The 283,466-nt window shown below is 43.8% G+C and overlaps 5 protein-coding genes and 1 long non-coding RNA gene across 39 annotated transcripts; 2 read left to right on the forward strand and 4 right to left on the reverse strand.

The window, feature by feature from the left end:
- Positions 1 to 16,953: 16,953 nt before the first annotated feature.
- On the reverse strand, positions 16,954 to 47,680 carry ZHX1 (zinc fingers and homeoboxes 1). 21 transcript variants are annotated; one of them, XR_010598989.1, is made up of 7 exons: positions 47,150 to 47,551; positions 45,882 to 46,012; positions 41,430 to 41,674; positions 30,941 to 31,088; positions 29,015 to 29,510; positions 24,795 to 28,169; positions 16,954 to 19,186 (listed from the first exon to the last, which is right to left on the reverse strand). XR_010598989.1 is itself a non-coding variant. In XM_065586093.1 (6 exons), the coding sequence occupies exon 5, from the start codon at positions 27,947 to 27,949 to the stop codon at positions 25,334 to 25,336; it is 2,616 nt and encodes an 871-aa protein (XP_065442165.1). In that variant the 5' UTR covers positions 27,950 to 28,169; positions 30,941 to 31,088; positions 41,430 to 41,674; positions 45,882 to 46,012; positions 47,150 to 47,551; the 3' UTR covers positions 16,954 to 19,186; positions 25,331 to 25,333. The 21 variants fall into 21 exon arrangements, 5 of the variants coding, with proteins under 5 accessions (XP_065442165.1, XP_065442166.1, XP_065442164.1 ...); XR_010598998.1 differs by lacking the exon at positions 30,941 to 31,088 and adding an exon at positions 44,521 to 44,633; XR_010598994.1 differs by lacking the exon at positions 29,015 to 29,510 and adding an exon at positions 44,521 to 44,633.
- A 4,174-nt stretch (positions 47,681 to 51,854) lies between these two features.
- Positions 51,855 to 152,895, reverse strand: ATAD2 (ATPase family AAA domain containing 2). Of its 6 annotated transcripts, none has more exons than XM_065586089.1 (28): positions 152,763 to 152,895; positions 141,535 to 141,677; positions 140,316 to 140,365; positions 139,040 to 139,202; positions 131,847 to 131,949; positions 130,693 to 130,780; positions 124,823 to 124,936; positions 123,959 to 124,076; positions 120,776 to 120,886; positions 119,647 to 119,755; positions 119,019 to 119,134; positions 112,940 to 113,114; positions 111,945 to 112,033; positions 109,805 to 109,964; positions 106,028 to 106,118; positions 105,160 to 105,474; positions 95,409 to 95,535; positions 94,081 to 94,267; positions 89,731 to 89,916; positions 87,696 to 87,831; positions 87,365 to 87,561; positions 83,391 to 83,550; positions 82,904 to 83,026; positions 82,657 to 82,809; positions 73,825 to 74,259; positions 63,639 to 63,772; positions 55,940 to 56,068; positions 51,855 to 52,035 (listed from the first exon to the last, which is right to left on the reverse strand). In XM_065586089.1, the coding sequence occupies exons 2-28, from the start codon at positions 141,624 to 141,626 to the stop codon at positions 51,982 to 51,984; spliced, it is 3,915 nt and encodes a 1,304-aa protein (XP_065442161.1). In that variant the 5' UTR covers positions 141,627 to 141,677; positions 152,763 to 152,895; the 3' UTR covers positions 51,855 to 51,981. The 6 variants fall into 6 exon arrangements, with proteins under 6 accessions (XP_065442161.1, XP_065442162.1, XP_005288828.2 ...); XM_065586090.1 differs by lacking the exon at positions 152,763 to 152,895 and adding an exon at positions 150,269 to 150,383; XM_005288771.4 differs by lacking the exon at positions 152,763 to 152,895 and adding an exon at positions 149,746 to 150,247 and having other exon boundaries at positions 139,040 to 139,193.
- LOC135981815 (uncharacterized) lies at positions 135,209 to 137,464 on the reverse strand. Its single transcript, XM_065586097.1, has 2 exons — positions 136,781 to 137,464; positions 135,209 to 135,835 (listed from the first exon to the last, which is right to left on the reverse strand). Exons 1-2 carry the CDS (start codon positions 137,328 to 137,330, stop codon positions 135,237 to 135,239), a joined length of 1,149 nt encoding a protein of 382 aa, XP_065442169.1. The 5' UTR covers positions 137,331 to 137,464; the 3' UTR covers positions 135,209 to 135,236.
- On the forward strand, positions 149,409 to 171,942 carry NTAQ1 (N-terminal glutamine amidase 1). Of its 8 annotated transcripts, none has more exons than XM_065586104.1 (6): positions 149,409 to 149,537; positions 154,525 to 154,624; positions 155,079 to 155,129; positions 159,177 to 159,325; positions 159,697 to 159,821; positions 171,646 to 171,942. In XM_065586104.1, exons 2-6 carry the CDS (start codon positions 154,622 to 154,624, stop codon positions 171,750 to 171,752), a joined length of 435 nt encoding a protein of 144 aa, XP_065442176.1. In that variant the 5' UTR covers positions 149,409 to 149,537; positions 154,525 to 154,621; the 3' UTR covers positions 171,753 to 171,942. The 8 variants fall into 8 exon arrangements, with proteins under 8 accessions (XP_065442176.1, XP_042716949.1, XP_005288829.1 ...); XM_042861015.2 differs by lacking the exon at positions 149,409 to 149,537 and adding an exon at positions 152,812 to 153,014; XM_005288772.3 differs by lacking the exon at positions 149,409 to 149,537 and adding an exon at positions 152,863 to 152,996.
- Positions 171,943 to 198,969: 27,027 nt separating this feature from the next.
- On the reverse strand, positions 198,970 to 232,548 carry FBXO32 (F-box protein 32). Of its 2 annotated transcripts, XM_005288774.5 has the most exons (9): positions 232,230 to 232,548; positions 226,008 to 226,120; positions 224,100 to 224,149; positions 223,271 to 223,363; positions 214,884 to 214,977; positions 211,510 to 211,694; positions 207,098 to 207,280; positions 205,697 to 205,840; positions 198,970 to 204,266 (listed from the first exon to the last, which is right to left on the reverse strand). In XM_005288774.5, exons 1-9 carry the CDS (start codon positions 232,343 to 232,345, stop codon positions 204,177 to 204,179), a joined length of 1,068 nt encoding a protein of 355 aa, XP_005288831.1. In that variant the 5' UTR covers positions 232,346 to 232,548; the 3' UTR covers positions 198,970 to 204,176. The 2 variants fall into 2 exon arrangements, with proteins under 2 accessions (XP_005288831.1, XP_042716946.1); XM_042861012.2 differs by lacking the exon at positions 205,697 to 205,840 and having other exon boundaries at positions 232,230 to 232,530.
- Positions 232,549 to 232,683: 135 nt separating this feature from the next.
- On the forward strand, positions 232,684 to 234,925 carry LOC135981814 (uncharacterized). The gene is made up of 2 exons (XR_010598985.1): positions 232,684 to 232,826; positions 233,617 to 234,925. It is a non-coding gene; the product is annotated as an uncharacterized LOC135981814 (long non-coding RNA).
- Positions 234,926 to 283,466: the final 48,541 nt, after the last annotated feature.

Consider the following 283,466-nt stretch of genomic DNA (forward strand, 5'->3'; position numbering starts at 1 on the left):
ATTCTCCAAAGCACTTGCAACCCCTCCCAGCTTGGTATCATCCACAAACTTTATAAGTGTACTCTCTTAATCTAAGTATCTAAATCACTGATGAAGATATTGAACAGAACTGGACCCAGAACTGATCCCTGTGGGACCCCACTCATTATGTCTTTCCAGCAGGACTGTGAACCACTGAGAACTACTTTCTGGTAGTTGGCTCTGATGCACTTTAGATGCCCTGTGATAAATGAAGGGGGGCGGGGTGTAGCCCCTGTTTATGAACACCCAGCCAGCCAGTTAGCTGTAAAATCCCTCTTGGAGTCTGCTCTCTTCTCTCTTTACCTGTAAAGGGATAACAAGCCCACAGGTAAAAGAAAAGAAGGAGTGGGCCCCTGACCAAAAGAGCCAATGGGAAGGCTAGAACTTTTAAATTTGTAAAAGAAACTTTCCCTTTGTCTGTTGTTCTCCATCGAAGGAGACACGGAGCAGCAATGCTGCATAAGGCTTGAACCAGGTATGAAAATTAATCTTCCATACCTAGAAGAAATTGTTTGGATAGGGAATGTTTAGTTAGACACAATCAGGTTTATTTTTTATTTTGGCTTGTGGATCTCCTCTGTGCTAACCCTAGATGTTTTTGTTTGCTTGTAACCTTTAAGCTGAACCCCCAAGCAAGCTATTTTGGGTGCTTGATTTTTGGAATTGCTCTTTTAAAATCTAGCAAAAGCCTAAATTTCAGATGTATTTTCTTTCTTTTTCTTTTTAATAAAATTGACCTTTTTAAGAACAGGATTGGATTTTTGGTGTCCTAAGAGCTTTATGCCTACGTTGTTTAATTAGCTGGTGGCCACAGCTAATTTCCTTTTTTTTTTTTTTCTCAGATCTTCCCTGGAGGGGGGAGAAGGGGGAGAGTGAAAGGGCTTGAGGGTACTCCACAGGGAGGAATTCCCAAGTTCCCAGTCCTTCCTGGGTTCAAAGGGGGTTGTTTGCATTTGGGTGGTGGCAGCATTTACCAAGCCAAGGTCAGAGAAAAGCTGTAACCTTGGGAGTTTAATACAAGCCTGGAGTGTCAAGTATTAATTTTTAGAATCCTTGCGGGCCCCCACCTTCTGCACTTGGAGTGACAGAGGGGGGATTCAGCCTTGACATGCCCAATGCCCTTCTGAAACAAGTGCATATCTAGATAGAATCTCTTTCAGCTGCTGTTGTGAGCTAGCACACTGATGAATTTGAAGACCCTTGATGGATCACCAGTCCAAGTGAATCCTCTTCAGCCAACTTCATCCAAACAATGCTGGTGCTCCCGTTTTTACAACACAGAGGTCCAAGTCCTGGTGCTGACCATTGCACTGTACATTTACTGTGTGTATTCCTAAGAGGGTGAGTTTCCCTCCTGTGGATGTCTCCAACATAATGTCAGTCCTTTCCAATGTGCTGTTGATGAAGTTTTCCAGGAATTCTTTGTGTGGAATCAGATGCAGCTGAAACCGAGTCCAGCTCAATCTTAAGGGGTTTCCCAGTTACCACAGGTGTCACCCAGATGGCTTCTTTGCCGTTGTCTTGCATGCAATACTTAACTTGGCTAAGTCATCCTTGCTGCTGTTGTCAGTTGACTTGCGTGTGTGCGTGTTCTTTCAGTGTTCTGTCTGGCTCTGTGCAGATAGCTGGTTCAGCAGACCTCGATAGTAATACCCACTATTGTTAAGTGCTGAAGGCTAGAATGTCATTACTTCAGTAATGCTGTTTAGGCTGCTCAGTGCTTTTTATCCTTGAAGATAGTGCAGCATGTTAATTCAGCAGACCTCAATGTTACTCAAAGAAAGACCACAGGCACAGTTTGGTGACAAAGGTGCTTGGCCAGGTTTGTCAACAGAGCACGTTTACAGGTACACTAACACACATATGCCTGTTACAATGGACTCAGCTCAGTCAGCGGCAGGACTTTCCGTTGCCCCTTCTGCTGGACAAAGAATTAAAGTGAAGTGCCCTGACATTTATAGGCTAAGACAAACAACTAAAATAAACAACTTATACACCATCTTATGTATTTCATGACATCTCTTTGTTACCTCCCCTTGTTCCTGATATCTTGAACAAAACATCCCTATTCATTATTTTGTCAAACCATCTTGTACTAGGTTGGGGTGTATCTGTACTAGCTGGAATAATGCCTAGTAACAATCAGCAACAACTTTGCCAAGTTCATGTGCAGGACAGTGAATTTGTAAACATCTGCTCTAATACATGGCCTGACTTTGGTTCACAGCCTCTGGTTCAGGCCTTAGATCTTGTACCAGGCCTAGTGCTCCAGGCTCTCTCTATCTCTACTACAGCTGCTATAATCCTCAGCTTGCAAAAGTGTACCTTGTGGTGTTTTTCTGGTGTTGTCTTCTTGGCATTTGTTCTTTCTTCTACAGACCCTTTTTGCCACAGTCCTGGCAGTCCTCTTGTCAGAAACAGCAATTATTTGCACTGTGTCCACCCTTACCACAGCAACAATAATTTCCCTGTGACTCTGTCCTGTTTTTTCACTTGGGAATTTAATGTAATTAGTATGTAGAGTGTTCTCTGTTACTCATTGATTGACGCTATATAACTCGGGTTGCAGCCTGCGTAGAGATAGCGCTCTCCATAGTGCTCTTGCATGTGAGAGTGGTTGTTGTCAGGAGACTTTTCTGAGTTGCTTCATACCAGCTGATCCCTCAGGGCAGCTTGCGGGATATCTTCAAAACTGCAGCATTACGCTAATCTTTGTAGTGCAGCTCCATACGTAGTTATGGTTTCACCTCCCTGTTGATTGTGTTTATGGAAGCTAAAGCACTCAGCTATCTCCAAGGGTTTTGGTGCACAATCCTTCTGTAATATTGTCCCCAACTCATCAAAAGTCTAGCTGTACGGCTTGTCTGGAGAACTCAGACTGCCAAGTAGGTGGTATGTCTTGCCACCCATATAATTCAGCACTTTCTTCATTCAATGTACTTGGGCCAGTCTGCAACTGTGCTGTCAAATGTTGCTATATATTCGTTTTCAGACCCCATGACGTCATAGCCCACAAAATTGTGTTTTCACTATCAGCTGTTAAACCGACGGTGCCTCTTTACATCTTCGTGGGGCTGTTGAGGCCACCTCACCATGTCATGCTATTGGGATACTGCATGATCCCTTCCTTTCCTCAGTAAGGTGTGCTGCTGGGGAACAGTATTCTGCACCAGGCCTGTATCAGCTCCCACCCCCATTCTCAGCATGGCCACACTTGCTTACAGGCTCCTGGTGCTGGAGGACAGTTAAACCAGCAGCCGCGTATGAGCCCTCCCACTTCGTCGCCATTGTTGGATCTGTTATGTCTGGACCCAGGAACCTGCCAATTAAGACACAGACAGAGAGCTAAGTAACCTTTTTTATTCAACTGATGCATTGCTTCTTGCTCCACCACACGCTGCTACTCCACTATTGGGGATCTTGATACATAAAGATACCCTCTAGTGGTTAGCAAGGAATATGCACAATTACATTACAGACCTCACAGGAAGCAGCAGGTGTGCTCCTCCAACTGGAATTTTTTTTAGTTACAAACTCCAAAAATATGTGAGTTCATGTTGTCTGCAAAGACTAAGGTCACATTTAGGCCCTGATCTTGTCCTGTGTCCATGCAGAGCCCTACTGAAATCCGAGGCGGCACCCTTTAAAAAAAATGTAAGCATGAATGAGCCTCTGCACTGCAGGAAAGGACAGAGGGCACTGGGAAACAACATACTTGGTGGTATACCTGGAATCAGCCTGTGGCTGCTGTAAAACAGAGGTGCTGTATCCACAGTACATTAGTACAGTTGGAGGGTGTGCAGCTTCTTGTATCTTATGGAACATGCACACTCAGTCCTTACTCACTTTCTGGACTGCCAGTCCCACTGCAGCTCAGCCCACAAGCAAAGCACCAGAGTCCAGCAAGTCCATTCAGAGCAAACAACAGAAGGAAACTGAGTAATCAAAATGGAATGTGGAGCTAGCCCAAACTACAATATGAAGTGTGAGACACTCCCAGGAGCTACTCCAAGGGCAGCCAGTTGGCCAACAGCTTGGATTGCAGTAAGTTCAGGGTTTCAGCCATTACTGTCTCCAAGGATACCAGCGTGGGCTGCAAAGTATCCATTCTGGAATGCAGAAATTCCATCAGTTCATAGATGGTTCCTTTGTCTGGCAAATGATAGTACAGAAGTAATTCCTGAGCACCATGCAGGGTGCCAGGCAGCTTCCTGGACTGTTGGAGCCTGGAAGTTATAAGTCAAACACAGAGTAGCATTTCCCCTCTCCTCCCTTAGGCATTTTAAAGGCTCCTAGAGTATTAGTTACAGCTTAAGAGGGTTCATAAGCCTTGTCAGCACTGGAGATTCTTCAATTTCAGCCATCTGGGGCCAGCCACCAATGCAGCTGTACCAGTACAAACCCCTCCTGTAGACAAACAAAGCTGGTATACACCATGATGGTGCAGCTGACCCTGATTTCAAGCAGGGATAAAGCGGTACCCATACAAACCGTGCCTTTGCCTGTCTACAGCAGAGACTTTGGTGTAGTGCAGCTGTAACCCACACACCTCCTGGGTGTGGTGTTCTGTCCCATCTAGTGGTACCGAGACCACTTAGAGAGAGAGATTAATGAGTCTGCTCTACAGCCTTAGCTAAGAGTCATATGGCTTTTAGCTCATGCAGTAGAGACTCATGCATTAAGCTTCAGAGGTTCCAGGTTCGATACCGCCTGCTGACGATTGGGGTCTGTCAGTGTTACACAGCTACTCCACTGGCTGGCCATCAATGGGTAAAATCCCATGTTGTTGACAAGGCCTTAGCAGGTGAAAATGAACAACTGAAAAGCCTCAACAGCAAGCTGACTCCTTTAGTGGCCAGGTTCTTCTTTCAGTAGCAACCTGATTTTCAGAGTTGCTGAGGGAACCACAGCGGAAGTCTGAAATCAGGCCATAAAATAGATTGACTTGAATAGCAGATAGGTTCCATTCCTCTTATAACAGAGTTCTCATGGACTGTCACTGTGCCAAGAGGTGGCCTTACTTTTGACATGTTTGAACTGTCACAACTGTAGTAGGGGGAAAAGAGACATTATGATGTAACAGACCAAGAGTGGCCAAAGATCTGCCTCTCAAAACCTGACCCTGCTTCTCTCAACCTTCAGATGAACCACAAGGCAAAATTAATTCAGAATGTCAGAGAAGGTGCCAGTTCTTGCCCAAGGATAATTACAGTATTATTATTTGTATTGTGGTGGCACCTTGTTGGACGTGGCAAACAGGTCTATAAGGGGAGTTCCCCCACTGTTGGAAAATGTCCCTCATGATTGGATGGAATGATGGAAAGCGCAATGCAGAGCAATGAGCAATGCAGATTGCTTCCTGACATGTGGGAAGAATGCGTGCCACCATACCAGTTTGTGTAGAACATAGCCATCGGAGTGACCATGAGAATCGAAACAGTCCTGCCTGCCGTGTGAGGAAGAAATGCCTGGCACTCTGAGCTCCCTGACATTGATGTGAAGGGAGAGCTCTTCCTGGGATCAAAGGCCCTGGGTTCTGAAGGACCTTAGGTGGGCTCCGCAGCTGAGGGCTGATGCATCAGATACTAGGAACAAGGATAGTTGAGGTCCTAAAGGTGGGGCAGTTGCCTGGGGTGAGGAATAAAAGGAGAAACTATCTAACTGCACTACACTAGAAAAATACTAAAATAAACTCTTTACAGGCCTGACACAATAGACAGGAGCTGAGTACACTGAAGAGTTCAACTCAGCCCATGCGGCAGTAAGAAGGAACTGGAGAGGCATCAACCTGCACCCTCCTTTATGCCATCAGTTAAGAGCACGAGAAGAACTACGGAGCATGTGCAGACCAACAGACTGAGCTTACAAGAAAATTCCAGACTCAGGCGCATGGTGCGCATGCATATCCGACGCGTGGAATACACGTAGGGACCGTCACTCGAAGAACCACAGCAGTAGCCAGGGATCTAGGAGCCATGGTGGTGAGATTGAGAGCAGCTTGCAGGGAGCCTTTCCCAATCCACTGACTCTCAGAGTGAAGGGATTTAAATTGGTGCTTTTGGTTTTGTGGCAGATGTTCAATAAAGTTTGTGAACTTTAAATAATTGGCTGATGGGGGAAACGTCCTTGAATCTGTAGCTCTTGCTCTTCTAGTGCCTCTCCCCGTCCCAGGGCGGCATGCAGCCCTGGAGGATGGTCTATTGATGTCTGTGAATGAGGAGGTACGGAGTGAGCACTGGGGTTTCTTTCAAGCTGGTATCCCATAAAATTGTTCAGTAAGCCCTCTGAGGAGAGGGACAGAGGAAAGGTCCCCAAAGATATTCATATCCTTGAGGTCTAGGGCACCGGGTAGGCTCCAGAACATCCTCTTCTGTAACAGACTCACAGTGTACCTCTAGACTGAAATAAAAGACCCACGGCACGGCCACAGCTGGGCTGGGTCAGCTGACTTGGGCTAGCAGGGCTCAGGCTGCAGGGCTAATAATTGCAGTGTAGATGTTTGGACTCTGGCTGGAGCCCAGGCTCTGGCACCCTTCCCCCTGGTGGGAACCCCAGAACTTGGGCTCCAGCCCAAGCCCAAACATCTACACAGCAATTTTTAGCCCTGCAGCTTGTCAGCTGGCCTGGGCCAGCCATGGGTGTTTAATTGCTGCACAGACGTACCCAGAGGGGTGTGATGGTGCGGAAGTGAGGTAGAGCTCTGTATTGAGACCTGAGAGTCAGAAGTACCATCCCCTAGGCTAAGGGGGGGGGGGGCACCGTAGGTATTGGTGCTGGTACTGAGGGTTTTAAGTACAACTGAGATTCAGGTGGTGCTGGGCAGGGGGTTCTGGTAGAGCTTCTGAGTAGGGGAGATTCCAGTTCATTCAAAATGAGAAGGTTCTCCAGGGAAAAGAAACTGGTGGGTGGTGGAGGACTATGATAGCCTATAGTCATACCCTGAGTTGGTGCCAGAGCCGGGAACATGGCTTGGCACCAAGGAGGAGGTGGTGTGCATGGCACCAGAGAGGCCAGTGGGGCAGCTACTCTGACCTTGGAGTTGCATAAAGATGGTACCAGAGTGCAGGGAAAAGCCCCTGTACAACCTCAGAGGGTACAGAGGTAGGAGCTGTTGTATTAATTTCAAGGGCCAAAAGAGTTAAGGTTATAAACTCTTTCACTATCTAACATCAAAACAGTGGTACAAAGTGGTCCAGGCTTTTTTTTTTTTTTTCCTAGGGAGACCTTGATTAGTCGATTTCTTGGCAAACACCCAGAAGCATTCATTCTAAAGTTGAAAGTTATTGATCAAAAAGACAAGAACAAGAAATTAAAACAAGCATTTATTTTGCAACTGAAACGGAGTGATTATGCAAAACAATGAAAATCTTGAAAGTCTCTCTCCTTTCAGAGGCAAAATATCAGCCTCTTATTTTCAAAATAACCTTCCTCCGATGAAAAGGAAAGGGTTCATTTAACTTTCAGTCCTGATGTGTAAAGGGTATTCACTTCTCCTGTTTCTAACAGACAGAAGGTGGAGGAGAGAGAGAAAAGGTGGGGGAAAATACGGCTTTTGTTGATGTCTTTGGAACACTGGATAGCAGGTCAGTCAGGAATGGATGCTTTGGCTGGCAGATCAACCACGGCACCTGTCACTTGGACACGCATGCACATTCTGGTCAGGGATGTCACGTGGTGGGGGTCTCTCTAGACAGGGCAGGCTTGGGTTGATGCAGTTTGGATTCGATGAAAAGCAGCGAGAGAGGGAACAGGAGGAAAGAAATAGTAGGACAGAAAGTAACATAACAGGGAAGGGAGGCACAACAGGATCTTGCATGTCTCTGCAATGCTGGCAATGAGGTAACCCCCTGATGGGATGAAGACTGGATGTCATGGTATGAGGATTTGCTGCACTCACAGGTGAAAAGACGGTTACTCACCGTTGTAACTGTTGTTCTTCGAGATGTGTTGCTCATATCCATTCCAATTAGGTGTGCGCGCGCCGCGTGCACGATCGTCGGAGAATTTTCTACCCTAGCAACACCGGCGGGTCGGCTGTGGAGCCCCCTAGAGTGGTGCCTTCATGGCGCTGGATATATACCCCAGCCGACCCGGCGCCCCCTCAGTTCCTTCTTGCCGGCTACTCCGACAGTGGGGAAGGGGGGCGGGTTTGGAATGGATATGAGCAACACATCTCGAAGAACAACAGTTACAACAGTGAGTAACCGTCTTTTCTTCTTCGAGTGCTTGCTCATATCGATTCCAATTAGGTGACTCCCAAGCCCAACTTAGGTGGTGGGGTCGGAGTGAGACATTGCTGTGTGCAAAACCGCTGATCCGAATGCAGCATCGTCCCTGGACTGCTGCACTAGTGCATAGTGAGCTGTAAATGTGTGGACTGATGACCAAACTGCAGCTCTACAAATGTCCTGGATCGGAACTTGCGCCAGGAAAGCAGTCGAGGAAGCTTGGGCCCTCGTGGAGTGAGCGGTGAGGTGCGGTGTTGAGACACCTGCCAGGTCATAGCAAGTCCGGATGCAAGACGTAATCCAGGAGGATAGGCGTTGTGAGGAGACCGGTAAGCCTTTCATTCGGTCGGCCACTGCAACAAAGAGTTGCGTCGTCTTTCTAAAGTGTCTTGTGTGGTCAATATAGAAAGCTAGGGCCCTGCGTACATCCAGAGAATGCAAATGCTGGTCATGGCGAGTAGCATGTGGTTTAGGATGGAAGACTGGGAGAAATATATCCTGATTGATGTGAAACGGAGAGACCACCTTAGGAAGAAAGGCAGGATGTGGACGAAGCTGCACTTTATCCTTATGGAAAACTGTGTAAGGGGGCTCGGATGTAAGCGCCCTGAGTTCAGAAACGCGCCTTGCTGAGGTGATGGCTACGAGGAAGGCTGTCTTCCAGGATAGGTACAGAAGTGAACAGGTGGCCAGTGGCTCGAATGGAGGACCTGTGAGCTTGGAGAGAACCAGGTTGAGATCCCACATCGGAACGGGTTGACGCTGTTGTGGGTACATCCGGTCCAAGTTCTTGAGGAACCTAACGACCATCGGGTTAGAGAATACCGAGGACGCGAGTTCCCCTGGGTGAAAAGCCGATATGGTGGCCAGGTGAACTCTAATTGAAGATATCGCCAACCCCTGCTGTTTTAGGGAGAGGAGATATTCCAATATGAGAGGAATAGGTGCCTGTAACGGGGACATGGCTCGTTGTTCGCACCAACAGGAGAACCGCTTCCACTTGGCCAAGTACGTGGTTCGTGTTGAAGGCTTCCTACTGCTCAGCAGAATCTGTTGGACAGAGTGCGAGCATTGTTGCTCTGCCTGGGTGAACCATGGAGCAACCACGCCGTGAGGTGGAGCGATTGCAGGTCGGGGTGACGCAGTCGGCCGTGGTCCTGAGAGATGAGATCTGGACATAATGGGAGCGGGATCGGTGTCTGAACCGAGAGCTCTAACAGTGTGGTGTACCAGTGTTGTCTCGGCCACGCTGGAGCGACCAGAATTACTTGTGCCTGGTCTCTGCGTAATTTGAGCAGCACCTTGTGGACCAGAGGAAATGGAGGGAAGGCATAAAACAGGTGGTCTTTCCAGGGGAGGAGAAACGCATCCGAGAGAGAGCCCGGAGCTCGCCCTTGTAGGGAGCAGAACACGTGGCACTTCCTGTTGGCTCGAGATGCAAACAGGTCTACCTGGGGAAACCCCCACCTCTGGAAAACGGAATATATGATGTCTGGACGGATAGACCACTCGTGCGTCTGAAAGGACCTGCTGAGTCGGTCCGCTAAAGTGTTCTGGACTCCAGGGAGGAACGATGCCGTGAGATGGATTGAGTGGGCGATGCAGAAGTCCCATAGGCGAATCGCTTCTTGGCATAGTCGACGAACGTGCTCCTCCTTGCCTGTTGATGTAAAACATGGCCGTGGTGTTGTCGATGAGAACTAACACACAGCGGCCACGTAGGAGATTGAGAAATGCTTGGCACGCCAAGCGTACCACCATCAATTCCCGAACATTGATGTGCAGGGACAGCTGGGGTGCAGTCCACAGGCCCTGGGTATGGTGTTCGTTGAGATGGGCACCCCAACCCAGCGATGATGCGTCTGTGACCAGGTGCAGAGAGGGTTGTGGGGCGTGAAATGGCATCCCCTCGCAAACCACATTGTGATCTAGCCACCAGGTGAGGGAGGTCAGGATCGAGTTCGGGACCGTGACCACCATGTTCAGGCTGTCCCGATGTGGGCGGTATACCGATGACACCCAGGTCTGGAGTGGGCGAAGCCGAAGTCTGGCATGCCTGGTTACGTACGTGCAAGAAGCCATGTGACCCAGCAGGGTAAGGCATGACCTCACTGTGGTAGTTGGGAAGGCCCTGAGCCCTTGAATAAGGCACGTGATGGTATGAAAGCGATTGTCTGGTAGGATAGCTTGTGCGCGTCCGGAGTCCAGGACTGCGCCGATAAATTCTATTCTCTGGGTAGGCTCTAGAGTGGATTTGTCCTTGTTGAGTAGGATGCCCAACTCGTTGAATGTGTGCACTATTATGTGGACGTGAGCTCGAACTTGCTCTTTGGTGCGACCGCGTACCAACCAGTCGTCTAGGTACGGGAACACCTGAATCCCTTGTCGGCGGAGGTATGCTGCCACGACAGCCATACATTTCGTAAACACTCTTGGGGCCGAGGATAGGCCGAAGGGAAGGACTGCAAATTGATAGTGAACCTTGCTTACCACGAATCGCAGGAAGCGTCTGTGAGGCGGGTAAATTGCAATATGAAAGTATGCGTCTTTCATGTCGAGGGCGGCGAACCAGTCTCCAGGATCGAGGGAAGGGATAATGGCCCCCAAAGAGACCATGCGGAACTTCAACTTTACTACGAATTTGTTGAGTCCGCGCAAGTCCAAGATGGGTCGCAGACCCCCTTTGGACTTGGGGATCAGGAAGTAGCAGGAATAAAATCCCCTGCCCCTTAACTCTAATGGAACCTCCTCTATGGCCCCCATAGATAGGAGCGTAGAAACCTCCTGTATAAGAAGTTGCTCGTGAGAAGGGTCCCTGAAGAGGGACGGGGAGGGGGGATGGGAGGGGGGGGATAAAGAAAACTGGATAGCGTATCCCCTCTCCACCGTGCGAAGGACCCAACGGTCCGAGATTATAAGGGACCAAGCACGGTGGAAGTGGGAGAGGCGATCCCGAAAGGAGGGGGCTGGATCCTGGGGGATGACTGGGGCGTCGTCCTCGACCGCACCTTCAAAAGTTCTGCCTGGGGCCTGAGGGTGGCCTTGGTGGCCCCTGGTTCTGACCGGGTTGAGGGCCGGTCCACCTTCTTCTACCACCTCACCCCTGCCTCCTGGCAGAGTCCTGTCTCTGACGAGGTGGGGGGGGTAGAAACGCTGAGGCTGGGGCCTAAATGGTCTGCGCTGGGGACCCGCAACATGCATCCCCAGGGAGCGCATGATTGTTCTGGAGTCCTTGAGGCTCTGCAGACGAGAGTCCGTCTTATCGGAGAACAACCCATGTCCCTCAAAGGGCAAATCCTGCAGGGTTTGCTGCAGTTCAGGAGGCAAACCCGAAACTTGGAGCCAGGAGATCCTCCGCATAGCGATACCTGACGCCAGGGTTCTCGCAGCCGAGTCTGCTATGTCCAAGGAGGCCTGTAAGGAGGTCCGAGCCACCTTCTTACCTTCCTCGACTAAGGCCCCAAACTCTTCCCTGGAGTCTTGGGGGACCAATTCCTTGAACTTCCCCATAGAGTTCCAGGAGTTAAAGCTATAACGGCTCAGGAGCGCCTGCTGGTTAGCCGCTCTGAGTTGTAACCCTCCGGCTGAGTAAACTTTACGGCCAAACAAATCGAGGCGCTTAGCTTCCTTCGATTTAAGCGCTGCGGCCTGTTGGCCGTGGCGCTCCCTTGCATTCACCGATGACACCACCAGTGAACACGGCTGGGGATGAGTATACAAGTACTCATAATCCTTTGAGGGGACGAAGTATTTTCTTTCCACCCCTCTGGCAGTGGGTGGAATAGAGGCAGGAGTTTGCCATATGGTATTGGCGTTAGCCTGGATCGTACGGATCAGGGATAACGCCACTCTGGATGGGGCATCCGCCGAGAGGATGTTTACAATGGGGTCCTGCACCTCCACTATCTCCTCCGCTTGCAGGTCCATATTACGCGCCACCCTACGTAATAGGTCCTGGTGCGCACAAAGATCTATAGGGGGTGGACCTGTGCTCGACGTGCCCGCCACTGCCTCATCTGGGGAGGATGAGGAAGATGCCTCAGGTGGTAAGGGATCCAAGGGTGGGTCCTGGTCCACTGGTTCCTGGAGCGGAGCATCACCTGCCCCTGGGTCCAGGACGCCAGGTGGTGTGGGCACGGAAGCCTCCATGCCCCCTGGAGGAGGGCGAGAAATGGTGGACTCTGGGGCCCTTCTCTCAGAGTGCCCCGAGCGAGCGGCTGAAGGTGGTGGAGCCCCTTGAGACTGGTGGTACGCCCATGGGGTCCAGAATGACCAGTGAGAAGGACCGTGAGCAGGGTCCTCCGCTATCTCCTGCCAGTGGCCCATGTCCTGTTCCTCGGCCTGCCCCTGAGGGGGGTATGCCGATCTCGATGCCCCATCGGAGGAGCGAGACACCGATCTCGAAGGCCATGGCGGTGCCGACCGTGCCGAGATGAGCTCTGGGGGATACGGTGCCGCACGGTGCCGGTCTGGAGACGTTCTGTCTCTACGCGGTGCCGGTGACCGGTGCCGAGATCGTGATCGGTGCCGATGACCGCGTCGGTGCCGAGAGTCGGACCTGGACCTGGATGGCGATCTCGAGTAGGCCCGGTGCCAAGAGCGGCCCCTCGACGTCGAGCGTCGCTCGTAACGGTGCCGAGAACTACATCTCGATGTCGAACGGTACCGACGATCATAGCGGTGCCGGGACGTAGAACGGTGCCGCGACGATCTTAGCCGCGAGTACGACCGGTGCCGAGGTGATATTCGGCGCCGGGACTGCGAGCGGCGTGGGGACCTGCTTCGGGACCTGGAACGGTGCCGTGGTTCCAGCCCTTGCGATGGAGGGCGCATCAAGGCAGGTTTCCCCCTGGATTGCACAGGACGAGGGCCCAACTGTGTTGACGGTGCCGGTGGTTGAGGCGGTGCCGGCTCCGTGAGAGCAATCAAGTCTCTCGCCGTCGCGAAGGTCTCTGGGGTCGACGGGAGGCACGGTACCAACGCTGGTCGTGGTGGTGATCCTGTCTGCACCGGACTCAACGGCCTCGGAGCCGGAGTCGACGGTGCGGAGGCACCTGTTTTTGGTGCTCCGTCGGCGGACGCGGCTCTACCCCCGGCACCGGGGGGGGGCCGGCGTCTTAGGGACGGCAGTCTCCTGCGCCTTACGGGATTTCTTATGTCCCGGCGATAACGATCGGCGCCGAGGCACTTGCGGTGGGTGCGGTGCCGAAGGGTCCCGGTGCCGTGGAGGCTTGTCCGACGCCACTCGCGGTGCCGGGATAGTCGGTGCCACCGGGGCACTGCGCACCGAGACGCTTGGCGCTGGGGCTTGACGCGCCGATGGAGCGTCCAGGCTAAGTGCCCGCCTCCATAAGGAGTTGCCGAAGCCGAAAGTCCTGCTCCTTCTTGGTTCTCGGTCTGAAGGCCTTACAGATCTTACACTTATTTGTTTGATGGGACTCTCTCAGGCACTTCAGACACGAGTCGTGTGGGTCACTTGTGGGCATAGGCTTAGCGCAGGACGCGCACTGCTTAAAGCCGGGAGCCTTGGGCATGAGCCCGGCTACGCGCCGGGGGAAAAAGGGGGAGAACAACCCCCTTAATCCCCTTTAACTATACAACAACTGTAAATAAAGTAATTTAAACAACTATCTAACTATATACAACTAGAACTATAACTATAACTATCTATAAACGGAATAAGCTAGGGAGAGTGGAGAACAGCTATGCCGCGCTCCACAGTTCCAACGACCGTCAGGGGCGGTAAGAAGGAACTGAGGGGGCGCCGGGTCGGCTGGGGTATATATCCAGCGCCATGAAGGCGCCACTCTAGGGGGCTCCACAGCCGACCCGCCGGTTGTTGCTAGGGTAGAAAATTCTCCGACGATCGTGCACGCGGCGCACGCACACCTAATTGGAATCGATATGAGCAAGCACTCGAAGAAGAAAATAAAGTTACTTAAACAAAAGCACGGCCAGCAGGCCTTCCTCCTGGAGAAGGAGTGCTCCTTCTTTCTTGAGGTCAGGAAAGATGAGATGTGACAAGACCAGATGAACTGGGATGCAAGATGAGAGAAATGAAAATGCTTTCCCCCCCCCAATTTTTTTTTTATATAAGGAACCCAAAAAGGGGAGAAATGGTTCATCCCCTCCTCCTTATTTTGTCCACGAAGTAGGCCTAATATCTGTCACACCAATTTCAGTCCATTGACTTCCGATTCCACCAAACATGATTGCAACAGTTCTTGAATCATATTAGCAGGTCCTTTCTGTTTGGACTAATCCAGCTTCTTTGTCTGGTTCTCTTGGACTTGATTATAAAATTCATTTATTGAAAACAACTCAGCCTATTTTTATTGGTTAATTTCCAAGTAGGCAAAAATTATAGGTTATTGTAACATCTTATGAACTTTCTCTCACTTCTTATATTTGAGCTTACAACAGGGGAAAGACATTTTTTTAGGCCCAATAGTCAAACAGACCACCCTGTGGCACAGAAGACTTCCTTGCACACTAAGTCCATTGATGGGTATTAGCCAGGATGGGTAAGGAATGATGTCCCTAGCCTCTGTTTGTCAGAGGGTGGCGATGGATGGCAGGAGAGAGATCACTTGATCATTACCTGTTTGGTTCACTCCCTCTGAGGGCATCTGGCATTGGCCACTGTCAGTAGACAGGATACTGGGCTGGATGGACCTTTGGTCTGACCCAATATGGCCATTCTTATATACTTCCTATGCAGTACCTGTGCCTCAGGACCAATTTCAGTCGGCCCTTCAGTGGTGCTCCTTGAAGAATGTGAAGTCTCCCAGGAGTGATATTTATGGGGTGACCTACCTCTCCTCTTTGTTTCCCTTAGTACGAGAGGGAGGTTTCTTCTTAGAAGTCTCAGCCTCTGGAGCTGCTGCTGGGGCACCAGCTGTCACCAGAGGAATCCGAGATATTGAGGCTCATCTACCAGGGGTGATGGGAGAAGCAGACCCCGCTGGAGCTAGAGAGGGTTCCATTAAGAGGAACTTCAAACTAGCCTATTTTTTCTAGATCTGCCTTTAAACTCAAAGCAGGCATTGCACTTTGACAGGACATGTGTCTCTGAGTCACCTAGAATGCCTGTCGCTATGGAAAAAAGACCTGTGCATCTGGCAGGGCTTAACCTCCAGTGTCTTTGGCTGGTGTGCCGAAACACTAAACCAACCGTTAAAAAGGGCGGAGGACCCCTGGCAAAAGCACAAATGTGCTGAAATTAAATACAAATAAGAAAAATTCACAGTGAGAAAGGATGGGAAGCTGTAGAACAGCTGGATACCATGTGTTCCATCTGGGGCTGCAGGCAGTTGAGACCGAGTAGCTGCAGGTCCAGACCTTCCTATATGCCCTCATATGGGAGCATGAGGAGCTGCTCTGTGCAGGTGCAGACCCTGCTTTACATTCTGCAGTTCAGAGTGCACAGACATGCGCATATGCTATGGTGGAGCACCTGTAGGGACATCTACTCAAAGAACTGCTATGGCATAAGGACTACCTAGCAAGGACACAGAGTCCAGTGGAAACCCTCCTCTGAAAACATGCTGACTGCTGTAACAGGGCAAAGGATCTGCCTCTAAACAAGTGCGACTAGATCTCTGCTCCTTCGGGGCCTGATCAAGCCAATTGATCAGACCTGCAGTGAAGAAACTCTTGTCTTAAACTTAGAAGACCAGGAAAGTTCTTCAAAAAGCATCACAGGAACTTGAATGAACCCACATACTAAGCCTGTATTGAATGGGAGTCTTTGTATGGGCACTTTACTTTAAAGGTCTGTTCCCGTCCTGCAGAAAAAAAACTCTTCCAGAACTCTTTTGTGAGCCTTTGCAGCCAGAAGTGGACCAGGAGTGCCCCTGGGTAGCAGCTCAGAGCTTCGCCCCTTTCTTATATAAAACTTTTTCTGGGTACTGGTAGCCATATTTAGTTGCTTAGAAGTTGTAACTGCATCTATTAAACTGAACTGCCCTTCTACAACCTTGTCTCAGTTTCTGGTCTTAAAGCGACACCTTCAGACAAGCTAGACAATTTAAAAGTAGTTCCATACACTATACCTACCCAAATCACCCTGTCAATATTTTTGCTTTTACAGTCAGATTTTCCTTTCTTTTTTGTTTTGTTTGTTTCTTCTCTCTCCTCTCGTGTGAAGAGACCACAGGGGAAACTCACTATACAGAGGCAACAATTAAACTAATGATATATCTGTATGATCCGATTCTCCACTGCCTTGCACAGTAATTTACTCCTAGCAATTTACACTTGCTTTGCCTAACAACTCAGAATGACAGTGTTTTACACTCACTCCGCACGGGTGTAAGTGACTACACAAGGCAAGTGGAAAATGGGGCCCAAAGTACTGCCATCAAATGCACAAACATAATATAGCTATAGCGCCTCTTCCTGCCCTTTGTTGTTGTGCAGACGGATAGCTGTGCCCATGCTGAGCCTCATTAAAATCAGCGGGATTCCACATGGGCGCAGCAGTCTGCTGCATGCAACAAATTGCAAGGTCAGGGTCTTGTTAGGCAACATTCCATCTTAAAAGTATCTTTAAAGGCTTCAAATACCACATGACCGCACTTTGATTAGAGACCATCTCTGTTAAGCAACCCATTTTTGTTTATCCCTTAAGAGAGGCGTCACTAATTCTTTTTATAACTATTTGATTTTCATTTAAGAAAATGGAAAATCACTAAAAAGAAAATTACTACTGAATGCTGACCTTTATTATGCACTCAAAAACACAAATCAACTGGGTGAGACAGATTTTTTTTTTTTCCTTCTTCTCTGTCAAATAAATATTGTAAGCTAGCAAACATCAGATCAGCATTAAGCCTGTAAGGAAACACACTGGGAAGAATTATTTACAACTATAGATGGTTAAACATTATTGCAGTGAAAACAGATAATATAAATATATTCAAAGGCTTCATTTTACAATACCTGAAGCACAACAAATCTGTTCAACAGCTGAAAATGTTAAGAAACTACTGTCAAATGGATCAAAGACCACAATCAGCAATGCTGAAAAAAAGAACAAACAAACAAAACAAAAAATACCCCAAACAGCAATTTAACATTATACTTCTGAGTGCTCTATGGAGTAAAAAAGAAAAATAAAAGTAGCGCACAACATTTCTGCATATTTTACATTATTAAAAAAATAGTAGTTGACAGAGCTGGTCTGTTGCGAAAATATCAACTAAATCGCAGTATTTTGGAATTACTAATAAAGCTGTAGTTAAAAAAGGTAACCATTTATAAAAATGAAAGCAGCATGCATATTCAAGGCTCCTCTGTAGCTCTTTTGTTAGCTGACAAATGCTTCAGTAAAAAACATTCTTTACGATGTATCATTCTATGAGTTGTGTAGAACAGATTGCGCAGAGTTGGGAGCTAATAATTCCTGGGCCTGTCTATAGTTTTTGGACTGGTATAACTATCAATAATTGGGTTGATTTTACACCGGTGTAGCTTATTCCTCTTCCTGTATGGGAATAGCTATACCAGTGTAAACCACCCTTACATAGGTATTCGTGTATCCACGCTAGGGAGTTGTTCCGCTTAAAGTATACTAGTATAGTCAAAATATTACGATTTGTGCATGTAGACAAGCCCTTAGTCTTATTCATGCAAAGCTCACATACTGGCTCCAACTGGGAGTTTGTGTGAATGAAGGCGAGCAGGATTTTCTCTGCAGTTATTTGTACATGAGCTGGGCTTTAAATGGAACATGCTCATTTCAAAAAAATTTCTCTGAAGAAAAAGCACATTTAAAAAATGGTCCTGTAGCCACAAATGGAGATTTTTCAAAAGGCACAAAGGGGATTTAGGTGCTCAGCTCCCAATGACTTTCAGGGGGAATTGGGTGCCTAATCCCCTTTGTCATCTTTAAAAATATCCTCCCAAAATTATTTTAAAAATATGAATGAAGAGCATCTGCCTTAACAGAAAGAGTTTACATGAATGTTCAGGCCTCCTGACATGGCAACGTTGTTAACAATGAACAGAGAGAATGATGCTAGAAAAGCTCTGGACTGCTAAATATTTGAACAAAGACAGTTCCTAGTTTCTGCATAATCCTTATAAACACACACACTCACTCAGTATGGACATAGTACATTATTTCTGTTTTCAAATTTTTGGTACAAAGTTTATGTTCAGTGGTTCCCTCAGTATTCATTCTTCTGACAGCTTCTTTTTATTTTCTCTCTCTCGTTATTTTCTTCAGGTGTTAAAGCAAAATAGGCCTCTATTGAAAGTAGGAATGGAAATATTACAAATATTTAACAGCGGCACTCATTCATATATCTTAAAAAAAAAAAAAAGAACTCCAAAGACAAGATCCATAATGATCCATAATGCCACAAAGGCTTAGTTTTGTAATATTGAGAAGAATCCCATGCATTCCCAATTGTATGTGTAAGTTGTACAAGTGCATGCACAACTTTCAAAGTTTGTGCAGAGCCTGATAAATAAGACACAAATATCAGTTACGTTTACTTTTTCTAAGAACTTTTACTCTGTAAAATGTTTGGTCACTCAAAGCTATAAGCTTAATCACATATCAAAGAACACAGGCAATAAAGCCCATCTTACTAGAACGTACAGTATTAAGCTGGACAAAATAGAGGACAAAATCTAGTGGTCACTGAAGCCCCTTCAAAAAAAGGTCTAAAACAGAAAGTTTCCATCATGTATCAGAATAAAAATGTACTGTATTAAAATTTGTTTTACAAGTAGTCTTTTAATCAGTCTTCTATTTACAGTGCAGAACTTCTGCCAGCTGCAGTAGTTTAACTTTGGCACAACACTAAGTTCCAATCCTTTTGAGTATTCAATCCTGTGTGTGTCTCAACATTTTCTTGGTTTCACGAAAGATTAGGCCCATTCACAGTAAACCAGATATCTTGCTTCCCCTTCACCACTTTGGGCAGCTACAAAGGAAAGACACTGTAAGCTACTGAATCATTCAAGAGAAACACTTCTTTCTAAAATGCCACGATGGCTTCCTTTAACATGATTACATACACCAGACATAGATCATACAGCTTGCTACTTGCTGGTCACCTCCCAGAACCTTGCTGGTCATTAGTCAATCACTTTTCTTGTACTTTAAAAACCCTACAAAGTATTAACTTAATTGCATTTCACATGTGAAACAAGACAAATATACTGCAGTTACTGAAAACTGCAGAGCACGATCATTTACGTAAACCAAATAGATTCCTGTTAACTCTCCTGTGCACATGAAGAGTGGAATCCAGTGCAACATTTTCTAGAAATAAAGCCTTCCCAAAGAGGACAACTAATTTTTAATATTGGTATTATACAAACTGCAAATATGCCCAGATCAGACTACTTGACATATCTAGAAACATTTTCAGAAGCTGGGACTAGGGAAGAAAGCTACTTGGAAGTCATAACGTAGCAGGAATTCCTGTGGTTTGTCTTGTCAGAACACAGCTGATGGCTTTGCAACTCATGCTTTCATATTATGTTATCTGATAATTTAGGGAAAGTACCATGGAATATTTTTGATCCGAAGAGGTATATGGAACACTTTACTCAATCGAAGGCAAATAATATCGCAACTTAATTTGCTGTGCTGTGATAAATAAAACCCGAGATGTCTATAGCACTTTTCACCTCCAAATGTGCTACATTGAAATAAGCGCCAGACTATTAGATCCAGGCACCATTTCATCCACAGCTATAGTGCTGCCACCTCTGGGGTAAAATGTGGTGGTAGCATGGGGGGGGGGGGGGGGGGGGGGGGGGTGGGTGGGCACGGGAGAGGGGGGGGTGGGGGGGGGGGGGGGGGAAGACACACCACCAGACAACAGTTTAGGAGAGCAGAGGAAGGCAAGTACCGTATCTAACAAACTGCAGAGAGAATTTAGGTAGACAGAATGCAATGATCAAAGCTGGAACTTGGCTAGGACACAAGTTAATCCATACTCCTGTGAAGAGTGCCACAAAATTATTAATGTTAGCTCTTGACCGTGGGAATATTGCTTAAGCCAAAATTTTCAAATTTTAGTACTCGCATTCAAGGAGCTAAAAAACTGCCCTGAGTTTTCAGAGGTGCCAAGTACCCCAAGAGTTCACTGAAATCAGTCACACGTACAGGAACTCAATACCTGGGAAATATCAGGCCATAAAGTTTAAGAATATAGGCCTTAATCCTTCTAAGCCTTAGTTTTCCCATTTTAAAATGGGGATAATACTCACACACCTCTGTAAATTGGTTTGAGATAGTGGGATGAAAAATGCTATATAAAGTGCAAAGAACTTAATTTTTTTCTGCTTTAACTGTCCTCATATTCTCTCCATAATATTAATACAGTACAAAAGCTCCAAAGGAACTTGACCCAAGAAGCCCCTGCCATGCTATTTGCTGTCTGTTTATTCTATGACAGGCAAGGTATTTAAAACCTAGACAGAGCAGGAAACAACCCAGCATTGCATTGGGAGGGAATGGAATCTGTTATAGAGCTTTTCCATCTGTAGTTTATACGATTCTACCAGTTTGAACAATTTTCAATATATTTATTGATCTCTTGATCACTAATATTCATGTCTCTTCATTAGTATGTAATGTTTTTAAGCCCTATTGCCAAGCAAAGCCCAATTAAATCCCTGACAGTCAATATTATTTCACTGCATGCCCAGTTTTCAAGCTTCCAGGTTAGGGTTTGCTTCTCCATTTCCCTTCTCAAAGGGCCTATATCTGGCTGGTTCTCATCCATGTTGTCTTAGAAGGCTGGCTTTGACTCCCTCTACAGCCAGCCAACAGCACTTCTGGAACCCTAGGAGAGGATCACTTGAAAGATATCAAACATCCCTCTTCCTTAAGAGCGAAGTGAGCTGGTTGCACAGTGCTTGAGGGATTTTCCGAGGAGGCAGCATACCGTGGTAACACTGGACCATGAGCCCGCCCAGGCACCAGTTTCTTTTACTTCATGTCTGTCTGCATTCTGGCATGGAAACTTCTTTATTCTTCCATCAGCTAAGATTCAAAGGCAGCAGCAATTACATAATCAGATCAGATATTCTTGGTAGAAACATCAGAGCAAAAGGAAGGAGAAAATTTTAGTTCTGTATTTGTTCTCAGCCAGCCACATCCAACAGGTGTGTTCTAAAAGGTTCTTAATCTTTTTTGTTCAATTCTGCCATTTACCTAGGGCTAAGACTTGAGCTCTCCCAGGTAGTTCCCCATCTCCACTCAATAGTACATGCTTTAATGCCATCACAGAGCACCTAGGCTACTTCTGATCCTGACAGTCCAAGCTTTACAGAAACAGAGAGAGCATATTAAAGGCTTTTCTACATTTGGAAATTTCCCAAAATAGCTATTCCCAAATAATTATTAGAATTAGTTATTTCAGTATAAGCCTCTGTATGGACACTCTTATTCCAGAATAAGAGTGCCTTTCTCTGATTTAGCTTAATCCAAGTGATGATTATTCCAGAATAGTTTATTTCAGTCAATTTCCAAGCAGAGACAAACCCTCAGAGGCAGGCAAGCATCAGCAGCGCATCTCAGGGCTAAGCAACGAGACTTTGGAGCCACTGTTGTCAAGTACATTTTGCTTCTTACCTGCCATTGCTACAATTACAGAAAACAGACAATCCTGCAGTCTGCCACATAGACAGTACTTTTTAGTGATTCATTTTCATGTCAGTTGTGGGGAGATGACAGAAGCATCCATAAGAAGGAACCCCCTCCTCTCCACAGAAAGGTATAAATGCTAATTATTTCTTGTAAGGGTCTGTTAATAGGGCCAGATTATGAGCAGTGCTGAGCGCACACAACTCCTAGGAACTTCACTGGTTAATCTAAATCAGCATTTTATCATCACGCTCAGGCTTGGAAGGCTCAGAACACTCATTTGTCTTTAATAAGGGTGGTGGATGCTCAGTGCTTCCCATGAGCAGGCCCCTAGTGTTTGTTTTGTTTTACACCTTCCCGAATTCAAAGAGGTAGTGGTCCAGATCCTCAGCTCCTGTAAATCACGGTAACTCCATCGGAGTCAATGGAGCTATATCATTTATACCAGTTGAGAATCTGTCCCAGTATATGTTAAAAGTAATGCTCAGAGTATTTTACTGAAAGACTTTCATCCCAGGAGTATCAAAATAAATACTTAAATCTATTATCCCTTCATGTCTTTCTCATCTCAAATGTGGTGATATTTAAGAGACCACAACCAAAATGATCTGGAGATCTTCCCAATTAGATCATACCACATTTAAAAAAAAAGTTCAGTTCAATATTAGCCTAAAAACAATCTCTTAAGAGAACAAGAACAAGTTTATTTTAACATAATGTTAAAAGAAAAATCTAAACTTCTGGTCACCCCTAAATATTAAGGCAAGTCCAGACTTTGCTTATTAGAGACACAGTGCTAAGGAGTTTCAGGGTTTATTTTAATATTCTTGGAAGTTTAAAAATAGCGTTTCTTTCCCTACTGGTTTTAGTGTTTCCCATTTGGCAAACACTGATTTTTGACCCTACATTCGCAATGGAGCTTGAAATTAACATGGCTTTTTTTTAAAAAAAAGGTTATCTTTCTAGCTTGTGCAACAGCCTCATCTAGATCAGCATCAGCCTAACAAGGGTATTTGTTAATCACTGGGACACTTTTAGAAGCTGAAGCCCAAAAAGAATAGGCCAGATACTGATTTGTGTCAAACTAGCATATATCCAGTGTCATGAGCTCCCCTGGAAACATCAGTGTGCTTCCCCCCAAGTTGTAACTGGTAATTACATTTATCAATATTCCAGTTCAGATTGGAGGGGTTATAATTCATCCTCACAATGATAGGTACCAACAAAAGATCAATCACATTGCTGGACTTTTGGTGCTCTGTTCTGGTCCCTCAAGCCCCCTGATACTTCCAAAGTTGAATCCTGCAACATCTGCCCAAATGCATACGGGCTTAACATTTGTCTGACTGAACAGACAAGGAGAACACACTCAATCACATGCTTTGGAATTTCAGATAGAATATCCTCCTGCAGACATGAGATTACAGAGGTAGCTGCAGATATATCTGGAGAAGGAGCACAAGTTAAACACAAGTAGTCAGCTGCAAGATGTTTTTTTTCGAGAAAGCATATTTTGCCCTTCCTTTTTGTTTCATCTGGGTGTCAGCCATAATCAGAGAAACAGGGAGAGAGAGAGAGCGTGTGCGCTTTGTAAGAGCTACTGCTACTAAGGTTTCCATAGCTTCAGAAGCTCATGGTCAGAGGGAAAGTGATTGCTCTTTTGTCACCACTTATCTCTGTGAGGAAGAAGAGAGCCCCAGGAGTTCTGAACTTGGGTACTGAAGGTGCAGAAACACTGGGCTAGATTTGACTCAGGTTTACGCTGCCTTCTACAGGCCCCTGGAAGCAGGGTGCCCACTGGGGAGAAGGCACAAAAGGAGAATGTACCTGATAATAGGATGTTTTTGTAGGGGGCTAATACCACCCAAAAAGTAGACATCACTGGCCAGGGGACCAGGAATGTTGTTTCAGCATCTCCTCTCCATGGTGGAATTAAAAGACCCAGTGAAATTTTAAGTTGCGTCTCCTTCCAGCAGGATATAAGGGAAGATGGCAGTAGAAATACTGACTGCCTATCCTTAGTGTGAGGCACCTTCCTGAGCTGTGTTTAGTGAATCTAGACCATTGTTTTACAGTGGTCTGCTCAAGCACTGGAAATTATTTTTTCTTGGGACCAACTGGTTGATTTTTAGAGAAACTAATATTTAAGATTCAGAAGACATTCCCTATCAAATTCAAACAATTCTGGAGTTCAGTCCGGGTAAGTCAAACTTTGAGTTTAAACCAGAATATTTGACCATGTAGTTTTATTGCCCTGCACATTCATAGAAGTAATTATCACACTGATGGGCTGAATCCATTAGGATGAAGTTTGGTTAAACTTGCATGCAAATCGTTCAGCTGGGCTGCCACTAGAGATGAACAATGAGACGTGTGTACATATAGTTTGTTACACCCAAAGACTAAGAGGCAATAGCAGTCATGTTTTAATTTTCTATAGGAATTAAAGAACGGGGCTCTTTAGCTACTTTTAAAAGGTGAAGTGTTTTTCCTAACATTCAGTGAATTTGCAAATATTTTTCATCTCTGCCCTGTCTTTTCATGTCTTTGTTTCTAAACAAAGCAGCTGATTCTGAACAGTTTTTAAAGCAACTTTCCTAACTCGTCTGCATATTGACCTTTTTCAGAATACAGCATTTGATTTCCAAGGACTTTTATGTTACCATTTTCCAACATAAGAGCAAATGCATAAGCAAAAAATGAATGCTGATATGGATCACATCAGGACTACCATGCATTTAAATTACATGGAAGTAGAATGGATTTCTGGATATGCTGATTAAGTTTAATGAACAGCATCTTATAGCCCTACATTTAAACTGACTCAGCTCATGATAACAGACATTTTCAGCACAAGTTCCGTAAACCCGAAACACTTTGAAAAACACGACAATCATTTCACCTAGTTTCTAAAACCAAGTAATTCTCACCCCTGTGGTTATTGATTCCTTTGTCATACTTTTCCCCTTCTTTTCTGTTTTTGAATTCTTTCCTTTAAAAAAAACAAACACCCCAAGTTCTGAAGCCTTAGGAGGTAAAGCGAGGTTTGCAAAAAGACATATTAGGTTTTTGTATTTTCCTCCTCCAAGAGCGGGTAATGTTCTCCTATAACAATGAAAAATGCAGCTGTGTTTTTTTGGAATTAAACACAAGGCAATTAAATATTTATAAATAGTCACTTAAATGATGAGCCCTCAGCAGTGATGTGGAGGAGGAGGAGGAGCAGGAGCAGAATTTGGGTTGGATTTATAGTTCCAAACCCTGGGCTAACCCAGAGCATGTCCATCACTGCTAGCCAGGAAGCAAATATTTGGTGGCTGCACAGGTAGTATCTTGTCCACTCTCAGGTGGAGGGAACGTGCTAGGAAGGTGTTCACTAAAACGGAAAGCCTTTAAAAACTATTTGGCTCCTCACAATAATGTCAAATATAATTTACGGGTTTTTTGCCCCAAGCCCCAAACTTACATGTCAATCTGATTTCGAGAGTTTACGCTTAACATGTCGGGGGGGTTCCCAAGTGTCACTATCATCCGTTTCTTCCTCCTCTTCCTGATCATCCAGCATTTCTTCTTCATCCTCATTCTCCTCAAACAGCTCTATGCCTAGTTCTGATCTTCTTTGCCTTTCTGCAAACCACTCTCTGACCTGCTCATATCCCATGTGAGATCTGGCTACAAGTTCATCAAGGTCTTGCTCATTGAGGAATTTGTGCTTCATATAATAATCCTTAAGGATTGCTGTTCCAGTTTTGAATTTGATGACGGAGGATCCTCTGTCCCAGTTGTTTATCCTTTTGCTTCCCCGAGGCCGCCCACGAGGCCTTCCTCTTCCCCTTCCTTTCGGTCTCCCTCTCCCCCTCCTTCTGACAAAGGCTTGACCATTCATACAATTCCCACTGGAACCCTGGTAGTAATAGTACCATTTCAAACCACCATTTTTCCAGGCATAGCGAGTATCTCCAAACCAGCTAACAATGTCCGATCTCGGAAGGCCAGTTTCTTCTGCCAGTTTGTCGTATTCTTGTGGGGATGGCCACTGAGTACGGACAAATGAACTTTTAAGCATATGTAACTGCTCTGGTGACTTTTTACCCACCTTGCTTGCAGAACCCCCTGATCTTAGCCATACAGATCCCTCTCCCTGAGAAGTTTCTCCAGCCTCATCTTTTGAGCCGCTTGCATTGCTCTCTTTTAACTCAGCTTCTTCTTCCTTTAAAGCATTTGTTTTCTTTCTCTCTGTAAACCAGGCATTGATCTCTCTTCTGGTCAGTTTAGTCTGTGCCCTTAACCTATTCAGTTCTTCGTCTGTCAGGACAGGGTTATTGAGAAAACTTGCTTGGAGGTTGTGCAACTGTTCAGCAGTCTTTTCTTTGAATTTCTGTGGGGTGAAATCAGGGAAAGCATTCCACGACTGCTTATGCTGTGGCGTGACTACTGTTGGGGACTCATTTGTTTCATCACTTGAATCAATAATAATGGTGGTGGAAGAATCGTTGTTGAGATGAATGCCATGATTATTTTTTGAGTTTCTCTGGTTGTATCGTGTATCACTGAACCACTTTTTGATTTCTCCTTTGGTCAGGCCCGTTATTTTCATGAGCCTAATAATCTCTGAATCATGAGGGAACTGATTTTTAAGGTAGCTGACTTTTAATTCTGCCAACTGTTCTTTCGTCTTCTTTGCACGGATGCCGAATGAATCCGGATTTACTAATGTGGTTTCGTGTTTGATAAGCTGAGGGGCTGGAATGGCAGCTACTTGCTTGGTTTCTGCAACAGGCTGGGTGGTATGGATCTGGCTCTTCTGTAACTGTGTCTGATTTGGGACTCCTGCTACTGTCAGAGCTATAGGGGCTGTTACTGGCAAAGTGTTTGTACCTGCGACTTGAGTGAGGACAAGACCTGGTTGACCTACTATTTGGCATGTCTGCAAGATGGATGGCAAACCATTGCCAGCTGCTGAAATGTGTGCTGGAATAACCGTAATTGTCTGTGGTACAGTATGCACAGTGCCATTAAATTGCTTCCTCCTCGCTTCTTCCACTTCCTCTGGCGTCCAGCTCACACCATGTTTCAGACGTTGGGCAGAAAACCATATTTTAATCTGTTCCTCAGTATATTTAGCTTGAGCAGAGAGAACGGTGATTTCTGACATAGTTGGATAGGGAAATTTTTTATAGGTGTTGAGCAGAAGAGGATTGTTATCCAAAGAAGTGTTGTAGGTTGGAATGCTGTTTACAGGTATTAAGACTTTTGGAATCAAGTTAGAGTTCTGTGGAGCTGTGACAGTAGTTATTACCTGTGCCACCCCAGGTTGAATCACTGGCGCTGGAGTCATTACAGTGCTAGTTGTATCTGCTGCACTGCAAGCAGCTGGATTGTTCATTTTGGACTCGGAAACTGCTGATTGTGGGGTTTCAACTACTTCCTCACAGTCTGGCTCATTTTCAGTTTCCTTTTCTTCACCAGGAATGTCTTCAGCTACATTGTGGAAAACAGCAATTCGTTTAGTCTCAGTTTTGTTTTTCATTTTCATAATAGGGGTTTTGCTAATTGAGATTCCTGATGAGGGGATCTCTGAGATGTTGGATTGCTCAGCATTCTCCTCTTTCACAAAACTCCCATCAAAAGTGAGATCGTTCACTGTTTGCTCAAAGATTGTCTGATTATTACGTTTCACCATGGTCAGTTTAAAATTCTCTTCTCCGGGGTGGTACTTCAGATTGTGCTCTGAAAGAGCATCATACCTTTTGGTAAGAAAATTGCATTCCACGCAGACATAGGATGAATTTAATACTACATTAGGGTGTTCTGAATCAACATGAAAAGTAAACATATTTAGATCTGGTGTCTGAAATGTACAGTATTTACATTCATAGCCACCTTCAACTTTTTTATTTTGCTGATTGTCTGAATCCATATATTCTTGAACGTCTTCATCACTTGATATACTCTCAGCTGTAGCATTCTCTGCTGGTGTAAGTAGAGGAGGTCCTTCATCCAAATCTGATATCATTTCTAAATCTGGATCCTGCTCGCTTGCTAGGACCATGCATGGGGTAGTTGATTTTCGTTTACTTGCCATTCTGTTGTTGTGAGGAAATAATATTGACTGAATGATACTGATGTAGGTTCAAGCTCTTCTTGATTTTCAACGATGGCTTTTGGTACTTCAAGTCAATTCTTGAAACTTGTCAGCATTTATCCCATTAGCAGCTTTTTTGTAGTGCAATCAGATTAAAAAAAACGTTGTAGTTCAAGGATGAAATGTTGAGTCACAGCTTCTTAAAGTCCATTTCCACCACCTGCAGTAAAGGAGAGAAATCATCATTATATAAGTTACAAATGAGTAATTTATATTCATTAGCCAGAAAAATATTCTGTGACTAGAATTAATTTAACACTGTTATAGTGGTTGATTCCGCCACTTTTACTCCCTCCGAAGTGGACCCACTAAAATTAATAGGACTAATCAAGGAGCAAGGTACTACTCAACAGAAGTAAGTGTGACAAGGTCAGGCTCTTTATGTTAACAGTGTCAAAGATTTCTAATATACATCAACGCAGATGAAGGACATCAAACATGGAATGGCATCAGAACAGTGACTTTCCAATTGTTTCCTTTTCTTTAAATGCTGGGTGCAATTCTGAGATCAGAAGCGTTAAGCCATGTTTGCACCTTCTTAATCCCAGGGTGCTCTGTTGAAATTACTGAAGCCTTGCCAGGGGGTTCTGTGGGCCATAGCACTGCCTGCTATGGCCCCTCTCTTGACACAACCCTCTTGACCAACTTTGCCTGGCACACCTCCCATATGCCAGGGCTTCTGAGGAGGGGCCGCAGAAAACAGCCTTATGGTGGTTTTCCACAGTATCTATGCTGGGGCCATCTTCCCCCGGTGTGAATATGGGACTTTTAGAGACCTTTTTAATGGCACTCTGGCAGAGCGGGGTAAGGACCTCATCCTCTGTCCCCCAAATATCACTGAAATTCAGGATTTGAAAATTCTATTCCAAACTAGTTTAAGTTAATTGCTACACAGGCTGGTTAATTAAAGTGTGCCTGCATGCATCACTGTGTGCACTACTGAGAACATGGTTGGTTGAATTATACCAGAACAAACATGGGCTGAAACAACGAAGGGACACTAACCAAAATTATGCACTTCAGACACAGAGATCCCTGTCTATTTCTCAGACGAGAAAGAATGAACAGATACAAAATATATCTACAATTAAAAATATACCAAATTATGCAGATTTACACAAATTATGCAGATTTACATAGATTTAAGGAAGAGAGCAATTTCATATACTGTATTCCTAAAAGGTGCCAAAGGATTGAGTTTCATCCTGTGGGCACAGTGCATAGGAAAGTGTCCCACAAACTTCTGCAGAGAGTTGTAATCTCTTTAATTGTTTTCTCCTTGAAATATAGTTAAATGTTAGCTTCTACACAAGAAAATCCTCAGAGACACGAGTTTACAGCCAGAGGATTAGAGTCTGACTCTTGAATGTGGTCCTTAGCTTCCAAGGTGGCAGAGTACTCAGAGAGGAACACGGAGCAACAATCCATCTTGGCTGTTTCAGATAGCATTACAAAGGGAATAGTATTTAGCAGACCTCAACTGGAAGGACAATGTCTTCAGCTTTAGAGGAAAGAGAGAAAGAAGAGTGTAAATGGAAGAAAGGAATGGAAACTGAAAAAATGAGAAAGGGAATTAAATATTTGTTATACATAGTATAGTCACTTATCCCCCATTTTGAAAAAAAGTAATTATCCTTAGCTTCAAATTTTTCTTCAATGCAAAGGAGAAACAAGTGATTATACTTAGCTGCACATCGTGCTGTACAACACACTCAGTTTTTGAAAGTGTACAACACTATCACACTGGTAGCAGCCTGCGGGGAATCAGTTCACCTAATCATCAGCATCCAGTTATGCACTGCGATTGCTAGCGAGAAGTACTGTCCCCTAGTGCTGCATAATACAGCACATGAAATCATAGAGTATAAAGAAAAAAGCTGGCAAAGACACAGTTTGATAAAGTTTATCTTAAGTCTGTTGCTTGTGAACACAGAATGTATTGCTGTTTTTAGAAGAACCTCTCCTGCTTGAAATGTAAATCTGAGCATATCCTGTCTTTTCAAGGAGTGAACAAAGTCGGTCTCTGTTTAAAGTATGAAATGTACAGATGTTTACAAATTCTTTTGTTTACTGATTAAGGTCCTAATTCAGGAAAGTACATAAGCATATGCTTAAAACGCTTTCCTGAACAGAGGTCTAAATCAAATGCCTTCTTTTACGGAATCACAACTCCACACGTGTACCTTCTTTGGAATATTTTTCTGTACACATACCTTTTTCCTCGGTTCAAAAAAATAGATTTAACATTCGAGAAATCTCTGCTAATGTAATCTTTACATAAGACCCTTCAAAAGAGATGCCAGTATATCCCTGTAGTGTACATTATATATTATATTCAGAGAATTCCTTTCATCAGAATGTTAATTTAAAAAATGCATTTGAGCATATCCGGCATTAGCTTATTTACTTGGATTGCAAAAAAGAATGAAATAGTTAGACTAAAAAATAAATAAAAAAAATAAAATGTTAACAGAACATTACAAAATCATATTCCAAAATGATTTCCCCACTAAATTTAGAACCAAGAGATAAAATATAAAATATTTTAAAACACAGTTTACATTTAGGAAAAAAAAAGAGATGGCAATATTGCAAAGTACTTTAATTTGTATTTAAGAGTTTATGGGTAAAATTGTCAAAAACACTCAACCAATGGCCTACCTCCACTCCCACCGAAGTCAATAGTAAAACTATTGACTTCAATGGGATCAGTTAGGTTAACTGCATGATTCTGAAACTTCCATCCTACATGTCAAATTTGAGTTCACCCTACTCCCAAAATTTTAGGATAGCCTTTGCCTCAACTCTTAATATCAAGCAACTGACTTTCAATGAGACTTAGGATCACTTTTGAAAATGTTACTCTCTTCTAGATCATATAACATAACTGTTCTTTTACACAGGGCTGCCATAGCGAAGTAAGAGTCTTACCAACATACCGACCAATTCTCAAGTGGTAGATGGTGTCAGTGAGTGCAGAAGTTCTATTTTGATTTGTGGTGCCTAAATTTAAAACATACTATGCCATCCCTCTAGCCTTTTCACCAGGAAAGCAACATGCTTCTTTGTGCAAGCAGTTCTATGAAAGGAGATAAAGTAATTTTAGAAAATCGTATTTATTTTGACACAATGCAGCTAACAGCAAATTAAATTTACTAAAGTCAGATTTCTAAACATAACTGGGCGCCTATCTCCCACTGATTTAAATAGGAGTTAGGTGCTTAAATACCTTAAAATAAATATATATATCAGGCTTTTTAATCCCTTAAGGTTTACTAATTGCTAAAAACTCCTTACTTTTGTAATTTTACCTTGAACTTTCAGGTTTGAGCCACAATCCTGGAAAGATTTACACCTGTGCTTAATTTTATGTACTATGAATAATCCCACTGACTTCAAAGTTACAGCATACGAAAAATCTGTGCAGGTTCACATCCTTCAACCTTAACTTTTAAAGCTGAAGGGGAAACTGCTGAGAACAATGATGTTCAGAAAACTGGAAAAAAAAAAAAAAAAAAAAGGTTCACATGGTTCACATTACCAGTTAACCTTTTCCTATTATTTTAAGTCTCAAAAAGTGCTCAGTTAATGTCAAAAGTTGGGTGAACCATGAAGCTGCATATAAATATTTTTGAAACAGACAGAAGCCTGCTGCCTCCTACAGGTAAGAAGTTGAGGGAGAAAGAAAATGGGAATTACAGAGGAAAAATATTTAAAGGGGGAAAAAAAAAGTCACATTTCTATCTTAATTTTTATCTTGTAATACGACAAGAAACAGCTTACACTGTAAGAAGTGAAAGATTTTTTTCTTCCCTGTGTTCATACAGTTTACTTTGTGAATAGTCATTTCTCCCTGTTTGTATAGAACTTTCACCTAGTATGGGCCGAGAGAATTAAAAAAAAAAAGAACAAAAACAAACAAACCCAAAACGTGATTGTAAAAATAGAAATATTAGCATGTGACTCAGGAGAAGCTGAAGCACTTGAAACGACTTTTCACTTTTTGTTTTAATTGACCAGTTGTCAAGCTGCCTATAACATTTCACCTTGTCAGTCCGGAGTAGTAGGATGCCTTACGCTTTCTGTATTTTCCATGGTTTAATAGCATCAACGATCACCCAGGCTGGTCATCTTTTATCAATTATTGATTGGCTGAATTAATTGTCTTTAGTTTTGTCTTATATAATCAATTCCTCCAGGTGTTCACTGACTGCCTGGCTCTGAAGGCACTATTGCTTAAAGATGAAGTGCAAAGTAAAACTGAAAACTGAATTAAGGACCAGAAATTTTCACAAAATTCCCCTCCTAACTGAGCTCTGGCCCTGATTCAACAAGCTGCTTAAGCACATGAATTGACTTCAGTGGGACTACTCATGCTTGAAGTTAGCCATGTGCTCAAGTTTCTTGCTGAATTAGGAGGCCTCTAGGGGCCTCTCACACTTACAGCATAAATTCTTAAAAGTTAGAATGTTTTTTCTGTGCTGAATGCCAGTTAGTGGGGCACTCTGCACATATTTCTGAGTTTATTGCAATTTTCATTTTCCCCCTCTCCATTAATAGACACTTTACCTAAATTTAAATCTTCATGAAATGTAAGAGAAGTTGCACCAATTAAGAAGTGAAAATAACCTTTCGTTTCATAAGCTGCAGTATTAGACAATCAGCAGTGTGGTGTCATTTCAGATAAGGAGTTTATTTTTAGGAGACTTGTCAATGACATCTTGAATCTCAAATTTGAACATGTGACAAGAAATCACAACAGTCCCATATTTAAAAAATAAACAAAAAACCCCCCAAAAGCGCATTCCCCTTCCTTCCCCCCCAAAAAATGCAAAGAAAAACATTTTAAGTAAAAAAAGCTAAGCCCAGATTCACAAACTTCTGTATTTTGTAACGAACAGACGTTTGTGCTCTTTAAGCATGGCTGCAGGATTCATAGAGCTGCAGAGCCTTTACTCACACCATTAGAAACATACATAGCTAGGTATGCATTGACCCGGAGAACCACAGGGGACTTTTCTGCCTGGTGTGAAGGTTGCAGATCTGAGACATCTAGACAGCCTTATGTGTAGTGCTGGGGAGGAGCCAGTGGTCGTGGCACATGAGGTACCAATGACATAGGGAAGGATAGGAGAGAGGTTCTGAAGGCCAAATTTAGGCTGCTAGGTAAGAGATTGAAGTCCAGGACCTCCATGGTAGCATTTTCTGAAATGTTTCCAGTTCCACATGCAGGGCCAGTTAGACAGGCAGAACTGCAGGGTCTCAATGTGGGTGAGATGATGGTGTAGGGAAGAGGGGTTTAGATTTATTAGGTACTGGGGAAACTTTTGGGAAAGGGGGAGCCTATACAGGAAGGATGGGCTCCATCTAAACCAAAATGGAACCAGTTTGCTGGCGCTTAAAATTAAAAATGTTGTAGAGCAGTTTTTAAACTAAGGGCTGGGGGGAAAGCCAACAGGTACAGAGGAGCACGTAATTCGGACAGCGACATCCTTTAGGGGAGGATCTATAAATGGAGATTCCCTATGTCCTAATAAAGAGGAGAGGTTGGAAGATGATAAAATACAGGTAGGATCTGATGAGAAACAGTCAAAAGAAAAAAAATCCCATTCAATTACATCATGTAATGGCAGACAGTTAAAAAGTGACAAGTTTTTAAAGTGCTTATATACCAATGCTAGAAGTCTAAATAATAAGATGGGTGAACTAGACTGCCTCGTATTAAATGAGGCTATTGATATAATAGACATCGCAGAAACTTGGTGGAATGAGGATAATCAATGGGACACAGTAATACCAGAGTACAAAATATATCGGAAGGACAGGTCGTGCTAGTGGGGGAGTGGCACTATATGTGAAGGAAAGCATAGAATCAAATGAAGTAAAAATCTTAAATGAACCAAACTGTGCCACAGAATCTCAATGGATAGTAATTTCATGTTTGAATAAGAAGAATATATATAGATATTACAGACCACCTGACGAGGATGGTGATAGTGACTGAAATGCTCAGGGAGATTAGAGAGGCTATTAAAATAAAAAACTCAATAATAATGGGGGATTTCAACTATCCCTATATTGACTGGGTACATATCACCTCAGGAAGGGATGCAGAGATAAAGTTTCTTGACACCTTAAATGACTGCTTCGAGCTTAGAGCAGCTAGTCCTGGAACCCACAAGAGAGGCAATTCTTGATTTAGTCCTAAGTGGAGCACAGGATCTGGTCCAAGAGGTGAATATTACTGCTTGGTAATACTGACCATTATATAATCAAATTTAACATCCCTGTGGCGGGGGAAACACCACAGCAGCCCAACAATGTAGCATTTAATTTCAGAAAGGGGAACTACATAAAAATGAGGTTAGTTAAACAGAAATTAAAAGGTACAGCACCAAAAGTAAAATCCCTGCAAGCTGCATAGAACTTTTTAAAGACACCATAATAGAGGCTCAACTTAAATATATACCCCAAATTAAAAAACATAGTAAGAGAACCAAAAAAGAGCCACCATGGCTAAACAACAAAGTAAAAGAAGCAGTGAGAGGCAAAAAGGCATCCTTTAAAAAGTGGAAGTTAAATCCTAGTGAGGAAAATAGAAAGGAGCATGAACTCTGGCAAATGAAGTGTAGAAATATAATTAGAAGGCTAAAAAAAATTTGAAGAACAGCTAGCCAAAGACTCAAAGTAATGGCAAAAAAATTTTTAAGTAGATCAAAAGCAGAAAGCTTGCTAAACAACCAGTGGGGCCACTGGACAATCGAGATGCCAAAGGAGCACTCAAGGACGATAAGGCCATGGCAGAGAAACTAAATGAATTCTTTGCATTGGTCTTCACGGTGGAGGATGTGAGGGAGATTCTCAAACCTGAGCCATTCTTTTTAGGTGACAAATCTGAGGAACTGTCCCAGATGGAGGTGTCAGAGGAGATTTTGGAACAAATTGATAAACTAAACAGTAATAAGTCACCAGCACCAGATGGTATTCACCCAAGAGTTCTGAAGGAATTCAAATGTGAAATTGCAGGACTACTAACTGTTGTCTGTCATTTATCATTTAAATCAGCTTCTGTACCAAATGACTGGACGATAGGTAATGTGATGCCAATTTTTAAAAAGGGCTCCAGAGGTGACCCCGACAATTACAGCCAGTAAGCCTGACTTCAGTACCGGGCAAACTGGTTGAAACTATAGTAAAGAACAAAATTGTCAGATACATAGATGAACATAATTTGTTGGGGAAGAGTCAACATAGTTTTTTATAAGGGGAAATCATGCCTCACCAATCTACAAGAATTCTTTGAGGTGGTCAGCAAGCACGTGGACAAGGGGGATCCAGTGGATACAGTGTATTTAGATTTTCAGAAAGCTTTTGTCAAGGTCCCTCACCAAAGGCTCTTAAGCAAAGTAACCAGTCATGGGATAAGACGGAAGGTTCTTTCATGGATTGGTAACTGGTTAAAAGATAGGAAACAAAGGGTAGGAATAAATGGTCAGTTTTCAGAATGGAGAGAGGTAAATAGTGGTGTCCCCCAGGGGTCTGTACTGGGCCCAGTCCTATTCAACATAGTCATAAATGATCTGGAAAAAGGGGTAAACAGTGGAGGTGGCAAATTTGCAGATGATATAAAACTACTCAAGATAATGAAGTCCCAGGCAGACTGCGAAGAGCTACAAAAGGATCTCACAAAACTGGGTGACTGGGCAACAAAATGGCTGATGAAAGTCAATGTTGATAAATGCAAAGTAATGAACATTGGAAAACATAATCCCAACTATACATATAAAATGAATAAAGTGTCTAAATTAGCTGTTACCAGTCAAGAAATAGATCTTGGAGTCATTCTGGATAGTTCTCTGAAAACATCCACTCAATGTGCAGCGGCAGTCAAAAAAGTGAACAGAATGTTTGGAATCATTAAGAAAGGGATAGATAATAAAAGAGAAAATATCATATTGCCTCTATATAAATCCATGGTATGCCCACATCTTGAATACTGCGTGCAGATGTGGTTGCCCCATCTCAAAAAAGACATATTGGAGTTGGAAAAGGATCAGAAAAGGGCAACAAAAAGGATCAGGGGTATGGAATGGCTGCCATATGAAGAGAGATTAATAAGACTGGGACTTTTCAGCTTGGAAAAGAGACAACTGAGGGGGGATATGATAGAGGTCTAATAAAATCATGACTGGTGTGGAAAAATTAAATAAGGAAGTGTTATTTACTCCTTCTCATAACACAAGAACTAGGGACCACCAAATGAAATTAATAGGCAGCAGGTTTAAAACAAACAAAAGGAAGTACTTTTTTACACAATGCAGAGTCAACCTGTGGAATTCCTTGCCAGAGGACGTTGTGAAGGCCAAGACTATAACAGGGTTCAAAAAAGAACTAGATAAATTCATGGAGGATAGGTCCATCAATGGCTATTAGCCAGGATGAGCAGGGATGGTGTCCCACACCTCTGTTTGCCAGAAGCTGGGAATGGGCGACAGGGGATGGATCACTTGATTTACCTGTTCTGTTAATTCCCTCTGGGGCACTTGGCATTGGCCACTGTCAGAAGACAGGATACTGGGCTAGATGGGCCTTTGGTTTGACCCAGTATGGCCGTTCTTATGTTTTTAGCACAAGCAGTAAGGGATGATTGCCAAGCCACCACCTGAACTGTGATGAGATTGGGGGCTAGGAGCCTAATAGATAAAGCCCTGTGGAGGCAATGGAAAGACTCCTATTAATTTTAATGGTCAGGCTCCATAAGAGCAGCTTTTCTTTGTTTTGTTTTGTTTTCCTTCCCACAGAGTTTAAGGCCAGAAGGGATAATTACATCATCCAGTCTGTATTTTTTTAAAAGAAAAATGAATAGAAGGAAGTCCTTCATATGCAACTATATTCTAGACAGCAGTAGAATGTGGACATCAGGATTGTTGGGGTCCATTCCTGGCTTTGGTAAGGGATTGCACTGTAGTGGTTAGAACAAGGGATTCATAGTTAGGACTACTGAGGGTTTTTTTTTTTTTTTAAACAATACTTTGTGCATTTACACTGTATTTATTCATCTGTTGATCTCAATGCACTTTGAGAAGTGGGCATACAGAAGTAGCTTCATTTTACAAACAGCATAGCTAAGCACAGATCTCCCATTTTTTCTGAGAGCCAGTGTGGCTAACTGAATGAGAGGTGCCTGCTATATTGGAAATGGACTCGGACAGCAGTGACCTTCTGCAACCTGTGTTGGTCTATGTACTGATATTTGCCTTCTCCTAGAGCAGTAGTGTGAAACCTAGCTCAATAATAATAGTTTTGTAGACTTTTCAACCCTTAACACTGGTCAGTGGAATAGGTGTGACAAGAACTCATGGACTCCTGGCTCCCAAGCTGGTGCTCCTCCTTCTATAAAAAATGGCATTTGCAGGTACATAAGCAGCATCGTTTCAGATACCACAGTGATAGTTGCCAATATAAGAATCAAGACAGATGAAGGAAGAGGACCCATTTTGCCTGCACCACAAATAGAGCTATAGCTGCATGACATCACTTGGGAATAATAATGAAGTCTTTAGAGCAGTCTGGAAGCATATTCAGTGTAATGTAACAACAGTTTATAATGGAAAGCAATAGGCAACCTTAATAGGCACCACTACATGCTTCACTACAGCTACAAGTGTATAAATGTCACACATCCGATACTCTCCACTTAAACTTTTCAACAATCACAAAACACATTATAGATGCTGAATTACTAAGTCTCAGTACCTCTATGAGAGAATTCATCAGCCCCTTTTCACAGATTGGAAAATGTAGGCACTTAGGCCCTCTCTTGACAGGCAAAAAGGAAGTTTTTCAATTGTGTTAGCTAATGTGGAATTAGCTCAATATGATTGAAAAGTCCTCTTAATGCTTGCTAAAATGCAGGCTAACATTTTTGAACGCATACTGGCCAGGCTACAAACACAATCGGTTAACATGATTGGCCCTGTTTTGATGGACTGAGAGGTCAAATGACTTGCACAAGATCCTAGAGGTCAGAGCAGGGTAGACCGCTCTGATCCCCCTACCTACTACACCTCAAGACTAGTCTCCCCACTTTCTATGATGCAGAAAATAGAGATTGTGATTTGATCTTTGATTTTTAAGAAGTCAACACAAAAATATTTTCTATACTGAATCGTTAACAGACTACACATGTAGCCTTAAAGTTACAAACAGAATCATAGAAATTAGAGATGGAGAAGAGCTAACAAATCATCTAGTTCACCTCCATGCTAGAGCAGGACTGTACCCTATCTATGGGGAAGAGACAGATAGAGTCTGTCCACACTACAAGTACAATGGTGTTTTCAGATCCAGTCTGGGATACACTCCTCTGACCTCATAAAGAAAACATGATCCACACAGCAGCTTTTTTCAGAACACATCCTCATGTCAATTAAGTTTGTCTCTCCATGTTAGTTCTCTAACAGAGTATCTACATATGCGCTCTAGGAAAATCTGGGCAGGTATCACAGTGTCTCAGTACAGGATAGAACAGGGGTTGGCAACTTTTGAGAAGTGGTGTGCCAAGTCTTCATTTATTTACTGTAATTTAAGGTTTCGTGTGCCAGTAATACATTTTACATTTACAGAGGCCGGCGGATGGAATCCCAGACTGGCAGCGGGCTGAGCAGGGCCAGCGGACAGAACCCCAGACCAGCAGCAGACTGAACCGCTGAGCCTGCTGCCAGTCTGGGGTTCTGTCCGCTGGCCTCTGACAGCCGGGGTCCCGGCCACCAGCCCTGTTCAGCCTGCTGCTGGCCCGGGGTTCCGTCCATCCAGGCCGGCAGCAGGCTGAGCGAGGCCCCGCCAGCCCCGCTCAGCCCGCTACCAGCCTGGGGTCCCGTTCATTCAGGCAGGCAGCGGACTGAACGGGGCTGGCGGCCGGGACCCCGGCTGGCAGCAGAGTGCCACTAAAAATCAGCTTGCGTGCCGCCTTTGGCATGCATGCTGCAGGTTGCTGACCCCTGGGATAGAATGTCAGGGGAAAATGCAACAGAGCAGCATCAACAGCACAAGTGGCAGTGCATTCTGGGATGCCCTGTCTCAGAGAGATCTTATTGGGATCCAGGAAGTGGGTGGGCAGAAGAAGATGGAAGAAAGAAGGATTTACCAAAACTGGCTGCATAGGCAGGGGGTCCCCCTCCACTCAGAAAAAAAAAGTTACTACAAGACAACCACATGCCAATCTAAACTCTGCCTTAAGCAAAACACAATTAGTTGCCATAGCACCTGAGGGCCAGATTCTGCCACCTTACACCATGAGTACTCCCATTGATTTCAATTGGACTTCTTGAAGAATAATGGGCTACTCAATATGTGACAGAACCTGGCATTGAGTATTATTTGCATTGAGTATGGCTATACACCATGTTTAGAGCCAATCATGTTAGTAACAAATTTGTTTTTCGATAGTAGTGTAGATGGTTGTAATGTAGACAGGGCCACAGCATTCCACTGTGGTCTTGTCTACATGAAAAAGTTGCCTGATTTAGTTAAACCAATTTAGTTAAATCAGTGCAAAGCCCTGTGTGGACATGCTTATTTCAGTTTTGCTTAAGTCAATTGGGAACAGGTTTAAACTAAATATTTAAAGTTTTCCCAACATAACATTGTTGTCAAGGGGTATGTGATTTTTGCTAATGTAGTTATACCCATAAAAGCCTTAGTGTAGATACAGTTATATTGGTATAAGATGCTTTATTCCAATATAGCTTATTTCAAGTCATAAATTAGAATTATATCGATATAAGCACTTTTATACTCATACAACTGCATCTCATATGGTTTTTGCAGCTGCAACTATACTGTCACAGATAAAATGGAAAAACTTCTAAAGTGTAGACAAGGCCTTAAACTGAAATGAGAGTATCCATATAGGACACCAGTTTAACTAAATCAGTTTAAATTAAACCGATACGGCTCCCATGTAAACAACGCCTCTGAAGAAAAAAAATTTCTTATCTGGAAAAAAGTATCTGAATTTAAACATTGACAGTTAATATATTTTTAAGTTTAGCTATATTCAATACAACATAGATCCATTTTAACAAGGCAACAGAGTACTTGCCAAGACCTGAGTTCAGGATTCCATGTTTTTCAGAAAAGAGTTGGTGACATCATTAACATTCAGGCAATACAGGGGGCTGCATCCTTTTTCTAAAGCAGAGTAGCTGTTGTTCATGTGACCAACTCTTGTAGGAGAACAAGAGAACCCTGCTCTTAGCTCCTAGCAGGAAAGTAAAAGAGGAAATCCCTTTTAACCCGATGCTATAATTTTTCTAAAATAAGGAAGTTATAATTTTTGAAAAACTATTACCCAAGTTTTTAGCAACACAGCAGAATAGTAAAACTGAAAAAAAAATAGTTTTATTTTAATCATCTATGTGGCTTACTTTTTGCTTACTTTACTTACTTTCATTTACTTTTTTTTTGTTACACTGAATAAACAAAATAGACTAATGACTCTGGTTCTCATGCACTAGCATAATGCTGCAAAATTTGCACAGGAAAGGTGATGTGAAAAAAAATCTTTGTTGTTGTTAATTTTATGCAAACATTTTAATTAAAATTAGATCTGTGTTCTTTTTAAATAAAAAATTTTAGATACCTAATAGCATCCCTTTTAAAGATTAGATTTAAATTGCCAATATATTTTAAAACATTTGTGCAGCCTGCTCATGCTTTTAAGGCCCAATCCTGCTCCCACTGGAGTTAAAGGGAATTTACCATTGACTTAAACAGGAGCAGGCCCCTAGAATGTTATAAACAGATTCTGTATTTACTTTAAAACCATTGCAGTTCACGTTTAAAAAGCAACAGAAAAGAACTCAGAAAATGCAAGCTGCCCAAGGAAATCAGAGTCCACTCTTATTTCAAAAACCCAAATGACATAATGCTGAGGGGTGGCGAAGAAGAAGAGTGTCTAAACCTAAAATTGTATCTTCTATTATCTGACATTAAAATAATCAAATCAGTTTTAATAAAAATTACCTTGTTAATGTTGATGTTATACTCGCCTTCCAAACAGAATACACACTAAAAACATTCCATTAAATTACATATTACAGTGTTGCTCCATATGTCAACATTAAAACTACTATTGTCAGTAACATAATTGAGGATTATTTTAGAATAGATGAAGCATCATTCCTATATTGAACAGGTAAATAATAATCTTAGAGTAGAGGGACAGCGTGTTTAAATCAGGGTGGATAAAAATAAAAATTAAATAAGTAAATTTATTTTTAACTTTCAAATTGTTTTTTTTCCTTAAAAGTAAACCTATTTAAAATTAAATGAGATTAAAGTAAAGTTTAGGACTTAACATAAATTGTTATAATCTATTAAAATAATTTAAATGAAGTAAAAAATATGCAAGCAGTACCTGTTTGCTGGTGAAATTTTGAAGTCAAACCACTGCACTGGTGGAAGTCACTGGCTAAGCACTTGTGACTGGTGTTCGAAGTGCTAAACCAGCTTTTGACAGGAGTAGCCTCTTCTGCAGGCACAGAATGAACATTTTCTTCATTTCAGTTTATTCAAGTAGTTCAGTTCAATGACTAGGTGATTCAAAGTTGAGAAACCAATTGGGAATCGAAAAAGCAGAAAAGCTCATTTTCCTCTTACAATCTATTAAAAAAAAGAAAGAAAGAAAGAAAGAAAAAGGAGGAGATCTACTAGTTCTAAAATCTTGAAGGACACAGTGACAAAACTATCAGTTCAATTCATTAACTACAGATAATACTTCATTTGTTTAATACATCAATACAAACAATGCAGGACAAAGGTAAACTTTTAAGATCAACTCTGTTCTCCCCCACACGTTCACAGGGGTAATAAAAATTAGTAGTAAAATGACTTTGTAATTCCCAAGACTTCCACTTGTGAAATTAAATCCAATTTTGCAAAAACCCGGCTCTATTGGATTCCAGTGAGAAGTGTCAGATCCATCAGTGGAAACTATGAATCCTACATTTTCATTTTAATACAGTTGAAGGGGGTATTTCTAAATAAAATGTTTGAGTAAACAATATTTTCTTGTTTTATGTGGAAATTACTGAACATCTCCATGCAAAAACAGCACAGAGAAGTTACTCCAGGCTAGAGTGGTCTTCAGCCCCGATCTGCTAATAAGATCAACACCGATGCAATGGTCCGTCTTCATGAAGCTCATTGCAGTATTGGGACTTAAGTGCTTATAGGTGACAAGACAGATGGTCCCCAAAATCAGTACAGTCCATTCACTAACCCATGAGTAAAAACCAGTAAGCACCTACACTTCCCCTCTGCACCAGGTCACAGATAATTTCAGCTGGATCAAACCCATAGATATTAAAATATCTGAAAAGCTTTACAGGTGACTGACAAAGGGGGGGGGGGGGGAAGGAGAAGATTCCTCTTTGCATCCTTCTGATGTGTGAAAAAAGTCTGAAAAAGGGTATGGGTTTAATTTTTTTAAAGGCAAAAAAAAAAAAAAAAAAAAAAATTAATCAGGTCTTATCTTCCTTGTTTTTGCTGGAGGACTTTGAGAACCAGAAAACTGGGGAGCAGTTTATCAAGATTCTGGATTAAATTTAACGCTTGTTAACTAAAAAATATAAATCCCTAAAGTTTTGAACTGCAAATCTCTTCCCCCATTAAATTGCTCAGGTTTTGATTTCTTGTGATGCTTTATTTTCACTAGTTCTCTAGTCACCCGTAGACTCCTCCAGCAAAAACAAGATATGCAAGTTATCCTACGTAAAGACAAGTGGAAGTTAAAAATAAATATCCAGACCTCCTTTATACATCAAACAAACAAGTGCATATTTTAGCCTTTGTAGGTCCCCTTAGGCCTATATATATAGGGGACCTATATATATAGGGGACCTACAAAGGCTTAGAAAATGTACTTGTTTATTTATGATGTATAAAGGTCTGGATATTTATTTTTAACTTCCACTTGTTTTTACAGATCTATTCCAAGCAGATATATGTTATAGGCACCAAACCTGCAAACTGTTCTATGCATGAAGATCCGGATGCTGCACCCACGTGGAATACCCAGACTTCTGTGTGGGTGAACCTGTGTGTCCATGCAGAGTTCCACTGAGCAATTTGCAGGATCAGGGCATAGATAAATATCCAATCCTACTACTAATAGTTACTGGTGGGTTTAATGCAGAGCGTTTTTGAAAATCTCACCCATAGTATTTAACAAGTTATTAGTGGATGCTAATGTAATCAGTGGGCTGAGACCACTGTTGGGAGTCAGGAACTCCAGAGTTTTGATTGTGGCTTCACCTAATTAAGGCCAGGTCTACACTACAAAATTATATTGACCTGACTGTGGTGTCTGTATGCCAACTTAAGTTATTACATCACTTGTGTGTCTGCACACTTGGCTCAGTGTGTCAGAGTCCTTACCAGAAGCACTTGTATCGATTGTATTGTCAGTGTGGGGTGGCTCCTGAAAGCTAGTAATAGTCCACATAAGCAACAGTGTCTACTACATTGACATTGCATCAACTTAATTACATCAACTATGACTTGATGCCATTCAGGCAGGTAGTGTTACTACATCGGTGTAGAGAGGCACTTACATTGGCAGGAGCCAAATTTAAGTGAAGACACTTCCACAGCGAGGTTGACACAAGGCAACTTTCGTCAGCCTAACCCTGTAGTATAGGCCAGACCTCACTCTGATCTCTGCCCAGACATTTAACCAGCGTGCTGATCCACCTTGGGAGGTGAAAAGCACCCTCAACTCAGCACCATGCATCATCAGGCCTCCCCCTTGCTTGACTTTCCTCCTATTTGAACAGGAAATAGTTTCATACCTTGTAGGTATTTTAAGGATTAACTGGTAATTTGTACAGGTCTTTGAAGATGTATACTGCTGTAGCAAGTCTAAACACAGTACAATCTTATTAATATACTATAGGCCCTTCCCTACCCCTATTCTCTCCCCACAAACCTGATTCATTATATAGAACATTATTAGGCCCCATTCCTGCAAGGTGATCCCTTATGCCCATGCATGAGCCCCTGGGAACAGAGCCTTAGTTAAAAAGCTCTTTGGGGTACAGACTGTCTCTATTAGTTCTGTGAATCTGCGCACTTTTGGAAGCTTTAACAATAAAATAATGATGAGGGTATACACAAATAGCAAAAATAAGAACATAAGGATTCAAGTTCAGGTTAATTTTTAAATTTACAGGAAACAAAAGTGTTCTTAATTTTCAGGTTTTAGTCAAAAACTACCATTATTGACCTTTAATAACATCTAGGTAAGGTTTGTAACATGCTTTGATGATTTAGAGTGCTATGCAACTGCCAAGTATTTTTATTTCTATTATTTTGGAAGGTGTCTGAATGTGTGTTCAAAAGCCTGTTTCTACTATTCCACGAACTGTGTTAATATAGTGCTCATGACACTTGCAGAGCAATGCTGGCTGGACCAAAGAAAGAAGACAATGCTATGCATGCTGTCTCACTCAGTTCTGTCCATCCATATTGACAGACATTACTTCCAGTCATCCATGTCCCATGACTCTCCTGAACAGTGACTACGAACTGTGAATTTGATCGGCAGCTTGTTCAACTCCCACTGAAATCAATACATATGGAGAGTGATCAGCAGGTTACAAGACTGGATCCTGCATGATGCAATTTTATAATATGAACATGAAACTAAGTTAAGACCCAAGTACTTTAACTGAAGATCTTAAACAAAATTTGAATTTAGTTCTTTTGAGAGAAACAGTAATGTGGTACTTCATCACTACTCTTAACCATGGCACTTATTAAATAAACTAAACACTGGTTAACTCACAGGTAGGGTGGATCATGACGCATAATTAGCTGAATGAGCTCACACAAAAAAGGCTAATGTGATGTATAAACAGGAATATCAAGTAGGGCGAGGGAGGTTATTTTACTTCTGTATTTGGCACTGGGGTGATCACTATTGGATTATCATATCCACTTTGGGTATCTACAATTAAAGAAGGATGTTAATAAATTGGAGAGGATTCAGAAGATCCATGAACATTTTTAAATGATTGTAAAACATGACTTCTAGTGAAAGACTCAAGGAGCTCAAGATGTTCAGTTTATCAAAGAAAAGATTAAGGGGTGATTTAAGTTAGGTCACAGTCTACAAGTATCTACAAGGATCTAATAGAAGGACCCTTCACTCTATAGACAAAGGTATAACAAAGTCCAATGGCTAGAAGTTGAAACTAGACAAATTCAGACTAGAAGACAGACACATTTTTAAACAGTGATGGTAATTAACCATTGGAATGATTTACCAAGAGTTATGGTGGATTCTCCATCATTTGCAATTTTTATATCAAAACTTGGATTTTTTTTTTTTTAAAGATATGCTCTCATTCAAAAAGAAATTAATTCAGAGAAGTACTGTGGTCTGTGTTGTACAGGAGTATCATAGTGGTCCCTTCTGGCTTAGATCATCTATGAATCTACTTTAAAAAATTATTTTTTTGCCATATTCGATTTTGTAAAATTCTTGTAAACAAAACAAATTTTTGGTCTAAACTGACTGTGGTTTTAACTCCTCTTCATCACGGTGCCTTTAAAAGAAGATTTAGATTGCACTTCATAGCTTTTGTCATGAAATTCGTGTTTCTGAATAACTCCAACATGCTCCCTGAGTCCTGGTGCTATTATTTTTAAAATAAGGGCTATTTATTTCTGGTTGCAAATCCATTTACATCCCAGTTTCTTATGTTTTAAATGACAAACAGAGAAAGGTAAACTGCTCTATCATTGGTATGACTAATTGTCCTCCCAGAAAGATTAAAGTGCTCAGAGGTAAAGCATAGGTACCTACCAGTTAGTGTTCACTACTGCAGGTGTTCCAACCCCTTTCAGAGGCCCAGCACCTTTTCAAAGTACGTGGTTTATTGACGCTGCTTTGGATCTCTATTACTGTGCATCCTGATCTGGGGAAGAGTTGAAAATCTATATATCCCAGAAAACAAAAGTAAAAATGACATATCACAAGCTTTGCATGAAAACACTATATGTTCCATCTTTTCAAACTCAAACTCGTTTTACATTTTAAGATGATTAAAGAAAGCTAGAACTAGAACTGTCTGATCTGAGCCCATAACCACAATTAGTTAAATAAAAGACCCACATGGGTAAATACTGGCATATTAAAACAAACACATACTGGGACCCTCAAATTTATGAAAATTTAAAGTTCATTACGCTGCTTTTCATCTGACTTGTCCAATTTTCCTCCACCATTTGTGAAAAACAAAAACATACACAAGATCCTCTCTGCACAGCTGCCAAACTCTCATATTTGGACGTGGGAGGGAGAAGTGGGGAAAGAAGAAAATCTCCCTGGTTCTTCAGCAATTTTACAGCAGTTTAAAACAAAACAAAACCTAACATTACTTCACGATGAAGAATTTTACAGCGAATTCCCAGGAGATTAAAAAATCTCATTTGACTGGGAGAGATCATCAGGTTTGTACATTTCAAAACTGTAATTAGTTTTTAGGTACTGCTTCCGCCCGCCCCCCCAACACAGAGCCTTCAACTCTCCCAAAAAGCTGCCCCCAACAGTATTTAGGGCCTCCTCTAAATCACCATAGGGAGAATGCACAACATAGGTCTCATCAGCTGCAGACAAACAATAGGGAGGCGAAGGGTGGGGAGAAAAACACACTCAACCCCTCCCACTGCAAAAATCTTAAAAGTATCCAAACATCTCCATGAAGACACCCCCCCTTTCCTGTCTTTGGCAGTTAGGAATAAACCATAGGGGAGTTTTCTCCTTGCTTCTGGCTAAACCTTGGGGAGACGTCTCTTTCTTGTAACATTTCCCCACACTAATCCAGGGTGTGAGGAATTTGTTGATCCCAACACCCTTCTCCCATATTATAAGTAATTGAGAACTGAAGGGGGGGAAATCCCTCACAAATTTCAGTTACAGAAGCAATGGCTGGAGATATGTGTGAATGTGTATGTGAGAGAGAAATACCTCCCAGCTTCCACTAGAGAGATTTCACTCAGTCTTTCTTTCACACACTCCAATCAGCCCCTGCACCCCCCAGCTGAGAAAGCAACGAATGCTAAAATCCCTACCTTGAAGTGCTGCTCTCTGCCTCTCTCCCACTCAGCCTGTGTCAGTACCTCCTCCTCTTACTGCCTCGTCGCCATCTTGCATTTAAAAAACTACTGCACTTTTTTTGGGGAGGGGTGGGTAACTGAACTGTGAACTTTGAACTCACAGAGCACTTTAAACCCACCCACCCTAAGCACACAGACCCTGATTTTATCCCTTAATTAAAACTGCATTTCCCCCTGGACTCTATCTATGCTATGATCTGAGTGTGGGAAAAGAATGTAGCAATAGGCAGTGTCTCTCTCTCTCTCTCACTCACTCACTCACTCACTCACCCAATCATACATGCATGCAGAGAGCAGGAGCAGCAGAGAGGGGAGGAGCTGCTCCAGCAGTGATACAATCTCCTCTCCTCTGCGTGTGAAGCTGGGGAGTGGTAGCTGCCACCATTTATAAAGCTGGCACAACAGAAGGCTGCCCTATGATTGGTTCCAGTAAGGTTCCATTCCAGCCATAGGGATCAAGGCAAGAGATTGCACAAGAAGGCTAGTGATCACATGGATGACTTCCACACATCTCACCCACGGAGCTGCTAAGCTAAGACCCAAGAGGCAAAGCCTATCCGGTCCCAAGGCTGTGTGTGTGTGTGTGTGTATGTATGTGTGTTTCTCTCTCTCCTAGCTCTTCTCAGGTTACAATGTAGTTGTGTTAACTAAAGCAGCAGATTATTATAACTTTTTTTGTCTAATTTCCTTTTCACTATTTGTAAGTGTCTGAAATGAATAAATGCAGTCAAGCCAATTGGATAGTTTCATTTTCGAGTTTACACATTAGTAGGGTGCTGCAATGTCTGGGTTTCAAACATTTTTTTCTTTCTGTCTTGGAAACACTAAAAAGAGTGGGCACTGCGGGTGACCTTCAAGGAGGAAAAAGAATGGATCTGTGCTCTTTTTGTTTCTTTATCAGTAGAGCTGGAGCAACAACTATAGTGAAGTGACTTACCACTTTTCCATTATAAGACTGTTTTCAGTTACTTAGAACTTTACCACATTTCAGCTGGTTGGGCAGAAATGTCATATGCCCGGCATCTGCCTCAGAGTGATTTTTTTGTTGTTGTTAACATTTCAGAAAAACGGGTTCAATCTTTCTCAGAATGAGGGGAGTGATAATTGTTTTTTTCACCTTCTTTCCTAATTCATCACAAATGGGTAATGCCTGTCAACTGTGGAATTCAGAGGTGGGCCAGTAGTATTGCTGGAGGCTCCAGGACTCAGCCAGGGAATGTTTCTATGAACAGGTACTGAGTGTGATCTTGTCCATGGATGGCTTTAGATTCATTACTTGCAACCTAAACCTTGCTGTCTTCTAATAGCCATTTAAGACTTTGGGTGCAGCAGGTAGAAAAAAAAGGCAGTCTTGCAATTGTAATTTTTTTGGAATTGTAAGCTCTGATAGACACTCATTTTGCCTGGTCATATTGAGGATTGTGTTAGTTTGGGAAGAAAATGCATCAAGATTTCCTTGGAGATCCAGCTCCAGATTTTTTCTTTTGTTAGGGGATTAGTCCCTTCTTGAATACCATTGATGTTGAGAGAGACCAACGGATTGCTATGCTGGTTTTGACAGTGAGGGATGAGGTCTCTTTGTATTCTCCACTACTAATTTCTCTGATGTTTCCCCAAACATCCTCAGACCTGTGTATTTGGATGCACATATGATGACTGGTTGCTACTGATTTAACACAGCTTTCTTGTAGCCTCTGAGGTAGAAGCCATCCCCCACTGCCCATTACAAAAAAGATTTTACCACAATATGAACCTGAGGCCTGTCATATTCAAAGCAAGGATATATCCCTAAATGATAAGCCACTTGTTTACCACCAAGTAGGTTTTCCTTACTAAGGCCATGTTTACCCTACAATCTGTGGTGGTCAGTTATGTCAGCAGATGGCTGCCAAAATTTGTGCTTTCTTCAGCACTGCAAGTACTCACCAGGAATGCTTGGGTAAATACAAAGTTGATGCACCACAGGTAGTTATCCCAGTGTGCCATGCACTGCTGCTTCTATACCTTTGGGGATAGAAATGACTTGCCTAGGAATGTCCAGGGAGTAAGGGGTCAAGTTCCCAGAATGCAACTTTCTCCATCCCATAATGCCACCCATATATCATAATTACTGTGCCTTTAAAAAAAATCCACATGGCACTTTTTGGTATAGGGAGCTATACCTATCTCATAGAATTAGAAGGGACCCTGAAAGATCATTGAGTCCAGACCCCTGCCTTCACTAGCAGGACCAAGTACTGATTTTGCCCCAGACCCTTAAGTGGCCTCCTCAAGGACTGAAATCACAACCCTGGGCCAATTAGCAGGCCAATATTCAAACCACTGAGCTATCCCTCCCCTGCCATCTTTGCCAGAAGCAAGGAGCCAACAGAGATCTGCACTATCATCATGAATGTTGCAAATACAGGATGCACAATGCTCTTGTATTTACAGACTTGCAGGAAGTACTGCAACAACAGGGGTATGCCAATTTCTTCTAGGACAGCTTGCTAAGGGACATAGCGAAAACAATACAAGGCTGGTGGTGGCATTCATGGAGCACTTGCAGATGGTGGTGCACCATTTGTGGGTTTGAGAAATGAGCACTGACTGGTGGGATCACAACGTAATGCAGGTTTGGGATGACAGGTGGTGGCTGCCGAACTTTCCAATGTGGAAGGCCATATTCCTGGATCTGTGTTCAGAGCTTGCACCAGCCCTCCAGTGCAAGGACACCAGAATAAGAGCAGCATTGACAGAGGAGTGGTGATCACACTCTGGAAACTTGCAACACTGGACTGCTATTGGTCAGTGGGAAATCATTTTACAGTTTGAAAAGCCACAGTGGGGGCCATTGTCATGCAAATATGTATGGCCATTAATCTTCTCCTGCTACACAGGACAGGCAGTGTGAAGGACATAGTGGATGGATTGTAGCAATGGGGTTCCCAAACTGTGGTAGAGTGACTGACAGCATGCATATACCTACTTTGGCATCAGCCCACTTTGCCACAGAGCACATCAACCGAAAGGGCTACTTTTCCATGGTTATGCAAGGGTTGGTGGATTGGGGAGATTCACTGATATCAATGTGGACTGATCAGGGAAGATGGATGAAACTCCTATGTTTAAGAACAAAGGACTGTTCAGAAAGTTGAAAGCAGAACATTCTTTCCTGACTGGCAGATTACCATTGGTATTGAAATACCAACAGTGATTCTGGGGGACCTAGTCTACCACTTCCTCATGAAGTTGTACACTGGCTACCTCGACAGCATCAAGGGAAGAGTCAGCTACCAGCTTAGCACGTGCAGAATGACCATTGAATGTGTTTTTGAAAGACTAAAGGAATGCTGTCAACGTTTACTCACACTATTGGATCTTGGTGAGAAAAACATCCCAATGGTTATAGTTGTTGTTGCGTCCTGTGTAATATCGGTCATGCAAAGGGGGAAAGCTGCTGCTCGGGTGGAGGTAGAGGGGCTTTGAGCAGCCAGACACAAGGGCCATTGCAAGAGCCCGATGTGGAGCTATGCAGTTGACGAAGGCTTTGAAAGAGCACTTTTAACAGTCACCTCACTAGTGTTCTCTGCTGGACTGTTCTCTGGGCCTGAAGCTTTGGGTGCTGTTAGTAATTGAGCATTTATAAATATTAGACCGTTTTACTGAAGCTCTGAAGCTTGCTGTACATGGTCAGTTGCACATAACAAAGGAGAGCTCCTAGGTGCACTCAACAAGGTGGAAAATCAGGAAAAAGGATTTCAAAAATATGCAGGGGACTTGGGGAAATGGCTTCCAATCTCCGTGACCCCTGGGCAGTGGAGTTTAAAATTGTGACCAGAGTGGTCACTGTCGCAGGGAACGGGGGCATTGTGGGACTGCTGCTACAGGCTCAACACAGGTCATGCACTGTCTACATTTGCACAGAGTTGACCTCAGTAGGTCAACCATAGCTCTATGTCATTAGGGAAGGTGGTTTTACTTTGTCACCATCATGGGGTGCTTATGCTAGCCAGAGACAAATTTTAGCGCACAAGTAGGTTGATGCAAGGCGACTTCCGTTGAGCCAACTTTAGGGTGTAGACCAGGCCTAACTGTAGAAAATGTCTATAGTTGAGGCTTTGAAATTTCTGGGGGTGGGGGTGGGGTGTGGGTGTCTTCACTTTATGTGGCCTATAGGATCTTTGGAAAAGAAATCCTTTTCGGAAGGTGTGAGGTCTTTCACTCGTACAGCTACTGCTGCACCAAACTTAGGTTTCCAAAACCTAGGAATTTTTGTTGGTTTTATGTAATGCTTTTAATATTTGGTTTTATCCAGAAATCTCTATTTAGATCTTATAACATCCTCAAAGGAGGTGCTACGTCAATTTGCAAGCAAATCTGCGACTGGCCCTTTCTGCTTGTGCATTACACAACTCCTTAGTTACATAATCAAATATTTCTCAATTTTTTTTTTTTTACAATTTTAAATACATTTTTTCATGTTTTTGTTGCCATAATTGTACAGTATATCTTAATTGACTTATGCAGCTCTTTGAGTGAACACATGTGGGAGGGGACTGCTGGGCAGACTGATCTCAATAGACCAAAAGCCCTCCTGCTCTTCCAGTTTACTATTTATCATACTAAAGGTAGCATAAAAAACCCCCACAATTAGATATAAGCAATGTAAAGCCTTTACTTGATCTTGTCTCAATATATTTTAATATATTTATACATGTATATGCACTCTGATATTGAACTATGCACAGGTAACAAAGGAGCATAAAATTAAAGTAAAAGGTTAGAAAAGTAGAAATCAGTTAATTTTAGATATTATGATCTTCAGTTTGCTTGAAGACTGCAATTTCTTTTTTCATTTCCTGAAAGAGAACAAAAAGCAACAAGCATAAGTGTAAACTGTTGGAAATCCTATTTTATATATATATATTTTTAAAAAGATTTGTAAATATAACTAACTGTTGTATATATTTGACAGATTCAGCTAAAATAACTATAAGGAAAAAAAAGTTACTCACCAGTAACTGCTTTCTCCAAATGTATTGCTTTTGCATATCTACACTGTAGAGTTAATGTGCCCTCCACATGAGAGAGACAGTCCTTTCTGGACACATTCACATTCAGGATTCTAGAATCAATGGCATAAAAGCCACCTAACTGTCCTTTCCTCTCTAGCTTCAGACACATCCTTACATATCCAAAATAAAGGGAAAGATGGAGAGTCAAGGGTTGATCTGCAGAGGCAATACTTTCAGTGACCATGCAAGCAACCAGTTATAGGTAGGACACAACCAGAGCTGAAGGAATTATTCTATTCAGATAGTATTATTCCCAGACATTCTGCCTCTTGACACAAGAATAAGACAGAGCTTTCCCCTTGCCTGTTCAACCACCACGTTTTCCCAAATAACACTAGGGCAATCTGCACTGCCTTTCCTTCTTTGGATTAGAGGAAAACATAAAACAACCCCCGATAGCCCTAAACTCCAAAAGGTTTGTGCATTCTGCATTCCTTGAGCCCAATGCTCGAAACATATCACTATGGATGGATTCTGGGTTGAGAATGGCATCCATTTCAGGACATTGTTTGGATCCAAGGAAGCCACCTGCATTGTTGCACAATCAGAACAGAGGATCTTTTCTGATCATCAGATGCGGAAGACTGGATTCTGGATGACCAGTGTGTGGAGAAGAAAATCTTTCTTTTAAGAGATGTAGAAGGATCAGCAGAGCAACTGGAGCCATTCATAGATGAACAGCTCAAACACTAGGACAAACATCCATGTATTTTGGCTCTAAAGACTAGATTTCAGACCACTTAAGAGTCTCAATGTTGGAATTGCCTGATGAGCAGAAATCTTCAGGAGGCATCAAAAGTCCACAAGTCTGGCTGAACATGAAGTCTCTTCATGAGAAAGAGTTTGAGAATCATGCTCTCTGTGTAGTTACTGTAAATCTGCACAGGCAGAAAACAGTCTTTAAGAAAGACATTAAAGATGTTCAAGCATTGGACAAGTTAGCCCAAAATTTTGAGAGCGAGTGAGATCGTTTAGTGGAAAAATGGTTACCTACCTTTCGTAACTGTTGTTCTTTGAGATGTGTTGCTCATGTCCATGCCAAGTAGGTGTGTGCGCGCTGCATGCATGATTATTGGAAGGTTTTTCCCTAGCGGTACCTGTTGGGTCAGCTGTGGAGCCCCCTGGAGTGGCGCCTTCACGGCAGTGTATATAGGTCTCTGCCAACCTGCCACCTCTTCAGTTCCTTCTTGCCGGATACTCAGAGAAGGGAGGCAGGTGCGTCTTGGAAAGGACATGAGCAACATGTCTTGAAGAACAGTTACGAAAGGTAGGTAACCATTTTTTCTTCGAGTGATTGCTCATGTCAGTTCCAAGTAGGTGACTTCCAAACAGTCCCCTGGAGGAGGGGTCGGAGTTCACTGAGTTGCAGACTGCAGCAGTGCTCTACTAAATGTGGCATTGTCTCTAGCCTGCTGTGTGATGGTGAAGTGAGACGTAAAGGTGTGAATAGATGACCACGTTGCTGCCCTGCAGGTATCCTGAATGGGGACCTACGCTAGGAACGCTGCAGATGAAGTTTGCACTCTCGTGAAGTGCACCGTCAATGTTGGGGTTGGTATCTTTGCCAGGTCATAGCACGTCCTGATACAGGCCGTGATCCAAGAAGAGATTTGTTGGGATGAGACTGGCAGTCCTTTAATTTCATAGAGTATCAGGATTAGAAGGGACCTCAGGAAGTCATCTAGTCCAACCCCCTGCTCAAAGCAGAACCAATCCCCAGACAGATTTTTACCCCATATCCCTAAATGGCTCCCTCAAGGATTGAACTCATAACCCTAAGTTTAGCAAGGCCAATGCTCAAACCACTGAGCTATCCTGCCCCCGCGTCGGCAATGGTGATGAGGAGTTGCATTGGACTTCCTAAACAGCTTTGTCTGCTCAATGTAAAAAGCCAGTGCCAGTCTAACATGTAGGGAATGGAGCATGAGTTCCCTGTCATTAGCAGATAGCTTTGGGAAGAACACTGGTAGAAAAATATCCTGATTTGCATGAAATTGTGCGACAACTTTAGGGAAAAAGGCCAGGTGCGGCCACAACTGCACCTTGTCCTTATAAAACACTGTGTAAGGGGGCTTAGACATTAAAACTTTGAGCTCAGACACTCTTCTGGCTGAAGTTATAGCCCTAAGAAACACCACTTTCAAAGAGAGAGAAAGCAGAGAACAAGTTGCTAGAGGTTCAAAAGGGGGCACCCCATGAGCCTTGAGAGGACCAGGTTAAGGTCCCATGGAGGGGCCGATTGCTGCACCTGTGGGTACAACCTGTCTAGCCCTTTAAGGAAGCATCCAACCATGAGGTTAGAAATACTGACTGCCCCACTGCACCAGGTGAAATAGCAGCCAGGTGCACCTTGATTGATGAGACTGCCAGCCCTAGATGCTTTAGGTAGAGTAAGTAGTCCAGTATAAAGGGGACTGAGGACTGCAGCAGAGGAGTACCCTTCTGTGAGGACCAAAGAGAACCTTTTCCACTTGGCCAAACAAGTGGCGCTAGTGGAGGACTTTCTACTGCCAAGGAGAACCTCCCTAACCACATTGGAGCACTGGAGCTCTAACAATTTAATCATGGAGTTTCCACATGATGAGGTGGAGAGACTCCAGGTTGTGGTGCTGAAGACGGCCAGGGTCTTGCGTGATGAGGTCTGGAATCATGGGCAAGGTCATGGGAGTGTCCACCGAAAGGTCCAACAGCATGGAAAACCAGTCTTGGCGGGACCACGCCGGGGCTACGAGAACAGTGATGCCTTGTCCTGCCAGACCCTGAGGAGGACCTTGTGGATGAGAGGAAATGGTGGGAACGTGTACAGCAGGCGCCCTGTCCACGAGAGGAGAAAGGCGTCCGCGATCAAGCTGGGGCTATGATTCAGGAAGGAGCAGAACTGCTGGCACTTCCTGTTGCTTCATGTCGTGAACAGGTATACCTGGGGAGATCCTCACCTCAAAGATATTGCTGACAACATCCGGTTGGAGAGACCATTCGTGGCCGTGAAAGGATCTGATAAGGCAATCAGCCAGTTCGTTTTCTGTACCCAGCAGATACGATGCCTCCAACTGTATCGGGTGCTAGGGGAAAACCTTTCGACGATCGTGCTTGCGGTGCATGCACACCTACTTGGAATTGACATGAGCAATCACTCAAAGAGCAAGAGAAACACCCCTTTCTGCTCCATGTCTAATAAAGTAGATGAATCCTTCATGAACACAAACCTAAACACTACCCACAAAAAACAAGCTTAAATGACTATACTTGCAAAATAATAAAAGATTAATCTGCCACAGGGACAAGCTGGATTTTGTGCCTGCACAGGCAGGCGAAAAGAGAGGAAATAACAGAGTGGGGGCCCTTTTTGTATACTTTTTGTTCCAAAATGCTGGCTCTGAAGAGTACATATGTGGTTTAATGTTTTGAAAAAAATTGTGTGGGTGAGACTGTCTCCATGTTCAATTTTTTTGTCTGCTGAATCTGCCAACAATTGTGCCAAATACGATGGTGGTTTTGTGATATGGATACATGTCCGTTAGACTGAGATCAATAATTTATTTCAGACAGGCTAAGATGCGGAGAGATTAGTGAAAATGAAACAAGATAATCTTTACATCAGGAATACTCAAATATCAGTTTTATAAGTAGAATGCAGTTGATTATTTAACATTTAAACAAGAGTGATTTAATATTTAAATATGTTTACCTGTATTAATTTGGTCTTGTCATAGTCTTTGCGATGTCGATAAATACATTGGCTGAGTATTGCATAAAGTTTTTCCAAGTGAAATATATTGTAGTCTCTACTTTTTTCGGTGACAATCTTTAACAGTTTCTGGGGGGGAGAAATGTATACATTTAAAATTGTGTTAAAAATCTGCATAGGCTTTTGACAATTTGAACATATATAATAAAGACAGGACATTTCAATGGCAAAATAACTGGGGACTTTTGTATCATTAACAAAAAAGTAATACACAAGAGAATAGTTTTCAGAAAGAATTGAGCTATGCCTGTTAGTGTTAAGCAAAAATAGTTATTTTTTTATACTTCAGAGAAAAAGGAAGCTGAAAATTCTGAGCCAGACCAGCAATAGCACAACACTGTCATGTGAGAGATTACTGTTACAAGTTAACTCTTCTCCCAGAACAGCAGGAAGTGACTCTTAAATGACTAAGCCATTCCAGCAGTAACTACATCTTGCCTCACTTGACAAGAGGAATGGATGTTGAAATGCAGTGCCTTCAGGAGTGGCTGTCAGGCCATAAGATGCCCTTAAGTTTCATTCACCCCAAGGAAATATAGCCAGATAACCCAGAGAATCAGTGGGTTGGGAGACAAAAAAGAACGAGGAGTACTTGTGGCACCCTTAGAGACTAACAAATTTATTTGAGCATAAGTTTTTGTGGGCTAAAACCCACTTCATTGGATGTATGCAGTGGAAAATACAATAGGAAGATATACACACACACACACACACACACACACACACAAAACATGAAAAAATGGGTGTTGCCATACTAACAATAATGAGAGTAATCAATTAAGGTGGGCTATTATCAGCAGGAGAAAAAAAACTGTTGTAGTGATAATCAGGATGACCCATTTCCAACAGCTGACAAGGTGGTGAGAGTAACAGTAGGGGAAAAAGGGAAAAAACATTAGCATGGGGAAATAGGTTTTACTTTGTGTAGTGACCCATCCGCTCCCAGTCTTTATTCAAGCCTAATTTAATGGTGTCCAGTTTGCAAATTAATTCCAATTCTGCAGTTTCTCATTGGAGTCGGTTTTTGAAGTTTTTTTTGTTGGGAGTATTGCGACTTTGAGGTCTGTAACTGAATGGCCAAGGAGGCTGAAGTGTTCTAACTGGTTTTTGAATGTTAAAATTCTTGACATCTGATTTGTGTCCATTTATTCTTTTGCATGGAGACTGTCCGGTTTGGCCAACGTACATGGCAGAGGGGCATTGCTGGCACATGATGGCATATATCACATTGGTAGATGTGCAGGTGAACGAGCCTCTGATAGTGTGGCTGATGTTATTAGATCCTATGATGGTGTCCCCTGAATAGATATGTGGACAGAGTTGGCAATGGGCTTTGTTGCAAGGATAGGTTCCTGGGCTAGTGTTTTTGTTGTGTGGTTGCTGGTGAGTATTTGCTTCAGGTTGGGGGGCAGTCTGTAAGTGAGGACTGGCCTGTTTCCAAAGATCTGTGAGAGTGAGGGATCGTCCTTCAGGATAGGTTGTAGATCCTTGATGATGTGCTGGAGAGGTTTTAGTTGGGGGCTGAAGGTGACGGCTAGTGGCGTTCTGTTACTTTCTTTATTGGGCCTGTCCTGTAGTAGGTGACTTCTGGGTATTCTTCTGGCTCTGTCAATCTGTTTCTTCACTTCAGCAGGTGAGTATTGTAGTTGTAAGAATGCTTGATAGAGATCTTGTAGGTGTTTGTCTCTGTCTGAGGGGTTGGAGCAAATGCGGTTGTATCTTAAGAGCTTGGCTGTAGACAATGGATCGTGTGGTGTGGTCTGGATGAAAGCTGGAGGCATGCAGGTAAGTATAGCCACAGACTTTTCCAGGGGAAAGGGGCTGAGACTCTTCAACTTGCCCCATTTGGTCTGCTCTACTGTGGAACAGGAGATGACTGAACAAACAGAAGCAGCTCAGTTAGGTGGCGTTCCCATTCAGGGCTGAAAAGCCCCAGCAATTTTGGTCCCTCGAAGAGGAGCAGAAGGAGGAAATAATTTTCTCACTGCTGCATCACCCCCAAAAAAGCTTTAGAAGCTGGGATAGCAGTGGTAAGGCTGTGAAAATGTGCGCATGGTCGTCTGGGTGGCTCGTACTGTGTCCTCGAATGAGGAAGCCCTAAGGAAGCAGTCATCCAAATATGGGTAGATAACAATACCCAGTGTTTGCAGGCATGCCACTATGACAGAGAGAACCTTGGAGAATACCCTGGGCGCGGACGAGAGGCTGAATAGGAGCACTCTGTACTGATAATGATCCTGGACAGTGATGCTGTAGGAGACAGTCTGGCAGACTCTCAAGAGACACTATATGCCCGCCCAAGGATCCCAATACAGCCATTGGTGGAGGGAAGGGGAAGGACATAGGTGGTGGAGGTGCCCAAAGAGGCCTGTACCTTGACTGCAGGTCAGCTCGATGGAACTGATGGCCTCGGTGCTGGCATCTGCACCAGTCTCTGTGCCGAGGTCCGAACCCGCCGCAGTGCCACGTGGTGGGAGAAGGTCCCTGGGCAGTGGAGGAGCACGCACTTCCGAGGCGACGGACCGGGGCCCTCTGGAGTAGGGACAATGGGCCTGATGGCACGCCCGCACGGTCCAGAATGGCCACTTTGCCGACCGCAGCACCACAGGGGGGGCTTGACCTGTCTCCTGCATATAGCAGCACTGTTCTGACCAATGTCGGCTGCACCTCAATAGTAGGACTCCACCTCTGAGTCCAATGACAGACTCCAAGCATGGAGACCATGGCAGTGCCCAGTGGGACGGTGTCGGGGAATGGTGCCAAGGGGAAGGGGACAGTGCCGCGCTCACTTGAGGTGCTGGAGGTCTGTCTCGCCTGGCAGAGGACTGCCGTGCAGTCATAGCAATCAGGTCCCTAGCCACCTTGAATGTGTCTGGAGTGGAAGGGAGCTCCAACTCCTCCACTTGACACACTAACAGGGGAAGCCATTGGCACTGGACTCAATGGACACCTGTGCTGGCTCAAAGTCACCAGTGCCACCTCCTGAGAGATAAGCACCAGGTGCTCCTGCATGGGACGTACATCGTTAGCGGTTTGTCCCAGCTGCTCTAATCGTGGGCGAGCGCCCTCTATAAGTCTTCTTGTGTCTCTTGTGAGGCACCAGTGAGTGCAAGCATACTGTGCTGCTGCTGAAGATGCGGACTTCGATGCCGGGGAGGGACAGTGTTGAGGGTTTCTATGCATAGAGTTTCCTCGGTGCCGTAGCCTCTCTAACCAAGGCCGCTGCACTCCAGATGTGCAGAGTGCTGGGTCTAGCTGGCCCGGGGCCGGTTGGGGAATGAAGGGCTGCCTCCATGAGGAGTTGCTTAAGCCTGAAGTCCCTTTTCTTGTTTCTGGGGTGGAATCCCTTGCAAGTCTTGCACTGATCTGTTTGATGGGATTCCCCCAGGCACTTCAAGCAGGTGTTGGGAAAATAGCCCTTTGGCATCAGTTTGTGGCAGGTCCCGCACAGTTTAAAACCTTGGGATCGAGGCATGCCCTGAACTCTAAGAGGGGGAAACAAATGTGGGGGAGGGCCCCAAACACTAACTAACTAACTGAACTACAACTAGTACCATCTAACTATTTACAGGCTGGAAGAATAAAAACCACTAGGGGAACACTTGCCGAAGCAAGAGAAGAGACACTCAGCTCCAATGACCATCACTGGCGGTAAAATGGAACTGAGGAGGCGGTAGGTTGGCAGGGCCCTATATGCGGCACCATGAAGGTACGACTCCAGGGGGCACCTAAACTGACCTGACAGCTACGGCTAGGGGAAAAACCCTTCTAACAACTGTGCACATGGCACGCACACACCTACTTGGAATGGACATGAGCAATTACTCAAAGAAGAACTGAAGGTTAAAACAGACCACTCTGATTAGCCCAGAGAAGCTGTAATGAACCTCATTGTTCAAGCTGTGCATGTCTCCATCTGACCTGCTTGGCCAGATTCCAGATGAGAGCCCCGACTCCTTCCAGCAGCCAACTCTTATCCCCCACTTCTCCAGTCCTTTGTTCTTGAGCTGATGAATGTTGCTTAGCTCCTCTGCAGAAAGGTGTGGAAATCTATATCCCCACCTATGTCTCTTAGCCTGAGCATAAGAACGGCCGTACTGGGTCAGACCAAAGGTCCATCCAGCCCAGTATCCTGCCTACCGACAGTGGCCAATGCCAGGTGCCCCAGAGGGAGTGAACCTAACAGGTAATGATCAAGTGATCTTTCTCCTGCTGTCCATCACCACCCTCTGACAAACAGAGGCTAGGGACACCATTCCTTACCCATCCTGGCTAATAGCCATTAATGGACTTAACCTCCATGAATGTATCCAGTTCTCTTTTAAACGCTGTTATAGTCCTAGCCTTCACAACCTCCTCAAGCAAGGAGTTCCACAAGTTGACTGTGCGCTGTGTGAAGAACTTCCTTGTATTGGTTTTAAACCTGCTGCCCATTAATTTCATTTGGTGGCCCCTAGTTCATATATTATGGGAACAAGTAAATAACTTTTCCTTATTCACTTTCTCCACATCACTCATGATTTTATATACCTCTATCATATCCCCCCTTAGTCTCCTCTTTTCCAAGCTGAAGAGACCTAGCCTCTTTAATCTCTCCTCATATGGGACCCGTTCCAAACCCCTAATCATTTTAGTTGCCCTTCTCTGTACCTTTTCTAATGCCAGTATATCTTTTTTGAGATGAGACCACATTTGTATGCAGTATTCAAGATGAGGGTGTACCATGGATTTATACAAGGGCAATAATATATTCTCCACCCCCTTTTTAATGATTCCTAACATCCTGTTTGCTTTTTTGACTACTGCTGCACACATCTCTGAAGAAGTCTTCAGAGAACTATCCACAATGACTCCAAGATCTTTTTCCTGATTAGTTGTAGCTAAATTAGTCCCCTTCATATTGTATGTATAGTTGGGGTTATTTTTCCCAATGTGCATTATTTTACATTTATCCACATGAAATTTCATTTGCCATTTTGTTGCCCAATCACTTAGTTTTGTGAGATCTTTTTGAAGTACTTCACAGTCTGCTTTGGTCTTAACTATCTTGAGCAGTTAAGTATCATCTGCAAACTTTGCCCCATCGCTTTTTACCCCTTTCTCCAGATCATTTATGAATAAGTTGAATAGGATTGGTCCTAGGACTGACCTTTGGGGAACACCATTAGTTACCCATCCATTCTGAAAATGTACCATTTATTCCTACTCTTTGTTCCCTGTCTTTTAACCAGTTCTCAATCCATGAAAAGATTTTCCCTCTTATCCCATGACAACTTAATTTACGTAAGAGCCTTGGTGAGGGACCTTATCAAAAGGCTTCCTGGAAATCTAAGTTCACTATGTCCACTGGATCCCCCTTGTCCACAAGCTTGCTGAGAGAAAACAGTCCTTTCCTCCCTTTTAATGGGTAACAATGCAGCATATCGGGGAAACTGAGGCACACACAAATATTATAGAAAATTTCCACTTCGTCACACTTGGCATTATTGGTAAAATCACATTTAGCTAGAAGAATCCGATAGTTTCAGATCCTGAAATGGAGGGAGATGGAAGAGAAGACTTCTTCCTAGGAGGTTGAGCTGTTTGTGTCCCTTATTAAACAGAATAGCCTTTGGGTGTTGCTGCCTTGTTCTCTTGGTAGCTGCTTGTATCACCAAAGAGTTAGGTAGTGGGTGCGAGAATAAAACGAAGTGGATGGAACAAAGTAATGCTTCTTGGCCTTCTTTGCAGTGGGAGCACAAGAAGCAGAAGTGTGCCACAGAAGCTTTGCTGGGTCCCTGATGGCCTTGTTGACTTGGAGGGTCATCCAGCTGGGAGTGAAAGGCTGCACAATGTCCAGCAATTGTGCTGAGGCTCCTGAACTTCCACAAGCTGAATCTGGAGCTCGGACACCACCCTGTGCAGGAGCACCTCCTACTGTCTGAAGATGAACTAACTGCCTCATCCAGTGAAAACGATGAAATTGTCCGCAGAGCTAGCTTGCTTTCATCTTCTAAATACTCCAACGGGCTGGTTGGTGTTGGCCAGGCAATGGTAAATAGGGCTCATGTATTGATCCTGGGTGTCTAGGAAAGGGCTCCCATGGCCCTCAGCAGTGCCAGTACGAGAGATCAACTGGCATGGGAGAAGGACCCCATAGCACAAGGTACTACCTGTCCCTTGCCAATCATGTCTGGCCCAAGGCCCAGACCCAGATCTTCTAAGGGCTTAGGTGCAGGGCCGCCTCTACCTGCTGCTACAGAGATGCCTGAGGCACTTCCGACTCATGGGAAGAAAAGGTTGGATCCTGGATTACTGGTGGGACAGAGTAGCAATGTCTGCATACCGAGACTGGCAGGTGGGATGTGAGAACAACTGCATCCTTGGGATAGCCTCTTCCTTTGGAGTAACAATGACCCGGAACAGAGATGGTTCCAATAGGAGAGATGAATGAGGACAGGGAGAACAAAAATGTTCTCTGGGAGACATAGGCCTGAGGCTGTGCTGGGATGAAGGGAGAGTCCATTGGTGGACCGTCGGATCCGAAGCTTCTTTGGTCAGAGTAGAAGTCGGATCCATCTGGGGCCACATTATAGGCACCACGTTGACTCTAGATATGGAAGGGAGCACCAGAGGCTGTTTGTCCTTAGCTACTGGAACTAGTGCTGAACTGACAGATCTGTATCCTTGAATGCCACTTTCTCCTGCTAAAAAGATTTATTTGTGCCTAAGTCCCTAGTGCCCACGTGCGCAGGCTCTCCTGACTTTGACATGGCCAGGAAGAGATCCTCTTTCTTCTGGGCAGTCTTTGAAGACTGTTTATCCCTATGCCTATGAACGTGCCCCTTAATCTTATGGGAAGCCTCCTTTTTAGGCTTAACAGTCTTAGCCGCCGTCCCTGCACTTGTGCTTAAAGGGGCACTGACTGCTTGATAGGATTAATGTACCAGGGATTGGGGGTGGGGGGGAGGAGAGGCAGCCCTGGCCCCGATCTGACTGGGATCGCATTGCTTTCTCCATCAAGTAATTAAGCCTTGGTTCCTGACTCTCTCAAATTCTGGAGAGGCATCAGGCCGCCTTTTATGCGCTCAGTTTGGAGTACGAGGACAGCTATGGTGCATGTATGGACCAACGGCCACCGCTTACCAAAAATTCAAGACTCAGGAGCATGGTGCACATGCATACCCAAGTATGAAATAAACATAGGGACCATCACTCAAAGAAAAGTTGTAACATCATGTTTTGAAATAAATCAATTAAGTACATATTACCACCTTATCCAAACAAACTTGGTGAGAGAGAGAACTGGAGCCTGAAGCTAATTTACTATGTTTTGAATGCATTCCTACCAGAAATAAGATCTTTATATTAGGAACCTAAGTTTAAAAAGTTTCATGATCATAGTAAACAAACACTACTAAAAGCTTTTAAATATGTGGTTCCAAAATTTAACAAGTCCTTTTATGAATTAAAATCTGGACTGTAACTGATCTTTTCTAGGATTTAGTGGAAGGCAGAAATAGAAGGCCACCACCATTTTCATCAGGGAAAAAGTAAGAGCTATAATTATCTCAATCTTCAATTAACCAATGACAGTTATAGCAAGTTATTAGCTTATTTAACCCTACTTCAGTGTTCAGAAAATAGAAAGTATACATACTTTAAGATCTTCGTAGTCCACAATAAGAGGGGAAGCTGGCTCAGTGAGGATCTCTATGGCTTTCTCAGCACTGATGAGCTGCTGCTGTTCTACTTGAGAACGTCTACAACGGGTCATACGAAGTACACACACATCTAGGATGAAAAATTAAACTTTAAAAATCAGGATTTCTATCAAATTATCTGGATTAATTCATAGACCAAAGATCCAACAGTTCTGTTGAACTAGACTAGGATGTCCTCTCTCTCTGGAGTGCCAAAGGCAGGGCTTCAAAATGGAAATTGCACTGCCCAGTGATTTCCTGTTATTGGCATTTCCCAGTTTGAGATGTTTGGTTTGTGCTTCTTTTCCAGTACACACAAGAGGCAGTGCAGACTTCACCATGCCATGTCCCAAAAAACCCTCTCTAGATGAAAGCATCTAAAGCTGTAATGAAATGCTAAAATCTTATTAGCTGATTAAGCATAAATTCTTAACTGTATACATGGATTTCAAAGTGGCTAATGTAAAAATCACTCAAATGGTTTCTCAAATGGGAAAGACTGGGGAGAAAATCATAATTAGGTAACATTTATAGGCACACACAAATTACTATACTGAATCAGATCCACAGTCCATCTAGTCCAGTATCCAACACTGGATACTTCAGAGGAAGGTGCAAAAAAACTTACATGAGGCAGATGTGGGATAAATCACACCCTCCCCCCCAATTAATCCCTAGCAGTTAAACGATTTAAATACTGGAGCATAAGGCTTAATATCTCTTCCAAGAATTGTTTGCATTAACTATAACACCTCTGGATATTCCTATTATCCATAAGAGAGTGTCCAATCTCTTTTTGAATCTAGCTAAATTTTTGGCCCCAACAACATCCTGTGACAATGAGTTCTACAGTTTAATTGCATACTGTTTGAAAAAGTATATTCTTTCAAGATAAACAATCCCAGTCTCTACAATTTCTCTTTATATAAGAATTTTTCTATGCCCTTAATCATTTTTATCGCCTTTTTCAGAACCCTATAATTTTTTTTTTTTTAAGATGGCGTGATCACCACTGCACACAATATTCTAGAGCAGTGTTTCTCAACCTTTTTGATTCCAGGGACCTGCTTGCTGCTTTTCTAAACTGGGTCAGTGAAATCTCAGGGACCAGCGCTGGTCTACAGACCAGTCGTTGAGAAACACTATTCTAGAGGAGACTGCACTGTTGAGTTATACAATATTTTCCATATTATTCTCCACCCCATTCCTAATGCATCCTAATATCTTGTTTGCTTTTCTGACTGCAGCTATACATTGAGCAGAGGTCTTCACTGAGCTGTCCACAATGACACCCAGGTCCCTTCCCAAGTTGACACAATTAATTTAGAAAACTATAAGGTATACGAGTAGTTAAAAGTTCTGATGTGTCTCAATTTGCACTTGGCAAAATACGGTTACTCACCTTCTCCTAACTCGTGTTCTTCGAGATGTGTTGTTCATGTCCATTCCAACCAGGTGTGTGCGCGCCGCGTGCATGCCAGCCGGAATATTTTTCCCTTAGCAGCGTCCGTAGGGTCAGCCTGTGCGCCTCCTGGAGTCGCGCCATCATGGTGCCCAATATAGGGCCCTGATGACCCTTCACCCCCTCAGTTCCTTCTTGCCGGCTACTCCGACAGAGGGGTAGGAGGGTGGGTATTGGAATGGTCACGAATAACACATCTCGAAGAACAACAGTTACGAGGTGAGTAACCGTTTTTTCTTCAATTGTTCATGTCCATTCCAACCAGGTGACTCACAAGCCAAAGTTCAGGAGGTGGGGTTGGAGTCATCTACTGATTGGAGCACAGCTCGTCCAAGGCTGCATCATCTCCAGCCTGTTGTGTGATCGCATAGTGTGTCGTAAATGTGGACCACATTTTCACTCTGCAGATTTCCTGGGTGGGGACCTGCGCCAGGAATGCAGCTGAGGTGACCTGAGCCCTGGTGGAGTGAACAGTGATCGGCGGGGCGGTCACCTTCACCAGGTCATAACACTCCCAAATGCAGGATGTGATCCACGACGAGATGCGCTGGGATAAGACAAGAGGCCCTTCATTCTGTCCGCCACTGCTACAAAAAGCTGGATGAACTTCCGGAACGGCTTAGTCCTCTATGTCAGGGGTGGGCAAACTTTTTGGCCTGAGGGTCACATCGGAGTTGCGAAACGGTATGGAGGGCCAGGCAGGGAAGGCTGTGCCTCCCCAAATAGCCTGGACCCTGCCCACTATCCACCCCTCCCACTTCCCGTGGCCCTCAGAGCCCCCAACCCATCCAACCCCCCCTGCTCCTTGTCCCCTGATCATCCCCTACCCCCCACTCCCTGTCCCCTGACAGCCCCGATCCCTATCCACCCCCCCGCCTCTGACAGGCCCCCCGGGACTCCCATGCCTATTCAACCTCCCTGTTCCCCATCCCCTGACCCCGCCCCCCAACCACCCCCTGTTCCCTGTCCCCTGACTGCCCCTCAGGACCCCCTACCCCATATCTAACTCCACCACTCCCCGCCTCCTTACCATGCTGCTCAGAGTGGCAGGACTGGCTTATTGGAAAGTCTGGAAGGTGGGCGGGCGCAAGCCGCGCAGCCTGGCAGGCCGGAGCGCTCCCCACACAGCAGCATGGCTGCGGGGGAGGGGCTGGGAGCTAGCCTCCCTGGCCGGGAGCTCAGGGGCCGGGCAGGATGGTCCTGTGGGCCGTAGTTTGCCCACCTCTGCTCTATATAGAAGGCCAGCACCCTGCGTACATCCAATGAGTGATGCCTACACTCCCTATCGCAGGAGTGTGGCTTGGGGTAAAACACTGGGAGGAAGAGGTCTTGGCTCATGTGGAACTGGGAGACAACTTTAGGGAGAAAGGCCGGATGAGGCCTGAGCTGGATCTTATCCCTATAAAAAACTGAAAGGGGGCTCAGATCTAAGGGCCCTAAGCGCCGACGCTCTCCTAGCTGAGGTTATTGCCACGAGGAATGCCGCCTTCTAAGAGAGAGAGAGCAGGGAGCACATTGCCAGCGGCTCAAATGGAGAGCCTGTAAGCCTGGTGAGGACCAGGTTAAGGTCCCAAGCCGGGACAGACTGATGTGTTTACGGGAAGAGTCTGTTGAGGCCTTTGAGGAAACGGCTGACGATAGGGTTTGCGAAGACAGAGAAGCCATCTGCGCCCGGATGGAAGGCGGAGATGGCAGCCAAGTGGACTCGATGACAAGGAGAGGTCCTGTTGTTTAAGGTGAAGGAGGTAGTCCAGTATGAACGGTATCGGGGCGAGCATTGGTGACTGAGTGCGTTGCTCCGACCAGAGAGAGAACCTCTTCCACTTGGCAAGGTACATTGCCCTCGTAGAGGACTTCCTACTGCCAAGGAGAACTTGCTTGACTTGATACGAGCAGGTCAGTTCCGCAGTATTTAGCCATGGAGCATCCAGGCCACGAGGTGGAGCGACTCTAGGTTCGGGCACTGGGACCAATGGCAAGGTGAGCGGGGTCGCCATGGACATTTCCAGGAGTGATGTAAACCAGTGCTGGCGTGGCCATGGTGGACCTATCAGTATGACCCAAGCCCGGTCCCTGCGGATCTTGAGGAGTACCTTGTGGACCAGCAGTATCGGTGGGAACGCGTAAAGCAGGTGGTCCCCCCACGGGAGAAGGAAGGCATTCGTGATGGCCCCTGGGCTGTGATTCATGAAGGAGCAGAACAGTTGAAATTTCCTGTTGCCGCATGTGGTGAACAGGTCTACCTGGGGAGAACCTCAGAGATGGAAAATTGAGCTCACTACGTCTGGCTGGAGGGACCACTTGTGGCTGTGAAAAGTTCATCTGAGACTGTCCACCAACTTGTTCTGTACTCCGGGGATGTATGAAGCCTGCAGGTGTATTGAATGCTCTACGGAGAAGTCCCACAGTGCGAGGACTTCCCAGCACAGGGGAGAGGAGCGTGCACCCCCGTTTGCTGATATAAAACATCGCCGTGGTGTTGTTCGGGAAGACTTCAGCCATGTGTCCCAGCAGTTTCAGGCAGTTCCTTGCTGTGGTCGTGGGGAACTGCCTGAGGCCCCGTATAATGTCCCCTAGTGACCGGAACCTGGCTTCTGGGAATTATGCCCTGGCTTGGGTCTAGTCCAGTACTGCACCTATGAATTCTACCCTCTGCACAGGGGACATAGTGGATTTGGCCTCAAACTAGGTCTCCTTTTCAACGAGGAAGGGCCTTCTTATGAAGTCGACCTGATCCTCCACCTGGGCTCTGGAGCAGCCTTTGATCAGCCCGTCGTCAAAGTATGGGAAAACTTGTATCTGGCGGTTGCACAGGAACACCGTGATGACAGCCATGCATTTGGTGAAAACTCGAGGGGCTGCTGACAGGCCGAAAGGGAGGACGGCAAACTGATAGTGGCCGTTGCTCACCACAAATCTGAGGTAACCTCTGCGTTGTGGAACTATTGCTATTAGGAAATACGTGTCCTTCAAGTAGAGGGCGGCGTACCAGTCTCCTGAATCCAATGAGGAGATAATGGAGGTTAGCGAGACCATGTGGAACTTGAGCCTTTTTACAAACTTGTTGAGCTGCTGCAGGTCCAGGAAAAGTCTGAGGCCCCCCCCTTGGCTTTCGGTATTAGGAAATACCGAGAGTAGAAGCCCTTGCCCCTTAGCTCCTGAGGAACCTCCTCCACTGCCCCCACCGAGAGGAGGGACTGCACTTCCTGAATTAGAAGTTGCTCATGAGAGAGGTCCCTGAAGAGGGGCGGGGAAGGGGAGTGGAGGAGCGGGAGGGCACAGAATTGGATGGAATATCCCCTCTCTACTGTGCGGAGCACCCAACGGTGTGAGGTGATACGGGACCAGGCACGGTAGAAAGGGGATAGATGGGATGAGAAGGTAAGAGGGGATGGATCCAGAGTCCAAACTGGTGAGCTGTCCTCGATCGCACCTTCAAAAGGGGGGTTTAGGCCCAGGCGGAGGCTTGGGCTGACCAGAGTTCTGCCCTGAGGAGGGATGCTGCCTCCTCCTCCTACCACTCTTGCTTCGCCTACGAGGAGCATCCTGGTGGTTCTGCGGCTGGTAGGCTCGCGGAGCAGGCTGAGGGCTAAAATGCCTGCATTGGATAGCAGGCGTGTGAAGCCCCAGAGTCCTTCAAAACTGTGAAGTCTCTTATCAGTTGTTTCAGAGAAGAGGGACGAGCCCTCAAAGGGGAGGTTCTGTATAGCCTGTTGGACCTCGTGTGGCAGCCCAGAGACCTGCAACCAGGAACCCCGCCTCATCACCACCCCCATAGCCAGAGTATGCAAGGCTGCGTCCGCCATGTCTAAAGCCGCTTGTAGGGAGACCCAGGAGACCAACTTCCCTTCCCCCACCAGTGTGGAGAACTCCACACAAGAGTCTTGTGGCAGGAGTTCTGGAAACTTGGCCATCGCAGAGCAGGTATTTTGCCCATGTCTGCCTACAATGGCCTGCTGGTCAGCTATGCGGAATTGCAGGCCCCCTGTCAAATACGCCTTCCTACCAAACAGGTCCAGTCTTTTCGCCTCCCTATCTTTTGGGGTGGAGCCTTGGAAACCCTAGCGCTCCCTCTGATTGGCCGCATCGACCAAAGAGTCTGGGGAGGGTGGATATAGAGATGTTCGTACCCTTTAGATGGTAAGAAATAGCGCCGTTTGGTTCTCTTGGCCATAGGGCCAGAGAAGAGGGGGTCTGCCACAGAGATTTTATTGAGTCCACTACTGTTTTTAATCAGTGGCAGGGCAACCCTTGTGGACATCCTCGCTCCCTCGGATCCATCAACAGGGTTCGACTCCTCTGCCACCTCCTCTGCCTGTATCCTCAGGCCTTTGGCAGCCTGTTGCAGAAGCTGCTGGAGAACTCAATTGTCCTCGAGAGCTGGGGCCGCCGATGTCCCCACGACCACTTCATCCGGTGAGGATGAGGAGAAGACTGGCAATGGACCTTGCTCACTACCCTCAGCACCCTTTGGGTCTCTCAGCACACGGTATTCGAAAGGCTACGGTGCCGGTGGTGGGGGACTCGGTACCGTGGCCGGTGCAGGGGTTGCTAGTTCTGGTGGTGCTGAGCTTGTCGGTGCCGGAGCTAGAGCCCTTGGCAGTGCCGTTGACTGGAGGGTCGGTGCCAGAGCTGGTTGTAACAGCGGGGCTGTCACTTCAGTCGACGGTACCGGTGTCGGCAGTGCTTGCAGGAAAAAGGATGCCGAAGACACAGACGCTGACTGGGATCTTGGACCGTGGGCCTGACCCTGGCTCTGGTGGTATGCCCAGGGTGTCCAAAAAGGCCATTGGGAGGATGGTTGCCAGTGCTATGGCCATGGTGCCAGGTAGGGTTGGTGGCTCCGGCATGACCTGGACCTCCTGCTCCTCGATCTGCTGGAGCGATAAGAGTCCGCCTCCGACTCTGAGGTCTCCAAGTAGGAGGACCATGGAGGAGCAGTACCCTGAGTCACCGGTGAGTGGTGCCAAGGGGCCGAGGATTGGTGCAGTTCCTCTGTCTGTGCGAGCCATGCTGGAGATGGAGAATGGTAGGCCATCATTGCCCGTTTGCCCCTAGAGTGAAGGGAGCGGGCACGCAGTCACCAGCGACTTGTCCCTCCTTTCAGGGGAGGATGGCACCGGGAGGTGCATCAGGTCTCGGGCAGCCTCGAACGCCTTCGGCATCGATGGTAGCTGCAGGTGGTCGTCTTGGAGATCTGGGGACCGAGGAGGGTTCTGACTCGACTGGACCCTGGCTGGGGCAGGAGTCAACGATACCCTGGAAGGCTGCAGGGAAGAGGCAGTCTGTCCCAAGTCACTCACGGACACCGCTGACCCCTGGGGTTTCAATTGAGGGGACCAACCCCTCTTCTGCCTCTTCTTCTTTAACAGCACCGGGGATTGAGAGCGGTGCCACACCGAGGCCGGCTTCTTATGGCCTGAGCCGTGGCAGTGCTGAGGGGCCTTAGAGTCCTTGGTTGATGCCAATTCGCACACCGTCAGCGCCAGAGCACTCCACACCGATGAAGATGTACTGGGTGCTGGTTCGGCGGGTCCTGGGCTGGAGTGTGGCCGTAGCGCTGCCTCCATTAACAGAATGTTAAGTCTCTGTTGCCAGTCTTTGAGGGTTCTGGAATGGAAACCCTTACAGATTTGGCACTTTTCTTTCTGGTGACTCTCTCCGAGGTACCGCAGACAGGATGAGTGAGGGTCACTCTTAGACATAAACTTGCCGCAGTCCTCACAGAGCTTAAACCCTGGAGACCCAGGCATACCGTAGAAGGGGAAACGTTGTTGGGGGGGACGGGACCCCCCAAACAAACTAACTACTACTATTAAAGAAATAACTATTAACTAAGAAAACTATTTACACGGTATGCTGTAAGACACTGCTAAAGTGCTTGCTTCCAGCTAGCTGTCACTGGCAGTAAGGCGGAACTGAGGGGGTGGAGGGTCGGCAGGGCTCTATACTGGGTGCCATGAAGGCATGACTCCAGGGGGCGCCCAGGCCGACCCTATAGACGCTGCTAAGGGAAAAATCTTCCGGCTGGCGTACATGTAGCGCACACACCCCTGCTTGGAATGGACATGAACAATCACTCGAAGAAGAATGAAGAATTTCATTTGCCATCCTGTTGCCTACTCTCCTAGTTTGATAAGGTCTCTCTGAAGTTCCTCATAATCTATTCTCAACTTGACTAACCTAAATAATTTGTCTTATGTGCAAGTTTTGCTATCTCACTGCACACAAAACATTAATAAATATATTAAATAATATGGGACTTAGGATGGAACCAGGATGCACCCTACAATTAACCTTTTACCATGATGAAAACTGACCCTTTATTCCTATTCTTTGTTTCTGGTCTCTTAAGCAGTTTTTGATCTATGACCATACTTTCCCTCCAACACCCTCACTATTTAGTTTCTTCAGTAGACTTCTGTGCAATACATCAACTGGTTCCACTTTATCCACTACTTTATTGACACTATTTTTTTCAAATTATTTTTTCAACCAATATACCACCTATAGATCTAAGACTTACTGGTCCGAATTCCCCAGATCACTGCTTGTGCCTCTTCAATATAGACAACATTTGCTACCATTCAGTTTGCTAGTGCAGTAGCTGTTTTTGAGAGAGAGAGAGAGAGAGAGAGAGAGAGAGAGAGAGAGAGACAGACAGACAGACAGACAGACAGACAAACGCATTTTTGTTAGCAGCTCAGTCACTTCACACTTCTACTCTGGATTTTGACCAGACAGACATCTGGGATATAGCAACCAGTTATGGACAAGAAAGGGAAGGAAAAATAAGAAAGAGGGGAAAAAAAAAACTAAATGTCCCCTCCACTTCTTCCTAAAAATTAGTGCCACTGAAACTATCATTTGGAACATTGTATTTCCAAAGGATACTTCTGATGAGAACTGCATGCTGAATCTGTCATTTTATAAAGATGTTGGTACTGGATATATAAGAAAAATAAGGGAGGAAATAACGTACGTGGATTTTAATTAAGCATTTAATTGAAATCTCTCAATACCATCACTTGCCTGGATATGAGCTATACTGGATAAATTGGAATCTGGCTGAAGAACTACACACAAAGGGCTATTACAAATGACCAGTTATCGAGATGACAGAAATGTTTCTAAATAGATACTGAAAAGGGATCTAGGCAGGAGGATAAACAGGTTACTAATAAAATATATTAATTTGGGAAGAGACGCAAACATTTTTGAAGGCCAATAAAGATAAAGGAATCTAGGAGAAATTAATAAAGTGGATAGGAAAACAAAGTGAGATTTCAACTTGAAGAAATACATGTAAATACATCTGAAGATGCTAATCTGACGGTAAAAAATTAAGCCGCAGCAATAGAAGAAGAAAAAAATAAATCCGGATGCCTCATGAAGAGGCAAATTAGACACAAGTCTAGAAAACAGTAATGTCATAAGAGGCAGGGTAAGAATGGGTGGCTAATTAGACACGAGTTTGCACAGTGATATGGCAGCATAAGAAAGGCAAGGCAAGTTTGAAAAGAATACAAAGGCATCACATCACAGGACAGAGAGATAACAGTCCTATCTCTGGTACAACTCCACCTGGGATATCTGATTTAATTCTGGGCACCGTGTTATCAGGAAAATACTAATATAGTAAAAGGAACTGAGTGAAGAGCAACAGATGATTAGGCGCAGTTAGGAGGACTGATTTAAGAGTAAAGACTTTAAAATTAAACAAAGTTAAACGTAGGGCTTGGCTATACTTGTGAGTTACAGCGCATTAAAGGAACCCCAGGCGCACTAGCTCACTACCCGTCCACATTGGCAAGGCACGTAGAGCACTCGGACTCCACAGCTAGAGCGCTCCTGGTACTCCACCTCGGCGAGTAGAACAACATTTGATGCTCCCCTGCTGGAGCACCCCAGTGTCAGTGTGAACGAGGTGTTGCATTACTGTGCTCTAATCAGCCTCTGGAAACGTCCCATAATCCCCTTAAGTCAAGTGGCCACTCGTCATTGTTTTGGATATGCCCTTTGAAAGGTCCGTTTGACAGCCGGCATGCTTATCTACTCCGAGACAAAGCAACCATTACTGTGGAATGCTGTGAGTGTGAGAGAGAGAGAGAGAGAGAGAGAGAGAGAGAGAGAGGGGCAGGCGGGGGGAGGAAGGTCTGTTGCTGTCTGAACTTACAAGACAGCATGCTGACATGCTCTCAGCCCCCCAAACCTACTCTCTCTCCCCCCATACACACAACACACTCCCTGTCACACTCCACCCCACCCCCCCATTTGAAAAGCACGTCGCAGCCATTTGTATACTGGGATAGCTACCACTGCTCTCTCTGGCCATTGCAAGAGCTGTTAATGTGGCCACGCCAGTGCGCTGTCAGTGTGGACAGACTACAGCTCTTTCCCTATTGTGCTCTACGAAGGCTGGTTTAACTCAAAGCGCTCTACATCTGCAAGTGTAGCCATGCCCATATGGTTGGAACATTTATAAAAATATCTGAAGGATATCAACATTAAGAATGGAAAAGCATTATTTAGAATAATAAAAATATAAAGTAAAATAGGATGAAATTGAGAAGTTTAAAATTAATAAATGTACAATAGGAAACAATATTTCATTAATAAGAAGAGGGAATCAATGAGCTATTAGGTCTTTTCATCTCTAGATTCTGTGATTGTTCACTTACCATTACAATCTCTCTCTTCAGAGTTTTCTATTATTTGAGAATTGGGAATTTCTCCATTACATCCTTCACTTTCCCTTCTCAGTTCTAAAAGTACAGGAGTCTTATTGGTTTCCTTTTCAGATCCATGCTTAGCATTGTCCCAGATGGCTCTCTCTTTCCCACCTTCTGCCTCAGATTTGTTTTCACAACCATTTGTCTGCCGTTCCTGAAGAGCAGTTTCCCCTTCTTCCACTGAAGAATCACGTGTGACCTCAGCTTCAGTCTGATCCACACTGGAATCATGATTTTCCAGCAACACTTCTCCATCACTCTCAATTTCATCCTGCTCTTCCTCTGGAATTTTGTTCTCTTTATTGAACTGAAAAATCTTCCTCCTCTTTTTTATACTACCCAAGGACCACCTATTCTTTCTGCGAGGTTTTTTCTTTGATAAAGCTACAAGAGAGTTAAAAAAAACGAAAACAAACCACAAGAGTAACCCAAAAATATTTGTCAAAATCATTTTTCAATATTGATATCTACATCCCAAGTCTTTCTTACTTGATGAGCAAGAAAAATGACCAAAGAGAAGGTTACTCACCACGTGCAGTAACGGAGGTTCTTCGAGATGTCTCCCCCTATGGGTGGCTCCACTGAAGGTGCGGCAGTGTCCCCTGTGCCTGGGATCAGAGATCTTCGGTAGCAATGCCCATTGGGCTGCACACGTGCTCCTCCCCATCTCACGCTGGAGATGGTATCTATATATAGCGCTGTGCAGTCCAATTGCCCTCTATTCCTTCTCTACCACAAAACTTATCTTTGAGCTCTGTAGCAGAGGGGAAGAGGGCAGGTAGTGGTGCACCCATAGGGACACACATCTCGAAGAATTTCAGTTACTACACAGAGTGGGTAACTTTCTCTTATTCTTCAAGTAATGTCCCTATGCGTGTTCCACTGTGTGACTGGGGCTGGGGCTTCAGAGTGGTGTCCAATAAGAACAGCATCAGATGCCCTAGTGGGGCATCTGATGCTGCATCATGGGTAAATGTCTAAAAGTGTCTGCGCATGCCCAGGTGGCCGCTTTGCAAACATCAGTGATCAGCACATTGTTGAGAAGGGCAATCTAGGTGAAGAGAGAGTGAGTGGAATGCGCTCGAGTTCCGGGTGGAGGTAGCTGGTTGTGCAGTTGATAACAAAAAAAGGTATATGCACTAAGAAATCCACTCGGAAAGACGTTGTTGAGATACAGCAGCTGCCTTTGATTGTTCGGTGGTTGAGAGGAATAAGCATGGCGTTTGTCTGAAAGATTTTGTTCTATCAATGTAAAAGGCTAATGCTCGCCTAACGTCCAAGGCGTGTAGCGTTGCTTCAGGTTGATTGGTATGTGGCTTCGAGAAGAAGCAGGGATGGTGGATAGGTTGGTTCAAATGGAAGGACGACAGCACCTTACGTAGGAATTTTGGATGTGTGCATAACATGACCTTATCCTTATGAAAAATTGTGTATGGGGGTATGCCACGAGAGCACCTATTCCTCCTATTCGTCAGGCAGACGTGATGGCTGTGAGAAATGCTGTTTTCATGGAAGGATGAACGTAGGTGCACATTGCCATGGGCTCAAACAGTGGTCTGGGGAGACAGCGCAAGACAAGGCTGGGATCCCAGGGTGGAGAGGGATGTCGTACGTGAGGGTAAAGGTTCAAAAGGCCTTTAAGGATTCTCTTCATGAGCTGAGGGTGAATACAGAATAGCCATCTATCTTGTGGTAGAATGCTGTGATGGTGGCCAAGTACACACAAATGGAGCTTGTGGATAGGCACAATCTTTTAAGATCTGGAATATAATCTAGAATGAGAGGTAACGGGGAGTTCATCACCGAGACATGAGTGGCTATGCACCAGGATAGGAGTATTTCCCATTTTTGGAGATAAGTATGGCGAGTCGTGTCATGTGTGCTATTTAAGATAATTTCTTTTACTCTCTGAACAGGTCATATCTGAATTCCAAAACTATGAAGGAGCCATGCCTTTAGATGAAGGAGACATAGATTGGGATGGAGGATTCAGCCCATGTCCTGCAGGAGGATGTGTGGAATCAGTTGCAGGGTTATCGGAGAACATACCGTCATACGTAGGAGGTAAGGATACCAAATTTGTTGTGGCCATGAGTATGACTCCGGCTCATTCCACTTGTATTTTGTGAAGTACCTGGAACAAGAGGGGGAAAAAGGTGGAAAGGTGTAGAGTAGTTGAGCATCCCACGTAACAAGAAAGGCGTCTCCCAGAGACCCATGGTCTAGACCTGCCTGTATGCAGAATTGAGGGCATTTGGTGTTCTCTGTTGTGGCAAAGAGATCTATGTGGGGAAATCCCCAGCAGTTGAATATGTGCTGAAGAACTCTTGTCTCTAGGTCTCACTTGTGGTCTTGTGATAATTGTCTGTTTAGCGAGTCTGCCATGGTGTTCTGGTGTCCAGGCAGATATGTGGCTGAAATGTTGATGTCGTGGTGGATACACCAGTTCCACAATTTTAGGGCTTCCGAGAATAGCAAGCGTGACCTCACTCCGCCTTGTCTGTGGATGTAGAACATGCAGGTGATATTGTCTGTCATTACTTTTATGGCCCGAAGTCAGATTAGTGGTAGGAAACGTCGGCACACATTGTGAACAGCTCGGAGTTCTAGAATCATAGAATCATAGAATATCAGAGTTGGAAGGGACCTCAAGAGGTCATCTAGTCCAACCCCCTGCTCAAGGCAGGACCAATTCCCAGCTAAATCATCCCAGCCAGGGCTTTGTCAAGCCGGGCCTTAAAAACCTCCAAGGAAGGAGACTCCACCACCTCCCTAGGTAACGCATTCCAGTGTTTCACCACCCTCCTAGTGAAATAGTTTTTCCTGATATCCAACCTGGACCTCCCCCACGGCAACTTGAGACCATTGCTCCTTGTTCTGTCATCTGCCACCACTGAGAACAGCCGAGCTCCATCCTCTTTGGAACCCCCCTTCAGGTAGTTGAAGGCTGCTATCAAATCCCCCCTCATTCTTCTCTTCTGGAGACTAAACAATCCCAGTTCTCTCAGCCTCTCCTCATAAGTCATGTGCTCCAGACCCCTAATCATTTTTGTTGCCCTCCGCTGGACTCTTTTCAATTTTTCCACATCCTTCTTGTAGTGTGGGGCCCAAAACTGGACACAGTATTCCAGATGAGGCCTCACCAATGTCGAATAAAGGGGAACGATCACGTTCCTCGATCTGCTGGCAATGCCCCTACTTATACAGCCCAAAATGCCGTTAGCCTTCTTGGCAACAAGAGCACATTGTTGACTCGTATCCAGCTTCTCGTCCACTGTGACCCCTAGGTCCTTTTCAGCAGAACTGCTACCTAGCCATTCGGTCCCTAGTCTGTAGCAGTGCATGGGATTCTTCCGTCCTAAGTGCAGGACTCTGCACTTGTCCTTGTTGAACCTCATCAGGTTTTTTTCTGCCCAATCCTCTAATTTGTCTAGGTCCCTCTGTATCCGATCCCTACCCTCTAGTGTATCTACCACGCCTCCTAGTTTAGTGTCATCTGCAAACTTGCTGAGAGTGCAGTCCACACCATCCTCCAGATCATTAATAAAGATATTAAACAAAACCGGCCCCAGGACCGACCCTTGGGGCACTCCACTTGAAACCGGTTGAAACTAGAAGGTTAATGTGCATGGAGGATTCTGCCGGAGACCACCTTTCCTGCATTGTGTGGGTCTGAAGGTGTGCTCCCCAACCAATTAGGGAGGCATGGGTTGTTAGAATCAGGGATGGTGCAGGTTGGAGAAAAGGGACCCCTGTTCAGACGTTCTGGGGTTGTGTCCAGTGTAGAGTCCTTGGTCTTGATAAGCATGGTTAGGAGTTTGTGAAGACTGCGTCTGTGAGGTACGTACACTGTGTAGCCGCACCTGGAGACAACACATGTGCAACCCGGCGAGTTTTACCCTGAACGTGGCTGCTGCCAAATGGCTGAGCAGCTGGAGGCATGTCTTGGCTGAGATCGGTGGGCTGTTTCTCACAGTGGATACGAGGTTGACTATTGTAGAAATCTGTGAGCTGAAAGGAAGGCTCTGGCCTGTATTGCATCCCGGTGTGCCACAATAAACTCCAGATGTTGTACTGGTGACTGTCAATTTTTGTATGTTTATTTGAAGGCTGAGGTTTGAGAAAAGGTCCATTATCTTTCATATGGCATGAATTGCATTGGATTCGGATGAGCCTTGACAAGACAGTCACTAAGTATGGGAATATGCCTTATTTGCATAGGTAGGCTGCACTGTGAGGACTGTGGAGAATACTCGGGGGGCTGTAGAGAGTCCAAAGGATAGTACAGTAGAACCTCAGTTACAAACAGCTCAGGAAGGGAGATTGTTAGTGAACAAAAACGTTATGGTTGTTCTTTCAAAAGTTTACAATTGAACATTGACTTAATACAGCTTTGAAACTTTACTATGAAGAAAAATGCTGCCCCCCCCGCCCTTTTTAAAAGTAGTTTACTTTTAACACAATACTATTCTGTATTTCTTTTATCTTTTTCGGTCTCTGCTGCTGCCTGATTGTGTATTTCCAGTTCCAAATGAGGCATGTGGTTGACTGGTCAGTTTGTAACTCTGGTGTTCATAACTCGGAGATTCTACTGTACCTTGAATTGGAAATGATCAGTCTCCAGGATGAATCTGAGGAATATAGTCTGTGAGCAAGGTGTACAATGATGTGAAAATACATATCTTGGCGGTCAAAGGCTGAGAATCAGTCCCCCTGTTCCAGTGCTGGGATAATGGTTGATAGTGTAACCATCTTGAAGCATTGCAGTTTAATGAACTTGTTGAGATTTTGTAAGATTAGGATTGGTCTTCATCCTCTGGATTTCTTTTTGATCAGAAAACAGTGGGAATAAAAACCTTTCCCACTGTGTTGGGGGATTAGACCAGTTCTATGGCTCCCAGTCACAGAAGGTGATTTATTTCTTCTCGAAGAAGGTGTTTGTTAGAAGAGTCCCTGAAGAGGGATGCAGAGGAGTGGTGGGAGGGATTGGAATGGATTACACTTCGTTGATTATTTCCAGGACTCACTTGTCCGAAGTGATTTGACCCCATGATGGATAAAAGGGGGCTAAATGGTCACCAAACTGGTGGGTTGTTAAAGATGGCTGCAGCAACTGGAACGGGGGAGGCTTCTCGGGGCCTCAACCAAACTTTCAAAATTGTTGTTTAGAGAGTTGCATGAGCGGTAGGTCCTTGAGGCGGCATTTGTCTGTGCTTCAGTGAGGGTCTCTGTCATCTTCGTTGCATGTCATACTGACGATCAGGGGTGAAAGGTGGAGGTCGGGATCTCTAGGTATGCTGGTATTTCACCCGACATCTCTTCGGCACTGGTGTATATATGCCGAGAAAGCAGAGAGTCACTCTGGAGCCCTTTCGAGAATGTAGGGACTCATTCTTGCATTCGGCATATAGCTTGGAACCCTCAAGGGTAGCTCTTCAACTGCACTCTGAACCTCTTTAGGGAATCCAAAGAGGTGAAGCCATGACACTCTTCTCATTACCATGGCTGTTGCGATGGAGCGAGCAGCCTTGTATGCAGAATCCAGGGAAGTTTGTAGTGCCATGCGGGCCAGAAGATGTCCTTCAGACAGGAATGCCTGGAATTGCTCCTTCTTATCATCTGGCAGATGTAGACAGAAGTCCTGTATTTCAGAATAGTTAATTTTATTGTATTTGGCCATGAGAGCCTCATAATGGGTGATACAAACCTGGAGTATCGCAGAAGAACATGCTTTGTGACCGAACAAGTCTAGTTGCGTCCAGACCCTGTTGCGGGGGTGTTGTCCTGGGGTGGTGTTGGACTCCTTTCTTGTGTACTGCATTGATGGCCAGGGAGTTTGGAATAGGATAGGGAAAAAATTTCTAGATCCTAACGGGGACATGGTATTTTTTGTCCACTCGCTTGCAGGTTGGTGGATGGACAATGGAGTCTGCCAGAGGACCCTGACAGGGTCTAACAGAGCCTCATTAATAGGGAGGGCTATCTTTGCCAATGTGGAGACGTGTAGAATATTGAGCAGCCTGTGTTTTTGCTTTCGACTTCCCCAGTGGGATCTGGAAAAATTCTGCAATTCTGTGGAATAGTTCTTGAAAGTGTCTGAAATCTACTGATGTAGGAGATGGTAGCATGATGGTCCTCATTAAGGGAAGAGGAGAAGTGAAGTGGTGGTGTAAGTTCTTCCTCCGTTTCTTCCTGTTCCTCCATTGGTACTGGATCGACATCACGTGGTCAAGAGATGGATGAGAATGGCGATCATGTGTGTTTCTGGCTCTGCTCTATGGGTGTTTTGGGAAACTGCGTCCTGTACATAACCCATGGATCCCAGTAGCGCCAATGTGGAAGAATTGGCATGTGGGGTTGCATCCATGGGGGACTCTACCAGGGTCCTGGTTTGGTTCCAGGCTCTGGATAACGTGGACGAGCAGAGGATTGTCTGTGTAGGTGTTCTGGAAATGTGGGTAGAATGGAGTACTCTTCATCTTCTTCCTCCTCGCTGGGGAAGGGTGGAACGGTTTTCGGTGGTGAAGGGGAGTAGTGTTGTGACTCCGGGGAAGAAGCATGAGCTATCAGGAGCTTGCTACAGAGAAGCGGAGACTCAGGTGTATCAGAGATGACCAAGTCCCATGGATATCTGTACTCCTGTGGAGCAGACAGGAGCATCAATTGGCACCGGTGGTTGTCTGGAAAGTGAAGGAACTATCAGTGCCAAGGGTGGGGTGTATTCCTTTGAGCGGCCAGTAGATGGTATAGATTGTTTGCCTGGTGCTGAGAGCCTCATTGGTGCCAAGGATTTGGTCGGGCTGAAGCACCCAAGGTTGTCTTGGATGAGGCACTTGGTACCATTTCAGAAGCTCTTGCACTGTGGTTCTTGGTCCCGAGAGACACTGTGTCCATCTGTGGTCCTGCTCATTTAGGATCCTTGGACTTCTGTTTATCTCCAGTACCATATGTACCCAGATAGTCATGGGAGCTAAGTTTCACCTCTGATGATGTTGAGGCTACTGACCTCGTAAGAGATGGCTCTCTCTGATGCAGCTCCTTGGAAGGCGATGTAGTGGCCTGTTTCTTCCCGTCTGAGCAGGAAAGAGGATTTCTGAGTGGGGTTCAGCTGATGACCAAGCCAAACGTGAGAGCTGCGCTGGAGAGGTATCAGGGCTGGGGTCTGAAGCTGGCCACAGAGAACTTTCCATGAGAAGAAGTTTCAGTCTGAGTTCACAGTCCTTTCGGACCCAGGTGGTCAAGCTGATGCAGCAGGTGCACTTCTATGCACCGTGGCCCTCACTGAGGCAGTGGATGCACCGTGAGTTAAACTTCGCTCTGGGAAAGATTTCCCGAAAAGAGAGGCAACTCTTGAACCTGAGGGATCCCAGCACAGTCCCAAGAGGGGTGGGGGAGAGCTCTCATTTTGGGAGGATGGGAAACACAGAAGCATAAGGTAACGGGGAGGGACGAGTAATTGAAATATATATATATTTTTTTAAAAGGGGAGAAAATTAATGGAAATGGCTAATAACTACTAATGTAAGGTAAGTTAATGCGAGTATCTCTAAAAGTTAAGGAGGTAGCTCCTGATTTGTCCCAGACCAAAGGCTGTTGAGAAGGAACTGAGGGTGGTTGGACCGCACAGTGCTATATATTGATGCCACCCACGGTGCAAGACAGGGCCCAATGGGCACTGCTATCAAAGATCTCCAATCTCAGGCACAGAAGGTGCTGCTGCACCTACAGCGGAGCACCCATAGGGACACTACTCAAAGAAGAATTTAAGTATTTTAATGCTAGACCTGTCTTGACAAGTCACAGGTTTGCTATTCGATTTAAAAGCATTAAAAGTTAATTATGCAATAGCATTCACAAAATGTTATCAGTATGTGGGGAGAATTTTTATATGTTATCATAAAATTATGTTGGGAGAATTCTTATACGTTATTAAATTATATGTAGTGACAAACAAAATAAGCACTTTACAAAAACACTGAATAAGACCCATTGTTTTGCACAAACAGTTTATGCCACTGTCAAGACAAAAAATTGGGACCACTATTCAGGTAAGCGCAGATGTAGATAGATCGTTAATAAGACAACCAAAATCAGAACATCTCATGGAGTAGGTGGTTTTATGGGCTGATTTGAAGAAGTGACTGCAACTGTACAAGGTTTAGGAGTCCTTCTACTGGACACTTTCCAGATTGTATATGAAACTCTACCCAGAGTTACTTAACTTACATGGAATGGAGTTTGCTTATGTCTTCCATAATGGAAGGACCCTTTGTCTTGATTGAGTGCAATACCAAAGAACATAAGTGAAATCCTGTTCCCAGTTAAATGAATGGGAGTTTTGCCATTGGACTTCAGTGGGCCCAGGATTTCACAATATATCGTCTAATCTGGTTTACACCTAAATTGAACTGGAAGCTAAAAACTTATTTGTGCTTCAAGTCCTTTTCACAGTGTAGGGAAAAGGTGGTGAACATGAAACTGTTTTCCCTTCAGACATCTACAGCTTATGCTCCCACATTCATTTGCTTATTTTGCAGCTGTTTAGTCATTCTTGTTTGGGGTACAGTAAAAAGCAGAGACTTGCATTACAAGGAGTATTATGGCTCATGCTTGGGGGAGGAGAGGAGGGAAAGGTCATGGCAGGGAAGAAAAGGATTAAGGCTGTCTCCAACTGAAAGAAAGATTTGAGAAGTCTTCAGAAACTGTTAAAATGGAAAATTTTGTTTTAAGTATGGACATGCTTGGTCAAGTTGTGAAAACTCTTATTAAGAGACTACTTGCCATTAGAAAGGAAAGGTGAGCTGGAATCCACAGGCATAGCAGGTATCTTCATTTTTTCACTACACTCAAGATCCAATTTCTTACATTCAGATATGGAGCTCTGCTTTGGCATCACATAATAGTAAGATGGAGCATATTTTGAAGAGCTGCAACCTTGAAATGAAAAACAGTTATACAGTAAAGGATTGTCTGTTTCTTGATACAGATATTTAGACAAACTTTATTATCCCTGGCATTAAACACACACCTCTTTTCTTGCGAGACTCCTGAATTTCTTCACACAGTTGTTCAAAGTCTTCATCCATTTCTTCCTTGACTATTGCATATGCTGTATCTCTCAGAGTACAGGCTCTATGTCTGATGAGACGATCTGAAAGTTATGGACAGAACTAAATACTTTCCAACAATGCTCTTTGCTTTTATCACAGACAAAAGTCCAGCTCTTCGCTATTAATTACATTTGTGTTTTGAAAAGATTGTTTCAGTTTATAATTTTAGCATAACATATGTAATAGGATAGCAAAAATTAAACCAGAAGAAAATGCTAAATATCAGTTTAAATTAGCATCAGATAATTCAGGCCCAAAGTTTAATACAACAATACTTAAAATCTAGTGAGCAATGTTCCCCAGTGGACATTTAAGTTATTTAATCCACAGTATTAAAGCTACAGTATTGTTACCCTATACATTTTTAAAGGTTGTTTACAGTAATGGAATAAAATGAATCCTCACCTCCTGGGTCTCTATCTGGATTGTACTCTAAAGCATTGCTACAGATTAGATCAATATCTCTCAGATAGTCTCTTGCAGTCAGATATTGGTGCAGGTCAATTTTACAGATAACGGTTGAAAGATCCATTGGCTGTTTGATAACTGTGACATAATCGGGTACCTACAAATAAAATATAAAAATGTGTTCAAAAGCTTTGTAATTAAACTTTCTTCACAGCTGACAAATTAAGGATCATACACCCTCAGTTAAATGAGTTGCCCCAAACAATGCTGAGTATATATGCTGTTTGTCTGCAGAAGTTATTCAGATTTACTATGAGGTTTCTTGAAAATGGAAATTATATACAGTTTCCAAGTTCTTATTTACACTGAAGATGAAATCTGGTGTTATTTTACCATATATTTTTGTTGTATTGTAATGGTTTCATCGTTACTTATTTCTAAATAACTTATAGTTGGCATCTAATTGAGATGCAGCATATTTAATCTGACATTTTCTTTATCAGACATTCAAAGTTTTAACCCTTCTCTCCCTCTAACTATATTTCTAAGTTCAATTTTCTTCTTTCAAGAGTTGCAAGTGGTTCCCATCATTTCATAAAGTAAAAAACCCAAAAAAACTAAACCAATTACCTTCATCGCCCTTGAGGGAAACTAGATATTGTACTACCTAGCTCAGCAATGAGATTCTCCTCAGCTTCTCTCATAGACTAAGGCCAGAAAGGACCATAACGATCATTTAGGCGGACCTCCTGCACAAAACCTTACCCATCCACTCTTGTAATAGAGGACTCAGAACTTCTGGTTAAGTTACTGAAGTCCTCAATCTTTATTTGAAGGTTTCAAGTTACTGAGAATCCACAACTTACTCTAGTTTAAGCCAGCAAATGACCCAGGCCCTACTCACAGAGGAAGGTGAACCCCCCCAAGGTTTCTGCCAATCTGACCTGGGGGAAATTCATTCCTGACCCCAAATATGGTAATCAGTTAGACTCTGAGCATATGAGCAGGACCTACTATACACCTGGGAAAGAATACTCTGTACTAACTCAGAGCCCTCCCCATCTAATGTCTCATCTCCAGCCATTGGGGATGGGGATATTTGCTAACAGCAGTGACAGATAGGCCATATGCTATTGTAGACATCTCATCATACTATCTCCTCCATAAACTCATTAAGCAGTCTTGAAACAAAGTTGTTTTTTGCTCCCAATACTCCCCTTGGAAGGCTGTTTCAGAACTTCACTCTTCTGATAGTTAGAAATCTTAATCTAGTTTCAAGCCTAAACTTATTAATGGCCAGTGTATATCCATTTGTTCTTGTGCCAACATTGGTCCTTAACTTAAATAACTCCTCTCCCTCCCTGGTATTTATCTCATGTATTTATAGATAGCAACCACATCTCTCCCGTCAGCTTTCATTTGTCGTCTTATAAGGTAGGTTCTGTATTCCTCTGATCAATCTAGTAGCCCTTTTCTGAACCTGTTTGAAGTTTGAATTAATCTTTTTTTAAACATGGGAGACCAGAGCTGCACACAGTATTCCAGATGAGATATCACCAGTGTCTTGTAATACTTCCTTATCTCTACTGGAAATATCTCATCTGATGCATCCTAGGATTCCATCAGCCCTTTTCACATCCGCATCACACTGGAAGCTCATAGTTATTCTGTAATTAACTAATATACCCATGTCTTTCTCCTCTTTTGCTTCCAACTGATACATCCCCAGCTTATAGTACAAATCCTTGTTGTGAGTCTCTAACTGCATATCCCATCTGGAACATGTTCCTGGGGGAATTCTGCGCCATTGTGCAATGCAGAAATTAATGTTATGTGCAGAATTTCCTTTTCCTCCTGCAGAAATGGGCTGCAGAGCTCCTGGTTGCCACTAGGGGACACTGGACCAGGCAGAGACAACACTGCTGGGGGCAGGGGGAGGTACCCGCAGGGTTGCCTGCAGCTGCAGTACTCCAGCACACCCTTAAGGAAGGGGGCAGCGTGCAGGAAACTCCCTACAAGCCTAGGACCCAGGATCAGGCTGTTTCTCCTTCTGGATCCTGAGATTGGGATGGGGGGGTTGGTTTGCAGGTGTCTGGGCTGGGGGGGGGCAGGTTGGCTCTGGGGAGGCAGGTTGGCTCTGGGGAGGTGGGCAGTTCAGGTGTCTGGGCTGGGGAGCACCCCACAGCTGGGCTCTGGAGGAATAGGGTGTGTGGGTGTCTGGTCCCCCTGCTGGGCTCTGAGAGGGAGGGGGCAGAGAAACAGGAACTAGGTTGTCGTAAGGGTTTCCTTAACTCTATACTCCTGGGGGAATTTTTTTCGTCTCTGTGTTGTTACAGGCATAACTGCTGATAGGTATTTTTGAAATAAATTACAAAATAATTGAAACTAGTGTGATTACAGTGTTATTTTGAGAAATAAAACATGCATAATTTTAAAATATTGTGCACAGAATTCCCCCAGGGGTAGGAAGTGTATCAAACACCTTACTGAAATCCAGGTAGATTAGATATATTGCATTTTCTTCGTCTAGAAAATAGATTATCTTCTCAAAGAAAGATCAGGTGGTCTGACATGACCTACCTTTTGTAAAATCATGTTGTATTTTATCCTAGTTACCATTTACCTCTATGTTCTTAGCTACTTTCTCTTTCAAAATTTGTTCCAAGACCTTGCATACAACTCAGGTCAAACTAATGAGCCTGTAGTTTCCCACATAACCCCACGCCCCTTTCTTAAATGTAGGTACTATATTTGCAATTCTCCAGTCCTAGGGTACAACTCTTGAGTTTACAGACTCATTAAAAATCCTTGCTACTAGGCTTGCAATTTCACATGCCAGTTCCTTTAATATTCTTGGATGCAGATTATCTGGGCCACCCAATTTGGTCCCATTAAACTGTTTGAGCTTGACTTCCACCTCAGATATGGTGATTTCTACCTCTATATCCTCAGTCCCATTAGCCACCCTGCCATTGTCCCCATGCATTATTCTTATTAAAAACTAAGGCCAAATATTTGTTTAGCTGTTGAGCCATGCCGAGGTTATCTTTAATCTCTACCCCCCTCTGTGCATAGCAGTCACACTTCTTCCTGGTTTTCTTTTTATTTAGAAGGCTAAAGAATCTTTTACTATAGGTTTTAATTTCCTTTGCAAGGTCCAACTCTGTTTGGCTTTTAGCAATTCTCATTTTCCCCCTACATTTTCTGATCTCCAAGTAGTAGCCTTCCTTTCTCTCCTACTTCCTCCATTAGAGTGGGAGCATTACTGATGTTCTTCATGGTGCTCAGTAGTCCTTAAACTACGCTCCTCTCTCCCTGAAGCATGTACATATCTGAAGACTGCTAAGCCATTTGTAGTCCATCTTCCAGGGAAAAAAGGTAATAAGGTCAACTTGTGTCCTCAGTGAGACCAAAATAGCCACAACTTGTCATTTATTACCTGCTGAATTTTGGTCCAGAGCAACTCTGGAATTCTGTGTCCACTGTTCTCTTATGTAATATTGCACTCTCTTTCTTAGGCAAAGATCTGGATATATTAGACCCACATAGAACTTTGAAGAATGCAACGTTTGCCCCTAGTATCAGAAAGTTACTATTTGGACTCTATTCAGTCCTTAAAATCACAGTTGCCATTTGAAAACACTGCACTTACTGCTGAACTTTGAACATGCTAAAACAGATAGTGTAGTCTTAACACTTCTGTTGACTGCTGGTTCCACTCTTGTTCCCACAGAAATGACTTATGGCCTACTAAAAGTAAGGAAAGCTTTAAGTTTTCTTTTTAACTAAGAACAGTATTAACAACTCTCTTCTAAATAAAGAAAGCTATATTCTTTTTACTGCTGTTACATACATGCCTACATCAAAACCTTTCTGCTGATCAAACCATGGTGGCAACCAATTTGAGTTTCAAAAAGGCAAGGAAGGGTCTTTTACTGAATGCTAAATGTTTAGCTCAACCTTAACTTTACCTCATCTAGGTCAACGGGTTTTGTAAATGCTCTGAAACGTTTGTCAATGGCAAGTCTGTGTGTAACATTCCTCAAGAAAATCCTAAGTTCACGTAATGTATCCTCCTCTTGCTCCTCAAGCCGTTTCACCTCCTCGACTGTCAACTGTCGTGGCTCAGGCGGTGGTGCTACTGGAAGGACTTCCAAGGCCTGCAAAACTTAAGTCAAACAGAGGATTTAAGCCAATTTACAGGGTTTAGTTTTTCAATCAATGCATTCTACAACACTCCAATATTTATTTTAGTGATGGTAGAGCACAGCTGGTAAAATGATATTTGTAGCACATCCTAACCTGCTTTCTTTTTTGATACAGGAGGCTTAGCAGCTTGATTCAGAATTAAATCTTCAAAAAATTTCCTTCTTTCTTCATTGTTAGGCAATTGGACATTGAAAACTTCTCCATAATCATCAACAAATAATTCCTGCACCTAAGGGGGGAAAAAGATTATTTATAAAATACAAGTCACAGGATTCCTGTGATATCACAAAAAAAGTGCATTTTATGTGCGTTTTTATACTAAATTGAAGGACAAACTGAAGGGCACAATACAGAAGCATCAGTGATAAAAGAATTAGCTTCTTGGCTCTAGAAGGCTAGATTTCCTTAATGACTTAAAATTAGGCCTTCATTGAAGCGGCCACATGTGGAATATGAAATAAATTCATTTCACTTGGCCCCCCAAACTGAAGACTGTTGTATTAGAGTGTGTCACTGAACTGCAGACTGCACTACACCAACAGTTAAGTAGGAAACAACTGGGGGTTCTGCACTAAGGTAGATTTTTTTTTTAAGTTAGTTTTTTTTTAAATCATAAATTGATCTTTTTAATTACACGTTACTAATTTTTACTTTTTCTCCATGTCATAGAGAAATTAAATGGCTAATGTGGACATTTTGTACCTGTTTCTTTAGATTCCTAATCTGTAGAAATTCAGATTCTACATAAAGATATTTTGTCTACTAAAGAGAGAATTCTAAGTATGAAACACTTTCGCTGAAAGACAAATCCAGGGCATCATCATCTGTGAGATCACCACAAACTCAAAAAGACAACATTGATAAGCAAATGGCCTGTACTATATTTGTAACCTACACCACATTCTACAAGTCAAGAAAGCTGAAATATTTCAACAAGGTTGTAGTCTTCCATCAGGGTTTGCTGTAATAAGTAATACAATTTTTGGCCATGATATTGACAACACATATACACATGCTTAACTTTAAGCACATAAGTAGTCCTCTTGAAGTTGATACAATTGTTTATGTGAGTAATGTTCCATACCTATCTGAGTGATTTCAGGGTCAGGGTCTTAATTTTCAATATTTTGGTTGTCTCTCCTATAGCAGCAGTTTTATAAAATTCAAGTAGGCTACCCTACCAGTAGGGGCATTAAAACAAAAGCAGCATTTCTAATTCTGTCCCTTAAAAAATTTAAATTGAAAGTTGCAATAGCACAAGTTTTCAAATTAGTTTTCACAAAACCTCAACATGATTTAAATCAATGACAGAAGAACTACAAGTGATTTAAAGCTTCTTGACTTAAGTCACTGTACCCTGTTTGGTATTCAAGATTTGGTAGGCTCCTTGGAATTTTGTTCTCCACAAGACATTTGGGTCTTTTAGTACTGGGAAGGGGATGCATTTCCTTTGAGTAGGGCAGATGCAACTTTACGTTCAGCGAATGTCTGAAAAAAGTTATCTTTGCCTCCTCACTAATCCCAGACAGCAATTAGCTTCCCAATTCACTTTGTCCAATATATACCACTATAGCACATCCAAGAACAATAGATAAGCACATTAGTATGATGATTCTGGTAAAACCTGTACTGGAATAGTTTATACTGATATTTTTAAACTGTCATTAGACTTCAATGCTAACACTACATTGTGATGAATGGGAGGACTTTACTTCTCTGAGAGATACTGTTTCAGAGTATCTACAGGCTCAGTCAGACTTAATTACATTTGTTAACATTCGGGAGTTTTTCCTTCTCAGCTTTTAAAAACACTGATTCTGGAACACAAACATGGGGCTGCATAATCATATTGTTTATAGGAGTCCTGCAATTATGGAATAAAAATTTTTTTTGAAGTGTAAACACTCAAGTTCACTTACATAACTTCTCTCCTGATATCTACTGTGAAACAGTATTTTTCTACAAATGAAATCTACCGTAAGCAAGGATATTTGTATCTGCTTCTGCTAGGTTTGCCCAAAAGATCACAATCTTGACAGATTTATAAACCACCGGAACTAGATTAATATGAAAAAGTTATTTGAATTGAAGAGATGAAGATTATATTAAATGCACTGGCAAACAGTACCTCTTCTGGTAGAGCTGCATGATGTACATCTGATGTTGCAAGCAGCAGAACTGGAGCAAATGATGGAATATTCTGTAATAATGTTGTAAATGTAGCTTTCAAAGTGAATCCAACAGTCTCCCACCATAAGTGGACATGTGGAATGTATAATATACTTGGTGCTGTTCTTTTGGCTTCATGGATCAACTAGTAAAAGAAAAGTATTGATTTGGGAATACTGAGAAACATGTGAATAGGTCACTAATAAATAATTAAAGATCAACTAGTCACTCCTATTTCACAGTTGATATACTAAGTAAGCAACAACTGGGAAAGAACAATTCTTAATACTGAGGCAAGCTTCTACCTTGCATCAACTATGAAACAAACCCAGTCATAAATTACAGGTGATTTTGTATAATTTTATTGAAATTAATAATGTCTTGCCTAGAGTAGAGGGAAAAACAACAACAAAAAAAACCCAGGATTGAAACCTATTTGAATATTACTATAGGCATGACTCTTCCAGAGAGAGATAGAAACATTAAGAAAATGTGCATTGATGTATGTCAAGGAATTTTAACACAACACTTTGCTCTGGGATTTTCATTACCTTCTTATTGCGCACAGTTTACCAGTGCAGACACCAAGAAAGTGGTATGGGGGAAAAGAATTAATTTTGATGGAATGAGGATAATCATTGTTAGCCTGACAGCATGGATTCTAATGAAAGATCAACGTGTACTTTGGAAAACAGTCTCCTACCTTCCTTCTGGAAAGATGAAAAACTGGGAGCAAGAAAAGATTAATCATTTTAAGATGAGAACCTATGCTGCCGGAGATCAGACAGGGAGGAAGGATGGCCAGCCCAGTGGTTAGAGAGCTGGCTTGGTCCATGGAATACCTAGGTTCAATTCCCTGGTCTGCCACAAACATCCTGTGTGACCCTGGGCAAGTAACTTAGTCTCTCTAGGTCTCAAGTCCGCATCTGTGAAATTAAGATAATAGTGCTTCCCTACAGAGGTAGATTAAAGATACAAGGCACTCGGATATTACTGTGATGGGGGGCCACTTAAGTGAAAAACAGACATAACCACAGATTCAGTCAGCAAAAATCATGGTTTCAGATTTCTGAAAGGGGCACTTTTATAACTATACTAATAGAATTGTTGGGGAACAGCTAAATACAGTCCTACCTGAATAAGTCCCTTAAAATGCAACAGGTGAAATTGCTGACAAGGCTTGCTAAATTTTGAGCAAAAAGTCCCCTGAAAACCCACATTTGGAAAAGATAAAAACATGCTGACATTAGCTTATGAGAGTTAGGAAAGTTATGGAAAACACCATGCCCTGCTTAAATAAAGGTTATGTTAACGAATAATTTAAGATGTTACATATGTACTGAACTATGATATTAAAAGATAGAAAATTGCTGAATGGTTTAAAAGGAAAAAAGAAGCAAAGAAAACCCCGTTACGAACCTTCCGTAACTGCCATTCTTCGAGATGTATTTCTTATGTCCACTCCAAAGTAGATGTGTGCTTGCCCCAAGCACCGCTGGCCAGAAAGTTTTCCCCTCAGTGGTATCTGTCAGGTTGGCTCTGGTGCCTTGTGGGGTTGTATACTCACAGCACCAGTATAAAGGGTTCCACCAACCTGCATCCCCCTCACTTCCTTCTTAATGGCTAACTCCAATAGAGGGGTAAGGAGAGTGGCTTTTGGAATGGTCATCAGCAACACATCTCGACGAACAACAGTTATGGAAGGTTAGTAACCATTTTTTCTTCTTCACATGCTTGCGCATGTCCATTCCAAAGTAGGTGACTCCCAAGAAGCTGTGCAGGTGGAGGGTTGAGTGTTCATTGGCATGCTGATTGTAATACTGCTCGGTCGAAACCTGTGTCATCTCTCCTGCTGGTTGATGGCATAATGAGATGCAAAGGTGTGGACTTACAACCACGTTGCCGCTCTACAAATGTCCTCTGAACTACAAACACTACTGGAGATGCTTGAGACCTTGTGTAACGCGCCGCCAGGGCAGGAGGAGCGGGGACCTTCACCAGGTCATAGCATGTGCGGATACAGGAAGCAATCCATGAAGAAATTCTCTAAGCAGAGACTGAAAGGCCTTTAATTTTGTCTGAAAAGGCTACAAAAACCTGAGTAGATTTCCGAAATGACTTAGTCCTTTCTATTGTGATAAAGTTCCTCCTCTATCACGGTGGGTCCTGCGCTCATTGGCGGATTTTCTTGCCTCAGAGATTCACCATGTGGGTTGGGGAACAGCCCAGAGACCTTTCCCTCTGGAAGAACCCACAGTCCAGGTCAATTAGGAGTTTTGGGGGGGGAACCCGAGCCTGCCCTCTACTCCGGGTTCCAGCCCAGGGCCCTGTGGACTGCAGCTGTCTATAGTGTCTCCTGTAACAGCTGCATGACAGCTACAACTCCCTGGGCTACTTCCCCATGGTCTCCTCCAAACACCTTCCTTATTCCCACCACAGGACCTGGTGTCTGGTAATGCTTGTGCTCATCAGTCCTCCAGCAGCACACCCTCTCACTCTCAGCTCCTTGCGCCTCTTGCTCCCAGCTCCTCACACTTGCACCACAAACTGAAGTGAGCTCCTTTTAAAACCCAGGTGCCCTGATTAGCCTGCCTTAATTGAGTCTAGCAGCTTCTTAATTGGCTCCAGGTGTCCTAATTAGCCTGCCTGCCTTAACTGGTTCTAGCAGGTTCCTGATTACTCTAGTGCAGTCCCTGCTCTGGTCACTCAGGGAACAGAAAACTACTCATCCAGTGACCAGTATATTTGCCCTCTACCAGACTCCTGTACCCCACTGGTCTGGGTCTGTCACACTATGTAGAAGGCTAGTGCACGTCTGAAGCCACATGCCAACAGTCTCGAGTGCAGTCTCTGTTCCTATCTGTTGGCATGTGGCTTCAGATAGAAAACAGGTAGGAAGATATTCTGGTTACTATGGAATTGCGAGACTACCTTTGGAAGGAAGGCCAATTGTGGCCACATCCGAACCTTGTTCTTGAAGCAGACTGTATAAGGTGCTTCTGACATAAGGGCTTGGATCTCCGAGATCCTTCTAGCAGAAGTAATGGCCACCAGGAAGGCCACTTTCCAGGATAGTTAGAGCAGAGAGCATGTTGCCAGTGGTTTAAATGGAAGACCTGTTAGCCTTGCCAACACGAATTTGAGGTACCAGGGAGGGAGTGGCTGCGGTACCTGGGGGGTACAATCTCTAGGCCCTTAAGGAAATGACTACAGACAATTTGAGAGAACAGAACAGCCATTCACCCTTGGATGGAAAGCTGAAACTGCCGCCAGATGAACCCTAATAGATGACAATGCTAGGACTTCTTGTTTCAAGTGGAGCAAGTAATCTAAAATGAAAGATAGTGTCAACTGTGTAAGTGAGACCCCTTCTGCACAGACTAGATGAAGAATCTTTTCCACTTTGCCAGGTAGGTGGCTCTAGTGGATGGTTTTCTGCTCCCTAAAAGCACTTCCCCGAACCAGTCCAGAGCATCCTAGCTCTGCAGTGTTGATCCACGGAGCATCCAGGCTGTGAGATGAAGGGACTTGAGGTTCGGATGACAGAGACTGTCATGGTCGTGGGAGAGCAAGTCTGTTTGGGAGTTTTAAACAACAACTTATCAGTACAAGAGGGCTTCTTTCAAATACATGGTTAGAACATGTCAAAACATGAGGTGTTTTATGTGTATTAAGGAGGAGGAGAAGCCTTTTCTTTGGTAAATTAGAATATGTCCTCAAAACTGTTCTCAATAATGGGGGCAGGGGGAGAAGAGAGACAGAGGGAAGGGGAGAGGATTGAGAGAAAGGCGTTGCTATGATGGCTGATTAAAAGAAGGAACTGAGAGGGCGCTGGGTCGGCAGGGGCATATATCTGGCACCATAAGGACGCCACTCCAGGGGGCACCTCAGCCAACCCACTGAGTGTTGCTAGGGTAAAAATCTTCCGATGATTGTGTACGTGGCGCACACCTAATTGGAATGGATATGAGCAAGCACTCTAAGAAGAAAATCCTTACTGTTCTTTTATAAACAACATCTTCATTGCAGAAGGCTAAAAAGGACAATGTCCCATTTTATCTGTATGATCATTACCCAAAGAAAGGAGTGGCCTTTCAGACTGAGATTAAACAGGACACACAGACAGACACAAAAACCCACAAAAATTTTTTAAGACACCGTTAAAACTGAACCACAAGTCATAGTTTTGCTAGCCTCGCTTGAATCATTTTGCTCCAAAACCACTCTGGAAAACAGAATTTATTATTCCTACCAGATTAAAAAAAATACACACACACACACACACACACACACATATATATATATATACCTGTGCACATGTTTCTTCGGGTGATGTGGTACTGATTCCAAACAGAACTGAGAGATCCAATGTGTACACCGTGAACTTTTCCAAAGCATGTATTACTGCTGGTGCCAAATGAGAGCCCTGTCCAAACCCGGGCTCTCCAACTATCAAGAGCCTTGGTCTGTAAGATGTTGGCTGACGATAAGCACTTCTAAAACAAGAATTGTGAAATCAGGAAGTTTTAAATAATTAAAAAAACCCAAGAACTAAAAACAAACAAAAAAAATGCCATCAATGTATGAAAGCATAGGTGTTGAGTCTCTCTCTACTCTACCATAATTTTAGAATACAAATAAATAAATAAATCTGTACTGTCAACAATTCTGCTTATTTTCTTACATAAGGCATCAGATATACCAGAAAAAAATAGTAAAGCTGCAATAGTATAGGTTATGGATTACAGTAAATACATATACTTACTGTACTTCTATCACAGATTTGTTTTTATTTCATTCATTCCACTTATTCAGTCTTTCCACATAGTTTGGTCATTAATCTAATATAGTCAGCAAAGTCTTTCCAGTTCCTTAATTGTTTTGTTCTTATGAACCATGTTTCTGAGTGTAGAATTGGTTTTTGCAACCACACTATTGATGCACTTAATGGCTAGAATCTTTGACATGAAATAGGTGTATGTCTTTAAGTTCCGTAAATTAGAACATCTCCTCAACCACCATAGTAATAGGAATTTGGCAGTATCTCTCTCTGAAATGACTGGTGGTCCAACCCAAACTAAGACTCCAAAAAAATATGTCTTTTCAAAAAAGTTTTTGATGATTCTCATAATAAATCAGTAAAATTGATTATATTTTTTTAAAAGATTAGCACAGCCGATGTCAAATTAAATAGCAAATTACATAACAGAAAGGGGGGGGGAATCTGTTAGTTACAATGGAATATATAAACTTGGAAACTAAAAGTATAAAGGCATCAAAAATGTCTAAGAAAACTACCAATGTGATTTAGAGACAGGCCAAACTACATACTTTAGATCTCAAATCATGTAAGGTGCTCCAAGGGGCGATTGGGATGAATCTCCAAATCTCTGTGCCCCAAGCTTGAGAATCTCCTTGAAGGATTAGGGGCCTTTTCCCCTAAATTTGGTCAGTTCTAATCAGATGATACTTTACAACAATTTTATCGGCTTGTTCCTATGTTTATTTCTGGCAAAGACTGGTGCAAGAAAGCAAAACCCTTCCCCCACCCAAAAAAGGAAACAAAACCCAGAACATCTCCCTTGCACCAAAGGATTCAGCAGCCTAAATCAATTTGAAGATCAAAAGGACAAGTACCTGTTAAAATTAAGGACATTTGCTTTCTGCTTATTAGGTGTTTTCTGGGAAAGCGGATTTTCAAACACTGAAGGCACTTCCTCATCACTGTACATTAAGTCACTTTCTAAAATAGGACTTGCAACATCTGAAAAACAAAGAATTTCATTAACTCTCTTGGGAACTTTGTATCACCAACTTGCAAAGAAAAAAGTTTTATTCACAATTCAAGTCTGTGGTGGTTTATTCAATCCAAAGACGACAATTTTAAAACACTTTAGAGAAACAGCCATTAGTCTGGTAGCACATGTAATTCTGTGAGCAAGTTAATGATAGAAAGAAAGTGGTGTCATTTCATTAGTAAAATTCTACAGAAAAAATTTCAATGGTATCACCCTCTGCAGCATGGCGGGGGAGAGAGGGGGAACTTGCTGCCCCCCGGCTTACCCCTCCAGGTCCTCTGGTCGGTGGTAATGGGTCAAGTTTAGTATCATGCGAAAGCCCTTTCTACATAAACACAATGGTACCAAACATGACAAACCTAGAAAAAAAGTGATTTTTTTAATCAGGTAAGTTCTGAGCATTAGCTGATAACACAGTACTGTCAGTCAAGGGCCACATTTTAACTTTGTGAGGGCTACATGTTTGACAGGCTTGTATTAAAGTATAATTTTAATGTTACAGAATACTATAAATGGAAAGAGTGCTTCAAGTAGGGAAGTCAGGCGCTTAAAAAACATAATTGCAATTCATCATGCTGTTAATATTAGAATACCATTTATTTAAATTTTGAGATGTTTTCTACATTTTCAAATATATTGATTTCAGTTACAACACAATACAAAGTGTACAGTGGTCACTTTATTTTTTATTACAAATATTTGCACTATAAAAAACAGTATTTTTCAATTCACCTAATACAATTACTGTAGTGCAATCTCTTTATCATGAACATTGAATTTACAAAATGTAGAATTATGTACAATAGCTGCATTAAAAAAAATAAAACAAAGTCCACTCAGTCCTATTTCTTGTTCAGACACTCACTCAGACAAGTTGATTTACATTTGCAGGAGAGCATGCTGCCTGCTTCTTGTTCACAATATCACCTGAAAGTGAGAACAGGCCGTCGCATGGCACTGTTGTAGCTGGCATCACAAGATATTTACGTGTCAGATACTCTAAAGATTCATATGTCCCTTCTTGCTTCATCCATCATTCCAGAGGGCATGCGTTCATGCTAATGACAGGTTCTGCTCGATAGCAATCCAAAACAGTGTGAACCGACGCATGTTCATATTCACAATCTGAGTCAGATGCCACCAGCAGAAGGTTGATTTTCTTTTTTTGGTGGTTCGGGTTCTGTAGTTTCCACATCGGAGTGTTGCTCTTTAAAAAGACTTCTGAAAGCATGCTCCACACCTCGTCCCTCTCAGATTCTTGAAGGCACTTCAGATTCTTAAACCTTGGGTCGAGTGACGTAGCTATCTTTAGAAATCTCACATTGGTACCTTCTTTGCGTTTTGTCAAATCTGCAGTGAAAGTGTTCTTAAAATGAACAACCGGTGCTGAGTCATCATCTGAGACTACTATAAATATGAAATATATGGCAGAATGCGAGTAAAACAGAGCCGAAGACATACAATTCTCCCCCAAGAAGTTCAGTCACAAATTTAATTAACGCTTTTTTTTTTTTTTAAATGATCATCAGCATGGAAGTATGTCCTCTGGAATGGTGGCTGAAGCATGAAGGGGCATACGAATGTTTAGCATATCTGGCACATAAATACCTTGCAATGCCAACTACAAAAGTCCCATGCGAACGCCTGTTCTCACTGGTGACATTGTAAATAAGAAGTGGGCAGCATTATCTCCCGTAAATGTAAACAAAGTTGTGTGTCTTACCGATTGGCTGAACAAGAAGTAGGAATGAGTGGACTTGTAGGCTCTAAAGTTTTGCATGGTTTTGAGTGCAGTTATGTAATAAAAAAAATCATTTGTAAGTTGTATTTTCACAATAAAGAGATTGCACTACAGTACTTGTATGAGGTGAACTGAAAAATACTATTTCCTTTATCAATTTCACAGTGCAAATATTTGTCATCAAAAATAATACTATAAAGTGAGCAGTGTACACTTTGTATTCTGTGTTGTAACTGAAATCAATATATTTGAAAAAGTAGAAAAAACATTTAAAATATTTAATAAATTTCAATTGGTATTCTATTGTTTAACAGTGTGATTAAAACTGCGATTAATCACGATTAATTTGAGTTAATCACGTAAATTAATGGCGATTAATCGACAGCCCTACTTTAAGGTGATTTGCCATCAAGGAGAAAAAAAGAAGTGATTCAGTAGTATTGCTTATGATCTTTATTAGGTCAAGAGTTGTGATGAGGCACTGGTTAAGACATTAGCATCCAGCCAGAAATTACTGGAATCCACCCACAAATGGTATGCACATAGTTACATAACAAACAATTAATTACAATCCCAAAGAAAATTTATAACAAAACCCTTGTTTTTGCTTTGGTCTTGATCATTTTTAGGCATCAACAGGGAGACAAAGAATACTGACTGGTAGCTGAATCTCTGGAGAATACTACCAGAGGGGACCTGATTAAACACAATGCTCATGGCACCTTACGTGGTATAAAATGTACACCCATAAGCTGAATTTGGCAAGGTTGTAAAGGAAGTACAATCGAACATCACTCCAGGACAAGTACCAGCTGTGGGCAAGACTCCATTCTATGTGTTTTGAGAAGAAAACCTGCTTCTTCTGCAGTACGCTGGAAGCCCAAAGGCATCCATTAAACATAGTTTCAACATGTGAGACAGTAAGAAATTGTATGAAGCAGTGACTTTCAGGTGAGAGCATTCCACAGAAAGTAGAGTTAAGTGTGTGCATTGACCCAAAGACACCTATGAATATGACATTGCGTATCACATTGAGTGCTACACCAAGAACATACGTAACGTGTTGCATGAAAAGGTAAAAGCAACAGAAAAATACTGATTTTATTACTGCAAACTGTGCAACTCAGATGGAGTTTATAAACTGCATTTCAGAGGTTCTAATGGATAGGAAAGTAGTAGCAATGGCCAATGCAGAGGCTAAGTACAGAGAAATACGTGCTTTGAATGGCACTGAAGAGGAACAAATGGTTAGCAGAAATGCTCTTAAAGCACTTATTGAAAATGAGCTGTGGGATATGGATGTAGTTTTTAGTAATCCTATCTGCAACAATGAATCACAGTACATATCCTTAAAAGCCCCAAAAGCCATGGTAGTGAAAGTGCTGATGTCAATAGTAATACATCATTTTTTTCCTGACAAGATAAGACTCTGTTTGCAGCTACCAAATGTTTTATGGAAAAGCATTTTGTCCTGCAGTTTGTGGGAGTTTTAGGAATCCATACCCGATGCCAAACCTGAAAAAAAAAAATACGTGTGACCTGTACTGCAACAGGTCTGTCGCATCTTACGCGCATTTAACATGCGCAATTTCAGCTTTACCTGGTCGGCAAAAACAACAACAAAAAAGGAAAAGAAAAAACAATTTTAATACTGTACCTGTAGTGTGGGCGATTCCGCCCACCATTACACTCGATGTAATTTTGACTATATGCGATTTTCACTTTACGCGCTGACTGCGGAATGTAACCCCAGCACAAGATGCGACAGACCTGTACTTTAAATGGTGCATTGGTGGTTGCAATGACTTCAGCACCAGCAAAACATGACAGTAAGCAAGTGGAGTACAAGGGTTTCATTTTATCACAAAGCCTCATGCACGAGTGCTTGAGCAAAAGACAGGTTTCCAATACACACACACACACTGAGGCATATGCATAATCTACCACTACAAGTGGCCATTGGTTTAACAATTAATTCCAAACCTATAATAAATTCCTTGTGCAGTTTATGCACAGCATTGCTGTAGTCTGTGGAGGAACCAAAGTACTCTGTTTGGAGATGACAATTGCAAACAAGGTTTTTTGCCACATGGAATTCAATGACTGGTTGTACATTCCTCTAGACCTCATCAAGGGTAGTTTTATATTTTGTCCTGTCAATTACTTAGACTTCCTTGATAGCAAAGGTACCCTCCCATGCTACTGTTATGGTCTGCTATCAGGAGCATATTAATGAGGATCAGTCCCTCAATTTCTCTCTGAACCAGCAAAGAACCGTTCCTTGAAGTAGCTTCCTGACTTTATGACTCACTTTCCTATCAAGGTCCAATAATTCTGAAACCAGTAAGTCCAGTTTTCAATGAAGCAGTAGCTAAATTGACTACAGTAGAGCTTTCTACATTCACTAACCTTGTTAGCCTTCCCAGAGTTATTGTGAATGTTAGTGGGAGTGTATCCCACTAACATTCACAATAACTTTGTTATTGTGCAGAAATGGGATGCACTCCAGAGGCAAAAAATTACCAAGTATGGCTTCAGCTGAAGAGATAGAAGATGTACCCTCAAATGTTCCAGACACCCAGGCCATACCATACTACATCATTTCAGGAGAAAGGTATATTCCACTATGGTCAGCCTTTAACTCAGCAATCCACGAGGTGCCGTAGCAAATGACTGTGTATGTATCCTGCCAATGATACCGGCTAGCCCCACTGATCACTCAGTTCAGTTAACATTCCTTATGCATATGGAATGCATGAACAAATACAACTGCTACTCCTGGGGGAATTCTGAGCCACTGCGCGCATACAGAATTCATGTCCCATGCAGAATTTTTTTTTCTCCACAGAAAATACGTACTGCTGGAGAAGTGCTACACTTACACCTTTTGCCCACCAGGAGTTGCTGTGGCACTAGAACAGGCGGGAGCAGTCCCAGCTGCAGATAGGGAAGAGAAAAGGCTGCATTCCTCATAGCATCTTGCCCATGGGGCCAGTCAGGAGGCACAGGACATGGGAGGACTGGACAACATAGGACACATGGTAGAGGGGAGGGGGAAAAAGAGACAGACTGGGTGGGAACACTTCATTCAGGGGCTACAGAGAAAATACTGGACTGTGAAGAAGTCAACCTCATGTTTGATATGTATGCAGAGGAATCAATTAAAAATATCACTGGAAAGAAGAAGTGACTCCATGGTATTGCATCTGTCCAATACAAAAATCAATGACTCCATGAACATCTCCAATGTCACAGTGAAGAAGCTAGTGTCTCATACTTGCATGAAGGACGAGTTAAATCACATACCTTGCAAGAAAAATGCTCCAACATATGAAGAATTGCTTGACAAAATTTGTCGTCACATGGCATAATGAAGCTGCTGACTTGTGCTGTTCAGTGGAGTTTCTTTGTTGGTTCCCATGAGGAGGCTGACACTAAAATTTTCTTGACTGCCTTCAATGCCACAGAGAGGTGTGCTACTAAACTCCAGATTTTTGCACAAGACACAGATGTTCTAGTGCTCTCTGAGAGACACTACCCAAGACTTCCGCAAGATTCTGTTTTTGTGCTGCTGGGGAACGGAATTGCTGTATATCCCTCAGATATGTGTTCCTAGCACTATGACCATTGAAAGCCGTTCTTTCAGGATACAAGACTACTGGAAGGCTGTCTGGAAAGACCAAATTATCTTGCAGGAAAGCATTTGATTCAGCCTCTGAAGAGACTCTCCTCACTCTAAAGGTGCTTGTAATGGCAGAGACCGTCAAATGCACTGGAGGAGTTCATATGTTGAGTTTACCATTTGAAGACCAACATTATGACACATGCAGAGCTACATTGGTGGATGTTTTCTAAGAAGCAGACAAACAGAGAAAAATTGCCCCCAACAAGGGAAGCATTTATACCTGCTGTCAAGAGGGCAAATCATCAAGCAATGGAATGGCTCCGGGATGACTCAGAGCATCCAAAACTATCCTCCTTTATCAGGCATGGATATGTCTGATCACACCAATTGTGTGTGAAATACCACCTACTCCTGGAATTAATTCTGCAGCTACTCAAATGCTTGTGTGCAAAGAACAGATGCTCACCATCCTGCAAATGTTTAGTTAGCAGCCTGCCTCGTACAGAGATATAGAATCATAGAACTGGAAGACCTTGAGAGGTCATCTAGTCCAGTCCCCTGCACTCAAGGCAGGACTAAGTATTATACCATCCCTGACAGGTGTTTGTCCAACCTGCTCTTAAAAATCTCCAATGATGGAGATTCCACAACCTCCCCAGGCAATTTATTCCAGTGCTTAACCACTGACAGTTAGGAAGTTTTTCCTAAAGTCCAACCTAAACCTCCTTGCTGCAATTTGAGCCCATTGGTTCTTGTCCTATCCTCAGAGGTTAAGAACAACAATTTTTCTCTCTCCTTCTTGTAACAACCTTTTAATGTCTTCTCTGTCGTCTCTTCTCCAGACTAAACAAACCCAATTTTTTCCATCTTCCCTCATTCATGTTTTTTAGACCTTTAATCATTTTTGTTGCTCTTCTCTGGACTTTCTCCAATTTGTCCACATCCTTCCTGAAATGTGGCGCCCAGACTGGACACAATTCTCCAGTTGAGGCTTAATCAGCGCGGAGTATAGTGGAAGAATTACTTCTCATGTCTTGCTTACAGTACTCCTGCTAATACATCCCAGAATTATGTTTGTTTAAAAAAAAAAAAAAAAAAAAAAACCCACTACACACACTGTTGACTCATTTAACTTGTGGTCCACTATGACCCTCAGATCCCTTTCTGCAGTACTCCTTCCTAGGCAGTCATTTCCTATTTTGTATGTGTGCAACTGATTGTTCCTTCTTAAGTGGAGAACTTTGCATTTGTCCTTATTGAATTTCATCCTATTTACTTCAGACCATTTCTCCAGTTAGTCCAGATCATTTTGAATTTTAATCCTATCCTCCAAAGCACTTGCAACCTCTCCCAGCTTGGTATCGTCCGCAAGCTTTATAAGTGTACTCTCTCTAACATTATCTAAATCAGTGATGAAGATATTGAACAGAACTGGACCCAGAACCGATCCCTGCGGGACCCCACTCGTTATGCCCTTCCAGCATGACTATGAACCACCGATAGCTACTCTCTGGGAACAATTTTCCAACCAGTTATGCACCCACCTTGTAGTAGCTCCATCTAGGTTGTATTTCCCTAGTTCGTTTATGAGAAGGTAATGCGAGACAGTATCAAAAGCTTTACTAAAGTCAAGATATACCACATCTACCGCTCCCTCACCCCCATCCACAAGGCTTGTTACCCTGTCAAAGAAAGCTATCAGGTTGATTTGACCCTATTTGTTCTTGACAAATCCATGCTGACTTATTTATCACCTTATCTTCTAGGCGTTTGCAAATTGATTGCTTAATTATTTGCTCCATTATCTTTCTGGGTACAGAAGTTAAGCTGACTGGTCTATAACTCCCGGGTTGTCCTTATTTCCCTTTTTGTAGAGGGGCACTATATTTGCCCTTTTCCAGTCTTCTGGAATGTTTCCCGTCTTCCATGACTTTTCAAATATAATTGCTAATGGCTCAGATATCTCCTCAGGTCAGCTCCTTGAGTATTTTAGGATGCATTTCATCAGGCCCTGGTGATTTGAAGATATCTAACTTGTCTAAGTAATTTTTGACCTGTTCTTTCCCTATTTTAGACTCTGATCCTACCGTTTTTTTTTTTTTTTTTGGCCAGTGAAAAAGAGTGCAGCACAGATGAGGATCAATGTAACAATGTGTCTAGTAGTGGTGTCCCTAGACAGAGACTACTTTGATGAATAAATGTTTTCAATCCTATACATCAAGGCTAACTTTCCTAAGAGTATCAATGTCTTTTTTATTATTATTATTATTATTATTATTATAGTAATGCACCCCTGTGTTAAAGTATAATTTTAAAAAGTTTATTTTAAAACATTTTCTAGAATATATAGCTACATAGTTGTTCGAAACTTGTCACGTTTGGTACTACTGTGTTTGTGGGAGACAGGGCTTTCGAATGATACCCAACTTGGCCGATTTCCCATGACACTATTATCAAAATTTCCACCAGCCAGAGGACCTGGAGCTCGGAAGGCAGCGAGTACTGCCTTCCCCACCATACCACCGAGGGTGACAACTGAAATTAAAATTCTGTGTGTTTTTACAAATTAAATGTCACCTCTCTTACTTTTTGATCATTAATTTGCCCAAGGAATGAGATTTTACTACATCATGTTCCCAGACTAAATATATAAAAGTACAAATAACATATAGCTGTTAGACTGTGAAGGATTGCCACTTACAGTGCAAATACTAAATACATTTATAAATTGGATTATGAAATTCCTCAGGGCAAAAATTCCATTGTTTCTATGCCTGAAAAGAGCCATTATACTAGAAGACAAGTAGACCCTGTGCACTCTGCATAACATGAACTCTAATTCTGCAGGAGAGTGATGTTTCTTAGAATAGCTCTGAATGCAAGTTGTAGAGTAATAATTAAATTAGATATAAATCTTAATTGTTAAGTGTTTTACAGTTTACTTTATGCTTTTTTCAAATTTTCAAATGCACAATTCTGTATGCTCATATGCAAGTGCAGCGTATATGTTGTCAAGCGGAAAACTGGAGACTTTAGCTTCAGAAAAGGGCAGAAGAGGAGCTGGATATATGGCAGTTGGAAGGAATGAATTTCCTCTTCCTTAACCGCTGGTGGGCAGAGGTTTGTACACATCACGATACAATGATTGCTAGTCATGACTGAAATCAGGACTATTAATTCTCAGTAAAGACAAAGTTTTGAAGTTGTTCAGAGAGGGATTGGATGTTTATGTATAAAGCAGAATTTCCAGAATTATAACAGTTAATGTTAAAAAGGTTTGGGGAGGGACATAAAATCCTCATACTTTATGTTTTGCAACCAATCCCTACCTATTAGGGATTATGAGGAGACTTTACCGGGCATCTAGATTATTCCACATCTGCCTACTGGGGGGTTTCTTGCACCTTCTCTGAAGAATCTGGTGATGGCCATTTTTGGAGACAAGCTACTATAGTAGATGAATCAAGGTCTGCTCCAATATGACAATTCCCATGTTCTGGGCGTTAGCATTACCACACTGAGATGAATGAGTGTGGTTCATACCTCTCAGATCTGTTATTTCATGATATCTCAGGACAAAGGAATACAATTTCAGTAGAACCTCAGTTATAAACACCTCAGTAGTGGAGGTTCTTCATAACTCTGAACAAAATGTTATGGTTGTTCTTTCAAAAGTTTACAACTGAACATTGACTTAAGGCCACTTTGAAACTTTACTAAGTATTTTTCTTCTGCAGCTTTCCCTTTATTTTTTTTTAGTAGTTTAAGTTTAACACAGTACTGTACTGTATTTGGTTGGGTTTTTTTTTCCGTCTCTGTTGCTGCCTGATTATGTACATCTGGTTTCAAATGAGGTGTGTGTTTGACTGGTCAGTTCATAACTCTGGTGTTCATAACTCTGAGGTTCTACTGTATGCACTATTTTACATATGGGATGTTCTTGTAAATGTAAGGTATGAAGTTAAGGCTAAATTTCTTTCAACAAAATTCTGTATCTGGGGTAGATTCCACAGTCACAGAACCATGGAAGACTCAGCCCCCACAAATAACCAAAGTTCTACTGTCCAAAAGTCTACACACACACACACACACACACACAAAAATTGGGAAATGTAAATAGATTTAATGTGTTAATGTCACAAATTAAAGAAAAGCCTTTACCTTGACAGAGATATGCAAGAATTCAAAATAAATTAATAAAATAATAATAAAGGAGCGTTTTACCTGTCTTTTGTCCTTTTTTTAATCCAAGCTCCACGTGTGGAAACACTCTTTGTAAGGCTCCTAGAATTCTGTGAAGTGTTTTTTCAAGCAGTGGTTTCGAAATGGCTGAGAGTGCTTGGCCAGGTGAAGTCACAGCTCTTTGAGAAGCTGGTATAGTCTTCTGCATAGCCACAACAAAATCCTTAGCTGTTATTTTAATAGAAGAGATATCCAACTGCAACTTCTCACTGCTAGTGTATATCTGAGGATAACGTCGGCGCAAAGCACACAAAGCAGCTTCAGAACATATGGACTTAATATCTGCACCACAATATCCTATGAACAAATAAGTGAAATTTAGTTCGGTCTCAGACAACCAAAAAAGGTCAAGAAGCAGCATATACAAAAGCTAGAGTATGTAACTATCTGGCCCAGCAGGAGATGAAGCCTAACAGAGACAACTGTCTCGACCTTCTGGGGAAAAAAGGAAGGGATATAGGTAGGAAATGCCTCATTCTGCTATCTGCCCAACTACTCTGCTGGTGGTCTTCTCTGCCTGTGCAAAGCCCCACTGAGGTAAGTGGGGCCCTGAGCAGACTCATTACAAGATTGGGTTCTTAGTGGCCTAGATGGACTTCTAAAAGAGAACTGCATCCAGCCCTCTTTGCCAGAAGAATGGTGAAAGTGTGAGTTTTGTTAAAAATAAATGTCTATCTTCATATAAAAGAAAACCCTAACAATTAGTGGATGAAAAACCAAAGAAAAATAAGTATTTTAATTAAATAATCTTAGTATTAAGCTTTTAGATGAAAATTGTTATTTTTATATGTGCTAACCTAGAAGTTAGTCACTTGTATTCTCTGATAACTCTTTTGGTTCTTAATCTTACCAACACATTTTTCTGCTAACTCTTCAAGAAACGTGTCCAATGGCTTAGGGGTCCAGTCTCTCGTGTGAATCTTGAGAATCTCTTTTCTAGCCTAGAAATAAAGACTTTTTTAAAAAAAGAGCACATCCTGTTTTTCCTGTAAAAATCTTTAGTTTAAAGTAGATGACAATATAAGCACCTCTTCTTAAAAAGGAAATGTTGATATATTACTAGAATTTACTTGCCTAAGGCTTGGTCTACACTACCCCCCTAATTCGAACTAAGGTACGCAACTTCAGCTACGCGAATAACGTAGCTGAAGTCGAAGTACCTTAGTTCGAACTTACCTTGGTCCACACTCGGCAGGCAGGCTCCCCCGTCGACTCCGCGGTACTCCTCTCGCCGAGCTGGAGTACCGCACTCGACGGCGAGCACTTCCGGGTTCGACTCATCGCGTCCAGACTAGACGCGATAAGTCGAACCCAGAAGTTCGATTTCCAGCCGTCGAACTAGCGGGTAAGTGTAGCCAAGGCCTAAAATAGTGACTGCTGCTTTCAACAAATTTAAGGTTTTAGATGCTTCTTAAATTGGACACACTTCTTTTCAGGTGTTCCTTTTAACAAGGAAAGCCACTGAAAGCTCCCAGGACAAAAAGTGAGTTCTCTTAAGTTTAAGCCTAATGATCTTGGAAGAATTCTCTCCACTTCTAGCTCAGGTTGGTAACGATATATTTTCCCTAAGGAAAATTTCCCAAAATTTATAGAATCACAAATTCAAGATAATAATAATATATGGAGATATACCCATCTCATAGAACTGGAAGGGACCCCAAAAGGTCATCGAGTCCAGCCCCCTGTCTTCACTAGCAGGACCAATTACTGATTTTGCCCCAGATCCCTAAGTGGCCCCCTCAAGGATTGAACTCACAACCCTGGGTTTAGCAGTCCAATGCTCAAACCACTGAGCTATCCCTCCCCCTTCTCTCTGCAATCAGCCCAGCTTTTCCTCTGCCACAGCCCTCTCCCAGGACTATTTTAAGCCCTTCAGGGCAGGAGCGGGATAACCACCCTGCTACAGGGTCCCAACCCAGGGTCCTAAAGGAGTGGTGCACTGTCTGGACCACTTGGTCCTCCCCAAGTTACACTGCCTTACGGATCACTTCCTACTGGGCTGTGGCTCCTCTGTCTGGGACATGGTCCCAGCCTTAGCAGTACAGTATCAGCACAGTCCACCAGGGAACAATGTCTCCTCCTTTGAGGCCTCTCTTGTGTTCCCAACTGCAAAATGGGGTGGAGAATATGGATCACTGCTTCCACAGTGGCCTTACTAATGCTGTAGTCACTCTTCCCAACAGTTCGCAGTGTCAGCCTCACTTCCTGGTACAGCCTGTAGCTCTTTCCCCCCTTGCGTCTGGGCTCCCAATGCCCTTTTAAACTGTCCCTCCAACTGCAGCATGCTTGGCAGCTGCTAAGGAATGTGGCCTCCCTTGCCCAGTACTGTCCCATGCCTTGCTCTAGGTTAGTATGGGGTCTGTAAGTCTGTGAGACTGACGTACAATTAGGACAAGAACCTTCAGGCCTTTCATTCTTTTGCAGCATATGGAGGGGAAAATCTGGATTATAGATCTTTGGACCTAGCCATCTACTTCTACAGTGTTAGGCTATTCCCAAATCTATTATATTATCAGGGGGTAGCCGTGTTAGTCTGTATCTACAAAAACCAACAAGGAGTCTGGTGGCACCTTAAAGATTAACAGATTTATTTGGGCATAAGCTTTCATGGGAAAAAAATCCATTTCCTTAATTTTTATTTTATATGAAACAGAAGACCCTCAGCTTAATGTTTTTGACATCAAGGAGAAGGACTAGCTATTCTGAGTTATTAATATCTAATATTTCAACTCATACTTTTGATTAAACAGCAGGAACATTTTCAACAAAATGGAACAAAATTTAAAGCTCTTCATCCCAGCTGAATTTGAATGTTTGCCACAGCCCAGTTCAAGTATGTAAGAGAACAAGCACTGAGAATCTACCAACAAAAATGACTATTACACTAGACAACTTCAATCCAATAATGCCAAATAGGTAACCTAATCATATTCGGTGTTGAATCTGAGCTAACCTGCACCTCTTTCCTTGGGTTTCAATTATTTTAGTATGATTAGAAATATCTGTCACTAGGTACCAGGATTAAAAATAAAAATAAAAAAAACAATATCCTTAATATTTAAGTGTTTTACAGTAGCTAGAAATTATAGAGGAGTAAGGTTAGGGTTAGAACACTGCTGACAGCATGGCTGCAGGAACACCAAGCACTGCCAGTGGGCCTGCAGGTGGCTGCATGCATGGACATGGAGCCCAAGGTACAGTGGAAGCAGAAACTACAGGCCAGGACTGAAAGGAGGAGGATGATCATTCAGCTGTGGGGTGCTAATGAACCATTCCCACCAGGGGACGTCCCCCACAATACTGGCTGGTGAGTGAGTGGAGCCACAACAGTTGAGCTGCAGAGGGTTCTTTGCATGGCTATGGGGTTGGTGACACCTAATTCCTGCAGGTGAGAGAAAGGCTGCGATCCTGGTGGGACAGAGCAGAGACCCAGGGCCAGGGCTGTCAGGAGGAAGACAAATCCCCAGCTTCAGGGGAGGCCACCCCACTGCTGAATGGCTCTTGGCTAGGAACACAGCTGGGGACAGAGCCATTCAGCAGTGGGGTGGCCTCCCCTGTGTGGCTGGAGGCTCGTTCTCCTGGCCAGGGTGTCTCTGCTCTGCCACACCAAGACAGCAGCCTTCCCTGCACCTTCCGCCTGCAGGGACTGTGTCACCAGCTGTGCAAGAAGCCCTCTGCAGCCCTGCTGCCATGGGAGTGTGGCTGTGACAATGGAGCTGCAGTGGGCTCTCTGTACTGCTGCACGGCCACTGACACTAGATTTCTGCAGGTGCAAGGAGGGTCGGGGGAGGTTGCACTCCCACTGACTTACCAGTCAATATTTTTTACTGACACACATCAATTACAATAAAATGCTGCCAAGCCTAACCACAGAATGTTAATGATGAATTCAAATGTTTTAGGCAGTGGTACATCGTAGCACTTTAAGCACTGCGCCCAACTTCACCATGTGACTATTCACACACTTAAAAGATAAACGTTTGTTTAAATACATTACTAGATGGGGATTTAAAACACAAACACACACACACACCCAAAAACCTCAAAACAGCAGAACTGATATCCATATCAAAACACAAACTTCAGATTAAAATGAGTCTAGCAGGGTTGCCCACCACCCAGATGTAAATAACACAAATTAAATTTTCACAAATGCAACTTTGAGCCGGGCTAACAATCAGAAGTTTTAAGTAAGTTGGAGCACATTTAAAATGTTAATCCAAGGGTGGCTCATAATTAAATGTAGTTATCTGTCACATATAGCATTCTCTCATTTCCAAGTTCTCTCTACTATATACACTGCCATATTTTACTGCTAATTGAAGGCCACTGTAATTGCATCATTAAGTGTCATTATTTGGTGACATTCAACTTTTCTGCATGATCAGAGTGGAACTAGTGTTACAAAATTGATGGTCAATTAAAGGGTTTTGTACAAGTGGTGTTTTCAGTATCCTACCTACACTCTACAAGAAACAATATATTACCTCTTTATCACTCAAGTAGTAAAGCACAGAATCCCAACTTCACCATTCCCAAACATCCTTCATTACTCCACAATACACTGGCTTACGCTATAAAGAAATAATTTGACACCTTATTGTTAGGGTTGAATCAAAAATTTTACCTCTTTATCTGGCAAGGTGAAAAGAAATTCTCTGTCAAAACGCCCAGGTCTTCGTAAAGCAGGATCTATTGAATCCAGTCTGTTGGTAGCTCCGATTACCACAATCTCTCCTCTGCTATCCAAGCCATCCATAAGTGCCAGTAGCGTAGATACAATAGAACTGATAGAGAAATGCTTTTATTCACTCAGTTAACTAAGCCTATGTTACATTGAGCGTAACCTCTCTTCCCAAGTTTCAATTAAGAAAGGAAAAGCTTTTGTTGCTGGAATTATTTTTTGGTTAGTAAAAGTGTTCAGTCAAGAGTCTTTTATGATGTTCTGTGCAGAACATTTCCCCCCCCCCCCCTCGCCCCCCCGAGATAAGCAAACAAAGACCAAAAACACACCATGATAGAATCAAGTCTTGAACAAGCCTTAGTTTACCTTTTGGATTCAAAAAGCAAAGATTTTACTTGCAATCTAAGTAACAATATGATGCCCACCCCAAAGAGGGCATGTCTGTACAGAACCTAGCACAATATGAATAGGGCCTCTAGGCATTACTCAATACAAACAATAGTATTACTTGTAATAAGTATACTTTGGTCAAGCCTAACTTGTACAGCAGGAAAGAGTCCTGTGGCACCTTATAGACTAACAGATGTGTTGGAGCATAAGCTTTTGTGGGTGAATACCTACTTCGTCAGACGCTTGTGTCCCATGCGTCTGACGAAGTGGGTATTCACCCACAAAAGCTTATGCTCCAACACATCTGTTAGTCTATAAGGTGCCACAGGACTCTGTTGCTTTTTACAGATCCAGACTAACATGGCTACCCCTCTGATACTTATACAGCAGGGAATCCCAAGTTATGCAAATACCCCTCTCCAAGCTCTCTTCCATTTATTGCTGTGCTGGCCTGTATGTCATCCATAGTTATTTTTTAATGTTATTCATTTTTATACTGGCCCAAAGTTTCAATGGATTGCCAATTTCTGTATTAAAAGTGCCAAATGGTAAAGTTGTTGCAGGAAAGCGAGAGGTGTTGACAGCTGGAGCTTTTGGCACCCCAGAAGACCTGGGGCTAGTTTACAGTTAAAAAGCTGTAGCGCTTCAGTGTAGAAACTACCTATGCTAACAGGAGCGATTCTCCCATCAGGGTAGGTAATCCACCTCCAAGCGAGGTGGTAGCTAGGTAAGCGGAATAAGTCTTCCTAGTGCTATTTATATGAGGTGTTAGGTAGTTACGGCTACATGTCTAAGGGGTGAGGATTTTTCACACCCCGAGAGATGTAGCTATACTAAAGTAGAATGCTAGTGCAGACTAGGCCATGGTGGTGGGTTTTTTTGTTTTAGTTTTTTTAAAAGCAACCAGTAGGCAGCTGATTCTCAGTGCTATGGTGAAAATACACCACCTCTTTTGGATCTGGGGGCATGCAACTTCAGATGTGGGGGGTGTAGGACTGAACTTCTTATAACTCTACCTCAGCAAGCTCTGACAGTAACTTCACCCTATCACAAAATACACCAATGGCAAAGTAAATTAACTTGATGGTTTTTAGACTTTAAAAAGAGGACATCCTAAGCGGATGAATGGAAGCAAGTCACAATTCTCTCAGAGCTATGGTTTCAGGCTGCATACTCAGACAGCAGACATAACTGCACTGGTTCACATTTGGTTCTCATTTGAAGGTTTTCATTGCAACCATAAAGGCTAAAGACTGTTTTAAAACGAAGTTTTGGATATTGCCACACAATTATAAGGCAGATTCAAAGAGAATGTTGCAGTTCAAAGGGCAACAACTGTGGATATATATGGGGCCCTGATTATGATATTGCTTGAAAAGGGTTAAATCCACAAGGAAAGCAAACTGACAGACTGGAAATATAATTTCATTTGGAGGGTTGTACAAACAAACATACGAGTGTGTCAGAGAAACTACATTACAAAAAATTAAACCACCACACTGAGCTTGGTATCACTACAAGATCTAATTACTTGCAACTTACTACTACTCAAGTTTAGAGAGGCCTCTGAATGCTGATCCCCCTATACATACACATAAAAATAAAAGACTACTAACACTATAGCCTCCCCCTCTTACAAGGCTCAAGCAGATTTTAACTCTTCTATTTTTTTAAAATATAAAAAGTGTAATACCTGTGAATTTGATCTTGTCTACTGGATCGTACAGGAGCCAAACCATCTATCTCATCAAAGAAAATAATTGAAGGACGCATCTGATAAGCCTAAAAGGAAAGTGCAGACTCAGGAATATTGAAACTATAATATAATGCATCCAAAAAAAACTACATTAGAAGAACATTAAGCACTCAGAAGTTAAGAAGTGCCAGAATTAATGCCACACACATTCTTGGATGTAATTTCAGATTCAAAAAATCCCCCAAAACAAAAAACCCTGATAAAACAAATTCTATCATGTACAACCATATTGACCCTCCTACACCACACCACATGGGACATCAGGAAGGTTCAGGCCTTTACAGCTACAGCACCAACCTCCAGCACTTGAGGTAATGGAGTAACTGGTAGCAATAGTAGGCAGTTATTTTCTAGATGGACCAGCCACTATGAACAGATGAGACACCCTTTGCCAGTTCACAGCTATTTGCTGATGAGAGAGAAATGTAGACACACATGACTCCTGGGGTTCAGCACCAAGTCCTGGAGGTAAGCATATCCTAGTAGATATTGGCATGTCAGACCACATTTTCTCAGCCTGTGTCCTTCTCCCTTTGCTCCCCCATTCATATCATCCCAGCTCCTGCAACCCTCCTCTGCACCTTTTTATATTTTCCCCATGCACCTGCCAAATCTCACCAAAGCATGGAGGCACTAAAGCTTCTCAATGAAACCCTTAAGATTAAAAAAAAAAAAAAAAAACAGGCAAGAATATATTTCCTCCCCATCTACCCCTAATCATGTTCCCTGAAACATCTGGACAATTTTTACTTGAACTTCTAAAAAATTCAGACAGGCACCACCATGGAAAATTTCAGCCCCAAGAGTTAAAGTGTTGCAAAATTATAAATGAAAACAGAGCCTTATAATAGAAAGTGTTTGGCAACCTTAACTACAGATGTCAATACCAGCTCCACATATAATAAAAGTATGTAGTCTAATTCTAATATTACCTGATCAAATAATAAACGAAGCTGTCGTTCAGATTCTCCCACCCATTTACTGAGGCAATCAGCACCTTTTCTCATAAAGAAGGCTACTCTTCTATCACCCTGACTGCACTCATTAGCAAGTGCCCTAGCAACAAGCGTTTTTCCAGTACCAGGTGGACCGTAGAATAGACAGCCCCTGTAAAATACAAGAGTTCCCATGTTTCAGTTGTGATACGTTAGAAAGAACAGAAACTGTTCCCAAGAGCTTGAGGTGTAAGACAACAAAACAGCAATATATGAAGGTTGATGGGGGGAGAGGTGGGGGAGGGGGGGAGAAGAGAAGAAGGCATAACAGATTAAAAATAAAAATATATGTACAAATTTGATATACATATATACAATTTTATTTAACAAAAATATATTCATGTATTTTGTTAGATACACAGATTTAAAGGCTTGAAGGGATTACTATGACCATCTAAGTCTAATCTCCTGCATAGTAAAGGCCATAGAATTTCACTGAATGGAGAGAAGGAGAGGTTAGTTACCTGACAACTTGAATTCTTTGAGATGTTTTGTCCAGACCGTAGGATGTGTGCTCTCAATGGAGACTGCAAAGTAGCATCTGTGTACCCATACCTTTGCAGAACAGCACCTGGTGCTCTGCATGAGGGCACATAGGGAGGACCTAGCTTGCTGCCACTCAGTTCCTTCTCAACTATGAAGCCAGAACTCCGTAACACAAGGAAAGGAGGATGGCAAGTGGAGCAACATAGGGACAAAACATCTTTAAGAACTCAAGTTACTGTAAGCTAAGTAATCTCTACTATTTCTTGTATATGTCCCTATGGGTGCTCCACCACAGTAGACTCCCAAGGAGTAACTTAATGAGAAGGTGTGTGCTGATGGTGTAAGTCCATGACCGTTTGAAAGACTGCATCGCCAAAGGCAGCATCATCTCTGGAAGCAGGTACAATAGTGTAATGTTTAGCAAATATATGGATAGAAGACCAATTACCAGAACTGCAGATTTCTGCTGTGGCCACGTCCTTCAGTAGAGTTAAAGATGTGGACTAGAGCTCTGGTGGAACGTGCTGTTACTCTGTGAGAAGATGCTCCCCAGCATTTTCATAACAAGTCAAGATGCAATATGAAACCCACCTAGACACTCTTTGCATTGAAATCTGTTGGCCCTTCATCCTATCTGCACTTGATACAAATAGCCTGAGAGATGCCCGGAATGGTTTAGTCCTGTATAGATAGAAGGCAAGGGCACTTCTGACATCTAGCGCACAAAAACTTTTATTTTTCTCTGGGTACATGAAGTTTTGGGTAGAAAACTCTCCTGGTTAATGTCAGGTTTCAAGGAGACTTTGAAAGAAAGAAAGAAAAAGAAAGAAAGAGGACATAGCATAATTGTCTTTGTAGAAAGTGGTATATGGTGGGTCTGTCAGGAGTGCCCCAAGCTCCCCCATCTGTCTCACTGAGGTGATAGCAGTCAGGAATTAAGTTTTGAGGACATGGTGGAAGAGGGTTGCAGGCCACCATTGCTTTGAATGGGGGTTTCCTTAGGGTATTTAGAATGAGGTTGAGGTCCCACTGGACTCGAACAGGAGGAAACAAGTTGCATAGGCCCTTGAGAAATCTGGCTGTTGTAGGGTGGGGAAAAACTGAGAAGCCTTGGATGAGTGAGTGGAAGGCTGTGAGGGCGGTCACATGTATCCTGAGAGTTCATTGAGAAACCCTGTGTTTTTAATTCTAATAGGCAGTCCAGGATCTTAGAAAGCAGGACTCATGAAGCTCGAGACAATGGAGGGAGCACCAGGATTGGAAGCGTTTCCACCTTTGGAGGTAGGTTTTGCAAGTACCGGGATTCCTGTTGGATAAAAGAACTGACTGAACTCAATCCAAAACAGGTTAATTCCATGCTTGAGAACCATTGAGGGGCCATACCCTCATATTCAGAGAGGAGGGGTTGGAATGGGTGAGGGTTCCCGAGTTCTGTATCAGGAGGTCCTTGTTGATAAGATGTCTGAGGGGTTATGCCTCCATGAAATTCAGGAGGTTTGACTACCATACCTGTCTTGGCCAACTACGCGATAGAAAGATATGCCGTGAAGGAATGAGAGCTATCTTGAGAAGGGTCTTGAGGATCAACAGTACAGGTGGGCAAGCATAAAGAAGGATATAGGGACATGGTGTTATCAGGCCATGCCTGAGAGAGTTGCAACAATGACCTCCCTTGGAGCAGAATGGGTGACATTTCACTCCTACTATACCCCACATCTGGCAGATGCCAGTCTCTGATCCCCCATTCATGACCTTGCCAGAAGTGTCTACTCAGGGAGTTTGCAATTGTATTCTGGAGGCCTAGTAGACAGACAGATGATATTTCTGATGGGAAATGCACCAGTTCCACAGCCTTAGCACCTCTGTAACATAAGGACTGGGGTCTTGCTCCTTGCATGGCTTAAAGGAAGCGTTGGCATGCATATCATATTGGTCTCCATTCCAGAATACTGACATGGAGCGTCGATTCCTGTGTCAACCATTTGCCTTGTGCTGTCGCTGTCTGTAGGCGAGTTCCCCATCGTAACAGAGACATCTGTTGTGAGGGTCTTCAACAGTGCTGGATGAAATAATGGGGTTCTAATGCAGACCCTCCATAGGTTCTTCACCATGTAAGAGAGTCTATTACCTTCTGAGATACTGACACACATTTGGAGACGCTGTGTCTATTTAGGATATATATTGTTCTTAGCCATATCTGGAGGCATTTGAAGTGCATCCTTGTGTGGGGAAACACATACATGGTGGGCAACATGTGGCCAAAGTCTGTAGACAAATCCTCATTGTTGTTAGTGGACTGCACTCTAATGTTGAGATTAGTGTGGATAGGGTGGAGAATCTTTTCTTGGGTAGGCTAGCTCCTGCTGCTGTGGAATCAAGAGTAGCTGCTATGAAGTATATTCTGTGTACTGGAGTTTATATAGATTTTTTGAGGTTGATAGAGGCCCAGAAATTGGAATAGCATTAATGCTCTGGATGCTGTCGACTGAACTTCTTGTGGTGACCACACCCAGCGAAGCCAGTCATTCAAATATGGAAACACTGACATTTCCCCTGATGGAGCGGTCCACTACCACTGAGAGAATCTCTAAACACCCTTGGGACACGGAGAGTCCAAAGGGGAGAATTTGATTTCGATAGTGATCTGTCCCTATTATGAAGCATAGGAAATGCTTGTGGGGGGGTGGATAGGTAAATTAAAAGTGTGCGGGTGTTCTGACTGGTATGGAAGGCTGGAGACTTAAGCAAGTCTCAACTTGCTGCTTTCATAGTGGTACTGGGGAGGGTGGCACTGTTGGATCTTTCCAGTACTGGTGACTCAGGTTTATCAGAGATAATAAGATCCTGTGCAGAACGGAACCTGGAACAAGGTAGAGAGTTTTGACAGCCTTCACACAAAGTTTGGGCCAGTACCATCTGGTAAGATAGAGGCTGTTGCAGTACCACAGTGACTGTGGTATCATCTCCCCTTTCAGAGGTATGGTGAGATTCTGGTACTAGGGCACAGATGGTAGCCCTGTGTCTCTCAGTGCCGCAAGGTATTAGATGGTGCTAACAACAGCAGTAGTTGTTCTGATGGTAGGCATCTCTGAATGAGGTTGCTTTCCTGTATTAAAGTGGTACCAACTCCTACCATCAGAGGGACAAAAGGTCTCCCAACAGTGGGTCTTACAGGGTGATATACCTCTCCAAACAAGGAAATGAAGAAAAGTTGTATATTTCTTCTTTAGAGTTTTGTTTGTTGCAGATGAGGCAGCAACTAGCACTGAGGCAGCCTGAGCTGTAGAGGCTGATGTACAGGGGGGAAGTGGACCTTTCTGGAGCTATGGCATGATCCACTAATAAGAGCTTAAGTCTAGTCTCCGTCCTTCTTGGACCTGTATTTGAAACCCTGACAGACCTTGCATTTAGAAGGGTTGTGGGAGTCCCCCAAACACTGCAGGCAGCTGGAGTGTCCACTACAGACAGCTGGAGTGTCCACTACAGAGTGGAAAAGACCCGTGGCAAGTCTCACGGGTCTGAAATCCTGGAGCATAACAAATAGTGCTCTGACGCAAATAAAAAAATCCCTCTTCTACCAACACAACAGTGTTATATAAAATAAATAGGTACTGAATGAAAATAAATAATGAAAAAAAACCTACTAAAACAAACAAAAGAATTCACACAGTGAAGGCAGGAAGCTGAATAGAGCAGACAGCTGACCTTTCTACCTCGACCTGCATGCAATTGAGGAGGAATTGAGTGGCAGTGGGCTAGCACCTCCCTATATGTCCTTGTTCAGAGCTCACTGCACAAGAGCAGGCCACAGACACTACTCTGCAGACTCTGATTGAGAGTGCATGGGCATGTGCACATCGTACGGTGGAGTACCCATAGGATACACTCCAAGAATTATTCTTTCCTAATGTGAGTGAACATTATTGAGTTCAATAACTTGTGATTGAACTAGATCATATCTTTTATAAAAGCATTCAAATTTTCATTTAAAAACTCCAACTGATGACGAATTAACTCACTTCTCTTGGTAAGCTGTGCCAATGGTTGATTATGCTCACTGTTAGGTTGCATCTTATTTCCAATTTGACATTTTCTACCATCAAAAAATGGAAGTCTTAAGACAGGTCAGAAATTGAAGAGATTACATATAGACACGGTTTCTTGAGAAAGAGTCTAACAGCCATTTGTTTAGTACCCTGATGGGCCGCATGCGGGCTGCAGGTTGATCTGATTGTGGGCCGCGAGACATTTTGCAGACGTTGACCGTCCGCAGGCACGGCCCCCTGCAGCTCCCAGTGGCTGCGGTCCCAATGGCCCATCAATACAAATGATATTATTTGTATTAGAGTAGCTAATAGAGGCCCCACCTGAGATTAGGGCCCCCTTGTGTAAGCCACTGTTCATACACACAGCAGACAGTTCTTGCTCCAAAGAGATTACAACCTTATCAGATACATGGGGGCGAAAGTAGAGGAAGTATTATTAGCCTAGAATAAATGACTTGACCATGAGCAGGCTATGCCCAACATTCAGTCCAACCCCATAAATCAGATCCAGACTGATTCAATTGGAGGCCGCTGTTTTCAAAGAATTACAACTTAGTAATAAAATGTTTAATTCTTCCTCCCCTAAAAGACTTAAAATTTCCAGGTTCTGATTCCAGAATCTGCTGACAATGATATGAGGAAGATTTCTGAAGGTGACCAAAAAAAAACTACTAACAGATTTCCAGATACTTTTAGAAGTTTTAGAATTGGCAGTTAAGTCATGTTAAGTCATTTAAAAAAAAAAAAAAAAAACACCCAACACACATTTGAGGTTTTTAAAAATTATTTGTGATGCTATAGATTAAGTTATATTGTGGTAGGTGTTCATGCATTTCATTCAGCAGGGGTCTTTTTTTTTTGTAGTAAGACTATATAAAAGTGTCTCCTTCTTAATTATATCTGCTCACTATATTTGTCTGAAGTCATATTCCAATATTTCAGAATTACGGAACACTTACTACTATATATCTAACTGTCTAAAGTAGTCACCTTTTACTGCATACCAGCTAGTAATGCATACTGCTCTCAGAGGGGAAGCTAACATTTTTATTTTGTTCCATGGATAACAAAACAATATTGCTAGTATTCTGATAGCAGTTTCTTCAGCACTGACTTGCAGATGTCAGAAAAGTTTGCAGAGCTGGTAGCTAGAAAATTCCTCTTCACTTGTAAACTAATCAAATAGTATATGAAATAGAAAACTCAAATATAGACAGTAAAAATGGCACTTTTACTGAGTCACTTTTCAGAGTATACCTTTACCTTAAAGACCAGACACTATGTCTCTGGTTTTGTCTAGGCACTATATGAATCTTGAAACTCTGTACGTTCTGGGTTTTGTCTGTTTAAAGCCTTTGTCTTTTAATGTTACTTCGATAAAGTTTGCACATAAATGCTTTAGGACATGAAAAAGATACTTAAAATGCAACATTCTTCTATAAACAAGAGCATGAGTTTTCAAGTTGCAATACACATCATATTACCTTGGAGGCTGAATTCTGAATCTCTCAAATACTTCTGGATAAAGCAATGGAAAAACCACCATCTCTTTTAAAGCTGAAATATGGCTAGATAGTCCACCCACACTATCAAATCGTACCTAATTCAGGGAAGAGTTAAAAACAAAACAAATCACATATTTCATACATGCTTCAAAATCGGGCAGGGTCAACTGGATGACTATTAAGCATCCAATAATAAAGGGGTTCTCAAACTGGGGGTCGGGACCCCTCAGGGGGTCACGAGGTTATTACATTGGGAGGGGGGGGTCGCAAGGTGTCAGTCTTCACCCCAAACCTGCTTTGCTTCCAGCATTTATAATGGTGTTAACTATATACAAAGTGTTTTTAATTTAGGGGAGGAGGGTCCGCACTCAGAGGCTTGCTATGTGAAAGGGGTCACCAGCACAAAAGTTTGAGAACCACTACAATAATAGACTTCATATGCAACTACAAAAGAAAATGTACTTGGCAATCATGGCAATTTTGGAACATACTGAGGAGAGGCTTATGTGCAAAGGCAGCGGTAAACAGATAGTTACAGAAAAACTGTACTAAGTTAACACTCTTTCAATCAGTGGGTAACTGACAGTATTTGAGACAAAGTACTTACTGAAAAATCTATTTGCATTGGATCAACATCGGCCAGGCTTGCTCCAATTTTCATCCGATCCTTGTGAACTCCTTTTAATTCGTCTTTCCGAAAGTTTAGTGGAAGACACCTGATTTGAAAGTCAAGGAAACAGGAAGACAGACTAAAATAAGATAACCAGATTTTTCTTGGCAAATTATACAAGCTTACGATAAGCACTCCTGCACTACCAAATCCCTCAACTGAATTAAGTTCCAGTGTCCAAATATGAACAAAGGAAGAGGGTCAGTTATCCTAAATACCACCAACTTCCCTGGGGTGCCTACAGATTTGTCCTTCTACATACTTGGCACTTTTGAAAATCCCACCCCAACCAAGTTCGGTGGTATCTGGATTAACTAACCTTCTCTCTTTGTTCACTTTTGGACATTGTGAATTTAGCTTAGTTTTAATGATGAAAATCATTCTTTCACAGATTGACTATTTCTATACTCAGAATTGGAACAGCAACATGATAGGTTTGTTGTTTCAATGTTTTCTGTGGATCCACATGACCTTTGGATCAGGCCTGCAGTTGCTGCACCATCCCAAGTTTGTTGTGCAACAATGGACCTAAATTCTGTAGCAAATCCCCCCAAATGTATGTTACATGCTAGCTCTGTGGCATACTGAAGAATCTAATGCACACAACAAATACACAATTTTCATTAAAGTAACACCATTCTACTTGGACATCACACCTGAGATCTGCCTGAAAAATCTGTACCTATGATGGTTAGAAACAGTATTTAAATAATTAAACAAAATCATTGTATTGATTTTTTTTATGTTTACTTTTGCATTTTACAGTACAGTATCACTGTTTCTCCCATGCTAAAAACACCCTTGTAAACAGTGCAGCAGCAGAACCGTATACACTACAAAATAAATTCAGTACATGCTATGCAAGAGCATAAAAACAAAAACCAGTTTCTGATAGTCAATTCCAAAAGTCAAAAATTAACATCAAATATACCAATAGATTTGACTACAAGTTGTCACAATGTAGAGAATCTGAAGTATAAGAATTAAGAGACCAACATTTTACATATGTGCAGATGCCATTTCTCCCAAAAGGGGGAAGGAGAGAAGCTACGTAATTATTACTTACCGGCTTAATGCTCTGTTACGACTGCATTTCCTACGCCTTTCAAAGCGTTGCTCATCATCAGACGAAGAGGAGGAAGATGTGGAATCACTGTTATGGATTGCATGCTTTCGTCTGTATTATGATAAAATGTTTAAAGAAAAACAGTAACGAGCTTAAGTATGTGCTCACTCTGAAAAGCTAAAGGTCAAGTTATTAACTGTTCATTCCAAATTCCACCTCTGAATTTACAGAGGGTAAAGACCCATTAGGTTATCTAGTCCATTCCCTGTAAATGTAGGATTGCTTCCCTACTTGTCATATCCTTCCCGGGGGGGAGGGGGTGGGGGGAAGAGGAGAGAATAGGAATCCTCACTGGAGCAAAACTGTTTTTATACCAAAAAAGGTAAAATGTTTACTTAAAACAAACAAAATTCTAAGGCCAAGATTTCAAATGCAACTACTGATTTTGGTTACTCAAACTGACACCTTAAAGCAGTGGTGGGCAACCTGTGACCTGTATGCGGCCCATCAGAGTAAACTGATAGTGGGCCGCGAGACATTTTGCCGATGTTGACCGTCTGCAGGCATGGCCCCTCCACAGCTCCCAGTGGCCGTGATTCGCCGTTCCCGGCCAATGGGAGCTGCAGGAAGCGGCAGCCAGCATGTCCCTGCGGCCCACCACTTCCTGCAGCTCCTATTGGCCGGGAATTGCGAACCGCAGCCACTGGGAGCTGCCGGGGAGGCCATGCCTGCACACAGTCAACATCAGCAAAATGTCTTGCGGCCCGCAATCAGCTTACCCTGATGGGTCGAATGTGGGCCCTAGGTTGCCCACCACTGCCTTAAAGTATCCTGTTTTTCAGAAAGTTCTGAGCATACATTCTCAGAAACTCAGGGCCCTTTAAGATTTTCAAGTTGGGGATAAAAAATTAAGACATCCAAAAACCACTAGTTACTTTTGAAGATCCTGGACTAAGTTTTTATACTCAAAAAGTATTAAATATAAAATTCTCAGGAAATAAAATCTCCTCCATTATTTTACAATGCAAGTTAAGATTGCAAGTACAGATCAGTAACTAAAGGGTAAAAAGTAGGGCTGTCGATTAACTGCCGCTAACGCGTACGTTAATGCACAGCACAATTAACACGTTAATTTTTTTAACATGCGTTAATTGCAGATGCTCTGGGCAGGAGGGCAGCATGAGTGGCTCCGGAGAACCTGTCTGGTCAGGTACAGTAATGCCAGCCGCTACCAGAGGGCAGGAAGAGAAGAGGCTAGAGAAAGTAAAGCAGTTCCCATCCCGGTGTTTTTAAAGTACAGTAAGAATAGTACAGCCAGGGGCTTGCCAGAACTGCCCCCCACCCCCAGCAGGGTTCGCCCGAACTGCCCTCCCCATGCCTCCCGGGGCTGACCCCCCCCCCCACACCCTGTGCCACATGTATTTGGGGCTGAGCCCCGTGCTGCCCGCAGCTCTGCACTGCCCACGGTGGGATCTCCCCCTCCCAGCCTTGTGCTGCTCGCAGCTGGGGCCTGAACCCCAACCCCCCCCCCCCCCCCCCCCCCCCCCGAGTCCTGTGTTGCCCAAAGCTGAGACTGATCTCCCCCTCCTCCCCACAGCTGGGGCTCGATCACCCCCCGAGCTCGGCGCCTTCCCCGGCTGAGGCTGATGTCCCCCTCCCCTCCCCAAGCTCCGTACCTCCCCCAGCTGAGGCTGCTCTCTCCTTCCTCCTCCCCTCACCCCCCCAGTTTGACAGCCCTAGTAAAAAGCATTACATGGATGTTGTAACTATTCCTAAAACAAACACTTCAGACCCAGGAGATTAGGAGGTTACACTGAAAAGAAATTAAAATGTGTTAAAGTATGAAAGCACATATTTGTGGCTCCCAAATAAATTCTTTACTGCATGGTGTCATGACAAGGTCGAGTTCAAGTTTTTTTGAGTGCCACAACTGTATTTCCATATTTTAAACACATTTGTATTTCTTTTCAGTGTACACTTAACTCTGAATTTCCTGGGTTTGTTTTTGGGATACATTACAACATTCCTGTTACGTTCTTTACCCTTATGTTGAGGATGAGGGTACATATCAGTAACTCACATCTTATCAGTTATTTTTTTTTATTTAGTTCTTTTGTTTTTTTTAAAAATCTTCTAAAATTTTATAGATTCAACAAAAAAAAAAATCCAAAGAGAGTGCTACTAAGATATATAGTATCAACCTTAAATTATTTTTTTAAAGGCAGACTCATATGTACACCAGAGCAGCACAAATCAGCCAAACTGTACTGGGGAATCTGGCACTTAACCTGCAACTGGACTTACTGGTTCAGAGGGCTGCTACCAAGACCAGCACCATGTGAAAGGGGGAGGTGGGTTGGGAGGACTCAGTTCCTGAGTCCCAAGGTCTCTGTGTTTTATGGGCTCCCACTGCCTCTGCTTTACCTCTCTACACCAGCGCTGCTTCAGTGCCCAATGAGACAAGACAGCAGTACCACGTGGAGCCTCACAAGCACCAATGCCCACACTAGTATGTAGCCTTAAATAGTATAATAGGATTCTCCAAAAACCAGTGACAGTTCGGTTAAGTAATCTACCGATGACAACTTGACACTTCTTCAGTCTCCCTTGCACCATAGGACCATAACATACGGTTGTATGCAGATTAGTTGTGGAGGAAGTCTAGGTATTGGTTAAGTTATTTCTAATATCACAATGGCCCCACTAACGGGTTACCTGAGCTGTTGACCTGACCTCACCTTTAGCCTAGATCATAACAATTAGATACAACTGTAAATAACTTAGTTACATCCTAATTTCTTCAAATAACCTATTCAAAAGATATCCATTTTATCTATATGGAAATTTGAAAAGTATACATTTCATTATTAAAATTGTTTGGAACAAAACAAAGATTTACATGCTAAATTTCTTAAGCAACTCATTTTTTGATTATAATATAAGGCTAGATTTACTTATAAATTCTCAGAAAATTAATTCTATACCCAAGATAGACTGTATCTTTCATATGTAACAGAGAGGTTGAATCCTTGCTTTATGTGCAAAATGGAAACCAGCCTTAACAGAGTCATAGCCAGCACCTCCATAATTACTACTATTCTGAAAGTCATTTTAAGCAACATTCCATGATGTGACTGCCACCAATATGGATAAATGAGAACAATCAACATCCCATATACCAACCTGTTAATCCTTTTACAGTAGGGACTTCGTGGTCCTGCAGGGCTAAAAGGATATCTTCGTCTCACAGGAGAGGATGGACCAGTATAAAATAGGTTGGGCTTTCTTTGGTGTCTTGGCTCTATTAAAAGCAAAAAGTTTAATTTAGGATAGTTCTAGAAGATCTTTAAATCAGAGTACATAACACAAAGAGCAGGAAACAAGTGAAATATTATCGGACAGATGAAAGTCATAACTAGGAATTACATTGACAAAAGCAATGTATGCCAAATTTGTTTAGATTTAAGAAAAGTCATAAAAACTTACTGTTTTCAACTGCTTTTTAAATGTAACACTGAAAACTGGTTGGCAAGTCGTTTTTATTTGTTACTGTTCCTTCAGGAGTATTTAGGGTGACTTTCTTAATGAAGATTTTAGATCAAGATCAGGAAACAGCAGGCATATGTAGAATTCATTTGTAATTTATTAGAAGCTTATAAAATAAATATGAAGAGTAATCGTGTTGTAAACAGGAACTAACTAAATATACAGGTTGAATTATGCAGTGATCTTAAACCACAAGATCTTTTGTAAGTTAACATGATGGAAGCCAATACTGAACAGATAATACAGTATTTAAATCCTTTTGGGAAAGACCGTGTATCACAGGATTCAGGGACACAGAGTGGTGTGCTACTAGCCTGTTGAGCACAAAACAGTGGAGAAGATGCAGGGGAGATTAAAGAGGCCAGATCTCTCTGAAGAAAGGATGGAAAGCTAAGAAAATGAAAGTTTGTTTTGCCAAAGATGGTGTTTCTGTAGCTTCTAACCACAGACAAGAAACAAGGCTACCAGAAGGGGGGGGGGAGAAGGATATATACAACCTACTTTCCAATGGGGCTTGGTAGCGTACAACAGTTTTCCTCTGTCTAAGGTCATAGCGCTTTTGATTATCTTCTCCATCCTCATCTTCCTGGTCTTCAGCTTCTTCTTCAGATGACTCTATAATTGTAAATTACACTTACCCTTAGTTTAATGGAAAACAACAGAGTCTTAATTCATTGATTACATATACCATGAATACCACCAACCATATTTAACATTCATAATAAACCTAGCTAACTGATATAATAGAAATGCCCTCTGTATTCTGCAATGTTAAGGTTCAGAAGCCCTTTCTGTTTAAAGGATGACTCTTCCAAGTGCTCTAAAATCCTCATACTTATTCAGATTGCATTGAAATTTGGTGTGCCTCATAGGGGTGCTGGGTAGAGTGAGTGATGCAAATATGGGGTCATTTGAGCACAGGGTTCCCAAGATGCAGTTTTTGGTGGGAAGCTGTATTTCTTAAGGTTGAGACCCTACCAACTTTTTTGGCACATTCCTGGTGGTCAAACCAAGGATCTGATCATCGCCCAAATGGTCTCAATCATTTGACTGTTATTCCAGATAGTGCATGGCACCAACTACCCCTATGGGGAAGCAACACTGAAAATGTTAAGGAAAGGATTAGCTCTCTAGCTTAGTATGTACTGAACATACATTACATGGACATGTGCAGAAAGACTACCCAAGAGAATTTCCAACCAGACAGTGTCACTTGACCTGGATGGCTTAAGGGGACATGCTGTGGCCATGAAATCTGAATTACACTGAGGCATCTTAAGTCTGAAACCCCTTCTTTGCAGAAATCTGAGAAAACTATAGGCATATTACTAAATCTGCCTGTCAAGGGCTTTTATTTTGGGGAAATGTAAACTGAGTACAGCAGATAATTCAGAAGGCAGTCAAACTAATTTTCAAAAGAAAAATAAAATTACACATGTGAATGCTATTCTGGGAAGTTGGGGAGTATGGGGAGAAGGGTTTGGGGGATTATGAGGAAAAAAGGGGCTGGGGCTCAGGCAGATTGGGAGAGGAGATGGGGTGGGTGGCCAGCCAACACACACCACATTCTCCCCTCCCAGGTGCGTGTCAGAATCTTGGAGGGAGGGGGACCTGATCCTATGGGTGGGTTGGAGCTCCTCTCCCTGCCATCTACACAGGCTCTCAGGGCTATGCCTTTCTAAGGGGATCAGAGGCCCTCTCCTTTCCTCCTGTGTGTGTGTGCTGGGATCTAGGGAGTTCCTAAAAGTAAATCAAATTAAACTTCTGAAAAGCAGTGAATGAAGAGTTAAGGACATGCCATCCCCACATGGGGTAGAGGGGCTGGCCAAAGTGTGGGAGAAAGCAGCCAGCTTGGGGGGAGGGGAGGAAGGAGGCAGACTGGGTGGGCCTGGCTGCAGCAGGGGTGAGGATCCTGGCTGGGGTGGGACATAGCTGGGGCTCGGGGCCTAACACACAGTGTGCAGCTTGACTTATCTAACCAGGTAGCACACAAGCCTCCAGTGAGCTACTGCCAGTGATCCGTATGTATCAGCAGAGGGCACCAGACAACAAGGAGCAACTTTTTATGTGCTAACAGCTTAATAGGATGGAAAGGGAAAGCTGAGCAGAGCTGAAAAGGCTGGCAAGGAGGTTATATAATATGGGAAAGGAGAGAAGAACAACGCCATGCCAGTCTTCTCATGCTCTTTAAGTTACTGTTACCCACATAAAAATAAAAAATGTCAAGACGTTGAGATGTCTGTGATTTCTCTCTGACCTGTAAGCACCTCCACCCTCCAAACATTTCAAAGCACAACCATTATACCATTCCGCTATAACAAACTGAACAGGAGGTGGGAAGAGCCATTCAGGAATCATGTACCATTGTTTATCCTTTGCTAGCCACAGTAGCACCTCAACTGCAAACATAGGTGAGAACTACAACTGCCTAAATGACCACTAACTCCTACAAAACACACTTTTCTTTCAGTTAAACAAAAAAAGAACCTAGGAAATTCACTGACAAAAAACTTGGTTAATGAATAGTTAAGGTTGCCTATAGTATTTCGTGCCCTTCCAGAATGTTAAGTTCAGCAAAAAACTCAAACCTCTGAAAAAGCAGGAAATACAAAGTTAAAGGTACAGGGCAATACAACCTTAACTTTGCCCTTTTTAAGCAATGCCCCAATATGCCCATAACACATTCACCTCTACCCCGATATAACACGAATTCGGATATAATGCAGTAAAGCAGTGCTCCAGGGGGGCGGGGCTGCGTACTGAGGCGGATCAAAGCAAGTTCGATATAACACGGTTTCACCTATAACACGGTAAGATTTTTTGGCTCCCGAGGACAGCGTTATATCGGGGTAGAGGTGTACTTACACACTGCCTTTATAAATATTGCAGAACACAAACGTAATAGGACATGTGACCTATACCTGTCCTACTCTCAACCACTTAGCCTACTGCATAGAAACACCACCACATCTGCTAAATTTCACAACCGTTACACCCTTTTGTACAGGATGCCATTTAAATATTTTTATTAAAGCGAATGTTAAAAAATTATATAATGCATAGATTGGGGGGAAAAAGTGTCTGTACATCTGGGTATAGTGCTTAGATTATCCACAAATATAAAGTTTGTTTTAAAACTCATAAGATACATGTAGGGCATAATCAGCAATAACCCACATTTAGGGAATAAATTTAAGAATACAGTTTAGTTATTAGCATCCAAGTATTTGGGTACACTATTCATGAAAAGTTATATAGAGAGTTGGTTGTAGAAAGCAAATATAGCAATGAGTGAAGATTGCCCCTCAGTATTTGAGCATTTAGGGTAGGTTATCCATTTATAAAATACTATACTCCCACATACTATCATTAAACGGATGGACCACTCACATCCTACTTCGCTGCTGACAATCCCGATGAGAAGAAAACCCCTGTGCACTGCTAGTGACAACCTTCAGATCTCATTGCTGAAGTGAGTCTAGACATGATACATATGCACCGCTTTCTTTTGATCACATACTGATGTGAAAAGGCAATTGGGTCAGGAAGAAAGGTTCAGACTCTCTGAGAGGCAGGGTCCCCAGATCTCTTATCACAACTCAGCCAACCCGCTCAATCTAATCCATCCACCATTCAATACAGCTATATTTAACACAATGAATACAACAGCAGGTGATGCATATAATTCCCAGGATATTATTGCCTGTTCCAGGGAGACAGAGTTAAGGTTGCATTTGTGCATACCTTAACTCTGTATTTCCTGGTTTTCAATCAGTTTTGCTGAACTTGACATTGCAGACGGGCACAAGACGATACAAGGCAACCTTATCTCTGACTTAATGAAGCTTTTTGCCAGTGAATATTCAAAACAGGCAGCAAAACAAATATCTGTTGACAGGACTAGTTTCTATGAGTTAAAATCAATTATACTAAACTTCTCTCTGCATAGATTTCTAAAATTGTGTTACATTCCACTACATACTGGACCTGAAAGACTGCAGACTTCCAAGAGCAATTTACGCAAGAGATAGTCCAGGATTAGGAAATCAGTAAAAAGGGACATTCATATAGAAACAATGGGTAATATCCTGGCCTCATTAAAGTCAACGGCAAAACACGCATTGACTTCAGTAAGTCCAGGATTTCACCCATTGTTAATTATCTCAGATGAAATGTCAATGCCATTAGAGGTGATAATTGTATTTTCTGTTTGCAGTGATGGTCTCAGGATATTAAGAGACAAGGTGGGTGAGATAATATCTTTTATTGAACCAACTTCTGTTGGTGAGAGAGACAAGCTAGGGCTCTTCTTAGGTGTGGTATTTCTGTTATTCCAAGACCAAACCGTAAAGAAAAAGCTCTCGTGGCTAACAAAGCCCAGGACTGGGATTCAGGAGATACAAATTATTCCCAGTTCCGCTGCAGATTATGAGCAACAATGGGCCAGTCACCAACTTCTCTATGGCTCCATACATAAAATGGGGATATCTACCTAGCCTTCGTAAAGTAGTTGAGGTCATCTGATGAAAGGCAGTAAAAAGGGAAAAACCCAAGTACAGTTATCTGGTATCTTATTTAAAAATATCCTCATCTTAAAGATGAGCTGAACTGATAGAGATAAACCAAAATATATAGTACTAGCTGGATGCCCTACAGAATAATTCATATTATCTATACAACCAACTCGCTCACTATAATTGATAAAAGTTTTACCCAATCCTCCCTTTGAAAACATTAACATTTTTCATAGAAGTACTGCCTGCTGATAATGGAAATAGTAGGAAGAAATCCTAAATCATATGACAGATTACTTAGAGTTTACAGGTACAGTAAAAAAAAAAATATTTTTAATGTTACCCACATTCACCAGGAATTTGTTAAATAGCTGATCTGGGACTAGAATCTGATAATTTCTTCTACTACTGTGAAAAGAATAAGGGGAGAAGAGGAAGCACAATGAAGACCTGAACACGATTAACCTCTACTATGTATACTGTAGTAGTGCCTAGAGCCTTACACCAGATCAGAACCCTAGAGCCAAATATACAGGATATACAAATATGCAGGAAAAGATTGCCCCCTACCTCAAAACCAGCATGGACAGAAAGGTTTGATAAGGCCATGAAAATAATTATTTGAATAAAGTTCACTCAAGAGTTGACAGATCTACAGTCGTGGTTGTTTGAGATTCTAAATGAAGAACTTGCATTGGTTTTCTCAAAAGCTAGTAGCGCAATATCAGTTTACATTCAGATGGTTATTGCAATTTTTTTTTTAAATATAAAGTGAAAGCTTAAATTCTGCAAAAATTGATTGTCTGCATCCCTCTGCTCATTGGAGATAGCTTCCTACTTGCCAATAACTTTTCACGTTGCTTTTTCAAGCCTTTATTAGCACCCCAACATTATGTGCTGAAAATGTTATGTAACAAGAATTAGATGTGGGGTGATTCATAAAGGCACAGTAAAATATGCCTTAAGATATAATAGAAAAAAAATCTACATTAAAACACACTGAAGAACTGCTGACATTTAAATCAAATTCTGAATGTGCACACATTGGAGAAATAAAAGCATGTACTGTTGAAAAATAGCTAAGACAAACTGTAGGTAAATATAGTATAACTTCAAGTGTTCAATAGCAATAGTTGCAAGAAAACTGGGTCTTGAGTTATTTGAAATTTCCTATTATTTTGTTTTTGGATATATTTGCAGTTTAAAGTCTACACATGTAAGATCTCAAATTGATAACATTCTAAAAAGCATTTTACATTAAAAAAGTGAAATAAAGCACTGGCCTTCCAGTAGTTACGGTACTTGGGCTGGAGCGATTCAAGAACTGTAAACAGAGAATCTAGAACTAGCAAGCTGAATTTACTTTTAGGACAGCAAGTTCCCTTTTTCTGATTAATGCCCTTAGCAACATCCTTATGCAGATGGGGCAGAAACTCCTACCAATGTGTTGTGAAGAAAAAGTATATCTAGAACAGTGCTAATATTCTCAGCATCAACAGTTTTGATAGTTCATTTCAACAACACTGGCTAAGAATGAAAAAGATTCTGGATATTCAAATGTGTTTTGAAACTGTGTGTATATTGTACAGTGCAGTATCTAACATTTTCCTACTTTCATCTTAAGTGAAAGTAAAGCATGACAAGCTTTATTTAGAACATTATTTCTACTCTGTTCAAGGGACATCTCTTGCCTCTATTATTATTAACTTGTGACATCAAGAAAAGATGGAAGCTTGTAATTGCACACAACACAGAGAGCCATGTTTTATGAAAAAAATTTCTGTAGTGTAGAACCCTTCAACAGACCATATTAGAAGTGTTAAATACAATACAAAGAAAATTAAGATAAATAGTGACCTGCACTGCCATCTTGATTATCAGTGGTTTCTTCATCAGTTCTTTGCTCTCTCTTTTGCTTTCCTCGAGCATACATATCAAGATTTTCCTAATTACAGGACGGGGGGGAAAAAAAAATCATTGACAGTTATATAACAAATTTGCACATGCTCCAGTCCCTGCAGCATGAACATCATATATACAGCAAATTTATCAAGGTATTGCACATGCATAAAAGACTAAATTAAAGTGTGGTTGTACTTAGCAGAAGAACTAAAAATGGCATTGGAAGGCCAAGTTTATTGTCTCTTAATATTCACATCAAGTATACTCCATTTCAGTTTATGTAACAAATTAAATCCGATCAGAAAACTATAAACATTTATTCTGCTCAATATTAGGTAAAGTAATCCAAGAATTAGAAAAGGCCCATCTATTTAGAGTCAGTTCACTATCCGCTTTGCCTCGGTCTTCTCAGTTAGCACCTTCGTTCACAGACAATAAAATTATGAAGGAGGATAATTAGCACCCTGAAAGAACTTCTTCCAGCACCAGTGAAAAAAGTGTGGAGCTGCACACGTAAGCTGCAAGTTCCTCAACTGCATGTAATCTACCTTTAAGAGACTATTTGAGGTGGTAACATATCAAGATGTAGCTGGCAAAGAGGAACTGAAACCACACACACACACCCCCACCCACACACATAAAGCTATAAACTTTCCAGACCAGCACCATCCTCTATGTTTTCTTTAACCAGCAAAATAGGATAGAAACTGACAGCTGAGGATCAAAGCTACAACCGGTAAACATATTGGTTGTGCTTATTCATTGGAAGCCTGATCAGCTAGCAATCCTTTTACAGATTTCAGTCAGGTTTATTTTCTTTTAGTTTTTAATAAGAATTAAAGTATTAAAAGATTGAAACAATTGTTAGTAAATATAAAATATCCATTCAAAATTGGTAATAAGGCTATTCAGAAGTTAGAATATAAAAATACTGGCTTATGGCTAACATCTCACTGTGATAACATTATATTCTCTACCCCTCTCAATATAGCCAATATGAAATGCTAATATGAAAATATTAAAAATAAAATACAAATGAACAAGTCATTTGGCTGTTTAAAAGACAGCCTCCTTATGAATCTAGAGAAACATTATGAGTGCATATTTACTTCCTCGGCATCATTGAACACCCCAAGGTCTTCCAAGTCTATCATTCGGCGTCTACGCATCTTCTTCATGTCATCCATTTTTTGTAATACTGCTTCTGCAGTGCTGATATAAAAAGTGTGACACATATGTGAGTTCAGACAGTATGAAAAAGTGTGCATCAGTTAGCATGAAATTTCAATATGATGTGCTTAAATTGACATTGTTAAACTGATGCATAATCAGTTTTTAAAAAATAAGTTTTAAAAAAGTTTCATTGTTTTTATTTATTTACTTAATAAGAGATGTTTCTTTCCTCTATTGCTGTGTGAAAAACCCACCTAAAGTGGGGGGTGGGGGGCGCAACAAACAAACATACCCTATAGAGAAATATTTTTCTAATGTCTTACAGTTATAGTAGTTTTTAGTGCTAATTATTCACTTAGTACTATCACAAGTTTCAGTCAGAAGCATTATTTTAAATTGACAGTGTCACATGGAGACAACAGGACAAAATGTTTACTCACCCGTAACTGTACTTCTAGACTTAGTATTGTTTTTCCATAGTTTAAATTACTAGACATGCACCCTATTGCTGTTGAGCTTTGAGAATCGTCAGGAAAGCAATGCCCACTGGGGCTGCACAAGTGACATCCTATAGCACCAAACATTCACAGGCTATAAAAGGAAGAAAACTCCAGCACTAATATGGTCACTAAGTCAACCAATTCTTTCCTCAGTCAAAAGAGAAACTCCATCACTTAAGCCGCCCCAACTTGTACACATGTGGCATGAGATCTATTTAGTACATAAGGAACTCTTGACACCAAGGAAGTTGCTACACCAGGGGTAGGCAACCTATGGCACGCGTGCCGAAGGCAGCACACGAGCGGATTTTCAGTGGCACTCACAGTGCCCGGCTCCTGGCCACTGGTCCGGCGGGGGGAAGGGGGGGTAGAGACGAGACACACTCTGCATTTTAATTTAATGTTAAATGAAGCTTCTTAAACATTTTTAAAACCTTATTTACTTTACATACAACAATAGTTTAGTTATATATTAGGGTATGTCTACAGTACGAAATTAGGTCGAATTGATAGAAGCCGGTTTTATAGAAATCGGTTGTATACAGCCGATTGTGTCCCCCCCCACATAAAATGCTCTAAGTGCATTAAGTCGGCGGACCGCGTCCACAGTATCAAGGCTAGCGTCGACTTCCAGAGCGTTGCACTGTGGGTAGCTATCCCACAGTTCCCGCAGTCTCCGCCGCCCATTGGAATTCTGGGTTGAGATCCCAATGCTTGAATGATGCAAAACAGTGTCGCGGGGGGTTCTGGGTACATGTTGTGAGGCACCTCCCCCTCCGTCAGAGCAACAGCAGACAATCGATTCGCACCTTTTTACCTGGGTTACCTGTGTAGACAACATACCACGCCAAGCATGGAGCCCGCTCAGCTCAGCGTCACCATATGTCCTCTGGGTGCCGGCAGATGTGGTACTGCATTGCTACACAGCAGCAGCTAATTGCCTTTTGGTAGAAGATGGTATATTACGACTGATATCCGTTGTCATCGTACTGCAGTGGCTGTCAATCATGGGCACCTGGGCAGACATGCTCAGTCCTATCGAACAGTCTCGACGATGATGGCTATCAGTCGTAGTATGCTATTTTCTGTCAAGCACCCAGAAGATGCCGAGGGCTATCAGTCATGCTGCACCGTCGTCTGCCAGCTTAAGATGTAAAAAATAGATTTGTTCTGTATTCATTTGCTTCCCCCTCCCTCCGTGAAATCAACGGCCTGCTAAACCCAGGGTTTTGAGTTCAATGTTTGGGGGGGACCATTCTGTGTGACAGTTGTTTGTGTTTCTCACTGATGCACAGCCACCTTTGTTGATGTACGCCATGTCGTCACTCGCCCCTCCCTCCCTCAGATACTAGTTTCGCGCCTTTTTTCAGACCAGACGCCATAGCACTGGGATCATGGAGCCCGCTCAGATCACCGCAGCAATTATGAGCACTATGAACGCCACGTGCATTGTCCTGGAATATATGCAGAGCCAGGACATGCCAAAGCAAAACTAGGACCAGCCGAGGAGGCTATTACAGCGCGGCGATGAGCGCGATGAGGAAATTGACATGGAGATAGACCTCTCACAAGGCACAGGCCCCAGCAATGTGCAAATCATGGTGTTACTGGGGCAGGTTCATGCCGTGGAACGCCGATTCTGGGTCCGGGAAACTAGCACAGACTGGTGGGACCGCATCATGCTGCAGGTGTGGGACAATTCCCAGTGGCTGCGAAACTTTCGCATGCGTAAGGGCACTTCCATGGAACTTTGTGACTTGCTTTCCCCTGCCCTGAAACGCCAGGATACCAGGAGGAGAGCAGCCCTCACAGTTGAGAAGCGAGTGGCGATAGCCCTGTGGAAGCTTGCAACGCCAGACTGCCACCGGTCAGTCGGGAATCAATTTGGAGTGGGCAAATCTACTGTGGGGGCTGCTGTGATCCAAGTTGCCAGGGCAATCAAAGACCTGGTGATATCAAGGGTAGTGACTCTGGGAAACGTGCAGGCCATAGTGGATGGCTTTGCTACAATGGGATTCCCAAACTGTGGTGGGGCGATATCTTGGCACCGGAGCACCAAACCACTGAGTACATAAACCGCAAGGGGTACTTTTCAATGCTGCTGCAAGCCCTGGTGGATCACAAGGGACGTTTCACCAACATCAACGTGGGATGGCCGGGAAAGGTACATGATGCTCGCGTCTTCAGGCACTCTGGTCTGTTTCGAAAGCTGGAGGAAGGGACTTTCTTCCCGGACCAGTAAATAACTGTTGGGGATGTTGAAATGCCTATCGTGATCCTTGGGGACCCAGCCTACCCCTTAATGCCATGGCTCATGAAGCTGTACACAGGCAGCCTGGACAGTAGTCAGGACCTGTTCAACTACAGGCTGAGCAAGTGCCGAATGGTGGTGGAATGTGCATTTGGACGTTTAAAAGCGCGCTGGTGCAGCTTACTGACTCGCTCAAACCTCAGCGAAAAGAATATCCCCATTGTTATAGCTGCTTGCTGTGCGCTCCACAATATCTGTGAGAGTAAGGGGGAGACATTTATGGCAGGGTGGGGAGGTTGAGGCACATCGCCTGGCTGCTGATTACGCGCAGCCAGACACCAGGGCGGTTAGAAGAACACAGCAGGGCACGGTGCACATCAGAGAAGCTTTGAAAACGAGTTTTGTGACTGGCCAGGCTACGGTGTGAAACTTCTGTTTGTTTCTCCTCAATGAACCCTCCGCACCCCCCAACCCGATTCATTCTACTTCCCTGTAAACCAACCACCCCACCCCCTTTCGAGCACCGCTTGCAGAGGCAATAAAGACATTGTTACTTCACATTTGTGCATTCTTTATTAATTCATCACACAACTAGGGGGATAATTGCCAAGGTAGCCCGGGATAGGTGGGGGAGGAGGGAAGGAAAAGGACACACTGCAGTTTAAAAAAACTTTAACTCTTATTGAAGGCCAGCCTTCTGATGCTCGGGCAATCATCTGGGGTGGAGTGACTGGGTGGCCGGAGGCCCCCCACCGTATTCTTGGGCTTCTGGGTGAGGAGGCTATGGAACTTGGGGAGGAGGGCTGTTGGCTACACAGGGGCTGTAGCGGCGGTCTCTGCTCCTGCTGCCTTTCCTGCAGCTCAACCATACGCTGGAGCATATCAGTTTGATGCTCCAGCAGCCAGAGCATCGACTCTTGCCTTCTGTTTGCAAGCTGACGCCACCTATCATCTTCAGCCCGCCACTTGCTCTGTTCATCCCGCGATTCAGCCTGCCACCTCTCCTCTCGTTCATACTGTGCTTTTCTGTAGTCTGACATTGACTGCCTCCACGCATTCTGCTGTGCTCTTTCAGCATGGGAGGACATCTGGAGCTCCGTGAACATATCATCCCGAGTCCACCGTTCTCTCCTTCTAATCTTCACTAGCCTCTGTGAAGGAGAAACATTTGCAGCTGGTGGAGGAGAAGGGAGAGGTGGTTTAAAAAAAAAAAAAAAAAAAAAGACACATTTTAGAGAACAATGGGTACACTCTTTCACGTTAAATTTTGCTGTTCACATTACACAGCACATGTGCTTTCGTTACAAGGTCGCATTTTACTTCTTATATTGAGGGCCTGCTGGTTTGGTGTGAGAGATCACTCACGCAGTGCCAGGCAACAGATTTCGGCTTGCAGGCAGCCATGGTAAGCCAGTGTCTTTTGGCTTTTTTAACCTTCTTAACATGTGGGAATGGTTTCAAACAGTAGCGCCCTCATTTCCCATACCAAGCCCCCATTGGGTTGGCCATTTAAAATGGGTTTGCAATGTAAAAGGAGGGGCTGCGGTTTCCGGGTTAACATGCAGCACAAACCCGACTAACCCTCCTCCCCCCCCACACCCAATTATCGGGGATGATCACTTCAACCGTCCCCCCCACCGCGTGGCTAACAGCGGGGAACATTTCTGTTCAGCTGAGCAGGAACGGGCACCTCTGAATGTCCCCTTAATAAAATCGCCCCATTTCAACCAGGTGACCGTGAATGATATCACTCTCCTGAGGATAACAAAGAGCGATAAGGAATGGATGTTGTCTGCATGCCAGCAAACACCGGGACCATACGCTGCCATGCTTTGTTATGCAATGATTCCAGACTACGTGCTACTGGCCTGGCGTGGTAAAGTGTCCTACCATGGCGGACGTGATAAGGCAGCACTCCCCAGAAACCTTTTGCAAAGGCTTTGGGAGTACATGAAGGAGAGCTTTCTGGAGATGTCCCTGGAGGATTTCTGCTCCATCCCCATACACGTTAACAGACCTTTCCAGTAGCTGTACTGGCCGCGATTGCCAGGGCAAATTAATCAATCATTAAACACGCTTGCTTTTAAACCATGTGTAATATTTACAAAGGTACACTCACCAGAGGTCCCCTGTGTGCCCTCAGGGTCTGGGAGCACACCTTGGGTGAGTTTGGGGGTTACTGGGTCCAGGTCCAGGATGATAAATATATCCTGGCTGTTGGGGAAACCGATTTCTCCGCTTCCTTGCTGCTGTGAGCTATCTACATTATCTTCATCCTCATCTTCCTCGTACCCCGAACCTGCTTCCCTGTGTGTTTCTCCATTGACGGAGTCATAGCACACGGTTGGGGTAGTGGGGGCTGCACCCCCTAGCATGGCATGCAGCTCCGCGTAGAAGCGGCATGTTTGCGGCTCTGCCCCGGAACTTCCGTTTGCCTCTCTGGCTTTGTGGTAGGCTTGCCTTAGCTCCTTAATTTTCACGCGGCACTGCTGTGCGTCCCTGTTATGGCCTCTGTCCTTCATGGCCTTGGAGACCTTTTCTAATAGTTTGCCATTTCGTTTATTGCTATGGAGTTCAGCTAGCACGGATTCATCTCCCCATATGGCGAGCAGATCCCGTACCTCCCGTTCGGTCCATGCTGGAGCTCTTTTGTGATCCTGGGACTCCATCACGGTTACCTGTGTTGATGAGCTCTGTGTGGTCACCTGTGCTCTCCACGCTGGGCAAACAGGAAATGAAATTCAAACATTCGCGGGGCTTTTCCTGTCTACCTGGTCAGTGCATCTGAGTTGAGAGTGCTGTCCAGAGCCGTCACAATGAAGCACTGTGGGATAGCTCCCAGAGGCCAATAACGTCAAATTCCGTCCACACTACCCCAATTCCAACCCGCTAAGGCCGATTTTATCGCTAATCCCCTCGTCGAAGGTGGAGTAAAGAAACCAGTTTAAAGGGCCCTTTATGTCGAAAGAAAGGGCTTCGTCGTGTGAACGTGTCCAGGCTTAATTCGATTTAACGCTGCTAAAGTCGACCTAAACTCGTAGTGTAGACCATGCCTTATAGACTTACAGAACGAAACCTTCTAAAAAACATTAAAATGTATTACTGGCACGTGAAACTTTAAATTAGAGTGAATAAATGAAGACTTGGCACACCACTTCTGAAAGGCTGCCGACCCCTGTGCTACACCAATCCATTACTGTCTGGATGTATGCTTCTTCGATGCCTAAGATGGTGACAGAAACACTAGGGTCCCAGAATCAACCAACTCCTTTCTTGGAATGGTTTATTCCTAAATCAGAACAGATGCAAGCCAGAATTTGGTGTTTAGGTACCATGCAACTGGCTTCCTCATAACTGACATGTTCTGAGCTGAAGAGGATAGCGAAACCAGTTGTAGATTGCAAAGTGGACTGGGGCCCTGGCTCATAAGACAAGCCTAGAGCCACCTCACCCTGTAAGCAAGGGTTAGAACAGTGATCCCCAAACTTGTCATGTTGCACCCCCTTCTTACCCTTGTCCAAATCCCACCCTCCTCTGGAGCTGGGGTCGGGAACCGCGGCCTGAAGCAGGGCCACGGCTCCTGGGGATGTGAAAAGGAGGGCTTGCAGACAGGCTAAGCGGGCAGAGGCCGCAGCCAGGGGCCAGGGCAGAGCTGGGGACAGAGCGGGGCTCCCTCCTTGCACCCCCAAGGAGGCTGGCCCAGGCCTGCTGTGTCTCCCCCCGCCAAATGTTCCTCCATGACCCTTAAGGGGTGCACCCCACAGTTTGGGAACCACTGGCTTAGAGGTATACAGGCTTTACATCAAGCAACAATCCAGGAACAGGGTCTCCAAAGCAAATTAAACAAAAGATATATGCATCGGATTCTAAGGACATAAAAGACACCTTTGAACTCAGTCTTGGTAGACCTTTGAAGACTGGATTAGTCATAACTCTCCAGGGGCTAAAACCAGGGTCAAATTGGCCTAGCTGCACAACAGCGAAGACTATAATAAAATTTTAAATTAAAACATCTAAAAATACTAACAACTACAGGTCAAGAAAAGTTATCCCAACAGGGAAGAAAGGCCCTACCATTTACAATTGACTAGAGGCAGGAAGGAAACAAGGTGGCTGGGACCACATGGTCCTTTTATTAGCTTGATTCTGAACACTTGGTGCTGTGAGCAGGTGGTTGTGCAGTCCAATAGGTACTGCATTATAGAAGGCTCCTGGAACTCAGCAGTGCCGTAGGAACATATATAAAGAATTTTCATAGTTAATTTATTTTTGGCAAACTTATTAAAAAAAGTTTAGCCCACATGGTACTCAAGCACATGCTTGTAAGTAAGCCTTTAGGAACCATTTTACCATCTTTGAAGGACAGAAAAACACTTACTTCGTTATAAGTTTGTCAAACAAAACGGATTGGTTTGTAGTACTATAACGGCTTCGCCTGATTCTGCAACTGCGACGCACCTCCACATCCCCACTCTCTCCATGGACTTGTTCAGCAGCTTTCACGTCAGCTCTGGTTTTCAAAGATCTAGTGACTGGAATTACTATGTTAATAAATATACTATATTAAAGAACATATTTTCCCTCAGATATGGAGAAAAAAAATCTTGCAAAAATCCACCAGTGTTGGACGTTAGTTTAAATACATGATTGTTACTGTTATCACGTATTTTAATTTAAAGTTGAAAGTACTTCTACACATTATATTCTATACTTAAAATCACTCAGATACAAATTATCTCTCTAACAGATTTAAAAAAAAAAATCTAACCAGCCAAGATAAGTATGCAGTTTATATTCTAGGTAAGAGCAAACTGGAATAATTATTTCTATCTTGCAAAACACAACTGTGCACGATTTTAGTCTACATATTCTACTTTTAAGATGTTTTCCTTCACTGATTTATACAAAGTTGTATCATACAAATATCTATATAAATACCGGAGGCAAGCTATTCACAAGTAACTAGCTATTTTGGGTGTGTAAATCTTTGAGTACTCAACTTGACAGATTAAAAGGGATCAGATATACAGAGGGTCAATGTTCATGCTTTCAGGAGATTTAATTTGTCTAAAGTTGCGCACGCACATACAGACACACTCAAAATCTCAAGTCACTTTTGAAAAACCTGGCAAACATTTATACATGGCATCGTTAACCTCTAACTAAAAAGGCACGTTTTTAAAATAGTCACACACACACAGTGAGAATCACTACTGTACCACACAGTTAAAATTGTACACAAGATAATCACCTTAGATCAAAAACACTTTACAAAACCTAAACTTGATTATAAACTCACAGGTTTTAATTATAGGATTACCAATTTACTGTAAACAATGAGGAGTTGATTGCAAAACCTAGAGTTTTACATATTCCAAGTACTGTTCTTGGCTTCCATCATCATCAGGTTGCATATAAAATTCTGACACCCTAGTGTTGCCCAATCAGTAACTTTCAATGACTGATGCAATACTGCATACGGTGTATTTTAGTTCTGCTATTAAAGTTAGTTGCCCGAAAATGAGCTAAGAACACTTAATTTATTCAGCACTGCAAGTTGATTTCAAGTGAAACAATTCGAGTTAAACAAAAACAGACATTTTAAAACCTACCACTAGCTAAAAACTGGAAAGATTTTTATTTTCTTCCTTTACCTGCTTTACAATCTTCATTTTTTTGGTCAGCCTGCAGCTTAGCCAACTGCCTATATAAAGAAAGGAGAAATATAAAAGAGTTATTGCACCTGCTTAATCTATTTGGGTATCAAGTTCTAGATTTCACTAGCTTAAAACACCGTCTTATGCAGACAAAAGAGCTATTATTTTTATAGGGCCCAAAGACCACAAAAAGGATCTGGGTACTGTATGCACATACATAGGTCTGAGAGAGCATTTGTAATTCCAGACTTGAAAAGAGATCATTGATTTGCCCCACTGAAGTTTTAAAGTTTGAAAAACCAATTCTAAAGTCAAAAAAGGACTGGTATGTGAAGCATACATCTATAACTGGAGTTTTTCTTGGCTTGACTATGGTAGGTAAGGCAGAGTTAGTACATCCTCCTTATACAAGCAACAGTAGTTACAGGGAAAAAAAAAGTTATTCAATTGTAAGGTTATTTCTGAAGTGAACATTAAAATTCCCTTGGCCATGGTACACTCATCTTTTCTATTCCTTTTTAGTTTTAACTGTAAAAATGTAATAAAGCATTGTTCAATCCTTATATAGCTCCATTCCCTGCTCAAATGAAGCATAAACTGATCAGAAAGTAGATGGAAGAACCAGTTAGGCAGGAATGCATAAGCCAAATCAACTTGCTGTTAGCGAATGGGGAAGTCTATTCTCAGCCACCGACAAGGACACAAAATGTGACTGTGCTGAGAAGACAAAAAACTTCACCACTGAAAGTATTTTTCCTCAGAAAGTTAAACATTTGACTGTTAGAAAAAAAAAAAAAAAAAAAAAAAGAGTCTCCCACCTTAAAATTAAAGGGACACCATCATCTTATATACGACTCTTACGTCTGAAAAATTAACCTACCATTGTTTCAAATTACAGTTAATATTACCATAAGAAGAGGATTTGAAAAAAAAAAAAAGAGTATCTTTATTTTCTTTTGCTATGTGCAGGATAACATGGTGTATAATTAGTTCCACCTTTCCCTGTTTGCAGAGATTCTTAACACAGCAATGGAAGAGAGATATTTCCTTCCTTCCCCCCCCAAAAAAAGCGCCTGTTTGTAAAAAGAGCAAAAATTAGGAAGACGATCTAGGAACTGATGGGATATTTTAAATTACTTTTACTCCTGCCCAGCTTTAAGTGACTAGATTTTAATTTAACAGTGATTATTAAGAGACATGGAAAGAGAGCAGTTACCTTGTAAAGTGTCTTCCATTAACATTCTCACTTAACATTTCCATACTTTTGTCAAAACTAGAGTCTGAAGAGTGCAGGTTACTTTTTCTCATTGGTCTTAAGGAACGTCCAGTAAAACATTCAGCTTTTCCAGAAGAAAATTCCTAGGAAGATAGATGAAAAAGAAAATGTTCTAGTTAAAGCATGTACATTTATTAAAATGGGAAAATTACTTTTTTCTTGCAAGTTTTCATTTTAGGACCCTCCAAGTCAGAGAGTATTCACAGTGGAGTATTTTACATCACCATGATCTTTATTCAGAGCCTGGGTTTAAGACTGCTCCTTGGGAAGAACCCTCTAGAACGATAGCTTCCAAAATGGAAAAATACTAAGAGTATGTCACCACTACAGCAGCGCAACTATGCCGCGGTAGCACTATGGCGTAAACGCTTCTTATATTGCCAGAAGGGATTAACTCCATCGATGGAAAAATCCACATCTCAGAAGCAGTAGCTAGGTAAACAGAAGAATTCTTCCATCGACCTAACTGCATCTACACTGAGGGTTAGATCAACCTACCACTTTTTACAGCCTGGAGCAACATAGGTAGGTCAATCTAATTTTTAAATGTAGATCAGGCCTCAGTACCAGTCAATTCAAACCACTTGCAGCAGAGTCTTGACTTGGAATTTAGGGATTTCCTGGAGGAACACCCTCTTCCTTTTCAAAATACTTAAGGGAGCAACAGCCAGAAGAAACCCTAGACATAATGCAATCCTCCGAGGGTCAGACTGTTGGACATGGAGGGTCCTAGAATGAAAATTCACAGGTAAGACACAGAATTTTCCCTCAGTCCCTTCCATGGCATACAGTCTTCACTATGGGATATAGAACACAGTAGGTCATCCCAAGGGAGAATTCAATTTACCCATGCATTAAGGGTTACTGGAACACGCTGTTTTGTAACAGCCTTCTACAAAACACTGCATCTGCAGGGATGAGAATGTCTCATGTTAGAGAGGTGTGGATGGAGGTTTCTGTGGTAGCCTTCCAGGCCTCCTCATAAGATGTGTGATCTCTGCTCACAAAACTGTTGCTCTTTTCAGAATGCATAGTCATGTGAAGTTGTACCTGAGACACTGAATACATAGGCACATCTAACTTATGCACTTCTACTTTCTGAGGATGTTTGGATTCAGTCAGAAGGGCAATACTACTACTTCATATTATATGACACTGTGGACACCTTGGTGATGGAGGCCTGGTTAGTTCACAGAACTACCATCTTTGACAGAAAATTTGACTCCGGTTTCATTGAGAGCATACCACGCTCTGAAATCCCAGTTGGACAAGGAGATGGTGAGCAGGCAACTTATTTTCAGTCAGAAAAAGACTTACCACGTACATGGTTTTATTAGGACTCACAGGCCACAGATCAAGATCATGACATGAATATGCATATTGCCAGAGCACTGAGAAGAGTGGTGATCTTCAGGAACATGTTATGTGATGGTGATGAGGGATTGCTTTCTTATAATGCAATATGCCTTGCTGACTTGCCCTTCTAAGAAATATTGACCTTTAGCCCCAGGGTCAGGCCACCTTATATAAAAAAAACATAGAATGTCCTTTGCTTCAGCTAATTGGTGTCCCTTGTAACACCAACATCTAAACTTCAGAAGACTCACAATGTCTGAGATGCTAGGAGGGTTTTTTAATCACTTTCTTAGAACAAACAACTACAGCTCCTTGCTCTGAGCTTCCCAGCTGATGGGTTAGTGGATACTATTCAGGATAAGTCCCTGTTGCACTCTGTTGTGTGTGCATGAGTTTGAGTGGCACTTCCAGTTACATCTAGTTCAGGTCTGAGACCCCAGACCTGAGTTAATGAGAAGGTGATTATATTCACGGTGGCCTGTTCCTTCATAATCTCCTTTACCATCTTTACTCTCAGTGATTAAAGGGGGAAAGGAATAAAGGAGGCAGTCACAGAGTGACCAGCACTTAAGGGTGAGCTAGGGCTAAGTGCATCTGTGCCTTAGTACACCCCAGTTTTGTTAACTGATTGGGCATAGGAGGAGGGCATCAGTCTTATAATAATGGGAGGAGTGCCTTCTAGGAAAGGGAAATTAACTCCTGCTGTGAGGAATGAAACAGGAAGAGAAATAAGCATAGCTGGGAGCTCAACAGCAGCTGGAGAGTACTCCTAAATCCAGTCAGGACCAGTTCAGGGCTGACTCAGCAAAACCTGAGCTCTAGAAGGAGACTCTGTGGAGCAGCCTGGAATTGGGTGAGACTACATGAGGAGAAGGGTGCTGTGAAGCCCCTACACCTCAACAGTGAAGAAGGCTGGGAAATAGCCAAGGAGGCTGGAGTTTATGTCCAGCTGCTTAAGGAAGGCTGAGCCAAAATGGAGCAAACTGCTCCCTTAAGGAGCAGCCTGCAGCTGTAAGAGACTACGGCCCAGGAGAAGAGTCCTGGGAATCCTCCCACCCTTCTACAGGAAAGAGGGCTGAGGAAATAGCTGAGGAGGCTGGAGTTCATATTCAGCATTGAACAACTTACAGTTCTTCTCAGAGGTAGCCTTATTTGCCTAGAGAGGGCGAGACTGTAAAGACTGAGTATCACCAGCGACCTGTAGGAGATGCTGCAGAGCAGGCCTATACTCCTTGACAGAGGCCTTTTTGCCAACTTCATGAGATTAAATCACCCTCTGATTTTGGGTGTCTCTCTCTCATGTAAAAAGCAACAGAGAGTCCTGTGGCACCTTTAAGACTAACAGATGTATTGGAGCATAAGCTTTCGTGGGTGAATGCCCACTTCGTTGGATGCATGTAATGGATCATGTACTCTCATGTAGTACCTCTTGATTTTTTTTTCCAAGCTGGATTTAAATGCCTATAGGTTGATTAACAGGCTTTCAAACTGGTCTGTGATCCAACAAAAGGCTAAATGATCTAGACTGCATTCCCCTGGTTCTAAGTGCGTCTTGCTGAGCCAGCTGGCCTGGATTTTCTTTCTTGGTGTGGAACTCTGAGGAATAGAGCATCCACTTCTGGATCGAACAAGGCTGCTTCTCTTCAGGAAGATGGTATACATACATCCATACCACGTTCCTGAAGAGTCATCTGCTGAAAGTGGAGGGGTGCACTTGACAGTCCATAGTACAAGACAGATTATACTCCAGGTCTACTTCTTGAGCTACATGTCCCACCTTGCCTTGCCCCACATCATAATGGAATCCAGGTATGTTCCCCATGCACAAGGTCTTCTATCTGGACCCAACATCACATAGCTGTTAAATAATTAAGAATTAATTCACAAAAGATGATAGTACTGGACCTCTGATGAAGTTCTTTATATACTGATTTGTTGTAATTACAGGCTAGATACAAAGCTAGAATTATGCTGAGAATCCATACAATGATAACCTGGAGTTGAATCTGAGCCTTTTATCTTAGGAGGGAGTGCTAACGTTTGGCAAATCATACCCTATCTTCTGTCTCTCTCCTGAATTAAAGATGGTCTTGGCCAATAACTTAGCTGCTACAATTTTGTGAGGGCTGTAACTGGCCCTTCCACTTGTTCACTCAAAGCCATGCTTCAGAAGGCTTTTAGCAATGGCTGCTGTGCTCTGTAATCCAGACAAGAACAGACACATTTCCCTTTCACTTATGGCATTCCTCAGGGTCATGTATTTGGGAGTTTTAAATGCACAGCAAATCAGAGTCTGGTGAAACATCAGTCTTGGAAAAGTAGGCTAGGGAAATCTAGTTTAAAGAAGATTTTATGGAGGCTTTTTTATGCATGCTCACGGGCCTCCCATTTGAACACAGACCTCTACAATTAGATCACTACAAATAGTCTCAGAACTGAAGAACTTATTTGCCTGTCTGGGGGTTTGGCAGAACACTTCAGCTGATATGACTATGCCCTTTACTAAGGAGGCCACAGCAGGTTTAACCTTCAGTAGAAGTAGGTCTTGATAAGGAATTCCCAATCCACCTTAATTAATTCTTCCTCAACTGTTTTGAGGAAGAATTACAGTTTTTCACCTTTGAGGTTGGTGTTTCATTTTCTACACATGCATCTGTAAAGTTACCTTCCCCCTTCATGCTTAGCACTGAGAAACTTGGTTGAAAGTTTGAGGTATCTAGCTCAGCGATTCTCAAACTGTGGGTTGGGACCCCAAAAATCCTCTTGTGCTGTCTAAAGTAAAGAGTGATTGGTTTTGGAAATCTTTCTAGAAAAGCTTGTGTCTGTTTGCTTCAACTTTCATGCATCTCCAAAGAAGTAAACTAGAAGCCAGAGTATCCACAAGAATGGAGCTCTGGAAAAGGGTATGCTAAAGTGCTGAGGGGCGATCAGCACTGGTTCACAGGGCCAATGGCAGCTGGACCATCAGCTCCCACTCCTAGGGAAGGATTAGAAGTCTGTGTGCTGTAAATATGCCAGAAAGTCTGGAACCAGAGTTGGTGACTTAAGCCTGTGCAGACAAAAGGGAGCATAAAACAACTCAGGCCCTACATGTGGGTCCAAACAGAGCAGCCTGCCAAGTGTCCAGCAGGGGGAACTTGACCAGGGCTGAGATCCCACTGTCACCCTTACAAAAATAGTAGCCACTTCATGACCTTCTGTAGGATCACTGGAAGGGGAGAGGAGGTAGGCCTATAGAACAGGGAAGGGAATCAGCAGGATGGAGTGAAGTGATTCAGAGTGGGGATTAAGTATCAGGGAGTAACTGTGTTAGTCTGTATCCACAAAAACAACAAGGAGTCCGGTCGCACCTTAAAGATTAACAAATTTATTTGGGCATAAGCTTTTGTGGGTAAAAAGCTCAAATACATTTGTTAGTCTTTAAAGTGCCACCGGACTCCTTGTTAGAGTGGGGATTGACTGCACAGAATGAGGAATGAACCAGAGCCATTGGACACAAATGAGTCATTAGTAAGGCTGTGAGTTTGTCATGGGTTCCCTCACTTCTGCAGCAGCTGGCTCAGGGGCAGCTCAGACAGCCCCTGCACCAGATGCACCAGCCACTGCTGGAGCAGTCTTGGGCCAATGCTCCTCCCCCCCAGCAGCAGCAGACTTAGGGTGTGGGAGGGGACAGGGTGAGGCAGGCTCTGGGCAGAGCTTACCTGGGGGACTCCCCGGAAACAGGGACATCCCCTTGCTCAGCTGCTAGGCAGAGGTGTGGCCAGGCAGCTCTGCGCACTGCCTCCGCCCACAGTGCTGGCTTCACAGCTCCCATTAGCCGGGAACCAACAGCATGGACATGGCCTATGTAATGGCTGGGAGCAGGAATTTCTTCCACCTGGTTGTTCTGAGGGACCTGGCCTTCCCCTGAGATTCAGGAGGCCCAAGTGATGCTTTCCTGCTTGTTCTGCAAACTGAGAGAATAAGGATCCCATGCATGGGAGGGAGGTTCTGGGGAAAAACAAAACACCCCCACTACCACCACAAACACCTTACCTCGAGTTTCATGCCACTAATGATGGCCTGGTCTCAGTGAACACAGCTTTCATGCAACTTGCTCAACAATCTCAGCATGGATCTTGCTCCCATGCTGAGTTTTGCTGGAGCCTGCTCAACTGTGTCTGCATGGACCTTGGCTGCATGCCATCTGGGAACCTGGGTGCCTGGGGCTGCTGTCTATGACTGCCATTTCTATGTGGAGAAGAGATTCTGTCTTTCTAACCCACCTCAGAAAGTCAGAAGGTTTGGGTTTTGTTTTTGTTTTTTGTAGTTTAGAAGTTTTGAGGGAAAAAAAGCCTTGAAGCCATTGAAGAAACTGACAGTTTGTTAAAAGTCCTGTGAAAGCTCTGCTAAAAGGGAGACCTGAAATCTCATATGTGCTGCTTGGAGGCAGAGAATTCTGGAGAATTCCTCCCGAAGGACAGTACAAAGCCCAGGCTCAGAGCAAAGATCTGTTCTGCCTCCACCTGTTATGGAGACAGGGAATGCCGCACTGAGAACTTAGTTTTGCATCCGAAGAAGTGAGGTTTTAACTCACGAAAGCTTATGCCCAAATAAATCTGTTAGTCTTTAAGGTGCCACCAGACTCCTTGTTGTTTTTGTAGATACAGACTAACACGGCTACCCCCTGATACTTAGTTTTCAAAAGATACTCATCCACAGAGGCCTAACATTTCTAAAACTAAGTTCTAACATACAAGTTAGAATTTCATTCTGTTGTGATGTTTTGCTAACTGGTAGTGATCCTGGAATTTAGTTAAGCACTTCAAATCCCTTTAAACATCAAGCTCCCAAATGTTCCTTCTGAGCTGATCTTGTACTCACTCTGCTGGGGAAAGTTTAAATTTTAGTTCTGCTTTTAAATTATGCAAATACGAAGCTTTACAACTATTCTGCAATTAACTGAAAAATCCTTTGTTTTGCACTTCAGAAGTGACATGACATTCTGGTATTCATGTACGTACACCTTAAGTGGGAAAGGCATTTAGTTGTGAAGTAGTTTTGGACATTTGAATTTCACACACTGGTTATTTTCCTTTCCAGTTGAAGCATGTACCAGTGAGACACCTAATGTTCTCACTGTGGATATGGCAACATTTAAGGGATTCCAGAGGGATTTAAAGAGGGACAGATCTGGGTCCAACATTTTGACCCAGTTTAACTTTCTGACCAAATGACTTTCTCGGTTTCAAACAGCTATATTCTGAATAACCGATAAAGAGCTTAGATCTTTTATTTAGAATAAACCATGCTTACACATCATTCCCCACAATAATCCCTTAACTTTTCAATTTGTTACCTGTGAAGGGGTCTCTAAGTAATCAACTCAGAACATACTGCTGCAGCAGCCGTAAAAGCCCATCACAGGCTGATATGGGAGTGAGAAAGTTGCAATTGAAGTACAGTAACTCCTCGCTTAACGTGGTAGTTATATTCCTAAAAAGTGCTACTTTAAGTGAAACGATGTCAAGCGAATCCAATTTCCCCATTATAATTTATGTAAATAAGCGGGGTTAGGTTCCAGGATTGGCTTCGCTTGACATCGTTTCACTTAAGTAGCACTTTTTAGGAATATAACTACCACGTTAAGCAAGGAGTTACTGTACTCTATGTATACTCTAATTGTTTTTAATAGGTAAACCAGGATGAGCATGGCCAGCTCTGGGATGTGAGACATAAAGGGGAGGACGGGGGGTTGGGAAGAATACTAGTGCAGGGCATATGGGTATATTTTATATAGTTTGTGTTCAGAGGAGGCAGGATATGCCTGTGCATTTGTCTCAGTTGGAACTGACAAGATTTACCCTCCCTAATTTCCAGAAGTTTTCTTTTAGAAAAGAGGCTCAGGTCTTTTCTTAGCAGAGGGAATCTTTCCCCTCTCTCCCATATGGAGATGGATTAAATTCAGATGGGTTCAGCAAGCTGGTACTTTTTAGGATGCTACAACTTTGTGCTCCAGCAGCTTCAGTCATTATGTAAAGCTATGATTTGCCCTCACTGATTTATGCAAAACGTTAAATCTGAAGGCGAATGATGACAGTTAACAACAAAATTTAAAACTTTCATTGCTGATTACATGTTAGTCTGCACAACCCACCACAGTAACATCTCACTGCAGTGGCCTTGTCTTCACTGCTAAAAGATGAGTTTTCATCTGGGGTGACTAACTCATGAACTATCCTTCAATTTAAAAAAAACTGAAACAAACCCACAAACAGTGGAGACCAGGAGATAAACGAAGCAGGGCCAACCACAGCAGGAGGACAGTGATGACCTCACCAAGTTTACATCAGAGTGAGACTGAAGTGCTTTATCTCCAGTGTGGAGCCCATGATGTCACACACACACACACACACACAAACCAGTTAAAACCCTAAAGACAAGGCCTAAAGCTCTGACCCTCAAACGGTAGGTGAGCAGGAGGCTCCGGAGCCAGCACGTGGGGAGCGAACACAGCTCCCCGGACAATCCGGTTACCTAACGCCAGAGCAGAGCCGACCCCAGCAAAGGGGAGCCAAGCCGGAAGTATCGCACCACAGGCTCCCGAGGTAGAGTGCCCGCAGCCTCTAGTCCCCGCCACACCATGGGGATGGGCCCGGTTTTCTGGGCGGAGTTTAGGACACCACCCCACCCCCCATTTCCCGCTCGCCGGCGCCAGGAGAGCTCGGCCCCCCCAACCCCCACCCGCCCTCTTCAGGCGGGCCTGGGAGACCGCATCAGCATAGCCGTCCGCAGCAAGGCTGCCCCGCTACTCACGCTGCCCGGGGCCTCCGGCGCTCTCCCGGCTCCTCTGCTGCACTTGCTGCCGGAGGCGGCTGCGGCCGAGCGGGTGCCCATCCTGCGGCTCCGGGGCGCCGGGGAGTTCAGGGATAGGAACTCGGAGCTCGAGTCCATCAGGTCGTAAAGGGACCCCTGGCCGCCTCCAGCCGCGGCGGACGGGACGGGACGGCCGCGCCCGCTGCCCGTGTTGCTCCGTAGCATCACCATGGCCGGACCTGTTCCGGCTGAGGAGGGGGGCGGCGGCTTCTCTCCGAATTCTGGCGCCACAAACCGCGGGCCGTCGCTTCACCGCCTTTCCGTCGTATCTCTCCGCCTCCACCCCTATTAGAGCCGTAGTGCGACTACTGAGAGACAGCAGGTCGTGTGGTACCTGCTGTTCCTGTTACACTCACTCATCCTGCGCCCCCCCCCCCCGAGGAGACCGTTCCGCTCCCTCCGCCCTTGGGACTCTCTTTCCCCTTGTCGGCTAGTCCCGGACAGGGTGCGGAGAGACACGTACCGGTACTGAGTCCTTTTGGAATTTTTGGCGCGTGCAAAGTTGGGGGAAGTGTTTTGCCCGGCTCTGATTGGCTAAGAGAAACGCGCTCAGCCCGCCTGCTCCATCGCTTCCCGCGGAAAGGGGATTCAAATGCCAGTCCCTTAAAGAGACACTGCCCGAGATCTCGCACAGCTGTTCCTCGAGGAGCCAGATCCCCGCCAGGCAGGTGCAGGTCTTGTAGGAGCCTGCTGTAAAGGCCAGGGCTCTAATTCAACGGGTCCTTGTCACTCTGTCATTACCCCCCTCAATGCCCAGATGCGGGGCATTCAGGGTCAGGGATGCACACACACTCTGCCACACACAGGCACGCAAGGACACGCACACACGCTGCAGCTGGACTGGGCACAGGACAGAGGGAGCTTTCTCGCAGCAGCTGCTGTCTCAACTTGCTCATATACTTAAAAAGACAGTGTACTTTGAAAAGCAACAGAGGGTCCTGTGGCACCTTTGAGACTAACAGAAGTATTGGGAGCATAAGCTTTCGTGGGTAAGAACCTCACTTTTTACCCACGAAAGCTTATGCTCCCAATACTTCTGTTAGTCTCAAAGGTGCCACAGGACCCTCTGTTGCTTTTTACAGATTCAGACTAACACGGCTACCCCTCTGATGAGTGTACTTTGAGTGGGGTCTATGTACTTAAAGGGGCATGCCCACCTCTCAGAGGTTCATTATCAAGTTTCCCCAGGTAATGTTTGCAGCCACTGCCATGCATCTATTGTCTCCTCCCTCCATTTATGCTTCTTTGTACAGTGTGAGGTTACATTAACAACCTGTTAACCCCTGAGGGCTCAGCCCAGTGTTAGTTCATCATTTAGCTGCAAGGCATTCCCTGGGAAGCATCCCACCCTCTGACGCCACAACCTCAACCAAGCTTCACAATCACCATTGTTGTGTACACTATTACATTGTTTGTTTAAAACTTATACGGTGTATATAATGTCTTTTGTCTGGCAAAAAAAAAAATTCCCTGGAAACTAACCCTCCCCTCCTTTACATTAATTCTTACAGGGAAATTGGATTCGCTTAAAGTAGCATTTTTCAAGGAGTTACTGTATTTACTTAGTAGCTTATCTGTAAATTCTTATTTTAGAAAACATTGGCCTTTGGGTCTCGTGGGCCCAGCTAAGATGGGGACATAACACTAGTAGCCAGCATATTCCATTACAAAAAGAGTGCAACTACATTTTCATTCCAAAATAGACTGTTTAAGCAAAACAGGTTAGTTTTTCATTAAAGTCCGTCCCCTGCTTCCTCTGTTTTCTTCCATCCTCCTGAACAATAAATTGAACTTAAGTTTTAAATATTAAAATTTAATTCTCTCAAAAAGTTTAGCATATTTCAGTTAAAAGTACACTGTCAGCTACAAAGCTCATATCTAAACACTGCAAATGCTGATATGTTCTCATCCACAAAAATTTGAGAGCCTACTGTAGTTTTGATGTGACAACAGCATTTTGCTGAAGTGTCATGGCCTGGAAATAAATTAAGTATTTTTTTGTGATGTTAGGGAAAAAATACAAGCAAATAAAAAACCAAACTTTCCACACAGTCCTTCCAATAGGTAGCCCTACCCATCACCAAACTATGGGGCAAGACATAATAGATACTAGAGAAGTGCACAACAATGAATACAGCTTTTTAAAATAATAAAATAGTCTTTTACATTATTAAACCTCATGACTGTATGGTGCACTTTATAAAAATAAACTGTTTTGTGTATTTTATGGCCCACAAGATGAAAGGCCCTTGTGCAGCCATTAAAAGCTTGCTTAACCTGGCAAAGCTGCCAGTTTTCAGGGCTTAAAACTAGCTCAAGAATCTCTTCCCGCTGATTTAACAAAAAAGACAACCAGAAATAAAGGTATTGTATTTAACTTTAAATCTCTATTTGGCCATGTACAATTAAGATGTAAAACACTTCTCTGGGGATGTTTTCCATGCACCCTGTGAACAGGCTTCCTTTTCATCCTCAACATCTTAGCCCACAAAAGCTTATGCTCAAATAAATTTGTTAGTTTCTAAAATGCCACAAGTACTCCTCATTCTATCTTCTTCCCTGTGGCTCAAGGCCAATCTCTCCTGCACTAACAGCTCCAGATTCCATTCCTCTGCCCTTCTTGATCAGTGCCAGCCCACCCTACCCTCTTGATAAGGCTCAGCCTCTGTCCTGGTCTCTCCCTCACCTCCATTGTAAGCTCAGGATCTCTCCTGGTCTCATCTCGCTCCCCACTCAAGCCCTCTCTTCCTAACGTCTGACTGAGCTTAAGTTTCCCCACTCTTCTGGCTCAACCTGCTCCCCTCTCTCCTGCCTTTGATGCAGCATGCTGGAGCTTAACAGCAATAGAAATTATCTCGCTTTGCGTTCAAGTTAAATTGCCTCCCGCCTGCCTGAGTTCCTAGTAGTCATGCAATAACAGCCGGCTTTCCTAGGGGAAGAAATTGCTTGTAACTCACCAATTTCCTGCACAACCCACAAACACTTCCTGAGCAAACTGCTGCTTTATATAGCTGGGGGAAGCGCCAGTGCTGCCTTCTGGTATATGAGCCGGTTAAACCTTCCCCTAGCCAGTCCTCCCATACACCTGGATGTGGGTCACCTATGGAACAGCCAGGGGTAGCAGCAGCAGCTGCTAGTTATCAGCCAGCTGCCCCTGCTCGGCACGCCTGTGTGTACACCAGCTGCTACTGGTAAGGAGCAACAGACATGTAAGAAATGCGGCGTGCTGGGTACATCTGCTTTCTTCTTCACTGGTCAAGTAATAAGTGCACCAAGAGAGGATGCACCGAGGGTCAGGGTTCCCTATTGCAATCTCCCATGTTTCCATTTCTCGTTAGAAATTCTGCACGTATTCTTGCAGGAGGTAAAGTGGAAGAAGTTAGGTCGTAAGAGTCAGGAGAGAGAGTATTCTTCTTACAGTAACATTTGGTATTATAGGATAAAAGGGTGCATTGGTTAGAGAGTACTATAGTTTACAGAGAGTCCTAATCAGGATTATTGGAAGATGATATACTGGGGAATAACAATATACAGGATCATTGTACAGCCTCCTGGATAGTTTATCAGTTAAAAAATAATTTGTGGTTCCATTAGTATTTATTGTGTGTCATGCCCAGTTATTGTTATCAGTGGCATAGTTTATTTGGAATTGTACAGAACTATTACAATAGTAATATTAGGCAATAATGATTTTATATACAGGGATTGTTAATATTTTTCACTAGCATCAGATGGAAGTCTATTTAAAAATTACAAATATTTTTAAAGCTATTACATACACTTGATAACATTTATCTTTACAGGTAAGATTTTTACAGTAACACCTCACTTAACATCATCCTGGTTAACATTGTTACATCGCTGATCTATTAGAGAACATGCTCTTTTAAAGTTGTGTAATGCTCCCTTATAACGTTGTTTGGCAGCTGCCTGCTTTGTCCACTGCTTGCAGGAAGAGCAGCCCATTGGAGCTAGCTGGTGGGGGCTTGGAACTAGGGTGGACTGGCAGCCCCCCATCAGCTCCCCTAAGTTCCCTGTGCAACAGCCATCCAGCAGGCTATCAAGTGCAGGGCAGTTCAGGTGTCCCTCCCCTCCCCCCCCCACTGCCATGTGCTGCTCCTTCCCTCTGCCTTGGAGCTGTTCCTGGGAGCCTCCTGCTGGCTGTGCAGGGCAGGGGAGAGGGGGAAGAGGGGTGCTGATATCAAGGTGTCCCCCTTCCCCTGTTCCTGCCCCTCTGTTCCTGTACCCTATCTCCACAGAGCATGTGTGTGTGGGGGGGGGGGGGACGCGACAGGTCTCAGGACCTACAATACTTCCGTTAGTCTTAAAGGTACCACAGGACCCTCTGTTGCATAATATAATTTGTTGATACTTGACTCAAAACTTCTTTGCCATAAACAATGAGGAAAAGACAAAACACTAGATACACCAGTCATTTGGTATTACAAAGCATTTCATGACAGAGTAAACCAAATTATGCTTCCTCCTGTCTGTTAAACAGTAATTGAGCCTAAAAGTCTATGAATTATTTGTGGAAACATTTTTATAAGAGCTAGGACCTAAATTTTAGAGATTAAAAATAGATTTGTGAAGGGGAGTTGGGGAAAAAGTCTTCAACAGAAAAATGAATCCAAAAGTGGAATAATCACAACATCTATCCTGTTTTTATTGTATAAATCAGAAATAAAACAAGAACTGTAAAAAACTTGTATTTTACAGTGAGGAAAATGTTTGGAAACTTTGTGAATACATCAGAAGCTATGATCAATACCCTTTAGAAGAATTTTATGCTGTTTTCATATCCAATGAGAGAAGGATGGTAAGTTGATGAGTTGTGATATGGAACAAAGATCAAAACAGATTCACTGTCCAGGCATATAGGTGGCCTGAGCCTTGTTGCTAACCTGGGCCCCATGGTCAGACAGATAGTGGAAAAGATCCTAAAAGGCAGGTCTTTTAGTTGTATATGGCAGTCTGGACTTTGGAGTTGACATTTGGAGAAGTATCATCTACCTGAGGATGGCAGGGATCCCTTTGCTGCTATCAGTCAGCTGAGGAGACTGAATGGTCTGTGTGGTCCAAAACAACGTCCCCAACTAAGAGCTCAAAAAGACCAAAAGACAATCTGATAAAAGCTTAATTATTGCATCGCAGATATAACGCTAGCTGACTAATTTTATCATTCAGTGAAGACCAACCTATCTTGTATTAGACTGAAATCCTAGATGTTTGTTTAGTTTACTTAAAATTAGCTTCTAACTTGTAATTTGCAGATACCGCTCTGGAAGCAGCAGTCAGGATGTGGAGATGAACCTGTAGTTTGGGTAAGACATTCTATTCTATATAGATCCTTATAGCATGCTCATTTCCCTACCACCTCTAGCACATTAAGCAATAAGGGGAATTAGGCCACACCAACCTATTAGAATTCTTTGAAGGTGTCAGCAAACATATGGACAAGGGTGATCCAGTGGATATAGTGTACCTTTCAGAAAGTCTTTTTGACAAGCTCTTTCACCAAAGGCTCTTAAGCAAAGTAAGGAGTAATTAGATAAGAGGGAATGTCCTCTCATGTATCAGTAACTTGGCCACTAAGAACGCTATTGCTTGGCTTGGCAAATAGTCAAACACTAAATAAAATAAATAGTAACTGGTTAAAAGATAGGAAATAAAAGATAGGAATAAACAGTCAGTTTTCAAGTAGAGAGGTAAATGTCAGGGTTTCCCCAAGGATCTGTACTGGGACCAGTGCTGTTCAACAGATTCATAAATTAAAAAAGGGTAAACAGTGAAGTGGCAAAGTTTGCAGACGATACAAAATTACTTAAGATAGTTAAGTCCAAAGCTGACTGTCAAGAGTTACAAAAGGATCTCACAAAACTGGGTGATTGGGCAAGAAAATGGCAGATGAAATTCAGCATTGATAAATGCAAAGTAATGCCATTGGAAAAATGAATCCCAACTATACATACAAAACGATGGGGTCTAAATTCGCTATTACCATTCAGGAAAGAGATATTGGAATCATTGTGGATAGTTCTCTCAAAACATCAGCTCAATATGCAGCAGCAGTGTAAAAAAGCTAATAGAATGATAGGAACCATTAAACATAAGATAGATAATAAGACGTATCACAGTGCCACTATATAAATCCATGATACACTCACACTTTGAATTCTGGGTGCGGTTCTGGCTGCCCCATCTGAAAAAAAGATATATTAGAATTGGAAGAAGTACAGAGAAGGGCAACAAAAATGATTAGGGATATGAAACAGCTTCCATATGAGGAGAGAGTAAAAATACTGGGACTGTTTGGCTTAGATAAGAAATAACTAAAGGGGGATATGATAGAGGTTAAAAAAAAAAATCAGGAACTGTGTAGAGAAAGTGAATAAGATAGTATTATTTACCCCTTCACATAACATATGAACAGGGGTCACGATGAAATTAATAGTCAGGTTTAAAACAAACATAAGGAAGTACTTCACATAATACACAGGCGACATGTGGAACTCATTACCAGAGCATGTTGTGAAGGCTAAAACTATAACTGGGATAAAAAAAGAATAAGATAAATTCATTGAGGATGGGTCCATCAATGCTATTAGTCAAGATGGTCAGGGATGCAACCCCATGCTCTGCGTGTCCCTAACCCTCTGACTGCCAGAAGCTGGGACTGGATGACTGGGGATGGATCACTCTATGAATTGTCCTGTTCTGTTCACTCCATTTGAAGTATCTGGCAGCAACCACTGTCAGAAGCCAGGATACTGGGTTAAATGGACCATTGGTTTGATCCAGTATGGTCATTCTCAGGTTCTTAAAAACATCCCATGTGTGCTTTTCTAAGGCCAGGTCTACACTACAGACTTATATTGATATAATGACATTAGTCAGGGGTGTGAAAAATCACACCTGAGTGACATAGTTATATCGACCTAACCTCTGGTGTAAATAGCACTATGTCAGCAGGTGAGCTTCTCCCGTTGACATAGCTACTGCCTCTCACTGAGGTGGATTAACTATGCCGACGGGATTCTCCCATTGGCATAGGAGTGTCTTCACTTAAGCACTCCAGCAGTGCAGCTGCGCCAATGTAGCGTTTTAAGAGTAGACCACTTATATAGTAAAAGAACAATGGAACAGCCTATGAAATCAAAAGTCAACAAACTTAAAACTTCTAACACAACACATAATAAACCCGTGGAACTTATTGCCACAAGATAGCATTGAGGCCAAGAGCCTAGTTGGATCCAAAAAAAGTGTAGATATTTACATGGATAATGAAAATATCAACATATATAGTACATGGGATAGAAAAACATGAGCGTTATACAGCTTCATGTGTCAGGGATATGCCCTGTGGGATGGTATTAGGGGAAAATTTCCTTTTTGGACATAATTATCACTGAACTTTTCTCTGAATTGTCCAGTACTGGAGCACTAGTCCAATTTTGGTGCAGCAATCTTATATTCTAGTAAGTGACAGTTAAGATGCACTTTCAGTATAAATGCCCTATTCAGGTACCTATAACTTTATTTATTTTTTTAAACTGGCATATGCCATCTCAGACTGGGAGTGAATTGTTTGGGAAAATCAGAAAAAAACCTGTTTGAGCCATTTTAATTATATCATTGCAAGACCCCTTCTCCACCCTGCCCCCAAGTGTGACTCAAAAATAACATAGTTTAAAAACAAACCAACTTTACAAATATTAGTTTTGAATGAGATCTAAGTGGTATGAGAAGGAAGGCAGAAGAGGGACAGAGAAGGCCATTACAGATTTTAAGTGTTTCCCACCAAAATGTATTGAATTCAAGTTTTTTGGTAGACAATGCAACTAGAAATGCAAACTTGCATAAGACTATAGCTAGTTTCTCTGTTCTCATTGTCACTATTCCATCTCTTTTAAATTTTGTTGTTTCACACAACTCCATTTCCAATACGTGTATTAGTATTGCAAAATAATTTGCCTAAGATTTTTTCAATTTCTTGCTCCAAATAGCTAGGCTTGTTTAGCACTGAAAATGTCATAAGAAAGCTCCTTAAACTCTTTTCATAAGTGGATTTTGTATTCACTTTACTAGGTTACAGTTCATTGTGATTAATTGTACAAAATGAGTCATCAAACACAGCATTAAAATTACCTGCTAATCACTTCATAAAGAGGCAAGTTGTCGTCTTTTATCTGTGCCAGCCTTTGGTTGGGATTGAGATGAACACAAAAGACATGTTATCCAATTCAAATATTATATTGTATTAGGGTGTGGAAATTAAGGAGATATCTGTATTATTTTGTATGGTTTCCCTGGTTGAGATTCTGTCTGACTGCCTAGAGTTAAATCAAACTGGGGAGGGAGGCGTTAGGCGGCAACAAACAGGAAATGAAACTGACAAAGATAAGGTATCTCTAGGGAGAATACCAAGGGACCTTAACAGAAGGAATGGGTGAACTATTTATTGAAAATTCCTTACCTGCCTGTGACCAGAAAGGTGACAGTCCTGCTTTTTCAAGGCCAGAGACCAAGATCAAAAGAACACTAAGGTCCAGATCCTCAAAGGTATTTAGGTTCCTAATTCCCACTGAAATCAACGTATCTGGGCCTAAGCAATTACAACCCCTAGCCTAGAGGAAAGGGGGGTGGGGAAGCAGGCAGCAGCTGCTTGGGGAGACAAAACTTATTTTGGTGGTGTATTCAACAGGGCTCTGGAACTAAGGCAGGGGCTCTTCAGGCTGTGCCTGAGACAGCTCTGCTGTCTAAGCTTGAGAGAGGTGATCACGTGCAGGCAAACTTTGGGTGTGCAGAACTGTTGTAGGTTTAACTTTTTCTCCCTGTGTGCTGGGTACCTTTGGGTGAATGGACACAACCTGTTTGGAGTCACTTTAATCAGCCCTGGGTCACAGGTACCCAAGGAGGAGTGTCTTGCTGGTTCCAGTTGCAGTTGGCTCTGTCGTGTTGTTACAGCTGAAAACAGGCAGGCTGCTATCCTGGGATCCAGTCTTAGAGTGGTAGAATTGTGGGCCAAAGAGAGGTGAAGGTAGTGAAACTTGCAGCCTCTCATGAGTGCAACTCAGGTGACAAGAGGGTATAAAGCACTGTTTGCCCTGTACCTGTGGCAGGATGGTGAGAGTAGATGGCATTTCACCCTGGTGATCCAGGCTAAAGTGGGATAAGCTGTGGAATTCCACTTGGAAAAGAGTATCCACTGGACAGGCTTGGGGGGAGATCACAGTTGCAGCTCATCTCTGCGCCATCACTTATGGGTTATGCTTTGGGGGTGATTTCTGTCCCCTTTTCCTAATAACTCTGAGGTTTCTCTATGACCATTTACAACTGTCTAGTTAACTGTCAATGATCTTTACTCCTAGGATTACCATGTTATTTTACTTCATGTTTCAAGTGGAGACCAGAACTTCATTTATGATCTTGACACAGTGTTGCCATTTCCATGTCCATTTGACACTTACATTGAGGAGGCCTTTAAATCAGATGATATTCTTCTTCCACGATTTAGAAGGTGAGAAAATTAAAACAAATATGGTACAGAATATTTTACAAAAGCAAGCCCCAACAATTGATGCAGTTGATATTTTTCTTTGTATGCATAGTCACCTACGTATAATCTGTTACTGTGCAGGAAATTAAACACACCACACTGCTCTTCTAATGATCCTGACCTTAAAGGTACAATCATTCATCCGTCAATAAAACTTTCTATTTCCTTGCATTGCTTCCTGTTAGTCATTCAGCTACTTGACACTATTAATATACCACTAAACTATATGAATTTGATTTAAAGGGCAGGAACAGGCTCTGGGTTAGTAATGTCTAATACAGTATTACATGACTCCATCACTTAGTACGTTCTTGAATTATGTGTTTGTTTAGAAAAATCAGACTGATTCGAGCAGATTTGTATCTGAAGACATTTGCTTCTGACCGATCCCACATGAAAGATGCCAGTGGACACTGGCAGAAGCCTCCTCCTTTCTACCCTTGCATTGAAACTGCAGGTAAATAGCATTCCACACCCAAAACAAAAAAAATCCTGTTCCTTTTGAGTCGAGGAAATGAAACAAAATAAAGCCAAAGAATTGCATAAGTGATATTTATGCTTCCATAATATACTGTGAAAGCACTGCCACCTTTCCTTTCAAGACAAAGTGCTTTATTATTTCATCAGAAAAAAATATGAACTCGCATCTTGCATGTACCTATGGGATTATATAATGTTCAACACTGTTTCTGGCATTTATCAAACATTAACTAGCTAATCCTCACAACACCTTGTGTGAGGTGGGCAAGTAAGCATTAATGTCCCATCATTAGGAACTGATGCAGAGAGGATAAAGTGACTTGTTCACAATCACATAGTGATTCTCTGATAGACTTGGGATTGGAATTTCGGAGTTCCTGGGTCTCAGACTTGTGTTCAGATTGTGCCTCTCATATGCAAGTCAGTCTTCACAAGAAGAAAGTATATGTCCATGTCATCCACAGGGCTGAGTTAAGATAACCCAGGACTGTAGGCACATCCCACATATTGGCCCCATGCTATGGCCCTGCCTCTCCTTGGGGTGGCACAGGCATCAGAGTTAAGAAGAATGGGACAGTTCACACCTCTCAGAACTAATGTTTTAGGTTTGTCTGCCAACCAGATGGGCATCAGTTACACTCGAGTCACATTTTCAAGCTTTTTCTTACATACATGAGTAGTAGAAACATAATTTAAAAAGAGAGCCAAGGTTCTGACCTCATCATTGGATTCCAAGAGCTGGAGCTTTGTGAATCAGCCTATAGTGCCTACGCTTTAATTTGGCCCTGGGGCTCAAAAAGGACGGTGGGTGGTTTTTTGTTTTTGTTTTTAAAAGATCATTCAGGTCCCAATTCAGGAAAGCACTTAAACATGTGCAGATGTTCATCCCTATTTAGGATGGCACTTAAGCACATGCTTAAGTCCCACTGTCTTCAGTGGGGCTTGGCATTTAAGCATGTACTTATCTTGAGGAGGGATGCTTTATTGAATCGTGTCCCATCAGGCTTGATCCCACAGGCTGCTGAGCACTCTGGCCCCACTCCAGCGAAGCACTTAAGCACATGCTTAACATTAAGCACATGAGTAGTCCTGTTGCAGTCAGTGGGATTACTCATCTGTTTAAAGTTAAGCACATGCTTAAGTAGTTTGGTCCTGAACATTCTGACCCTGGTCTAGTAAACACTTGATATTTTTCCTTTTTTGTTTTGTTTCCATTTCCTTCCTCTCTTAAGTATGTGCTATACTGATACTTTCTTCTTTCCTTTCCTTATTCAGCCAGGTTGTTTCTTCTCCTCCAGCCTTATTCCTTCATTCACTTGAGATATTCATATACATATGTATTTGTACCTCAACAGCTACCTAAGGTTCTTAAGCGTGACTTCAATGGAACTACTCGTGCTTAAAGTTAGGGACATGTCTAACTACCTTGCTGAACTGAGGCCACGGTCACCAATGATTCAACCCTAAAGCTCGGTGTGACCCCTGTAAATCACTAAAGTTCTACACATAATTTGTTAGAGTTCACTGTTGCTCAAGGTTTGTACTTAGACGACAGAAGTGAGACAAGAAACTGAACTCCTTTGCTCATAGACTCATAGACTCACAGACTTTAAGGTCAGAAGGGACCATTATGATCATCTAGTCTGACCTCCCGCATGATGCAGGCCACAAAAGCTGACCCACCCCCTTTCCCTTAACTCAACTGTTGAAGACCCCAAATCCTGTGATTTAAAGACTTCAAGTCGCAGAGACTCCTCCAGCTAGCGACCCCCGCCCCATGCTACGGAGGAAGGCGAAAAACCTCCAGGGCCTAGTCAGTCAGTAGGTGGCACTCTTCCCTCAGTCAGTAATGAACTCATATTTCAGCACTGTGTAACAGGGGAACTGTTCTACTGGAGGGGTCTTTTCCCCCCCAAATGGGATAGAAAACTGAGGGGTTTGACCTCCTGTGATCAGTAAATAGCTTATGGGTGTTCGTCCCAGTGTCCTGACCAAATTCCAGTTCAGGTAACTACATTCTCCATGCAGCTTCATTCAGTTAGATATGGTATTTCACTTTCTTCATTAAATTGCTAACACATTTCACTCTAGCATTTACTGCATTTCAGTGGTCGGCAAAGTGGTTCCTGCTTATTGTTTTATATCAGTGTATTTATAAGGCACCATACCTGCTTTTCTACTTTTGTATTAGTGTATTCTTTTTCATAATTTAGAGTAGTTGATTTGCTTGCCGCTAGTGAAAAGATAATTACAAAGTCACAGAAAAGACCTTTTTATATTAGTACAGTTTGCTGCATGCTCTATATTTTTCCCTTGGGATGTTACTAAAGTGAGCACCTTATATCTTTTAAAATATATTAAAAAGATTGATACATTTAGAAATGTATCAGTATTTCTAAAGCACTTATCACCATGATATCTAGGAATTGTTTACACTTTATTAAAGATGAAGATCAACATAGTTTTGCTGCTCTGCTCCTACAAAATATTAGTATTTTTCAATATTAATTAAATTATAGCTCCTTTCATTTTGAAGGATTCAAAAGCTTTTATAAAACTTGAAAAAGACAGGAATTTGTTTTTTCTGTTACTGAAATGTTTCCACTTTAACTGCTTAATGGCTCATAGCACTTCAGAACAGGAAGTGACAAAGAATGTCAAATGGAAATGACAGTGGAAATGTAGATACAGTAAATGCAGTTATCCAGTTTGACTAGGCCAGGACACTGGGACTACCACCACCACTTTTATGGAAAATGGCATGGGATTTTTAATGATTCCAAGTGGTCAGGAGTTGTTTTCCATCTCCTCTGAATAATAGCACAGTGCTTTTACCTAATGAAAAAAGAACAGGAGTACTTGTGGCACCTTAGAGACTAACAAATTTATTTGAGCATAAGCTTTCATAGGCTACAGCCCACTTCATCAGATGCATATAGAATGGAACATATATTGAGGAGATATATATACACACATACAGAGAGCATAAACAGGTGGGAGTTGTCTTACCAACTCTGAGAGGCCAATTAATTAAGAGAAAAAAAACTTTTGAAGTGATAATCAAGATAGCCCAGTACAGACAGTTTGATAAGAAGTGTGAGAATACTTACAAGGGGAGATAGATTCAATGTTTGTAATGGCTCAGCCATTCCCAGTCCTTATTCAAACCGGAGTTGATTGTGTCTAGTTTGCATATCAATTCCAGCTCAGCAGTCTCTCGTTGGAGTCTGTTTTTGAAGTTTTTCTGTTGTAATATAGCCACCCGCAGGTCTGTCACTGAATGACCAGACAGGTTAAAGTGTTCTCCCACTGGTTTTTGAGTATTTTGATTCCTGATGTCAGATTTGTGTCCATTAATTCTTTTGCGTAGAGACTGTCCGGTTTGGCCAATGTACATGGCAGAGGGGCATTGCTGGCACATGATGGCATATATCACATTGGTAGATGTGCAGGTGAACGAGCCCCTGATGGTATGGCTGATGTGATTAGGTCCTATGATGATGTCACTTGAATAGATATGTGGACAGAGTTGGCATCGGGGTTTGTTACAAGGATAGGTTCCTGGGTTAGTGGTTTTGTTCAGTGATGTGTGGTTGCTGGTGAGTATTTGCTTTAGGTTGAGGGGTTGTCTGTAAGCGAGGACAGGTCTGTCTCCCAAGATCTGTGAGAGTAAAGGATCATCTTTCAGGATAGGTTGTAGATCTCTGATGATGCGCTGGAGAGGTTTTAGTTGGGGGCTGAAGGTGACAGCTAGTGGTGTTCTGTTATTTTCTTTGTTGGGCCTGTCTTGTAGGAGGTGACTTCTGGGTACTCGTCTGGCTCTGTCAATCTGTTTTTTCACTTCAGCAGGTGGGTATTATGTGGCAACATCACTTGCCACATAACCTCAGCAATGCTGAACACAACGCCATCTACAGCCTCAGAAACAACCCTGACATCATAATCAAAAAGGCTGACAAAGGAGGTGCTGTCGTCATCATGAATAAATTGGAATATGACCAAGAGGCTGCTAGACAGCTCTCTAACACCACATTCTACAGGCCATTATCCTCTGATCCCACTGAGGATTACCTAAAGAAACTACACCATCTGCTAAAAAAACTCCCTGACAAAGCACAGGAACAAATCTGTACAGACACATGCCTAGAACCCCGACCAGGGGTATTCTATTTGCTACCCAAGATCCATAAACCTGGATATCCTGGACGCCCCATCATCTCAGGCATTGGCACCCTAACATCAGGCTTGTCTGGTTATGTAGACTCTCTCCTCAGACCCTACGCTACCAGCACTCCCAGCTATCTTCGAGACACCACTGACTTCCTGAGGAAACTACAATCCATCGGTGATCTTCCAGAAAACACCATCCTGGCCACTATGGACGTAGAAGCCCTCTACACCAATATTCCATAACATGATTTTTAAAAACTTGGGGTTGGCAATACTGCATTTGGGTTATCCTTTGGAGTCTATCATACATGTCTTGATCAGGCCTGATCCTACTTAGCTTGTGAGCTCTGATATGATCACAATTCTAACTGCAGGACAACATAAAATATATCTTCCAAAAAGCATTTCAAAATTTCCTAGAACAGATGGCCTTACTACTTAGAGCTGTTACGAACAGTTGAATATTACATTGCAAACCCTGGTTCAAATTTGAAGTCTTCCCAGGTGTTGGGTAGCACACCACAAGATTGGTGCAGCAGGTTTCTTAGTTAGAGTCCCTGGGTGGTCGTAAATGATGCATTTTGTTTTCGAAAAGAGTGGATAAGACAGCTGAGAAACAAAAGCTGGAGGGCATTGTGTCTGACACATATGTTAGACGTGCAAGCTGCTAGACTGAAGCTATGTAGATATCTGCAGCTTCCGCATTTGTCTTCTCCCAGTGGTGATAGTAGAATCATAGTGAACCCAACAAAGAAAGCCTCAGTGAGCAAAAGAGCAGCACATACACGCTGTCTAACCTGCTGTTATTTTTATCTAAGGAAAGAAATGGTTATATGAGCTTTGTGTGAGCAAAGGAGAAAAACAGGATGAAAGCAACCAAGGACATAACATTAGAACTTTCTTTACATGCTTTCTTTACATGCTGTAGAGCTTATTATTAAAACTACACAGTTAGAAGTTAAAGGTGACTGAAAGGTTCAGTGGTAAAAAACTGGAAACTTCCTGGAACAAGGCCTGCTGAAGTAAACCTGAACACAGCAGAGGCAAATTTAATGTGCCATTTAATAATTCCACACTATTATTGTTATCTAACTGCAGATTCTCTTCTCCCGCTGCTCTGATCATGTCTCCAGAGCCTCCCTTTTCTTGAATCTCAGTACTTGGCTACCCGTAGTCTACATGCTGCACTAATCAGACTTCTCACTTTAAAAGTGTAACCTTTGGCTGGACTAGAATTTACTTCACTGCCCTTCGCCTAATGCCTAAAAACAACTGCCATAGAAAAGCACATGGAGACCCAGAATTCAGTCATTGAGGATTTTCAACAAGGATTGCACAGGGTCACCTCTACAATCAAGTCCAAAAGAACAAAAGGAGTGAACTTAAGTATCAAATTTATAAAATCTTATTCTAAAGAATCATAATTATTAATAATAACAATTTCTACAACATAACATGGTTACTTTATAATCCACATCCATTAGCTTCACAGTTATACCTAAATAAAGAAAACAGATCTAAACAGATCAGTCCCCACAGAAATACAGTGAGAAGAAACTCAGAGTTCCCAAAATCTTAGGTTGAGTTCACCTGTCTCAGTTATAGTTATAGACTTTGATCACCAAAGTCTATACGGTCTGCTGAGTCAAAATGAACATCTTCCCTCCACTTGCTTGTAGAAAACTTCAAATGGAATCCATGCACATTCTTCCTCCTCCTCTGCTGAAATCACTTAGGTAGGTATATAGATTTTAAAATAAACCCATTACAAGAAAAATACAAAACTGAGACTAGCAAAATGTAAATGACTCTTTACCCATGATCACATTTAAATAAGAGAAAAATAGGTCCATCATAGTAGTTGAGAGAATTTAAATAAAAACCAATTTGGCTAAAATCAAGCAACATTCCAAGCATACAATTAAAATGAAGGAAATTAGTTTTCCCTCCCAATTTCTCCTCTCTATAATTAACCCTGCCAGGGCTTCCCTGTTGGAGGGTTAAAAATATCACTAACCTAAATGCTTCATCGTTAGGGTAAAACAGCCTGCTTTCTGCTCCTGGGCTCAGCTTCTCTCAACCCACACAGGGCATGTGGCCTGTTGTAAAGTAGCTGCCCTGACTACTTGCCTTCATGGAGTCTTGAGTCCAGCGACATCAATCCTATTGAGCATATCCAAAACTATCACACCCAATTCCAGAAACTTCCGAGTGTTGAGTGCTAATTGTACATCTGCCTGGCAACAATGACTCACTCCTACGCACTCCCCATAGATCTCTTAACGAGATATCCCTATGAAGCACATGAGTTACAAAAGCACCCAACATCTCCTTGATAGCCCACGTCTAGGCTCCTTCGAAAATCACAGTCTGTCTTTTCTTTGTAACTAGTATAAGGATGTACAGCACCTTGCATCCAATGCTTGTAAATACCTGGAATAGCTCTAGCATGGCATTGTTAAATCTGGACTAAGCTCTTTAGTTCTCGTTCAGCTGAATCATTGCCGTCTACTCACTATGGACAGAAACCAAAAGCACTGCAGCTGTATTAGTTACTAACTCCATCCGACAGTGTATGGCCTAGTATTTGTAAAGTATTCATAAGCCCCTGCTCATAGCAAGTGTGTTAGGCATAATGGACAACATGCCTTAAGAGTCCCAGAATGCACAGGCATGGCCGCAGTAATAAAATATATTGTGCGTGGCTCTACTAAAATGGTTCTGTCAGAAGAAGTGTTGCTATGTGGATAGGCAGAAACAAGCAAATCAAACAGCCATTTCATTCCATCAGTGTCTCGGCAACATTTTCCATCTTTAGGGCCTGGTCCTGCTCCTAAATAGGATTGGGTCCAGAAAGTAAACACAATTTGTCTTTTCTCACCCCTGCTTTGTTCTATGCCACCCCCTATGCTTGGAAGAGCCTTTCTACTAGCTCTCACTCCAGTCCCTTCTGAAAAACCACCTGGGTTGTCAGCAATAACATCTGCACTCTGTTCTTGTGTGTTAGCTCTCCCGTTCCACTTTAGGCCTTAGAACCTCAGATGAATCATTGCCGTCTACTCACTCAGATGAAGGACTTTATCTGGATTATGATAATATCTTTTGCCTAACAGTTTTTTAAAGTTGTAAGGCACTGTAAACTTATGGCACAATATAGATTTAAAACAAATAGATAAAATTCCCTCTTTCCCATTATTATATCAGAATGCAGGGCTTCCTTATTAATAAAAAAAATTGAGAGGTCTGATTGCATATCTTGCAATGCAAAGGAAACCAGCTGTCATTCAGCTTCAGTGCCATTTATTGACTAATCCATGAAATAGTGTTGATCACTGTTGACTTGGAAGTTCTGTCCTGCTTTTTAAAAGAAAAAAATCCCTTAATTAAAATTGTTTGTTTTTATAGGCTGCCCAAGACCTTTCTGGTCAGCTAAGTTAAGGAGAGTCTTTTTACTCCCCTAAAAGATTATATGGTAGCACCCTTTCACGTTGCTTACAGCTGCACCTGTGTTCCCTTGTTTAAAAATACTTTCTCTCTCCCGTCCCCCATCACCCTCTTCCTCCTCACCCCCGAAGTTTGTAACTCAACTTCTAAAATGTCCCTCTGGACTTGTTTACCATGTAAGGAACACTTTTTAAATAATTATTTTGCTGTCAGCTACAATAGGCTGGAGTGAAAACTGGAGTTGGAGGAGGGGCTATGGGAACTGTGATTAGATGGATCCAAGGGGCTGTTATATAATGTGTAAGACATCCATACCAGACTGAATGCACCTGATCTTATCTGATCTTGGAAATTAAAGAGTTCCAGGCCTGGCTAGTACTTGGATGGAGACAAACTGCGAATCCCAGTACATAGTGCGTGCAGAGGGGCGGAAGCTGATATTCCAGCCTAGAGATTGAATAGTACCTGCAGGCGTTGGATTATAGATGGGCTGCAGCCCTACCTTGCCGTTGAGTGGTTTCTGTCCTCCCTAAATCCCTTGTGCACTACACCAGTATAAGCCTAATTACTTGGGCGTTATGCAGCTGAAGTGAATTTTACCCTATATACTGTACTTGTAGATCTATCAGTTAAACAACAGTAGGCTTTGGCTCTGACGTATCTAAATAATCCATGTTTAAAAAAAGCACAAATACAGCAGTAGGGCACTACACTAAATACACTAGGGCTATGACTAGGCTACAGCGGCAGGTAGCACCGTAGTGTAGATACTACCGACAGTGACGGAAGGGGTTTTTGTGTCTCATAGACTTTAAGGACGGAAGGGACCATTGTGATTATCCTGCACACTGCAGACCACAGAACCTCACCCATCCACTCCTGTAATAGACCCCTAACCTCTGGCTGAGTTATTGAAGTTTTCAAATCATGATTTAAAGATGTCAAGTTATAGAGAATTCACCATTTACACTAGTTTAAATCCACAAGTGACCCATGCCCCAGTCTGCAGAGGAAGGCGAAAACCCCCTAGTGTCTCTGCCAATCTGACCTGGGGAAAATTCCTTCCTGACCCAAATATGGCAATGAGTTAGATCCTAAGCTTGTGGGCAAGACCACCAGACAGATTCCTGGGGAAGAATTCTCTGGAGTAACTCAGAGCCCTCCCCATCTAGTGTCCCATCACCAGCCATAGGAGATATTTGCTGCTAGCTGTCACAGATCAGCTACATGCCATTGTAGGCAGTCTCATCATACTACCACTCCATAAAATTATCAAGCTCAGTCTTGAAGCCAGTTAGATTTTTTGCCCCCACTGCTCCCATTGGAAGGCTGTTCCAGAACTTTTTAACTAGTTCCTTATCAACCTTTCAATTCTCATATTAATCCCCAATCTTCTCAAATTTTACTAATAATTTCCCATGTGGAACTGTATCAAATGCCTTACTGAAATCCAGGTAGATTAGGTCTACTGCATTTCCTTTGTGTAAAAAAAATCAGTTATCTTCTCAAAAAAGGAGATCAGGTTAGTCTGGCACGGTGTACCTTTTGTAAAACCATGTTGTATTTTATTCCAATTACTGTTCACCTCTATGTCCGTAACTACTTTCTCTTTCAAAATTTGTTCCAAGGCCTTGCACACAATTGAGGTCAAACTAACAGGCGTGTAGTTTCCCAGATCACTTTTATTTCCTCTGTCTTAAAAATAGGAACTATATTTGCAATTCTCCAGTCATAGGGTACGATCCCCAAGTTTACAGATTCATTAAAAATCCTTGCTATTGGACTGGCAATTTCATGTGCCAGTTCCTTTAATATTCTTGGATGGAGATTATCTGGAGCCCCCAATTTAATCCCATTAAGATGTTTGAGTTTGACTTCCACCTCAGATGTGGTAACTTCTACCTCCGTATCCTTGTTCCCATTTGCCACCTTGCCACTACCTCTAAGCTCTTCATTAGCCTTATTAAAAACTAAGGCAAAGTATTTGTTTAGGTGTTGGGCCATGCCTAGATTATCTTTAATCTCCAACCCATCCTCAGTGTTTAGCAGTCTCACTTCTTCTTTCCTTGTTTTCTTTTTATTTATATGGCTATCGAACCTTTTACTATTGGTTTTAATTCCCTTTGCAATGTCCAACTCTGCTTGGCTTTTGGCAGTTCTCACTTTATCCCTTTATCACTTTCTGACCTCCAAGAGGTAGCGTTCCTTGCTGATCCATCCCATCTTCCATTCCTTGTAGGCTTTCTGCTTTGGAGATGCTTGCTCATCCAGGTTGGACTGCAACCTTTCCCTATGCTTTTTTTCCCCTTGCTTGGGATGCAGGCTTCAGATAGTTTCTGCAACTTTGACTTAAAGTCATTCCAAGCCTACTCCACATTCAGATCCTTGAGTTCTTCGGTCCAGTCCACTTCCCTAACTAATTCCCTTAATTTTTTAAAGTTTGCCCTTTTGAAATCAAGGACCCTAGCTGCAGATCTATGTTTGTTTATTCTTCCATTTAGTGTAAACTGAATTGGCTCGTGATCACTCAAACCAAGCTTGTCCCCTACAACCAAGTTCTGACTACTCACCAATACCAAATCTAAAATGGAATCACCTCTTGTTGGTTCAGCGACTATTTGGTTAAGAAATCTGTCACCTATTACATCCAGGAAAATCTGGGCCCTACTATTATTAGTAGCACTTGTCCTCCGATCTATATCTGGGAAGTAAAAGTTTCCCATAATCACACAATTCCCAGTAGTATTTATTTAATTAAAACATTAAAGAGGTCTCTATCCATATTTAAATTGGATCTTGGGGGTCTGTAGCATACCCCAAGCACTATCCCAGGGGAACCTTTAGTAGCTTTCTTCCCCAAAGTGATTTTGGCCCAAATAGACTCTGTTTTATCCATTTCATCACTTCTAATTTGCTTAAAGTCTACCTCATTATTAATATACAATGCTACACCATCACCTTTATTTCTGACCTGAACAGCACATATCCTTCAATACCTCTACTCCAGTCATGACTACTATTCCACCATGTTTCTGTTATCCCTATAATATCTGGTTTCACTTCATGCACCAGTAGTTCGAGTTCCTCCATTTTGTTACCCAGGCTCCTTGCATTGGTGTACAAACATCTTAATTTTTGCTGCTTTGCTTTTGCTGCTTTGCTTCACCCACAGTCCTCGCCCTATTAGGTACTGTCATTCTACTGCCAGTATCGCCTACTTGACTGTTAGCTTCATTGGTATCGGCGCTATCTTTTCTCTTAAGGTCCATTCTCATACCCACTACTGCTCCTTTCTCCATTGCTGTATTCTTTCTTACTTGATTTTCCTCCCTCTCAATGTTAAAATCAGACGTAGAGATTATACAAGCATCTCCCAGCTGTCCCCCCCCCCCAACTTATCATGGCTCTGGTTTCAGAATTTAGGGCTTGAACCAAAGCACTCAAAGTCAGTGGGAGTCTTTCAAATGAGTTCATGGGACCTGATGAAGTCCATTAATTGTTTTCCTAGTTGTGGCATGATCTCAAGGCTGATCAGCATCTCATAGGAAGTGATCAGCACCTTCTAACTCCTATTGCTGATCTAATGCCCCATTGAAGTCAATGGAAAAGCTTCCGTTGACTCCAATAGGCTTTGGATCAGGCCCTTAAATAGGAGCAAGGTCTTGCAGGACCTTGCAGGATCAGGCTCTTCTTGAATAGAGAGATGCCGTAGGACCCGTAGTTTTTACTATAACAGTCCTTTTTTTAATTCTCTAGTTTTGGTCACCCTTTATCCTGCACTACAACTCCGTGGCATGATATAAGTGCCTTCTGGGACTGCTGCAAATCTCTATTGTTTTCCTACATACTCTTTCTTTCAATCAGTGAAAATGCTGGTCAGGAAAGAAATTATTGACATGAGCAGATAGGGATCAGAGACAAATGCTACATCCTGAAAACAGGAAATGAAGACTCTGAAGGTATCTTACAATTTGCAGAATTCCCTCTGAGTAGTGTTTTCCCTATTCAATGGCTTTTCATGAGAGGGAAAAAGCTCTTTCTTTGCTGGTATGTATGTGTATATTAATCCCTACCATCAAAACAGGTTTCTGTCTGCATTTGATTGACAAATAATGTTCATGCATTCCTGTGCTAAATAGATGCCTTATCTAGGACTCTAACATTCTCTATTTGTGCTCCTTATCTAGATTCCAAGATGAACCTGGATGATTTTATCAGTATGAATCCCAAGGTGGGATGGGGCTCAGTATTTCTGCTACCTGACTTTGTGGATCGGTATGGCAGACAGAGCTGATTTCAGGTTCACTTTGAAAGGACAGTGATATAAACAAAGGACACATCAGCTTCCCTTTTTTGTTTTGTTGTGGTTGCTCTTGTCATTCTGTTTATAAATTGGTTTATTTCTATGAAATTTATTGTTTTGTCAAATACAAGAATTGATCAAAAATGCAATGAACTGAATAAAATATTTTATTTTGACTATATAACAAGAGTTAAAAATTATATAATGGATCGGACTAATTCTACAGCATCTGTATTGACCCTACTACACTTAAACTTCAATCTGTCAGCTGAGATTACTGGACCCCAGTCCTGCAGCTACATCCTGATAGGTAGAAGCTTTTGCCTGTGTGAAGCCCATTGACTTCAATGAGAGTCTGAGCAATGTAAGGATCTGCCTGCATGGATCCAACTGCAGGATCAAGGCCTTAGATAGGAGTACATTCAATATTTTCTTCAGAATATACAAAGTTAAAAAAATCAACTTGGAAATATACCACAACGATTTTCCTCTCTAATCAGTCCGGAACAGATGTTTAGTTCCATATAGAGCATGATGGATATTAGAGATGATCCCTGTTAACCGTTATAGAATAAATAATCTGCCTATTCCTGTAGCTCTTATAAAAAACGTCACTCTGTCGAGATAAAGGGCAAGGAACATTTTCACTCAGCATTGAATGTACTCAGATCAGGGTAATATTTATTTGAAGCCTGGCAGCATTTCATCAACATTTCCAGAACGTATGCTGTTAGAATGTCAACATTTAGGGCTAGAGTTCAATGTTCTAAATACAGTGCTGGTCTGTGAGGCCAGGGAAGGAACTGCATGCATCTCTCAGGGCTTGTCTACACTACCCGCCCGCTCAGTGGGCAGCAATCGATCCAGCAGGGTCGATTTATTGCGTCTAATATAGAGACGCGATAAATCGACCATTGAGCACTCTCCCCTCGACTCCAGTATTCCACCAGAACGAGGAGCACAAGCAGAGTCGACGGGAGAGCGTCAGCTGTCGACTTACCTCAATGAAGACACCGCAGTAAGTAGATCTAAGTACGTCAACTTCAGCTACGCTATTCACGTAGCTGAAGTTGCATATCTTAGATCGACCCTGCATGGTAGTGTAGACAAGCCCTCAGTTTCATCCCTGCTCAACCCCATGTTTCCTCGGGGCAGTAATTTATGCCAGTCCTTTGACTACACCACACACACCAACAGAGGGACAAAGTCAACACTCCATTCACTCCCTGCTCCTCTCCACCCTCTCCCTACCAGCTTGTTTTCAGTGGAGTAAAGGTTGTCTGAGACCTGCTGCTCCTACCACATGTGGAGCTAAAATGTAGGTGACCACAGTCAGGCATCTTACTCCTCTGCATGTCCATATTTGAGCAAGCCCCTGTAACCGGCTAGATTGAAAACCACAGATTACTGGGAAATATCTACACAAATATCTGTCTCTAAAGTAAAAATGGAGAACTGCACCTGTTATTCTAAGTGAGGAAAGGGAAGAATAGTCTGAAGGACCTCAGTATTTGTTTATATAGTGGTCATCACTGTGGTGTCTGAGCACCTAAGATGCAAGAGGCTTTCCAGTGTGGACTAATAGATGTACTAAAGGAAAATTCAAGGGCCAGATTCTGTGACCTTACTCCATAAATAGTACCACTGAAGTCAGTGAAATTACTCACAGAGAAGGGTCTACTCAACATGAGTAAGTGGTAGAATTGCGCTCTAAGCAGCCTAAAGCTTTTAAACCTCTTCTTGTATAGAAGTTTCCACATTGCCTAATCCCTCTTATAATTTTTACTCCTTTGTGGGGGAGCAGGCGAAGAGATCTCTCTTATTTCTGCTATGAGCTTGTTGAGAAGTGACCAAAATTGAACACACAATTCTAGGGGAAGGTATACTGTCAATTTACATGACTCATTTTCTGTATTGCTCTCTCAATACAGTTTAAGATTTTATTCACTCTTCGGTGTTCATTGCCTTTCCTGTTCTATAATGAAATCCACCTTCCATTGTGTGGCCCTACTATTATTTTGTAGCACTTAGGAGCCTCAGTCATGGACCAGGACCCATTGCATAGGCACTGTACAAACAGAAGATCTCTTCCCTAACAAGCTTAATTGCCTGACTTTGTAAGGTCCTTGTGAGTGCCTCACAATCCTGCTTAGTCTTAATTAGACTAAGTTATGTTAGTACATTTGAATTTTTCCAATACTTTTATCAGTTATGGAACAGATTCTGGTATCCTTATATAGCATCTAATACCACACGTAATCCTGTGATAGCACAGAGGTCACATTCATCATCTCAGGCTCAGTCCCACTAGCACTCTCTGGCTCTTTCCTGCAGGAGATGCTTCTTTCCTGTGCCTGTGAACAGTCTCTGTTCCTGGATCCCTTCCCAGTTCTTTCCCTGGGCTACTCCTTTTCAGTCCCTCTTTACGCAGGAGTCCTCAGATCTCCTCTCTGGAGCTGAACTGTATTAGTTAGTCCCTTAGTCCTTAAACAGTGTTCTCCCCTGCACTCTGGAGCTGGGTTCTGCCACTCAGATTATCTGGTCCTTTTTAAGCAGGAACCCTGAGCTCACTCACCTCTCTGGAGCTGAGCTGTGGGTTAAGCAACTGTAGGGCCTTTGCCAGCTTCTCCCTCAGCTGCCCCTTTTCCTTCATGAGCCCTGAGGCTTCAGGGTGCTCAGCAGGCCAGCCTTTCCCTACTGATGTCTCCTGGTGTCTGACCTGGTACAAGGGAGGAGGCAGCCTTTATGGTGGTCCCCTTCTCCCAGTTCTCTCCAGTTGGCTGGAGAGAGGGGAGCCTTGCCCCAGTCTCCCTGCCAGGCTCCTTGCCCCAGGCCCTTAAAGATACAGTGACAGCTTTGCCTCCTGTGCACCATTCATTCCCAGGACCACTTCCTGTCGATCCATATCCCCGGTAGGCCCTTATATAGCTATATCTATTAGGCCTAACAAAACCCTTACAGGGCCATGCGATGCGATGGGCTAGACCCTACAACCCTTAAGGGCTGATTATCCTGTCACAAGTCCCGTTGGCTTGGATTAAAACTAACGTCTTTCCTGCCTTCTCTCCTTTGCTTCCTCTCAATCATTGGTAACATAAGGTGTTTAGTGAATACTTATATAATTGCTTTTACTGTAGCTGTTCAGGGCCCAAAAGGAGAAAGCTGGTTTCCTGGAGTACATTTGCCCTATCATTACTTTTCTGCAAGTTTATAAACATTCTGATTTTGTAAAATATAGTTTTTCAGCTGGCCAGCAGGGGGAGCAGGTGCCATTCAATAAACATGCATGTTCAGACACTTTAACTAGAGAGAGTTCTTTTTTTCTATTTGTTCCAGTAACAACTAAAGTTTTTTAATTCTGGCACCAGTACTGATGTGAGCTGCATCTTGCAAGATCATTCTTCATCACTAACGGATATGTACTGCCTTTGTCTGCCTGCACAACTCCATTAATGTCAATAGGAGTTCTTGCTAGAGATCAAAGACTGTAAGGCCAACATTTTCAAACTCCATAGTTTGGCACCTCCGATTTTCAGAGGTGTTGAACACTCACAGCTCCTATTAAAACCAGTGCTCAGCACCTTTGAAAATCAGGCCCTTTACTTTGATGCCAAAATATGGATTTAGGTGGCTAACTCAGCACTGAGAGCCCTGCCCTGCAATCTGATCTGCACACAGTTCCATGGGCACAGAGGTCCACCTGTATGGATCAGATTCCAGGATCAGGGACCAAGTTTGATAATTTTGACCTTTTTGGCCTTCCCATTTTACCCATTACCAATTTAGCCCAAACCTGATGCATGTTTTAAAGCGCTGCTTTGCTCTGAGCACTGACCATAAAAATGGCATTGTGGGGTCCACCCTTCCCCTTCTAATAACTTCATACTGAGTGTTCTCACTTTACAAGTAAAATTATGTGGTTTTTCTACCTGTCTGTCCTGCAAATTCCAGCTGCAATCTGAATGGCGAGCTGAGAAAACTTGATCTGGGAGTCACCGAAAGACAATAGAGGTGAAACCCTAGAATGCCATTGTTATAGTCAGTTTTCACTGTTAACTCCCACCAGATACCTTCTACAACTGTTGCTGAGCTGCCATAGGTGACCCAGCCAGTGACCTAAAAGAGCCATGCTGCCAATGGGTGGGACCAGCATCAGCCCAGTTATCACCATTAAGGCTAAGATTTTGTCATCGTTATTTTTAAGTAAAAGTCATGGACAGGTCACGGGGCAATAAACAAAAATTCATGGAAGCCGTAACCTGTCTGTGACTTTTGCTGTTGCGGCTCCATGTTTTCCCCCACCACCGTGGTGGTTGGGAGCTGTGGGGTTCCCCCTCTGCCCACAGCGGCTAGGAGCTGCAGGGTAACCATATTTCCCAAAGAGAAAATGGGAGACCCCAGCCGCTCGCCCAAGGGGTCCCCCTCCCCCCGCGCGAGGCTGTTGCCTGTTGCGCTAACCCTGAGGAGGGCCCCCTCAGGAGTCTGTCACCTGTCCTGTAACTTTGCAGGGGGCTCCCTGTTTCTTGTTGCTGCAGTCGCCTGAGGCCTGTTGCTGGAACCCTGCCAGGGCTCCACTGGCTGTCAGCTCCAGAGTCCTGCAGCCCCTCGGGCTGAAGCAGAGAATGTCACAGAGGTCTCTGGAAGTCATGGATTGATTCCATGACCTCCGTGACATAAATGTAGCCGTAATCACCATCCATGCAGATTGCGTCTGCCTCAGCAACGGTGGGGGTGCCCTTCCAAGGACCCGGAGATTTACAGGGTTGGGAGACCATATCTCCTCCCCACTATGCATCACTTTCCCAATTCCCTCCCTTTTGAGGGGATTCTGTACAAGAAATTCTAGCAAGCTTGTGAAGTTTTCATTCTCCTCTGGCCCCCTCTTGTCAGTGTCTCCATGAGCAGGGGTGACTTGAGCCAAAGTATTGATCTAGTTCAATAAAGCATATCCAGGAATTCCTGAAAACACATGTGCAACTTTGCATGAATTCAAGGTGCTTGGAAGCTAGATGTGCCTCTCAATTTGAAGTTTAGCTGAGAGTGAAGAGATTGTTTTCAACTATCATGGAAGTAAGCAAAGTAATCCTGCAGATAAATGTAGACTTTTGCAGAGTTAAGTGTATCTGCAGTGGTGATATCAGAAAAACTCTCCATTTTGACCTAAGGGAAATTCAGCTATGTCAGAATCTTCATTGTTTCCCTATACTTACAATAGGATATACCCAGGGCCGGCTCCAGGGTTTTGGCTGCCCCAAGCAGCCAAAACAAAAAAACCAAACAAACAAAAAGCCACGATCGTGATCTGCGGCGGCAATTCGGCGGGAGGTCCTTCGCTCCCAGGCGGAGTGAGGGACCGTCCGCTGAATTGCCGCCGAATACCTGGATGTGCCGCCCCCCTCCGGAGCGGCCTCCCCAGGCACCTGCTTGAGAAGCTGGTGCCTGGAGCCGGCCCTGGATATACCTGGAACATTTCAAGTACATAAAAGGTTGTTACAAGGAGGAAGGAGAAAAAATTGTTCTTCTTAACCTCCGAGGATAGAACAAGAAGCAATGGGCTTAAATTGCAGCAAGGAAGGTTTAGGTTGGACATTAGGAAAAAACTTCCTAACTGTCAAGAGTGGTTAAGCACTGGAATACATTGCCTAGGGAGGTTGTGGAATCTCCATCATTGGGGATTTTTAAGAGCAGGTTGGACAAACATCTGTCAGAGATGGTCTAGATCAGGGGTGGGCAAACTTTTTGGCCCAAGGGCCACATTGGGGTTGCAAAACTGTATGGAGGGCCGGGTAGGGAAGGCTGTGCCTCTCCAAACAGCTTGGCCCCCACCCTCTATCCGCCCCCTCCCACTTCCCGCCCCCTGACTGCCCCCCTCAGAACCTCTGACCCATTCAACCCCCTGTGCTCCTTGTCCCCTAACCGCCCCCTCCTGGGACCCCCACCCCCTATCAAAACCCTCTGTTCCCTGTCCCCTGACCACCTCCCCCAAACCTCCGCCCCATCCAACCACCCCCTGCTCCCTATCCCCTGACTGCCCCCCGGGACCCCGGCCCCCTTATCCAACCCCCCAACCACCTCCCCTTACCATGCCGCTCAAAGCAGCATGTCTGGCAGCCACGCCACCTGGCTGGAGCTAGATATGCTGCCGCTCTGCTCGGCAGGAGTGCGCAGCTCCGCCGCCCAGAGCACTGCCCGTGCGGCTGCGTGGCTGCAGGGGATGGGGGATAGCAGGAGAGGGGCCGGGGGCGAGCCTCCCTGGTCAGGAGCTCAAGGGCCGGGCAGGACGGTCCCGCAGCCGGATGTGGCCCGTGGGCCATAGTTTTCCCACCTCTGGTCTAGATAATACTTAGTCTTGCCTTGAGTGCAGGGGACTGGATTAGATGACCTCTCGAGATCCCTTCCAGTTCTATGATTCTATGATTGAAGGTAGCTAAATGCAAATCTTATTTAGTTATCCAAGGCAACTGGCAAGTTTCTAAGAGTCACCATTGTGATCTAACAGTTCCAGGGATGGGGCCCTAGGAACTGTTAGATGTCACATGTAAAGTCCTAGTGAAGTCAGTGGAATCATAGGCACTGACTCCATGGGTGCTCCGGAGCTCAAGCACCCACGGAAAAAAATAGGGGGTGCTAAGCACCCACCTGATCAGCTGTTTGGCAGGGCCAACTGATCAGCTGTTTGGCGGCTGGTGGGAGGCACTGGGGGAGGGCGGAGAGCAGAGAGCCGCAGGCGGGAGGGGGTGTAGCAGCGGTGGGAAGAGGCATAACGAGGGTAGGGCCTCAGGGGGAGTAGGGGTGGAGCACCCACTGGGAAAAATAAAAGTCAGCACCTGTGAGTGGTATTACTCATCTCAGGAAGGGTTTGCAGGACTGGGCTGTCAGTGTACACTAAATATTTGACATTTGTGCTAACCAGGGAGTGAGACGAGCAGAGTCTCCAGTGAGCTGGGCTCCTGTAATTTATGTTACTTAAATGCAGGAAATCCTCATGTGGGTTGGTTCTATGTAATACCAATCTTCCCAGAAAAGACTATATCTGGAACGTTAACATTGCAATAAGGCAGGAGTTATTATATGTTATTTTTTTTAAATGGCCTACACAGTAAGAATATGGTAGTTATCTCAGCCTTCCCTTCTTTTTAATATGTAATTTTGGTGGCGCTCTTCCCGTTGCCCTAGCTCTGTTGTTTAAATGGCAGTGCACCAGTTTGTGCGTGGAGCCGTCCAAAGAAAATGTTCTGTGGCAGCAACACAGCTTTTAACTATTGCTTCTACAGCTCTAGATGCTGCTATTACTTCTAACTTGTGGAAACAAAGCAAGGACTTTCCAGCACATGTTTACATCTAATCTAATCTGTTTAGATATTTATACTGCACTCATCACAGTGCTCTTCACTATATGGAGCATACACATTAATATTTATATCCACACTCTCAATATAAGAATAATAAAGTAGGCACAACAGAATGACACAACGTTTAGAAATAGTATTTTTCTTTTAGATGACAGGCTATTTTTTCAACAATTCAAACTTCACAGGACAAATTCTACCCTGATATAAGTAGAAACAAGTTGACTGATGTCAGAGCCACATCTGCTTGTACCAGAGCTGTGTTTGGCCCTACACTTCTTGCACAGAGTAAATGTAGTTGCTTTGCATCATTAGTTAGTGGGGGAGGTTCTAATCTCAGTTACATCAGTGTGAATCTAGAGGAATTCCAGTGAAGTCAATAGAGTTACTCTGGATTTACAGAGTCACTGAAAACAAACAGTTTACCCAGTGTGCAGAGTCTCTAAGAGCACCTCTTAATATTTTTAAGGCTCACAAGTCCGGTAAGAATTTGTCTTCAAAATCATGGTTTTATGTAGCTGCTGCAAACTCAGTGGATCTCTAATAGTATGAAATTTTATAATGATCATAGAGCTCCATAGTAGCTAGAGCTGGGAATGGCTTATTAGAATGAGTCCACCCCTTGCCTGGCAGGATACAACCCTTCCCCCAAAATACAGTATTAGATAGAAAACTGACCCTATACCTGTCCTGAACCAAAAGGTTGAGAGAAAGGGATCCCTGATTTTCCATTGGGGATTTGCAATGTTCCACTCACTATCTGTAGCACTAGTATTTTTGTTATTATTTTGCTGATTAGTTTCATTTATTTGATTTGATTTTTTTTTTAAATAGTTTGGCTGTTTTTTTTGAAAACTCAAAAGCCAAGCTAGGCCCTTAGTTCTCAGAGCCATGCATTACTATATACCCCCGTGATTCTGGTAGCCTCCCTCTCTTCTTTCAAGACCCTCCTTAAAAATCCCTTCTTCTGCCAAGCTCACAGCTGCCAACCCCATTCTGGTGGAAATGCTGCTGCTGAATTCCTGCCATCAGACCCCAAATCCAGGGACCCAGCACCTAGCCCAAGTAGTAGGCTTTGTGCTGCATACCTCTCTAGGGACAGGAAGGGAAGTTATCTTCCCCCTACAAGCTGTGGAGTGCTGCATACCTCTCTAGGGACAGGAGGGGAAGTTATCCTCCCCCTACAAGCTGTGGAGTGGTGATGCAAACACACTGACTTAACCAGTAAAATCACAGCTCTAATCAGTAATGCAATTTGCTCTGTAGCCAACTATATTCTTAGGATCCACAGCACAGATCGGAGATCCAAATTAGCTCTAGAATCTTTACTGTGGCTCAGCTTATGTTCAGTACTGAAAAAATTGAAAAATATATTTATCGAGACCCTTAACCTTCAAACTCAGTTCTGTGTTTGTACAGCACCTAGAACAATGGGGTGCTGGTCCATGACAGGGGCTCCTAGGCACTACCACAATTACCACAAATAATAATTAACAACAATAATTTTTGCAGGTAAGCAAAATGACGGGCTTGGAGCACTCCGTTATTTCTCACAAAACTGGATAACTAAAACCTTGCCAGGTGGCAGGACAGAACTCATTTGGTTAATAACATTTGGAGGGTGATTTATAAGGGTCAAACAGTGCAGCCATCAATACTGATGGACTTTATCAAGCCGAACCTTTCAAGCTTTCCATCTGCTGTTTTGCTACCTCATTCAGACAAGCCACTCGTTCATTGTTAACTTAGAAAAATAATGACAAAAGCTGATTAAGTATTAACCAGGATGCAAGATCCTAGGTGGTGTCATTCCTTTTGTAACATGATACAGGATATGGATTAGGGGGTGGAAGGAGAAATACACCAGGTAGATGAGAGAATTATTCAATAGGGAGAAGGGGAATTACTGAAATTTTTACTCTCAAGCAAATGGTGTATATTTGGCTTGTCTGCATGGCTGTCATCTCTGACCACTGATCTCAGAGGCTGTATGATAGTACCAGTTTAGTGTCACATTTGTGAAAACTAATTTGCACTTGAATAACACTTTTCATCCATCAGTCTCAAACTCCTGTTAACGTCCTGTGACATCAATGGGTTGTGCATGTCAGGACAGCTAAGACTAGCATTAATTCTGTTTTACAGGTAGTGGTCTTGGTGATAAGAGAACCTGGACAAGATAGAGATGTTGAGGAACTGAAACTGATTAAGATAAATTTTGAGGTTTTTTGGTTTTGTTTTTTGTGTTTTTTTTTAATTAAAAGAGGTCAAAGACTAGATTCCTGCAGGCAGTACAAGCACTGACAAATATTTGCAAAATACAATAATGCTTTAAGACCTTGGTTTGAGCTGTTCTATCTCCATTTTTTTGCTGGACTTACTAATAGTGCTGTACAGTTAGCTACAGTGTTATTCCAGCATATTGTACACCACAAATTCATATTCCTTAGAACTTAAAAAATAATTATAACATGAAATAAATGAACATGCTTAGTGAGGCCATAATCCTTGCCTTCCACACTCAAATCAGATACTGGAGCCAGTGGGCTGGGCAACGAAGGCAGGATCGCAGCCTAAGTGTGAAACAGAGCAAGATCATTTTGAAGACTTTGTTGCTCTATTATGGGGCTATTCGCTTTGCTGCCAAGCACACATTGTGTGCAGAGATTGTAAACATTTGGCTCCAGTAAAAGTTCCAACAAAGAAGACGAGTTTGATGAAAAGATAAACATGGATCTCTGTGATGTTGCCTAACAGCACAAAGGCTATTGCCTCCCAAAGAGCTGCATTTTAATCAACCAGCCTCAGTTACCACCAAATTAATTATAGTTACACTGATGTTAGTGGGAATGAGTATGGGGCCCCCAAAATGGTCCTAAGAGATAACACAATATGTTTTGAGAGATACAGAGTCTGTGGCAGAGGAGCCAGGTTCTTGCACCCACCAACCACAATGTTCACTGTGTCTCTCTGTGGAGGTTTCTTCCTCCAGAGGCCATGTTCTTCTGCCTGTCAGACCCAGCTCGTCCTTCCCACAGTCTCTGGAATTCAGGGAGGTCTCTGGCTTTGTACAGCAGCAACCCAACAAGGGCCTGTTCTACCTGCCAGCCAGCTCCAGACTCCTTCCTGCCTCACAGCACTAGCACAACCTATTTCCTTCCCACTAGGTGGAGCTGCAGAACACAGGGTTTCCTCTTGAACAGGGCAATGTGCCGCAATCCACTGTCATTATAAGGTTCAGAAAATTGATATGCTGCAATTCGTATATATTAAAGATGCTGTTGGGACTGTTTGCCTTTAAACAATTCATCTGGTCCTCCAGACAGTTCTCTTGCTCAAACACACACACTATTTTATGCCATAGATAAATTAGTCAGACTTGACCAAAAATAAATAAATAAATAAATAAATAAAAAGCCAAAAAAAAAAAGACATTATTTGTATAAATAGAAATGTATAAAGAACCTATGTATGTAAATTTTGTGATGTTTTACTCATTTTTCTGTGGCATTCATTTATCTTTCTTTTACATTGCATTGCAGTTATGCCATTTAAAAATATATATACAATTGAAGTGAAACAATATCAGATGAGGAGACATCCATAAATCCACCTGTCACTAGAAACCCCTTAATGTAAAAGCTTGACTATCAGCTAAGCCAGGCATCATGCACCGAGGCTCTACAAACTACAAACACTTAAGCACATGAGTGGTCCCATTGAAATCAATGGAACTGCCCATATGCTTAATTTACACCACACGTGCATGTATTTGCAGGATTAGGGTGCAAGTACGTGTTCATAGGGAAAGTGAGTTCCAGAATTGCAGGTCTTCACAACTCTGGTGATTTTGTCACAAATCTCACAACATTTGGTGTTTCCGTGAAAGCTCCAGATGCTTTTTCACTGGACACTCGCACTATTCACAGCGTAGCTGCTTCCAAAGAAGCAGTACACAGGAGCTCACCACTCTGTATAACATACAGCACTCACATATGTTTATAGTGAGAACAAGTAAAAATTTATTTAACAAAACAGAGATTCAAGTGATAGTAAACTAGAAGTATTGGAAACAAGTGGTTACATATAAAATCATAACACGCATTCTGAAATCTAGACTTAACTAGATACTTTCCTGTCTTATAGAGTAATGTTCACCCAAAGTTCTTCCAGTGTTTTACAGAGAGGCTTGACTATGATCTCTGTTCATGAGACAAGTCAGGCTGTCCGCTCTTATGTCCTCAATGGAAGATCCAGAACACTTGTCTGCATCCCCAGATATATCAGAACAATCCATTGTCCTTATTCATAAACAGGATGCCCCCCTGCTGGTTGTTTTTCATGAATACTCCTTTCTTGTGGATTTTGCAATCTCTTAATCAGCATCTGGCTCCGTATGCAAATAGGCCACCATGGAAACACACAATACAAAATGACCCAAATGGGAGATTAGCATCTGTTACCCCCGGCCTGAAAGGAACATGTCACCTTCTGGCTATCTGCCATAAGAACATAATTTCCAGTATAGGTACATGTTATGGGATGCACTTGCCTCTCGTGAGCACCCCCTGGCTGAGTGCATGTGCCTGCACTCTCTCTCTACCTGTTTGTGGTGGTTCTTTGCTGACTCAGTCCTCCGGCCAAGACACACACAGTCTGTATGTGAAACAAAAACAAAGCAAACCGCTTCCAGGGTACAAGTCCAAAAGGGGCCTCTCTCAGTGCCTTCTGTAATGCCTCTCTCAAGTTGTCCCTGCTCCGGTATGGAGCAGTCCCCCAGGGCTCCCTCCCTGGAGGCAATGTGTTTGCCCTCTCAGGGCCTTTCTGGATCCAGCTCTTCAGCTGGGCCACTAAAAGAGTTTAGTTCCCCTTCTGGGTGTATCAAAGTCCAGGCCACTTTTCCAGTGGCTGGTGGGGGTCCCAGCCCAGGGATAGCAGCCGTCCACCATGTCCCTTTAAATAAACTGTGTTGCTGCTACAAATTCCCTGGGCCACTTCCCCATGGCTCCACCACATTCTTCACCCTTATCTCAGGGTCTTGCCTTGGTAGCGTCCCAGCTGCCAGCCTGGGGTACCATCCATTCTCCTCCAGCTCTAGCAAGGAACTGAATTCACTTTAGCCCTGCAGCTCTTCTTATACTAGCCTGCTGGGTCCTAACTGGCTGCTTCCCACACAGCTGCTGTAAGCTTGGAGAACCTCTCTACTGACCTTTTCTAGGGCAGGGTGTGACAGAGCCTCCAGCAGGTGGCCTTAGGGCCTAGTTCACCCCATCACAGTACATAACTTCTTAAATGTTCTCCTTATATGCATTTTAGAATGGTTATGATGACCACTGTGTTACTGGCTCTCAGTAGCTTCCTCACATGCCACCATTTAGGGAATTATTATGCTTATAATTGGTCCAGTGGATCCCTGTAAAACTTTATACACACCCCTTGCTAGGGTGACCAGACAGCAAGTGTGAAAAATCAGGACAGGGGGTGGGTGGTAATAGGCTTCTATATAGGAAAAAGCCTCAAATATCGGGACTGTCCCTATAAAATCAGGACATCTGGTCACCCTACCCCCTGCCCTCTGCCAGTTGGCAATAAGAGGTCCCCAGGTCATGGAGGAGAGGGGGGAGGAAGTCCTGGCTGGTGTTTCTGTTGGGGAGGAAGTTGGGAGAGGTCCTGGCTGGTCCCAGTCTCTCCAGTAGGAGCAGAGGGGGGTCAGTCCCAGTCTCTCTGGTGGGAGCGCAGCAGGGAGAGGTCCTTGTCTCTCCAGTAGTAGGGGAGAGGGAAGATTGGAATGTATTGGAGACAATTTTTTATTTCAGAAGGTGATCATTTTTGAAAGTTTGTGAAAGCAGAGAATGATAAAAAGGCAGCCTTTCCACAGGGGCTGAAGGAAGAGAATTATCATAGGGATGTAATTAAGGGCACAATTTGGCTCAGTATTTTCTGTTAAAAAAACCCTTAATCCCATCATTGGGTTAAAATGGAGGGTATAGTTATAAAAAGTGTGTGGTGAAAGAATGATTGTAGGTTTCCACCTAGATCCATGAGCCAGTTATTTTAGAAAAAGAACCAAATAAAACTGCCATTTCAACATCAGAAGTTTCAACAACAAAACAATATGAAATAACAAAACAAACTCTGATGACCCATTGTATGGAAAGTCCCATACCTTTGCAGGAGTCATATTTATCTGGATTTAGACTTCAAGATATAACCAAAAATAAATGAATAATTACAGTTTTGGAGCAAGATCTGTGAAAAGACTGGGAAAAGGTAATTTAAGATGTAACCACTGAAAACAATGGCACACATGTTTGAAGTCCCTCTGGATCCTTACAGAGTAGGGAGACCACTTGCTCGGTTTTCTCTCTTTTTGAGTGGTCTGTCCCCCATCCAGTACTGGGCCAAAACTGGATGTGGTTTTGTCCAGTATCAGACAGGGGATGCCATTTTGAATAGTGTGCTGTGCTTCTCCGTCCCCACCAGCATGAACTCATACACACACTGCATGCAAGGTCAGGTGGGTGGGGTAGGGAAGCCCTCTCTTGGAAATGGCGTCACTTGTATGGTCTGATCTCGCATGTAGTGGCAGGGTTACGCAGGCAGGGGCAGGTCCGTGCTCTTCCCAGATGTGCCGGAGTGTCTGGTATTCCAGGAACATGTGAGTGGCCACTCTATTTCAGAGGTATGCTGAATAGATAGATCTCTGCGTAATGTATGCTGGCTTTGAAGGACTGCAAGGCCTATGATGCAGTTGTGGTGCCCTCTGGGATTGGACTGAGCTTCCTGTGTCAGAGACTGCTGCAGAGGGTTGGCGGCCTCCATCTTGTGGGCTGGGAGCTGGAACAGAGAGCTGCTGCTCCCCTTTGAGTCTGGACCGAGGAGAAGCTGTGACAGAGCCCTGTTGTTGAGTTGCCAACGCTGAAGACACGTGACCAGGGTTAAGACTACACTACATCTGATGACTTGTTAGTGCTGATCCCTAGCTCATAGATGCCTTCTCCACAGCTAGTCATTAAGAGTGGACGCTGGAGGCTGTTGGTTGTCAGTTGTGCAGCAGGTTTGACTTTGGCTTACAGACAGATGAGGAAAGGGTGGGTTACCCTTGGGCTGTAGCTCTCTAATGTAACAACTGTTACTGCCGGTTGTACTGTGCAACCTAAGCTGGTCACGGTACAAAATTGCCTCACTCCTTGTTTCACCTGGACTGCCTTTGCCATATTTACAGAGTGCTTTCCTTTGGCCTGAACTCCTGCTCAGCCCAAGGCAAGAGCGGGCCCAGGACTATAAGCTTAAGGGAGAGTGAGCACTCAGGGCTGAGGTGGATCTGTGTATAATGCCACGAGGATCAGTGACTCTCAACTTTTCCAGACTACTGTACCCCTTTAAGGAGTCTGATTTGTGTAGCGTACCCCAAGATTCACTTCACTTTAAAACTTGTTGCTTACAAAATCAGACATAAACATACAAAAGTATCACAGCACTCCATTACTGAAAAATTTCTTACTTTCTCATTTTTATCATAGAATTATAAAATAAATCAGTTGGAATATAAATATTGTACTTAACATTTCAGTGTATAGGATATAGAGCAGTATAAACAAGTTATTGTCTGTGTGAAATGTTAGTTTTTACTGACTTCGCTACTGCTTTTTATGTAGCCAGTTGTAAAACTAGGCAAATATCTACGTGAGTTGATATACCCCTGGAAGACCTCTGTGTACCCCCAAGGAATGCGTACCCCTGGTGGAGAACCACTGGGTTAGGTTTTTGTTGCAACTTGCTGTTGAAAGCTGCAGCCATTAGCTGAGCTATTGCAGTGCCACCTACTGGGTATAGACATAATAGAAATCTATATTAACTTGTTAATTTTTTTATTGTATGTTTTTAGGATAATTTAAGTAAAATTGTGTTGGTTTTATTTTGTGTGTTTATTGCCTGCATAAGATCCATTATTTATATTTTTGTTCCTGGAGGCAACCAAGATACACCAACAGGCAACCCAGGTACACCAACAGGCAACCAAGATACACCAACAGGCAACCCAGGTACACCAACATGTATATACAGTGCCTCCCCAGGGGCACCACCAATTATAAATATTTATAGGAGTAAGAGTCCTACTGCAGAGGAGTAACTAGAGGATTCCTATCTCAGCTGGGACCACCAGGATCTCCATTATCCTTAATGACCTAAGGTGCCCAGGCAACAGGCGAGAGTTGCCTCCTCCCAAGTAACCTGGGAAGGAAAGGGGGTTATAGTCAAATTCTGAGAGGCATTGCACGTGGCCATCCATAAAAAAAAAAGGCTCCCAGCCTCAACCTTGGGAGAGCAGAGTAGGTGTTTGCTTCTCCTGTCTTTTCCATATCAACCTCACACACACAAGAGGGTGCTCTGCAGGATCACCAAAAGAGAAGCCCTGAAGAGCTTTTCCAGGGCAAGGCCAAGAGGACAGAGTCGTGGTGTTCTAGGGCTTTGATTTAGCAATGTACTTGAACACAGGGTTAAATTTAAACAAGTGAATATCCCATTGAAGCCAATGAGAATACTCGTATTCTTAAAGTTGGGCATCTGCTTGCTGAATCAGCAGATCTGGACCCCAGATACAGAGGTAGGTCTTGGACTGTACCCTTGCCAGACTCATTTCAACAAACCTGACTGTAGTATGCAACAGACAGATCAGGGAGGGATTCATGGCCAATGTCACATGTTGAAACCCTCCCTATAGCTGATGTCACCATTTTGCCATTCAACAGTGAGCTACTTATAAGGCAGCAGCAGGTGGACCAGGAGGGGAAAGGAGGAGGTGGTGGGGGAACTCAGATTTCTATATCTGTTATTTGATAGTAAAGATCATAGGTACCAAGTTTCTAATCTGCCGGGAGGTGCCCCCCCGGCTCTGCCCAGGCCCCACCCCACTCCACCCCTTCCCCCAATGCCCTGCTTCTTCCCACCCCGTCCCCACCCCACCTCTTCCACAGCTCTTCCCTCCCCCCCTCTTCCCCACCCAGTTTTGCCCTCTCCCCCAAACATGCTGCGCCCTCGCTACTTCCTCTCCCCCCCAGCACTTCCTGATGCCGTGAAACAGTTGATCCGCGGCAGGCAGCAGGCACTGGGAGGAAGAGGGAGGCGCTGATCGGTGGGGCCCGCCGGTGAATGGAAAGCACTGGTGGGAGGGGCCATTTTTTCCCCATGGGTGCTCCAGCCCCGGAGTACCCACAGAGTCAGCGCCTATGGTAAAGATTATCAATAGTGTGCTCATTTTTTTGACCAACCCACATTCCCACATGAATGCAACTTTCATTAACTGTATGATTTCTGATTAAAATAATAAAGACTAAAAATGTTTGTAAAGCTGGATGAAACTCACACTGTGCTTTCAAAATAGAGAAAATTCAGTCTATGGGACTGAACACCACTTGAAAGTTAGGCACACAGGTTTTTGTATAATCTGCTATCATTCCAGTATATAATCATCTGTCACTAAGTAGTGTGGCATGTAATGTATTCACCCATGTTTAAATTTCATATTAGTTAGTATATTTTCCATCTTAGTTTCTTCTCAGAAAGCAAAGGGTACATGTATGCTGCAAAACAAACAAAACCCTGCAGCAATGAGTCTCAGAGTCCAGGTCAACTGACTTGGGCTCGCACAATGGGGCTAAAAATAGCAGTCTAGACAGACCTGCTCAGGCCACTGTGTGGGATCTGATGCCCACAAAGAACAGCAAAGATAGAAGTCAATCAAGCAGACAGTATGATGAAGGCCTAAAGAGCAGTTGGTATCTAAGAATGCGGAGGAATAGACATTCCATTTCAGTTTCAGAATTCCTGCTTCCCTCCCACTTCCTTCCTCCAGCTTTTCTGCCATCAGTTCAAGGCCAGTTCTGACCACGACTTAAATGATCCAAGTAAAACATATTAACATTAGATTGTTTATTTTACAAGTACAGAATAGTACACTATAAGAAACAAAATGGATGCAATTCTGTCTTTCCAGTTAGAGAAGGAATTTAACCCCCCAGGATTTACTTATAGAACTTTTTGGAACTTTTTTTTCCCTGCAGAAGATTGATGAAAACTAGTGCTGTCAAGCAATTAAAAAATTAATCGTGATTAATTGCATGATTAAAAATATTAATCGTGATTAAGCGTGCTGATAAACAATAATAGAATACCATTTATTTATATATTTTTGGATGTTTTCTACATTTTCAAATATGTTGATTTCAATTAAAACAGAATACAAAGTGTACAGTGCTCACTTTATATTTATTTTTGATTACAAATATTTGCATTGTAAAAAACAGAATAAATAGTATTTTTCAATTCACCTAATACAAGTACTGTAGTGCTATCTCTTTATCATGAAAGTTGCACTTACAAGTGTAGAATTATGTACAAAAAATAACTCCATTTAAAAATAAAACAATATAAAACTTTAGAGCCTACAAGTCCACTCAGTCCTACTTCAGCCAGTCATTCAGACAAATAAATGTAGTTACAATTTGCAGAAGATAATGCTGCCCACTTCTTGTTTAGAATGTCACCTGAAAGTGAGAACAGGCGTTCGCATGGCACTGTTATAGCTAGCATTGCGAGATATTTAAGTGCCAGAAGCGCTAAAGATTCATATGTTCCTTCATGTTTCAACCACCATTCCAGAGGGCATGCGTCCATGCTGATGACAGGTTCTGCTTGATAATCCAAAGCAGAGCAGACCAACGCATGTTCATTTTCATCATCTGAGTCAGATGCCACCAGCAGAAGGTTGATTTTCTTTTTTGGTGGTTTGTGTTCTGTAATTTCTGCATCGGAGTGTTGCTCTTTTGAGACCTCTGAAAGCATGCTCCATACCTTCTCTCTCTCAGATTTTGGATGGGACTTCAAATTCTTAAACCTTGAGTTGAGTGCTGTAGGTATTTTTAGAAATCTCACATTGGTACCTTCTTTGTGTTTTGTCAAATATGCTGTGTAAGTGTTCTTAAAATGAACATGTGCTGGGTCATCATCTGAGACTATGATAACATGAAATATATGGCAGAATGCAGGTAAAACAGAACAGGAGACATGCGATTTTCCCCCAAGGAGTTCAGTCACAAATTTAATTAACAATTTTTTTTTTAATGAGCATCATCAGCATGGAAGCATGTCCTCTGGAATGGTGGCTGAAGCATGAAGGGGCATACGAATGTTTAGCATATCTGGCAGGTAAATACCTTGCAACGCTGGCTACAAAAGTGCCATGTGAACGCCTGTTCTCACTTTCAGGTGAAATTGTAAATAAGAAGCAGGCAGCAGTATCTCCCATAAATGTAAACAAACTTGTTTGTCTAAGCAATTGGCTGAACAAGAAGGAGGACTGAGTGGACTTGTAGGCACTAAAGTTTTACATTGTTTTGTTTTTGACCGCAGTTATATAACAAATTTTTTTTCTACATTTGTAAGTTACACTGTCACGATAAAGAGATTACACTACGGTACTTGTATGAGGTGAATTGAAAAATATTATTTCTTTTATCATTTTTACAGTGCAAATATTTGTAATAAAATAATAATATAAAGTGAGCACTGTACACTTTGTATTCTGTATTGTAATAGAAATCAAGATATTTTAAAATGTAGAAAAAACATCAAAAATATTTAATAAATTTCAATTGGTATTCTATTGTTTAATAGTGCAATTCATCACAATTAATTTTTTAAATTGGGATTAATTTTTTTTAGTTAATCATGTGAGTTAACTGTGATTAATCGACAACCCTAATGCAAACAAAAAATAATTACCAAAAATTTTAATGGAAACTTTTGCTTTTTTGTTGAAAAAAATATTTTGATTTTTGGTAGTTTTTGATTTTCTGATTAAAAAAAAATTAAAAGTGTTCAAGGAAGGGCACTTTCTATTAAAAATTTAATTTAGTTGAAAACCTAATTTTCCACGGAAAAAAGATTCAGCAAATTGTCTACTAGCTCTACATATTTATCTGGAATAAAAGCCCTATGAAAAATACCAGAGCTTTCAAATAATTTCAATGTGAGTCTTTGGCTCAATGCAGGGTATGATGGGACCCCCAGGGTACAACCTGAAACTGTGGGACTGCTCTGCCCCTTAACTCTCCAGCCTGGGTTGTGTCTCACAAAGCTATGCCAGTGACAAACAGCAAACCTCTTGAGGTGCTGTACTCACTCAGCCATCAGCACGTGGAGACCCACACCCAGCTAAATTGCCACTCATGAATTATACAGAGAGAGGCACCAGCAATCACCCCGGTCCCCAGCATTGCACCCTAGAAATATGACATCTTACACTGCTCAAGACTCCCTTGGACAGTGCAAGGTCATTAATTAGTTTGCCACTTCAACAAAGGGTAGTGGCTATGCAACAGCCCTTGTTAAGCTGAGCTGAGATTTCCCCAAGCATTTCAACCAAAACCACACTGTTTTAGATAAAATATAAAACAGATTTATTCACTACAGAAAGATAGGTTTTAAGTGATTATAAGTAGCAGGCATAAAGATCAAAGTTGGTTATATAAGAAATAAAAATAAATTCGCAATCTAAATTCTACAGACTAAGCAAGATTTGAATCAAACAATTTCTCATCCTAATAGATGTTAGCAGCAGATCACAGTTCTTAATACACAGATTGAATTCCCTTTCAGCCTGGGACCAATCTCCCCAGTTCAAAGTCTCTGTCTCCAAAGCAATCTTGAGGTTTTGAGATGGGAGAGGAGAGAGGCCAAGTGATGATGTCACTGTCCCCTTTTATACTTTCTTCCAGCTGCTAGAAAGATCCTTGCTGTGACATTGAGATTAGGCAGCCTCCATTGTGTACGTGCCCTTTCTGAGATGTTTCTGGGAGAGTGGGTTCTTCTTGATGGGCCATCAACACATGTCTGGCTGGTCCTGATGTAAATCTGTCTTACTAGGTGCTCCTTTGTTGCCACTGAAAGACTGGCTGTGGGCATCTTCCAACCTCACAACATATTTCAGTAACACACACATAGCAATACTTAGTAACTTCAGATACAATGGTAACACACATAATTCAACAGGGTAGTCATGTTCAATGGAGCATGACTTTTCAAATGATACCTCACAGGGCATACTTTGTACAAAACATATGCTCATATCACAGTGATGAATATGGGGTTTCCAGGGTGCTATTTTGAGGTACAGTGTTACCCAGGGGTAAATGGGTGATATATAAGGGGTCAGGCTAAAGGATCTAATGGTCTCCTCTAGCCTTAAACTCTATGAAAGGGGCATCAACATGCACTGCTATCTGTTTGGAGCACTAATTTGCCATGATTGTCTCTAGGGTTGTGGTTTAATTGCACTATTACTGTGTGGCCATAGGTGTACTGATGGAATCACTCCACTCCAAATACCATGGCCAGAAGTTCTTTTTCTATTTGTTTTATATTGATCCTAGACAAGATAATGGAGCGGCTGATATGGGACTTGATTAATAAAGAATTAAAGGATGGTAATATAATTAATGCCAATCAATATGGGTTTATGGAAAATAGAGCCTGCCAAACTAACATTTTTTTATTAGATTACAAGTTTGGTTGATAAAGGTAATAGTGTTGATGTAATATGCCTAGACTTCTGTAAGGTGTTTGACTTAGTAACATATGACATTTTGATTAAAAACTAAAATGATATAAAATTTACATTTGTATACATTACATGGATTAAAAGCTGGCTAACTGATAGGTCTCAAAATTTAATTGTAAATGTAGAATTGTCATCAAGCGGGTGTATTGCCAGTGAGGTCCCAAGGGGTTGGTTCCATGATATTTAACATTTTTATCAATGACCTGGAAGAAAACATAAAATCATCACTGATAAAGTTTGCAGATGACAAAAGAATTGGGGGAGTGGTAACTAATGAGTAGTAATAAATATTGGGGTAGTGGGTAGTAGCCATGTAAGCGGCTCTGCTTCAAGGTGTGGCCATCTTCCCATGCAAGCCTCAGGTCCAATTGGCCCTGATAAGGGCTGCTGTTCAGGGTAACGAGCAAAGGCCAATGATGGACCCAGCGGATGTGAGCCAGGTTCTCCAACAGTGGTGAAGGTGGAGGAGCCACAACTATGGATGTGCGAATGATTCAGATGAATTGGCCTAGAGCCAGCCCTGTGTGAATAACACAGGCAGAAGGAAAGCTAGATCTTCGTAACAGTCATCCGTGTTCTCAGGAACCAACAGCATCTGGCAGAAGAGTTCCTGGGAAGGGGGATGGTGTCCCCAACAATAAAACCCCTCTATGTCTTCCCATTCCCAAGGAGGCACAGTGAAATCAAGGGACAATCGACCATGACAACAGCACCAGGATTAAAGCCCCCTTATTGCCAACTCCAGGAGGCGGACCGTGCTCTGCATGCATAGGACAGATGTGACCTAAACCTCACTTAGGGAAACTACATCCCCCCTGATCCCAACTTCCTGAAGTCCAAACCGGACCTTAGAGATGCATTCCATGTTACCACATGAAACGTGTTAACACTGAGCGGCACCTGATACAAGACAGCTCTTGTCAAAGACTCACCTATTACAAGAGCGTAATCACTAGCATCACAGAGGCTAGTCTGCCACAAAGTAATCAAGTTCCTGTTGAAGGAGCAACCTTCCTCCACACCTGTGTTCCACCCCAAACTTAAGGTGTAGTTATTAGACAACCTCTGGCACAGCTTTCAGCCACAGGGAACACCATCTATCCATGCTTCCTCTATGCTTGGCTCCAACTTGTTGACATTTACCTGTTATTGGAAGCACGTCTGACGAAGTAGGTATTCACCCACGAAAGCTTATGCTCCAATACATTTGTTAGTCTTAAAGGTGCCACAGGACTCTCTGTTGCTTTTTACAGACCCAGACCAACACAGCTACCCCTCTGATACTTGTTACCTGTTGTTGTGGCCTATGTGCCGCATCACTAGCAGGAAAGGCTGCATTCTACCATCAGCTAGCAGCAAAAATCCAGTCAGCTACATCACATGTCACATTGCTAGTGGTTGGAGATTTCAGTGCCGTGACTGGCTGTGATTGAACTGGGTATGAAACCATGATAGGTCCCTTTGGAGGAGGACAATAGTTCTCTTGGGCTCCTAGGACTGCTGTGAGGCTTGAGGCAGTGGTGAGCTTCAGAGTGGCACAGATCCCTCTGCCTTGTTCCCCAATATGGTAAAATAATGGTTTTACTTTCCTGCTATCATCCTCCTACATGGCCAGGTCTCTGTACAGCTCAACTCCTTCTTCTGCCGGGTACCTCGCTGGGCTAGGTTTCTGTCTGTAAAATCTAGAGCTCTGGGGGCTTCAGATTGAATTCTGTGGCTCATGCTGGCAGCTGCTGTACTTCAGAGAACTCCCTGCTCAGATGCTGCCACCATGTTTCATTCACAAAGTACAAAGCTGACTGCAGGTTAAGTTGAACAAATGAAACTTTATTAACCCCTGTGGACTGCTCTGCCCATGTGGCTGAATTGCTTCCAGTCTAAGTCCCCACATTCCCTGTCCCACTGGTGTCTTGTCAATAATAGTCCCTCCAGGGAACATTGGCCCTCAGATTCCAGGTCCACTGATCATGAGACATTGTGTAAGAACCTGCAGGGCTAGAAGCTGGGCCCAGGGGGCTTCTGGGCGATTGATGCCTCCACATCTCTCCAGGAGGCTTAGGCTGGGCTTTTGTGGGAGGACCCTGTGAGGCTGAGCTCAGCAGGAAATACGGTCTAGGAGGACCTGAGTGGCAGCTTCTCACAGCCCACTGATTGGCTGGCATCAGTATTTAAGTCAGGAAGTCACAACGGGGAGCTGTCTGAACAACAACATAGACTGCCTGCTTGGCTTTGCTCCAGACCCCACTTGTGGGAGACCCTAGACTCGGGCTTCTGAACCTGCCTGCCTCCTGATTCTTGGTTTGCTCTTTGGCCCATCATGGACTCAGACCTCCAGTAACCTGACCCTACTTGCCTCCTGATGCCTGACTCTTGGTTTGCCCTCTGGCCTATCCTGGACTCTGACTTCCTGGTACCTGACTCGGCCTGACTCCCGACTCCTGCTCCAACCACTAGATCTGACCTCCCACATTCTGGTCATGACAGATTGCTCAGACATCTTCGCCCTCCTGACCCCTCAATCCCATCCAACCCGTCCACAGATGATGGAAGGGGCAGGCTGCCCTCCAACCAGCGGCCAAAACCCTCAAGATCCCCTTCTGGCTAAAACCCACACCAGACCTTGTGGAGACGATTGCTTGGTCACCCCTATCATTGGGACACAAAAGCCGTAATGTAAGGGCCCTGAGAAACAGTATGCCTTGATGTGATCCGTTCCCCATTCTACTTGATAATTCTTGGCATTCCTTGGTTGGAGTGGCATGACCTGTGCATCTCCTGGTGGTGAAGGAGCATTAGCTTCTCAGCTGAATACTGTCAGAAAGTAACAAAGCAATCAATCTCCAACTGACCCGCACTCAGGGCTCCAGGATGGAAGCAGAACTCTGGACAGGAGGGGCTGGCCAGATGGAAGTGGCCCCAGGCCAGAACCACAAGTATCACAACTACCTGGATGTGTTCAAAAAGAAAAATGCAGACTCACTATCCCCACACTTATGCTCTAATAAATTTGTTAGTCTCTAAGGTGCCACAAGTCCTCCTGTTCTTCTTTATCCCCACACAGAAACTCTGACTGCCCAATAGACCTACAGCCAGGGCAAAAGTGCCCTACGGACAGATATACTCAATTTTTGAACCAGAACTGGAGACGCTCCAGGGATACGTCCAGGAAAACCTTGCCAAGGACTTCATTCGGCAGTCTACTTCTCCAGCAGGGGCACCAGTTCACTTTGTGAAGAAGAAGGATGGGTCATTATGCCTCTGTGTAAACAATCGCACACTGAACTATCTCCACCACATATAATCCCCAAACAGCTGGGCAAACTGAACAGGTGAACCAAGTACTAGAGCAGTACTTAAGGTGCTTTGTAAATTATCATTGAGATAACTGGTCCATGCTCCTGCCATATGTAGAGTTTTCTTACAACAGCGCTGACTATGCCTCCACAGGTCAGAGCCCCTTCTTTACTAATGATGGGTTCCATTCCTGTTTCCACCCAGTGTTACCAGCAGCCTCCCTGAATCCTGTGGCCACTCCCTGGGTCCAACAGATCCATCTCATTCAGAAAGAGCTCAAGAACCACCGAGAAGAGGAGAAGGAGGCCTACAAGAGGCATGCAGACGGTCGGCAACAAGAAGCGCCAGCATTTACAGTAAGCCAAAAGGTGTGGCTTGCTGCCAAACACCTCCAGACGAGGTGACCCTCCCACAAACTGGACCACCAGTTTCTGGAATCTGTCCTGATATGCCAGCAAATTAACCCAGTTACCTTCAAGCTCCAGCTTCGCCTTTCTCTCAAAATACACCTAGTTTTTCAAATATCCCTTCTGAAGCCCTACACTTAACTATATTGCCTTCTCCACCAGTAGAAATCCAGGGTTATGAGGAATACAAAGTGCATGCCATCCTCAACTCCTGATGGCAATGCATCTGTCTGTACTATCTGGTGGACTGTGGAGGCTATGGCCCTGAAGAATGAACTTGGGAGCTTGCCTATGTCCACACCCTTAACCTGTTGGATGAACTCCACAAAATTCACCCAGCCAAGCCTGATACCACCTCAAAGGGGGTGAAGTGGGGAGATGATGTAAGAACCTGCAAGACTAGAACCTGGGACTATGGGCCATTGGCACCTCCACATCACCACAGGAGGCTTCAGCTGGGTTCCTGCAGGAGGACCCTGTGAACAGGGCTGGTGCAACCTATTAGGCGACCTAGGCGGTTGCCTAGGGCACTAGCATTTGAGGGGGCGGCATTTTCTTCGGCGGCGACCGCAGCGGCCAGATCTTCGGCCGCCCCAGTCGTCGTCAGCATTTAGGCGGAGGGAGCTGGGGCAGGGGGACATGGGGAGGGCCGCCTGCAGCAAGTAAGGGGGGGCAGCACGCATGGGAACTCCCTGTCCCAGCTCACCTCTGCTCCGCCTCCTCCCCTGAGCACGCCACCCCGCTCTGCTTCTCTCCCTCCCAGGCTTGCGGCGCCAAACAGCTGATTGGCGCAACAAGCCTGGGAGGCGGGAGAAGTGGAGCAGCGATGGTGTGCTTGGGGAGGAGGCGGAGCTGGGCGGGGAGCTGCCGCACGTCTCCCCAGGCGGGGGGGAGTTACCACGGGGGGGTGTGCCTCAGGGAGGAGGGTAGGGTGGGGAGCTGCCACGGGGGAGTGCCTCAGGGCGGAGGGGGGGGGAGCTGCTGCGGGGGGGCGCCTCAGGGCGGAGAGCTGCTGCAGGGCTTGGGGAGGCGGGAGGGCGCAAGGTGGAAGTTTCACCTAGGGTGCGAAACATCCTTGTACCGGCCCTGCCTGTGAAGCTTGGCTCAGCAGGAAATGCTGCCCAGCAGGACCTGAGTGGCCACTCTTCACAGCCCCTGATTGGCTGACACCAGTATTTAAGCCAGGAAGCCAGGATGGGGAGCTGTCTGAGCAACAACAGACTGCCTGCCTCTGCTCCAGACCCTGCTCATGAGAGACCCTAGAGTCTGCCTTGTGACCCTGCCTGACTCTCGGTTTGCCCTTTGTCTTATCTTAGACTCTGACTCTCAGTACCTGATTCGGCTTGACTCCTGTTCTGACCACTAAATAGGACTGCCCACATCCTGGTTGTGACAAACTGCCTAGTATACTGGCTTTCATGGATCCCATTCTCAGGCACCTATCTCATCCCAGTCATTGCATAGGGCGCCTGGGCACCTAACCCAGGTTTTGTGGATTCCATTGTTGTTCCAGTGATTTTCTGGGTGCCTAAAATCAGGCTTTGAAACAAACACCTACGTCCCTTTGTGGATCCAAGTCCAAGTCCTAGGCACCAGTTAAGCAAAACACTTACATACTTAATTCCATTGACTTTAATGGAACTTGAGCCAGAGATTTGCTGAATCAGGGCACTAAGCATGTTTTTCCCTGCCCCCCATTTAGAAGAAATCTGGCACCTTGAAGACTGCTACCTATGGGGTTTTAGCCCCTACTAACTTAGTGCAGAAGTCTCAGAGTAAGTTTTCCCAGCCCGCCCAAAGGTAATTGTAGAGTTTCTGGAGATGGGTTTCAGAAACCTCTGATACACTTGCTCTGAAACTTGTAAACTAGGTCTTAAGTCTTTTTGTGCACAAAACCCAGTATTTTCTCCCATTTCCTAGTATATTTTATGAAACCTAGCCAGGCATCCTCTTCTATATAATCTTCCTGTCTTAATGACCATGAGGCTGATCCCATTTGTCATTCAGTTATTTGTCTTCCTGAAGAGTTAACATGTCAGGCTAAGGTATTCCTTATGTATATTCCCCATCATCTGATCAAACACCTTTTTTCTGACCATGCAGTCCCAACTTGGGCTAAAGTCCTTTTGATTTCAATTGGAGTTTTGCCTGATTAAAAGTCTTCAGATTCCCAGGGCCAGAAGATATATTGTTTATGTAATCCCCCAATTTGGAGTACCAATGTGGAAACTACATAGCTTGGAAGCAGCTGGATACATGTGAATCATAACTTATTTAGAGTGAAATATGCACCTTTGCAAGGCCTATTCATCACTTAAGTCCCATTTAACCATTGACCTTTTGTTGGCCCTTACTGAAGACAATCGCATTAACCTTCTTTTGATTTACAAAAAACAGTGGATTTATCCATTCTGGGTATTACCACCGCATCTGTTGCCATGGTATTTAAGCTCTGGATAGACTTGCAGGTGAGTCTTTCAATTTACATTTGTGAGAAGCCTACTCACTTGAAAGCAACAAACAACTAAATACCAAGGTTCACATTGTTTGAACATTTATTGCAATTCAGTGTCAAAGACATTTTACAAAAATACATCACTGTTTGTACCAAACCGCTGTAAAAATCAGAGTTGAACATGCAAAGAAAAAAAAAAGTGTGCAAATAATTTATAGGAAGGATTTTAATCACACAATAATATTAAATAGGAGTCTTAATACACAAGGTATGCTTTTCACTTCATACCTTATCTAGTTACAGCTTTATTTAAAAAGGAAAAACAAGCTTCCTTTTCACATATAAGCAGGTATTCATTATTACTGTAGATTAGCCCCTAAAACCTTAGTACATTTGCAATTTCTAATTAAAATGTTAACTCTGGAGCTGCCCTGTTGGCACTATATGCAGCAAGTGATAGCCAAAAAGGGCCAGACTATCCTCAGTTACAGGAGCGGGGTCACCCGGGCGAAAGGGCTGTGTGTTCAGAACAGGGGTGTTAATTAGGTATTCAAGCTATTAATATAGTGGAGATTGTCAAGAAGAGGAAAGATTTACTGTCCTTGGGGCCGGACCCTGCAGAGAGCTGAATGATCCAGAGTATCTTCCACTACCAATGAAGTCAATGGGAGTGGGGAGTACTAAAGAGGTGCTGAGTACACTGTAGATTAGTCTCCACTTAGGAACTTCTCAACCTCAGAGGCAGCAGAGGGCTAGTCAGCTCAGAAGAAGGGACCTTTACGAGAGCCATTACACGTAGAAGGAAAGCATTTATAAAAACCTAGCTTGTCAGTACACATTACTGTGCTAGACGACAAGCAGAACTCCAAATGCTGTAGGAAAACTTTTAAACTGATTACCCATCATATCCACAGGGAGGGTGTGTTTTTGCCAACAAGCCAGCAAGCAAGACTAGCGTTTTAATTTAAAGCTATTTTTTGGCAAGGTGCTGATCTGTGAGAAGAAGCTGTGCAACAGGTTACTAAGAGCCCCCCAAAAGTACATGATGGTTTATTGTAGTGAACAGAAGGTTTAAGCATGAGACATCATCCAATATTTATTAGGTACTCTACAGTATTTGAAATGTTCCTGGTCTATTTCAGTTGTAGCTACTCAGGGCCAAAGAATTGGCTGGGCAGAAAAAGCTAGTTTACTACCGGTGTATGTTCTAGGAGTTGGTTGTGCAGCCAAACAGAAATGGGAACACAAACATTAGTCACTACAAGGGTTCAAAACAGGGGGATAGCAATCTTCCCATTTACAGAACGTGGTATGGTGCAATTAAACGTTTACATATGAACCATGTCTGTAGAGCAGTACAAGGTTTCCTAATGATTTTACAAAACAGAAGTAATACAATTAAGAGAAAAAGAAATAATATAAGATGAGGTGCACACATTTTATAATCAAACATTAAAATACCAAACCATCATTAGTATAAACTGCTCAGCTTATGTACAACTGAAGTTCAGCGTCTTGAAGTGACTGTCACAGTCAAATAAAACTCAAATACTCACCTCCCCCGGGAAACTGAAATGCAAAATTCTCCTCTCTTCCTTCCCATGCCCCCTCCACTGTATGGAGTGGTTTTAAAATATCTGTATTGAGCCATATTCAGCTCTGTTGCACCAGTAAATGTGGAGCAACTCCATTGGCTTCAATGGAATCACTCCGCATTTATGATGGTAAAGGCAGAGCACAGACCTTGTTTCATAGTATTGAAACTAATGCAATCCTAACGGCAACCCAGGTGAAAGGCTGTTTGGAAAGATCATCATCACTGATGTCATGTTCAAACACAGAAAGCCTGTTTTCAACTTACAATAACTTTGCCAGAATTACCTTGAAAATAAAGAGGTCCCTTTTATGCCAGAGTAGCTTTGCACCTTCCTGCCTCAAACACACTGTTACCACTCAGTTTTCATTCTCCTGTCAGCCCTAGTCACACAGATGCAAATCATCTACTTAAATAAAACCGATGCCTTTGTAAGTGGTCAGGCTAAGGTATCTGGGCACAAACAGTGGTTGTTAAAAAGGAATCGTTTGACTCATAACAATATTTGACAGTAATAAACCATTTTGGGAATAGGAAAGACTCATGAGGAGATCGATATCAGTAACGAATGCAGCAATAAAATAACAATATGAGGCAAGTTCTATTTCTTTCTCTAGCAGACTCATTTAATAAGTTATACTCCTTAATAGCATGCAGTACGTTTGGTTTCATGCTATGGGTCTCTGCCTCAAGTAACCATGAAAGAATAATTTTTCTCGAAACAACACAATCTGAAAATGTCACCGTGTAGACAAATGTTTCACTTAAGGCCCATGTAGTGCTTTCAAAGCAGAACCTGCACTTTAAACTTCAACTGCTTTACCAAACATTAGCTAATTGATCCTTACAGTGGGGCACTGCAATAAGTAGTTATTATCCCCATTTTACAGACTGGAAATGGAGGCAGAGAGAGTGTTTTGCCCAAAACCACAGAAGGAAATAGTTGCACAACCATGACTAGAATTCATAAGTTCCTGACTCAGAACCCTGTGCTCAGACTATATCTATTATATATGGAATTTAACTCCAGATTCGGTCCTGGAGTTAAATTCACTTGATGTCAGTTTCACCGAGGAGGAACTTGCTCCAATAAATACAACCTAAAATAAGTATTTTACAGGTTGAAACACCAATTGCTGGTATGTCAAATTTGACATTGCAAATCACAACTTCTATTTAGGTTGGTTCACTGGGAGTAGATGGGGCAGATAGATAGGGAAGGGGGGGGAAAAAAAATCAGACCTCCAAGCAGAGGGCATAAAGGTTATAAGGGTACTTTTAACTGTAGAGAAAGGATTAACATGGGTCTTCACACACAACATCACTACTTCAGTCACTTCCCTTAACACTCCTCTTTCACCAAGTCAAATTCTAGTCTCATTTATACCCACACAACCTCACTGACATCAACAAGGGTTGCATGGGTATGAATGAGAATAGAAGCTGGCCTCCCTTACTCAATGACACTAACACCCACAACAAGAGTTTCATTTCTCCAGGTTAACTACCTCTGAATCACTTTCCACTCACATGAACATACGCCCTCTTCCCCCCCCCCCAGATCAAATTTACTCTTTTGACCCGTCTTTGAGTTGAGAGCAGATGGAGAGAGGGCAAGGTCTCCGTCTTCAAACTATTTTATTCCCTTCTCTGCATAATGCGAAATGATTTCTGATGGGAGTGTCTCTTGCCCTGTCTCTGAAAGAGATTTCTGGAAGAATCAAACCTTCTGCCTTTGGAATGCAACAAATGGCAGTTACTGTTAAAGCATTCTCCTGGGTCTCCCCTCACCAGGGCTGCAGTCCCCATCCCCACTATTCAATCTAAACACGGATTTCCCTCCCCCCCCCACACACAACTACTCAAAGAGTATGCAAAGTGATTTAGTTTGTAAAAATGCAAATACTGTTGCAAAAATATATATAAACAGCTGCAGAAAAGTGTTAGAAATCAATTATAAAACCTGTAAAAAAAGGAACAGACTATTTAATTAATTAAACTCAAGTAGTTCTTCCTGATTTATCCTGAGTATTCCTCATCCTCACAACTCTTTTGTCCATACCATACAACCTATTAATGTTTGTCTTTCTTAGGCACCTTGCTTATGCGCTCTGCGTACAGTGTTGGGAAAGTGCTGTATGTGAACGCTGCTATAGGACAATGGCAAGGATTTTTCCTGTGTAGGCTTTCCAAACTTCTATACATAGACTGGAATCTGCCAGATCAAGTTTGTCAAATTCATGAGTTATACATAATAAAGGAGATTAGAAGTTTGGCCATTAATTTCAGTGGGACCAAGATTTGTAAGCACTAATTCTCACTGTATCTCTGTTAATCTGGCACTGGCAGGGAGATGGATTAGATAAATTATTTTCCATTTCTATGATACATAGCAATGATATGGGATGTCAGGTGATTAAAAATCCTATCTACCCCAAGGATTGACTGTACCCGTATTACACTAGGACTCTATGGCTGGCTTTCCTCGCTGCTCTTCCTGTTTCTAACAGCAGTTACAAACAAATAGTATTTATCTTACATGCTATGAGCCAGATCCTCAGTGAATGTAAACTGGCACAGTTCCACTGGCCCTAGTGGAGCTTTACCTATTTAGACCTATCAGGAACCTGGTCCTATGGGGCTGAGTCATCTCTCAGTTACACCAGTTTTGACTTTATTTCAGTGGAGTTACACGGGGTGGGGGGAGTCAGACCCAGTGAACCAGATGCTGATCTCAGACAGGTGTAAATCCAGACTAATTCCACTGAAATCAGTGGAGCTATGAATTTACACTAATGAGAGGTTAGATCTGGCCCCTTATCAATCATCCATCACGCACCCTCCTTAAATACAAATCCTCACCCTTGGTTTGTTTTTTTGCTTAATCTTTTATAAAGACAACAAAATTAAAAGGAGGATGGAGTAAAATCGTAGGTATTCTAAGGCGCTCATCTTCTGGGCATTCAAGCACTGAGTACAGCAAGAAAACGAATTAAAAAAGTAAGCATTAACATAAGAAGAAGTTTGCTTACGGTCATAAACATCATTTCCCTTTAAATCATTGTACAAAGTATAATAGTTCACATTGCATAATGGATTGTTGTTTCAAAGGTACTCTATTTATTCGAGGTAGAAAATGGCGTGGTGTGTTATTTTCATTTTTAACTAGGATCAAATCCTAGATGTTATGCATATTTCTGAATGCATCCAATTTTTTTTACATACAAGTATTATTAAAACTCATTGCAGGGAATTTTTTCCCCATAAATATCATTTTTAAAATGTCATATTTATAAATATCTATTGTAAATAAAACCAGATGGAGGAGCAGTTAAACAGTCCTAGTCTCAAACTGCTTTCTTTTCATTTATTAGAAACTGAAAACAATATAGAAAGTTTTCAAAGGGCCATGGGGCAAATTCAGTTTTAACTTCTAAACAGAAAGAAATTTCTGCCCTGTATCTTGTACTCTGATAATAAAAAGGTGACTTTTTACAATATTGCCTATACACACCAGTCTTGTTAGAAGTCCATGTCAGCGAGCAATTTCACCTTTCGTCTCTAAGATCCTCTTGTTTGCTTGACTCAGGAGTTTCAAACAAACATCAACATTTACACTATTTACAAGTTCAGTGTCCAAGCTGAGCGCTATAAAGTGTCTTGCAAGAATAGGATATGCTGTGAAGAACCAGGGTTCAGAATCTGAACAAGTTGATAAAGTCTTGGGGTGAAAGAGAAGTGGAGCAGCTCTCTGGGTTGTTGGCTGTGCAAGGATGATCAGTACCCTGAAAAAAAATAATCCGGTTAGAGAGGCTACAGAACTAGTGTCACAGCTTTAACTGGTTTACAGTGCTCTGTGTGCCACATGCTGCACATCCAGTTTGCAAACTGATAGATTAGAGTGGATAGCTGAGAATACAATAAGGGGGATGCACAACTGGATGCAAAACTGTACTCAAAGAGTAGTTCTCAATGGTTCACTGTCAAACTGGAAGGATGTATCTAGTGGGGTCCCACAGGGGTCTGTTCTGGGTCAGGTACTATTCAATATTTTCAGTAATGACTTGGATAATGGAATGGAGAGTATGCTTATAAAATTTGGGGATGATACCATGCTGGGAGGCATTACAAGCACTTTGAAGGACAGATTTGAAAATGATTGTGATAAACTTGAGAATTGGTCTGAAATCAACAAGATGAAATTCAAGAATTACAAGTGCAGAGTACGACAGTTAAGAAAAAAAAAATCAAATGCACAAATACAAAATGGAGAAATACTGGCTAGGCAGTAGCACTGCTGAAAAGGATCTGGAGGCTCACAGATGACTTGTGCCTCCCCATACTGGCAGGGCGGGGGCATAATCTAAAGGGGAGGACACGTGATCGCCCCACCTATCTCCTTTGCCCAGCGACCCCGCCCCCTGCGCCCAGCCCAGGGCCTCCACGCTCTCCACTCCCCCTGGGGCGGGAGGGCGCTCTGTCTTTCTCCCACTGCACCACCCTCCCCCCCCGGCACGTTTGGCCGCTCTCCTTGGCAGCCGGGTCCAGGCGGGGAGTGGGAGGGAGACACTTCTTATGCGGTTCAAGCTGGCTGCTCCGGGTCACTGCTCCGTGCAGTGCAGCAGCTGCCTGAGAGAGCCTGACTGGGGAGGCAGTGGTGGGTCACTCCCTGCCTGGGCCTGGCTGACGGAGACAGGAGCTGAGCGAGCCCATGTCCCTTGACCCCACATTCCCCCACTATGCATTGCCTCTGATGGGGGTCATAGTTGATGGCTCATATTCAATTTGTGATCCATGTGATGTAGATACAAAAATGGCTAATATTCTGGGGTGTATTAACAGGAGTGCTGTATCTAAGATAGAGGAGGTAGTTGTTCCACTCGGCACTGGTGAGGCCTCAGCTGGAGTACTGTGTCCAATTCTGAGTGCCACACACTAGGAAAGATGTGGACAAATTGGAGAGAGTCCAGACAAGAGCAACAAAAATGGTAATAGGTTTAAAAAAATCTGTGGGGAAAAGATAAGGCCCCAGGGAGTAACAAGAAAACGTGAAGGAACTTCCTAAGATAGAGAGCAAGCAAGCTTTAAGTGGTGTTGGCCTGGTTTTTGGAGGAGGTCAGCACTTGCAACTCTTGTTAACTTGAATGAGAGTTGTGGGCACTCAGCACTTCTGAGAAATCAGGCCCTCAGTCAAATACCAGCAAAATAGCCATACCTTCCAGGAGAGGATGTGGCAATGTCTGCAGAGCTGCAGTGTGTCTCCATACTGCTCTTTCCTCGGGTAACACCTTATAAGTTTAAAGTACATCTTCTTCCAATCCAGCAATCCCTTCTCAGATAAGATTATCCGTTTACGAATCTAAAAATCAGAGTTAGAGTGGACTGATTGTACACGAGGGCTTAGTTTTGTTGGAAATATCACTTCAAGACCTTCCTCCTGCTGCACATAGTAGCCAGCATGTAACTTTTGCTGATCTCCACATGATCTCATCTGTAGTGGCAAGATAATCTGTTCTGAGCCTCTCCACATTAACAGTCTCCTTATTCTAAATACACTACACAGTATCAATACTAGAGACCCATCTTATCTTTTACACAGATTCCTTCCTGTTGCACATTGCTATACAATGGCTCCAAGGGCTTCATGCTACCACACATCACCATGATTCAGAAACTCTAAAAATGACTATCAGGATAACAAACTTTATCCCATCTAGTGGTGTCAGGAATGAAACTATGTTTCTTTTCTGCACAGATATATCTTTAAACCTGGAGTTGCAATATTTGCTTGTGAGACATTCACTTTTAGGACATGTTCATTAGCGGTGGAGATCAGATTTGGATCTATTTGTCACACCATGTGACATATAGTCAATATAGGAAAAAAACCACCTTCCCAGAATCCAGGGCCAGATCTTCAGCAGATGTAAATCTGTGTAGGTTTATTGAAGTCACTGGAACAATGCTAATTCACACCAGCTGAAGATCTGGTGCCCCAATTTGTGTGTGTATATTTAGTGCTTATGAATGGTGCCAGACTGGCAGCCCTAGAGACTGAAAACCTTTACCCTCAAAACAGATACAATATAGCAACAGAGTTAGCTTGCCACCAATGGTGAACAACTGAGATTTGGGGAGGGGGGGGATCTTCCAACTAAAGGGCAAGAGAGGATAGTTCATGGTCCAATCAATCCTTGTCCACTCCATGGAGATTGTCAGCAACGCTGCCAGTTGTGATGATGGGGTTTTTGATGTGGGCAGTTACTGTTGGGAACTACACAGACACAGAACTCACTAAACCTATGGTACAAGTAGCAATGTTACCATCTGAGGCCATGTGGATTGGTTAGCAGCCTAGATTGGAGGAGGTGTGTGTGCATGTTATTGATATTGCAGCCTTCTATTTCAGGCACCAGTATTGTGGCATTTACAACACTATCAAAACTTCCCCTCAGGGACAAACTTTATCGCCATTGTCTTGTCAGCCCATATTAGAAACTCGCAGCATGCCCTCAGAACAAAGAAGCAGTCAAACGAGGAAGATCTGTCTATACGCGTTCAATCACAAATGGGTGACAATAGGAGATTGATTGAGGTTTAACTTTCATCCCATTACCTGTCGGTCTGTGAAATGGTATTGGCAGAGCTTTTTCCACAGCAGCCGGTCCTCACTGAGCACTTGCAGTTCAGGGGCCACTTGCCCAAGGCTGACAAGGTCTCTTCCATCAGTTAGCCGCTGCATGATGTTTAATTGTAAACACAACGGCAGGTCTGTAAAGGTCATTCCTTTAAAGGCAGGCTGGAAAAAGAGTGTAAGAGCTCAGTTAGTGAAAAGCAGGCAATTCTAAATGGGAGCAATGTACTACTTGCTAAATGTTTTATATACACAAGATGCAGTGACACTGGATAATTTCCCATCCAGGGGACAGATCAGTTTCCCTAGGAGATCCTATGATGGGCTGTGGTGTTGTTGAGCCATTACTTCCAGTGAGAAAAGTACCTGTATCCACCGTTTACTGTGGCAGAGCAACAATTGTGTTGTGCTGTGAAACGTTAACTGAACGGTTTACTCCCCTCACCACTGGAGAGGAGGTTTATGGTGCCAAAGTTCCACTATAGTGGACCAGGGCATTACTGTCTGTAGGTCACTTCAGATAACTGGAGGGGCAATACTTTTCCCTAACAGGTTAAACCTCCAGTCTATACAGTTTAAGTCCCTTGGAAATTTCATGTTCTACTGAGACAACCGTGTTTTACTTTGCAGGGTCACATGATCCTATATTAACCAAGTAGAGATGTTCACTAGTAATGGTACCAATCAAGATTTCCCTAGAATTGTTTCCTATAACATTGCTGGCAATGCTACCCGTTACCCAGGAAATATTTAAGAGTTGTTGTTTTCTAAATTGTTTCCTACAGGGGATACTTCTAGGACTGTGTCTACATTGTGGATTTGCCTCAATTACAGTCATCATTGCCTAGTAACCAGTTTAGCTACACCAATGCAAATCCCTGATCTAGACAAGGAAAGTCACTATCTCTACCAGTGGCCCTTACCGCTGGGCTCCATACAGTGGCTCTGTCTGTCACACTAGAGATTTGCACCTGTGCAGTTACACTGGTAACAGGATACAGACTGTTGAATTCAGGGAAAATCCCCAGTGCCATCAAGACCTAAGAACCAGGAAATGGGCTCCAACGCTACACTAGTGCCCACTCCGTACTCACGTGAGTAAAGGTTTGCAGGCTTGGGCTCCAACAGTGAAACAATGTTAAGAGAGTCAAATAAATGTGCCAAGTCTTTAGTTGCCCTGCACCGAGATGCCTCTATTTTAAGTTGCAGTCACATCACCCTACATGCAACTGGCAGGGCAGTTAACTGTTTAAAACAAAATACAAATAGCTGATCAGCTAAGTAAAATTTTGTGGGACTATTTTTAAAATATGACCCCGTCTCCAGTGTTTGGATGGTGTCTGGCCATTCAAAGGCATAATATAAATATTTATTTAGACACAAAAGTTCCAATTTCTTAACCCTTCAGTAAGCCATAGTTATTAATCTGTAACAGGGCCCGGGGTACTCTGCGACTCCACAGCAACAGCATATGCTGCACAGCCCATCCATTGCGACAAAACTCTGCTAATCTTTCATTAATAATTAATTTTCTAGTCCTTCTGGTTGCCAAGAACACCATAAACAGACACAATTGCATCTGCCAGTAGCTTGAAACAATAGCTCCAAAAGGAATGAACAATCCCACTCATCTCAGTGGGGTGTTGACTCTAAACTCTAAGGGTGATAATTTAGGAGAACTACTGTTAACTATTTTGCTGCTGGTCATTGTAATAGAGACATCTAGCCAATATTCTTATCCCAGGATCCCAAGCAGCTTCCCACATACCCCTCCTCCCCCAACCTAAACGGTTTCTTACTCAACTTCCCTCGACAACTTTTACAAAGCAGTTTGGCATCCTCAATACAAAACTCTGAAGCACACTACAAATTAGAAATATAAGTACATTGCATAACTAAATTCCATATGGAATTAAATAAGGCAGAGCATACTGTAAAGATTGTTTCATTTGTGTATTTCAATTAAATTTAAAAAAACAGCAAGGTTTTTATTGACCTAGAGTTGGTGCAACAGTCCTGTCTGCTCCATTGGGATGTGAGAGATCTCTATCCCAAGCTGCAGAATTTAGGTCAAGTTTGCTGTGGATAACACAGAAGTCTTGTATATAATTTACTAGTGCCCTCAAATTCCATTCACTAATAAAGTTGCACTTTTTACAGCTGAAATACCTATATAAATCAACGGGGGTTTTACATGAGTAAAATGTGCAGGACTAGGCTCAAATGCCTTGAACTCAATAAGACACCTGCGCAGCTTACTAATGAAGTCCATGTGACTAAAGCACATTCTTCAGAGTTTTGCTGAATCAGGGCCAAAGACTTATCTGCTACATTTCACACATGATTTTTTTTTTTTTAAAGAACACACCCTAAATCAGAGGAGTCCTATGTTAACTTTCATTTTCTTGACAGGATATTTTTTAAGCTAGTAAGTACTACACATGCTCAGTATATATTTCTCAAGCTTTAGACTCCTTAGCTGTTAAGACATTTTTTTCTCCTTCTGAAATACCAAAAGCACTTGGTCTACTTGCAGTAAGTGGCCAACTGCCTGTAATACTGCTCTCCCCCCCCCCCCCCTTTAAACACAGCTGCTTTTGTTCAAGCTTGACAAGAAATCATCTTCAGCGGTGTGAAAATTACATTTTTTGCAAGCTCTATAGCTTGAGACATTAAACAATTTTTGAAAAGAAAGGCCAGCCAACCACGTTTAGGCCAAAAAGTAAATAAATGTATGTAATACATTCATGCGCGCACACACACACTTCAGTTCACAAGTGGTGCTGTGACAGAACCTTGGCTGGGATTGATAGATTTTTGAACTGATCTTCAGGATTTTCTAACCTGATGGTATACTGGCCCCGTGCTGAGATAAAATAGTTTTAACTATTGAGTCAAGCAGCTGGATCCTGATCTTGCAGTGAGCTCTGTGCAAGCAGAAACCTGCACCCTCAAGGAGCCCCATGCACAGGCGCCAGCTTCCTCTGAGCCCTGGGGGGTGCTCAACCCCCCCACCCTGGACCCCTTATCCCAAGCCCCCTCCCCCGCCCCTTCCCACTCCTGTTCCACCCTGCCCCGCCTCTTCCTGCCCATCCCCGCTCCCTCCCCTGAGCATGCCCCATCCCCGCTCCTCTCCCTCCCCCTCAGTGCCTCCTGCACCCCATGGAACAGCTGATCACGGCAGGCTGTAGGTGCTGGGAGGGAGGGGGAGCAGTTGATTGGAAGGGCCCCCAGTGGGCAGAAGGTGCTGGGAGGGGGAAAGGGGGAGCTGGTTACCAGTGGGTGCTAAGCACCCACTAATTTTTGTGTGTGTGTGTGCCCAAGCCCTGGAGCACCCATGGAGTCAGCACCTATGGAAGTCAGTGTGTGCCTGGCGTCATAGAGATAATTGCAGGATTGGGACTGTGGATTTTACTTAAGGCTTTCTCACAGAGTCCAGAGAAGCCTCCTTTCCCCATTGTCCCTTAAATTCCCTCTCCTCACCCCAAGGTCCTTGCACTGCAGCGACGCTCCTTCAGGGTTCCCTAGATAGTGCTTACCCTGCACACATTTTGAAATTACTTAGGCAAGCACAAGCACCTTTCTTGCCTATTAGCAGCAGCCAAGCATGATGCCTCTTTAGCAGCCTAGTGGGGAAAAATTTGCTTTTCAATTAATTTAGGCCCATGTCACTAAGGTCAATGGGAATTTTGCAATTAACTTCAATGTGAGAGTGGGACTCTTAGGAAAGGGGACAGATATATTGGCAACATTGGAAACTAAAGTCCAGTACTGAGTCACAGACAAGACAATACCAGTACAAGTGCTATTAGAGTCTCATCATTCTGCCTTAGCCCTGACTCTGTTGAGACGGCCAGTGTAGTGGAGATTTTTGAAACATGAGCATCTATCCAAAAGGAACTGAAGTGAGACCAAACTCCACTCACACAGCATTTGATGACCATTTAGAGGCCTAATTGGTTTTGGTTACTACTAACAGCAGGCCTGACTGTGGAGTCAGTGGGTGATTTGAGTACACACGTAATTCAGGACTGGGGCCTTGAGGAGCACTTGAAGATGCCAGGCTTCCTCATGCGGTCAGCTTTTCTAAATGAAGCTGTTTTCGGAGAAACATGCAATGTTAGGCATGTAACTCCGAAAAACATTTTGCATCTTGGTTTAATTTTCCACTTGAAAGTTGGAATAAAAGTAATAATTAAAAAAGCCTCCCCCTGTCTAATCCAATTGAATTCAAATCTTAATCCAAATTCTCTCCACCAGCAGGCTCTGTGTGAAGTCTAGGAATGCTCATTATGATCCATTTACACAGGCAGGAGCTGCAGCTGCATGATAAGGTTGCAGGAAAGAGCCAATGTATCATTTGCCTCTAAGTGAGGGCCTGGATTCTTGCTTACTCTTGTGATTTGGATGCTGTTCAGTTGCTGTTGCCAGTGAAGAATAGTCTCCATTCTGTGTACCCACATGTTGATGTTTCCAACCAGAACAGACTTGCCAACCCTTTGCACCAGGGTGCACAGTGACGTGTAGAGAGTCTGCAGCAATTCCCTTATTAGCCTGATGTTCTGCTGATCTTCAAGGACTTTGGAGGCAGAGAGAAGAAGAAAAAAATATTTTAAAAAGGGACTATAATGTTTAAATACATTCTCAGTATCTACTTTCTTCTGGAGGCTTTGTAAGAATTACTCTCTATGATCTTAGGCCAAAAGGTATCAAATCTGGAACCCTGGGGGGAAGGAGGGGGTAGAGGAGGACTGCTATGTCTACACACGACAGGTTATCAGATAGGAAACATTTGTCAGAGATGTCCCCTAATAACTGTACAAGAGATTGACCTGAGGAACAATGATCCCTCTAATTTTTTACATATGGAGGTCATGTGGAGCTGGGGTGGAGCCGAGGGGTTCAGAATGTGGGAGGGGGCTCAGGGCTGGGGCAGGGGGTTGGGGTGTGGGGGCGGATAAGGGCACCAGCTGGGGGAGTGCAGGCTCTGGGGTGGGGCTGTGAATGAGGGGGTGGGGTGTGGGAAGGGCTCAGGGCTAGGGCAGAGGATTGGAGTGTGTGTGTGGGGGGGTGGGCTGCAGCTGGGGATTTTGGGTTTGGGGTGCAGGCTTCCCTGGGGCTGTGGCAGATGAGAGAGGACTCCCCCCAGCCCTTTCCACCAGCTGTGGCAGCTCTGAGGCTGGGACTGGGAGAGAGGCACCTCTTCCCCCGGCTGCGGCAACTCCAAGGCTGGGACCGGCGGAGAGGCGCTTCTCCCCACCTGCGCGACCCTTGATAGCCTGCTACTTGGCCGCGCAGCTAGAGGGAACTTTGCTGAGGAAAGATGTTTGGCCTTTCTACAGTGCTTCTAACAACCACTCTAGGAACACTGGCCAACTTGTCCCCCTTAGATCAGTGCTTGGAGGAGACCTTCCACACACAGCTCTTGCCATGCTTCCAACCAGTTCATGTGGAAACAGGGGCTCAGCCACCTCTATAGCTCTTCTTGCTCCCCCCTACTCATGCAAGGGTGCTCTGAAGGTTGAGGGTCCACCCAAGGAGAGGGTGTGGAGATTGGGTTGACCAGAGAAGGGGGAACTCCCAAAACACACACACTAAATACACTGTGACCCCACAGAGAGATTTCCAGAAAAAAGTAATGTCGGCCCTGAAGCACTCCTTTCCCTTGGTGGGCAGCCATGGCCAGTGGGAGCCCTTGGTGGTGCAGCTGCTAGGAAGCCTTGGAAGTGACTAGGGCCTAGCATTAGGAAGGAAGCACAGAGCCTTTATGCAGCCAGCCTTGGCCTCCTGTAGTTCCTCTCCAGTCTGCCAGCTTTTGAGGCAGGACTAAACAGCCTATTCTGCAGATAGGGGTGTGTGGGACCCTGACCTTCCTCCCAATTGGATGATGGAGAGGATACTCCTGACAGAAATCTGCGCCCATGTGGGGGCAGAGAATTCATATGGCCTGCATATTTCTGTGCCCCCTATGCAGAAAAATGCAAAAGAAATCTGGGGGAGAGGGGAGACACACGTCTGTTCCCCGGCAGTCCAGGCAGCGCATCTGTTCCAGCATACCTGGAGCAGCTTCAGACGCAAATCACTGCAGGAGGAGGGGGGTTGGGTGTGCGTGCCTGTGGGGGAGACATTGATCACCGTCAGGGGGCGGGGCTGGCCAACAAGTGTGAGAGACTCTGTCCCTCTCTCTTGATACTGTGGCTCAAGGGGCATGGAGGAGGGTAGGTCTTTTTGTTATGCAGGAGGAAGACTCTGTCACCAAGGCAGAAGTATAGCCACCTGCCTGCCTAGTAAAATGTAACTTCTTGAGAATTGAAAAAAAAAAAACACCACTTAATTAAATATTAGCATCATGTTACTGAAAATTGTTTGTTTTTAAGTTAAAGAAAATAGCTTTTCTTAAAAAAAAAAAAAAAAAGCACATTTTGTTGATGGTTAATTGATCTCATTCTCTGAGGCAGAAATGTAGCAACCTGTCTGCATAGTAATATTGTTAATTATTCTATTGTTAGTAACTGTTCCCATTCTTAGTCAATTCCCCAGGAGCATAAATACCTGTAAAAGTTTTAAAGCCCGTACATTGCCAGAGTGATGTAAAGCCTTATAAAGGACAGTAAGAGAATCAGCTAGGAAGACCTATGCACTGTCTCACTTTTTTCCTGTGCCAAAGTGGCACGATGGGGTTAGATTTTTACTTACCCACTTAAAAAAAAAACAACAACAAGACTTTTGAGGGCAAATAAAACATTTACCAAGCCAGTCAATAAAATGTCAGGCCAATCAGAACCAAGCACTTCCCAAAGTACCCAGCTAGGTCCAGGACATTGATTAGCAAAACTGTATGATTTTCATGTGTGAAAGTCTGAGTAATTTAAAATGACATTCTACCTCCCCCCCCCCCCCCATTTGTTGTTTTGTAATGTAATTTAAATGAAAATCCAGGATTATAACTGGAATGCAGAGTATTAGTCACCAAGTATTTTATAACTTAACTTTCATGTGTTTAGGAAATGAATAGTTATTGTGACTTTTTTCTGTATTGTAGTTTAAATAACTTTTCAAAACAATTGAAACTGGTGTGATTATATTGCATTATTTTGACAAATAAAATTTGCAGAATTTTGCAGAATTTTTAATTTTTTGGCGCAGAATCCCCCCAGGAGTTAGAGGAGGAAGAATCTCCACAAGGGGGATCCACTAAGATCTCCATTCAAACCCCCTTCCTGCCATGAGAGCAGGGCCGGCTCTACTGTTTTAGCCGCCCCAAGCAGCGCGCCGAATTGCCGCCGCAGACGGCGGGGGCAGTCCGTGTGCCGTTAGGGCGGCACGCGCGTTTCCGCGGCGGCGGCAAGTTGGCAGCAGCTTCGGTCTTCAGGTGAAAGATAGAAGCCGCCGAATTGCCGCCGCGGGCAGCTGAACATAGAAGCTGTTGTGGAATTGCCGCCGCCGTGGAAATGCACGTGCTGCCCTAACGGCACACGGACTGCCCCCGCCGTCCGCGGCGGCAATTCGGTGTGCTGCTTGGGGCGGCAAAAACACACGGACTGCCGCCCCTTGCAGATGGCCGCCCCAAGCACCTGCTTGGAATGCTGGTGCCTGGAGCCGGCCCTGCCTGAGAGTCCCTTTCCAGAATGGGACAGAGGAAAATGAACTAGCCCAGTGTTTTGTTTTCATGCCCCTCCCTGCAAAAAAGTCTTGCACACTGATCAACATGGACATGGTGATCATTGGATACATTGGATACAAACCATGATTGTTACATTTCTTTTACCTTTCTGCACCACTTTTTCCAAAATGTTCATGAAGTTTTTCTGGGCGATTCCACTCAGTGATGTTAGCTGAGACTTTGCTATCAGCTCCAACAGCTGTGGATAAAAATAGAAGTTGCCAGCTAGAGTACAAAGATATTTTTCTAATCTTGACTTCTAGTCACATGACACAGCAAAACAGTTCAGATACTTGTTTACTGCTGGAATAAAAGGGGGCAGGCAGAACCACAATGAAGACAGATCCAAGGGGAGAAAAGAGCCAAACAATTAAGCACACAGTGGAGGAAAACAGGTTGTTATTTAAACTACGTTCTTTAAACCAAAATGTTGCTTCATGGTTCAAAGGTATAGGGAAGCCGCGAATTACTGTTCAGACTAACAGACAATGTCTATTCATACTGAAAGCACAATGGTATGTCAGTGTCTTTCACTAGTACATAAACAAATAGTGTGATAAGAGAACAAAAAGCAGAGACTCGTTTCTGAGAGAATCTTATTTATAAACCTAATCTTACAATTTACATATAATAATCCAATTTACTCTTTTGTTATGTGTGTTTTATACTGGAATTTTCATTAAGAGGAAAGATTAAGAGTCATGTTTAAAAAAAAAAAGACAAACCAAAGTTCCTTCATTTTTATTAAGTTATTATTAGATCTGAAAAAATGTTAACAATTTAATTCACTTTTCCCTATTTATGCTGTTTGGTTTACTTTCTAACTCACTGTCTCAGTTTCCCTTTCGATTAAGATGCACTCCTAGTCAGTGTGACTTTTTGGTTCCCATGTACTCGTTCAGTGCTGCAGTATTTGGGTTGCAATTACTGAAGAAGATGTTCCTCTCCTTTTTTTAATTCCAGTAGAAAAATAATTTTATAGGAAGCTTTTCTGTTGGCTTTAGGATTTGTAAAATTGTAGGCCAAAATGTTAATTGGCAGTAACCCTTTAAGCCTTTTAACGTATTTTATAAAATACACACTTTCTACATACCATTCCACTTGTTTAAATTCCTTTCTAAATTAGAACAGAGTAAGAAAACCTTTATCTTACAATCAATCTACACATATTATCACAGGGCTAGCCTATTCATCCGTTATCATCAGCGATTATGCTATCCCATTGCTGGCAAAAAGGATGAGTGCAGAGAACTTGCAATTCCTTATGTCAAATGGCTAAGATGGTTACTGACAAGAGTTGGTAAGTCTTGAGTTGAATTGTTTGCCTAGCTATAAGAATGACAGGAATGTAGCCATAAAATTATTGGTATTTTGCCATAAACCATGAGCTCATAGGGGTATTATTGCTACCATTTGCCCATTTTACTCAGCTCTGTTACCAGCATGTGACTGTCACCTAGGAGCTGCAAAGTGCCCTGAGTGACTAGTCTCCTCTTCCATTTATCTTCCAGGCCAACTTTAAACGTCAACAGACGGCTTTCTGAGTTTACTTTCTATTAATATCTTAAACCTCACATGACTGGTATAAAGCAAGAGGAAAGAAAAAAAAAAACCCCTACACAGTCTCACATTTTTCATGGAGGGCAGTCTGCCTTCTATCATGACACATCATTTGGGGGGTTGGGGTGGGGAGAAAATATGCAAGAATAGTCTTGTGAGGTAATATTTAGTACATATATTGTAACAAAACTCCATGGTGGCTCTCACCTAAACAGGAGGGTCTGGTGTATTACATGCTCTGAAGCATAAATTAATTAGCAAGACGTTGGAAATATTTTTAAATTTTCCCAAGATTTCTTAGAACAATGAATGTACAGACAAGAACATGTCCTTGCCCCAAAATAGCCTTAGTAATAATCTCCTAGTACTGAATTGTTTAACCTTGTGACCTTCAATTATCGTGATCAACTTGCCAGACTCCATTTGTCCACACAGTAATGTGAGCACCCAGGTCAGCTTCTTTGGATTTCTTTATGTATTCACAAATTATGTCCCCAGTTTGTAATGTTCTAGAACTCCCATACAGGACAGTTTCCTCACTATATGTAAGCAAAACTGTGCTGATATTCAAAAATCAGTCATCTTTGCACAGGTCAAAAACACCAAGTGGTGCAATACCATAAAAAAAAATTAAGAAATTGTAGCTGATTTTTCAAATTAAAATAAAAGTTAGATTCTTTGTGTTACCAACATTTTGTGCTTTGGTATATAGGAAATTAAATAATAAAATTAGGCAATCAAGATGCATTAGAGCCCATGCCTTTCACTATGTTTATCAAGGGTCAATTACATTTAGAAAGTAAATTAGCACAGCTATAGCGTACCACCTTTTCAGCAGCAATAAGTAAAGGATGAAATTTTATATGAATACTATGTCATGACTACCTCCTGGGTATTGCATTCCATAGCAAACTGCTATGCCAAGAATGAACAGCAAACACACAAAAAGACCCAAACAAAAACAAACCCCAGATGTGTGAACAAAACTAATTTTCTTGTCCAGTATAATGATGTGCATACCAGGGCAGTAATAAAGGTGTATGTAGGGTTTGCTCACGGTTACTCCAGATATACACTGGTGTAATTCCTTCAAAGCCAATGGTGTCATTCCAGATTGGACAAACAAACAAAAAACCCACCTAAAATGTCTTTGAGTGATGGATTGTGCAAACTGAAAACCAAACAAAAAGACTAGAGCACTCTGAATAATGCCCGGTGGAATAAGGAGATATTAGACGTGCTAGCATTTTGTAACTGTATATGTGGCTGTGTTAATTCCAGACCATGCTCCAGTAACACTGTTTGAAGACAGATGGTAGGAGGGAGTGCAGGGGAAAAGAGGTTAGTAACAGCAATCTTAGGGCCTGATTCTTTGCGATGCTGAGTACCTGCAGCTCCCATTGATTTTAACTGGAATTGTGAGTGTTCAGCACCTCTGAAAAAACAGGCACTAAGGACCAAATCCTAAAAGACAACACTAAACACCTACAATTCCTATTGACTTCAGACTCCTAGTGATAGGGGAGGGGGAAGAGAGGCTTGGTGACTCCCCCCATCCAACGTCTCCAGGAAGAGCCCTCTGGCCTCTTTGCCCCATTCTGATGCTTTTTACTTGAGGGGATTGTGGAGGGTCAGAGGAGTAAATGAGAAGCTGCAGATAGCTCCACACCTCCTAATCTCCCTGGTCTAGGATTTTTTGAGGAGGTGGTAGGAGGACAACTATCCTGTAGCAGTACAAGATACTTCAGAGTTTCTAGGCTATTAGGGGTGAAGAAAGAAGATACTCCAGCCCAACAACCCCTGAGCTCCAACCAGAAAGTCCCAGACTGGAATGTTTAAAAGGCAGCAGGCCAGCTTGCTGCTGCCTCCTGAAGACCTTAGGAGTGGGAAGGCTACTGGGTCTCCTTCCACAAACAGCAGCAAGGGCTGAATGTGTGAGGGGCTGCAAGTGAAGAGACTTGTGGGTTGGGACTGGGAACAAAATGTGCTCCAAAGGTGAAGCCGGGCACCTTTTGGTTTCAGCCAAAAACAAACAAACAGGGCTGCCCAGCACTAGTCAAACCTTACTTTGGGACTCCTATTAAACCATTATGGCATATGCCAGAGTACAGACCACAGCATCAGCAACTGACACGAGAGAACAGAATAGCTACTTTTGGAACAGTTTTAGTTTCCTGTAGTGATGTATATGCCCTCGTGCCGTACTCTAAAACACTGCTTAGCTAGAGCTTCTAAAACCTTTGCTGCTGAACTGCACAGGTAAGTGAACTGAACTCATTAAAAGCCCGGTTTTCATGAAGTACATATGCATTACGTGGTTCTTAAAGGGCAGCTTTCTGGAGTTACAGAAGTGTGAAAACAAGTCAAACTAGAAAAGTCCGAGGGCAAAATTAAACATCTAGGGCCAGATCCTCAGCTGGTGTAAATCAAAGGAACTACACTGATTTCCCCCAGCTGAGGATCTGGCTTTTAACATCCAAACTATAACAAATCTCCCCCACTCCCAGCACTTCTATTTGCTCTGTGGCTGAAGCCTCATATGCCAAGTTTCAGCTTGAAGTGAATGTGATAGTGGATATGTCAGTGTCTGTCCCATGAGTTATAATAATTTAACTAACAGATGCTGCTATGTGGCATAAATCCAGGACTACCAATACTAAGTCTAACAGAAATTTAAAAAATACATCAATTGAAGAGTGCACATTAGGCTAACGATGAGCTGTCCAGATCGTACAATTCTACCGATCTATACCCACGTACCTGAGGTCAGGATCAAGCCCTGAGCTTTTATGTGCTGAAATACAGTGTTACAGTGACAGCTTGTCATCTCTTGCAAACTGCTGCTATGAAACTATCGCATGGTAAATCCTTCCGAAGCAAGGAAAGTCTGCAAAATCTCACTGTCATCTGATAAGTGAACATTTCAGAAAATGGTCAATAGCTTTGGAGGTTGCTGTGCTGTTTAAAGGTCTCATCTCATTTTACTTGTTTGTATGGCATGTACTTTTGTGCATTTTCCATTTTTAATAGCACTGTAACCATGACCACATCAGGATTAAAACACTGGGCCCAAATTGTTCTCATTACTATGTAGACCCAACTAGCTGAAAATATGCAGGGTTTACTCTGAGCCTAAATAATGTATAGCAAGGCATGGGTCATTTTAACGTGACACTTGCAAGAATTTGTTTCAGGCATTAATGGTAACACCTGTTGAATATTTCCAAACCACCTCCACCTCAATCTAACAAGTCACTAATAAGCCTGTAAAACCTTCAAACTTAGCAAATCAATGCACTGTTAGGCTTTTTAGTCCGGGAGTCTCCTAAATAACATGATTCTTCTTTTGTAACCTACTTATCTAATAAGATCCAGCAGCCGAAAGTAAGAAGTCTTAAGCCTGTATATGTTTCTTATGTTGACATAAAATTCATGCAAAGTAAATATGTTAGAGGCAGTCCAGGAGCACGTTGAACTATTAGCATGAGAGCCCACTGAGCTATACAAAAATTGATACATTTTAGATAATTACAAAAATTGTGGACTAAAAGTTAGAGATACAATAGTAAAAATGTTTTAGGCCTATCACTGTTTGCCTCTCCATTCCTTCTCCAAGCTCATCTGTGGCTTTTCTCTCCTCTGCTTCCCAGCTCCAATACAGAAATGCTACTACTTGGGAAGCACTTCCACATGCTACCATGGAATTAATCAGACTCCTGTAGTTCCGTGGACATTTGGGGAAAGGGGTAGGAGGGGACGTTAGCCTGCTGTTAGTCAAGGCATGTTCCAGGGAGTGTATGGCTCATTTGTGTGCTCTAGAAGTCCTCATCCTGTCTTGCAACAGACCGTATGGTGGATCTAAAGAGGAAATCCATCTCCAGGAAGGGCCTTTCATGAGCAACTCCAGTGCACGTGGTATTTTATGAGCTATTATCCACCAGAGACTTGGCTCATGAAAGCTTTCATTGAAGGAACCAGTTTTACATTTGAACCATGGTCCCCGCATTTAAGATTGGCAGATTAAAAAAACAAAACAAACCACCAGTCATCTTAAATTAGAAAGTTTCATACTTTGTTAAGACTACTGGAAAAAACTTCATAAAGCTCAGGTGGGAGGTAATTCAGACAAATGAGAACATGCACTGATTTTAGTCTTGAATGTTGTTACTTCCACTATGGAAATGCCACAGTTCATTTTACTTATCTCCTGGTCAAAGCTTTAAGCTGTCACAGAGCAGAGCCCTGCAAAATTAAATTAACAAGATTTAAAACTTCATGGGCCAAGCTGATTTCTGGTGCAACTCCATTAATGAATTTACTCTAATGTCAGAAAGATGCTTTTCCACTGTTTTGGGCCTGACTTGCATTCACACTAAGGCCCCCTTTATGCCACTCTTGTAATGTGAAGAGGCATGTAAATGAGAGTCAGGCCCTTTTCTCTTTACCAAATGTTATCTCAGACCATGTAGAGCGTTCTTTGAAGTGCTAGAGACATTTCTAAACAGAAGGAACAACCATCCTTTAGGAATTCTGTGTCTCACATATGGGACTTGATTTTCAGAACTGCAGAGCACCCACAATGGCAACTCAAGTCAGCAGGAGCGGCAGGTGCTCAGCCCCTCTGAAAAATCAAGCCGAGGGTGCTTAGTGAACGGCTCATCAGTAGCTCTTCCTACTAAGATTGCCTCTGGAGCTTACCTTAATCAAAGGGTACAAAGCTGCATGTAATGTTAGATATACAGCATTAGACACCACCTGGAATACTCACTATACCAGAGTTTTTCCACTTGCACGGAAGCTTTAGAAGACAATATCTCAACTTTCAGTGATGAATCATAAGTGCGTAACTAGGGAAGTGATGGGCAGCAGGAGCTGAGAAGCGATTCCCCTACTCCCCTGCCCATCATCAATTATCAACACAAGTGAAAGAGGGGGGCAGGGGGAAGACATCAGGTCAACCTCCCATCCCTATTCCAATCTAAATTTAAGAAGCTATTTGAATGTCCTTTCTTAAAATGTCAAGAGAGTATCATGCCCAACATCCAGGCAATGAAGGATTATGATTAGGTTGGAGGAGTGCCCATAAAAGTCTGCCATGAGTCTAGAAACTGCATTTGACCCGATTTGTGGTAGCTTGCACAATAGCTTAACTAGTTCCATAACTGGTATTTAAAAAGAAATGCCACTTCATTACATAGGTGGGTGATGGGCAACATACTACACTAAGGGTAGCACAGAGGGGTTGATTATAAAATGAATTAAAGAGGACAACAAATAAATAAAAAGGGGCCTAAATTAAGTTTCATGCAATGAACAGTGACCCCACTGGGCCGCAAGAGGTTAACCGCCTGGTGATTTGAGTAACAGAGACACTTCTACCCTACACTGCGAGGTTTTGATTGGACGTTTGGGATGCCTGACCTACATCTGACTAGACAACAGGTGAGATATCCAAGGCTAGCCTAACGAGTATCATCTTTTTGGCTGACTCTTTTATAACATTTGGCTCACTGGGGAAGAGCAACATGCCAGCAAAAACTCTGCACCAGAATCTAAAACCTAAACAGCTGGTGCTCCCCCAATGATTAACGGCTGATGAAATGTGAAAAGGAGCCGTTTATAGACAACCTTGAATTTTTAAACAGATTTTCTAGCTGCTTTTTTGCCATTAGAAACTAGCTGATAGAATTCTCAGTCTCAATGAGCATATTCTGAAATTACGGATCCATTTGTGGATAACGTGCACATAAACACATTACCGCACACAGAATCATGGAATAAAAATGACACCTTCTGAATGCTGCGAAAGTGAGATGAACTCTTGGTCTTCTGTGAAAACCCAGAGTAAGAGGGCTTGGCATGGGGAACCTACACAGAAGCTTGGGGCTAATTTATCCTTCGATTAAATAAGAGGCTATGCAAGGGCAACAGAACAGCTGGTCTGTTGAAGCTGCCATAACATATGGAGCTGTAATAGCAGCTCTGCTTTCTCACAGTTTGTAGCCAGAGATTCCTTGAAGTTAGCCAGGATCCTATACACCCCACTCTCAAACTTCTCCCATCTCATAGTGTGTCACCGCAGGTTTAGTGTCCATGGCATTCAGGGAGCTGTAACCTTCACCTGCATCTCAAACACGCCATGGAGGGGAACCGTGGGCCCTCTGTGGTGCCCAGGATTTCATCTCATACTTTGTAGCATACACCAAAGGTGGAGTTACATCAACCAGAACTTGAATTTAGCTTTCAGTAAGGGGCCGGATTGGCAACCTGAAGCTCTCCAAGAGCAGATACAGCACAAGCATCAACATTACAAAGTTCTTCCACAGTTCCCTGCCAGAGTGCTTCAACCATGAGTTGAATGGACCACCTCCAGAAGCAAGGACGTGGTCAGTTCCTGTGACTATTGCACACTCTGCTGAGACTGCCAAGAAAATTGCTACCTCATTTATCAGCTTGTGACATGGAGACCTGTTCATTGGGAACACAGCTGAGATGGCCATCTCACTCCAGAGAGGCCATTGAACAGATGGCAATAACTTTATTTTAAACAACAAACACTGCCTCCACCCTAGTCCCATACAGACTTAACACCTAAGAAGTTTCAAAATAAACAGTTTGATCAGGAAATCTGGAGGAAGTGTAGACCTTGTTCCATGCCCCCACACTAGCCCCCATTTTCACTGGATCTGAAGGAAGGCTATGTGTGATCTATCCTGCCCATGCAGCAATTTCTAACAGATGGACCCTCCTTTCCATGCATCAGAAAATGCTTCATTAACTAGTTCTTGAAGCTTCCCTCTTGCACTCAAGGAGACCACAGCGTAGTCTTGCAGATCTTTTCCAGTGCAGTATTTGTTCTCAGCTCAGTTAAGTTAAGCAACTGGTGTCTGCGCTAGAAGTTACAGCAAAGTAAGTTATGGCCGTATACTCACCCTTACAACATAGTTGAACCGTCTGGAGTCTAGGATAGCATTTGAGAAGTCAAGTCGGTTAAAAGCTTCTCCCAAGGTGCAGTAGCCATGACGCTGAGAGTGAAAAAGAACAAAGCTGGGTCATGTTTTGTTGTTTAGTAGTCTGAATTGAGAGTCATGGGTGTATGTGGTCCAGGCCAGCATAGCATCTTAACATACTTACGTGGGCATGCTACAGGACAAACTCATTGCTGGGGTAAGCGGGCACATCTCCAATGACTTCAATGGAATTGTGTCTATTTATGTCCCCAGAGAATGCAGCCCAATGGGAGTTATGACTGTTTCTAAGAAGAGAACTCGGCCCTATCCATGACCTCCAAATAGCTCAATTTGATCTCTTTCAATAATTTCACAAGACAGGGAAAGTAATACATTCCTAGGGCTCAACATGAAGGGCCTATGTACAATGTGGTTTCTTGCAGCTGCTCCTCTCTATATACACACACACACACACACACACAACAGAACTGTGCTGCTGAACTTTCTTACCTGTGGGAAAGCCTGCAGTTGTGTTGCTGCTTAGTTTACCACTAGATTTTGGTAAAAGCAAGCAAACAACATCATCTTTTTGTTTTAAATATGTACAGAGACTAGCCCAATGTAGCCCTAATTGGGGCTTGTAGATACTACTGCAATAGTAATCATAGGCCAGATCCTCAGGTGGTATAAATTAGCACAGCTCCATTTATTTCAACGGAGCTCTGCTGATTTGCACCACCTGAGGATTTGGCCCCATAAAAAACGCTGTTTGGACAAATGGTATGGGGGAAATAAAACAGTGGGTACTTACTTCTTTTGTGCTTCCCTTGTGGACATAAATCCATTTTTCTTGATGGAAATCTGTTGAGACAAAGACAGATTTTCTTCACTTATTTTATATATAATAAAAACCTAGCTTTGCAGAAAGATGAAGCCCAGTTCTACTCTCACAACAGTTCTATAATGGCACTACTCCACTGACCCTTGTGGAGTTGCTTCCGATTTACACCAGTGTAACACAGATCAGAATCAGACCATCAATGAATTGCTTTATTTCCACATTCGTTTATCTAAGGCAACAGCCAGGATCCTAGAAAAGGTTTGTGTTTCAGTGACACAGTCCAAGACTGTAGATATTTAATCTATATGCTGTGAACATACTATAGCCCCTTGTTTTCTTTGCTCTCTGACAATAAGCGTGGCTGACAGCCAGAGTTTGTTATTATTGATTTCTTTAATTACTCATTACCTCAGTTACAGAGTTTGGATTAATGTGTCATAAGACACTAGACTAACAGTCACTATAGTGTTTATAACAGCGAGTGCTAGAGTTACAATTATATAGGCAGTTCCATTAGAAATGGCTTTCATCACTTGCATGATCCTTTCTAAACAGAAAAGCAAAAATCTCATTTGGGCCTGAAACATTCCATGTTTTGTGGGAGGTCCCTTCCCAAAAGCTTCCCTTTCAGCCCTCTGAAAAAGAGGAGTTATAAACACCTTTCCTCTCCTCCCCAGTGTGACACCACTGCCTTCCCCCCCAAACACACATCATGCTGTTGTATTTTAACCCAACCGTGAAGAAAGATATCTCCAGCTATATAATAGCCAATCCAAGAGATAGGAACCCACGCAACCCTCTCCCATCCCATTCACCTCACTGAACTAGGACATTCAGTGTATGACACAGTGGCCATTTATCAACTAACGTTATTAGAGATGAAAAGCTCCCCCACTTCCCCCCACTCCCAGAAACACACACTTGATTTCCACAGAGAGGAAACTGAATGCAAAGATATATTCACTCAAGTCTGGAAACAAAAGTTACAGGTGCACATGAGTGCAGATCCTGAATCACTCCATTTAAGTCAGTGATTAAGGTCATATCTGGCCAAAGGCTGTCACAGTAACAACTTCTTCACATTGCACATTTAACTACAATCGTATCCAGGACTAAAGGCTCACATCAGCTGTTGAAAAGATCCTGGAGGTTGCATAGTGAGCCAATAATACAGTGAGAATCATAACCTATTTCACTTCCTCTCTGTGTATGTTGATGTTTGTAGCCTTCACATGCATTACATTTAGGTATCAATCCTGCAATCAGATCCACACAGACCCTTGTGTCTGTGCAGAATACCATGGATCCAACCACATGAAGCCAACTGAGAGATAGGGGCCTTAACTGTGCATAGAACAGAGTTCAAACCGTCCTCTATTGAGAGCGAGTCTGAATCCTAGATTTCATTTTGCATGCATTTTGTGTAGCAGAGGTAGGATCAGAATTCACACTCAGGCTTGGAACCTCCATTAACATAAATGGGTTTTAAGTGCATATGTGGACAGGAGAATGAATTCAATCTGTTGTACACAAGGAAGTCTATAGGAGGGAAAAAATTGGAACTGGTTCACTTGAATGTGCCATAGGAAAAAATTACTCTCCCTCTGCCAAATACAAATGACAAAAATTTGAACACAACAAGTACAAACACTTGGAGAAGGAATTCATAACACAGGCATATATCTTCATATTAAAATGTATCCAAGTTCTCGACTTAGGTCAAACATGGGTGCAGAGACTCTCAAGAGACTTCTGGAGGTGCTGCCGCACACACAAGTGTCTCATACACTTTCTGAGAGATTCTATATGTGTGTGTGTGTGTTTTATAATCATCCTCAAGCAACTTTGGTTTTAAAAGTCCCCCACTTGCTGCCTTACACTGGATCTTTGTCTTGTTATTCAGCAGGTCCTTCTTTCTCTTCTTGGCAGCAACATCATAGTTCATGCTGTTGAAGAGATTCTCCTTGTTGTAATCCTCCTTTTTGCAGTAACTGTGAATGACACAAGGCAGAGAGTCTGTTTATTCTTTGGTCTGGGGAACGTTTTACTGTAAGAACTGTATTTTACTCTTTCCACATATCTGGTTCCAGGAACCCATGTTTGTTTGCTGTTAAACAGCTCATTCTAGTGCTATTCTATAGAAAACTATAAGCAGTTTTAGAGTCCAATAATGAAGACCTTTTCCCACAAAGCATTCAAATACCTCACCCACCCAATTCTTGTGCTAGATTATATACATAATTATAGTGAATAGGAGCACACCCAAAGCATATTACACAATCAACTTCATGACCTTGCAGTAGAGCACTCTTGTCCTTCCTTTTACCTCTGCCTGCTTGTCTGATTCCTACCCTATGCTCTACCTAACTTAGATTGCAACTCCTTCCAGCAGGGGTATGCTAGGTTTTATAAAGCACAATGCACACCTATGAAGGCGTATAACCAGAGTGCTTGAAGAATTCACCATCTAGTTGTGAGTAAGAAGCTTTTCCTGCCAATTACTGGAAGGGCTGGGGAGAAAACTAAGCTTTAATTAAAAACAAACAAACCATAACTTTTAACTTTTATGAATACAAAGATAACACAACCCTGACTCATGTTTCGGTGGCTGTCTTCCAGAGTCTGTAGACAAGTGGGTGATATGTATGAAGGGTCGGGATCTGTGGCCAGAGTGTATTTTTCCCCTTCCTGCATTTAGAAAGGCTGTGCATTTCTTTTTGTTTGAATGTATAATATCTGGCAAAGGGACCTAGAGCTCTTTCTTTTTCCTTTTAAGAGTATAATCCCAAACTCACTGAAGTCAGTGGAAAAAGACTCACTGACTTTAAGAGCTTGATCCAAAGCCCAGTGATGTTTGCCTAACTCTGAATAAGCACTGCCAAGCTGCAGAGTGAAACTGAAAAGACTCTGGTCAGTTTCATTGCTGTTGTTCAGAATCCTGTGGAGAGCAGGGAAAGGCAACAGATGCTCCTGCTGCTAGGGAGAGCTGTGAGCAGCAGCAGCGGAGGTGACACTGCACTGAAGCCATTTATATAATGGGAGGATTGCAGGTGATGGGGAGAGTAGTAGAGACACACACATCCTGGCAGGTATCAGGTGGCTACAGGACAGCTAGAGAAGCATCACATCAGGGGACTCGGGGGTTGGAAATAGAAGTGAAAAAAAAGAGCGTCCTCCTTTCTAGGAGCCTGGAGAAAGAAAGGAGAAGGAGATCTGTACTGGAGGGGCCTGGTTTGAAAGTCTGGTCCTGTGTTTTCGGTTTTATCATCACTGCTTCAGTTACACTTAAACGGGCCTGTAAAGTACCTGTTTCTTGCTTTCCTCTTTCAAGAGAGGGGCCAATCTCATTACACTCCTGGGGGCTCAAAAAATGCTCCAATCTACTGCTTTGTACACTGCACTGAGAGCTTCCTGTCTGAGATGTGTGCACATAAGCAGTCCCTTTTGGTATGATGTTAAATAGTTAAGCTGTTTCCCTTCCTACCAAGCTCATCTTTAACCTTAGCTGGGCACTTGTGTGCTGTTTATTGTTCCAGTTTTTAAATAACATTTTTAAAATATCGGATGCTAGATAAATAAAAAGGAAAAGCCCCAATAAAGATAGAATTTTTCTCCCACCTCTCTCTGTTGCAAAACAAAGTAACTTAAAGAGATCAGCATGCTCAAAAACAAGTGTAGACAAAGGATATATAACTAACAAAAGACAGTGTATCACAGTAATGTATGGAAGGTTAGTTATCAGCTTTTCTGCAGTGGCACTGAGAGTGTGGGGCTGTGCAGACAAATTACATGACAGATCCTTGCTCTGACAGTCTGAAGTCTAGTTCTTAGTCATCTGACTAATACTGTACAGAGCTAATGACTCTGTCTCTGAGGCAGTGTCTTCCTGTAGTAAGCACATGAGGAGTGTTCTGGTCTGATGCATATAAGTGGAACCACGAGACTGGGACTAGAGCTAGAGAGAATGAAGACCTCCCCCAGAGCTTGGGGACATGGAGGTATTAATGGGATATAAGGAGGGATAACTGGTGGCTCCCCACACATCTTCACTCTTTTCTCTACCCTCCTGTTCACTCTACTTGCTCCCCACAACCACTCTTATCCATATGGCCCCCTACAGCAGCACCTCTCTGGGAGCCCACTTCTATATCCTCTGCTGTCTAGCTTGCCTCCCTGGCTTCCTACCTCTGTAAGGAGTGGAGCTAGTGAGTCAGGCTGGCAGCACTGGAAAACGGAAACAGCTGACGGAACTTGCAGTTCCGCTGGGTATTACCAGTGCAGCTCAATTAGGATGTTCTGAATTAGGGATATACTTCTCTAGGCACTTGGTTTTAGAAGGTTAAAAGTGGTCTATGTCAGAGACGGAGGCAGGTGTGTGTGAAGTTTGGATTTTGTGGTAACTGTGGTTTAACTAGAGGAAGTAAAAGAAAAGTGAGAGAATGCCAGAATAAAATATCAAGAAGGGAGCACTTTAAGAAAATTCCTGCACAAAAGTCAAAACTTTACTAAAAGCAAATTCCACAGAACATGTAATTGTCCTATGATGAATTACTGTGCCAGATTCAGAGATTAAATTCAAATAATTAAACTGTGAAAGAGAGGGATGTCAGTCCCGATTTAAAACTTAAATCTCAACAACCCTGACTGTGAATTTACTGATGATTCTATAATCTGAAACCTTTATTATACCATTAGTGGCTGAGACCTAGTGCATGGGGCAGATTTACACCCATGCCAATCTACTTACTAAGGGGTTCTTGCACCTTTCTGCCAAGCATCTGGTCTGGCCACTGTCAGAGACAGGATACTGGACTAGATGAACCTTAAAGAAGAACTGTTGTTAACTGGATCAGACCCTTTCTTTCAAAGTGAATTTAAGAACAGCACCAATCTAATTATTTTGCAGTTAACAACAGTTATTTCTACTAGTCCAGACATTCTTCCTATTTACATATCGATCTGATAGTTTATAATCCAAAGTTTCTTTTAAAAAGCTTGTTAAAAAAAGTACGATGAAAACCACCACTGCAAAGAGATCATGTTCCCTTTGCAATTTACAGCAAGATCATGTTTCCTTCAAGTCATCTTTAGTCGTTTCCATCACGACCGTGTGTGCGAATGCATGCTATTATTTCATCTCCAGACCAGGTCATCAGCCTACACAATCCTCGCTCTGTGCTCCTTAAAAACAAGAATTGGCCTTGCAAGAAAGGTTTGCCCAATCCCTTGTTTCAAAGCCAGTTGGTCATCACCCCACAAGTAGCAACAAAGTCTTCCTGCCTACAACCTATGCAACACTGTAACCAGCTTAACTGCCTGCCTTCGGATGTTTTCTTTGAATGCTCAAGCCACTCAGCCACGAAGAATATTATTTATGATCTCTGAAGGATTAATGGCTTCAGGGGTATCATATTTCTTAAACTCAGGAACTGGGAAGCCTTAGGAAGTGTTTACTTCTGGAAAAAGAGGGGGAGGGGGGGAAAGCAGTTCCCTGGAAGTTCTCCAGGGGCAGTTTGGCAGTGGTTCAGAAGATTTTCGGTGACACTTGTTAAGGGCACAATCCTGCACCACTGAAGTCAATGGTAGTTTTGACACAGTCCTCAATGAACCAAGATCAGGGCTTATTTGTTGATGCTGCCATGTATATTTCTAAATTACAGCACATCAAAAAATGTGATCAACCCCACTCTCAGACATAAGTTACTGTTCACTCTCTCATAAGAAGGCAGAACCACACACACTTGGGTGGCCAGCGAGAAGTGGAGTAGCTCTCTAGTGCCCATATACTTACTGGACCAAGTCCTGCAGCTGGTGAACACAAGCACCTCCCAATGGTAAGTGCACACATGTAGTAGCTGGAGAATCAGGTCCAATGTGTTTAGCCAGAGTCAGAGTCTTACTAATCCCTCTCTTCAACAGAAGTTGTATCTTTGTTTACATGCTTATTTTACTGGAACACAAAAACGTCAGCAGACCAGATGACTCACTGGTGCTCCACAGAATGGCACCACATAATCCAAAATTGGCTACAATAGAGGTCTTAAGATTCCAGGCCCAGGTCTATGCTGTCAAGGTGGTGAGACTGGGATAAAATTTTCAATCAGTAAATACCCTGGATCCAATTTCAGTCCTGACATGAGCAGGTACAATTCCAGTGAATGTGAATTACGTAGATACTGAATTTGGCTGTAGATTATCAATCTTTCCTTTAAATCCATGGATGCCTGATTTAGTAGCTAAAGGAAAGGCCCAAGACCCAAGATCTTGGGTTCTAGAGTGGCATGAGCCACTGACTGACCACATGACCCTGCAAATTACATTGGGCCTTGATTATTCAACTAGGAGAGGACCTCACAGACAGTGAGATGCTGTATATGAGCCAAACCTTCCAGGATAAAAAAGCTCCAGATGTTTCAGTGCTTCACTATCCTTACATGCTTTTGCTTGGTGTTATCGTTGGTAATAGAGTTTAACTTCCTCACTCAGACAGAGCACAAAAGTCACTAGTGCCAAAGGCTGCAAACATCAGAGGATAGGAAGATCATGAAGCATTAAAGTGGGGAGCCCAAAGTCCCCCCCCATTTAGAAGAAAAATGGCCATTAAACAGATTAAGAAGGGGTAGAGATCCTAACCCTTCAATAGCTTTACATTTATGGCTATAAAATAAAAACATGTATCTTTACTTTTAGAGTTAAAAGTGACTAGACATCTTCATGTATCCGAGCATCTAATGAACAAAAAGCAGATCTCTGTTTAATGGCCCGTGTTCAAGTATATGCCAAAGCAATAAACCAGGAGAGCTTGCCATAACAAGCCTACGTCAGTTACGCTTACAAAAAAAAACAAAGGCCCCTAATGTTTAAAAATAGAACCTGCACATTTTGTTTAATTTCAGTTTTTAAATATGGTATGCTCTGAAATTCCAGAAGCCACTCAAATTAGTACGGATTGCTTGTAACTCAATTGCTGTGGGACAAGTGCTCCAAATTGGTCTCTGTATTCATAGTTGCCACAGTGCCTACTACAGAATAAAGGATTGTATAACTAATCCTCAGATTAAATAACTAGCCTTTTTTTTTTTTTTGGAGCGCAGAGATAAAGGAGTGATGCCTTACAAACAATAAGCAGATGAGGGCTCCAGCGGTTAAAACCTTCAAAAACAACCACACTTTCTGCTGGTTTTCCTTGTAGGCTAATACAGTGCACTCATCCAAAAATATTTCAAAGGCTCCAATAAATTGGAAGACTGGCTCTCATAGTGAAGCCATCTTAGACCATCTGACAGCTCATTGCCAACTTTAACCAGACATAATGGAAGACGGGCTTTTGCCAGACCCAGTTCCTGCTCCTCAGCCAAATGTGGAGTAATTTAGATCCCCCTCTCCAAAGAGCTCCCCCTGGTGGCCGAAGGAGATGTTGAGCCTAAACCCACAACAAAAAACAACCATCTGTAGTCTGGTGTTTCAAAACTCTCCAGCTCTCACTGGGAACGTTGCAGTGAACTCAGAGGTCTGACAAGCTATTACTGACTTCAGCAGCTTTCTAAAAACAGCGCTGCTTATTAAATCCCCTCAATTAAGTTTTACTGAAACCACAGTTAACAAGCAGAAAATAAAAAAAACAAAGCACCAGGATGAGGTTTCGTCTGGGAATTTATTGACGTGTTGTCTCCCAAACCTTAGCCCGTTTAAAAAAGCAGAACTCACACACACCACACGGATACGCGCAACCCACATCTGGAGCGAGGAAGCTTTCGGACACATCGGGCCATTCCCTCCCCTTTCCCCTCTGCCTCTCTCCTTTTTAGTATTTGGCTTTAGCTCTGGTAAGGAGCTTCCTTCTCCTAATGACGCACACAAACAGAAACAAAGGCATTGCGCGCACGCACACAACGGGCAGCTTGGCACCTAGGGCAAAACTGGCTTTTGTTAAACAATCGTTGTAGAGTGGGACATGGCAATATTTGCAAAGACCGCATCCCCCCCCCCCAAATAATAATAATAACCCCCCCCCACCATAATGCAATAACCCCCCGCCCGCTCAACAGCAGCGTTTCCAACTCCCTCCTCCCCCTAGTGCAACATCTTTGTGCCACGCACCTGTTTATATCACTGACATAGCCGCTGTGTCTCTCCTCCAGGAACCTGGTCCAGCCATCCGCCGTCTTCACCCAGTTCTGCCCCGGGGACCTCCAGTCCTGCCCCAGAAAAGGCATCGCGGCGCGGGGAGCTCTGCCAAGGGGCTTTCCCGGTCCCTACGGAGCCTGGAAGGGGCGCGCCGGGGAGGGGGGGTCCCCAGTTGCGTGGCTGGGGGAAGGGGGTTGTACGACCGTCGCTCCGATCCGTGTCCGTGTCCTCGCAGCGGCCGCGGCTGTATTTATCCGAGGGCTCTTTGTTGCCGGAAGAGCGGCGTTAGCCCGGCCCCTAGATCAGGGGGGAGACACGTGGCTTTGTTTATTGCTCGCGACTGTCTTCTTCGGCTCCTCCTGCTTGTTGCACAATCCATCCCCAGTGGAAACTTCAGACCCGGCCGCTGGGCTGCCAAGTATCCCTGAATTTGCGAGAGCGAGTGTGAATAACAAGAATAAAAATGAATGTCTGTCCATAAACATCCCATCTAATTCCAGCCGTTCCCCCTTCTTCTTCCGCAAGGCGTTGCGGTCTTTATTTCCTAAGTAGGGTGACCAGAGTCAGACAGTAAGTATGAAAAATCGGGACAGGGGGTGGGGAGGTAATAGGCGCCTATGTAACACAAAGCCCCAAATATCAGGACTGTCCCTATAAAATCGAGACATCTGGTCACCCTATTCCTAAAGTGGGCAGATAGAGCCATAGATAAACTGATGGGAGGGATGGATATGCTGCGTAGATGCAGAGCTACAGGGAGCTAAATAGATTGGTTGGATAGATAGCTATGAGATTAGATACCTATGGAAGAAAGCTATAGAGACCGGCAGATTGGATGGATTTGGGGGCTAGGTAATATATTAGACGGTGGGAGGGTGGTATAATAATTTAGAATAAATTTTCCCATGCTCCCGTGTGGATTTTCAGACGGTGCCAGTAATTTGCATATGTCATCTATATTAATGAACTTTTGATTTGGTAGCTGACCTGGCTGTTTCTCTAGAACTTGACCTCTATGATCATAAACAGAACTTGAACACATTAAAAAAAAAGTCCAGCCAGGGGAGTTTATTTTATAGAGATAATGATTTGTTTGAATGTTGGTTAAAAAACAAGCACACCAAACAGAGGATGAATCCTTGAAATCAGTGAAAATAAACACATTAGCGAATGAATTTAATTAAATAACAGTGGCTTTGAAATAATTTTCTAGCTGCTATTTGTTGAACTTCAAAAAGATGTACTCTTGGCATTTCCTGGTTGTGTGTGTGTTTGTTTTGAAATTCTGCCAGTAAAAGAATCTGAAGTGTCAATAGAAAAAAAAATTGTGACTAACTGTCCTTGCATTGTTGTTTGTCAGGTGTTCCATGTTTCTCCCTAGGTTGGGAACAGCTGCTGTTGTATGTTAAACTGTACCAAGCAGGCAAGTGCTCTGATTCGCTGATGAATGGTTTCACTCCACTTCAGTGCTCGGTGGTAAATAAATAAATAAAGGAGCTAGGCCGCTTGTATAAGTGTGTGCGGGAGAGATAAACACCCCCACAGTGGCCTAGCTGTCATAATCCAAGTCACATTGTCAACCTTTCCTGAGGGGGCTGAGTTATCTGCTGACTTGTGGGATTGCAACAACTGACACTTCCTAGAGAAGCTGTTATGTGTTCTCTCTCTCTCTCTCTCTCTCTCTCTCTCTCTCTCTCTCTCACACACACACACACACACACACACACACACACACACACACACACACACACACAGAGGTTACACAAAGAAATGTTTGCAAGTGAGGAAGCTGGAATGCTGAAGTTAAGAAAAAAAAAATCAAACCTTGAATACCAGCTAGTTTGAGCAACTCATTTAAAACTCCAAACACCAACTGTAAGTCTGCCTGAACCCAGGCCCATCGAGAGAGATTTGGGGCCCCTCCAATTTCACTGTATTTACACAGATTTTACAGACCCTGCACTCAGGGCCCTCCCTTTCCCCGGGACCTTGCAAGAGACTCCATTGTACATGGCAGAATGATGGTCTTGCTGTTAAGGCAGTAGCCTAGCGCTTGGAGAATAGGAAGGGGGTGTCAATTGCTGGATCTGCCACAGACTTCATGTGTGACCTTGGATGATTTCCTTAATCTCTCTACCTCTGTCCTCATCTGGAAAATCCTTTGTCAGTCTGTTCTATTTGGACTGGAAGTGCACCAAGGCTGGGACTGTTTTGCTATGTGATTGTGCAGGGGCAGTACTGTAATAGTAGTTATAACAACATGGTGTCCCAGAAACAGGGAGGGGGGGGGTCTTGGAGCTTCAGCCCTGTGCAGCACACCTGCGAGGGCTCGGGGCTTCAGCAGGAGCAGGCTGAAGCCCTAGCCCCCGGCTCCCGGCAGGTGTGCCCTGGCTCTCGAACTTCTGAAGATTGTCATATGTGGCTCAGAGGGTCTAGATAATATTTAGTCCTGCCATGAATGCAGGGGACTGAACTAGATGACTTCTCAAGGTCCCTTCCAGTCCTACAATTCTATGATTCTATGTTGTGTGGATTGTGTGCATGCAGAATAACAAGTGAGATGTGATGCTCTGAGCCCCCTCATAATAATTTGTTGGCAAAGTACATTTTTAATCATGAAAATGTTTATCAGCCATTCTCTGTTACAAATAAATCGAGTGCAACAGAAATCAACCTTGAGACCTGCCAGTTTGTGTGTTTTCCATTACTTGCCTTTGGAGAATGAGGAACTACATATATTACAATGAATACAACTCTTGTAAGGGCCAAGGGGGTGATTAACACTGCAATGATTTGCAGATGACCTTAAACCTACTCCAGGGTGAGGCCATCTTCTAATGGTGTTAAATTTAATTTAGGTGTATTTGAACAAAGACTGCCAGCTGTATGTTATTTTGGTGTCACTGGCTGCAGTGCCCAGCCAAGTAAGTTAAGTCGGTCAGACATATGTCACTGAAAATATGTTCATCCTCTTAATGAGAATCATTTGGCAACTCTTACATGCAAGTCTGATCTGTGCTCTAGAATGGGATAGAGACAGAAACTAACAATATATACTACAAGATCCATTCCCTTCTCATGTCAATTATTTTCCATTTAGATTTGAATTTTGAGGCTCAGACTCATCTGTAATGTATTTTTAAATGACTCTGAAAATATTTAATATTCAAGGATAGTAGCTAAATACAAAGACATTTTAATGAATTAAAAGGAAACAACAAATGTGTGATAGTTAATCGTTCTGCGGTTTTCCAACTGTGGTGCGTGAGCTGTGATCAGATAATATGCTGGCTGATTTAAGATATAGTATCAGCGTAATAAATCCATTATAACTACATTGATTAAAATGAGAAAGGTGGTATGCCAAGTGCTTCTGAGTTCTAGATGTGGCATGCCAGGAGAACTGCTGTATTAGCAGAACTGTACCTGTCCCTGAGAATAGCTGGTCCACCAGAACTTAAAACATAAGCTTATTACATATTGTTTTGATCAGAAAAAAAAGTAAAATCCAGCCCTCAATCCATGTGCATAACTGATCTCATGGCTTGCAGTGTGCTACACACCATGGCCGTTCAGAACTTAGTGGCAACAGTGTGGATAGAAGTCAAAGCCACTGGCTGCAAAAGCATGATCCCTTCCATTGAAGCCAAAACAGAACTATTCACAGCTAAGAAGCTCTGATTCTATCCAAGTGAGGGCAATGGTACAGACCCATGCTGGCCAGTTTGGATGCTGGTCTACTGAAATCTGGTGGAAAAAAGTGTGTGCGTGTTTGCAGGATTGGTGCCTAAATATATATTTTCTTTTATTAAACACTGTCACTCTTTGGCCTTCAAATACAGTAGCTATTGAAAGTGCAGAGCTCTGCTTCTCTGTCTGGATGTTGATGTGCAAAGGTAAAAAACAAAACAAAAACCTGGGCAAAGGAGAGACAGGTACAGATTACCAAATGAGCTATGCAAAGGTATTGTATTTAGTGACAAAATGTACATAGGTGTAATGCATGCAGATCCCACTGTTGTCGATGGGGATTGAACCTGGGACCTTCAACACCAAAAGAAGACCTGATTGCCTGAACTGAATGAGCAACTGCCTAAGCTAGCTTTACATAACAAACTTTTATTTTTGTTGGGGTTATCTGCTAGAAGGAGATGTGATCCCATAGACTAGGCCATTGTACCACACCTGCACACAATGCGCTGGTGGGTGCAGTTTAAACAAATCAAAATAAATGGCATTCTGTACCTTTTTGAAAAGAGCATAAGCAAGGACCTGACTGGCTCAGATTGTAACGCACACCTGTCACACATACATCTGTACTGTGCGTATTTGAGAGCTGTAGGTATTATGGAGTGAATCATGCGGTAATGGGGCTCTGATGTAGAACTGTAGCAACAAGTTATTCTGCAGAGGGATCTCAGCCTGGCAAATGGAGATGTGCAATGAATGAGATTTCCTCATTTTGTCACATGGATAAATTGACATGCCTGTTAGCTCTCTGCAAATGCTGATGACATAGCTACCAAGTCACCTCTGGTGCTATGGCTCGGTTTGAGATTTCAAGTGGAGTGTAAATTTTGGGACCTTATTATTAGAATTGAGGAGCTCAGAGGGGTCTGTAATAACATATCATGTTACTGAGAAATCTAGGAATTCCATCTCCCTGTATTGTAATGAACAGGGTAGTGTATATTGCCCTCTTCTGGATGGACTCAGAACTATTTAACTGTATGTCATAGGCCTTATACTGCTAACTTCCAAAGCTGATTCCCTCTTAGCTCATCTTGTAGGGGTCTGTACTTCTGGAGGAAGAGGAATTTAGCCCTGTTATTGCCATAAATTCCATATATCCATGGTGACAATCAGGAAGCTGGAATTCCATAAATCCCCGGCAATCAAGGATGAGCTATATCTAACTAGTGAGCATGGGAATTCGTCAGTGTGGGGTATCCCACAGCCCACAACCAGACAGCATGAGAGCTGGACAACTGTGGGCAGATCTACTCTAGCTTCTGTGGTCAGGGCCCATGTTTTTGGAACTGGTGGCTCTGAGTTCTAGCTCGGCTGTTGCCATTAGTTACTGAGTGGCCGTGGAATGCAAGGTAGTGACAGCCATGAAGTGCTAGGTGGCCACAGATTGTTTTCATTCTGGCAGCAGTACAGTATTTCTACCACCATGACTGTTTAGGACTATGGGTTCTAGTGATATGTTAGTTTTGACCTGTGTATGTGAGAAGCCATGAAGTCTCTGCACAGTTTTATGCTACAATATCCATATCTTCTGACTGGCAATGAAAATCTGAAATCTCTAATAGTGAAAGTCACCTGTGAAGAATGCGTGTTACATCAGTGCATTACTTAACAAATAATAATGGGTCACACCACTTTATAGCAATGCTATATGCGGCTTCCAGTCATGACACATCAGCATCCCCAATGCCCAGTGTAATAATGGAGAGATATTTAAGTGATCAATACCTTGATATGTTGTACATGTCTCAGTCAAAGATGCATTTCTAGTGTGTGGATAATGCCAAGTGCATCTTGACTCTTTCATATCAAAATGTGAGAGAGCTCTTTGCAAGAAGCCCTCCTGCAACTATAAACCTGAATGGTGACCCGACAGGGGGAAAAAAGTAGGTCCCTTCACCATCTAGCTATCGTGTTGGATCCACTGGTGCCTCTCAAGTGAGGGTAGTTGTCAATTTTACAAAGCTCTTGTCTTTGTCACAAGTTTAGGCTGTCCCAGCGCGCTCCATTATTGGGTTATGAGGGATCTGGAATGCCTACAGCACTTTTGTGGAACTCTGTGATCTGCTGTGCCAATACCTTGACCCTTAGACATGGACATGCCTGGCCTTGCCCGAAAATGAATCACTTATCACTTGGGAGAGATCTTCCCAGAAGGACAAGACTGAGGTAACCTCATGCCCCAGTCATCCATACTGGAGCAACTGAGTCAGTTAATGATGACAGTGCTCATGGGGAAATCCATCCTTTCCCCATCCACACGGGATCACGTGCAGTGGGCAAAGAAGGGTTTCTATCTGGTGGAGGAGCAGGGGACTGGGAGCCAAGGGCTCCTGTCCTGAGTTCCGGCATGGGCGCTGTCACTGATTCACTGTGTTGCCTGGGCCCAGTTACTGCACTTGGTTGTATTTTTGTTTTCTTATCTGTAAATATGAGGATAACCCCATTTATTCACCTCCCGGGGTGTTGTGCTAATTCATAAGTTAATGTTTGCAGAGCACTTTGAGAAGGCCTAGTGCTTGGTAAATGCAAATTATGATTACTGGTTTTCCCCAGTGTTCTGGAGACTATCATCCCTCCTCCTGCAGCTGCTGGCTCCTCCTGTTTCATAGAATATCAGGGTTGGAAGGGACCTCAGGAGGTCATCTAGTCCAACCCCCTGCTCAAAGCAGGACTAATCCCCAGACAGATTTTTACCCCAGTTCCCTAAATGGCCCCCTCAAGGCTTGAACTCATAACCCTGGGTTTAGCAGGCCACTGCTCAAACCACTGAGCTATCCCTCCCCCCTGTGGGAGATGGGGCCACCAACGGCTACCTCCTTCTGACATCCCCTCCCTGAGGGAGGAGAAAGCTCCTGACACCTCTCTTGGCCTGTCCCTCCCACAGCAGGAGAAGTTGCTGTCTCTGCTAGTGATCCTAGCAGCTGTTGTGGCCAACACTTGAACAACAGAACAAGCCCCCTCTCTCATCTACATATTCTATTCACATTACATAGCACATGTGATTTCTGTGCAAGGTCGCATTTTGCCTCTTAATATTGAGCGCCTGTGGCTTTGCTGCTAGAGATCACAGACGCAGGTCCGGGCAACAGAATTCGGCTTGCATGCGGCCATGGTAAGCCATTGTCTTTCGGCTTGTGCGCCCTCCTTTCCCACATACCAAGCAAAGCCCGTTGAGTGCTGCAGTTTTCCTGTTAACCTTCAGCAGCAGAAAACAAACTAACCCCCACCCCCCCAGTCCAATTCTCTGGATGATCACTTTATCCCTTCCCCCACCACGTGGCTGGTATCAGGGAAGATCCCTGCAGGAACCAAACTAACACCCCCCACCCCGCCATGAATTCTCTGGGATGATCGCTTTACCCCTCCCCCCACCGCGTGGCTGGTATCAGGGAAGATCCCTGCTAGCCAAACGCGAAAAGCTCTGGGCCAATTCCCCCCCCTCCCCCGCCCTTGGCTAACTGCAGGGAAGGATTTCTTTTCAGCCACAGGCAAACAGCCCAGTAGGAACGGCCACCTCTGTCCCCTTAATTAAATTCCCATATTTCAACCAGGTTACCGTGAGCTATATCACTCTCCTGAGGATTACACAGCGAGATAAAGAACGGATGTTGCTTGAATGCCAGCAAACACCGGGACTATACGCTGCCAGGCTTTGTCATGCAATGATACCAGATTACTTGCTGCAAGCATGGCGTGGTCAAGTGTCCTACCATGGAGGACGGAATAAGGCTGCACTGCCCAGAAACCTTGTGGCGAGGCTTTTGGAGTACCTCCAGGAGAGCTTCATGGAGATGTCCCTGGAGGATTTCCGCTCCATCCCCAGACACGTTTACAGACTTTTCCAGTAGCTGTACTGGCCGCGAATGCATCCCAAGTCCTCAGGGCAAAGTAATCATTAAAAAACGCTTGCTTTTAAAACAAGTTTTATATTTTAAAAGGTAAACTCACCTGAGGTCCCTTCCATGGGGTCATGGTCTTGGATACTGGCTTGGGAGGGTTGGGAGGGTACTTCAGTCAGGCTGAGAAAAAGATCCTGGCTGTTGGGGAGAACGGAGTGCTGGGTGCTCTCCGCAAGCTCGTCCTCCTCCTCCTCCTCCTCCTCTTCCCCGTCCGCAGAATCCTCAGGTGTAGCTGATGAGATTATCCCCGCCTCGGAATCCACGGTCAGAGGTGGGGTAGTGGTGGCGGCCACCCCTAGAACTGCATGCAGCTCGGCGTAGAAGCGGCATGTCCACGGCCAGGGCCGGCTTTAGGCCGATTCAGCCGATTCGGCTGAATTGGGCCCCGCGCCAAGAGGGCCCCGCGCTGCAGCTCTCCACCCCGCCCCCAGCTCACTTCCCCCTCCTCCCCTGCCCTGCACGCCCCGCCCCCTCCCCTGCTTCCCGCGAATCAGAGATTCGCGGGAAGTCTGAGACGAAGCAGGGGCGGGCCAGCAGCACGAGGTAAGCTGGGGTGGGGGCGGGAGAAGGGCTCCGGGGTGGCGCGGCCCGTTCCCGCAGGCCCCAGCGGCTCTGAAGTCTGAGACGAAGCAGGGGCGGGCCAGCAGCACGAGGTAAGCTGGGGTGGGGGCGGGAGAAGGGCTCCGGGGTGGCGCGGCCCGTTCCCGCAGGCCCCAGCGGCTCTGAAGTCTGAGACGAAGCAGGGGCGGGCTAGCAGCACGAGGTAAGCTGGGGTGGGGGCGGGAGAAGGGCTCCGGGGTGGCGCGGCCCGTTCCCGCAGGCCCCAGCGGCTCTGAAGTCTGAGACGAAGCAGGGGCGGGCTAGCAGCACGAGGTAAGCTGGGGTGGGGGCGGGAGAAGGGCTCCGGGGTGGCGCGGCCCGTTCCCGCAGGTCCCAGCGGCTCTGGCCTGGCTTGGCTCCAGCCCGGCCCCGGGGCCCGGCTCTGACCCGGTCCCCGCGGCTCGGGTCCCCCCCCCCGGCGCAGCCCCCACGGCGGGGCTCGGGTCCCCCCGTCCCCGTCCCCCCCGTGGCGCGGCTCGGGTCCCCCGTCCCCCGCGCGGCGCGGCGCGGCTCGGGTCCCTCCCCGTCCCCCCCGTCCCCGCGGCGAGGCTCGGGTCCCCCCGTCCCCGTCCCCGCGGCGCGGCTCGGCTCCCCCCGTCCCCGTCCCCGCGGCGCGGCTCAGCTCCCCCCCGTCCCCGTCCCCCCCCGCGGCGCGGCTCGGGTCCCCCCGTCCCCGTCCCCCCCGCGGCGCGGCGGGGCTCGGGTCCCCCCGTCCCCGCGCGGCGCGGCTCGGGTCCCCCCGCCTCGCCCCCGCGGCTCGGGTCCCCCCCCGCGGCGCGGCTCGGGTCCTGGGGGCGGGGCTTGCAGCAAGCCCCGCCCCCAGGAATCGGGCCCCGCTCTTGCTAAAGCCGGCCCTGTCCACGGCTGTGACCCGGAGCGACCGTTTGCCTCCTTTGTTTTTTGATAGGCTTGTCTGAGCTCCTTGACTTTCACGCGGCACTGATCTGAGTCCCTATTGTGGCCTCTCTCCATCATGCCCTTGGAGATTTTTTCAAAAGTTTTGGCATTTCGTCTTTTCGAACGAAGTTCTGCTAGCACTGAATCCTCTCCCCATATAGCGTTCAGATTCAGTACCTCCCGTACGGTCCATGCTGGTGCTCTTTTTCGATTATCATCCTGCATGGTTACTTGTGCTGATGAGCTCTCCGTGGTCACCTGTGCTCTCCACGCTGGGCAAACAGGAAATAAAATTCAAATGTTTGCAGGGCTTTTCCTGTCTACCTGGCCAGTGCATCCGAGTTCAGATTGCTGTCCAGAGCGGTCACAATGGTGCACTGTGGGATAGCTCCTGGAGGCCAATACCATCGAATTGCGGCCACACTAACCCTAATTCGAAATAACAATATCGATTTTGGCGCTACTCCGCTCGTCGGGGTGGAGTACAGAAATCAATTTTAAAAGCCCTTTATTTCGAAATAAATGGCTTAGTTGTGTGGACAGGTGCAGGGTTAATTCGATTTAACGCTGCTAAATCCGAATTAAAGTCATAGTGTAGACCAGGCCTTAGCTAATCGACATATAGCTTTTAGTTCATGCAGTAAAGGCTCATGCACTAAGCTCCAGAGGCCCCAGGTTTGATTCCGAGCACCGGGGTCTCGTGTTACATAAGCACCTGGGCAATTACATTCACCCAACCTGACATATGTCCCTATAAGATGTTCTTTAGTCCCCCGCCCTCTAAACACCTCCATCTCCACTGACCTCTTCCTCACTAGCGCAGTGTTGCTCACATTGGCACATAATAGCTGCTGCTTTCTACCTCAGCAGTGACTCCATTTTACTGGTGGCGGTAGTGATCCCTATATACACAGCCGGTAAGTCTCCTAGGGATCCTATGGCATGAGAGGAGCTACATAAATGTCACTAGCTAATATCTCTGATCATAGACTTCCGAGATATTTTACTGCAAAGGCCTGTCAATAAAGTGTTCATAATATGGATTTTTTTATACCAGATAACAATAATACATTTAGAACTTCATATCATACTTTTCATCTTCAAAGTATTCACAAACATTAATTAGTTCCCACTCCAGGCAGGTGAGTAAGTATCATTATCCTCACTCTGCGGATAGAAAGATTAAATGATTAATCCAAGGCCTCTCAAAGGGTGAGTCAGTGTCAGAACTGGGATTAAAGCACAGGAGCGTCTGGCTGCCTGTCCTGTGCCCACATGTACTCATCAAATAAGTGGTCAGAAGCCTCATGTGACCCAGGGTCACAGTCAGCTTAGTGGCTGAAATCTTTCAAAGAAGATTTTGTGCTAGCAGTCAGGCAGAGTGGAACTGCTGGAATATTAGTCACTTTTAAAAATATGTGCCCGTGGCATTGCTGGAGTGGGGTGCCAGGGCCTCCTCTGTCAGCTTGCTCTCAATCTCTCTCCAGTTCAAGGCTTTCAATTAGAAAATTAGTTAAGGATAGTATTTTCAAAGGAGGCTAAGGGAGTTAGGCACTGAGCCTCAGATCCACAAAGGCATTTAGGCACCTAACTTTCATTGGTTAGAGGATCTGGTCCCTAGCTCCCAGTGAATTTCAATAGGATTTGGGTACTTAACTCTTTGCCCCCTTTGAAACTCCAAGCCTAAACTCTTAAATGGCTCATTTAGATCCTGCAAGGCACAAAGCTACTATGGGTTGTTCATAACTCTGAAATGTTTGTAACTGAACAAAATGTTATGGTAGTTCTTGCAAAGGTTTACAGCTGAACATTGATGTAATACAGCTTTGAAACTACTATGGCGAAGAAAAATGCTACTTTTAACCCTCTTAACTTATATGGAACGAGCACAGAACAGCTTCCTTACTGTGTCAAATCTTTTTTTAAAAAACTTTTTTTTTAGTAGTGTACATTTTACACAGCGCTGTGCTGTATTTGCTTTACCCCCTCCTCCCCATCTCTGCTGCTGCCTGATTGTGTACTTCCGGTTCCAAATGAGGTGTGTGTGGTTGACTGGTTAGTTTGTAACTCTGGTGCTCATAACTCTGAGGGTTCTATTGTAGTAAATCACTAATGATTCAGGCTACAGCAGGAAACTGGGCTCTAAGTCTATCTCAGGCATACACTCACCTTTTTTGACCTTGGGCAAATTACTTGATCTCCTTCTGCTACAGGCAACGCAGAAGTGAAATGAGAGAAGGTAAAAGTAGGCACTCTCTGGAAATTGGATAGTGTGGAACAATGTTTCTCAATGACCAGTCCGTGGACCGGCACTGAGATCTCTCTGACACAGTTTAGGAAGGCAGCAAGCTGGCTCCTAGTATAAAAAATATAGAGAAACACTGGTGTAGAAGAATAAATATTCCTGGGTAAATATTTTCAAACCAGTTTGGTTGTAAAGGTTAAAATAAGATTAACCTTTTGTTAAAAATGAACCAGCTACTTATCCCCATTATAAATACCTAAGAGAACCCCAGACCACACCTCCCCACACAAACAACCAGGTTGAAATAAAAATACTGACAACCTTAGTTGTAAAGAAAAATAGTTACACTCCTAATATATTGCCAGCCCACTGCGTATAAAGGATGTTGGAGAAGCTCCTTGTCTCTAGGCCCATTTCAGCATATGCTGTTTGTAACTGACAGGTTCATGTACCCCTCCTGTGTGTTCTGTAGGCAGCTTTAAAGGAGAAAGTAGGCTAGGAACAAATGTAATATGAGCCAATTGTAAATAGGTGGAGAAGTGCAGACTGAGTGTCTGGTGCATATTGTAGAAGGAATTAGAAGAGAACCCAGGAACTGTTTGCTGTTTATACTAAATTCTCATACATCATTGCAGATGGCTCACTCAAGGATTTAGTTTGATAGAAAATGTACATTTTCCATGTCAGCAACTGTTAAAGGATATCTCCCCCTCCTTTTCGTTGGGTTCAGTGGAGGATTTTGGAAAATATGGTAACAGCCAGCCAGCAATTCCACATTCAGTTTAACCATTTGTAAGATCAAAAGTTTAGTGCTACTATAGGTAACTCAGCAGTCAGATTACTGCCCCTGATATCAAGGGCAAAACTCCCACAGACTTTAATGGGAGCAGGATTGGGCTCTACTGGATACATTAGCTTTAGGGTATGTCTATACTACCCGCTGGATTGGCGGGCAGTGATTGAGCCCCCGAGCGCTCTCCCGTCGACTCCTGTACTCCACCGGCGCGAGAGGCGCAGGCGGAGTCGATGGGGGAGCGGCAGCAGTCGACTTACTGCAGACACCGCGGTAAGTTGATCTAAATACGTTGACTTCAGCTACGTTATTCATGTAGCTGAAGTTGCGTAACTTAGATCGACAACTCCTCCCCCCCCCCCCCCCCCAGTGTAGACCCGGCCTTATTAAAGCATGGACCTGGAAACTAATCTGTTCCTGATTCTGCTGTTTACTTGATACATGGCATTGGACAAGCTATTTAGGCCAAAATGGTCTAAGTAGGGTGCCTAAAAAACCCCCCATGCATCCAAATGTATGGAATTCAATCGGCGCTATGGGTCCTCAGCACCTTTGAAAATCCAGATACTCATTGGGTTTCCTAAGTATGTATGAAGGTGCCAAACTTTAGGCTCCCACATTTGAAAATGCTGGCCTGGCTCTCAACTTCTCTGAGCCTTAATTTTCCTATTTCTAAAATGGGTATACCACATGCTTTCCTCACACAGTGGGGATTGGAGGCATCATTCATTAATGTTTGTGTTGCATTTTGAGGTCCATGGAAGAAAGGCACCATAGACTAAGGAGTAACTTATTATAGAATAAGTAGAGTATATTATGGATTCAATGCAATACATTTTCCCTGTGGGAAATGAAGAATACAGACTCAGGTAGCAGAGTGTGAAATTTCCCCACTCCCTACCTACTGGAAGAAAGCAGCTGTGTAAATCAGCCTATTTGGTGAAAAACGGTTACTTTGTAGAGAAGTCTCCCAAACTGTGGGTTGTGATCCCCAGTGGGGTCACGGAAGGTGCCCTCTGGGTTATGGAATGCGCATACTTAAAATTCCCAAAGACATTCTCCTCCCCTGTCTTCTAAGCAACATGTCTTCCTCTGAACACCTGTGCTGGGAGGGGGGTGGGGGGAAGATGAATCGAAGTTAACTCCTTGCTCACCAGTAACCAAATACAACACCTACCCACTGTTTCACAGTCTCTACAGGGAAAAATAACTTCTCACACGTCAGTCAAAGGTAGAGCCACAGTACTGCTATAAGCGTATCAGATCACAAGGAAGCAGGTTTAGAATTTACTTATTGATTTGATTTGTTCATAACATATTTCCTTAGACATTCCTCTTTGTATATTAGATCTTTATAGAGTGATAGCCTACTCATTGCCACCTTCTTACAATAGAGCTCATTCTTTCATTGAATAAGGAAGCAGCATCCTGCTGGAACTGGTGTCTTTCAGATCATGCATAAAAGCCAAGGTTATGACCACTTGTGGTCAGTAAAGCTCCCATGGTACTTTTTCACAAGAGCAGTGATGTTAGCTTTGGCATCTGGGCAATTTCCAACATGGGTCATTATATTTTGCTTACCTAAAAATTATCCCTGTGCTCTGTTGGATCCAGTAATCATCACTTCCTGTCTGGAAGGGTTGTTCAGGGTTGCTGTCTGTTATTCAATCATTGAATTCCCTGGGTGGCTGCATTTTGCTGGTGGACAGCAATTCATATAGTTAGTAAATCAGATGGTAAATTATTTTGGAATTGTGCTGGATACAAAATATACCATTCATGTAGGATCATTATTATTAAAGCACTCTGATTCCCATTGTTGGTAGGACACTCAACTTTTCCTAAATGCTTTTCAGCCAAATTGCATTCCTAAAGCATACATGCTTTGCTTGCATAGCTCACCCGAGCTTGGCCAGAAATAGTATTGTGGCTTCAGATGGAATATAACCCTGAATACATCTTGAATTGAGCGGAGGCTGCCATTTGGACGGAGAGGCTCGGCTTATTTCAGCAAAGAAGCAAAGCCTGGGCTGTTAGCATTGTTATAGGTCAGGTCTCGGGGCTGTTTTGCAACTATCATTTATTCATTCTCTCTCACATCTATTACTTCAAATATTACTAGTCTTTCATTTTATTTTCTGCATGATTTAATGTACTAACAATTACTGCATATATGATGGACTATGAATGCCCTCTGTGGGATGCAACATCAGATCTGCTAAATTGTTTGTCTATTTCACGCTCCAATGGTTGACCCACTGAGGGCATGAGCTCTACTAATGCCAACAGGACATTCTTCTTGGGTTAACATGGCAGAGGCCTGTTTTGGTGTAGTCAGGGGCAATGGGTTCTCTCTCTGATGCTGCAAGTTTAAGGTTCAGCTGGTTGCCTGTAGCTACAAAGAATGTTCTGTGGGAATGAGTGTTGCCAACTCTAGTGATTTTAGCACAAATCTACCAATATTTGGTGTTATTCTTAAAAATCCGGCTCCTGGAGTATGGGGTTTGGGTATCTCAGCTTTCCGATACAAAAAAGTGCAAGTTTGTAGCCCTCAGAGTTGCAGAGAAAAGCTAGAAAACATGACCCTAGCGCACCCTAGAGGCTCAAAATCCAGAAGGCAAATAAACCAGAACCTCAAATGTTTTATTTTTTAAAAGTCTCAGGATTTTTAAGGTTTCAGAGTAACAGCCGTGTTAGTCTGTATCCGCAAAAAGAAGAACAGGAGTACTTGTGGCACCTTAGAGACTAATAAATGCTCTAATAAATTTGTTAGTCTCTAAGGTGCCACAAGTACTCCTGTTCTTCTTTTTGAGGATTTTTAAGCCAATCCTATAATTTTTTAAGACCCGACTCATGATTTTTGAATTGGAGTTAGCAACACTCGGAGTTCGGCAGTATGTGGAAGATTTATGACTTAACTACCCTTAACTTCCAGTTTCACGATTCCAGGGATACAGCTCTCCAGAAAACTTATTAAATCCTCCCTTTCCATTTCAGGTTTTAGCAGTGATCTGACAGCTCGGTATTTCAGTCCTGTTCTTCTAGAATGGTCATTCCAATGCTTGAGACTCAGTCCAGTTCCTTCTTGTGGCTTTGAAAGTGGCTTTCCTTATGCAGCCTTGACCTCAAAACCATCAAGGCATTCTTCAGGATTGAAGTCTTGGTCACCAGAGAATCCACCTTTTCATTCCAAATGAAATGGTACTTTCCTGATGAAGATTGTGGTAACTCTGAGTCTCTTTCTTACAGTAGGTCACATACAGACCTGTGTGGGTGGTGTCTGCTTTGTCTCAGCCCTGCTAGGTCTTGCCTCAGTAATGAGGGCCATGTGGCTCAATGAAGATAGCTTTCCTCCAGCCTTCTGTGTCTTCACTTTGCTGCGTGTGGACAAAATCACAGTGGGCAGTCTTGTCTTTCTGACTGCCCTATAATGATTACCATGTGTGCAATGTTCCAAACGCTACAGCAAAACATCAGTGAAAATCAGACCTCTCTCAGAGCCCGTCTTGTTTGCAGTAGGAACTGCCAGAGTCAGTGATTACTGACCTCTGCCATGTCACAGGTGTGTTATCCTTTGCAGCCCTGACCCAGGAGAGGCATTTGGTGCCAGGAATAAAGATCAATATCTTCCCAGAACTCCGGTGTGTTGCACTGTTGTTACATGGTCTCAGTAATAAATTAATTACTGTACAAGCATAGAGCAAACGAAGCCTCCTGAATCCCTCATTCTGGGTGGAAACAAGGCAGTGGTTTAAGTGCTTCTGAGTTTCCCTGGAAGCAAGTGGATTTGCAGAGAAACTGGAAAGAGTTTACTGTGGTGTCACATTTATTGCAGGGGTCTAGGCTTGTGACATGTATATGGAGTCCTCACACCAGGCCTGTAGAGATTACCATGGAAAGACCTGAAGCCCTATTCTCTTTTCTTCTGGTCTCCTCCATGCTGACAAGCCCCACCTGTAAAGGGAATTCTAAGGGCAGCTGCAGCCAGGAGAGTCCCTGGAGTGAGGCTGCTTGGAGCAGGAGGTGCCCCAAGGGCCCAGAGCTGGGAACTGCAGGATTTGGGGACAGCATATTTCAGCAATGGAATGAGATGGGGAATCTCTGTGAGGGGAGCATAGCAGAGTTCTCCCTGGCTACAGTGTCCTCTTGCTGGGATTTTACCATGCAAGGGTGTGATCTGCCCCATGTATATTAGAAGGGTAGGGTACTACCAGAGCTAGCTATATATTTACTAACAAAGATTTAAGTCTATTTAAAAATAAATGTTTTAAGTAGTTAAGAAAAAGTTGATGCTTTTGTTTTTGGTGAACCCGGCTGCTGTCTCTCTGTGTGGGCTGCTATTGCAATTACACAGCACTGCACTTAGTAGTGTTCATCCCACCGTTTGGCCGGGCCACAGAAACATTTTTTGGGGCAGTGTCGAAAGTTCCTTTCCTAGAGATTGAGGCATAATAGCCTAAATTTGCAGTTACACTACGGCCCCTTTACACTTCTCTGGCAGTGTAAAAGGGCCTTTGGGTGGGTGAAGATGTAACTAGTATAACTAAGATTTCAGGTTGGAGAGTTGAGTAATTCAGCAAGACCCATAGAATGCTAATTCAGAAGAAACAAAAAGCAGGCCACCTGCATGGCTGGAACAGATTGTCTTTTGGAGATAGCTGTTTTGTATTAACAGCCTCTGAACAGTTGCCAGGTGCTCAATTGCCAGCTGCCATGAATCATTCCTTTGAAGAAAAAAAAAGAATTTTTTTTTTACCTGTCCTGCTGTCTGAGGTGTGAGGGGAGATGGGTGATCTCCTCTACTTGACCTGCAAGCCCATTCAGGAGAAAAATATTGCCATTCACTCATTCTGTAATTTACCCAAACAACCACAACACCTGCTTGAAGCCTCTGGGCCTCTGTCCGGGGGTCCACTCACTGCAGGTGGTACCTCCTCTTAGCCGCTCTGGGGATTAGCTCTTTCCAGGCCCAAGGCCCCCTTCCACTGCTGGCTGCATATCCTGCTGCTGCTCTCTCTCTGCAACTCAGGGTGCTCCCTCTCAGTGACTTGGCCCTCTGGAAAGGTCACTATGTGTGTTCCCCTTTTCCAGGGTTTCAGAGTCTTTCCTCACCAGCAGTCTTAGGCAGTCTACTCATTCACTGCCCCTAGGGTACTACTTTCCCAGTGGCTGCCAAGGGAAACAAAGTCCACCCTCTACTCAGTCTTCCAGCTCTGGGACCGGCTACTTAACACCACTCTGAACCCCACTGCCTTTTCCCTGAGCCTTTCCTACTCCTCCTGGCTCCCCACACACTGGGTTTTCCAGCCCAAACTTCCTCCTCCTCCCAGCAAATAACTGCAGACTAATGTCTATAGTCCCCCAAACACCTCCCTTCCTCCATAGAACAAAGCAGACTTCTTCCCCACACCATAGCCTAGGGCAGGGATTGGCAACCTTTGGCACATGGCTCATCAGGGTAAGCACCACAGTGGGCCGGGCCGATTTGTTTACCTGCCATGTCCTCAGGTTCTGCCAACCGCGACTCCCACTGGCCGCGGTTCATCGCGCCAGGCCAATGGGGGTGGCGGGAAGCGGCGGCCAGCACATCCCTCGGCCCGCACCACTTCCCGCAGCCCCCATCGGCCTGGAGTGGCAAACTGCAGCCAGTGGGATTCGCGATCGGCAGAACCTGCGGATGTGGCAGGTAAACAAACTGGCTCGGCCCACCAGGGTGCTTACCCTGACGAGCTGCGTGACAAAGGTTGCCGATCTCTGGCCTAGGGTGACCAGATAGCAAATGTGAAAAATAGGGACGGGGGTGGGGGGTAATAGGCACCTATATAAGAAAAAGCCCCAAATATTGTGACTGTCCCTATAAAATCAGGACATCTGGTCACCCTACTGTAGCCTCTGTGTTTTGACTTATCTTTCTCTTTAGATTCTAAGTTCCTTGGGCAGGAGCTGTGTCTTCTGCATCTTTTTCAGAGCAAAGTATTCCGTCACCATGGAACCAATATGGATCAAGGGCTCCATATCTTCAGCACAAAAAGAAATAGAATCTTCAAATGTGCTTGTATAATTTTAAGGTTCTTCCAGTTTGATCTATCAGAGGTTTGCCAAGCAGAGTCACACGTTAGTGGAGCTCTAAGTGGAGTTGGTGAGAATATTCAGTGGAGCCCTACACATGCGCTGAAAAGGCTCAGTGCTGTCTCCATTGCTGTCAGTGGCAAAATTCCCATTGGCTTCAGTGGGAGCAGGTTTGGTTCCCTAGTTTGCAGTGCCTGGTCAGAGAGGACAGCGTGGCTTGAACCACCACAGCAGGGGTTACTGCTGAAGTCCAGAGTGCGATGGGACTGGCTCATACAGGAACTACTGTACAGGAATAGACTAATGGTCCATCTGTCTTCAGAAGTGGCCAGTGCTGCAGTACCTGTGGGCAGATGTGGTGGCCATTCAAGAGGCAGCATTTACCAATCGATACCCCAAGTATTTCCTATTCTAATTCCTGGAGGGGAAATGGTGGTGTTTCAGTTAGACCTGTGCAGAACATGCTGACTCTTAAATGGTGACCACTGTAAATATGCAATATGTAAGACAAGGAAGAAAAACCTTTCCAACCCCAAGCTGGTGATCCGCTGTTGCCCTGCAGCCTAGCTAGTGTAAATGCATAAGCTAGTCAGTGAGTGCAGTCTGTAGACCAAGAGACCGGTAGCCAAGACAGATTAATGCCAGAAAAACAGACCTCAGAATTAGTGTAACTGGAAAGTAAAAAAGTCCATTCTGACAAGGTCATCATGGAGCTTTCGTGTGGGTGACAGTGTCAGACAGATGAGGCCTAACTGAAGTCCTATCACATGTGTTTGTGGAAAATAACTCTTGCCTAAGTTTCTGTTTGTAACATAGGAGAATTTTGAAACCATGAATAGATTGCAGCTGATTGAACAGCTGAATTATTAAGCCCCCAAACCCTTAGTAACAGCAAAGAGGCATCATAAACACCAGCATGAACTGAACTGTCCTACCCTGCAGTTCTACTCAAACATGTTCTCCTGTTTCTGTGCACTGTAACTTAGCTTGTGTAACCACTATGGTTGTGTAGGCTATGCTGAAGCAGCTTTTACAATCGTATTTTAACCCTGGTGTATGAATGTTCAAGCTTCTATTCCTAATACATTAGATCACTGTAATAATGTTAATAATATGCATCCTTCAGACCCCACAGTTATGTTAGCAGAAGCCAGTTTGTAAATGTGTCACTTTCTCCCCAAAACTAATTTCGTAACATTTCTGGAATGAGTATTCTTACCTTCTTTTGAATGCACAAATAGTATCTTTGGTCTCAGTTAGAGAAACGGGCCAAAACTGGAAATCTCTTTAAATGTAGGCTGTGGGGCTGAGGGTCACAGGCTTTGAATTGAATTGAAAATCCCCAGACCCAAATACAACCCTATGCTTTTGGTACCATCCAAAACCAGGAGAAGACTAGTTTTTGGCTCTGGTTTCCAGGACCGGCTCTAAGCACCAGCAAACCAAGCACGTGTTTGGGGCGGCACAATTCCAGGAAGTTTTTTTTTTCCCCCTTCAGCAGTTGCGCTCTCGGAGGTTGTATTTTTTTTTGCTTGGGGTGGCAAAAAACCTAGAGCTGGCCCTGTTGGTTTCAGCCCAGCTGAAATCTTGCAAGAATGGTAGACCCTGTAAGAACAGTTGAGCCCATTAGACACACCAGGATGCTGGAAATTGTGCAAGATCAGATTTCTGACATTTTGGACCAAAGTTTCATAAGACCAGCCAGCACGATTTCAGCACCATTGAATCCCTTGCCCTGAGGTGGCCACAAAGCCGACCCCCAGCCCAAACCTTATCTGGATGTAAACACTGAATTCTCAGTCTGTCTTGTCTCTAGGTGCTGTTCATCACACAGTCAAATGGTGTGAAAATCAGCACATTCACCAGCAGGAGTTAGGGTGAAAATGTTGCAAGATTTGTAGAGTGTGGGGAAGTGGTGGCAGAGGGAACGTAACACAGAGGCTAGATTACATTTCCAACAGCATTTCCATGGGCCTGTGGGGGGATGATGCACGTTCCCCTCTCCTGGTCCAACCACTGTCTACCATCTTCACCCTTATCCCCCTCACTGCCCAGAACATTGCCCCCTTTCCACATGTCCACAGCACAGGGAGACGTCTCTGGAGTCTGAGGGAAGTGACTAGTGCTACTGAAAAGCAGTCTGAGCCCTTTTTCTGTATGGGAGAGGAAGATTTACCAACATAGGGTCCGCCGATGTATGGCTCTCAGGGTTAACATGACTGGGCCTTGAATCTTCAGGATTTGGCCTACACTTAAAATATAGGTTGACCTAGCTACGGTGCTCAGGTGTATGACAAATCCAACCCCCTTAGCACTGTAGCCATGCTGACCTAACCTCTTATGTGGATGCAGGTAGCAGCGGCGGCTCCAGGCACCAGCGCAGCAAACACTTGCCCGGGGCGGCAAGCCGCGGGTGGGGGAGGAGGGGCCTGCTGTTCACTCCGAGGGCGGCAGTCAGGCCGCCTTTGGGAGGTCCGTCGGTCCCGCAGCTTCGGCGGCAATTCAGCAGCGGGTACGCTGAAAGCGTGGGACCGGCGGACCTCCCGCAGGCGCACCGCCAAAGTCGGCCTGACTGCCGTGCTTGGGGCGGCAAAAAAGCTAGAGCCGCCCCTGCAGGTAGATTGACAGAAGAATGTTTCCGCCAATATAGCTACCGTTGGTGTTCTTACAGCAATGGATAAACCCCTGCTGTTGCTGGAGGCTGCATCTACACTACAGGGTTATGCTGGCATAGCTATGGTGCTGTAGTTCTGCTGCAATTGTCCCTATAGTGTAGACATGACCTAAATCACCTATTCCTGGAGAATCTGGGCATCACTACAAACATTTAGAAGGATAACAGTTCCCTTGAAGGGGAACAAATCTCCCCCCCTCCCCCCCCCAGGTTTAAAAAAAGTAGCCTAATACAGTGTATTGGTGTAATATGCTGCTCTAGCAGCCGGTAGGCTGGTGTGCCGGCCAACCGTGGTGTCCGAATGGCCTTCAGAGGGTGGTCAAGGCACAGTACATGGCAGTAATACAGTCTTGATGGTGAAGCACAAATTGGTCTGGCTCAGCCTGAATCTGAGAAATAAAGGCATTGTCTTCTTGGCATGGCCTCCCGTTTTGAAATGTGGGCTACTGTGTGACGAGGAGCAGTCTGTGCCAGCTCGGCTCACACTGCATGTCAGAATCACCAGATGAAATGAAACTGTATAGCCTGAGCTATTTAAAATAATCTTCCAAAAATATCCTCCTGTTTCCCAGGCAGGAAAAGAGCAGGGGAGGACAGCGAGGCACAGCTAGTTATAGCACAGCCTCTTACAGTTTTAATCCAGAATTGTTTTGAGTGTCCTTAAGATCGGCAAAGGTTTAAAAAATATATTTTTTTATTGGTCTACCAGAGGGCTGGTTGAAAGTTTTCCATTGAAACTGGTTTTTCCAATGGAAAATTGGATTTTTGACTAAATAAATTTTTTCGCAAAAAGTGTCTATTTTCTGTGGATTTTTTTTTCATTTTAAAACTGAACAGTTTTTAGTTTTTGCCCAAAAGTTCAAATATTTTGACTTGGTGCCACAGTGCCTCACAGGGTTATAGTTTGAATGCTTCATGTCCCATTTTCCTCTCTGGGCCCGGCTCCCCACCAGACTACATCTCCCATGATGCACCACAGCCAGGGACTCCCAGGATGCACCTTCTTCCCTCAGCAAGAGGGAAGACTGCGATGCTTCACAGGACATGGAGTCTAACTGGGAGGCTGGTCTTTGGAGGGGAATGTGAGCATGAGGCACCTGAGCTACAGCTCCCATGATGAATAGTGGCAGCATTTCCAAATCAAAATATTCCAGTTTTTGATTTTTTGCTGAAAAGTCAAAAATTTCAGTGGACACCAGCCACCCTACCTGTTACCCATGTGTTTGCTCTGGGCACAAAAATCCAGTGTATTAGTCAGAGCACAGATGGGATCAGGGGATAAGATCAGCTAAAATCAATATAAGCCAGGTTTAAACCTATGGAAAAGTGTCCACACACCGTGTTGCACCAGTTTAACTACATAAGTACAACATCACACCTTTAGATAAACCAGGGCAATTTTGGTTGGACCAGGCCATTGTTAGCTGCTGGAGTATATGAAAAGGATAAGAATACTAACTGGTAGGTGGAAGATCCTTTAGTAAACTCTTGGCTCGCAGAATTTCCAGGCTCAAGCTTTTCATCATGCAACCCCAAACACATAGGTAACAATAAAAAGAAATCTGGGTGTGTCTGTCTATAACTGATAGACATTAATTGCAGTTCTTTTAGTCCAGTTTCCCATGGTGTTCCTGATACAAGTGCAGGAACTGTGGGTTACAGTCCCCTTAAAGGCATCAGTACATATATATGTGTTGGGGTATACCAATCCCACACTGGGCAACTAGGGGTTAAGGAACTGCTCTGGGCTCAGCCAGCCCACCCTGCCACACCTGCAAGAGATGCACAGGCTGGGGGAGGAGATAAAAGAGAGCAGAACAGCTCACATGAGGGCAGGCCAGGGAAGAGAGAGGATCTTGCCGCTCCTGAGGAAAGGGCTGAGGGGAGGCAAGATCTCGTCCATTAACAAGTGTCTGAAGGCCCTTCCTGAGGGAAAGGGGGATGCTGCTTCTGATAGACCCTGCTGGGAGGCATTCCCCTCCTCACATGCTAACCCAATTTATTTGTGTTGATTCCCTGTGTTTTGTTTATGGACTACCCCTGAATGGGCGAGATTGGAAACTGGCCTGGCTGGAGACAGCTGCTGCCTCAGGAGGGAGAGAATTACCATGCCATGCCTGGCTGTGAAAAGGTGCCATGTACTGAGCTGACCTCCTTCACACCCTTCTGTTACAGACAGCAAACTTTGGACGATAGCAGGGTGGTAGGAAATGACCCAGGGAGGGCAGCTTTAAGGGGCTCCTGGCTGTCAGATCCTTTTGTTGCTCCCACAGGACCCTGGGCCAGAGCCTGGTGGAGTGGGAGGGCTTGGCTCCCCTACCAATCCCCCCTCTGCAGGTTGAAGGTCCTAAGCCCCTGGCCACTGGGCAACGCTTCCCACGAGCAAAGACCATCATAGTCTCTCACAGCGGAGTACTGGGAGTAGTTCATTACAACAGGAGCTGAGCCCAGGCATCAAAGTTCAAATTTGGAACTGAACTTCCCCAAAGTTCATGGGTGTTTGGATCTAGGGTATACCTTCTGGCCCATCTCTAACTACAGTTTAATTCTTCTAAAAGGCTGAATACTAGCAGTTCCACTGGGTGAGATATTGCTTCATTATGAAATTATAGAAGGAGATTACTTTTACTGGGCAGATGACAGGGATGTTCTTCTTGGGGGGCGGGGGAATAAGAGGAATCTAATTTAGACTGTAAGCTCCTTGAGGCCATCACCATGCCTTATGTTTTGTGCAGTGCTGGACACCCTACTAGTATTTAACAAATGATGACTCTCACTGATAAAAATATCATTGACTCTGTAACTTTAGTTCATTCTTGAGCTATCAGATATCCTATTGTATGGACTAAGAGCTAAATTCTACAATCACGGAGTCTGCCTTAGTAGTGCACTGTGCTAAAACTGCCCCCTTTTGGCCAAACCACAGTAAGTATCCCAAACACACAAATGGCATTGATCCAGTGGAAAACAATGTTGGAGCATGCAAGAATCCCATGGATCCTCAGTTACATGTTTCAGCCAAAAAATACTTCAGCTAAAGTGCTTATCTGAGATCAGCCCTGCAGATCTAATGGTAGAGTTCGGCTCTCTGTGCTGTAAATCTCTGTAATTGTGGCAAAGGTGATTTCCCAAAATAGAAAGAAGAATGAGAAATCACAAACTTGTTTTGTTTCTCTTGAAAGTTTAAACAGGGAGCTAACGGCAGAAAACCACCAACAGTGGCTCGCATCCAGATGCCTCCCCTGATCCTGTAATCCTGACCCTGACCTAAGTGTTTGATGAAGATCAGACACACTGTGGGCCTAATTGTGCCCTCGGATGTGCACACACAGCGCCCGTTGTCAACAGGAACGACACTCATGCATCTGAGGTCAGGATATGGTCCTTCTGCATGAATAAATTCTTAAGGGAACCTTACAGCTCCAAATTCCTTCAATTATGTCATGAGAAGCATGTTATGAGAAACAGTCTGAAAATCTATATTTAACAATTGATTTCACCAGGAACATGCACTTTTACATTCTAAACAAAAACACCCGCGAAGAATACTTTGCAGTTGATGTATTCTTTGACTATATATTCTTTGAGGAGATATATTCTTTGAATGCTGAAAAATTAACCAGAAGAGTCAAAGGGAACAGTTATTTCGAAGACTCAGAATGGATCCTGACCTCATCTTAGAGAAAGATATATGGCCCTGTGCTCATCAAAGTGAACAGTGAATGCAAAAACTGGTAGCAGGGGCCTGTGGGCCTCACTCTTATTGATTTACACCACTCTAGCAGTGTAATGAGGTCATAACATGGGTGTAAGCATAGTTTACGCTACTAGAGACTGTAAAGTGGCCTAAGTGTATATGAGAATTGGGCCCTTAAAGTGCCAAGTCTACTCCTAAAAGTGACAAATGGCATCTTCTTACTCAAGAAATTAGCTCCCTGTGTGCATTTAGAATGAGACCTGCTCTCAAAAAAAGTCTCTACTGATTTGTCCTCCTGTTAGCGATGTTGGGTCTGAGGGGCCTGGATTCTGTTCCTTCTTTGTAAGTCAACAATTCCTCAAGTTAGAATCATAGAATCATAGAATATCAGAGTTGGAAGGGACCTCAAGAGGTCATCTAGTCCAACCCCCTGCTCAAAGCAGGACCAATTCCCAGCTAAATCATCCCAGCCAGGGCTTTGTCAAGCCGGGCCTTAAAAACCTCCAAGGAAGGAGACTCCACCACCTCCCTAGGTAACACATTCCAGTGTTTCACCACCCTCCTAGTGAAATAGTTTTTCCTGATATCCAACCTGGACCTCCCCCACTGCAACTTGAGACCATTGCTCCTTGTTCTGTCGTCTGCCACCACTGAGAACAGCCGAGCTCCATCCTCTTTGGAACCCCCCTTCAGGTAGTTGAAGGCTGCTATCAAATCCCCCCTCATTCTTCTCTTCTGGAGACTAAACAATCCCAGTTCCCTCAGCCTCTCCTCATAAGTCATGTGCTCCAGACCCCTAATCATTTTTGTTGCCCTCTGCTGGACTCTTTCCAATTTTTCCACATCCTTCTTGTAGTGTGGGGCCCAAAACTGGACACAGTATTCCAGATGAGGCCTCACCAATGTCGAATAAAGGGGAACGATCACGTCCCTCGATCTGCTGGCAATGTCCCTACTTATACAGCCCAAAATGCCGTTAGCCTTCTTGGCAACAAGAGCACACTGTTGACTCATATCCAGCTTCTCGTCCACTGTGACCCCTAGGTCCTTTTCTGCAGAACTGCTACCTAGCCATTCGGTCCCTAGTCTGTAGCAGTGCCATGGTTACAGGTGTGCAGACCCTTTGGATAGGGTGACCATATTTCCCTATGCTGAATACGGGACACCTGGTAATTTACTCGTATTCAAGCAAGTTCAATGGCAATCAATCAGAACTATTCAGTACAAACGTTCAAGTTAACATCAAGTTGACTGAGCCCCTGTTAAAAAGAAATACTGCGTGGTTGGATTCTTTTTATTTTCCTTCTTATGTTTAAGGCTTTAGGGAAGGGACAGCAGCTGCTTCCAGGGGCGGGGGATGACCTCATCTCTTCCTCCCACATCCTGTGGCTGAAAGAAGCTTGTCCCTTCTTGCCTGCAGTGTGGAAAGGCAGCTAACACTTCCAGGCTGCTGCTGGCCACCATAGATTCATAGATTCTAGGACTGGAAGGGACCTCGAGAGGTCATCGAGTCCAGTCCCCTGCCCGCATGGCAGGACCAAATACTGTCTAGACCATCCCTGATAGACATTTATCTAACCTACTCTTAAATATCTCCAGAGACGGAGATTTCACAACCTCCCTAGGCAATTTATTCCAGTGTTTAACCACCCTGACAGTTAGGAACTTTTTCCTAATGTCCAACCTAAACCTCCCTTGCTTTAAGCCCATTGCTTCTTGTTCTATCCTTAGAGGCTAAGGTGAACAAGTTTTCTCCCTCCTCCTAATAACACCCTTTTAGATACCTGAAAACTGCTATCATGTCCCCTCTCAGTCTTCTCTTTTCCAAACTAAGCAAACCCAATTCTTTCAGCCTTCCTTCATAGGTCATGTTCTCAAGACCTTTAATCATTCTTGTTGCTCTTCTCTGTACCCTCTCCAATTTCTCCACATCTTTCTTGAAATGCGGTGCCCAGAACTGGACACAATACTCCAGTTGAGGCCTAACCAGCGCAGAGTAGAGCGGAAGAATGACTTCTCGTGTCTTGCTCACAACACACCTGTTAATACATTCCAGAATCATGTTTGCTTTTTTTGCAACAGCATCACACTGTTGACTCATATTTAGCTTGTGGTCAACTATAAACCCTAGATCCCTTTCTGCCGTACTCCTTCCTAGACAGTCTCTTCCCATTCTGTATGTGTGAAACTGATTGTTCCTTCCTAAGTAGAGCACTTTGCATTTGTCTTTGTTAAACTTCATCCTGTTTACCTCAGACCATTTCTCCAATTTGTCCAGATTATTTTGAATTATGACCCTGTCCTCCAAAGCAGTTGCAATCCCTCCCGGTTTGGTATCATCCGCAAACTTAATAAGCGTACTTTCTATGCCAATATCTAAGTTGTTAATGAAGATATTGAACAGAGCTGGTCCCAAAACAGACCCCTGCGGTACCCCACTTGTTATGCCTTTCCAGTAGGATTGGGAACCATTAATAACAACTCTCTGAGTATGGTTATCCAGCCAGTTATGCACCCACCTTATAGTAGCCCCATCTAAATTGTATTTGCCTAGTTTATCAATAAGAATATCATGCGAGACCGTATCAAATGCCTTACTAAAGTCTAGGTATACCACATCCACAGCTTCTCCCTTATCCACAAGACTTGTTAGCCTATCAAAGATAGGATATTCTATCCTATCACCAACATAACCCAGCTGCCTCCTGTCCCCTGGTTACAGTGCGGGCAGGATGGAGTTAAACCCTAAGGGTGCATTATGCATTATGCACCAGGGCCCAGTGAACCTGACTGCAGGGGTTTCAGCAAACCTGACCAGAGAGGTGGCTCAGCAGGGGAGGGTGCCTAGGAGATGGAGCAGCCCCACACTCCCTCGGGGCAGGACCCCCCGGACAGGGGCTGGGGGCAGGGCCGGCTCCAGCTTTTTTGCTGCCCCAAGCGGCGAAGCAAAAAACAAAACAAAGATAAAGCTGCGATCGGTGGCACTTCGGCGGCAGCTCAACTGCGCCGCTTCATTCTTTGGCGGCAATTCGGCGGCGGGTCCTTGGCTCCGAGAGCGACTGAGGGACCCCCTGCTGAATTGCTGCCAAAGACTGGGACGTGCTGCCCCTTTCCATTGGCCGCCCCAAGCACCTGCTTCCTTCGCTGGTGCCTGGAGTCGGCCCTGGGTTGTGGGAGAGAAGAGGGAGCTAAGCCCCTGCCCGGGGGCTGCTGTAGAACCTGCAGGGTCATGGCATGAACAGGCTGGAAATTGCTTCCTTCTTGCCACTCTAGAGCTTAGCTGAGGGGTGGAGAGGCTTCCCCACGCCAGCGCTGTGCGGGGCTTTGGCACATGCAGGGCTCAGCTCCTCCCGGACAGTGCCCTGGGTCAGAGGGTCTTGGGCTTTCCCAAGCCCAGCCAGAGGCAATGGGGGAAGGAAGGAGCCTGAGCAAGACATGCCCCGCTTGGGGGGGAAATGGAGGAGAAGTGGGGTTGGAGGGACAAAGGGGCAAAGCAGGGAGAGGACAGCGAGAGGGGGAGCATGTTAAAGGGTCGATGGGTGGGCAGCAGAGGCAACACATAACCGGCCGCAGCCTGGCGCCTGCCCGCACTCACCAGCCACCGCAACGCGCAGCCAGTGCCAGCCGGAAACGGGAGAGGGGGCAGGGCCCTGCTGGCTGAGAGCCGGCACGCAGCAGGGGCTGCACTGACAGACCAGCAGGGGGAGCAGCCAGCCCCGTGTGTAACCCACATACCTCCTGGGTGTGGTGCTCTGTCCCATCTAGTGACACTGAGACCACTTAGAGATTAATGAGTCTGCTCTACAGCCTTAGCTAAGGGCCACGTGGCTTTCAGCTCATGCAGTAGAGGCTCATGCATTTAGCTCCAGACATCCCAGGTTCAATCCCACCCACTGATGACCAGGATCTGTCAGTGTTTCATATGCACTGCAGCTTTGCCCCACCACCAGCCTTGCACACCCACCCTCGTCCTTGGCCACTGGACACCTCCCCACTCACTGTTGGCAGGCAGCTGGTGAGCAGGGATCCAGCCAGCACCAGGATCTTCTAGTACTGATTGGGGGGCGTGACGTTATTGATATAATCAGGGACCATATAGATCATTGTTGCAACCAAGGTCCTGTAGTGGCACCCAAATCTTGTATAAAGGGGGTCAAATGAGGTGTCTAAGACAAGGTTCTGGTTTGCTGGTTATGATTATGCTCTCTGTATGTGTGTATCAATTTTGTAGTTGAAGTTATGAATATTGGCTCTATACTGTCTGTATTTCAAACGTATGCTATGCTTCTGGGTGACATCCCAGACAACTTGGTGTCAGCTCTGCCTAGCCTGCTTGATGGCCCATTAAGGACCATCAGCTATACAATGAACCCATTGAGAGAAGGCAAATACGCCTTGAGACTCAGCAAAGTATGAAGGAACTGGCCCATGTGACTCCAGACTCCATTTTGCTGTAATTTTCCACAGTGAGAACAAAGAGGCGTTCTTACACCTGGAAAAGACTATATAAGGCTGATGCCTCATCTCCATTTTGTCTTCAGTCCTGCTTCTTACCTCTGGAGGGACTTCGCTACAAACGGAAGCTCTACACAAAGGACTGATGACCCATCCCAGCTGGGGATGTATTCCAAAGACTTGATTTGAACCTGCAGTTTATTCCATCTCTGCTGCAAGCCTGAACCAAGAACTGTGCCATTACTGTATGTAATCGATCCCATTTAACCAATTCTAACTCTCATCTATATCTTTTTCCTTTTATGAATAAACCTTTAGATTTTAGATTCTAAAGGATTGGCAACAGCGAGATTTGTGGGTAAGATCTGATTTGTATATTGACTTGGGTCTGGGGCTTGGTCCTATGGGATCAGGAGAACCTTTTTCTTTTATTGGGGTATTGGTTTTCATAACCATTTGTCCCCCTAACGAGTGGCACTGGTGGTGATACTGGGAAACTGGAGTGTCTTAGGGAATTGCTTGTGTGACTTGTGGTTAGCCAGTGGGGTGAGACCGAAGTCCTCTTAGTCTGGCTGGTTTGGTTTGCCTTAGAGGCGGAAAAACCCCAGCCTTGGGCTGTAACTGTCCTGTTTTTAGCAATTTGTCCTGAATTGGCACTCTCAGTTGGGTCCCGCCAGAGCCGCATCATCACAGGGGGAGACAGAAAATATGGGACAATTTGCTAATTTTTAAGAAAAAGTCAAGACACATGCAGGATGGCTGAAGTACAGGACTGTCCCTTTAAAAACAGGACGTCTGGTCACCCTACCAAGGGAGATAATGGAATCACACAAGCGTCCCTGAGGGCATGATTTTAAGACAGTGGAGTTACACAAGTAACACTGGGAATGCAGAACCTTTGATACTGATGATGATAGATGACAAGGCAAGAATGTAGCTTGACTCTCAGATCTCAGGCAGAGTTTGCGGGGCTCGCCGTTAGAAAAAAATCTTTGTACTTGTGAGCACATTGGACACAGATCATTAGGAGGCAATACATGTGGAACCCTTTACAATGTCCCTTTTACACAGTCACTTTTCAGAGTAGCATCACACTTTAAGAGATGCTGATTATGAAAGTTCAGAGAAGCCACAAACAGCAGAGAAAGGAATGACTTTGCAGAGTTTTGAAGAACTGCTGTCTCTGGAAAGAGTGACAGGACAATTAATTGGCACTGACCAGCAGTAGCTTCCTTCTATGGCACACAGTGAATAACAAGATAGACCAGTTGAGGTAAGATGAGCATCCCACATGGCAATGAAATGGAAGAGGATATCATCCCGTTGCAACCTCCAATGATAGAATATCCATTATATGCCAAGCACATCTCTTTGCACAAACATTTTCCTGATTGCACAGATTCATAGATTATAATTCCAGAAGGGAATCACTGTAATCATCAGTGACCCTAGTTTTCCGCGATAAAAAAAATCTCAGATTAAAAGAAACCATTAAAATGAAACACTGAACTTTAGTTTCCCTAGTCACAACACAGTGGAACCCCATTTACCGATCTCATTTGGGAATGGGGCCAGATCGGATAATCAAAAATTCGGATAATCTGGAGAACTTCAACCCCGGGCGGCAGGGGCTCGGTCAGTCAGCCCCAGTTTGGTTAATACAGAGAGCTGGATAATGGAGGCTTGGATAAACGGGGGTTCTATTGCATATGTTTTTATTTTTTTCACAAAATGTAAGACAAAGATTCTCTGTAAAAGCAAATTCCATGTTTTTCTGTGGCAAACGGATTTCTAGGATCCCTGGTGATCATCCACTCCGATTTCCTGTATAGCGCAGGTCATAGAAATTCTCTGAATTAATTCTTGTTTGAACTAGCTCATATCTTATAGGAAAACATCCAAACTTGATTTAAAAGTTGCCAGTGATGGAGAACCCACCACAAGCTTTCGTAAGTCTTGTCTTTATGCCTTGCAACTGCACTGACTGATAGTCTGAATGATCATTCTCACCTCTTCTTCTTTGCAGTTTTAAGCTCAGTGGCCAATACTCACCCACCCACGGGGGAATCTGGAGTCTGCACAGCACTAACCCAGAAACCACAGAGGATGAGCAGGCCTTTTGTAACAGCGATACCAAGTTCCTTTGTTCTGCAGCTGCATTCAAAAACAAAGGGACAGGAAGGGAAACTGGCTGTCCACAAACAGTACAGAACATACAGAACTTGTAACTTTGCAACCATCTGGGACTCGTGCAAATGAGATTAACCCATGTTGAGAATAACTAAAAGGGACTAATAATTAGTGAAAATGTATACTTACGTAGGAAGTAGAATGAAGTGCTTTCTTGCATCATACGCAAAGATGGTTGCAAACCATAAATTACGAATCTGGATTGCAAACAACATAAAATTTGGACATGGGATCCAGGTTTTTGGTTCAGTCCATTATAAAGACAAGGAGACATCTGCAAAACCTGACTCTGGATCTCAGTTTGGATTTCCAATGCCCCTCTCCTCATCTTGCCTAGTCTCTTCTGGCAGTGAATTTGACCTCCATATGAATGGCCATCTGGGGAACCTTTTGCAAAGAAGGACTTTCCTTTGTAGCTAGAATTGCGCAAGTAACTCTCATAAAAGGTTCCTCATCAGAAAGTGATGATCTAAAAAATGTGCCTGACCCTGGGAGAAAATTGTGTAGTGACTGGCCAGAGGCTCAGGAATCGACTGGACACGGAGGATCAAACCCCAAACACAGTGTACATGGATGGTGTTCACTAATTATTCAATATTTCTTTTTACAGTCACTATTCAATATATGGCCGCCAACACATATTTACCACATGCCATCCAAACCCTGCACTGGATACAGAGTTATACATTTCCTAATGGAACTTTCTATAGAGTCCTCACCATAGTATTTGAGTGATTCACAAACATAAATGAATTTATCTTCAAAACACCCTTATGAGAGTATGTGGTATTATCCCCATTTTACAGCTGGGGTGCTGAGGCAGAGTGAGAATAAGGCCAAAATTATCAAAATTGTCCACTAATTTTAGATGTTCAGCTTCAGACACATGGGCCTCATTTTCCAGTACTTATCATTTTATACCTTTATCTTTATATGTTCAAGCACAGGTCCCATTGACTTTGGCAATTGTGAGTGGTCAGCCATGACGGGGTGTCACCCCATACCAGTCCTGAAGGCAGGGCCGGTGCAACCTATTAGGCGACCTAGGTGGTTGCCTAGGGCGCTAGCATTTGGGGGGTGGCATTTTCTTCGGCGGCGACTGTGGCAGCTGGATCTTTGGCCACCCCGGTCGTTGTCGGCATTTAGGCGGAGGGAGCTGGGGTAGGGGGGCGGGGGGAGGGCCAACTGCAGCAAGTAAGGGGGGGGCGGCATGCAGGGGAACTCCCCGCCCCAGCTCACCTCTGCTCCGCCTCCTTCCCTGAGCACACCGCCCCACTCTGCTTCTCTCCCTCCCAGGCTTGCATCACCAAACAGCTGATTGGCGCCACAAGCCTGGGAGGCAGGAGAAGTGGAGCAGCAACGGCGTGCTCGGGGAGGAGGTGGCGCAGAGGCGAGCTGGGGTGGGGAGCTGCCGCATGGCTCCCCGGACGTGGGGGGAGCTGCCATGGGTGGGGTGCCTCGGGGGGGGGGAGCTGCCGCAGGGCTCGGGGAGGGGGTGGAGCAGAGGTGAGCTGGGGTGGGGAGCTGCCGCACGGCTCCCCGGGCGGGGGTGGGAGCTGCCATGGGGGAGGCGCCTCAGGGCGGAGGGGGTGGGTGGGGAGCTGCCGTGGGGAAGCTGCCTCAGGGCGGGGGGAGGGGGGGAACTGCCACAGGGCTTGGGGAGGGGGTGGAGCAGAGGTGAGCTGGGGTGCGGAGCTGCCACACGGCTCCTCGGGCCGGGGGGAGTGGGGAGCTGCCGCGGGGGGGTGCCTCAGAATGGGGGGGGGAGCTGCCGCAGAGCTCGGGGAAGCGGGAGGGAGCAAGGTGGAAGTTTCGCCTAGGGCCCGAAACATCCTTGCACTGGCCCTGCCTGAAGGTGTTAAGGTGGTGCAGAAGAGCCAATTAACCTTTACAGTTGCACCTGAAGGGAGGCCCAGGGATGTATAACTACTAATTGCTGATGAAGTCCATCTGGAGAAGCTGCTAAGGAATAGACAGAGAGGAAGTTTGTAGTAGCAGGGGAGAGTCTTCAGTCACTTTCTGGGAGCAGAGAGCTGGGTAGGAAGTAACTTGGGGGAATATAAGCCCTGGGATCCTAGCCCTGGAGGAAGGGTCAACTCCCAAGGAGTTGTGGAAAAAATCTGAGAAGGTAGGATAGGAAGAAGCCCAGGAAAACAGCAACAAGGAAGGGGACTGTGTACACCAGGGGTGGCCAAACTTACTGGCCCTCTGAGACACATACTATAATCTTCAGAAGTTTGAGAGCCGGGGCACACCATCTGGGAGCTGGGGTTCGGGGCTGCAGCCCCATTCCTGCTGAAGCCCAAAGCCCCAACAGGTATGCCCCACAGAGCTGAAGCCTTGAGACCCCTCTCCCCACTGGACAGAAGCCCCTATCCCACCTCCCTACTACAAGGCAGCGGTCATGAGCTCCCTCCCCCCTATCAGTCTGGTAGGCAGAGAATGGGGGTGGGTGGGACTGGTTGGATTTGTGAGCCGCACTTTAACGGTAAAAGAGCCACACTTTGGCCACCCCTGGTGTAGACCTTGGCTGCTGGTTATAAGATCACTGGCTTAGAAGTCAGTGTAGAGGGAGGGCCTGGGTTCCCACACCAGCCCCTGGGAAGGACTGTTAGAGGTACAATCTGGACAGCTGGTCTGGAGAGACTTTGCTACCCCAGAAAGGGGGACTGTATAGTGACCTATCTGGAGGGCTGAGTCACAAAGAGGGAGCAGTGTGAATTACAGGAACAGAGACCACCTGTGGAAAAAAGTAGTATGTGATCATGTAATTAATGATTATATCACAATGCTTACACATAAGGGGGGTGAATTAAGGTTACATAGGAGACTGAAGCCCCTGGGTTCAATTCCAGGTTCTCCTCCTGCTAACTCAACTCCTGTGCCTGTCCCCAACCTGCGCTCCTCATCCCTCCGTGTCCTCGTCAGAGCTGCTTCCTCTTCTCCTCCTCACAACCTGGACACTGGAGGTGGGCATTGAGAAACATAGGAGAGGTATCCCTGCTCTCAGTTCCAGTGCCTGACACTATAGCAGCCCCCACTAGCCTAGAGGAGGAATTGCAGGGAAAGTCCTATTCAGTCCCTGCAGCCCTGGGCTGGAGCAAGCTCAGTATGTCTGTGGGAATCTCACATACACACACTCACACAGAATACAGTCACATGTAGGAGCTGTGCAGGGATAGAGCGTGCTCAGCGCAGATGGAATCTTCAGAGAATTTAGTTGCCAGACTCTAACAAACCTCTACTGAGCATGTGTGAACTGAGATTTTCCCCCCAACGTTGACAGGTTGGCAAAATGTGGGTGGATTTACATGGGGACAGCAAAAGGCACATCCCTGGCACTGTGGAGACTCCCTTATCAAATTTCAAGTCCCTGCTCCAAAGCATGGAGGTGTGAGAGCTTCTCAATTCAAAGGTGGCAAGAATTTTTTTAACTTGGGGAAAACCATGTTTTTCCCTCTAACCTCATTCTTGGAAATGACTGGACTGCTGAAACTTAAAAAACAATAACAATCAAACAAACAAACAAGCAAACAAACAAAACCAAGCCGGCATAAGTCAGACACTCAACAAGCAGACGCTTGGCATTGAAAATTTCAGCCTGAACAATTAAAGTTTATCATAGTTATAAGTAACTGAAAACAGTTACAATGGAAAGTGTTAGTGAACCTTAATCATAGGTGTAACTACGCAACTTCACCCATAATTAATAAATTCAGTGTAGGTGGAACTCTAAGGACTTTACAATCCTTTTAAAATACAAACATTGCAAAGGATCAATCGCCAAAAAAGAATCTCCAAATGGACCTTCCCTCTTGTAACCCACCACAAACCTTAATCAATCCTCTGCTTCAAGGGAAGGCTGGGAAAACAGCTGCCTTGCAACATACTCTGTAAGCATGTGAATCCAGGTTCCATTGAACCAAAGGTGGGAAGGGCAGGGTTGAAGACCACTCACTGAATATCCCCTCCCATTTAAATCAAGGGCCTATAAACATGCCTTAACTGTGAGAGACTGACTTAAAGTGTTTCAATAGGCTTCTTTGGTTTGCCCTTTCTGGAAGGACGTTGCGTTTGAACTGGCAAAGAGTAAGTGATTGACATCAGACATAAGTCCTCATGTTGTCAAGGAGCTGGCGTGCCACTTGTTGGAAAATCTATTCTGATGGGGCCATCTACAGCTATTAAATGGGGCATTGAAAGATGGACTAAGTCTCTGCCAAAGAACTGCCACTGTGCACTTGTTTGCACTGTACCTTGTACATGCCTTATGTTAGTCACTAATGAGGGAAAGGCTATTGGGTGGGGGTCTAACTAGATGCAATTTTAAAATTGTAAAATACCCAGACATAAATATAGCCCGGTACCATTCTTTAACTTGAATATGTAAACTTGAATATTGGCCCAATTCTCCATTGTCTTATGCAGTCATTTATACTTGAGAGTGCAGAGCGGGTGTAAAATGTTACTCAGAGTGGCAGTGTTTAATACCACTTTGCATGTCAATGACTCCACAAGGAGTGGAGTGGAGTGGAAAATCAAGCTCAGTGTATGTAGCATACATGGTGTCCATGTGACTTGTCCCTTTTGGCTGTGATTCCCATTCTATGCAATGACCCTACATTCTTGGCGTGCACCTTGTGATTACCCTTTGAGAGAAACTAAAGCTGCAACCAGAGACTCGAACCCGTTGGACCCGTTACTGTGCACGGGGACAAGAAAACTTAGAGAATTTTTCACTTGGACCAGAGCTCAAAGAGCCAGGAAGTACTATAAATGTAGGCTATTCCCTCAAGGTGCTACAGTTGAATGTTGAGGGCCAATCAGCTGCAAAATGCTCTGTTCTTGAAAACATTGCCTTCCGATAAAGATCAATGTCATCTGCCTTCAGGAAACCCGGGTTAATTCCCTTATTGCCAGTCAGTTCATCATCTCTGGTTTTGACCTCATAACTATCACCTGCATGAAAAATGTAAGAGCATTTATGTAAGATCAAATTTAGCTGGGGTGGAGAGCTGACTGTTGTCATCTGACTACATCATAAGGATCAGTCAGTTTAAACTATCAGGGGGTAGCCGTGTTAGTCTGTATCTACAAAAACAACAAAGAGTCTGGTGGTGCCAGCAGACTCTTTGTTGTTTCAGTTTAAACTGACTCATGCCTATAAGCCTCCTAATCAGTTATGGCCTGATCCTGCTCTGCCATCCCTCCAGCATCCCTCCAATTATGTCAGAGACTTTAATAGCCACCACACACTTGAGGCTATAGAGAATCTGATCCAAGTGGGATAGACTCTGCAAACTGGGCCTTTCTCAATGAACTACACTTTTTTCATGACACTGAGCAACCATCAACTTATCACTCAGTCTGCTGGAACCAGGGCTACTCCTCTGACCTCAGGTGGGTCACTTCTGCTGGAGACTCCCCTCTACCAGCCACCTGCAGGGTGCTTGGAAATTTCCCCCACAGTTAGCATTGCCCCATTCTAATCCAAATAGGGGTTACCATACCTATCGGCAAAAAGAAGAACAGGAGTACTTGTGGCATCTTAGAGACTAACAAATTTATTAGAGCATAAGCTTTCGTGGACTACAGCGAAGTGGGCTGTAGTCCACGAAAGCTTATGCTCTAATAAATTTGTTAGTCTCTAAGGTGCCACAAGTACTCCTGTTCTTCTTTTTGCGGATACAGACTAACACGGCTGCTACTCTGAAACATACCTGTCGGGACCACTAGCCCGAGGCTACATTGGAACGAAAGGAAGGCAGACTGGGACAATTACACCAAGCTCATTGAGCAATACTCAGGGTTTACCAAAGCAATCTTTAAAGCCGCCTTCAAGTCCATCCCATGTGTCTGCCAAAAAACCTATATACTATGTCTGGATAAAGAATGTTCAGACCCCCTTAAACAGTACAAAATTCTGGTGATCCAGAAATAGCTAACCATGCTAAAGAGAGCCTGAATGCAGCTCGAAGAGCATGTTGGGAAGAAAGCAATTTTAGAAATGGGCATGTCAGGATCTAGCAGGAAAGCATGGACACTCATCAGGAAGTTTGGTGCAGTACAAAATCCACCAGATACATGGCAACAGAAAGTCTCTCCAGCAGTGTCGCTGCACACCTGACCAACATCACTAAAGTGGATAAAGATAGAATTTTCGAGCTGTCAATCAATCAAAGAGGCAACAATACAAGCAATCTCCACAGCTCAACCAAGATGAAAACTTTCAATCATTCTCTAGGGAAGTAATAAAAAAGGCACTGAAATCAGTGAAAACAGGGAAAGTCTGCTGCTTTGATAACTTACCACCAGACCTACTACAACATCTTGGGAAGAAAAGCTAACACTGGTTGTTCATCTTCATGTCCTGTGTTACAGAGGAAAGCATAATACCCAGGATATGGTGAAAAGCACAGGTGATAGCGTTACCAAAGCCAGGTAAAGATGACTCTTCAGCAGCTAGCTATCACCCAATATCACTCTTGGGTTGTAGCTACAAACTCCTGGAGCAGATGATTTTACAGAGAAGCAGGCCCATGACAGAACAACTTTAGAGTGATGATCAGGAAGGCTTTCAACTAAATTGAAGCACTTGTGACCAACTGCTAGCATTCATTACATATGATGTAAGCAGAGTCAGGATGAGCTCTACCCTGACATCTGGTGGTGAATTATGGCGAGTGTGGAAAAGAACTCCAGGGGCTGATCTTGTTTGCATAGGCACACCCACTCGCCTGGCAGGAAACAACAGCAACTCAAAGTGGTTACTTTGGCTGGTGTGGGATCCCCAGTTTCTCTGTTATTGGGGCAGGAAGAATAAAGTTTTGTTACCCTGATTCTGTGAATCAAGGCCAGTGGAACTGGTGTATGACAGAAGGACTGAGTGAGTCATTCACCATTACCTAAGTAGCATTTGCTTGTCAAGGGGCATGGGTTACAAAACCCAGTGAATTGAGAGAGGTTGGGGGCAGGTATTGGTACCTGGTGGTGTGGGTCCCTTTTGTGGGCCTGAAACACCAATTGCACCTCCTCCTCTCTCCACTGTTGAATGTCAGAGCTAACTTTGATTCCCTTAGGAGTCTAGTTACGGACTGCTGAGCTGAATTCACTCTGGGCCGATAGTGCACCAGCACTGGGGCTCCCCTACTACTAGCTGAAATCACTGAGAGCTGAAATCACAAAAGAGCTAAAGCTATTTAAGAGCTGAGATCACTGAGGCTGTGTTAACTAGTGGGGGAGCCTGAAGCTATATTGCTAAGCTAACTTAGCTTAGTGGGGGCGAGCGGAGCGGCTGGAGGAGCAGCGAGCAGAGCAGAGCAGAGCCTTGTGGGAGCGGCCCAAGGGACGGGCGGAGCGGAGCGGAGCAGTGCGGCTCACAGGTCGGTGAGCGGAGCGGAGCGGCCTGGCTCACAGGTCGGTGAGCGGAGCGGAGCGGCTCACAGGTCGGTGAGCGGAGCGGAGTGGCCTGGCTCACAGGTCGGTGAGCGGAGCGGAGCGGCGCGGCTCACAGGTCGGTGAGCGGAGCGGAGCGGAGCAGCTGCCAGAGCAGTTCGTGGGACGGCAGGAGTGGGACTGCGGGTGGAGTGGAGCAGTTCGTGGTAAGGCTGCGGTGGAACCCCACGGAGAAGCAGCCGGGTTGGCCTCGGATCACGTAAGGTGCCCCTTAACACCCTGCTCACCCCCCCTTTTTGAACTCTGGGGCTGCACTGATCAGGGACAGAGACTTTGGGGGGTTGTCGGACTTTTGGGACTTTTGTGATTCTTGGGTTGCTGGACCCAAGAGACTTTGGGATCGGTGGATTTTTGGGACTTTGGTGATTCTTGGGTCGCTGGTTTCAAGAACCAACGGGAGAGGACACGGCCCAATTTGCTGGCGTGGGTCTTCGCTCATGGTTTGGTCTATGAACTCTAGTTGTGGTGTTTTCCCAATTTAATGCTATGTCGTTTACCTCATGTTATTAAACATTTTCTGCTACACCGAGGCTCTGTGCTTGCGAGAGGGGAAATATTGCCTCTTCGAGGCGCCTAGGGGTTTGTGTAAGATTTTCCCAGGTCACTGGGTGGGGGCTCGAGCTGGTTCTGTGTCACGCTGTTGGGAAGGGACCCCTATGTACTGAACCCGGCCCTTGCTGCTATCAACTTGGCCTGGCAGAAGGGTTACATATTGAGAGTGGAGCTGTCTCTTCTGACTTACAGCAGCTGATGGTACCATCTGGCACCAACTTTATTTAATGTTTTCACCAATGACCTACTGAACACCATCTCTAGGCAGTTAATATATTGATTATATTTTTGCTTGGCTTTAAGACTGTGACTTCCAAAAGATTGATGAGAACCTGAACAGTAATATGGTTGCCATGGGTAACTAACCCAAGAGATGGAGACCAAAACAAGCATATCAAAGACTGTGTCACCATGCTTCCACTTGTACCATGCTGAAAGCCAATGTGAGTTTAACAGCTTCTTGAATGGTCAACAGTTGGCACACGATCTAAAGCCAGTATAGCTAGAGGTCACCCAGCCTAGATGATACACTCACATATAAATGCCATCTCACTAAAGCTCAAAAGATCAAGAGCGAAAACTGCCTCCTGGACAAACTGGTAGGGTCCACGTGCATAGTTCACAGGGCTCTCTGCCACTTAGTTGGTGACACTGTGTCCCTGTTTGGTTAAACCCCGCCCACACAGGGGTTTACTGCATAGCTTAATCATACCATGAGATTTATCACAGGCAGATTCAAGCCAACAAAACTTGTATGGTTATCAGTCCTAGCCAATATTCTTTCACCTTATTTCTGACATTTAAATGCAGCCAATAAACTGATCATCAAGGTACAATAAATGCCACACTTGCCACTGTTCAGGATGCGCCGCCACCACTGACTGCATAGTAGAAATCCTGTCTAGTCAGTGCTGCACACTTTCCATCCAGCTGATAACATAATCAGCTCACTGTGGCAGTCAGAGGGGACAGAGCTGCTGCCACTAACAGGAACTCTCACATCATCACCAGGCTGGATGAATAGCTACATGGCTTTTGGCACGCTATGGCTCTGGAGCCAGTTTAACAGGTTCGGGTGTGGCGTGGTTCACTGTGCCCAGACCTGGGGCATCTGGGACAGCTCACTGTGCATCTCTGGTACTGTGGAGGTTGCTGCACACACAGTGGATGGTAGCTCTTTTCGTAGAGGGCTCCCTGAAGATCTTCTCAAGCTGAATGTTGCTAACTCAGGGCCATTGGTTGGCTAAAGACTCTTTGGCTGGGTTTCTTTTGTTTTGGATTTTGCTTTGTTTTTCCGAAAATCTAGCCTTGCTTGTCTTGTCTGCACACAGTCACTTATATTTACACCAGGCAGATAAGGGATGTGTATGGAAGGTCCTTGGAATTTGTGCTTTAAACCTCACCATGTGTTATCCGCCTCGTTACCTACTGCAGAAAAGATCTGGCAGCTTCACAACTTTTCTGATGATACCCAGTGACATGGAAAAATTGACAATGGCTTATCCATTGTTGGTTTGATGGGCCTCTGTCTCCAAAGTGCTGAGTGCTTGCTTAGAGGAGGTGAGCACTGTCACCTTCCATTAACATCAGTGGAGTTGAGGGTACTCAACTCACCATCTACTACACTTATATGGCCCCATCGCTGTATCAATTGAGCCCCTCACAATCTTTAAAGTATTTAAACTGTAAGGGACAGAGGCGTAGGTGGTCTGGCCTAGCGGTCACAGCCAGGCTGAGGTCTGCCCACCACGAACGGGAGTTGCTGGGCAGGAGTTGGAGGAGTCGCAAGGCCAGGTCCTGTAAACAAGAGTCAGGCCAGGGTTGGAGACTGGAAATCGGAGGTAATAGCAGGTTAGAATCGAGTGGCAGGAATCAGGGTCAGAGTCAGGGACCAAAGAGCAGGAGACAAAGCAAAGTCTGGCACTGCAGTAGGCCAAAGTCTCTGTGGTTGCCCAGATAACTTGCTGGGGTAATCCCTGGGATTAAGTAGGGGCATTTGGCCAGTCAGAGGGCTGCTGTTACTCTGGATCTCTTGGGTGGTACTTTCTGCAGTGCCTACTCCCCACTGTGCTGTCTGGTTGTGCCTCTGCATGGCCTCCCAGTGACACAGTGGGAACATGCCACCCCAGGCTCTGCAGGTCCAGGTTCTAGTCTCCAGGTCCTTACATTAACCTGACAACAGCCCTGTTAGGTAGGGGCATACCATTACCCCATTTTACAGATGCAGGAATTGAGGCACATAGACTAAGTGACTTGCCCAAGGTCACACAGAGAACCTGTGGCAGAGCAATGAATTGAACCCAGGTCTCCTAAATCCTAACCATTTGACCGTCCTTCCTTAAAGCTTACTGAAGGGCCAATGTAGGTGGTGGGCCAATGTAGGTGGTGGGCTAATGGTCCCAGTGCTGACTCTCAAACTTACTTTCCAAGGTGCCTCCAAACACCTAATAATTTACCACTTTGTGTTGCCGGGTTCCTTGCAGGAGTATGTTTTCAGTAGCAGTAGCCCTGTTAGTCCCAGCCTTTGTTATTCCTCTGTGGGTGCGATTGAGTACTCAGCCACCTGTTGCTGTAAATCTGGCTGGATTTCATAATCTCCTCCAGCCCCCTGTGCTCTCTTTGAATTTCTGTAAATACATCTGCGTGACCTCTTGTTTTCTGCGCTGTAGAAACTTGCACAGTCACACGGGGGACATGTGGCACAGCCTGTATTGCTCTGACCCTATAAATATAGACAGATCAGTTTATTTCCAAAAAGTATGGATTACATAGTTACCCTTAATTGTTATTGACTCTGGCAACCTTTTACCCAGCCTGGATCTAGCACAGTTCACTTCAGCTAAACAGCAGTAGGTAACCAACTGGCCTATTTTACATAAATGTAAAGGAAACTCTAAAGCCCTGCAGAAATATTTTATGTAAACAACATACAGAACTGTGAAGAGAAACATTATCTTAAAATATTAATGAATGTTATGTAGCTGAGATTGAAAAAATTACTCAGAGAGAATATACTATACTTGAAATTCTGAAGTCAAAGTTTCCCTTGCAGTCAAACTCCCATTGAAATGTGGCCCAGGTTAAGGTCCATGAGCGTTTGCCTGAGTATGGACTGAATGAAAACCCAGGGCCTTCAGTATTTAATGAGAGGTGCTCTCTAATTCCAGTAGAGAGCTGCACTTGATAACTGCCGTAGGTCAAGATTTTCAAAAGCAATTAGTTGATTTGGGGTACCTCAGTTTTAGAGGACTCCATTTGAAACACCTTAAAGTGGAACTTGCAATCAGGCCCCTTTAAGGTGCCTCAAGCTGGGGCCCCTGAAATCACTAGTCACTCTTGAAAATTTTGATCACAGTCTGGAGTAAGGACCTCGGGGTTTGATCCACATACTGTATGTTATGTACCGCTCATAACAAACTCCAGCGAGCAATTTAGTGGCTGGCAAATGGTGATATTTAACGTGCATTACACTGTGGGCTTTAAGATTAGTAGAGCTAATCAAGAAAAGAGAAAATGCAAGTGGTATCTCTGGTGATCCAAGCAATGGCTTAGAAGACAAGATTAAAGAAGTTTTACAACATACAAGTGCTTTGGAATGGAGTAGTTAAGTACTGCCAGTTCCAAGAATCAGTTTAATGTTAAGGGACTGGTGGCAGTTATCCAAACATCCTTGCAATCCTCAGTTCATAAGCAGTTTTCATCATAATACAGACAGAATAAATTAAAAACAAAAACAAAACAAAAACCTTACCCCACAAGAACTCTGCAGTTACCACATTCTATATGAAATTCAAGCTACCAAGAGGAGAAGAATTGAATGGATTCCCATAAATAATGTAAGTGGAGAACCTTGATCGCAACAAGAAAAACACTGGTGCATTTTTGTCCTTTTAAAATAAACCAGATGCCAAGAAGAGGGTGAGAGAAGGAGTTCTCAGAAAAGCTGGCACAAAAACATGGAACGAACAGAAAAAAAAATGTGCTTGCTTCTTGACTTGTGATGAACAAATGATAGGACCAATCCTGCAGCCTTTATATGTGTTGACATGTGTTATGTAAATACTGGGTGCTTTTTTTGTAGGGTCTGAAGCTGCTAACTTACAAAGAAAATGAATGTATGGAGTTCTAAATAGACATCATTAGTTTTAATTAAAAAAACTAAGTTTCATGGCGACATCAAAGTTATGGTGACATCCGTGTTACAACTTATGTACATTTCTATCCAAGCATATGATAGAACAGGATTGTTTTGGTTGATTGTTTAAGATCCTATCAGATGGAGGAACTGTTGCTGAAATGAAAGTACTTATGCTGCATGCTTTGTGCACATATTCCATTTGCAAACACTGCATGCAGCCTACGTTCTTAAATGTATGGGTTTCATTCTATTTATATAGGGCTTATAGCCATATAATCAATTTATTCCATTTTTACATGGAAAGTATCATTTAGATACACAATACAGCAAAAGCATGTAGATATATAAGCTAATTGCACCTAAATTGTATTCTTTTAATAGACCTTTTCTTTTAACTGGTATTTCTTTAAAAGAGCTTTTGCTATTTTGTGAAATACTTTGATTTGGGACATGGAAACAGAGGCAGATTAAGATTTATGGGGCCCTGGACCAGAACAAGTGTGGGGGCCCCCTCCACACACCTTCCACCTGGGATCCCGTCCCCATTCCGTCCCTTCCGCCTGCGGCCCGTCCACAGCCCCACACTGTTCTGCCCCTGTTCCACCCCATTCCGCCCCCCAACTGCAAGCCCCCCTTTGCTCCTTTCTGCCCCCCTCCCCACACGGCAGCCCTAAGACCAGAGAAGCTCTGTCCCCCCAGTCAGGGCCCCGGGGCTGCTGAGGGGAGTGAGAACTCCAGCCCTGAGGCCCAGACAGGGAGCGAGAGCTCTTCCAGTCCCAGGACTGCAGCCAGAGTCTGGGTGCTAGGGCTTCCTTCACCCCACCCTGCCTGGTGCTTCTGCCAGGGGCTGGGGTTGGGATGTACGGACTTTCCCTGCCCCATCCGGCGCTTTTGCTGGGGAGTGAAGTCAGGGCGTGAGGGCTTCCCCTGCCCGGCCCACCCAGCGCTTCTGCCAGTGCTTCAGGCTTCCCTGCCCAATGGTGGATGTCTCTGGGGGCGAGGTGCCCATTTTTCTGGGGCCCCCCCAATTGGCTGGGGTCCCTGGGCATGGGCCCCATCGGCCCATTGGCTAAACCGCCACTGAATGGAAAAGGCATTATTCTAACTAATCCATTTTAACCAAGTTACATTTGTATGGCATTTTACCTTTTGTAATATTGCAAATGTATTCATTCACAAATGTTTGTATTTACCAGGAATTAATTTAAAAGGGTTGCACTGTATTTCGGTGGATGCTTTTGCTTGCTGAGCAGAAAATACATTCTTTTAAACCAGTTTCTTTAATGAATAGCAGTAATGGAATTTTGTCATGGCTGTCCCTGGCAGTTTATAGAGGATAATACTAACTACCGTAGTACTTAACATTTTACAAACTTTAACAGATTCTTTCTCAAATGAGGAAATGAGACACAGAGGGGAAAAGTGATTTAGCCAAGGTCAGCCAGCAAGTCTTTGCAAGAGCTTGGAGTAGAATTCAGGAGTTTCGGACCATACTCCTTCCACTGAGCATGCTACATAACTCTCTGGAATTCAGTAGAGCTACACCCATTTACACTAACTGAGGATCTGACCCTAAATGTTATTACAGGTCAGAATGAGGACAAAGAAGAAGGGGAGTCAAGAGACGTTTGGAGAAGATTAAAAAACCCATTAAAAAGAGAGGCCATGTTTTACTCACAGGTATGCATCTGAAACCCCAATTAAAGTCCGTGGAGCAGACTGTGATCTCATTTGCACTGGTCTAAATCCAGAGTAACCTTGCTGAAGTTAACAGAATTACACCAAAGTATCTGAGACCAAAATCTGTTTTAGCAGGAGTTCCTTGTGCTTATCGGTGGGCAGAATTTGGTCCTAGGAGTAAATGGGGGAAGGAGGGAAGGAAAGGTCCAAGCCCTTAAGTCTTTGCTGTTTTTCAGTCTGTGCTTTACTGGGGCAAACTTCTGCTAGCGTTAGTGGAAGTTTATCTGAATAGAGCTCTCAGGATTTATTCCAAAGAATTTATGAAAAAATAATCCACTCCCTTTAGTTATGAAAATTACCCTCCATTTGTGTATAAATAGGTTTAACCTCACAAGCAACTCTTAGGCCAGATGCTACTGATTCACCGATCTGATCTAAATCTTCAGGTATTCACCACTCCCCTGACTCCATGCTGAATGAATCACTGTTTGTGTGCAAATGCAACAACCTACTGCACCTAGAAGCCTTCATGTCTTATTTGCCAGCGTATCTGCAGCTATCAGGAGAACTTCACTAAAACCTGTGTATGGTCTCGCCTCCTGATCCAACCCTGCCAGTAGGTTATAATTTACATAAACCTACATGTATTTGCATGATCCAGGCACAAACCATGAGAAGAATGTGCCTGCTTGGTTCAAAGTTCTACTGTAATAACAAAAGTTCAGTGTGGAAGAATAATTGTAGGCACGTGCATTGTCTTATTCTCGTTTTCATGGTGACAGGTTCTAAGAAACTGGGGTGTCTGTGTGCAGGACAGGCGTGCCTGTTGGAGCTACACGTTACTTTTATCTCTTAATTAGCCTTGCCCATAGCAAAAGGAAACGCAGAGGACTTTCAGCCACTCTGGACTGTTATGACATTTCATGATTGTGTACTAGAAATTCAAAGATCCCAAAATGTATCCTCCCCCCGAATTTTTCCCCTGCAAAAGTGTTGTTTGCAGAATCACTGCTTATTTCACTGAACACCACTATATTTCACCTGAGAAAACCTCCAGAGCCTATAGGGACTAGAAAAAACTCCATTTATTCCAAATTTTAATATATAAAAAGGTACCCATTGTAGGCTCTACACATGGCACCTTAATGGAGAGCCCAAAATCTCCTGACCCCCTACATTTTTTTCTCTTAAAGGATATTATTTTCTATCGAGTGCTACAGGATTTTAGGATAATGGCTGTAGATCCCATTGGTTTAATTCCCTATTCTAAAGCCCACTGAAGTCAATAAAAGTCTTAATAGAAAGATTCCCATTGACCAATAGGCTTTGAACTAGGGCTTACATTCTGCATGGCTTTCCCATAGAAGGAGCACAGGGGAAGTATGTGCAGTCAGCAGAGGGAGGAATCTTTCCTCCCAAGAGAAGCAGTTGTGGGTCCATTGGACGGAAGCAGCTGCAGCTCAGGGGTCACAATTGCATGGAACCTGGAGGGAGGAGCACAAGTTCTAACAGGGAAGAGCTGAGAGGGGCCAGCAGGGGAAGCTGGCTGTGCACATGGCAGGAAATCTAGCTGCAGTTGCAGCACCTCTGAAAATAGTTCTCTCACTGAGGAGCCAGTTTAGTTTAGAAAAATGGAGTCCTCTCATGTTATTACCTGGCCCAACGTGCATGAAACAGCGGTAGCCCATCTGGGGCACTTTATACTGCTGTGCAGCTCATGCAGAATGGGTTCGCCGTGCTCTGTGTAGCTCTACCACATCCATCGCACCCCCTCGCATAGCGGAATTGTACATACGCCTCTGCACAGAGGCCCTATGTCATCACAGAAGAGTGCACCAGACTTCCCCTACAATGCAGCTGCAGGTCAGTAGTTACTTATCCACTGATCATTTGGGCCTGTTTCCTGGGTCATGTTTACTCAGCTCTTCTCTCCATAAAGGCAGAATTTTCTTGACAAAGACCACATTCCATGGTGCTTACACTGTCTCATGATTGAGAGCCCTATCAGAGGAACACGTAAACAGAGCAGCATGTCAGCCTGTGGTACTCTTTAATGTTGTTTTTGGGGAAATATATATGTCATAACAACACAAAGCAGATATATTTCCCCAGCTTTTATTCTGGCCAGTGCCTATTTAATGCAGTGGGACACCTTATCTGAACGAGTTCATGGTAATACAGCTCTCCCCAGAGTTGCCTTCCTTATCCCTTTGTTTTCCAGTTCTTTCTTAAGAACATAAGAATGGCCCTACTGGGTAAGACCAATGTCCATGCAGCCCAGTATCCTGTCTCTGACAGTGGCCAATGTCAGGTGCTTTAGAGGGAATGAACAGAACAGGTAATCATCAAGTGATCCATCCCCTGTCACCCATTGTCTTCCAGCACCTTCTGACACCTTACTTCTTATTGTGTTAACCATCTAATTTAGGCTATAAGCCTTCTGGGCCAGAGACTTTGTCTCCACAGCCCTGTGTGTATTAGTGATTAGTCCACCATATTGATTATAGAGGTTAATACTGAAGTTTCTGTATGAGGCACTGTAGATGCACTGCATTTAACCCTCATCTTCTTGCTAAGTCTCGCCGTGCAGTAATATATCAGCTGCGTGGTATGTTCTGCTCCTCATAGCTGAGCATGCTTTCCCCTTAGCACTCCCAGGCTGCCCCATCTCCTGTAATACGGGAGGTGATGTAGAACTATTTCTGCTGACTCACCGGACTAGGCGAATCATACTCACTCCAACCTAGGAGTTTAATTAAAAAGGGTTTGAGGGGCTGACTGTCCATTGCACGTTGTGTAGTCACTGACACTGGTGTCGGGTGAATTAAACCCTATTGCCAGTGTGAGTGGAGAGCTCTCATTGGCAGCATTACACACCCACTATGCACATGTGTAAGTGACTGCACATGGTGCAGAGAAAAGGGCCAGGGGGTAGGAACAGAGAGGCCCCACAGGGAGAAACCCTAGAAACAAACCAAGTTCAGGAGAAAGTTAAGTTCAGAACTTATTGTGTTGTCATTTAAGTTGGCAATTTAGGCAAGACCCAGGAAGGAGATGAGTTTTTTGATGCTGCTCCTGTGTTGTGTGTTAAGAGCATGGGGTGGGAATTTTGCCAAATCACAGAAGGACATAGCCTAAATGAGAATCAGACTAGGGAGGCCTAAAAGGCAGCACACACTATTACCTTAGGGTTGACTGTCTTGCTTTTAAATAAACAAAATTCACTGTGGACCAGATTCTGCTGCCCGCACTCATCCCAAGCACCTTGCTTCATGAGTGTTTCCACTGATTTCCAAGCCCAATGGTAATGATTTCTAGCCTCTGCTGAGTTACTTTGGATTTGAACTGGTGATCAGGTGGTTAAAAGACTCAGTAGGCCGTTATTAATCCCCTGAGACATCCAGTGCCTTGGTCTGCTAAGAAACTATTGCAACAGTGAAAAAGGAGCATGAATAGAAAAGATCCTTGTGAAGGCAAGTGACAGCTGAACTGTGCGTGTGACTTTGAGAGTGTGACATAGCAGTTGTTTTCTTTGCTATCATTTTGCTCCAGTTTTGGAAACTTCAGTAAACAAAATGGGCCAATTCTACTCTTAGTTACTCTGGAGTAAATTCTGAGTCTTTCTGTTGACGTCCGTGGATTTATAGTGTTAGAATCTGAGGCAATATTTCTCATTATAAATTGTACTTCCTTTGTACCCTTCATTTGCTAATGAAAAATAGCTGATGAATACATTACAAAGACTCCACTAATCAATTTGTGTCAGATCCTCAGCTGGCACAACTTGGCATAGCTCTCTTAAAGTCAATGAAGCGATGCTGATTTATACCAGCTGAGGCTAGAGCTATGTAACTTTTGCTTATGAGCTCTCAAGTTTTGGGTGTATAAAAAAGTCTGTTTTGCTTCTACTGTTAATGATTAATGACTCTAGAAAGGTGATAAGGAACAATGCCATTGTTAAGTTAGATTTTGCTCTGTGCCATTTGTATTTATTCTAAAAAAAAAAAAATACATTGTTTAGTTCTTAAATAAAAGACTCCCCTTCCACTGAACTCATTGCAGTTTGAAAAAAAGTGGACGACAAAAAGATGAACTTTGAGTTTATGCATTGATATTTTTCCTGATCTGTCAGGTGTTTAATCAAAAAGGAGCAGGAAATGCATTATTTTTATAAGCACATTACTACACAAGAAAAACACTGCCCTTGGAACTGATTATATTGTTTGATTAATGGCTGCAATGAAAAAATACAGGCTTAACCTACAAAGGCCTTTAAGATCAAAGTAAAATCTCTTAATAACACAAACTGTCCATGCAGCGATACATAGCTTTAAATTTGTAGTGACCAAAACAGAAGGAAGTTTAAGAGGAAACTTTATCTCCTTTCTCATTTGAGAGCGAGAAACAGAAAGTTTTGGGTTTTTTTTGTCAGAAATTTTTCCCTTCCCATAAAATGACTCAAATGCTAAACATTTGCTGTTATAAACAGCAGGATTAGAGACAACCCATGCTAAGTAGTCAGCAGCTGGGGCCTGATCCAAAGTTCATTGTTAAAGTCTATAGAGAGACTTCAGTGGTCTCTGGGTCAGGTCCTTGGTACAGGGAGGAAGGGTAGTCATGTGGTTAAGACATAGGACTGGGAGATGTGAATTCTTTTTCTGGATCTGCCACAGACTTCCCCTGTGATCCTAGGCAAGTTATGGAGGCCTAAATTGGTAAGAATGTAAGAATGGTAAGAATGCTGAGGGCCTGCATATTTCATGCCCAACTTGGGACACCTGAAAATGAAGCATTGGAAATGCTGAGCACTCACAACCCCAACTGACTTCAGTGGGAACAGCAGGAAATCAAGCTCAAAATGAATGGATGCCTTTGGAAATGTAGGTCTGTCATGGAGTGTGAGGGAGTCAGGGCCCTGCACCCCCCACTTCCTGCAATTCACTGTGACTCTCAGCCAGCCAGTAAAATAGAAGGTTTATTAGAAGACAGGACCACAGTCTAAAACAGAGCTTGTAGGTACAGAAAACAGGACCCCTCAGTCAGGTCCCTCTGGGGAGGAGGGGAGCCCAGATCCAGGTTCTGGGCCTCCTCCCGTCTCCCCAGCCAGCTCCAAACTGACACCCCTTCCTGCTGCCTCACACAACCACACCCCTGGCTCCTCCTCCAGCCTTTGCCCAGTTTCCCGGGCAGAAGGTGTCACCTGGCCCCAACCACCTCCTAGGCTCAGGTTACGAAGGGCAGCCACCATCGTTTAAGTGCTGGCCGTCAAGAATCATCCCTCAGTGAAGTCACACCCTTATTTCCCATCACCATCTAGTGTTGGTGCAGTACCCCAGGGAAACACAGGCACGCCCCGGGTTAGCAGAAGACAGTAAACTAGTAAAACTCCCCTGCAACATGACCAGGTTAATACTCCCTACTCCGTCACAAGGTCGACTTAACCCCTCTGTGTCTCAGTGATAGCAGGAAATACCTCCACAGAGTGCTGTGATGCTTCCTTCATATTTGTAAAGCACCTTGTAATCCTCAGATGGAAAACACGGCATAAGTGAGGAGTATTAGTATGAGTGTCCCAACACTACAGTGATGGGCACTTTAGAAATGGAGGTAATGACTCCATAACAACGCTGACAGTAAAACCAGCTTTGCAGTTCTTATTCAAGAAAGTTTGCCGTTGACACCCAGGAGTAAGGACTGCACAATCAGGCCCTGGTTAGTAGGGTGGTTGCTCTGCTTAAGTTCTGGTTCTGTAAACCGTTTCAGGCATTTTTTGAAAGTTTTTGTATCCTTTGGGTTGAAATCTCTCGTTCTTGATCACCATCCGTACTGTGAGATACAGGAATGGCTCAAAGCCACATTAGACAGAGCACATACCCTCTCTCTGCAGGACTTAACTTGACAGAGAATCTGGAGTATTGCCCAACGTTGAAACGTTGTGTGTCTGTTTTTGCACCTACATAGGGCCCAATCCTGCATTGCTTGTGTGATGGGCAGCAGATTTGGAGTCTGTGCGCAGGAGGACTACAAGGGCAGGCCCACAGTCATTTAGGACTAGATTGTCACTGTCCTCACTTGGCGGTACAGGGGAGAAAGAGGGATCATTGTGCACCCTG

This window comes from Chrysemys picta, chromosome 2, assembly GCF_011386835.1.
Source record: "Chrysemys picta bellii isolate R12L10 chromosome 2, ASM1138683v2, whole genome shotgun sequence".
Lineage (NCBI taxonomy): Eukaryota > Metazoa > Chordata > Testudines > Emydidae > Chrysemys > Chrysemys picta.

Coding starts and splice junctions, on each gene's coding strand:
- LOC135981815 (XM_065586097.1), bottom strand. CDS start 137,330: ATGGAGTCCCAGGATCACAAAAGAGCTCCAGCATGGACCGAACGGGAG. Junction 135,836..136,780: donor GGGCACACAGGGGACCTCTG/GTGAGTGTACCT, acceptor CTCCTCCACCAG/CTGCAAATGTTTCTCCTTCA.
- ZHX1 (XM_065586094.1), bottom strand. CDS start 27,949: ATGGCAAGTAAACGAAAATCAACTACCCCATGCATGGTCCTAGCAAGC.
- FBXO32 (XM_005288774.5), bottom strand. CDS start 232,345: ATGCCTTTTCTGGGGCAGGACTGGAGGTCCCCGGGGCAGAACTGGGTG. Junction 223,364..224,099: donor ACAAGGGAAGCACAAAAGAA/GTAAGTACCCAC, acceptor TTTCACTCTCAG/CGTCATGGCTACTGCACCTT. Junction 214,978..223,270: donor GGTTCAACTATGTTGTAAGG/GTGAGTATACGG, acceptor TTTTATCCACAG/CTGTTGGAGCTGATAGCAAA.
- NTAQ1 (XM_005288772.3), top strand. CDS start 152,908: ATGGAACAGCCAGGGGTAGCAGCAGCAGCTGCTAGTTATCAGCCAGCT. Junction 155,130..159,176: donor GAGATGAACCTGTAGTTTGG/GTAAGACATTCT, acceptor CTTTACTCCTAG/GATTACCATGTTATTTTACT. Junction 159,822..171,645: donor CCCTTGCATTGAAACTGCAG/GTAAATAGCATT, acceptor CTCCTTATCTAG/ATTCCAAGATGAACCTGGAT.
- ATAD2 (XM_008165171.4), bottom strand. CDS start 149,976: ATGGTGATGCTACGGAGCAACACGGGCAGCGGGCGCGGCCGTCCCGTC. Junction 82,810..82,903: donor GGAGTCTCGCAAGAAAAGAG/GTGTGTGTTTAA, acceptor TTTCATTTCAAG/GTTGCAGCTCTTCAAAATAT. Junction 63,773..73,824: donor TGAAGAGAGAGATTGTAATG/GTAAGTGAACAA, acceptor TTTTCATCCTAG/ATGTGTGTGTACTTCGTATG.